The 288,358-nt window shown below is 43.2% G+C and overlaps 2 protein-coding genes and 1 long non-coding RNA gene across 10 annotated transcripts; 1 reads left to right on the forward strand and 2 right to left on the reverse strand.

The window, feature by feature from the left end:
• Window positions 1-8,769: 8,769 nt before the first annotated feature.
• On the reverse strand, window positions 8,770-234,352 carry LOC138747450 (sodium channel protein type 8 subunit alpha-like). Of its 8 annotated transcripts, none has more exons than XM_069906685.1 (27): window positions 234,077-234,352; window positions 183,960-184,078; window positions 163,754-163,843; window positions 157,809-157,937; window positions 150,280-150,371; window positions 135,170-135,397; window positions 130,937-131,000; window positions 114,765-114,906; window positions 109,676-109,882; window positions 100,964-101,245; window positions 93,501-93,711; window positions 93,361-93,458; window positions 71,847-71,979; window positions 67,776-68,014; window positions 63,820-63,993; window positions 59,468-59,824; window positions 57,162-57,632; window positions 49,452-49,572; window positions 47,715-47,869; window positions 46,322-46,495; window positions 38,895-39,017; window positions 26,273-26,548; window positions 24,218-24,271; window positions 19,244-19,381; window positions 18,338-18,442; window positions 15,699-15,969; window positions 8,770-10,829 (listed from the first exon to the last, which is right to left on the reverse strand). In XM_069906685.1, exons 1-27 carry the CDS (start codon window positions 234,350-234,352, stop codon window positions 9,682-9,684), a joined length of 5,877 nt encoding a protein of 1,958 aa, XP_069762786.1. In that variant the 3' UTR covers window positions 8,770-9,681. The 8 variants fall into 8 exon arrangements, with proteins under 8 accessions (XP_069762786.1, XP_069762785.1, XP_069762783.1 ...); XM_069906684.1 differs by having other exon boundaries at window positions 93,328-93,458; XM_069906682.1 differs by having other exon boundaries at window positions 93,361-93,711.
• LOC138747451 (uncharacterized) lies at window positions 130,755-149,560 on the forward strand. The gene is made up of 2 exons (XR_011347504.1): window positions 130,755-130,985; window positions 149,434-149,560. It is a non-coding gene; the product is annotated as an uncharacterized lncRNA (long non-coding RNA).
• A 50,441-nt stretch (window positions 234,353-284,793) lies between the features above and the next one.
• LOC138746653 (fidgetin-like) lies at window positions 284,794-286,853 on the reverse strand. Its single transcript, XM_069904940.1, is given in 2 exon segments — window positions 284,794-285,087; window positions 285,090-286,853. Coding segments are annotated over 2 exon segments (2,058 nt in total).
• Between the last annotated feature and the right edge of the window lie 1,505 nt (window positions 286,854-288,358).

Genomic DNA, 288,358 nt, shown 5'->3' on the forward strand with positions numbered 1-288,358 from the left:
ACTAGGACTCTTCGTGTAGTCCTTCCAACTTAACTCTTCAAATCCGAGATTCTGAATAAAGAGAGCCTTCCTCTGCTGGAAGACATTGCACATGACCCATAGAGACTTTAACATGACATAAACTTGACCATTCACAGCTGGTCAAATTTCTTGAGTAAATGTAGGATTGTGGATATTGTGGATGCTTGATTACCTGTTCAGAGACACCATGGGCTAGGGTAACTTGTCCACCTGAACAGCCAAATCAAGTTTACCTTGATTGGATCCTGATGGAGAGAGACAGAGATAAGTGAATGGCTGACTCTTTCATGGCAAGTTATGACATTCGTTACTGTAGCTGACTTCTGAATGACTCGGTAGAACAGAGGCAGTGATTAGCCACCTATTTTAATAGACATAGACAGAAATTACGTTTCATGTATGTGCAGAGTAGGGTCTAGTGTAAAAATTATGAATTTAAAACAACCAGAAAACAAGGTAAACCCTCTTAAATTATCTTCTGATGAGCATTTCAAATTCATCAGCTGTCTTAATTATGCTGGGGGGTGAAACTCAACCCAGAGCTGTAATTACGTGGTGAAAAACCAGAACATTATCCTTTTTCTTATTTCCCAGATATCTGACATCAATGTCATTTAGAGACCATCCAATTTTATCATTTGGCCCTGATGAAAATATAAAGATTGTGTGAGATATTTAGAAGAGCATATTCCCTTTGCAAAGTGAAGATGTTCCTGCTTTTATAGAAAATGTTTCTTTCTCCGGTCTATTTCTAAAGAGCTTTATCCGCATGACAATTATTTCCTCTCTTATCGCTCAACCATCATGTACGAGAAAAGGATGTATGTGGATATGTTTCCATATATAGATACAATAAAAGTCCAAAAATCCGGATGCCATGAAACTCCAGACCACCTGAGAATCCAGACTCTCAAATTTTTGAAATTTACCGAGCTTCTGTGTGCGTGACCGCCACAGATGCACAGCGGCAACAAACGACCACACTTAATATAGGTCATCGCATCACAAAGAAATTCATTCGTACACTGGTTTTTTCTTTTACAATATTCATTTTAAACATAATTTCAAGCATGCTTTTTTGTGAAATAAATCTGTAAAATTTTGCAAAAATCATTTTCTGGGTTTCCATTTTTGTCAAGTGTTGACTATACTTTTCTTTAAAACTGCTCGCTTTTGATAAATGAAACACACTGTATTTGCTAATGAATAAATGATCAAAATTTACCTGCTCATCTCTTCTTTATTCCTTCTTAAAATTTGAATTTTAAAAGCACCGTCCGAGAATCCGGAAAATCCAGGCCGACCCAATCCCCAAGCAGTGCAGAGTTTAGGACTTTTACTGTTTACTGTACAAAGAATAAAATTCTTTGAACTACCATGCCTTTGGCAGTTAATAAATTATAAATGGAAAAAATCACAAATACATCAAAATTCTCATGCAGCAAGATGGTTATGGACAAGGAGTGGCACCAGTTTTAAGGATTAAGAACGTGAAAGATCGGCTGCATTAAATTCAAGGATTCCCAGAACCTTCAGACCTGATCCTTCAGGAATCTGACGATCTAATCAATCTCTTGTGGGGGAACAATCTCTCTCTTGGCATTAGAGAAGATGGAACACAATTTCCCAATGCCTTTATAATTCCACACAATGACATAGACAGGCAAGGCAATTGTTATTTGTGCAAAATGTACATTCGTGTTCTCTTCAACATATTGAGAGTAGATTTGACTTTTGTGGACAGGAAATTGACAGCTGATTCTATATCTCTCCAGATTTCCATTCAATGGGGCTGATTATCTGGTGAGTGGTGAAATGTTGGTGATTTAATATTGTCCATTGTACAGTACTCATGCAAATACCTTCCTTCTATATTTTTCATGTAGGATTCAACCTTTGCTAAAACCTGGGCAATTTTAAAACATTATCCCTTTAACAATGAAATAGGTTTTCATTCTTTGGTAAAACTGCCCAGGTCTTTCTTGGTTCCCCCCTAAATTAGCTCTTTGCGAATCACATCTGAATCCAGCCGTTCACATCTGAACGGCTCTTGCTCAGAGTCAGTTGTCTATCGGACAGGAAACTGTTGAAGCTTTTTTATTTTGCAACAGTTACCTTTTGATAAAACCTTTCTCTGGTGCTTTGCATCAAGAGAAGAAATGTCACAGTGGAAGGTTACTTTTTGTCTGTGCATGATATTGCAGGATATTAACAGAACATTGGGTTAGAAATTCAACTCCAGATGGTAGCATTGGAAAAGCATAATTGAGTCCCCAACAGCTTAATTTTTAAAATTTAGACATACAGCAAGGTAACAGGTCCACAGGTCTGTGCCGCCCAATTACACCCGATTGACCTACAACCCCCGATACATTTTGAAGGGTGGGAGGAAACCGGAGCTCCCGGGGAAAACCCACGCAGACATAGGGAGAATGTACAAACTCCTTACAGACAGTGCGGGATTCGAACCCCGGTCCCGATCGCAGGCGCTGTAACAGCGTTGTGCTAACTGTGCCACCCTGGTGAATTCCCTTCCTGATATTGGGTTCCATTGGAGAACAAAAAACATTACAGGCAGAAAGTGCTTATTCATTGCAAGCATCCAAAGCAGAATTTCTACCCTGGAGGATATTAGTTTGCTTTAAACAAGGGAGAACCTTTACATTCTTCTGAATTAATTTTAGTTTTCATGTTTTAAATTTGAATTGGAGCAGAGACTGATTCTGACTGTATAAACGGTCCTGAAATTTTACAACATACCTGCTGATTATCCTTAACATCACCGTCCAAATCCTATGGAACAAGACCTATAGATTAAAGAGTCAATAAACAGAAAGTATATCGTTTACCTCCAAGCTGCTTCTCATCTTTCCCAAGCGTTCAGCTCACGCGGGCCTATAGATCAAAGAATGGTGGGCATTCTCCACTCCCTTGAACAAGTCGGTTGAAGAGTGTCAGCAAGCGATTTGACTTTTTGCAGCATTGCAAGGAAGTTTCCACAAGGGGGAAATCTTTCATAGGAGGTTCCAACCAAGAGCAGAAGCGTAGTCAATATCTCCCCTTCCCTTGTCGAAGAGTATTGAATTATGGAGCTGCTAATATTTTGGAGCTGCCGACATTTTGCAGCTGATGTCGGCACACTCCTGGTTGAACCTGAAGTTCGCCTGGTCTGTGTGCCTCAGTTCTGATGCAGACAGTGATTTCACTAGAAAGCTATTGAAGAAGTTTGCAAATAGAATTAATCAGGGGGAGAAAGAAAGGTAAATGCAAAAATGAAAGAAAATAGTTGAAATGCAACTCTGAGTGGAAGATAACAAGAAGCGTAAATTTCACTTGATTCTCGCCATGCTCGCTAATTTAGGAGAAAACGCATCAGCAGCATTGATCAACATTTTAGCAGATTGCTTTCAGGAATTCCATACTCCCTCTCAAGGCACTCATCTGCTAAGAAGTATTTCTATGGGTACGGAAAAGACCTCCACTTCTCCGAAAGCACCCCTCACATCCGCTAAACTCTTTGAGGAACAGTTACGCGGGCTTCTTGCACGCAGCATTTTTATGTAAACAGCGGAGTGAGGTTAATGGGACAAGGCAAAATGTCCCGTTGGAAAGATGGTGCAGCTCTCTCCTAATACTCCAGAGCAGCGTTTGCCATGACGTTATGCTCAATTCTTGCAGCAGGGTTTGAATCTACTGTGGACTCAGAAATGAGAGTGTCGGAGACTGCTATTTCAGCTTCATGACAGCATTTTGAGGAAACCAATTGAGGGAAACTGCCATATTTCTTCAGCAAGTGAAATAAGATTTAAATAAAACAGTATAAGGAGTAATAACAGAAACGCTGGAGGAGCTCAGCCAGTCTCGCAGTGTCCATAGGAGGTAAAGATGTATAACCAATGTTTCAGGCCTGAGGCCTTCTTCAAGGTGTGAATAAAAAGCCGGCGGGGGGTCCGAATAAAATGGGGGGGGAAAGAGGGAAGAAGGGGCAGGTAGAGGAGCTCAGGCCAATAGCCAAGAGGCCATAGGTGGACATTAACAGGTGGATAGAAGGCCAGGAGAGGAAAGGTGAGAATTGATCTGGGGGTGGGGGTGTGAATGAAGAGCTGGAGGAAAGGAAGGCAGAGGGATAAGGGAAGGGAAGAGATGGGGGAGGGTGGGTTGAGAGGGGCTAACGGAAACTGAAGAAGTCAACGTTAATGCCATCTGGTTGGAGGGTGCTCTACAATGGTAATTGGTCAGTAAGACTTGAATTCTTTTCGTTACCATTTTTAAAACATTTTTTTCCTTATTAAACATCTTGTTGGTGAATACATAGACTTTGAATTTCTGTAATAAATTACATCCTAGTTGAAAATGACAGGAATAATATACAGCATGCAATCCCCTTCATGCTTTTACAATTTTGCATTTCCCCACCAAACCCTAACGTAAATCCATTCACATCACTGATTCCTCTGTTACCCCCATAAACACAGTCATTCATGTACAGTACCCCCACTTTTGTTAAATCACAGTTTTAAAATAAGAATACACAACTGACAATACTAATATGCTTCCCAATGTTGGGTTTTATCTGTGTAAAAAAATATAAAGAATTTTCTGAGTAATTCTTGAGTATCATTATTTTATTAAAAGAAATTCAAGCTTGCTGATCAACAAAGGGTGGTGCCTAATTATATTTCTGAACTTTTGTGGGAAATGCGATGTGATTTGGAAGACGGCAACTTAAATTTACACGTGTGGAACGGTAACAGGCCCTTCCGGCCCACGAGCCTGTGCTGTCCAAATGCCCCAATTAGCCTACAACCCTGTACATTTTTGTGACATGGGACAAAACCCACACAGGTCACGGGGAGAATGTACAAACTCCTTACAAGATAGCGCCCGATTCGAACATGGGTCGCTGACACTGTAACAGCGACGCGCCCACCGCTACGCAAACCGTGGTGCCCAAGACAACAAAATAAATGCGACTCTATGTCACATTCTTTCAGACTGGCCGGAAACTTGGCTAAGTTTTTCAGAACAATGAAATACTTTGCGCAGCCATTTTGCACGTTGAAGTCCTTCAGCTTGTTGATTGAGGGGGATGTTGGATAGGATGATATGGGGATAATGCTTTGCTTCTATATCTTCAAAGGTTAACCATCAATAAGAAGAGCAACATTTACCAAGCACCTGATTGCATTTCTGAGAAGCATCACAAGCTACTTCATACACACGTGAATCACTTCAAGGGCAATGATTAATGTCGTCAAAAGCAGCAGCAATTTGCGCACAGTGACATCCCACAGAGAGCAAAATGAGTGTCCCTTGTTTTCGTCAATTAAGGAAAGAATAATGACATGATTGAAGAAAGGTTTGGTTCTTTTTTGGAAATGCATTTCAATTGACCACCACGATTATGTTCTTTGATATGCTGAAAGGATGATTAAATTCTTAAACTTCTGTCTCAGAATTTTCCCAACTGGGAAAAAAAAAGGGGGGACATTGATGAGATTTCTCAACTCATTGAATAGCAAGAAAATAATGATCAGATCAACAAGTTCAGAATACGAGTTGAAAGCGGAATATACACAGACAAAACTGAATGGGACAAAAGGCAGGCATTTACGTCATTCTTTCTTGTACGCCAAAGCACAACCATTTTGAATTGCAGCCACTGTTTTCATGCAGGAAAATCCAGCTGCCATTTCGTGCCCAGCAGCGTCCCAAAGCCGAGATTCGCTGGAGCACCAGAACTCCCACCCCCCTCCCCCCACCACTTCAACTCTTGCCACGAGATCGCCAACTACTGAGATTGGCATGCACGTCTTCAGCTCAAATCTCATCCAAGAGTTGGCACCTCCAGGAATGCTTTCTCTACTGGGAAGCCAAGCCTGGGCACCGTGCTCGTCTCCCAGAGCAGTCGGTGGCAACCTGGACTCGGAGACAAGCCAAGCTGACACACAAAAGGTGTCAGTTTTGCCATTTTATACATCAATCAACTTGACCGTGAATGCGTGGAATTAAATTGTTGAGTTTGATTTTGCTGGATGGGTAACTGGAATCTCGCAACACCCTTGGGAATCATTACTTGCAGAGGAACTTGATGGTACAATATTACAGTGTGTTCCAAGCCATAATCTTTAAATGTGACTCCTTGCCTGCAGTGAAAATTGTCGAATTGTCCTTTGTGTACAGTTAAGGTTAATTTTCTTTTGCTGCTCAGAAGTTGGAGCAGAAAAAAAACCAAGGGAGATGAAGAAATGGTCAGTATTGTTCTCAAATACAAGGAACGCCAATGTTTAGTGGAAGAGTTTTCCAGTTTTGTCAGTGGATTTCAATACTGACCATTATAATTATATTGAGTAAAGCTCCTTTTGCGCTGCCCCAATAATGGGCCCAGCCATCAGGTTCAAAACCTACTGGACATGTGTGATGGTTTTATTCCCTGAATGATGGCTGTTTTTTTTTTCTCTTATTGGATCATAATGACAAGGAGGCTACTTCCAAATTTATTTCACTCGTAACAAGGAAAGAGAGATTTTCATCTCCATCAATTCAGACTTCATGTGAATCCTTGCACATTCCTGTTTTTAAACAGGAAAGGCTGCAGGCGCTGGGGTTGCAGTGCAATGCACAAAAGCGCTGGAGAGACTCAGCAGGCCACGCAGCATCCATAGGGAGCAAAGCGCTTGAACCAATGTTTTGGGCCTGAGCCCTTCGTCGAGGGACGTGCCTGCCTGCTTTTTGCACACGCCTTGACGAAGGGCTCAGGCCTGAAAAACTTTGCTTCCAATAGAGCCTGCTGAGTTTCTCCAGCAGCTTTGTGTTCTGCACGCCCATTTGTTTGTTTTCATTTTAAAAATATTCTCAGCGAGATGCTCTCTTTGGGGCGAAATGCAGCCTCATTTAATCCCTGTGAAGTCGGAGCCAATCAAAGTATCCTTTGGTTTCTTGATCTGAGATTTTGGAAAATGCCCAATAACTTGGTTCAGATGCCTGTAATGTACAGTAGATGATTAATAAAAATACAACAGTTGCTGCCTTATTTTTAATGCAGCGGCATTAAAAGCAGCATATCTCAACAGTACCGATTGCATGACGAGGCCTGTGCGGTGCGAAGGGGCACTGTCTTCATTGCAGTAATGGCAGTCCATCATTCATGCCACCTATTTGCAACAAGCAACTCACATTTCCATAATCGCATTGGTTGGGGTTTGCGCGAGAGCAAAATTGTGGTTCGTTCACTGAAGACAGTACCCCTTTGAAGCAGAACTCAGATTAAAGAACTATACACAAAAATCCACACCAAGACAGCCTCAACCTGGTAGAGTAAAAAGTGTAATATTTATTCTTTAGACTTGTGTTAATAATGTAGCTTTAACCATCATTTGTTGGGTAATAGCATCATCCACCATGCAGTTCACTAAACACATTACTAGTCAAGTTTACTACTAAGATTTTAAAATTACAGTTGACATCTGTGTGGCAGAAAATGAAAACCAGAATGTGGCTTGATTCTTTGCTCTTATGACCCCATTCTATTGATTCCATTCAGAGCAGTTTAGGTATGAACAGGCAATTACACGGAGCCCATAAGCCCTGGAATTGACGCTGGATAACATCAAGGATCTTGCTGCAAAACAAAAATGAGAAACAAAATGCATCCACGATATGCTGCTGCTTTGTAATGGCTCGATTTCTTTTGCCGCCTACTCTTTTGTTTGCCAGTTTGGGATCTCTGCAAATTAGCGCGAAAAATCTAATCCGGAACAGGTTTTGGCCTTGAATGGATTTTATTGCACAGAGAACCAGAGAACAGTGGGTTTAAAAAAAAATTGTCATCTTTACAGGTCGCCATTCTGCTTCGAGAATTGGGATGTGAAGAAATGATAAAGTATCCATGATCCAAAATAACATTTGTGACTGTGGCATCAGCCTGAAGCCATTAGGTTTAATTTTGTGATTTTTTTTGTCGTTTTTACAAAAAATGCATGCCGATAAAATAAAATGGTATATTACAATATTTATAATATTCTCTTAAAAATTCCAACCACACCTTTCAGCATTTGCTTGTGCTGCTTTTACAACATAGCCTGTACATATAGGTATGACTCTCGGTTTTATACATCGTACTCTAATTGGGGAAGCTAATGAGGGGAGAAAAGATGAATGCTCATTTGGTTGTCATCTGGCAGAGGGGAACGACAAGAAATGAAATGAAATGAAGGTGCACGGCCGGCCACTTGCACTCAGCACTGTGACTTGTCGTGTTATTTCTATTTATTTCTTTTTTTTTTAATTATTTTTTTTTAACCAAATGTGATTATTAGAGAAAAAACATTATATGTGACTACAGAAGCAAGAAAAACATGCATCAAAGTGCCAACTGCAAACCATCACTGATGAAGGTGTGAATGTTCATTTTCTTTTTTTTAAAGGATATTGGAAATTCAAAAACGGTATCAACTTGGATTAATACACACCTCGGTGCTGTGTATACCCCAAATCCAGTACCCCAAAATTTGCACCACAGAGATAAATTTCCATGTACACAGCATCCCTTACTTCCGTATAAAATGTCTACTCTGCAATATGAAGGTGATTAATCAATACTGCAAGATACAAATGAACGATCTTTAAAGCCCTAGTTTTGGTTTACATTGAAATTTAAATACAACAAGCCATTCTTGTATTTTAATGTTCCCCTTTAAGGAGGAGAGAGAGCAGCAATTTATGTGCAACAGTGGCTGTATGTTCAGAACATTAGCTATTAAACATACACACAACCCCCCTTGTTTTTTTTTGTTTACTTCTACTGAGGTTGGATGAATGATTCATTAAAGAGTTTGTAAATACTTGGTGACGGGCATGATAGTAGGCTGTCCCCCGATATAGTGTATGTTTGACAGTGGAATGCCTCAGCCACCAGACAGAGCCACTGTGTGGACAAAGTACTTGTGTCTGTGGTCTATGACTCTACATGCATGGTTTCTGATCACAACATGCTAATCATGCAAATCATTTTTTTATGCATTGAACGAGCACAATTTTATTTATTTATTTTTTTGGAATCGGCCTGAGCAAGTCCCCCTCAGTCCGCAAAGAAAACCCACGTACCTCCCCTTATCCCCAGACAACATGAAGCCCATGTAGAAAAGTATGCAGGTACACGAAAGAAAACTAAAAATTAATAACATGGGCTAAATGTTACAGTTGCTGAACAGGTAATGGAAGGGGGCAACCAGAATTTTGCATGGTCAAATAAATCTTGGTAAAATTTTTTTTGTTTTTGTCTGTTTTTGTCTGAAAGAGTGAACTAAAATGAGAAAATAAAATCGGTCTGTCTGACCCCCCTTGACAATGTACTGATCCTAGCAGCCTAGTTTGTCCTTTGTTGCAGTGACTGCCAAAGTAGATACAGTAACCACCTGCTGGAGTTTATTGAATCCCCTTTGCTGTACAGGGTCCTAGTGTCATGACAGGGGGAGGTCACTGCCATCTAGGCAACAACTTTATATTGTAAGCAGATTATGTTTGGTATAGATCTCTAGCTGAGAGTTCTTTTTGTTCTAGAAATTGGGTCACTGTTCTGCATTGATATATATATATATTTATATATATCTATATACTTTAAGTCTGTAAACAACATTTGCTTGCAAATGGAATTTTTTTTCACAACTTAGATTCCCTGATGTCTTTTTGGTTGTTTTTGCCCTTTCGATCCTTCTCTTGTTTTTCAGGTTTAGTTACACTGTCATACGATGGCAGTGAGGCAGTGGAGGGAGTTCCCTCCTTCTTTTCTTGATTGGGGTTGCCATTCTCGTTTGCGTGCCCGCCCGACTTGGTGTACGGAGGCCTTCCCTTGATGATAATCTTCCGCCTCGCCAAGTGCGCCCTGAAAGCTCGCTGAATGATGATGGCGCACACTTCCTCGTGCTTGCGTCGAAGCGTGGTGGTGATCGGCTCGTAGGAGACTTTCGAGGGATTCGACGCCACAAATCTCTCCTCCATCTGCTGCCGAAGGACATCCATCTCTCCGCTCTCGCCGAGCACGCGCTTGGTAAACGCGAACAAGATATCCAGACAGTGAATCCTGTCTCCACTCACCATGGGTAGATCCATGGCAATGAGTTCAATGTGATTGGGCTTTGGAACTCTGAGAGGTGCTTCCAAAGTGTCAGCAAAGTCGGATAACTTGTTATACTCAATGAACTGTGTGGCATCAGGATCAAACTTCTCCCAGATTTCATAGAATGTCTCGAAGTCATCCTCACTCAGTGGTTCAGCACTCTCCTCTGTCGCCACACTGAAGTTCTCCAGAATGATGGCAATGTACATGTTCACAACAATCAAAAATGATATGATGATGTAACTGACGAAGAAAAATATCCCCACAGATGGATTACCACAGTCTCCTTTAACGGCTGTGCCTGGGTTTTCCTTATCAGGGTCACAATCTGGGGGTCTGTTCAAGATTGGCAAGAGTAGCCCATCCCAGCCGGCAGACGTTGTGACCTGGAACAAGCAGATCATACTGTTGCCAAATGTTTCAAAGTTAAACATATCGTCGATGCCAGCTTCTTTCTTGACGTATGCAAAATTAGACATTCCAAATATGGAAAAGATGAACATGACCAGGAACAACAAAAGGCCAATGTTGAACAGCGCTGGCAAAGACATCATTAAGGCAAACAATAGCGTCCGGATTCCTTTGGCTCCTTTGATTAGACGCAAAATACGGCCAATTCGAGCCAATCGAATTACTCTGAAAAGTGTTGGTGACACAAAATATTTTTCAATTATTTCAGCCAGGAACATTCCTGAGGAAACAGAAAAAGATGTTTTATTAACAGTTCTGCTTTCACAAATGAAGCACAATATTTGCAACTAACTCAGGATATTTGCAACTAACTCATGCAAAAAATAGCTTGTTTTAATCAATTTTCTGACTTTGATGATAAAACTACTTATTAACTGCAGAGGTGGAACTGCAAGGCCTCAATGCAAGGTCTCAATGCAAGGCCTCAATGCAAGGCCTCAATGCAAGGCCTCAATGCACATTACAGATTTGGAGGGGTCATTTAGCAGCGAGTTTTATACAATTACTGGTGATTCATGTATTCACGGGGTTAAGTATTTATAAAGTTCAGGTGACACTTTGCTCAGAAAATAATACATCTCTCTGTGAAACTGCAAAAATGTGGAGCAATTGCAGATCACACGGTAAATTTTATTGATTCACAGTAAATTTAAGTTCCACAGCCTAATCCTCAAGGCTTCACAAGTTTGAAAAGATTCTTTCCCCATACACAGTGTCTGTTCTGCACTGGTTTTCATCTCTACCTTAGGATCCAGGATTTTCTGGAAGGGTAATAATTCAGAATGAGTTACATCATGGAATACAAATTCAAATAGTTTGGATGATTGAAATGCCTTACAAGGCACTAAACCGTGCAGACTTGGAAGTTCTTGTATGGCAAGCTGTGTTAAATGGTTGCCAGGGTGAAGGAAGTCCACGTTCCTTGTGACTCCTGCAGGAAAATGCACAGATCGGCTTGGTCTTTCAATGCCCAGTCCTGCCTCTTTCCCCAGATTTCCACAACCAGCTACACTCAGTACACATTCAAATTGAAACAAAAGTCACTTTTAATTTAAATTTGAGCGATACAGTCAAAGCTGACTTTGGCCATTTGATATCTGTGCTGTCCAATTAACCATGAACCCCCCACCCCCCCGTCCATGTTTTTTGTAGGGTGGGAGGATACCGGAGCACCCGAGAAAAACCCACGCAGGTTCCGGGGAGAGAAAGTGCAAACTCCTCACAGGCAGCGGGGTGGCAGGCACTGTAATAGCGTCAGACTAACAGCAACACTAACCATGCCGTCCACTTGGGTAAATACCACAGTGGATATCCCACCAAATCCAAGTTCTAACATGAGAGGAGGGAAGAAAACAATGGTGAGAAATCCCTCACGTATCTCAGGAGGCCAAAGAAATTTTGTTTAACCTTCTTGCTTAACAAATAACACTTGGACAATGAAGATTTTGCTTCCTGATAACTTTTGGGTGTAGTTTATAGATTTGGGGCAGCTGATCACAAAAATCACTTTTACATTTCCCTATCACGTACCGTTTTTTAGATATAACCTATTTTTGTGATTTCTTGTCATATTTTAAGTCGACTTCAAACAGACAAAACCCTGAAGTCCAACATGTCGTTGAAAATTCAATTTCTGCATCTGCACTTGGACGTCTTCCCGGCTGATCTTGGTGCCGTCAGTGACGAACATGGTGAAAGGTTTAACCAGGACACTGTGACCATGGAAAAGTGGTATCAGGACAACTGGAATCCATCAATACTCACCGACTATTGTTGGACACTGACATGAGAGGCATCAGATGCTGAGTACAAACAAAAATCAGCGGCAAAACATTTTTCGGTCAGTTGAACTGACGCAATGTGTCAGCCTCATGATGTGATTAAACATGTTCAATTCAATCAAAGTTAATTTAATGTTTCTCCAACTTCCTACAGCAAATCTGAAATTATCTTTGTGTTCAGCTTGAAGCTGCAACTTTTAAATTTTTATTAAATTTTTTAAAAATTAACTTAAATTTAGATGTACAGGATGGTAACAGTCCCTTTACACCCATGAGTCCATGCCACCCAATTAACCTACAACCCCCAGTACATTTCAAATGGTGGAGGAAACAGGAGCCCTTGGGGACAACCCACAAACTCCTTACAGACAGAGCGGGATTTGAATCCCAGTCCCAATCGCTGGCGCTGTAACAGATATTGCACTAACCCCTACACCAACCATAATTGCCATTTTTTTTCAGGAAGCAAACCTTTTGAAAAAAATTGTTGTCCAATGTTATCTGTGTCAACAACAGTGACAAGCATTTGGGTTGGGACTGATTTCTTTGCCATGTCTCTTCTGCACATTGTTCTTGCATTTTACATTCCACCTGGAACATTTATATCGCAAACAAGCACCAACAGGCCATCTCAAAAAAACACGGAGATCAGTGAATTCTAAGTTGCCAGTCTGGTTATCCATGGAATCTCGGAGACAGGCAACACCAAAGCAGGCCCTTTCATCTCGTCATGACCATTGTTGTCCATCAGGCGGAACACCCGTTTTGCATGCAGCAAAACATATCTCACACATATGTCACTTCAATAAAGGACAAGGTGAGACAGAGCATGCAATCAGCACTACATCCAGACAGAATCTGGGCCAAGGAGTTAGATTTAAATTGCACCCAATTTTTCAAAAGTTTTGGAAAACAAATTTCAAACACTCTTGTTCATTCTTCTCTTCGATGTCAGTAAAAGAAAATTATATGTCTGGTATGGAGATGCCAATGCACAGGATGCGAAAAAAACTCCAGAGAATGGTTTACTCAGCCTACAACATCACTGGCACCAGCTTTCACTCCATCGAGGACATCGACATGAGGCGGTGTCTTAAGAAAGCAGTCTCTATCCTCAAGACCCCCACCACCCAGGCCGTGCCCTCTTCACTCTGCTACCATCGGGGAAAAGGTCCAGGAGCCTGAAGACGACCACTCAGTGGCACAAGAACGATCCCCTCCACCATCAGATTCCTGAATGAACCATAGAAACTGCCTCCATGATTTTACATTCACTATTTTCATTTATTTTCTAAGGTGGTCTATAGAAATGTTCGCCCTGTGATGCTGCCACAAAACAACGTATTTCGTGACCTGTTCATGACAATGAATTCTGATTCTAAAGAATTTTTGACTCCTATGTTACAACATGGGGCAAATTCACTCCCAAAGTATGTCTAATATAGCTTAACAATTGATCTTCCCTTCCTATTAATACATAGGCAATTCTTACGACCATTGAGGCTGTAATGTAATGTTGCATGACTTGAGCTGATAACATACATTTCAAAGTTGGGGGTCGGGGGGGGGGGGGGGGGGGGGGGGAAGACATTCATCTACAAATCTAACGGGAGATTAAATTTGGATTTCCAGAAAGCTTTTGATAAGGTGCCGCACAAGAGACTAATCAGTAAGTTACAGGAAAGTGGAGTCCGGGGAAGTAGATTGGCCTGGATTGAAAATTGGTTGTCTGACAGGAGGCAGAGACTTGGGATAAATGGGAGTTTTTCAGGTTGGTAAGTGGATGCCGCAGGGGTCAGTGTTAGGCCCACAAACTGTTCATCATTTACATTGATGACTTGAAGGAGGGGACAAAATGTGGTGTCGCCAAGTTTGCGGATGACACCAAATTGAGTGGAAGAGCAAATTGTAATGAGGATGTGGAGAGTCTGCAGAGGGATAGAGTTAAGCTGGATGAGTAGCCAAAGGTCTGGCAGATGGAGTACAATGTTAGTAAGTGTGAGGTGATCCACTTTGGCAAGAAAATAAAAGAGCTGAATATTATTTAAAGGGTGAAAAACTACAGCATGCTGTTGTTCAGAGGGACTTGGGAGTGCTTGTGCATGAATCGCAACAGGTTAGGTTGTAGGTGCAGCAGGTTATTAAGAAGGCAAATGGAATGTTGGCCTTCATCGCTAGAGGAATTGAATTCAGGAGTAGGGAGGTAATGTTGCAACTGTACAAGGTACTGGTGAGACTGCACCTGGAGTCCTGTGTCCAGTTCTGGTCTCCATATTTGAGGAAGGATATACTGGCTTTGGAGACGGTCCAGAGGAGGTTTACTAGGTTGATCCCTGGGATGAAGGGGTTGACTTATGATGAAAGATTAAATCATCTAGGATTGTATTCACTCGAGTTCAGAAGAATGAGAGGAGATCTTATAGAAACATAGGATTATGAAGGGTATGGATAGGATAGATGTAGGAAGGTTTTTTGAGCTGGCCGGGGAAACTAAAACGAGAGGACACAGTCTCAAGATTCGGGGGAGTAGATTTAGGACAGAGATGAGGAAAAATAGTTTTTCCCAGAGAGTAGTGAATGTTTGTAATTCTCTAACCAGGGAAGTGGTTGAGGCTGCCTCATTAAACATATTTAAAACTCGGTTAGATAAATTTTTACATGATAGAGGAATTAGGGGATATGGGGAGAAGGCAGGTATGTGGGGTTAGGTCATTAATTAGATCAGCCATGATCATATTGAATGGCGGAGCAGGCTCGATGGGCCATTTTGACCGACTCCTGTTCCTACTTCCTATGTTCCTATGTAAAGTCAGCACCATATCCTTGGAAAATCTAACATTTCACCACATCCTGATGACAGGCTGAATTTAAAAATAATTTGGAGGTGCAGCAGAGTGACTGGCCCATGTGACCAATGAACCTGCTAACCCCCCCCCCGACCCCCCCGTTACGTTTTTGGAGGGAACCAGAGCCCCCCGGGGGAAATCCCATGTGGGTCACAGGGAGAAGGTACAAACTCCTTACAGACGGCGCAGGATTCACACCTGGGTCGCTGGCGCTGTAAGAGCGTCGCGCTAACCGGGCCGCCTGGCTGCTCAGGAAAATAATGGTTTTTTTTTGCTACTCTTTCAATCTGTGGTGACCTCCCTTGCTAGCACAGTCGCCAATGCCATCAAGGGAATTACAGACACGAAGCAAAAGCTTTAAGGCTAGTTCTACTGTTGAGCGTACTGTGCGTGCAGTGTTGGACAAACACAAGCCATTCATTAAACTTAAACGCAATGATCTTCAGGTCTTATTTTACTCACCCACAATGGAAAGGATCACAACCACAAAGTCAAATATATTCCACCCAATTGTGAAATAGTAATGCCTCAGTGCAAAGAGTTTAAGTACACATTCACTAGTGAAGAAAATAATGAAGATGAAGTTGATCCAGTACAGAATATTTTCACTCTCTTTACTTTGATCATCCGTTTCCACCATCATTGTTACCATGTTGAGGCAGATGAGGATCATAATGACTATGTCAAAAACCTGCTGAGTCACAAAGTCATAGACTCCACCCTGGATTACGTTCTGCAGCAAAAACAAAATCAAGCACAGAATAAACAACAAGGTTATCTGGCAAAGAACAATACCACATCCTTTGTATTTATCATCTTGGGGGCGGGAGAGGAAAAAAAACCCAACTTGGATTTAAGATGAAAACGAGCCTCACATCCTTACTGAGGGAGGATGAAAAACAGAAAATTTCAGCACAGTACAGGCCCTTTGACCCTCGATTTTGTGCCGACCCATATATACCTCCCCCCAAAAAGTTCCAAACCCTCCCTACCCTGTAATCCTCTATTTTTCTTCCGTCCATCTAAGAGTCACCTAAATGCCCCTGTTATTCAAGTCTCCACCACCACCCCCGGCAAGGCATTCCAGGCATCCACAACTCTCTTGCGTAAAAAAAAAAACTTACCCCTGACGCCTCCCCTAAACTTCCCTCCCTTCACTTTGACTATACATCCTCTGGTGTTTGCTATTCCCGCCCTGGGAAACAGGTGCTGGCTGTCCACTCTATCGATACTTCTCAGAATCTTGTAGGCCTCTATCAAGTCTCCTCTCATCTTTCTGCACTCCAAAGGGAAAAGTCCCAGCTCTGCTAACCTTGTCTCATAAGACTGGTTTCCCATTCCAGGCAATGTCCTGGTGAATCTCCTCTGCACCCTCTCCATAGCTTCCACATCCTTCCTGTAATGAGGAGACCAGAACTGAATGCTGTAATAGTGCTATGCTAACTGTGCCGCTGACATGGCGTTTGAGTGGAACTGCAGGAAGGAGAGGCCTATTAGGGCCAGCGTTATTCTGTGGGCTGGAGGTGGCATGACAAAATTTGGAATCAGGACTGGTGTGATATTATGGAATGGATGCTCTTGGCATTGGGGTTAGCAGGTTGAGTCCAGGCAGAGGATGAAGCATGGTTAAAAATTTAAGTAGTAATAACTTGGCGATGGGGAAGCATGGAGGGAGAGGGGAGTGGAAAGGGTTATTGTCTGGAGTGAGATGAATACGTCACTTACCCACCAAAATCTCAATCTAGCCCTGTGGTGGTCATACCCAGTTATCCCAGGTATGGCTGAGCAAGGGTCCTACCAATACAATACAGGTCAGCTTGCCCCACAACCATCATCCAAAAGGGAAGTTACACGGGGAAATGATATTATCCCCAACATGAAAACTCTGCTGGTCTGGCGTGTCTGGTCAAATTTCAGGAAGCTACGTGGGCACGTTTCACTCGGGTGGGGGTTGGGGGGGGAAAGGTGTGAGGAATTCAATTTTCAATTGCCTAATAATGAAAAGACAAAGCATTGATTTGATTTTCAAGTACGGGTGTCCAGAAAATAGAGCTTGCCTAGTTGGAAAATCATCCCGAATCACCTGCAAAATCCTTGACTTCTAAACACTAACTGTAGGTTACATCTTTAAATGTACGACTGCTGTTCATAAATGAGGATATGACTGAACACCAAACAAAACACATCAAGGTAAATTGTGGCCCGGATTGGCCAACCAATTTTCTGATCGTTACAAACTCATCTAGAAATTATTGTTTGTGCAAGCTAACGTGAAAAATGGCTTTTATGCTCAAGTTGCACACAATAACATTCATAAATGGGTTTGATTTCTTGGTGTAGATTTCTAAAATGTCACCATTCTGACTGGTTGTTTGACCATCTGGCACAGAGGTGCCAATGCACAGGACAGAAAAAGACTACAGGTTTGTAACTCGGCCTGCGATATCACAGGCCCCAGACTTCACTCCATCAAGGACATCAACATGAGGCGGTGTCTTAAAAAAGCAGCCTCTATCCTTAAGGCCCCCCCCACACCACCCAGGCCATGCCCTCTTCACTCAGCTACCATCAGGGGAAAAGGTACAGGAGCCTGAAATCGAGCTCTCAGCGGCACGACGACAGCTTTTTCCCCTCTGCCATCAGATTCCTGAATGATCAATGAACCACAGACACGGCCTCACTTTTCTCTTTTCTCTCAGTGACATTGCCAGAAAAAAAAATCACAAATTTTCTGAGGCGTTCATGACAATAAATTCAGATTCTGATGCGTAGGCATAACCGTCAAATTTTCATTTCATACAGAACAAACTGTTCTGAGAACTGAAAGAGCAGTGATTGAAGCAAATTTTCCCTTCAGAAATCCAAGCAAGCAGAGCGTTCAAACAACAGCATCGCACTTCCACGCACAAGTCATTGTTAAAGTCTTTGCCAGGGACCGGAACACTTCTGAAGTTTACACATCAAGCGGCACAGCAATATTTGACAATTGTCAGCAGCCTTATATTCATTTTCACGGTCACAGAATCTGCTTGGTGGACAAATCAAAAAACGAGTTCCATCAGAACAGTCCAAACGATTGGTTGCACTTGTGCAAAACTTACCAGTGGCCTTGGTATAGGCTTCTGAGGTTTCTTTGACCCCAGTTTTTTCATTGCATTGTAATATTTCTTTTGTTCTTCTGTCATAAAGATATCCTGCCCTCCAAAGTATAGAGAACAAAGAAAAACTGGTTACAACCTTGAGAATACATCGATAAACATCTTGCTCACACCTCATTAAAGCCAATGAATCTTGGCTGCAAGGCAGTTGATCAGATAATTATCCAATTCATTTTATTGATTCATGATTCCACTCAATGTCACACACACACACACACACACACACACACACACACACGCACACACACACACACACACACACACACACACACACACAAAGGTTTGCGCATATATGGACACACACAGTGCCATTATTTTTAACGCCATTCAGAAATGTGGGGTAACAGCCCCAGGATTATGTGTGGACGTGGAATGAGGATGCGATCAGGCTCAGACACCAATAGCCAGCGGATTGGGTGAGATCTGGAAGTTGAACAGTTCCTGTGTTTATATTTTTTTAATATACATGTATAAACTGTATGTTCTTGACGTGGATTGTTTGTCTGGTGTGTGTGTGTGTGTTTCATACTAAGGACTGGAGAACACTGTTTCGTTGGGTTGTACTTGTAGGATCAGATGGCAATACACTTGAACTGTGCAGCCAAACCCCAAAAGGTGACCGAGGAGAGAGGGTGTCATAATTTGGCAATGGGGCGGCCAATGGAGCTTTTGTCATCTGATATGACGGGTCTATCATCCACTAATTAGAGGATTTCGAAACTGTATCGTCGATAATACTGAACTGTGATGCGTGCACACGAATGTGCCAATGTTTAACTTGGCTCAAAGGTTTAACAAAAAAAGAGAAACCACTGTAATTTTCTCCTGCAAAAGAGGTGGTCAACTTATCTTTTTCTTTTGTTGATTGAAGTTGTCAATAATGACACCAATGAAGAGATTCAATGTGAAGAAGGATCCAAAAATGATGAAGATCACAAAATATATGTACATGTAGATGTTGTCCTCGTAGAATGGTTGCTCTTCAACCTGAAGTAAGAAATTATCTTATATATCTTTACAGCACAACAGCATTCGACAAGACGACGCCAGAGGCTTGTGACTCGCCCTTGCTTTTCCACAGCTTTTCCATCAACCACAAAAGACGCATGAGGACCATGATGAAATACTCTCAAAATTAAGCATTTTTATCCCCCAAAAGTAAGCCAGTCTGCAAATGAGAACAAAGCAACTTCTTGGTTAAAATTTTTTTTAAAGTGCCTGTGTAATCTGGGCTCTGAGCAAACGCCATTCAGCCATCTGCACTTGTGTCTCCTAAGCAGAGGCCCTGGAAGGATCAGTGGAAGCTTGCCGATAAGTTGATGGGAAAATCCTCTCTATCCTGCGGAAGAGCAGAAGCACTGCCCCTGGTTCCACCGATGATCCGTGGATCAGTTCTACTGCTATCTCAGCCTCCTCCCACGTCCCCACCACCTCCCACATCCCTGTCACCTCGAGTTGCTCTGTAATAACTGATGGCAGCCAAGGATGACAAAAGAAACCTGTCAGAAGAAAACAGCTATTCGGAGTTAAGCAGGAAAGCCTGCAGATGCTAGGGGGTCAAATGCAATACACAAAAGTGCTGGAGAAATTCAGCAGGTCAGGCAGCGTCCAAAGGAAGTAAAGGGCAACTAATGGTTTGGAGAGAATTTTGAAATACATTGAACTGTTCCCTACAGAGGTGTGGTAGAAAGTGTGCTGTCGGCTGCATCATGGATACCCCAAGATTCCTGAGTGTAAAGCCCTCCAAAAGGTAGTGGCCACAGCCTAGGACTCCACAGGCAAAAACCCTCCCCACCATCGAGAACAGACTGGGAATGCTGCCGTTGGAGAGCAGCAGCAATCATCATGGACCCATACCACCCAGCACATGCTCTGTTCTTGCTGCTGCCATCAGGAAAGAGGTCTAGGGGCCACAAGACTCACACCACCAGGTTCAGGAACAGCTGTTCCCCCTCCACCATCAGACTCCTCAAAGACAAACTCAATCAAGGACTCATTTAAAGACTTTTACTTGTGCACTTCATTGATTTTTCTCCCCTTTTTTGTATTGCACAGTTAGTTTACATGTGTACGTTGCATACAGTTTTTTTTTTGCACTACCAATTAGTGGTAATTCTGCCACACCTGCAGGAAAAAGAATCTTAGGGTTGTATGTGATGTTATGTCTTCTGACAATAAATCTGACATCTCAAATCTAATCCGTCCACAGGTGGAAATAGAGGGAGAACCAAAGAAGGAAAAAGAATTGTTGCAGCGTGTTCTCAGCTAACATCAATCCTTACCTCCACCCCTTCATTCCTTCACTCCCTCCTCTTCTCTGCAACTTAACTTGTGCCTGCCTTCCAAATGTTCTCAACTTGGAGCAAAGCATCAGCAAACTGAAATGTTAACCTGGTTTCTGTCCCCTTGGAGGCCGCTTGACCTGCTGAGGAATTCCAGCATGTTGTTTCCATTTCAGATATGCAAGATCAACAGGGTTTTTTTTCTTTCTTTCTTACTTGTGAACTTTTTTGATTTTTCTCCCCTTTTTTATTGCACAGTTTATTTACATTCAGTATCTGTTTACATTTGTTTATTTCTTTACATGTTTATATGGTGTACAGTATTTTTTTTGCATGACCATTAAGTGGTAAATCTCAGGGCTGTATGTGTTGTCATGCATGTTCTCTGACAATAAATCCAAAATCAGATCTGAAGATTTATTCCAACTTTAAAATTATTCTCTCTGGCTAATGGTTTGTACAATTGAGACATATTCTTTCCTTGACAATCTGGCTTTCTCCATCTGTTCCAACACGGTAGAAGCCAATTCCAGCCATTGAAACCCATGCAACCCATTTACCCCACCAACTCCCATACGTGTTTGGAGTGCCCGGAAGAAACCCATGCAAGTCATGGGGAGAATGTACAAAGTCCTTACAGACAGCGCGGGATTCGAGCATGGGGGTTGCTAACCATGCCACTCTTTAAGTCCGCCAGCGGCTATACTTTGCGAGGTGTTTGAGGAGGTTCAGGATGTCACTGAAGAATCTCATAAACTTCTACAGGTGGACCGTGGAGAGCATCCTGGCTGATTGCCCCACTGCCTGGTACAGAGGTGTCAACTCTCAGGACAAGAATAAACTCGAGAGTTGTTAACCCGGCCTGCGACCTCACGGGCACCAGACTCCACTCCATCGAGGACATCGGCATGAGGCGGTGTCTTAAAAAAGCAGCCTCTATTCTCAAAGACCCCCACCACCCAGGTCATGCCCTCTTCACTCTGCTACCATCGAGGAAAAAGGGACAACCCCCGTGCTCGAATCCCGCGCTGTCTGTAAGGAATTTGTATATTCTCCCCATGACTTGCGTGGGTTTCTTCTGGGCACTCCAGTTTCCTTCCAGCCTCCGAACATGTATGGGAGTTGGTGGGGTAAATGGGTAGCATGGGTTGCAATGGCTGGAATTGGCTTCTACCATGTTGGAATAGATGGAGAAAGCCAGAAGATGAGCACTCAGAGGCACAAGGACAGCTTCATCCCCTCCGCCATCAGCTTCCTGAATGATCAAGAACCAAAGACACTGCCCGACTTTGACTTTTTTCGTGCACTATTTTATTTATTTTGTAAGGTGGTTTATAGAAATGTTTGCACCATAAAGCTGCCACAAAACAGTGAATTTCACAACTTGTTCATGACAATAAATTCTAAGACTGTCATAATCAGGGAACAAGCAACATCAGTCCAAATCGCCACAGCGTGCTGCTCAGAGGGAGCCTGTGGATGTTGGTGTTCCCATGCACCTGAAGCACTTGTGCTGGCTGGTGGTAGGTTTGTGGGATGGGAGAGGTGGTTGTTGTTGGAGCAGCCCATGCAAGTAATGGCAGTGCTATTTGCAGAAGAGGATTTCACAGCTTGTTGAAGATGAAGGGCCTCAGATGAACCCACGTCACGGGAGGGTTACGTGACCTCTCCAGCAGGCAAGAGTCGGAAGTGACCTCACCTGCCAATCAAGGGTTAGATCTGCCCATCTGTGAGGCTGATGCATGATTGGTCCTCGCAGGTCATGTGGACTAGCCCTGAATTAAAAACCCCACACATGCAGCCTACTAGTTCTCTTTTTGCTCCTGCCTCGAGGCTATCACCGAACTCCAGGGTGCTGGCCATGGGCGGGCACCAGAGGGCTGAGTGTGATCGGCCTGTCCTGGATCCTGAGCCGTGGGCAATGCTGGAGACCAGGTTCATTTGATATCTTTGTTAGTTGCAATTAACTTATGGTTTAATAGTGTGCTGTGACTGCTAGAGAGAGAGTGGGGGGTGGTGGGTATTATGTGTTTCACCTTTCAATTCCCAATTGGGAGTTGAGAATGTTCAGCAGTGATTTATTTGCACCCAATGTGCAGTTGTTTGGTATCATTGCTGTGTGTATTAGTCTGCGTGAGCCCTTTTGTGAATTCCTCAGAGCGTAAATAAAGACCAACTGTTTGTTAATAACACACGTCCAGCCCTGATTCTCTTTGAACCCATCAAACCTATTCTGAACATAACAACCCATCTTGTAGCACACAACAGCGTTTGTAGACCACTCAATTGCAAGCAAGAGCAAAACATTTTGGTTAACATTTTGCCTAATTATACTCTTAAAGTGGAACCAAAATAATATCTCCTCCCCCTCCCCCCACACTTTTAATAAGGGTTCTGCAATCAATGCAATCGACCACAGTATCGCCACTGGTTTTCTCACCGGAATATTGAACCTTCAGAATTGAGTGGAAAAGAGATGTGAGCTAAGAAATTGGCTCACAATGGGAAATGGGCATTAAAACAGCGATGCATTGCAGGTGGGCTCCTCGCTGCAAATTTCTCTTTCAACAAACCCTAAACTGTCGCGAATGCTGGGAGGGCAGCAGCAATCATCAAGGATCCACACCGCCCAGCATACACTCTGTTCTCGCTGCTGCCATCAGGAAAGAGGTCTATGGGCCACAAGACTCGCCCCACTAGGTTCAGGAACAGCTGCTCCCCCCTCCCCCATCAGATTCCTCAACAACAAACTCAATCAGGGCTCTTTTAAGGGCTCGTACTTTTGCACTGAATATATAAATACTGAATATTTTTTCAGTCTTTGCACACATACCTTTCTCTATTAACGTTTCTCTCTTTTATATACGCTTCTTTTCTTGAGTACAGTTTGCACTACCGATAAGTGGAAATTCTGCATGGCCCACAGGAAAAAGAATCTCAGGGACGTACATGAAGTGATGTATGTCCTCAATCTGAACTTTGATTGCCCATTTGCCTCTGCTTCCTTTATCATCATTGAGGAAGTAAACGAACTCGGCTGAATTTAAGTCACAAGTAAGAGTGTTAAGGTCAGACAGGATCAGAATTTCAATCGGCAAGTAATTGGGACATCGAGGATCAGTTCTGAGCATTGCAATAGCAAATGACCCAGTGTCTGCTGGTAGGGTCCCTGTAATAAGAGAATTCCTTCACGTGGTGTGGTGAAACCACTATCGTAAATATTTGCATGCCACATTTAAATGTCATGACCTTTCCTGGTTGACCCTGCTCTCACTGGCCGGCTCATAACTCCTCCCCTTTCTTCCTCATAATGGCTGTCATGCCACAAGCCTGCCCCCCCCCCCACCCCAGTTCGAGTCCGGCTCAGTGTGAACAACCAACACAGGGATGCTGTCCACCTCTTGCAAATAAAAGCCTACAATTTCAGCAACTTCAGTTGTTATGTGATTGATTGTGCTTCACGTGTTCCACAAAGTTTTCCTGATCAATGCTTTGAAACTCAATCACTGCAGAAATGAAAACTTCATGTTTTTGCCCTTACCTTTCGTGAATCAACGGCTGCATACATGATGTCCATCCAACCTTTGAAGGTAGCCTAGGGAAAGTAAAATTGAGACCCAATCAATAAGGTGATCATTCACTTCCTTTGCTCTCCAAGTACAAAAAGTTTGCCCAACTCTGCCTCAGCTCCAGGGCTTCTTTCCCCAATTTTTTTCTTGAAAATGATAATTAAACCTGTATTCCAACTGGAAAATGGCAAAGTGAATGGAGATTGAATTAGTTCTGAGCACCAAGGGCTCAGACACCACCCCCAACACCCACCCTTTCTTTTGAGCACATAAAATTGACCTTAAATTCACATTTTTTACATTTAATTTTGTTAATGCAGCTATACAGCAGGGCAACAGGCCCTTTCGGCTGATGAGTCCATGCCGCCCAATTAGACCCAATTGAACTACACCCCAGTTCGTTTCGAACGGTGGGAGGAAACCAGAGCTCCTCCCAGGGAGAACACACACAGGCTCTGAGAGAATGTACAAACTCCTTACAGAGAGCATGGAATTCGAACCCCAGTCCCGATTGTTGGTACTGTAAAGGCATGCACTAACCGCTATGCCAACCATGATGCCCTTTTATTCAAAAAACCATCAACTCAACAAAAGTTAGGGCTGGGCAGTAAATGTTGACTTTGCTAGCGATGATCACGTTTCATAACTAAAGAGCTGAACAACACAAACTTCTCATCCCACAGTTTATGTGCAACTTGCTCGGGTACAGACTAAACTCACGACATCTACAAAACCAAGCCACTCCCCCCCCAAACTCCTGTAAAACAGAAACCAAACATGTCTAAAGGCCGTCATAAAACAAATCAAAATTTTGTGAAGTCGACATCGATTCTCCCTAATCCCCCCCAATTCAATTTTCATTGAATTATAACATTAATTTACAGTGAGCACCACACTGTCTCCTAGGTTCATAGAACACTACAGCCTTTCAACCTTCGGTGCTGACCCATATATACCTTAAAAAAGATACTAAACCCTCCCTACCCTGTAACCCTCTATTTTCCTTCCATCCACGTGTCTGTGAGTCTCTTAAATGCTCATATTGTTGCACTTTCCACCACCATCCCCAGTGAGGCATTTCAGGCACCCACAACTCTCTGTGTAAAAACCTTACCCCTGCCGTCTCCCCTAAACCTCCCTCCCTTCACTTTCTACAGATGTTGTCTGGTGTTTGCTGATCCTGCCCTGGGGGGAAAGATGCTGACTGTCCACCCTATCTATGCTTCTCAGAATCTTGTCAACCTCTATCAAGTCTCCTCTCAGCCTTCTCTGCTCCAAAGAGAAAAGTCCCAGCTCTGCTAACCTTGCCTCATAAGACTGGTTTCCCAATCCAGGCAACATCCTGGTGAATCTCCTCTGCAACCTCTCCGTAGCTTTCCCTTCCTTCCTGTAATGAGGTGAACACAATACTCCAAGTCTCCCCAATGATTTGTAGAGTTGTAACATGACCTCTTGACTCTTGAACTCAATCCCCTATTAACAAATCCCAGCATCCCATTGGCCTTCTTAACTATCCTATCAACCTGGAGGGTTCCTTGAAGGACGTATGGATTTGTACCCCAAGGTTCATCCACACTCCATTAACCCTGTACTCAGCCTTCTGGTTTGTCCTTCCAAAATGCATCACCTCACACTTATCAAGGTTGAAATGCTTTTCTGCCCAACTCTGCATCCTGACTATATCCTCTTGTAACCCTTGACAACCTTCAGCTCCAACCACAACACATCCAACCACAACTCCTCCAACCTGCGTATCATCCGCAAACTTACTGACCCATCCTTCCGCCTCTTCATCAAATGGGTTCTTGGTGAAAAATTGGAAATAATGTCAAATTTGATATCAGCAGGTCGCCTTCTTTTTAGGCCAAGATGTCTTCATTACTACCCACCGGCTACAGGGAGAAGTAGGTCATTCCGGGGTTCCAGTTCAATATTGTGACCTTCTGCTCTGCCAATGGGTGCAGACATCAAGAACAAATACTCACGCAGTAGCTCACGAGCAGGAACAAAATGCAACCAAAACTTACCACTTGCAACAAAGCCAGATATCCAGCGCCCACATTATCAAAGTTGATCTTCACATTCTTCCAACGCACTTCCTCGCTGCCCAAAGCCTCGCATTCTGTCTTGTTGTTGATTTCCTTGGGGAGAAACCTATATTCTGATGTTTCATTAAAACAGTAATAATACTTCCCAGCAAAAAGGTTCACTCCCATTATGCTGAAAATGAGCCAGAAGATGAGACAGACGAGAAGTACATTCATAATGGAAGGGATGGCGCCTACCAGGGCATTGACGACAACCTACACCGGGATGCAGAAAGAACAAAATCAGTGTGAAGTGAAATGTCAGTGAGGATCACAAACCGGGGATATTAGGTCAGGGTTTAAGCTGTTGCTGTCTATAACTGCATCGCCAAGTACTCCACTGTGTAGGTCTGTTAACTTTGATTTTTAACGATAAAACTGCTTGCGTGATTGATCCAGGAATCCATAGAGATATTTGTGATCCTGACATTGAATTGTAACAAAAACCGCAGCGGCTGTTTTCTTAAATTGCTCAGCTTAAACCCTGTCGCTCCAACTTTATTTGTGATAAGCAGCCAGTGGTCAAGTTGTAATGGCTTGGCGTGCAATCTTGTAAGCTGCTTTGAAGCAAGCATTGTGCAGTGGCGATTGAGGGACACATGCAAGTTATAGAGCAGCTCTTTTATGCCATTTCCTGCACACCCAAGGAACATTTCAAGCTCTTTGCAATGCATATCACCAGATAGTGGGTAAAAGCACAGCTGAGTGAAATCAAACTTCAAAGCCAACTCCAGTAATATTGTTCACTTTGCTTTCATTGGGCAGATAAATGGCGCTTAACAATTCCCTCCTGAGAGTCCTACAGCTTCAGTGTGATGTACCATGATTCAAGATGTCAAATTAAGAACATTTGAATCAAAGTGCAGAACTTCCAAATTTCATTTTAACCACTTTCGTCTTTTTCCCTCTCTAACCTTCCTGCACCACAGATCTTCGACAGCAGGGATTGGCCAGGCTTCTGTGCCCATTTTGCTGCCCATTTGGGTGGCAAATATTTCAGATTATTCTTGCGTGGCATATCCTGTCTCTGCAGAGTGATCCTCGGCCGCCTGTCACACTGGCAGGGCCAAGACTGCACTCGCAGACAAAGGCTTCTTTCTTCCTCCCCCCGCCCCCCCCCCCCCCCCCAATCCTGCTACCTCAATGCCACTACAGTGGTGCTCCAACCCACTATGTCACCTGAAGTTCACAACTTCGGAAATGAATTTTATTAGATATGCAAGACAAAGTTGATGCGCATTGAAAGAAATTAATATTCAATAAAAGCAGAAATGAAAAGAATCAGTGCATTTTACTGATGGAGTTGATGTCATAGTTTTCTCAAATATGTTCCCCCTCTGAATTTATCAAATGACTGAATGTAATTGAACTATGTATAGAATTCTGAAGTATCATCCATAACTTTACTTCAAAACCTTGGTATTTCACATCAGCAAAGTGATTCTAACAAGAATAATGCTGGTTACTCCATGACCCGCAAATTGTAAATAGCATGTTCTCATTTCACTGCCGTGACTAGAGTTATCTTTCCTTTCCTGCCTTTGAACAAGCCATAATGATATACTGGACAAGCATCTCCTTGGAGCCAGCAAATAATGAAAAGTGAAAATAACCCACTCGCTGCAAATCTGACAGTGCGTTGAATGTGGCTCAGCAGAGAAGAACTTTATCCAACAAATGCACACGGTTGGAGGGGTCCATGTATACAAAATGACATGGGGTCCATGTCATCAATCAGTCAATGTAACACTGGCTTTTAGCTCAAGACATCCAGATGGGTGGAAATGAGCCTTTTGCAGTCTTGTCCTGAACAAAACGCCTCGGAAAAATTACGCCAATTTCGGAGGTGACGCAATGCACGTTCACCACGCTGATACAGAAGATAAAAGGATTAAATTATATGGGCTGGCTGCATAACCTTAGAATGCATTCTCTCCAGTTTTGGAGGGCAAGGGATGCTCCGAAGAGGTGACTCACTTGAGTAGAATCACAAAACAATGGGACACCATCTTAAATGTCAGTCAGTCAGCCAGGAGAGAAATTGGGAAGCATCATCTCACCCCGATCCCAAGAAAAAGCGCACATAAGGGGATGGGAATTCATCCCCTCAAATCGCTTTAGATGCTTCATTCATTGATGCCACGAGAACTTTGCCAGTTATCGTAGTTCTAGTTCCAAAGGTAGGTAAATTAAGTCAGGATGCAAATCGGCAAGCAACTTTATTATTACGAAAGCTTACTCCTGCTTCGGAAGAGAGTCCAAAATGGGATTCTGGAGAACAATTAAAAATCAAAACGATGAATATTTTATGGATCCCCATGAAGGAACTGAATCTGAAGGGTTTTACGTCCCACAAAGTGCTTGCTATCGCAGTATTAGTTGATGGAGAAAAAGGCAAAAGCTTTCAGAATCTAAAAGTGTGACCCACTGCTCTCACGTAGTGTCTGAACCGGCCCACCTTTAAATTCAAAGATTTTGCATTTTGTGAGCATATGTAGATGTGCAAATCTAGAAGAACAAAAATGCTAAAAATACTCAGCAGGACATCCAGCAAAAAAATAGCTCATGTTTCAAACTGATGATCTTTCATCATAGCTTATAACTTTATTTATGTATTGCAGAGAAAAGGAGGACTGGAGAACAAAGTCATTCATGATAGAGTGAAGACTGGGTGAAATTGGACAATATAGATTGGGGTTGACTTGCACAGGGTGTTGAAGCTTGCTGATGGCAAATTTCTACGGAGGTATGGTGGAAGGTGTGCTGACCGGTTGTGTCACAGTCTGGTGTGGAGACACCAATACCTTTGAGTGTAAAGCCCTGCACAAGGTAGTGGACGCAGCCCAGGAAAAACCTTCCCCACCATCGCGAACATCTACGGGAAACGCTGCCGTCGGAGAGCAGCCGCAATCATCAAGGATCCACACCGCCCAGCGCACGCTCTGTTCTCACTGCTGCCATCAGAAAAGAGGTCTCAGGGCCACAAGACTCGCCCCACCAGGTTCAGGAACAGCTGCTCTCCCTCCACCATCAGACGCCTCAACAACAAACTCAATCAGGGGCTCATTTAAGGACTTGTACATGGACTTTATTGATTTTGCTCTCCTTTTTTGTATTGCACAGTCAATTTACATGTGTACGTTGAGTACAGTTTTTTTTGCACTACCAATTAGTGGCAATTCTGCCATGCCTGCAAGAAAAAGAATCTTAGGGTTGTACGTGATGTTATGTCCTCTGACGATAAATCTGACATCTCAAATCTAATCTGTCCGCAGGTGGAAATAGAGGGAGAACCAAGGAAGTAAAAAGAATTGTTGGGGCGCGTTCTCAGCTAACATCAATCCATACCTCCACCCCTTCATTCCCTCACTCCCTCCTCTTCTCTGCAACTTAACTCATGCCTGCTTTCCAAATGTTCTCAACTCAGAGCAAAGCATCAGCAAACTGAAATGTTAACCCGGTTTCTGTCCCCTTGGAGCCCGCTTGACCTGCTGAGGATTTCCAGCATTTTACAAGATCAGCAGGTTTTGTTTTGCTTTTTGATCAAATATTTTCCTGTTTCTTTCTTTACATGGGGACACATAAGAGTTACACCTGGCCTTTGCAGGAAGAAAGGCACCTTTGGAGATCTGATCCATTTTCAGGAATGGCCAATGTTGATGAAGCCAATTTATCCCAGGGGCTTAAAACAGGAAGAAGAATTGGAACTGAATGAGCAATTTCTGCTGCGTGGATTTAGCACTGAGAGCTGGGGATTTTTCTTATTGCAAGTATTCTTCAAAGGGAAAATAAATTAATTTTCCAATCTACAGGAACCATTAATGAATTAAGAGAAATTATTACAGTGCCAGTGACTAGGGTTCGAATCCGGCGCTGTCTGTAAGGAGTTTGTACGTTCTCCCCATGGGGCTCCGGTTTCTCCCACCCTCCAAATTGTACAGGGTTGTAGATCAATTGGGTGTAATTGAGCAGGCACAGGCTCATGGGCCAGAATCAGCTTCTACTGTGTTGTAAATAAAATCTAAAAATTCAGAGATTATAGTTCGGACATCTTCAATTTTCTCACTGACTTCTTTCACAACCCTGGACTGGAAACAACATTATCCTGTTGCTCTCTTTACAGTGGCATCAGTTTGCCTATGTTAATTTTGATGCATCTCTGGCACAAATTCAATGCTAGTTTTCTTGAGATAGCTTCTTTATTCAAACTACTTACTGGCAAAATGACCCTTCAACGTGTCGACCTTTAAAAGAAACGATTCACGCTATCACCAATTTTTGGCGAAGGAAGGAGCCAACGTAACTCTTGACCAGATTCCTTTACTTCTCTTGCAATTATAACACCTAGGCCATGCCCACTGCTACCATCAGCAAGGAGGTGCAGGAGTCTGAAGACGAGCTCCCAGTGGTACAAGAACACCTTTTTCCCCTCCACCGTCAGATTTCTGAACGGACAATGAACCACAGATATCACCTCACTTTCTCTTTTTTGTGCTAGTTATTTATGTTTTAAATCTTGTATTTATGGAATTGTAATTTATAGCAATTTTGCATCCGTGATGTACAACACTGCTGCTGTGAAACAACACATTTTATGACGCACGTTCATGACAATAAACCGGATTCCATTCTAATCTGATTGTGGTTCTTCCTATACATACAACAGTGGAGCTTTGTGACTTGCTGAGATGATAGATAGTGGCACGGTAAGCGTAGTGGTGAGCCTCACTCTATAACAGCACCAGCGACCTGACTTATAAAATTCTGGCAGGACTGGACAGAATGGATGCAGATGGGATGTTTCCAAGGATGGGAAAATCCAGAACCCGGGGCCATGGTTTGAGGATAATAGGCAAACCATTTAGGACCGAGATGAGGAGGAATTTCTTGACCCAGAGGGTGGTGAATCTGTGGAATTCATTGCCACAGAGGCAGGTTCATTAAATCTATTTAAGAGGGAATTAGATCTATTTCTTCAGTATAAGGGTATTAAAGGTTACGGAGAGAAGGCGGGGGCGGGGTACTGAACGTTAAGATCAGCCATGATCTCGTTGAATGGCGGAGCAGGCTCGAAGGGTCGAATGACCTACTCCTGCTCCTATCTTCTATGTTTCTATGATTGTCCGCAAGGAGTTTGTACGTCTGCATGGGTTTCCTTTGGGTGCTCCAGTTTCCTCCCACCTTCCAAAAATGTACAATGGGGGGGGGGGGCGTTTGTAAATTAATTGGGTGGCGCGGGCTCCTGGGCCTGTTACCGTGCTGCACGTCCACGTTTAAAAATAAATTTATAGCATTGCAGCTGCTACTTTGGCCTTGGACATTGAACTGGGAATCCCATTGATTTCTCAATGGAATCTCTTGCCGTTCCTCATCAGAGGCAAATGTGGAATCTAAAGCCATTTTAAATAATTAAAGTAAAATGATTAAATTATTGTCGTGTTCTTCGTTTGTTTTTTAAAAAAATGAAATGTCTGTGACATTCAGGGACATTCAAAGATGGTCAACATCTTTGGCAGTCGTTAGACCTCTTTCTCCTGCTTCCTGTCAAATCCCATCGTGTGCTTGACCTTGAGGTCAAGTCATGGCTCGGCTTTGAAAGGGTTAAAATAAACAACAGGATTGGCTCTCTCCCTGGATTCAGATCAGGTGAGTGTCCATGGACAAGCAAGGTAGATCCAACACATCCTGCCTTGTGTTACCTCAGACATCCTTTTTGCACCTTCTGCTATCCATTTTGTACCCTGGCCCTTCCGATTCATCAGGATCTGTTCACTCTGCAATCATTTATCCCAGGGGTTCTCAACCTTTTTCTTTCCACTCACATACAACCTTAAGTAATCCCTCATTGACCACAGAGCACTGATGGCATCCTGTACTACTGGTGCTCTGTGGTCAAGAGGGGGTCACTTAAAGTGATATGTGAGTGGAAGGAAAAAGGTTGAAAACCACTTGTTTTTACCCTTTAACACTGCTACTCAACTGCCCACGACTGTGTCAATTTTAGCACGCAGGCCTTTTCCTCGTTGGGTTCAAATTGGTTCCCTGCAAGATTATATTCTTCTTTTGAACACCTCCCACTGATCATGTTTCACTTTAACCATGAACAGACCAACTTAGCATGGAACGTGCGCCTCATCTCCATGAGATCAGCTGAACTCGAATCAAGAATCACAAGCAGCTTTTTCCAATTTTGACTCCAGGATATGGCCAGTCAGATGAATGGTTGTACGGTCATCTGATAATTAAGTCTGGCACAACTATTCAATATAACGTGGCCTTCTCCCTTGTCACGTTTGCAGAAAACTACCCTGAATGTATTCAAGAAGTTAATATCATTTTGGCATGAACTAAATTGCTTCTTGGAGAACTATACAACAAGGCAGCACACAAAATAGGCCCTTTGGCCCTTCTAGTCCGTGCCAAAGTATTATTCTGTCTAGACCCACTGACCTGAAATCAGTCCATAGCCCTCCTCTCCAATCCATGGACCTGTCCAAATTCTTCTTAAATGTTAAAATTTAGCCTGCGTTCACCACTTCTGCCGGCAGCTCGTTCCACACCCCCACCACTCTCTGTTTGTGAAGTGTTGTTCCCCCCCCCCCGCCAAACTTTTCCCCTTCCACTCTTAACCCATGCCCTCAGTGGAAAAAAGCCGATCTACATTTACTCTTTCTATCCCCCTCATAATCTTAAATACCTCAATCAAATCTCCCCTCATTCTTCTGCACTCCAGGGGATAAAGTCCTGAACTTGATTAACCTTTCCTAGTAAATCTTCAGGGAATAAAGTCTGAACCTTTTTAACCTTTCCTGTAATTCAGTTCTGGAAATCCTGGTAACATCCAAGTAAATCTTCTCTGCACTCCTTCAATCTTGTTGATATCACAATCCTTTTGACAATTAAAATCTAATTAAAAACACAATGCCCTTCCTACAAGCATATTTGACCTCTGCATTGAGATATCCTCTCATCTTAAAACTGGAACCACAGAATTCCTAAATCTGAACTTCATCTACATAGTCTTCCCTTTCTGACCACTCCTCATTATATCTTCTCTTGCAAACAAAATGATTACATCCTTCATCCAAAAGCTGGAACTCCTGACTAAATCAGGACCGATGGAACGGGAGCATCCCTACCCTCAGGTCAGATCAATAAATGCAACACGCCAACGTGCTGGAGGAACTCAGCAGGTCACGCAGCGTCCGTAGGAAGCAACGTTTTGGCCCTGGGCCCCTCGTCAGGTATGAAGGGAGGAGGAGAACTTCTTTGCGGTAGGCATCCCTCAAGGAGATTTCGCAGTGGTGCAAAACCTTCATTTTTCGCAGACTCTCTCAATTATTTGCAGCAGTTCTTCCACTCAACAAGCTAACTTTTGCACTTCTCAACAAGCTGACGTTTCAGATCGAGCAAAAAGAGCGCCCAAATTTCCTTCTCCTTTGAAGACAGACAGTACTTATCCAGTACATCTTGTTCTGTCAGGTTGTCCTGTTGCTCTCATCAGTCATCAAGCTGCATTTGTTGAGTTACCCCAGTACCCAAAATAATCCCTCCTTGATCATAGTCAAGACTCTGATGCTGTACTGATGGTTCTTTCTGAAGATTCCAAGAATGATTTAGTCATTCTTTAAAAAAGCATTCAATTTCTGAAGTTCTTTTATGTGGGCATCAGTCTCCATAGATTCACCAATGATCATAGAAGGTCAGTCTAGCTGAAATCCAATTTTTTGCAAGAGGAAGATAATTTTCCAGAATATTGATCTTGTAATAGTCCGATAACTTCAGACAAAATCCCACAGAGAGCTGTTTACAGTACACAAGTGAAGATTGCCTTTATTTTGACTTCTCAGTTTCAGAAGCTTAGCTGAGACCTACCGGTATGTTTTTTTATTCAACTGCTGGTCACAAGCCATGTTTCCGAAATGGCATGATGACTTCCATATTATTCAATGTCCCATTTGCAATTACATCTGGACACTCTCCCAATGTTCATTATGTCCCTTCACTCTGTCCTGACCCCACCTGGAGAACGACACCTCATATGTCAGGCTGCGGTTCATTGACTTCAGCTCGGTGTTTAATATTATCATTCCCCAGAGGCTGGTGGAGCAGCTGTCCCTCGCTGGGACTCTAACACCCCTCTTGGAAAGATCACAGTCTGTCTGCAGAATGTCGAGCACCAGAGCACCTCGGGGCTGTGTGCTCAGCCTGCTCCTGTTCACGAAACTGACCCACGACTGCATCACCAGATCCAGCTCCCACAGAGTCATCAGGTCGACCGTCGTCGACCTCGTCAGCAACAGCGATGAGTCTCACTACAGAGAAGAGGTGAAAAATCTCGTGATATGGTGCAAGAGTAACAACCATAATCTCAACGTGGACACGAAGGAGATGATTGTGGACTTGAGGAGGACCAGGAATGACCACCCTCCACTACACAAAGTGGAGAGCTCCAAGTCCCTTGGTGTTCACTTAACTAGTGACCTATCGTGGACACTCAACATCTCCTCACTGGTCAGGAAGGTGCAACAGCGACTGCACTTCCTGAGAAGACTGAAGTGGGCAAGGCTACCGGCCACCGTCACGTCAACCTTCTACAGGAGGTCTATCGAGAGTGTCCTGGCCACTGCATCACTGTTGCTGCAGAGAAATGAATCAGAGGTCAATCCACAGGACCCATAGGAATGACGGAGATGATCACTGAAGTCTCCCTCTCCCCCATGACGAGATCTACCAGGATCGTTGTCTGAAGAGGGTGCCCAAAATCACCAAGATCCCCTCCACCCTGCACACAGCATCTTTCAGCTACTCCCATCAGGGCCAACACCACCAGGCTGAGGAACAGCTTCTTCCCACGGGCAGTGAGAAGACTGAACGACCAAAGGAACTGCTCACTCTAATCATCCGAGACGCTCATATTCCTGAAATAACATTTTTTTTATTTGTACAGATAAAATACTTGTCCTGCATATGTATTGTTTGTCTGTACGTGTGTTCTGACTGGTTGTGTGTCTGCGTGTTAGACCGGAGAACGCTGCTTCATCAGGTTGTACTTGTCCAATCAGATGACAATAAACTTGATGAAATATTGAGTCATATCTGACTTTCTTTTTCTATTGCTTTTTATCGAGACATTTTCAATGTTAGTTTTAGTGCTTTTAAGTTCTTCCTCTTGATTCCATTGTTGCAACAAGTCTCACCTTGGTGCATGCTGCACACATTCAATGTGAGATGGGGCAATTGCTTGTTGTTCACCACTAATCAAGGTCCTAACCGTCTTGTGCAACAGAATGGCCCTTGTCCCCTCTGGCACACAACAGCCTTCCTGCCACCTGGATGAGGTGCAGTTTGTGGAGAGGGGAAAGCTGCCGAGGAGGGTTGGAAAGCGTTTTGAGTGTGGCAGAGTTTTGAAGTGAATTCATGACCACAATTTGGAGCAGTCGATGGGGTGGGGGGCTGTTGGGCACAGTTTGGAGAGGTTTTGTTTGTACTTCAGGATCCTAGCGTCTGCTGTGTTAATACACTTGACATGGCACTTTAATTGCAACAGATAACATTTGATCCTCTTGGCTGAATCATGAGGTCAGTACGAATGTAGCCCAAAGTTGTTGGGCATGCGTTCTGGGTTGAAAGTGCTTTCATCCAGGACACAGTGGTTTGAATAGGTCTGGATTATAACATCGAAACGACAATCCCATGTCTTGCGTTGAGCACGATGGCAAAATGACATTTGCTCCCAAAATTACTTTAGCCTTAATATTTTACTTCGTTTTCTCCTCCTCCCTTTCAGCCCATGAGCCTGTGCTACCCAATTGCACCATTTGACCTTCAACCCACTATGTCTTTGAAGGGTGAGAGGAAACCCATGCAGACACGGGGAGAATGTTTCTTTCTTCTTCTCTGGAAGTGGAGACTGTGCCCACCCTGAGGTCTTTCTCTCTCTGCTCTGCGTTTTGCAACTCCGCCAGTCTCTTGTCTATGTTCTCACTCTCCAACTGTCTTCGTTCACTGAACTGACATATTTCTTCATATCCCCAAGGTCACCCCAGTTTTACCCTGTCAGATCCACCCCCCCCCCCCCCCCAACTCTATCTGCAGCTTAACGAGCTTTTATTCACAGGAGAAAAGGGGAAAACATATTGGAGTGAGATGAGGAGCGGCACAGTTGGCCTAGTGGTTAGTACAACACTGTTGAGGTGCCAACGATTGGGTCTGGGATTTGAATCCCACATTGTCTGAAAGGAGTTTGCATTTTTTCCCCATGTCTGCATGGGTTTTCCCAGAGGGCTCCAGTTTCCTCCCACTGTTCGAAACATACTGGGGTGGAGGTTAATAGTGTGCAATTGACAGGCTCATGGGCCAAAAGGGCCTGTTACTATGCCATACGCCAAAATTAAATGAATGTCCAGCAATGGGTTCTCACCACGAGGAGGTTTTTTTTGTGACCAACAAGTGGAAAACTCTTCTTGTTCATAGAGAGCTATGGGTATGAATCCAGCCAACGGTGACCTCCTCGCACAGGACCCTAGCAACGCCAGTAAATCCCACTGTCCGACTGGCCACTGGTTCCTTAGCTAAATCAATGGGGCAGAAATCTGCTGCTCATGCACTCAAAGGTCCTCTGCCAATCTAGCTGAGATTCAACAGGAGACTTTCCATGGAGAGACTTTTGTGGGCATGAGTATGGGACTGTAGGTCTTCCCGCAGAACGTCAAGCACTCTGTGATAACAGCCTTGTTGAACTCCAGCCTGCCGATACATTGTTCATCAGTGAAATCCGGGTCTGACATAATGGCTCTCAATACAGTCTGTGAGTAAGCCCTTTGCTGACAGGGAGGGCTGTGCCTCCGGTCCCGAGGTCCACGACCCACTCTGGGTAGCTATTCATTACCAATAACAATGCCTCCAGTGATGAAGTGTTGCCAGCAGCATGACTAAAGGCGCCTGAGGAAAGATTCCTGCCGCAGAAGGGAAAATAAATCTGTTGGCTAGGAAGATCAGAAGACCAACCCACCAACCCACCACAAGAGCCCGTTGAGTGGACACAGTGGTATCCAGGAGACCACATAATAGTGTATTGCTGAGAGAGAACCTCATGATCTCACAAAACACATCAAAATAACTGGCATGCCATTATTTGCACTAAAGATTCTCACAGAAAACCCTTCTTTATAAAAAAAATGCAGAGGTCCAACAAATTCCCCTCCATCAAGAAACATGCTTTCGAAACATTTCGGAGTTCAGAAGAAACTTGGCAAGGATGCAGCAAGTCTTGAAGGTGCATGGAGGAAAATTTCAATGTCCTCACAGAGGCCATTTTAAAAAGCACGAAACCCTTCTAGCGGTTTTACGCTTGTTCACTGAATTGCATCCTTAAAAATGCAATTTGTGCGAGGATTGAGCTCAGTGCTTGTGTGAACAATCAGATTGTTAGGTGTGTGCCTGATGCCAGACACACATCAGCCGCACTCATGTACAAAATGAAAATCAGTCCAATTTCGTCTGCTCAACAAGCGCGCACAAAAAAGAGCGCTAATTGATCCAACATCTGGAATATTGTTCAGTGAGGCGGTCGAGGCCAAACTCGGTTCCATTCAACCACTACATATCTGACCCAGTGATGGCTGCAAGTAATTGAAATTTGTTCCTGGGAGAAGTGGGGGTGGGGGGGTGGGGGGGGTGTGGTGGAGGAAACTGCAAAGTTTCATTACATCTCCGTCTGACCCACCACCATCTTCATGAGTATTTGGAACCTCTGTGCTGGGCACTTATACTTTTAAAGCAAAGGTACTGTAATTGGTACAAATTGTCAAAACACCTGGCCAATTATTCAATATGGATTCCATGCAATCAACAGCAGTGTGTCTTATCCCATATTAAATTATTTCCAATCATTAAATGTTACGATGGCATCAAACTCATTCAGTGCAATGCTTGATAGTGATCAGATTTTTGTTAAATGACACAACAGGGGTACCATAGAGCATGGCAATAAAGGAGAAAGTGGAAGGAGGAGCCATCAGACAAGGCCACCAGTCTCCATTAGACTGGATCGAGAACAACCAGGTATAAGATGAACACCCCAATGGCCATGTGGACCTGTCGAATACATTTCTTCTTCCCATGCAGGGAATCCAATTGCAATTAATATTTGCATGTCAAATCAGACACTCCTCCTTTGAAGAACAAAATCAAGTTTGACCCATTTCCAATCCGTTTTCAGGCACATGCTTTGTGCGCACATCTTTCCACCTGGTGATTCTCCGTTTAGGCTATAGCGGAAAACCCTTGAACACACTTCGAGGTAAAGCCAGGCCAAATGAGAACAGCTGATGTATGTTCTACGATGGCATGTCGTTTGGGCCAATCTAATGTGATGAGGCAGCCTAATGTATCTCCTTTTCAGGAGAGGGGTGCAGGTGGAGAATAACGGAGAGGGGAGAAATTCAGCAGCTGTGCCCATATTCATTTCCCTCCCCAGGCTTTTGATCAATTCTCGCATGCTTAAACTCTTTTTCCTCTCTCGTATGCATGCAGAAGGTCAGCTGCTAATCCATCTTACCCTCATCCCTTCAAATCGTGACAAGGCTCTTAGAGGTCTCAAAGCTCTTAGTGTCCTAAGAGACTTAATGGCACCTAGTTCGGAGTAGCCCAGGGCATTAGCTACGAGGCTGACTAAGGAAACCTACACAGAAACAGAAAAGCAAAGTTCCCAGTACTGTTAGCAAAGGGCTGACAAAACAAAGTGGTCTAATTGTAAGAATGGCCCCAAGCTCGTTGCGATGAGCTGAGCTCAGCTCCCTACTTCCCTTGCCTGAAGTGAATCCTAGTGACCTAGAAGGAAATACTTAATTGAGAAGAGGCAATAAGACGGAACAAAAGGAAGAAAAGTGAAAAAGAAGGGTAACAGACACACAAACAACTAAAGGGGACCTGTTGAAGGAAAATGCCTAATGGATGAGAAGAACCTTACCCTTGCCCCGTTACTTTGTGAAGGTCCGATCGAAGTGAGGGGAGAAAAAGCCCAGAAAATTAAGCCACACAAATAAAAGGTACCTATAAAAAAGAATACAGGTAAATCTGTGCTGCATATCAAACTAACCTCTGATATAGTAATATACAGAGGCACTGGAAAAAGGGGGAGGGTGGCAGAAAGGACAAAGTTTGGCCTGCAAAAGTATTATTCCCAATGCACGGTCAGACTGGCACACTGTGATCTGTTAAGTTTGGTCATATTTAATTCAGTACATTGCTCTTAAATACAATTAAACAATTGAGTAGCCTGTAAAATGTGCGCTTTGAAAGCAAGCAGGCTCCCTGCCGAGTGTCAATTTAAAACTGTGGTATCTCTTGATGAATGCTAGGAATTGTCTTGGACACCCGTTGTTAGTCACACATGAAACAGCTCAATTGGAAATGTGTTGCTTGATGTTAAACACAATATCTTGCCTTCAAGCACAGTGCAGAATAAACTTCGAGCCGTCTCCAAGGGAATAAAGTACTGAGATTATTTCCCCCTTCTCCTCCCCCCCCTCCTCCGTTTTCTCCTCAGCCATGCCTCAATTAGGACAGAAAGGCTACGGATTCGAGTCTCTTTTCAGAGGTATTCAGGAAAACACTCCACTGCAGCGACTGAGAGAAGGCTACGTTGTCAGATGGTGCCATCTTTTGCTGAGACAATAATCCAAGGCCCTCTCCCTCTCCTCCCAATACCATCCCCCCCGCCCCCAACTCCATCCAATCTCAGTGGATGCAAACGATCTCATGGCTCTTGACTAAAGAGCGGGCAAGTTATCATTGATGCCCTGACCAGTTTTCTGCAATCAAAACCATTAAAGTTGCTGATTATCTGGTCAAACATTGATTGTGCAGCTTGGCAGTTTTGACGGCTCGATATTTGATTGCAATTTTGATCCAAATTGGGTAATTAATTGTATTTCCATTTTAAATGCGCACATTAATCAATTCCAACGATGCAAGAGTCGAAACAAATCAGGTATTATGTATGATAAACACACAGGATAACTGTACCTCTCTCAACCCATACTTTCTGAACACTATTTGACTAAATATCGAGCCAGTTCTTCAAATGCTTTCATCATAATCAAAGAAAGAACATCTTTGGAAGCATTTTAACGAGTTTTTTTTTAAAAAAAGGACATTCTGAGCATTAAAGGCAGCATTGTAAAGGTGAGACTACCCAAGGAAGAATTGATTTAAAAAAAAAACATTTGCTTCATGCAGGACACCAGCATTTGGCTAAGATAATAATTTATTCAAATAATAGCCATTTAATAGTGATTATTGGGGCTGCAGTCACATACATCCCTGCAAATACCACCAGAAAAGTGCTGAGAGAGTGAGTTACCATGTGCACTCTATACAGGTGACAAAAAGAGGTTTACCAGAATGATTCCAGGAATGAGCAGGATAACGAATGAGGAACGCTTAGCGGCTCTGGGACTCTATTCATTAGAATATAAAAGAATGAGAGGGGATCTCATAGAAACCTTTTGAATCATGAATGGATTGGACAGAGTCGACGTGAATGAGATGTTTCCCCTGTTGGGTGATTCCAGGACAAGGGGGCAGAGTCTTAGAATTAAAAAGTACAACAGAGATGAGGAGAAATTTCTTTAGCCAGAGGGTCTTGGCCATATCCAGCTGTGGAGGCCGGATCCTTGGGGGAATTTAAAGGGGAAATTAGGTAACTAATGAATCAGGGTATCATAGGATATGGGGACAAGGCCGGACCTTGGAACTTGATGCGAGAACAGTTCAGCTCAGAGAGGTTTCACGGAGCAGACTCGATGGGCCAAATGGCCGGCTTCTGTTCCTTTTCCTTGTGATCAATACTCAGAAGGGTCAAAGGGAGGTTTTTTTTTGTATAAACACCATTTCTCACCACCAAGTTTTTAAAAAAACATTTTTACAAAGACAGACACAAGTCAAAGAACTTGAAGCCTTCGACGAAGGAAATAAATCACATCAGGAGTTTACAATACTATCAGCATTTGTTCTAAACAAACAAACCTGCTCTACAAGGAGAAAAAGAATGTTTGGAGTTATGAACATTTTGTTAGTTCACCTTCAGACAAGAAAAAAAAATACAAAGCATGCTCAGATCCACAGTTTACAAGAGCATTCCTGAAGCAAAAACCAATGACAGAATTAATGATTGTCCAAGGCTCTGAAAAGCAAGTCAATGAGATTGGATACAACATGTTAATTTGTCTGGATTTATCTGGTCAATTCAACCAAAAGGACATTTCAAATCCACAGGCACAATAATGAGATGATTCGTTGCCACCACAGAATTTCATGCCAGCAGATGACAGATTTCAACATAATTTTGGCAAAGTCTTACAAATGTCACCGTTTAAAAACAGAGGTGGTCCATTCAAGATAGAGGTCAAGTCGTTTCTCTTAGTTGGTAGTGAACTCCTACATAGTGGAAGCAGAGTCTAAATATATTTGAGCCAGAGGCAGCCAGCATCTCGATCACCAAAGGGGTGAAAGGTTACCAAGGACGGACCAGGACATGGCATTGAGGTTGCAATCAGCAATAGATGCTGGAGCATGCTCCAGAGCCCAAGTGGTCTACCCCGTGTCCAGCTTGCATACAGTTTTACCTGGAAAAGCACGACATATGCACAGCAGGAGACTCAAACAAAAGTCTGGAAGTTCCTGCTTAGGGCTCAGCATCAGGTCGGTAACTACCTCGAGGGAACCTTCAAGCTAGAATTTCCACAACAAAGCAGGTTCCAAGGTGGAAGGGGAGAACCTGTGCAGTCCGGGCGGGACCTTCTGAATGTAAATGCAATCACATGGTTCTCCTACTCATTAAAACGCTGAAAAAGAACTTTGACAGACAACGAGGCCAGGCTTAACCAGCTTTCGAAAGATTTGAATAGGTACAAGATCAACCACTGTAAAAACTTTCTGCAAATTACTAAATATTTTTAATGGTGAACACTGGAAAGAATTTAAAATCAGTTAAGTAATCTCAATTAATGAAAATGTATTTAAAATTGCACAAAATTTTACAGAAGGATGAGGGGGTACGCATAGAGGGATTTCAAATGCTGAAAGGCCTGGACAGAGTAGATGTGGAGAGGATGTTACCCACAGTCAGGGAGTCTAGGACAAGAGGGCACAAATTCAGGATAAAAGGGTGTCAATTTAAAACAGAGATGAGGAGATATTTCTTTAGTTAGAGGGTCATGAGTCTGTGGAACTTGTTGCCACAGGCAGGCATGGAAGTGAGGTCAATGGGTGTATTCAAGGCAGAGAATGCCAGGTATTTGATGAGTCAGGACATCAGGGGTTACGGGGAGAAGGCTGGAGAGTGGGGCTGAGTGGAAGGATGGATCAGCTCATGATTAGACTGGTGGTGCAGACTCGATGGGCAAATGGGCCTCCTTCTGCTCCTGTATCTTGTGCAAATTCTCATCTCCCTCATGTACATCCCCCTCCATTAAAACAGTCCTCATGGCAGGTACTACCTGCAAATCTTTTCTCCCCCAGCACAACTTCCAGGGGATTGCAGGAAGTTGGCAATTCACGACGAAATTCTTGAGGATCTCACAATTCAGCAGAGCGGAGAAGTCATCCCTTCAATGAGGTTCCACAAGAATCACCGGTGTTTCTGGGCAATACCCAGCTCATGGTCTTGATGCTCAAGATTTCTTCATCAGCCCTTGACCTCTACCCTCCCTGAAGAAGGGAGGAGGTAGCAGGAAAAGACCTGCAAATTCCCTTCCATCACACAACACTGTGAATCTGATCAAATTAACCTCCCTTCTTTATTCGGTCAAAACCTACATGACAGCAGTACCAGGATTCCTGCTCCAGTTACCAGATGGCAGTTCACCACCAAGGATAACTGAAAATGAGCGCAAATTCTACCAGTCACATCTAGATCATGAGAATTAATACCAAAAGTTACATTTTAATCAACTAATCCCAGATACAAAATTTTCTAATTTTGGTCGCACAAGTTGGTTTTTCTCTTTCACTGTGGTATCTGTAGTGAGAACCTATAAAATAAAGTATACAATTTACCTATAAAATAAAAGTCCATATAAAATGCTGAAAGATGTGGATAAGATAGAGGTAGGTAAGTTGTTCCCATTGGTGGGGGAGACCACAACATAGGGACATAGCCTCAAGATCCAGGGGAGTAGATTTAGGATGGAGATGAGGAGGAACTGCTTTTCCCAGGGGGTGGGGATTCTGTGGAATTCAAGCAGTGGAAACAACCTCAGTAAATATATTTAAGACAAGGTTGGATAGATTTTTACATTGTTGGGGGGATGAAGGGATATGGGGGAAAGGCAGGTCAGTGGAGATGAGCCGATCATCAGATCAGCCATGATCTCATTGAATGGAGGAGCAGGCTCGATGGGTCCTGTTCCTCATGTTCTTAACCTTTGCTGAAAGCAACCCATTTTCAACTGGATAAAAATTCATCCCCGTCAGTAAAGCTAACCACATTATTTCGAAATGTCTACAGGCTCAAATTTGCTTCTAAAGGTCAGTTATTTTGAATAGTGACTTTGATGTGGATTACAGCTTCAATTAAAGAAATTGATTCATATGCATTAAATATTGATGCAGTAATCACAGAAACATCCAGGCAAAGTAAAAACAAAAGATTAGTTGTTGGAAATAGATACATATTTTTTAACCGTGGAACCAATGTTAAAACAGTGTGAGGTTTAATAGAGGGAGACACCTTGAAGGAAGGAAGTGTTTTATTGGAATAATTGGCCTGGATTTTAATCTGAGAGCACATTGTGTTGAGGAGGGGATTGTGGAGTGGAAGGTCAGTGAAACCAAGAATTTTTCCAAACATTATGTAGAACATGGTGGCACCGTTAGTGCATTGCTATTACAGCGCCAGCGATCAGGGTTCGAATCCGGTGCTGTCTGTAAGGAGTTTGTACAATTTCCCCGTGTCTGCTGGATTTCCTCTGGGTGTGTCAGTTTCCTCCCAAGGTTTCAGGTTAATTCGGTGTAATCGGGCAGCTCGGGCTGGGAGGGCCTGTTATTGTGCTTTAAGTCTAAAATTTAAACTTAGACAGAGCCACCGTTTGCCTTCAAATTTCTAATATGATCAACAGGCTGAGAACCTTTCAGGATGGAAGGCCCATTTTGAAAAGGTCGAGCCAAGATCGGCTTGGTGGATTGACGGAGAGCACAAGGCGGTCGTGTGTCCGGTTTATAGGAGAGGGGACTGACGATAATGGAGGTCGGCAAATTAGGGTAGGCAAAGAGGTTGGAGGCGAGATTGGCTGGAAGGCTTGTTGAGCACAACAGAAACACCGAAGTCCGTCCTGGACCACAAACAGTGTTGGAAAAATCACTCCCCTCAGAAGTTCAAACTTTGTTTCAGTTCTGGAAAAAAAGTCTGCGAAACCAGCGCAAAAATTAAAAATGGATGCACTGTGAAGACAAAAGGTCAGCTGGCCTTGTTGCAATGACTAAATGGTCAATCTGTTTCCCAGATAGACCTCAGTACTCTTCACAGATCTGTTAAGCACCCAGTAGAGGGTAGGTTGGAGGGGGGGGGTTTGACTCCTGTCCCAGATTTGCTGCAATTTGACCCCCTTCCAAACTCCAATCCTACTTCAGAGTTGAGATTCTGCTCAATCAAATCAAACACCAAGCAATGAGTACTGTGGGCGACCTATTCAATGCAGCAAGTTTTATCAGGCATGTTAATATAGATTGCATGGAAATCTAAACTTTGAATTTCACCCTCAATTACACAGAGAAACAACATGGGAATTTCGTGCCCGACGGCCAAAAGTGTTGACCTTTTTTTGTTAACACCATGGAAAGCAGATTAGCTGGACTTGTATGTATTTGCAATTTCAAACCCTGAATTAGATAGTTTTTAAGAAAATATGCTCTTCAGTTATCCACTGGCAGAAATTTAACATTGGCTACAGTTACTGAAATTAATCTTCCAACGAATGAATGTAAGGGAAGTGGACAATTAGCATATGCATAATATATAGGAACAGGGGCGTTATATGCTGTACTGAACTTTGCCATTTAAATATTTAATTTTCCACCTCACTTTGTGAAGTCAACACCATCTTTCACCACATTTGAGATGACACCTTCATCACGTGGGATAAGCTTCGCATTTCAAGAACAATAAAACTTTCCACAATAGTCAACAGATAAAACCTTCAGACTGTGAAAACTAAGACCACGTCTGTGCAGATGGAAATGAAGATTCAACACGATTACATACTTCGTAAAAAAAAAAGTCAAAAGCTTTGGGGAGAGATTAAAAGGCAGTTAGTTATTGTTATTTTATGAACCAAGCCCTGATTTTTCTTTGCATGGTTAAAATCCAAAAATCACACTTTTAGGAATAATCAATAATTGGCCTCAATTTCAGTACATCATGAAATCACAACATCGCATCTTGAAGTTATATTCATCAATAATAACTTTCACCCATAAAATCTACCGAGATTTTCTTCTCAGGTTTTAAAAAAAAATCTTTTGAAAGACTTCAACTGAGAACACATTTGGTGTAGAAGAAAAATATGCAACATGCTGTTATAATCAAGACTTGGTGTTAGTGACAGTAAAATGTGGCCTCTATTCAGCCCAGAAGACCCCTCGAAGAGAACCTACATGGAACAAAGATTCAGACCTTGTTCAAATGATTAATGACAAAATCCCTTTGTTAAAACACAAACTTCTCCAGCCAAGTAAGATCTACAGTAAAATGTTTGGATGGCAACATTTAACATAGCCTGGTCTTATATCCACTTCAGGTTGATTATCCAACGTCAGCCTGCTTCATAGTACATTTTGGCTACTGGTGCTGTACATCACTGCAGCAATAATGCATGGTACGAGACGAAACGCATTCATTGAACATTTGACATGCAACGGCCCCAAATTTCCCCTCTTTCAACCCCACAGACCCACAACTCCAAGAAGTAGATGATTAATACATACATCCACAATAAGGAAGTCCAGCCAGCACCAGGCGTTTGTGAAGTACTTTTGAAATCCATAGGCCACCCACTTCAACAACATCTCAAGGATGAAGATATATGTGAAGATCTTGTCAGCATACTCAAGGATGGTACGGATCGTCTTCCTCTGTTCAATGTAAATATCTTCAAAAGCCTACAAACACAATTTGAAAAACTATATATGGGTTTCCTTTCAAAACATAATTCCTTCTCAAGCACCACTGTGCCCTAAAAGTGGGACCATTTCCTTCCTTCACACATTCACGATTGTTATTACAGCCAAATGTACGACCATGTACTAAAAAGGTCATCTGATCTCATCGTAGAATCATCTTCGCTTTGCACACATTTAGCAGTCGGTCAACCAGGCTGCTTCCACCCTCATCTCCAGCCAAGGGTGATGACAGCAGCAGCCCCAGTGACTGCTACACCATAGACCAGATAACATAGCACCAAAATGCTGAAGGAACCCAGCCGGTCTCGCAGCGCTCAATAACAAGGTAAAGATGTATAAATGACATTTCGGGCCTGAGCCCTTTTTCAAGGATTCCATTTCAGTTTCAGCTCTTTTTCTCAACTGAACCATAGAGGAAGTCTTTTTAACTCTGTAATTGTGGAGGTGGGGGGGGGGGGGGGGAAGAATCCATTTAATCGTGACCTTGTCAGCAGTAAATACAATCACATCACCACATCACGTAACAAATCACAAACAAAATCCATCCTGAACATTTACCTTGAAGCATTTCACTTTATTTTCAGTCACATTCTTTGAAAACGTTTAACTGTCGCTGCATCTGCAGGTTCATCCCCCTCCACGGAGCCACCCGAAAGAGGAGCAACAACATTATAGATAATTAACGCCTCCCCCCCCCACCCCCACTTCCCCAAGTTTATAGATAAAGTCCCTGACCCGGGCGACTCTTACTTAGCAGAGAAATGGAGACACTTTAAGAGAGTCACCCCATCAGCGAGCAGCATCAACCAGCTCTTCATCCTGGGCGACGCCATCGCCGTTTCACACCACTTGATTCAAACAGCTGCTACGGGTGAACCCCGACCAAGGCCCTCCCTCCGCTGGCTGGATATTTGCTCCCATCTTCACCAAAGATGTGTTACTTCAGAGAACATTTACTTTCACAATTTTGAATTCACTTTTTTTAAAACCTACTCTTTCATTCTTATTTATTTTAATTTTGAAAATTTATTTTCCTCGATTTTTTTGCCAGTTGCATGAGGCTGTCAATTGCTCGAATTCTGGCTAACAGGGGTTTTACTGCACATGCTACTCAGCTTGAGAATGTAAAGTGCTGCCTCCCTGATAGAAAAGAAGTATGCAGTGGGCACTTGTGTGGCATCATTATATAAGAACTCACCAATGCGCCACTACTGAGCAGAATCATAAAAACGATGAAGGTTTCAAACCAGTTATGCTCCACTATCAAAAAGCAGGTCTTCCGAAGAGTCCACCAGGGCTTGCCCCAGCCTTCTTCAATGCTAACCTGGCAGCATTTAAACCGTTCCACACAACCTATGGAGAATAAAGACAAGAGGTGGTTTGAAGTGCGTTGGGCTAAATCATGGCAGTTCATTGGCAGAGAACCAACATTCTTAAATAGTTTATATGTGGCAGCAATTTTGTTCAATGACAGATTTCAATTTCAGAATCTGCATTTTGAGACAGTCGACATTTTGACAAAAATGAGCTGTTTTACTCAAAATGTTTCCTTCCTTTTGATTGATCTGAATCACAGATACCAGCTTCCTCACCAGATTCTTCTTGGAACCAATTTTTTGCAATTAGGTTTTTTTTGACAGTTGTTGGCCTGTATTCCTTGGAATTTAGGAGAATGAGGGGCAGAACCTCATTGAAACATATTGAATGTTGAAAGGCGTGGACAGAGTCAATGTAGAAACGTTGATCCCCCACGGCGGGAGAGTCCAAGACAAGAGGGTACAACTTCAGCACTGAAGGGCGTCCGCTTAGAACAGAGACACGGAGGAATTTCTTCAGCTGGAGGGTGGTGAACCTATGCCACCGACGGTCACCGGGTGTATTTAAGGCAGAGATTGGTAGGTTCAATGGTTATGGGGAGAAGGCCAGGCAGTGGGACTCAATGAAAAAATGGATCAGGTCATAATTGAAAGGTGAGGCAGACCTGATGGACTGCATTGACTATTTCTGCTCCCAAGGTCAATAGGCCTCACCGACTTGTCAAGCTGTTGAGCCTTTAAACAAAAATGACACTCAGTCTTGTACTGCAACACACAAACGGGCTGGAGAAACTCAGCAGGTCATGCAGCATCCAACATTTAATGCAGTTATCATATTGACAGTGTTACTTTAAACAAGTCATTGCTCTTTTTGCTTATTAAATATTTCATTCACCAGCGTTGGTCATTATTGCCCCAAGACGTCTTTGAAGTGGGAGCAGAGGATTTATCAGTTCAACTAATTTAATTTCCAAGTTGAACCTTCTCATAATGACCTGGAAAACGTAATTTGTTCACTTGACTGGGACTCAAGCAACCCCTTCAGTCATGGCTTCCCTGCTTCAAATGAGGGCTCAAGAGTTTCCATGCTGTACAGCTCAATAAATCTGAATGGGGATTGCTCTTTCCCACAACCTGACTGGTGGGGTGGGGGTGGGGGGCTGGAGAGGGAGGAGTCATAGAAGGATCTACACCAAGTGTCAGGAACTTCCCTCCTTGAGGTCCCAATGCGATATTAAAACATGGCTGCCCCAGATGTGACCAACAACAGCTCTCCAGGGCAAACTTTGTCCTGATGCTCTTCCAAACCCAAACCTTGCATGAAGAAGGACATCACTTCCTGTACAAATGACACACAAATCACACCCGCTGTGCTTGTTTGAATCTCCTACGTGCCAGAGTATCCAGGGAAAATTGAAACACCCTGCAAATCATAGTCATTCACTGCAGGCAATGTCAACGCAAAGATCACGTTGACCCTTTAACTGTTGAATTTCTGTACTTAAGAACACGAGAGAGCATGGGAGGTCCGACAAGCTGCCTACAAGCTTTGCAAAACCTACTTTCTCCTCGCCCGCGCAGTTCCCAGAATGCTGTGGGGCTGTGAACTCAGACCGTACCATCAGTGAAGCAGGCTTCAGGATCCAAGTACTCCTCTGGCTGTTCCACAGGAGGACCCTCCTCTCCTTCTGGCTTGATATCTATCGTACTTCCTTCTGACGAGCTGGTGTCATCCAGTTTCTGCAAGTTCAGGAAACGCACAAACAAATGAATGGCAAATCTGGAGCGACACGCGTCACTGAAGAAATGGACGTTGGCATCAAGTAAGAGCACAGATACCATTGATCAGCAAGCACCATTTTGCACCGGTCATCAGTTACTGCAGACGTGGAGGAGTGACTTACAAGCCAGTACAAAGGTGGCATGATCTAGTCCTGGCATGGTTCATCCTGAAACCCCATTATACGGCACTTGGGACACCGGGAACATTTAAATGTAGACATACAGTACGGTAACAGGCCCTTCTGGCCCACAAGCCTGTGCCACCCATCTACACCCCATTAACCTACAGCCCCGTTAAGTTTTGAATGGAGGGTGGAAACAAGAGCAGTCACGGGGAGAGCGTACAGACAGCACCAGATTCAAACCCCCGTCCCTATCGCTGGCGCTGTGGACATTAACTGTGCCGCCCCAGATTTCAAGTTGAAAATGTTCAAAGCGTATGGATTCTTCATCCTCCAACTATTGTGTCTTTGTCTCTTTTTCTATCAGCGTAGTTTATTGTTATTATTGTTTACTAGTAAGAGTTGGATGTGATTTTTGGTTGTGCCAGGGACCGTACATGGCTTTGGGTGAGTAGTTGTGTGGGACAGAGTGGATCTCCTCCTGGCCATCATCCCAATACATTTGTATCGCCTCTAGCTTTGCGTTAAGCCAGCAATGTATTTGAATGCGCAGAATGAGAAACAATTTTAACTCCTTTGGCTGCATGGAAATAGAACATTACAGCACAGTACAGGCCCTTCGACTCACGATGTTGTGCCAACCCACATAAACCTCCACAACAGTTTAAATCTTCCCAACCTCACACCCATAACCCTATTTTTCTTGGATTCATGTTCCTGTCTAAGAGTCTTTCAAATGCCCCCTACTGTAACAGCCTACACCACGACACCTGGCAAGGCATTCCAGGTACCCCCCACTGCCTGCATAAAAGATTTACCCCTGACATCTCCCCTAAACTTTCCTCCCCTCACCTTCTACAGATGTCCTCTAGTATGTGTGACTTTCACCTTGGGGAAACAGGTGCTGACTATCTATCTTATCTATGCCTCCCATAATCTTGTAGACCTCCAAGTCTCCTCTCATCCTTCTACACTCCAAAGAGTCCAGAGTTGAATTGGATGCGGGCAATTAATATCTACCAGCCTGCATGTCTTTGGGGGGATTTTAAAAAACCTAGAAAACCCAGGGGAAACAACAAAAATCTCACATGCAATGCCACCAAAATTAAAGAGCTGGTTGTTGACTTCAGGAAGGGAAAACCGGTGGAGAGGGTGAGCAGATTTAAGTTTTTGGGAGTCACCATCTCAGAGGATCTTTCCTGGACCCAACACAGCAATGGCATCATGAAGAAAGCATGTCAGCACCTCTACTTGCTCAGGAGTTTGCGGAGGTTTGGTATGACATCAGAAACCCTACAGAGGTGTGGTAGAAAGTGTGCTGTCCGGCTGCCAAGACTCCTGAGTGTAAAGCCCTCCAAAAGATAGTGGCCACAGCCTAGGACATCACAGGCAAAAACCCTCCCCACCATCGAGAATATCTACAGGGAACGCTGTCGTTGGAGAGCAGCAGCAATCATCAAGGACCCTCACCATCCAGCACACGGTCTGTTCTCGGTGCCGCCATCAGGTAGGAGATCTAGGAGCCACAAGATCCACACCACCAGGTTCAGGAACAGCTGCTCCCCCTCCACCATCAGATTCCTCAACAACAAATTCAATCAGGGACTCATTCAAGGACTCTTATTTGTGCATTTTATTGAATTTCTTTTCTCTGCATTGCACAGTTGGTTTATATTTCTTCATTTGTTTACATGTCTATGTTGAATACAGTTTTTTTTTTTGCATGACCAATAAGTAGTAATTCTGCCTGGCCCACAGAAATAAGAAACTCAAGGTTGTAGATGTCATTTATGTACTCGGACAATAAATCTGAAATCCTCTCAGTCACAGGGAGAACATGCAAACTCCACGCAGACAGCACTTGAGGCCGAGATTGAACCTGGGTCACTGGAGCTGTGAGGCAGCTAGACCACATCACTGAAAAAACTGCATAAACATTTATGATCCAGTGACGTTCAGGGGTGGGAGGAACAGAGGCTGGGTGGCTGCTTTCCTGCCTGGACACCTCAGGGAAAGGGGGGTGAGATGAGAAGTTTCTTCACCAATAAAAATGAGAACTATGGGAGCTCTCCACCCTAAGGGACAGTGGTGTGATGTTTCTTTAATTATAATAAAGAAACTTGGGTTCTTTAAAACAACTATACTTTATTAGCTCTCGCATAACCACGTGTAGACATCCATCTTGAATCCAACCGAGCTGCAACAAACTAGTCTCTGACTCCCTCTAGTGGTCAGGAGTATCACTAGCACGCTATCACAACAAGCAGGTACCCAAATAAACCTATCGCTTACATCAGCCATTCTCAATAGGGGCAACAGCGCATTGAAGTGGACTACCATGGACGAGAATCATTAAATAGTTTTTATGTTCTCCATAAACTTTGAGCAGTGTCCAAAAAAAGTTGAGAATGGCTGGTTTACATATTCAAATTTATTGCCAGAATACAAACAGGACATCACATACAACCCTGAGATTCTATATTCTGTCGGCCAGACAGAATTACCACTTATTGGTAGTGCACGAAAACTGTACACAACATGTAAACAAATAAAGAAATTTAAACAAATCGACTGTGCAATACAGAGAGGAAAAAAAATCAATAAAGTGCACAAGTAAGAGTCCTTAAATGGGTCCCTGATTGAGTTTGTCATTGAGGAGTCTGTTGGTGGAAGGGAGCAGCTGTTCCTGAACTTGGTGGTGTGGGTCTTGTGGCACCAAGATCTCTTTCCTGATGGCAGCAGCGACGACAGAGTGTGTGCTGGGTGGGGTGGGTCTTCAATAATCGCTGCTGCTCTCCGACGGCAGCGGTCCCCGATAGTGGTGATCATACATTCAGGTTTATAATAAGGAACATTAATGAAAACATAGATCCATCCAGAACAAAAATCTATGGGTTATTCAGTTATTACTGCTTATATTGATGAAATTAAGTCTTTTTTTAATATATAGCTAATATCCCAGTTAGAGTAATATAATCCATGACAAGATTCAGTAGCTCATCTGTCATGTTCTTTTTGTCTGAATATTTGTTAAGCTATCTTTATGGTTAAAAGTCTTGATCTTAAAGATTTCATGCAATTTGATTGACACGCCACTCTGAGATCTAGTCACCTATTTTAACTGCAAGCAGATGGTCCAGTGCCAGATGAAACAACATTCACCTGCTCCTGAATTATCTCAAGCCTCATTTAAATCCTGCAGAAATTGGTGGCTGTCTTAAATTATTAAAATTTATTAAAAACTTCCAAGAGAGAATCTCAACAGGGAAGGAGTGCGTCCTTGGAAATTTAACACAAAATATTTCACAGGCTTCGGGGTAATATCAGAACAAGGATTGGTTAATAAGCAAAGAGAATAGATCATTTTCAGTTAAACGAGAAAGCTGGGGTCCAGCGCAACACACAAACATGACGGAAAGACTCAGCAGGTCATGCAGCATCCACAGGAAGTAAAGGGTGACCATCGTTTCATACCTGACACAGGGCCCAGGTCCGACACGTTGGTTAAACCCCTTTACTTCCAATGGACGCTGCATGACCTGCTGAGTTTGTGTACTGCCCAGGTTACTTTCAGGATGACTGGCTGACACAGAGGGTGGAGTGAGAAGAAGGACGCAAGGAACAGTCCAGGGGTTCTGCGATGTTACTCGTGGTTGAGGACTTTGATAAAAAAGACAGATGTGCGAGTTTGCTGCTGTCCATCTGAGAGGGAAAGCGTGTTGCTTGGGTGCACAACATGAGTGGGGAAACAAGGGTCGTTTACTTTGATGAGAAAAATCATAAAGCTGGTTTCCTTAAAATTCAGCTGCAGAAATAAAAAATTTCCAGAGCTACACATCTGATTTCTCCCCACTAACACCCGCCCCCAGAGTGGAACATGATTAGTCATCTCCAGGCCAAATCAAACCACTTGGAATTAGTCTAGTCAATTCAAGCCAGTTTTCTGCATTGGGCTCTCCCCAGAGACACGATTCGCTGTGCAACGAACGCAGGAAATCACATCACTTTGTTCAAGGGCATGCTCGCCATCAGAGTTTGAGTTGTGCAGATTTGCTACACCCTCTGTGATTCAGGACCATTCTCTTTAACTTAGGAACCTCACTGCGCCCCTGCCCACCCCCGTATCAAGCCTTGTAACCTTCCCCAAGCTAGTGACCCTTTACTAAATCTCACATTGCCCCCTCTCCCCCCCACCCAATGAATTGATTGAAAAGACTCTCATTTCAAGTCTTGATCCTCCAACTCCAGACCCTGATACACTGAAGCAAAACCAATGGCTTCCCACAAGTCCAGAGAACTTGACCCTGAAGTGTCTTCCTTTCCCATGAGCCGACACGCCCAAACTTGGTTGCAATGGCAAAGCCCTTGTCCATGGCAATTAGGGATGGTTAAGAAATGGTAGACACTCACACCCTATCAATGTTTCTTTTTTCTGACCTGCACCAGAGAGGCAGGTAAATATTACTGATTGAAACTGAAAGCAAAAGATGGTATTGCTTTCTAGCAACAATGATTTCACATTTTGAACAAAGTCCAGCCATCACTTAGAAGCCAAAACCTCCCCTTGTTACACTAAACAGGGACTGCTCGGATACCACAAAAGGACTTTTGCAAATCACTTTCTTTTTTAAGCACAAATTGTGAATGTTTATGATCAATCTCATGTAGGAACATAGGAAGTAGGAACAGGAGTAGGCCAAAAATGGCCCATCGAGCCTGCTCCGCCATTCAATACGATCATGGCTGATCTAATTTATGACCTAACTCCACCTACCTGCCTTCTCCCCATATCCCCTAATTCCTCTATCATGTAAAAATTTACCTAACCGAATTTTAAATATGTTTAATGAGGCAGCCTCAACCACTTCCCTGGTTAGAGAATTCCAAATATTCACTACTCTCTGGGAAAAACTATTTTTCCTCATCTCTGTCCTAAATCTACTCCTCCGAATCTTGAGACTGTGTCCTCTGGTTTTAGTTTCCCCGGCCAGCTCAAAAAACCTTCCTACATCTATCCTATCCATACCCTTCATAATCCTATATGTTTCTATAAGATCTCCTCTCATTCTTCTGAACTCGAGCGAATACAATCCTAGACGATTTAATCTTTCATCATAAGTCAACCCCTTCATCCCAGGGATCAACCTAGTGAACCTCTTCTGGACCGTCTCCAAAGCCAGTATATCCTTCCTCAAATATGGAGACCAGAACTGAACTTGTACAGTTATATCTTTTAATTTAACTCAATTAGTTTACGATCTTGTTTTTTTTTCACAAGTCCCAGTTTGGCTGCAACAAGAAGGAATTTTGGTGAATATGTAAACTGGACAATGTGAATGACAATAAACTCATCCTTGTCTTCAAGACAGGCAGTTGCATTTTCAAGCAGTTGGTTGCTCGAGACGAGGAATCCACGCAGGCTGCGGACTGCTAGAGAGTGGCTGAAGGAGCACCAGGAATTAGAACTGGGATGTGAGAGGGTACGGATCAGGGGGTCTGATCTGGAGCTCTGCGGGCATGCTGGAGGCGAATCAACGAACACTTGGTGACTCGGTGGGGGGGGGGGGGATATCTCTCTTTTACTTCTCTTTCTCTAACTGTAAGAGGCGCTTCAGGAAATTTCTGCCGATGATGAATCTGTCTGCCTCATGGCAGACTAAAGCAATTTTGTGTAATATTACATGACAAAAAAAATTGAACCTTGAAACAAGAACTGGGAAGTAATTGGTCCAAATCTGCTGCACATTCTTTAATGATCTACCCAAAAAAATCCAGGCTACCTAAAGAAGACAGGGGAAAACCAGAAGACTTTGTGGTCGATGGATTACTTTTTAAAATCACTGAACTTAACAACCAAAGCCACTGCGTCTTTCCCACCAAATTGAAGTTCTCTCCTGCTGAGTGCCAAGTGTCCACTTATTGCAGAAATCTTTCCACGGCTCTTGGAAAGCTCGCCCCATTGGGAAAGTTCCAGAAACTCCTCCCTCCCGCAAACATGCCAAACAGTCCTGAACTTTTCCTATCTGCCACACCTCCAGGCTCTTTCTCCTGCCAGTTCCGGGAAGAAGAAATGGGAGGACTTAGGTGAGAGTTAAGTTTGAAAACTTAGCATCTGCCTCACAAGGAGTTGAAAAAGAAAACCTTCATTTCAGACAATTTGTGAAAATACATTTGCCACGAAAATGTTTAAAATCCCAGCAAAGCATTTTAAGGATAAAGTGCAATGAAAAGGCAAAGTGGAGAGAATATATTACCATCAAATCAATGTGTTGAGAACAGAAGCAACTGTTCAAGCCAGGAAAACTGCAACAATGCTTGCATTTCAAGAGCCATTCATTCACTGCCATACTAATATCCTCCTAATTCCTTCAATTACCCTTCTCCACCACGCACAGCACAAAAAAAGATATTTATTCCATCAATAAACCATTTTTGTGCAACTAAAATCTTTTAAAATTCTACTTCCATTGTTAATAAATGCCCATCGATAAATGTCCTCAATCCATTTCAAAACCTCAGGCTGTTGTCCATAATTGCTATCACGACTCTTGTCACTTATTTGACTTTAAAAAAAAGCTCTCCACAGGAATAGAAAACTGTCGATTTTATAAATCGCTGCATTATCTTGATCGTTTGATCAGGAATGGGAAGAAACTACATCAACTCATCGTTAAGGTTTCAAACAGAATACCAGCTGGTCACGCAGCAGAGAGCTGATGTGATACCATCCATTTTATGCTTGTGCTAAAATTAATTTTAGTGTTTGAATTTTGCTATCTATATTATGCAGCTCGATAAAGAAACTTCTCCACACAGGACATGCAGAGACCTACAGTAATCATACATTATGTCCAGATTAGTTTGTCTGAAAGCATTTTATAAATCTGAAGTTCACTGAGGTATTTTGCTGAATTCATTGGAGTTGCACGGTTAGAATCATGGTTAGCTCAACGCTGTTGCAGCACCAGTGATCGGGACCCGCGTTCAAACCTGACGCTGTCTGTGAAGAGTTTGTACATTTTCCCCCGTGATCTCTCCCTGGGGGCTCCGGTTTCCTCCCAACGTACAAGGGGTTGGTGGTCAATTGGGTGTGATTGAGGGGCATGAGCTCGTGGGCCAAAATGGCCTGCATATCTAAATCTAAATTTAAATACATGGTTTAGGGCAGTCATTCTCAATAGGGGTCACAGCACATTTAAGTAAAAGCCTCATTTTCTCTTCACCTCAAGTAACAGAATTTTTTTTAAAAGTTTTTTTTAATGTTGTCAGTAGGGAAGAATCAAAAACTTGACTCCTTCACAAGGAAGGGGACCCATGCACTTTGAGCAGGATCCCATAACCAAGAGAAAAAACCTGGAGAAGGGCTGGTTTTGGGTGAACAGTAAGAAATTGCCACAGATAAGAATCACAATTCATTCTTCCTACCTCTTTGCTTCCACCGACTTCAGATTCACTGCTGAAGTCTTCAGTATTTAGGTTTTCAAAATCCGATTCGCCAACAGCTATTGGAACGCGGACGGTAAGATTTGGGTTGTGAATGAAGGAATTGTGGTCATCGTCAATTATATACTTCTCCACGCTGCTCCCAATGCCACTTGTAGTGCCATTGCCATTCTTCTGGTAGTCCATCTCGCGGTTGATGTCAACACCAGTATGGTTCCCAATGTAGTTCACCTTCTTGTCGATGAGCTCATCCAGTGGCTTTGCCTCGTCCGCGTCTTTGCTCTTGAAATGTTTCTGAACAAACTCGTGCCCATACACTTTCATGAAGGCAATTCCTTTTTTGATCCGAATCACGGACAACTGAAGGTTGTTGATCTCCCCATCGTCATCAGTTGCTGCCAGATTATCGGCGCTGAAGGAACTCAGTAGTAAAGCCAGGAACAAGTTCAGCACCTGGAGCGCAACAAATGTTTCACCGAATTAGAAACAATGACCAGGATCGCTCCAAAACATTGCAGCAAGCATTTTATTCCCCCCCCCCCCCCCCCCCACACACACAACTTGGACCATGACTTTTGGAGCTGAGCACACACAGAATATTTTTGCTGAAGCATTCTCATATTGCCTACAAGCAGTGAACAGGGACATTAAAATTTTAGGCGGTGACAACCAAACCTCCTGTGCGGTTTTAATTCTGTGTATATTTTTCAGGACATCACATTCATTCTTGACATGGACAGGGATTCATGCAGGAAATAATGGATGTGCAAAAGGACATTGGACAATAATCTTGCTGTTCCAGGACATATACTTTTCAATTGAACACTTTCCCCTCAAGCTCGGTTTAAAAACACCAAGCAATTGAACCCTGGGAAGGACCCGACGGATTCGAAGACAGTAAATATAGCTCCACTTTTTTAAAAAAAAAATGAACCAGGCAAAAGGCAGGTAATTAGAAGACTGGTTAGCTTAATGTTTGTCATTGTGAAGATGCTTGAAGCTATTGTTAAGAAGAAAAAAAATAACAAGACACTGGGATAGAAACTGATCCATCAGGCATTCACAGCATGGATTCAAGTTTAACTAGTTTACAGGAGTTCTTTGAGGATGTACCAAGGGCAGTGGATAGAGGGGAACAGGTGGACGTGGAATACTTTGATTTCCAGAAGCCGTTTGGTAAGGTACCACACATTTCTGCATTAGATAAGGATGCATGGAGTTGGGGGTAATGCATGGAGAGAGGATGGATTAACCAATAGAAGGCAGAGTTGGGATAAATGGGCATTGATCCGGTTAGCAATCAGTGGGTAGTGGGGTACTGCCAGGGGCGCAGTGCTGCTGGAACGCACCGGAGGCCTCCCCCCCACCCCCACCCATTGAGCACTATCCTGGATGTACAAGGTAGCTGTTTCTTCCATGAATGGTCATCCTTCTTCCTCATGCTATAGTCCGCTCTCAATTATACAATGCCAAACTACAACATGGCGGCCACCAAAGTCAGGTCTCGTGAGACCTCGTTGTCATTTTTGGTGAACTCTGGCTCCTAAAACAAAGCACTGCGCCCCTGGGTACCGCAGGGATCAGCACTGGGCCCACAACTGCGTTCACAATATGTAGAAATGATTTGGAGGAGGAGACCAGGTTGGAGTTGATGACACAAAAATTTAAATGGGAAAGCAAATTGTGTAAAGGACACAGAGTGTCCGCAGAGAGATATGGACAGGTCCAGCAAGAGGGCGAGGGTCTGGCAGATGGAATACAATGTTAGTAAATGTTAGAATGAAAAATGGTAGGTTGGGCTATTATTTAAATGGCAGAAGATCACAGCATGGGGTTGGGTAGAGAGTCCTGAGAGTGTTTGTCTGTGAATTGCAAAAGGTTGGTTTTCAGGTGATCAAAAAGGCAAGTGGAACGTTGGCCATCATTGCTGGAGGGATTGAATTTAAGAGCAGCGAGGTTCTGCTGCAACTGTACAAGGTCCTGGTGAGGCCGCATCAGAACTGCTTCCTTGGGCAGAGTTTTCCAGATTCACTGCTCTCTGAGAGAAGCAGTTCCTCCTCACTTCTGTCCTAAATCTATTCCCCTGAATCATGAGGCTCCATCTTCAGTTCTAGTCTCACCTGCCAGTGGAAATCACCCCCCTGCTTCTATCTGATCCATTCCCTTCTTAATTTTCCATGTCTTTATGATTCCCCCCTCCCCACCATCCTTCTAAACTTCAGTTTCTACCCGAAACATTGATGTTATTCATCCTCGAGCAAGTTTTCACCAAAACCCTTATTGCTTACCACAAGATTGCCGATAACCATCACCATCATGAACACAGTAAGACACATCGTCTGGCCCGCCACTTCCATGCAGTCCCACATCGTTTCAATCCATTCACCACACAGTACACGGAAGACAATCAAGAAAGAGTGGAAAAAGTCATTCATGTGCCAACGGGGGAGAATGCAATCTTTATTGATCTTGCAGACGCAGTCCTTGTAGCTTTTACCAAACAGCTGCATGCCCACAACGGCAAAGATGAAGACAATAATCGCCAAAACCAAGGTCAGGTTTCCCAAGGCGCCGACAGAGTTGCCAATAATCTTTATCAACATGTTGAGCGTTGGCCAGGATTTTGCCAGTTTGAAAACTCGCAACTGTAAGACAAGTGGAAAAGCCGATCAGCACACGCGCGAAGAATTTCAACCACGGATCAGAGGACGCTAACACCAGGCCGTAAGGAACGTGCATTCATTGACCGCCTTTCACATCCTCAGGATGACCACAGTGCTTTGCAGTCAATGCATTGTATTTGATGGCAAGCATAGCAAATGAGGTTACAAGAGGGTGAGGTTGGGGAAAACTGGATTGTTGTGGTGTAGGTTTACATTGGTCAGCACAACATTGTGGGCTGGAAGGCCTATACTGTGCTGTGAGGTTCTATGCTATTTTTCCATCCAAATGCCAATAAGAAATCAATTGAAATTTCATTTTAAACTTCAACCTGATCCCATTCCATAACCTGCTCCTGTAACTGTTTTTCTTCTCGACCCTTCCCCTTTTCTACCCATTTCCCCACCTCTATTTGACCCATATCCTATCACCTCTTTAAACTTAATTTAGACAAACAGCACAGTGATAGGCCATTCCAGCCCACTGGTCATGCCGCTCAAACATCCCATTTAACCTACAACCCCCCATACGTTTTGGAGGGTGGGAGGAAACCGGAGCGCCCCCCCCGGGGGAAACCCACCTAGACACGGGGAGAATGTACAAACTACTTACAGACAGCGCCGGATTCGAACCTGTGTCACTGGAGCTGCAACAGCGATGCACTAACGGTTATGCTAACCCTGCCACCCCTCTTGGCTCCTTCACTAACATTTTTCTGCTCCCTCCCACCCTTCACCTTTTATATTTCCAATATCCCCCACCCACCTTAGAGTCAACAAAGTGTGCTGACCCCAAACTGTCCATCTCACTCCATGGATGCTGCCCGACCTGATGAGACCCTCCAGCTTCCCACCAGACACTCAATAGCAAATTGCACCTCGGTGGTTTGCACTTGCATCATCAGATTCCCGATCTGCTTCATGGTTGGTTCTGAATATCCAATCACCAAATTGGTCACCTTAACAATGACCTTGACCCTCCCCCACCCACAAAGCAAATGGCCAAAAATTTCTAGTGCACCTGAAGAGTTCCAGATTGCACCAATATTGCACACTTCTCCATGGCTTGTCAGATGAAGTGACTCTGAACTCAACAGCTGGGAAGGTGGACGAAGGCTGCAACAAATCAATCAGCTCCAATTGTCGTGATTTCCATTTCAATGGAATTGGTTGGTTAATTTGTGGAGTATCGTGCGCTTCTTGGAGTCCAACATCAAGTACACGTTAAACAAATACACGTACAGGCATCTTCGCCTGGTGAATCAACAGGACAAAGGCCATGATCCTTAACTACAAGGGATAGCCACATACTGCACATGAGCACCTCTGTGAACTTCCGTCCTGCCTGAAGCCAAAGCAGAGGGCTTTGGATGGGGCCACAGGGTAGGTCAGGGTGGAGGTGTTGTGCCTCTGCCAAGGTCAGGGGATGGGAAGAGAGAAAATGGAGGGCATAGCAGGGGTGGGCAAAGGATGAATGTGTGCTAATCACAAGAGAACAAATCCAGCAACCTCATGCCATGATCTGGAAACTCAGCCATCCCAGAGTGGAAACAATAGTTACTCCTGGGACAATGTGTCCTCATTTTCCCCACCAATACTCCAAGAAAAATCACACATGCAAAGGATGCCATCTCGCGCTCAATTTGTGTGGAAGTCTCAGTTGATACTATGCCAGGAAGTGCGCTGTTAAATTTCCAGAGTGATGCTGTATAATCCAGAAATAGCAGATGTCACATTTTACCCCAAAAAAGAAATCTATTTTCAATTCTATAATGCATTAGGTGATCACATTCCATCAAGTCAAAAAGGATTCCAAGGATTGCCTGAGCCCAAGCCCGAAACGTCGGTTCTGTATCTTTATCTTTGCTGTATAAAGGACACTGTTTGAACTGCTGAGTTTCCCCAGTGTTGTGTTTTTACTTCAATCACCATGTCTGCAGACTTTCACGTTTTACCCTTTATCAGCTGAAGTGGTGAACGCGGGCTTGATTTTGACTTTAATGTCAAAATGACAGCGCAGTTAGTACAACATTTTTACAGTGTCAGCGACCAGGATTCAATCCGGCACTGTCGTTAGGAGTTTGTACATTTTCCCCATATTCTGCAGGAGTTTCCATCCTTTAACAATGTACGAGGGTTAATTGCGGTATTGTGGTGGCACAGGCTTGTGGGCCGGAAGGTTCCATCACCATGTTGTATGCCTTAAAAAAAAAGAAAAATTTGGAAAGGTACATAAATGGGAGGGGTATGGACGGTTGTGGTCTGCGTGTAGATCAGTGGACTAGGTAGAATAATAGTTCAACACATACTAGAAGGGCTGAAGGGCCTGTTTCTGTGCTCTAGACCTCTTTGGTCTGATGATTCAAACTCCACTTTAGGACTGTTTATTCAGGAAATGACACTCCAGCATCTTCACTCTTCCAACATCAGATTTTCTTGCATCTTGCGGAGGTTTGGTATGACACTTGAAACCCTGGCAAATTTGTACAGGTGTGTGGTGGAAAGTGTGCTGACCGACTGCATCACGGCCTGGTTATGGGGACACCAACACCCCTGAGGGTAAAGCCCTCCAAACAGTAGTGGACACAGTTCAGGACATTATAGGCCAACCCCTCCCCACCATCGAGAACATCTACGGGGAACGCTGCCATCAGAGAGCAGCAGGGATCATCAAGGATCCACACCATCCAGCACACGCTCCGTTCTTGCTGCTGCCATCAGGAAAGAGGTGTAGGTGCCACAAGACTCGCCCCCATCAGGTTCACGAACAGCTGCTCCCCTTCCTCAACAACAAATTCAATCAGGGACTCATTTAAGGACTCTCACTAGGGGCACTTTATTGATTTTCTTTGTTCTTTCTGTATTGCACAGTCAGTTTGTTTACATTTGTTATCTGGTTACAGTTCTTTGTTTACATGTTTTATGCTGTGTGCAGCATTCTGCACTACCAATAAGTTCTGTCTCGCCTGCAGGAAAAAGAATGTATGTGATGTGTATGTCCTCTTGACAATAAATCGGAAATCAAATCATATGAGACACATTTCTGCTTTGCGTTTTAAATAAACACAGGAGACCATTCAGCCAGTTCAATTTGGGTTTGCTTTCACAGCAATTGCATCAATCATTCTTCACTACTCGCTTCAGACACTGGTGGAGGGCTTTGTGGGACTTCCTAAGGAGAGATAATGATTCAGGCATTCGGAACCAGGGGTGCGAGGAGATGCAACATGGGTCCGGGGCCTCGAGTTCAGACTCACTGCCGAGCAACGTGGAGATTATGGAGGTGTCAGAGGAGGCAGTAAAAGGTTCACGGGCTGTCAACATCTCTGAAGGGTCTCCTCTTTGCTTTATTTTGGCGAATCGTCATTTGTCTTTGCAAGACAAGCAAAGGAAAGATTTTTGTGCATCTTGTGCACATGGCTCTAAATGGAATCTTAAATTATAAACTTAAATGGGGCTCAAAGAATTATTGAGGACCCTTTCCATCCAGCACACAGTATCTTTGACCCACTACCGTCAGAAAGGAGGTACAGGAGCATCAAGATCAGGACAGCCAAGCTGAGGAATGGCTTCTTCCCACAGGCTGTGAGTTTGAAGAAGTGTTCAGTAACTGAGTCAATCATCCCAAAATATTGATTTTGTATTGTGTTGCTATGCATACATGATCATTGTGTGTGCACGCGAACGCACCGTGGCAACATCATTTTGTTGAGCTGTGGATAGAACAGGCCCTTCGGCCTACAAGGTTGAAATATATAGGTCAGCACAACTAAAAAAGTACTAAACCCTTCCTACCTTATAACCCTCTATTTTTCTTCTATTCACATGCCTAAGAGTCTCTTAAATGTCCCTCATGTTCCAGCCTTCACCACCCTACCCCTTGGTGAGGCATCCCACAACTCTGTGTCTCCCCTAAACCTCTCTCCTTTCACTTTGCCCACAATCAGTCATGTGATGAGGAACTTGAAATTGATATTTACCAATCGGAAGGACCTGAGTACAGACAATCCTTCAACATTTGCCAGACCAAGTTCCATCAAACTGAGGGACACAATAAACCCATCAAAAATGTTCCATCCTTCTTGAAAATAGTAGTATGGGTCCATTGCGATCAGCTTCATCACCATTTCAGCTGTGAAGATTGCAGTGAACACCTGAAAAAGACAAGCATTAGAATGATTCTCCATGATCCAGAAGGCAGGCACAGGGAGATAATGGGGAATGCTCAATTTTACAGTTGTCTACCAATTCTCTGCTGATCACACACATTGGAAACCTCCTGGGTTTGCATTGTTCCGGGTGCTCGACAGAAAGGCCTTCATCCATCCGCTACTGCACTCGACTTGAAGGTCACCTGATCTGCACAAAACAAGAGCAGCAGGGAGCCAAGCATGGTCTGAGGGTGTGTGGGAGGGCAGAGGCAGGTAGCAGTGAGCCCTAGACATCACCTGAAACTCAGGCCACAATCCGGCGACTGGTCACAATCCTGTTGCACACAGAGGGCCAGTAAATTCAACAGGAAAAGTCTCGGCCACACCCAAAAACCATTGAACCATTTTAAAATGGCACTGCTAGTGACATTTAAAACCTTCATCAATTTAAATAACAACCCCCCCCCCCCAACTCCATCCAAAGTAAATGTATTGAAAAACAAAAAAATACTCGAAAATATTAAGGTAAAGTGCAGTGCATTAAATCACTCACCTGTACTTACTTTTTTCCACAGTATCAATACACAAAATGGCTTGCAGATAGAGTCACAGAGAAGTACAACATGGAAACAGGCCCTTTGGCCCAACTCATTCATGCTGAATGAGCTAGTCGCCGGCACCACTCCTGATGAAGTTAAATACCGTATCCCTTTGATCTATCCTACGCCCTCAGGGTAAAGCTGAGGGTTCTCTCCTTGCCTCCTCCCCCCCAACCTCTTCACCTCCTCAGTACTTGAACACTTCACCACATCCATCCCTCAGCTCGTCTGAGAGCTGCTTTTGAGCGAATTAGGTCAGAGAGTGGCTGACAGCCAGCAGTTTCCTGTCGAACAGCCAGTGTCGAACTCAGACCCGACGTGCAGCCGGTAAAATGTGTGCCTCATCAAGGGTCGATGTGCTAAATGAGCGGACTACCGAACGGCACCATTATCCCTGTCGTTGCTTGAATGCTGGCATTAGTGCACCAACAAATGCCAAGCCATGAGAGTATTATGCAAGAACATATTGTATTTATAACATCACTGCATGAGTTGCTGTTGACAAACAACGGGAGGGCCCGAGAACAGGAAAACTACATCTGTCTCCAAGCAGGATGCTTTGCACCTATCACAGAACTCATTTTCTGCAAGATTATGGTGGATTTCATTGTTATCACTGACCTCAATAACCTTTCCCTTCAGTAAGAGAAGCACAAAATGGTAACCCTGCACCAAATGATCCCCCTGCTTGTGCTCTTAAAATGCAACATCAAGCTTTTGCAATATTTAGAGAAATCAAACAGAAAACTTCCCCTATGTTCTATTTTCCTTTCCTCTAGCTCGGTCTCTCTCTTTCCTTACCCTTCTCCTTCCCTCACTCGCTCCCTCTCTCTCTCTCTCTTCCCTCTCCTCCAGCTCTGCATTCACAGAGCCACCCCCTTCCCCGATCAATTCTCACCTTCTCTCTCTCCTACCCTCTTGTCCAGGTCCAATTACCACCTTTTGCCTGTTGGTCTGTGCTCCTCCCCCTGCCCTCTTTCCCCAGCCTTTGAATTCAGACACCTGTCTGCTTTTTGCTCACACCTTGAAGAAGGGCTTAGGCTCGAAATGTCGGTTATATATCTTTACCTCCTGTGGACGCTGCGAGACCGGCTGAGTTCCTCCAGCGTTTCTGTGCTTTTACTAAAGGGAAAACTTAGGTTTTTTTTAAAAAAGTACATTTGTTGCTTTGAAGCACTGTTCAAATTGTGATCCACATTTCCACCAGAAACATGATCAAGTATATTCGTTAATTTTACTTGTGATGCTTGGCCTCTGAGACAAGTGGCTGCACCGGTCTTGAGGCAGATAAATTGGAGTGAGTGGCCCATCACTGCCACCTCTACGTGCTGAACATTAGGTCCAAAATGTGATACTGCCTGCCAAAAGCAACTGAGAACTCAGGTAATATGATGATTAAAATGAGCTTCCAGATTTTTTGTTTAAAACAGAGAAGCATAACATCCATCGGTTACAAACAAAAACCATCGGAGAACCTCTCTAGAAAAGAGGAGAGAAATCGGACAAAGCAAATTGGAACCATTTTCGCCCAGGAGACTAGTCTGAAGCTAAAGGTCATAAATAGAGAAAGTTTGTACCACAGGATCATTCGGTCTACTGTGTTGGTCCTGGGTCAAGAATGTGGCCAGGTCCTTGGGTGCATTTAAGGCAGAGATTGATAGGTTCTTGATTAGCCTGGGCATCAAAGGGGAGAAGGCCGGGCAGTGGGGCTGATGGATCAGTTCGTGATTACTTGGTGGGCACACTCGACGGGCTTGTCTACTCCTTTGTCTCATGTGCTTGCCAGCCTAATCCCACTGTCTTTAACAGACCATGGTTCTTCAAGTATACGAACAACAATGTGATGCAGATTTCTACCTCTGCCACTCTCTCAAACAGAAAGTTCAAGACACTTCTCACCCCCTGGGCCAAAAAAATTTCTCTAATCCCTCAATAACTCTTTAAATCCATGTCCACTGGTTTCCAACACCCTGTTGGGGGAAATAGGTTTTTCCTATTCACTCTTTCCCGACACCTCAGAATTTTATGTTCAATTAAGCTTCCTCTCCTCCTCTTCTGTTCCAAAGAAACCCAAGCCATCCAATCTTCCATCACAGTTACAAGTTTGAGTACAGTTTACACTGCCAATAAGTCAATCTTCAAGGATTTATGTTTTTTAGACTGCAATGTTGGGAAAATTGGGGAAAAAAAATGAATATAATTACTGCCTGGGTGGTCACTCACACTGGGTGCCTTTTCAAGCTGCAAGTCCTGAGTGCAAAAGTCCTGTGGCTGGACGTGCAGTCAAGTGGATGACCGTCAATGAATTTTTCCGGTACGATTTACACTGCAGGCTTCCTCCAAAAAGTTGTAGGGGTCCTGCAGGATAAATCATGGGGCAGGAATTGATTCCAAATTCCTGCACAGTCCTTTTTAGACTGGCCGTGTCGTGGCAAAATTTCTACAGTCTAAAAACCGTAATTGTTACAACTTTGAGTACAGTTTACCCTACTGATAAGTGGTAATTCTGCCTGGCCCACAGGAAAGAATCTCAGGGTTGTCATGTGCATACACTGACAATAAATGTGAACTTTCCAGTGCCAGCAACATCCTCACAGATGTCCACTGTTTCTTCTCCAGTGTAATCAGAGCTTCCCACCAATGTAGTGACTAGAAAGCAAGTACTTGAGTAGTGATTCAGCTAGTGTTGCATACAGTTCGAAGATTACCCATCTGCTCTTAGATTCCGTGCTTTGGCTAAGAGGAATGACCCCATATGTCTCCTTAACCACATTATTCATCTGTGGACAGACATGCCATTCCTCCCATTGATTGTTTGTTCTCTTGCCTGGCTGCATCTCCACTAATAAATGCAATAGGGAAGAAGTTGTTGAGCTGGCTGGGACCCAGCCACTGAAGTAAGGTCCAGCAAATAGCAGAGGTGCATTTCAGGGAGAATATTCCAGAAAAACACCCAAGCATTTCAGGGGGAATATGCCAGAAAAACACCCAAGTGGGGGTGGGGTGGGGGGGGGGGGGAAAGAAGAAGGAAATGCAGATCAGATTTAATAAAATATGGTGGAACGCAGCTGACAGAGAAGAAAGGCAAGTTAGATTTGACGAGCATTGTATATCCATGTATATCACATAGGTGGATTCATTTGGAGACTTTGTTGAGGAAAAGAAAACTTGGACCATACACCTTACCAGGTTTCCCACAGACAAAATGTGTTCAAAATGTTCCGTCATGGGATAGTGCTCCATTGCCATGAAGAGTGTGTTGAGTCCAATGCAAATAGTAATAGCCAGGTCCACAAACGGGTCAAACACAAAGAGGTGCATGTACTCTTTCAGCTTCACCCACAAAGGGCAACATTCCCAGATCAGGAACATGTTAGCAAATTTATACCAGCAGGGCGGGCATTTTCGCTGAGACTCTTCAAGTTCTGAAATCAGAAAATGACAAACATCAGCAACAGATTGATGACGTAGCAACTTGTTACACCAAATAATGATTCACTGTTAATTACTTCATGATCATTCTACCCCTTCATATCTGAGAAATTAGCTGTCCAGTACTCTGCTGAGACCACAGGATTGGGTGGGTGAAGACCTCAAGAAAGCGTTGATGCAAGTTCACCTCTTGCACCCAGCCGCCCATGTGCTATGCCACATCAATTCCTTGCAGGGGGATGGTGGAGAGGGCAGTGCCATCCCTGACCAGTGTGCGTACATGCATACTTGTACGTGTGTGTAGCTGCAAATGGTCACCTTTGCTTTGGAATTATTAATAGGCAGTGCAATGTGATTAACTGCTATTGGGTTAAAAGAAGTGCCTGCAGATGTTTGCCAAACCATTGGAACAGAGTCACGTTAAATTTAGACAGACAGCCCGGTAAAAGGCCCTTCCAGCCCATGACCCACAAATACACCTACAAACCCTATACATTTTGAAGGGTGGGAGGAAACTGGAGCAACCCCACACAGACACGGGGAGAATGCACAAATCCTTAAAGGCAGTGCAGGATTCGAACCCAGGTCACCGGTGCTGTATTAGCACTGCACTAACCACTATGCAAACAGTCATTGCTGAGTTGGTGGCTTGCAAGTTTATTCTCTTCCTTATCCACAAGGTTGCACCAAGTATCCAGAGCTGCACAACTCAACTTCACTGTGGAGAAAGTCACAGATGAGCATAATGTCCCATCCTTCCACAATGTTCCCGTGTCCGTTTTTGGAAAGGTTGCTGGGAGGACCATCAGAAACATGCTCTTGAACTTCAGGCCACTGTTGCACTGAAACTCCTCCACTTGCTTGATCAACTTGGTCTGCTGCGAGGAAATCAACATGGACTGCAAAGCTTTGTGTCCGATGTGTAAACATCTGAGCACCCTGAGAGGTAAACTTCTCAATTGTCAAAAAGATATCACCATCCTTGCAACCTCAACGAAAAGTCATTCAGTGCTAGCACGTTCCGATTTACATCAATGGAGTGGTGGTGGAACAGTTACAGAGCTTCAAATTCCTGGGGGTCCATATCTCTGCTGATCTCACTTGGTCTTTTAATTCATCAACGTTGATCAAAAAGGCACAACAGCATCTTTACTTTTTGAGATGTATGAGGAAGTTACACCTCCGCCCTAGAATACTACTGAATTTCTAGAGAGCCTGCTGACATACAGTATTTCGATGTGGTATGGGAATTGTTCTGTACAAAATCGTAAGCACCCCAACAGGGAGTGAAAACTGCCCGACAGATTGTTGGAATGCAATTGCATCCCATTGAATCTATCTATAGGGGATGATGTTTGGACAGGGCAAGGAATATCATTAAAGATGCAACACTCTCCTTCCATCGGGCAGATAGTTCGCTCGAGAACTACCAGACTTAAAAAGAGCTTTTTTTCATGACATCATGATAATGTGAAACACCAATTCATGGCGTTGAACGGGGCTGCACTTATATTTCAGAATCAGTAATCTTTTTTAATAATTTATTTTGGAATAATGTGGTTTTAAATGTACATGGTTTATTGTGCATTGTTTTATTGCACGTGTTATTGTTAACGTATGAACATTCCAGTCTATGCTGATTACGTTTCATTGACTGGTCGACCAGCATAATGACAATAAAGTGCATCACATCACAACCAGATGGCATTAACGTCAACTTCTCTGATTTCTGTTAGCTTCCACCCTACCCATGTTGAATCTCCACACATTCTACATTTGATGCATCTACTTTCACTTAAATCAAAAGGTCACAACTGAAGAATAATGCAGCCATTTCAATTCTTGAAATGAGAACAGGGTTTTACATCTGCTTCCCACAACTATTCAGTTGTTGAGTGCCAAACTCCGCTAATATCTCACTCAGATGTGGCTAAAATGTTATGCCTGGTCTGTTTCAACCCAAGCATTTTAGATGCAGGGAGATTGTTATGAGCCCAAAGGACCCCAAAATCCAGCAGCAACAGACATTCACCAAGACAAGTGGCTTTCAAACCAAAAGTTATTTTTAATCAACTTCAAACATGAAAATAGAATCAAACTTTAACTTAACTCTATACTTATACTATATCCTATACTCACATACTCACCCAAATTACCCCCTTCTAATTCTAACCGTGTGTGTGTGTGTGTGTGTGTGTGTGTGTGTGTGTGTGTGTGTGTGTGTGTGTGTGTGTGTGTGTGTGTGTGTGTGTGTGTGTGTGTGTGTGTGTGTGTGTGCATTTAAGGAAAGTTCTTTGGTTCACAGTTCAATCTCACTTCTCCTTCTTCCAAGTTCTCTGGTTGCAGGCAATCACCATACTGTGCACAGAATTTAATATGTATAAAGTTCACCAGGCTTGGTGCTTGAAAGGTAAATGTTTACTGCTAAGGAAGGTTCTTGTAGGGTTTGCAGAGAGAGATATTTGCTGCTCCAGGATTTCCACAACTGAGGTACCACCACTAGTCACCTCAGGGTCTCGCTGTTGAAATTTGCCCCATCAGGTTCTTCTAGATGGTAACCTCTTTCTTCAAGCTACCATAGAGTTCCATTCCTTCCTCTATTTCAAGAGAAACATCAGACAGATAATACTTCCAGCCATCTACTGCTCTGGAACTTGCTTTCATCAGTTTCAAACAGTTTTTCCTGGATTGCACTTTTCAGTTACTTGTCAGTGTCCCTCACACTGACTGACTGACTGAGCTGTTAACTCGACTCTCTCTCTTTTCCAACTGAAACTCCAAAGAGAGCATGTGACTCATGTGATTTGCAAAACCCCCACCTTCTCCAGCAAACAACAGGAGTTCTTTCTTCTTCTCAAGTTGTTATCTTAGGTAAACAATCCAGGAGTGCCCTTTCTGTGCACTCTGGGAAACCCTTGAAAAGAGCTTCCATCACCCATCTTGTCTCCAGTTCCAAACAATGGTCATTCATTTTATGACGTCAGTTCAATTAACACCTACTTGTGAAAGGTGCTTACATTCGCCAAGAGATCTTCGATATTTCTTTGGTCTTTCAAATAAGATCTGTTTTAAAATATGTATATGTATGTGACCTACTCTAAATCTTATTAATTCTCCCCAAATATTAATATTGTTACAAGATCCAGCATGGTAACAGGCTCTTCTGGCCCAAATATACCCGTGTGACCAACTAACCACTTACATCTTTTGAAAGGTGGGAGGAAACTGGGGCACCCAGAGGAATCCCACACAGACACGGGGAGAATGTACAAGCTCCTTGCAGACAGCGGCGCATTCGAACCTGGAATGCTGTAATAATGTTCTCCTCCTATTTTAATCTTGGCACAAAGATCTCACGTTGCTGTGAACCTCTCCAGCCAGAAAGGATGCCAAATGTGTTAGTTTACCAGATCCATGAGAAAGAACAAGGAGAGTGAAACAATTTCTATCTCTAAGAATGGTGGGAGAATGGCAAATCAGTTGACTGCCACTGTAAAAGAATTAGAATTACCTTCTAATATTGGCTTAGAAGTTCCTGAGCAGAAATCAGGAATGGGAACTGATAAATGTTTGTCCCCCCATGACGAATTGGAACATTCCTACTTACAGCCCTCTGAAATTTCCCATCCCAATGGAAATAAGGTGAATCAGATGGGAAGACACAACTGAGCATTTAGCCACGAGGTTGTGGCTGGTTCCAAATGATGTGGTGGAATCCTTGTAGGAACTGAACCGCACCCTTATAAAGTAAACAGCATACTCATTTTCAATCCCCTGGAGGCTCACCCACCGCAGATTGAAAATAAACACGTGCGGCTGACGTACCTTCCAGTGTGTTTGTCAGTACACTTAAAACACTGTTTGCTCGGTCTTTCCTCCCGAACGATGCATTCAACTGGTCCATGGAAACCAAGAGGGAGCCAGAAAGTTTCTTTTTACTTTCAATTTCAGTGGTAGGCTGCAAGTAGTTAAATTGAAATTAGTACAGATTCAAACATTTCTTTCATGTGATCAATGGAAGTGTGCAGGTTGCATGCTTCATCCATAGATTAGCAGGTGAGCAAAGGACAGAGTACAAGTGTCAGTTCAACTCAGTGATTGGCAACCACTGAGGTAGCACCCTTCACTTCCCTGGCTAAGTATTTCATCTTGCATTTATGTGCAGCTTTCCATTTTTATAAGCACGCTGAATAATCCATATATTTCGCTTAGATTTATGTAATAAGAGCTGTTCAATCCTGGTGGCATGACTTTTGGTCAGTAACAAACGGGAAAACGTACAAAAGAATTATTCCAATTTAATGACACTGGTGCTAGCAATGTGCACAACACAACTCGACAGCAATTGTCTAGCCTTTGAAACTCCCAAATTCAGCTTCATTCTCGTCCTCAACTATTGTTTGAGCTGAAGTCCATTCATTTATGACCTTGAGCACAGAGTTCAATGGTTTCCCTGCTTCTATCTTTCAAAATGCAGGACCTCTGTCCCCAACACTTTTCCCCACAAAAAAAAAGTCACACGTGCACCATCATCCCCAGAAGTCAACTTTAATATCCTTGCTTGATGGCTTGATGAAGCCTTGATGAAGGGCTCAGGCCCGAAACATTGGACTTTTATCTTTATCTCTGTGAGATAAAGGACACTGTTTGACTTGCATTGTGTTTTTACTTCAACCAAAGTGTCTGCAGAGTTTCATGTTTTGCCCCTTTAATATCCTTGCTCCAGTCTTTAACTCCCTCCTTGTTCCAATCGAAACCAATGTGACCATATGTTCCATTATCTCTTGTTCTGAATTACACCTTTTGCTCTGCTCCACCTATGGAGATCAGATTTTCAGTCAAGATGCCTTTTCCCACTAAGCAACTCCTCCAAGCTCTTCTCCAGTCCTCTGCAAAATCTGCTTTCACTAAGTAAGATTCCCCTTTTTAAATACACTTCTCGCCAAAGTCAATATTTCTCATTGGCTATATGAAGGTCATCTTACCTTATTGCAAGAGAAATCAGATAAAATATGTTCCTTCTCTACATATTCCACAACTCTGAGTGATATTCATAAAGAGTAAGACAAAAGCATCAGCGATACAACACAAAGGGTGTCGGCGTGGTTTCAAACACAAAAATAGACTACTAGATTTAAAAATACTCTGCTACCCATTCCTGTCCTCCCTCCCATTCTTGTGAAAGAGCAAGTTTAATGAATATACTTAACAAAGGGTTAATGAATTGGGTGAGAATATTGTTGCCTTGTAACATAGGTGAGAATGTGACTGCCTTCTAACATGACCTTCCCTGTGCTGTAGTGAGATCGTAACTAACACCAAGGACGTCCTGTTTTGCAGACACCACAAGGGAACATATTGTTGTAAGAACAGGAATCGCCAGCTGTGTGAAACTTGTAGGGTCTCACGCAGACCCCTGCTTGTATAAAAATGGGATGGATACTCCATATGCCTTGAGTGGGGCTCAGTGTAGAGAACAAGTTTCTTTCTACTCCTCATTCCCACCAGTGTTATCAAGGCTGAAGAAAGGAAACTGTTGTGCGCTTAATTGGTTCTGCTGTTTATTACCGTATGGGCTGACGTTCACACAATCTGCTTGCCTCCAATCAAATTTTGTTCTAAAAGGCATAGCACTATGATTAAAGCTTAACAAACAGAACAAATACATGACCCATACGTCGAGCTCCTTTCCAAGGTGGCCAGGCAAGCCTCTCAGTTCATGTGGCTCTTGGAGTTGACCAAGAAACGATGGCCATGCTAGCGTCCCGCATGACCGAATGATAAATTTGTGTTTCTAGGGAGCACTACCCTGCAATTTGCGCCTTTTGGCGTGTACGGAGTTCCCTCAACCCGCCAGTCGTTCCAGTGAGCAGATGAAAAGAGAGAACCCCATCTCATTCCAAGGAAGAATATCCATCCAAAACCTAAGCTACTTTTGTCTGTTCCGATTCTGATGGTCACATTGTAAATATAAAGCGTCATCCGTTCTCATTTTGTTTAACCCATGAATTTGAAATGTTCCGACAGGAACTCTGGTAAATTCCACATTTTGTCTTTTTCAGACGATAATAACAATACCTTGTCAGATAGTGGAATTTACCAGTGCGCAGAGTTCTTTTGGAACATTTCAAATTGACAGGTTAAACACAAATATCAGTGAAGTGGTAATAATTGAAAGTAGTTTAAAATCAGAACAGATGATGCTTTATATTTACAATGTGCCTGTCAGGATCTGAATAGACAAACACCTCACGCTTCAGATGGAACGACTGGGCGGCTGAGGGAAAACCCAGCACGCAAATGGGCACAAGTAGCAGGGTGGTACTCCTTTCTACGCAAATTTATAATTCAGTCACATGATTGGGCGATGCGAGCAGGTACAGGTCAAGAGCCGTCAAGTGCTTCTCATGTGAAAACCCTTTCATTCCCGGAATCATCCAAGTGAACCATGACTGAACCCTCCCCAATGTCAGCACATCCTTTCTTAAATGAGGAGCCCAAGACCACTCACAATACTCCACGTGACACCCATAGTGACTACTCATGACCCCAGATTGACTTCATGACTCAAGTTGTCCAACTGCTCTGGGAGGTGGGATTCGAACTCACAACCCTGGTTCATGGCTCTGGATAGCAAACCAGTTGGTTAACATTACAGTACACTTGAACGATTGGGGAGGGGAATCTCATCTACCACTTCCAATACTTCTTTCTGATCTCCAAAGCAATAGATGAAGAGAACGACCAAGGAATGAGCTACTGCAATCATTACACAAGTTTATTTTTTTGTCCCCAAAATTGCCATCCAAGAAATATCTTCCAGAGGAGTGTGACAATTTGATGCATTAGCTTCAGCAAACTCAGAGACAAGTAGGCTATTTTCAAGTTCACAAGCTGTAACGAGAATGACGCAGCAGAGATCAAGGCCAGAGGTTCAGCTGTTCCCTAGCAGAGACAAAAGGACCAGATGTGTTCGGAGCTTGCAGATAAAGAGGTGGGAAATTTAGTGATGTAAAGGAGAGTTTTCAAAGTGAAAGCGAGTGGGCCAAAAGGTAGCAAATAAAATAGAACAACTAGAATGGGAACCAATCAACGCTGTCTGGAAGAAGAGCAGAATATGTAATCAGCCTGAAGCTCTTAAAACACAACGCTGGAGAAACCAGCAGGTCAAACAGTGTCCTTTATGAAAAGATACATCAACAGGCCTGAGCCCTTCATCAAAGTGTAAGTAAAATGTAGACAGATGTCCAAACAAAATGGTTGCTATGTATTTTGACATTTGCTACATAAAGGTACAAGGACTGCCTAAAGAAATCTCTTGGTGCCTGCCACATTGACCACCGCCAGTGGGCTGATAACGCCTCAAACCGTGCATCTTGGCGCCTCACAGTTTGGCGGGCAGCAGCCTCCTTTGAAGAAGACCGCAGAGCCTACCTCACTGACAAAAGGCAAAGGAGGAAAAACCCAACACCCAACCCCAACCAACCAATTTTCCCTTGCAACCGCTGCAATCGTGTCTGCCTGTCCCGCATCGGACTGGTCAGCCACAAACGAGTCTGCAGCTGACGTGGACTTTTTACCCCCTCCATAAATCTTCGTCCGCGAAGCCAAGCCAAAGACATAAAGGACACAGTTTGACCTGCTGAGTTTCTCCAGCATCATGTTTTTATTTCAACCACGGTGTCTGCAGACTTTCGTGTTTTACACTGAAGCTCTTAAACATAGGCGTTCAGAGAGACCCGGTTGTATACTGACACATGGAACACAAAGTTAGCAAATAGGTATAGCAAGGAAGTAGGACAATGGAGCGTTGACCTGATTTGCAAGATGTGTCGAATTGGTCTTCCAGCACACGGAGATGTCGGGGAGGGAATGTTGCCAACTGGCACATTTCAGGCTGCAGGAGTATGTGCTGAGGGACGCACTGAGGCTTGGTGCAGCCAATGTGAGGGCGTTGTGAGGGAGGGTCACAGTCTAGAGTCCTACGATTACCGGGCACTGAGGGGCTGAGACCAAGGGGAAGTCCCTCAACCAACAAGGGGGTGAGGGTGGTAAACAACATAGTGGTAATGGTGAAAATAGAAGGGAATCTAACAATGTATAGTGATGGACATGCATTGACATGACATTAAGGGTGTGAAGCGAAAGAACAGTTTTCTTTTTGTAAATCGTTTGTTGTGAATAAACTTTATTTTTGATTGAAAATGGCTTGAGGACTGTGTTATCTTATTACCAGCAACAGGCTTGCTTTTGAGGTAAAACTTTACTAAATTAATCTTTGCCACGAAGAACTCAACTTAGAAGGAAAGACTGAACAAATTTAAAAAAACAGGAGTGGAGAAGAATTTGAAGATCCTATTCAAGTACAAGATTCTTGGGGAGAATCAATGAGGTCAATGGTGTTAGGATGCTTTCCTTTGTTAGAGATGATTGTGTTGACCACCCAAGACTGAGGAAGAATTTCTTCTCCGAGGTTTGTGAATCTTTGGAATTCCCCATCTCAAAGAGCAAGGGGGAAATCTTGGGTGACTGGGGAAAATTAAGGATGATGGGACTGAGATTGGTGGGTGTGGCCAAATTCATCCAATCAGCGTGAGGTTATGTCAGAGTAGGCTCATGAGGCCACACAACATTTATGCTCCTCTAACCTCAGGCATCTCTCAACTTCAGGCGAATATATCAATGGTCTTCACCTGGGAACATTCTTCTCTATTTCCCCCACCATTTTTGCCTTCTATACATGTCCTGGAGCACTCCCAGAGAGTAAGTAGTCACAGGCAGCACGGAAATTGGGTCATTTACTCATTGTCTTCCTGAAACATGATCCATTTTGCTGAACTCTTCTCCCCAATAACTTTGGGATTAAACAACTCATGTTCAACACTGGAGACAAAGGTCATTTTTGCCTTTTCCATTCATTCTTCATCTGTACTGGCAGCAACCTTCCATCCCCCCCCCACCCCACCCCACGTGGCGCTGCTTCTGACAGAGACAGCACAGAGGAAAGTGAACATTTTTGCATGGGCCTGCGCAAGGTGCTGCCATCACTGGACCAGGTTCCTCTGAGTTCCACAGGAGGCAAAGACAAACCTGATGGAAGTTCTGCAAGCTGCCATCTTTAATCTTGCACGCGTCACAAGCCACAACACACGCGCGGCCTGCGCACCAAATCCGCAGCAGGGCCTCGCAAACATTCATACAATTGCAATTTCACAACTTCCTGTCGCATTTAATGGTTGAATTATTGGAACTCTTCCAATTGTACCATTCCAACAAATGAGGTCCACTTTTCGGTTCTGCATGCAAACAGAATGGTTGTTGCTTTTAATTCAAGACAGGCTTATTACAGTCTTGCAGGTTCCTTCAGTAGAAATATTTCTTCAGTGGGCTTGCGTAGGTCAACGGTGTCCAACGATATCGGGAAACTGCTCCGTGCCCAAGATTTTGTTACTGAGCATTCGGAATTAAAATGCAAATGAACAAATGACCTTGTGACGTTGAAGAATCTCAACCTGCACCGGATGAGCAGAGCGAGGTGCAGGAAATGGTCGCCGACTGTCTGCTACAGTTTACTGAAACTCCCTCGTCAGGACTTCTGCACAGCTGTTCGTCATCACATGACTGGCCTGTTGTCAAAACAGAGAGCAGGTGAAACACACCTCCCCCACAAGAGTCACTACCTTCACTGGGATGGCCCAGCTGGAACAAATTGGAACCAAATGTGGACACCGTGAAGTCGTACGCAACCCAGTCAACCTTGCAAAGTCCTCCTCAGAAAATTCTGGGAACGGGTGATTAAATTGGGAGAGCTATCTCACGGACTCATCAAGCAAGAGCAGAATACAGTTGTACTGAAACATCAGATGCGATATGCCAGAAGCTTCCTTCCCAATCCCTGGACAAGTGTCCATCCTATCAGTAGATCAGAGCCACAGATGAGAGCGAGTAGGTCTTGGGGGTCCTCAATGTGCATCCCAACCAGAATCAGAATTTATTGTCATGAACGTGTCACAAAATTCGTTGTTTTGCAGCAGCGTCACAGTGGAAACATTTCCATAAATCACCTTACAAAATAACCAAAAATAGTGCATGAAAAGTCAAAGAAAGGCAGTGTCTTCGGTTCATTGATCATTCAGGAATCTGATGGCGGAGGGGAAGAAGCTGTCCTTGTGCCGCTGAGCGCTCGTCTTCAGGCTCCTGAACCTTTTTCCTGATGGTAGCAGAGTGAAGAGGGCCTGGCCTGGGTGGTGGGGGTCCTTGAGGATAGAGGCGGCTTTCTTAAGACACTGCCTCATGTCGATATCCTCGATGGAGTGAAGTCTGGTGCCTGTGATGTCGCAGGCCGAGTTAACAATGCTCTGGAGTTTATTCGTGTCCTGAGTGTTGGCATCTCCAAACCGTAGAAGTTTTCAAGGGCCTTCAGTGATGTACCAAATCTCCTCAAACACCTCGCAAAGTATAACTGCTGGCAAGCCCTCTTCATGATTGCTCCATCTTCTGCCTGACCTAATGAGTTCCTCCAGCAAATACACAAAGGTATCTGCTATATAAAGGACACTGTTTGACCTCTGAGTTTTTCCAGCATTGTGTTTTGAAGGCAAGATCAAGTGAGAAGATTATTACCTAAATGGTGTCCGATTAGGAAAAGGAGAGATGCAACGAGACCTGGGTGTTGCTGTGCACCAGTCATTGAAAGTGGGCACGCAGGTACAGCAGACAGGGAGGAAAGCGAATGGTATGTTGGCATTCATAGCAAGATGATTCAAGTACAGGAGCAGAGAGGTTCTACTGCAGCCGTACAGGGCCTTGGTGAGATCACACCTGGAGTATTGTGGACAGTTTTAATTTCCTTATCTGAGGAAAGACATCCTTGCCATAGAGGGAGTGCAAAAAAGGTTCACTAGATTGATACCAGGGATGGCAGGACTTACATATGAAGAAAGGCTGGATCGACTAGTCTTGTATTCGCTGGAGTATAGAAGATTGGAGGAGTGGGGGGTATCTTATAGAAACATATAAAATTCTTAAGGGATTGGACAAGTTAGACGCAGGAAAGTTGTTCCCGATGTTGGGGAAAACTAGAACCCGGGGTCACAATTTAAGGATAAGGGGAAAGTCTTTTAGGACTGAAATGAGGGGAAAAAAAATGTTTTCTCTCAGAGAGAGGTGAATCTGTGGAATTCTTTGCCACAGGAAGTAGTTGAGGCCGGTTCCTTATCTATATTTAAATGGGAGATTTGGCTCTTGTGGCTCAGGGAATCAGGGGTATGGGGAGAAGGCAGACACTAGGTAGATGATCAGCCATGATCAAAATGAATGGTGGTGTAGGCTTGAAGGGCCAAATGGCCTACTCCTGCACCTATTTTCTATGTTTCTCTGTCTGCAGATGCTCATGTTTTACTACTGCTTGCCACCTGGGATGGGACTGTTTTGCAATTGGTTAACATCAGATAGCGATATAAACCCATGCACTCGATCCTCTGCAGAACTGACGGGCCTCCTACAGGCCTGTGTATCGAATAAAAGGAAGTGGCTGAAGAGACAAATCTGGTCCTTCATTCCTCAGAAGAGCAGACTGCTGATTGAGGACTCACCCCAGAACCTCAAGTCCCCTTTATCGTTCGTACCGTGCTCACACTGTAAAGATGAGATAGCGCTTCTACAGGACTACGGAGCATATTTACATAAATACAAGTTAGACTAGAAGTTAGAAAACTAAAACTGTGCAACTTTATGACCTGACGAGGTACCAAGATCGATCTTCCACAAAAGACGTGGCCCCCAGGACTAGCTGCGCCTCTGACAAAATGACTCTATTACAATGTCTGCACTTGAATCTCCTAGAGCAAGGGTGGGCAAATCACGGCTCATGAGCCACATGCAGTTCTTTAACATACAATATGCAGCTCACGAAAATACCGTATATGCCGTTGAATAGGACGCTCCTGGAAATTTTAATATTTCACCTTAAAATTAGGTCGCCTTCTACAAAGAGTCTAAAATCCTTACCTTGATGACGTAGTCTCAACACCACCGCCATCTTCCTGCAGGCTCCGACGCAATCTCATGCGCAAAGTCTCAGCGCTCCACCGCGGCGCCCATCCGCTTATTGTGGTGTGGTTGGCGCATGCACAAGAGTTCAGGGTGCGAATTCAAGATCGTTAGGGCACTTAATTCTCGCACACGCGTCGACCAAACCCCAATACACGAACCCATTGATCACGCGCCAACCAAAGACTCGCGGATGCGCACAGGAATCAAAATGGCTGCACCCATTCTACGGACCCCAGGATACCGACTGACAAGGATGCATATTTTGTCTCTTACATGCCCTGTATCCTTCTTATAGTTTGTCAAATACAACATAATCCACCTAAATTTTACATTTTTTCTTATTTTTTTAAAATAATTTCAGTTGTATGTGCAGATGAACGCAAGTTACATTGGTTGCAAGTTGGGAAGTACCTGTACAGTATATTGGCTGTGATCGTACTAGATGCTGCTCAAAATTATAGTTTTAGTGAGTGTGCCTTGCGATCGTGTGATTGTTGCAGCTCTCAAACATCTGAAGTTTATCGTACGTGGCTCTTACATGAAGCAAGTTTGGCCACCCCTGTGCTAGAGGTTGGGGAAAACAGCCCAGCTATATCCTGTTCACAAGAAGCGAGATAAATCCAATCCAGCTGATGACCCGCCAAGTCTGCCCTTATTCATCAGCAAAAGCAAGAGGACAATCCCTTCCACGAGGACCACTCAGCTCCAAACCCCGTCGCAGCCTCTGAGCGTGCACCAAGGGGCTGTATTCCAAATGGTGAGAGGAAGTTCGAGGGACATCCCGCAATATTGAGGCAGCATTTTAAAGTGTTACATCAAGGGGATCACGGAGCCTCAAGAGGAAAGCGCTCCAATCGTTGGGAGTCACACCTTCAACCAAAGACTGCTCCAGTCAGGGATCAATCATCCCCTCCCTCAAGATGTCATTCCAGGAGGTTGAGGGGTATTTGGACTTTCAAACACCTTTCAATCAGATCCCACAAGGGACGAGATTGTAAAATGAAAGTACATGGGATTGGGAGTCCAGTGCAGATGTGGATAGAACACTTGTTGGTAGGCAGGAAACAAAAAGCAGGAGAAAAGTATTGCTTTCAGAGGGACAGGTTGTGTACCAGAGGGATCAGTATATACACCATGCTGGAGAAAATCAGTTGGTCAAACAGTGTACTTCTATGTAGCAAAGATTAAAATACATTTCAGGCTTGAGCCCTTCATCAAAGGAGGATATCATGAAGGGCTCAAGCCCGAAATGTTGGTTCTGTATTTTGACATTTGCTACGTAATGGGCAGGGTTTGACCTGCTGTGTTTCTCCAGCATCATGTTTTTACTTCAACCACCTTCGTGTTTTACCAGAGGGATCAAGCCACGTACAATAAAACTCCTGTTATCCGGAATTTAAGCATCCGGCAACCTCAAGCAACCACCAGAAAATAAAATTGAGGGAAGTAAGTAAATAAATAGAAATAAATAAGAATAAATATGTTTAAAATTGTGAAAGTAAATGTGTTCTGAAGTAACACGTCAACCTTTGGTGAAGATGGGAGCAAGTATTCAGCCAGCGGAGAGTCTTGGTCGGGCTTTGCTCATAGCAGCTGTTGGAATAGAGTTGTGTGAAACAGCGGTGGTGTCAACCAGGTTGATGCCGCTTGCCGATGGGGTGACTCTCAAAGTGTCTCCTTATCCCTGCTTAGGAAGAGTTGCACTGGTCAGAGGCTTTATCTGTAAACTTGGAGGAGAGGGGGTTAATTATCTATATGTTATAGTTTGTCTTTCAGGCAGCTCTGTGGAGGGGGAGGAACCTGCAGATGCAGCGACGGTTAAATGTTTTCAAAGAATGTGACTGAAAATAAAATACTTTAAGGTTTATATATTCATGCAAATGTTCAGTGTAAGAATGGTATTTTTGCTGTTTATTCTTAATGCAGATGTATTAGTTAGCCATTGTAAGAGTGAGTCTCAAGCGACCAGAAAATTTGCTTATTCGGCATCTACCAATCCTCATAGGTGCTGGATACCAGGGTTTTTTACTGTATTAAGGATTCCGTTGTGGAATTGAAATCCAACATCCTGAGGTTTCAGAAGACAAAGCTGGGTGGGAGAGCATTTGCAAAATGGCTGGGGAATCCAGGACCAGGGGACATAACCAAAGACAAGCCATTTAGGATTGAAGTGAGGAGAAATTTCTTCCAGATAATGGTGAACTGATGGAATTTTCCAACACAAATAGTAGATGAAGCCAAATCATTGAACATTAACACACAAAAATGCCAGTAGCAAGAGAAAGACGAACCAAATGAACTCTTAACATTCAACAGTTTAACCAAAACCATTTCTAGCCACCTCTCTCTCTTCATAAACATCCTGGGGTCACCAGTAATCAAGAACGCAACTGGATCAGCCAAATTAATAGCGTGCAGGTTGGACATCCAATGGCAAATGACTCATCACCTGACAACTTAAATCATTGGTTCTCAACCTTTTTTATTCTCCATTCACATACCACCTTAAGTAATCCTTTACTAACCACAGAGCACCTACGGCATTGGAGAACCATTGGCCTAAACTTTGCCATGATCTGCAAGGTGCAAGACAGGAGTGGGTTGGCCTGCTCTCTGCTGGCCGAGAAGAGTGGATCTCCAGCGCCACTTACAAAACTCGGCACCACCCAGGACAAGGTAGCCAATTTGATTAGTGTCTGATTTGCCACATCCATTTCCCTCCAACAACAGGACAATCTCAGCAGATGTTAAGGGCACAGCAGCTTCCTGCCGAGGCGATTCTGACAGTGTCTCACACCCTCAACCTTTATCGAGGAAACCAATAGTGATTGGTCCATGGAGAGCACTGCCATCTGCAGATTATCCGCCAAGTCTCCCATCAACCTGACGTTGGATATGTGTCACCTCTCCTTTCACCACTGGAACTCCCTCCTCAACAACAAATATAAAAACAAGCCTATCACTTCACAACACCAACAATAGAATTTTTGGCCTCCACGGAGAATTCACCAATTCCAGACAGAACCAACCAAGAAACATCAGTGTATTCACCTTCTGACTTGAAGACTCGAAGAAGCCCCAACAGATGACAGACATTTAAAATGATCACAGACCGGGAGATCCCTTCACTGAGCCACCCTCGCTCTGTCCGCATCAGACAGGGATCTCCCAGTGGCCGACCATTTCAATTCCGCACCCCACTCCCATGCTGACAGATCTGTCCATGGCGTCATGTACTGTCCCACCAAGACCACCCGTAAATTGGAGGAGCAACATCTGATTTTCAATCTGGGCCCTCTCCAACCAGGATGGCATTAACATCAACTTCTCTGGTTTCTGCTAGCTCACTCCCCGTTCTTCCTCCCTTTCCCATCCCTATGTCTCCTTCCCTCCAGCTCTCCACCCCCTTCCCTTTCCATTCACAGAGCCATCCCTCCTCTCCGTTTGCTGCTGTGCCATCCCTTCCTTCTCCACCTCCTGCCATTTTGTTCAGCCCCCTGACGACATTTTCTCATACCTTGATGAAGGGCTCAGGCCTGAAATGTTGGCTATCTTTGCAATATAAAGTACACTGTTTGACACGCAGAGTTTCTCCAGCATCATGTTTTCACCGACATTTGAAACATGGGTTTTGGGCAGAAAAACTTCGTGGCTTCTAACGACAACAACAAGTTCTTTGGCATCACCTTGCTTTGATTCCAGATTTACAGTGACCCAAGTAACATTGGCTTGGAAAATGAACATGCAAAACACTGAGGCTCTGAGAACATTTCAGGATGAACAGGCAAGTACATCCCAGCTTGAATTACCCACCCAGACCTCCAAAATGTCTTTGCCAAGGTATCCCACAGTGTATTACTCTATGGCACAGAGGATTAAGAATTGGCCATCTTTACGTCAGTTACAATTCTGCAGCAGAATCTGTTTGGAGACCAGGTGCATGAAGAAAGCCTGATGGGATGTCCAGGAATAGCAGTTGCTATTTTACTATTTTTATAAACAACCGAACTGTAGGAACAGCCTGCGTTTACCTACGACATTAAAGATTATACAAAGGATATCAATCTTCTGCTGAAGGCAAGATCGATTGGCCAAACTCAAAGTCTCTTTCTACTTGCATCAATGCACTGTGGCCGGGTGACAGGGAGAATTCCTTAATTTAACACCAACCACTCACAATCTTGTCATCATACAAGGGTCCCCACTAGAATTTGGAACACTGCGTGGAGTTTTGGTTCTGGTGGGGGTGGGGGGTGGAAGAAAAAAACAAACTTTGTAAGGATGGAGGGAGGCCAACCGTAACACCAGCTCAAATGACTCATTTCTAAATTTAGGAAATTTTAGAAAGGGACGTGTGCATTTATTTTAACAATCTGTGGTCCTGGAGTTATTGACGTGGTGACACAAATTGTAAAAGGGCTCGATTAGATACGTTGGGAAGAAGATCATGCAATTGCAAGTGATGGGGCACCAAGGTTTGATTAGATTTTATCAGCTCTTTACCCAGAAGATAGTACAGTAAAACCCCTGTTATCTGGAATTCAAGCTACCGGCAACCTTCAGCAACCAGCAAAAAAAAATCTACAAAATGTTATTCTTCATCTTTTGGGTGGCTCCATGGAGGAGAGGAACCTGCAGATGCAGTGACGGTTAAATGTTTTCAAAGAATGTGACTGAAAATAAAGTCAAACGTTTTAAGGTTTATATATTCATGCAAGTGAAGTTTGTTCAGTGTAAGTACAATATTTTTGTCTTTTAAACTGTTTATTTTTAATGCAGATGTATTAGTTAGGCATTGTAAGAGTGAGTCTCAAGCAACCAGAAAACCCGAGGACTTCAGCTTTCCCTTAAAATGTACATCTTCATTTGTTCTTCAGCAAAAACCAGCTGAATACAATAATAGCTCAGATCATACATACATGCTCATTTCAATTCATTGAACAGAGCTGCAATGCTATTTTCACTGCTGAGAGTATTATTGCCACTTCAACAGGAGCCAGAAACACATCATCAGCCTCCTGTGAAGCACTGATATTTGAGTCATACCTGCATTTTAATTGCCCGACAAGTCTTTTGACAAAAAGGAAACTTTACTGAGACAAGAGCCATTATAAGGAAAAGGTTTGTATGATACTAAGAGCCTCCATCTCTGAAACAGATTTGAATGGAACTATTAACTTAGCCACTGGTTGAAATTTTGAATGAAAAGTCGATCAAATTATAAAATCCAATTCCAACACATCCAGTAAGAAACCTAATCACAGTACCTTTCGCTGCTAATCTATAACCCTGATTAGTGTTTTCCAGCGACCAAGACAATTCAATTATTTCTACAAATGTTGACCTAACCCCCACCCCCCAAGTCCAAATTACTTTTGAGATTCAAACCTATTCTCTAACGATAAAGCATGCAGAAATATCCGCCGTCTTGGAGCTGCATGGCCACACTATTTCAGATTATTTTTGCATCCCAAGGTTAACGTTTAATGCAGCAACCCTGTCATCCAAATTCAACTTTGAGAGAAAAGAGAATAATCCCCATCCATACTGAAGCTGACACGTACGGCAAACAGACAAATGTCCCCTATTTTTCTGCCCTACGCTCGTGAAGTCACAGTTCAATGGGCACTCACATCTTCACCCAATCGTTTCATCCCTCGGCAGTCAAGCAGCTATTTTACCATGAGGCGTACCATGGTTGGCCAGACTCACTCATGAATCACTAAAGAGCCAAATACTTGAGTATTTTCTAATACTCAAGGTGCCTTTTGCCTCAAACTTAGCACAGAACAGAAATGTTCGTTTGTTCAAAGATTTATCAATTTTCTTTCTAAAAAATGTCTCCATTATTCATTCCATCTTGTTCCCCTGGACATATTTTGCCCAGGTAAGTAAAATTTTCAGGGGCACGCAACATAGTTACATCGATATTGTTTCGATCCACCATTAGAAAGGCAACATGCAATTTTTTTTAAAAACCATCATATCAAGTTTCCAAGAAATGGCACAGAGCCCCTCCAAAGAGCAGGATCAACAAACACGACAGCCAATTTGCACAAAGCAATACCCCAGAAACAGCAATGAGATGAAGAAATGTCAACCAAGATATAGGATAGACCCCCATGCTGGACTTTGAAAAGCACCATGGATTATTAACACCCTCCAGTTAGGTAAATCCCACCCAAAGGACAGAACCTTGGACAATGAGGCACCCCTCGTGCAATCATGATGGCCAACATCTCGCGAGATCTCATTTTCAAGTTCTTGGACTTGAACAGTTGACTCAGTATGCAAGGGGGCAGCCAACTGAGCTCAGCTGAAATGTCAGGAAGTGCACGAGGACAGAAGGGAGGAATCGTCAAGTCTCTCACTTCGGCTGGAAGGATGACAGAATAATATTCCAGCTTCACGAGACACACCAGTGTACCACTGGCAGAAGGATTTGATCCCTTTGGTACACCACAATCATTTTGCCGGAACCACATGAAGGGCAAAAATTTCCCATGTAGGCCACTTTGATTTGCTTTTTCACAACTAGTTAAGGAGTTATTTGCAGAGGGCTGGAGCGCTCCACCTCGAAGGAGAAATGGTGTTTAGGGTCAGAGAACAGAAAACTAAGTGAAATGTGAAGAATATATATATAAATTCATTACAGCAGCCAAGAACATGTGTGCATTCACAAGAACATATTCATGCATTATCCAGAGTTAGAAAATATTACGGGAGATTTCCTTTTTATCAAAGCTACAAAAATATCTTCACTGATACAAGTTGAACCCAAAAATGTTTGTATAACATTTGAGTACTTTTTTCTCCCCCAAGAAAAAGGGACAAATAAGCCAGTTATTTTCAACGAGCTGAAAGCATCAACAATTAGGCAGTTTTAACTGAAATTTTAAAAAAAACATTGCCTGAGATAAACTTCATCTCACTATGAAATACCATGCCACACCTGGTTACAAGGCTTTTGTTACTTCATAAACTTTTCACAATTTCTCAGACAACAGGATTTTAAAACGTTTGTTTGAGAAAGGTATTCTGGCTGGGGAATTCCTCAGACCAGCATCCACTCAGACTCTTTTGACACACTTCGGGGAACACGGGACCGTTTATCCAATGTTAACGTGTTTCTCCCACCCCTCCAGTGGAGAGGTAACATCCCTGCAGAATTTCTTCCCAGCCTGTGTCCCCAATGGAGAAAAAAAGGAGAGATCTCAATTCTGAAGAACGAAACACTTTTGGTATTCTGTATCAGTATGGAACATTGAGGTTAGACAACAGCAAGGTTACATGGAAAGTAAAGCTCCCTCTGACACTTTCCCACTTGCAGCCCATAGGAACAATACTGCCCCATCGTGTTTTAAACCTTGACAGCACGGAGATGGATAAAAGGAAGGGGAGTAATAAGTCTACTAAGGCTAATCAGTATAGGCTGGATTCAAATCCAAGTTTCCGGTTTTCTTTTGTAGAACTATCCTCTCCCCCAGAAGATTATTTTCACCCCTGCTTCAACTTAAATGATATTCAGCCCAAAAAACTACAATAATTTTCCTTTCCAGAATTTGGTTAAAACAAATGTGCAAATCAAGCTTGTTAAAGGGTCAATGCACAGATTGCAAACCTTGGTATTTTGCCAAAGGTGCACCCAATATTCTTCAACTGCATCGGTAGGCCTTTCTTTTATAAATGTATGCCGTATCTGCACTTCCAGTCACGAGAGAGAACAACACCTTTGCACCAAGCTCCTGAGTTTAGATGTCTAAATTCAGGTCACATTTGCCAGCTAAGATCCATTATTTTTTTGGTCAGATAAGTAAGAAGGAAGCAGACCTTAGCGATATAAACATGTGGAACTGCCATTTGGATTCTGGTCTCCTGTGATCCAAACCGCAAAAAGCACAAAGTGCCTTCTAGTGTTTGGAACTAAGTCTGTGGAGCCACTGACAACTCAATTATAGCCCACTTATTTGACATAACATGCTTTATGTCAATAGGAACCTTTCTTGCTTTGCAATTGGGGGGGCGGGGGGAGTGGGAGGAGTCACCTGAAATAAGAACAGGTAAAGAAGCAGGCACACATTTTGCCGACAGCAGTAAACCACAATCAGTGCAAGCAGATATTCTCAGAGGGATCATTACATCTTTCTTTTAAATTCACTTGGTGTTGGGTAACTGTCCTTTGACCTCCATTAACACCAAACTGGGATGAGCACTTCAATGCCAGTGGGCATACAAAGAGCTTCATTCCCTGCATTTAGAACTGGCAATGCATGCTCCTGTGTCACTCTGACAACCAGCACTTGAAGCACAAACAGGTACTTCATGTCTGGCTCGAATACAAAAAGAAATGATTTCACTGAACAATTGGTTCATTATCCAGCAAGGGTTCAAACTCTAGTCTTTAAATTATGCTGCAAGCTACTAAAATACAAATGCTTGATACAGTTTTTCCCTAAATTCCAATCGAAATCCAAATTTAAAAGAAATACGAACATCTCTGCTAAAGTAATAGTCAATCTCTGCGAAAAGAACCCAAACATTTGTGTAATGGCATCTAACAGCATAATTTCAATGAGGCTCAATCCTTCAATTAATCAGCACAGAAATTTCAGATGAAATTAATTGATTAGACATCTGCAACAGTCTTCCAGCGTTGGGGCTTTACAATCCTTGTGTCAAAGATCTCATCTACGTAATGTGCAAAGCCAACATTCATCAGAACAACCCAAGCTCATGCATTGTGCTGAAGATCATTAAAGAGACAGTATCCTTCATCACCTCTGTGGGTTAAAATCACATTTTCTTCATGCACTTTATTAAAATGAAGAGGAGCTCAAAATGAGTGATGCTCACCCATAAAAATGAAGAGTGATGAGCATTCTTATTTCTGCCTTTTTAAAAAATTGGTAAATACATATCGGTTTATACCACTGGTGTTGATTACATAAAGGACCTCTTGAACTTAATTTAAGGGAGCTGCTTTATTTAATCCACATGCCACTGTCTTAAAAGTTTGGGTAGAAGGCTGTAACTGAATCACTCTGTCAGTCATGGGGACGAGGGTGTTAATGCAACTGTTGCTCGCGACCAAGCTTTGGAAACCCTCCCTTGGCATCATTTTCCTCTGATAACGAACACAATACTCAATTTTTTTTTCAGGGAGGACAGTGCTTATTCCTACGACACTAGTAGGGTTTTCAAATCAAATATATTTAAATTAAATATACATTTACAAGAGAGGGCAACTTCTGAAAAACACAAAAGGTATATGCCAAATTTTTCTCTACATCTGAAATCAAGTAAAACAATTCCTCCACACCAATGAATAAAGCCTCACAAAATCTATTTATAAAGCCTAGTGAGCGCTTGAAATATTTCTCTATAATTTTTATATATTTTTTTTAAAAAGCAATGAACAGGGAGACTCTGTCGTGAACTGCAGAACACAACTCAGACCATCACACAAATTTCCGTCCCCCCATCTAAATCAGAAGTTCCCAACCTTTTTCTCTCCACTCGCATACCACCTTAAGAAATCCGTTACTAACCACAGAGCACCGATCAAATCCTATTACGAGAGGTGCTCTGTGGTTAGTAAGGGATTACTTGAGGTGGAATGTGAGTAGAAAGTAAAAGGTTGAGAACCACTGCTCTGCACTTTCTGTGGCCTTTGAAAAACAGCTAATTTACAAAAAGACCCTTCCCACCCACTGGTGTCATTAGGGGGGTGCGGACCGCACTAGGTGACATTATCAGAGGGGGTGACACCAAAATGACTGTTGAGAAAATTTTTGTGCAGTGTTTCAGCAGAAATTTATTATTTTTAATAAAAATATCCCTGTAGATAGTTCTAACAACAAAAACATTTTTTGTAAACCCAGCTCACATGTCTCATATCCCTACAAGGCAAAAACTCAATGGTCATTTACTTTTTGAACCTGCTAACACGCTCCAGTCAGAGCCATCATTGTCACCCAATGACAATGAACCTTCGAATCATGTGGTTTTGTCTGCATCAGCAAGTGCTGTTGTTTTTGTTGCTGCTGGTGTTTTTATAGTTGCTGCTTTTGACAGATGTTCTGGTGTTTTAGCTACAATATTGTGGGAATTAGTATTTGTGAACTGATTATCAATAACTTTCTTGAGAATGAAGTCATAATTAAAGGAAAAGAAGGAGAAAAATCAAAAAAAGGTTCTGTTCAGTTACTAATAATGCTGTAATTCAATGTAGAAAGATTTTACAAAAGAATTTTGTTGTTAGTATTCATATAATCTAAGAAATATTACATTTAAGCAATTTACAACTATATTCATCACGTATTCTATATTTTTACATATATATTTTTCCAAATATTGCTAATGTTTTTTTCCATTTAGGCCATGCATTTGGTATTGTAATTTAAAGGTGCAATTTTAATTTTGCTTTTTTTTATCTCACTACTATTGCCGTTACATTCAGTGATATAGGGGAATTACTATTTACCAGTAACATTAGTACAAAAAACATTACTCAGGATTCTGGATGGACTGGCTCGGGAGGAGGTCCATGGGGTGACACCATGAGTTACCGCACTGGGTGACACCAACCCTAGTGACGCCACTGCCTCCCACCCCAGCCCCGTCTCCCTCCTTTTACCAGGAGGGCAACTCATGAGTGCGAGATCATGCACCGACAGTTTCCTTCCCACCGTGGTCGGGCTCCTGAGCGAACCTCACATGAGAAAATACACGTGACCTTTGTTCTGCACTAACCGATCTCCCTCTCTATCACACAGCATTCTCAACCATGTTTTTTGCTATGGTACTGTTGAGTGGGCTGATGAGCTGGATTGCTTGCAAAACAAACTTTCTCACCGTATCTCAGAACATACGACAACAAGCTTGCTGATTTCAGATAAACTTCCTACCACTGCTTCTTAAAAAAAAATCTGCATTTCAAGGATTGAATTAAACATCCTAATAATATTCTAAATGTAGCCTAAAAGTTAGCAGAGCAATTTTTTCCCACCAAAAACAGAAATGATGTTGCAATTCCTTATGAATTAATATTTTGGGGACACACAAGTAATAAGTGATGGCAGTCGTTTTTTTTGGAAGGAAACCCAATACCGACTCCATAAATGCCTCAAATTCTTCCTGTGCTACACTACAAACTCTCAGTTTTAGGACAATTGCACATGCCTGATATTGCAGTGGAAACAGTTCTCCGACGTCAATGTGGTACATAACTATTTCCAGTGTGGAATGCAAGGCAATGACATCAAACATAATGCCAAAAGTTGGCCTTTCGAAACAGGGCAGGTGTCTTCCTGATGAAACATGGCCTACGAAACACAGATGAAGAGGATACTGTCTATTTAAATTGCTTCGCTATTGAAAAAATGCAACATTAATGATGCTGCAACAATTTCACAAACTCCATGCTCCAGACTTAAATTGTTAGTGTTGGTGAGGCGATGCCAGCATGCCAGTCTACAGATATCGACCTGAAGGTAAGTGTTCATTAGAAACGGGAGATTTAAAAAAATTAGTGTGAGGTTGAATGCCGTTTGCAGGATTCCAGAAAATGCCTTAGAATGAAATCAGCACAAATCCAAATTAGTATCCATTTTCCACCTATGTAATTTGGAATGCATTCTTAATTATTTTCTTGATTGCTCCAGGGTCAAAGTAAAAAGGAAAAAAAGAAATAAGACCATAAGACATTGGCCAATCACCCCATCGAGTCTGACATGACATTTAATCCTGAGCAGATCCATTTCCCCGCTCAGCCCCACTGCCCGGCCTTCTCCCCATAACCTTTGATCCCTTGGCTAATCAAGAACCTGTCAATCTCTGTCTTAAACAGACCCAATGACCCGGCCTCCACACCCACCGCTGGCAACAAATTCCATAAATTCGCTGCCCTCTGTCTGAAGAAATTTCTCTGTTCTAAGTGGACGCCCTTCAATCCTGAAGTTGTGCCCTCTTGCCCTGTCTCTCCCACCATGGGAAACAACCTTTCTACATCAACTCTGTCCACACCTTTAAACATTTGAAATGCTTCAATGAGATTCACAACCCACCCCCCCCCCCCCACCCCTCAATTCCCCTAAATTCCAATGATTACAGGCCATGAGCTGTCAAACACTCCTCATATGATGACTCTTACATTCCTGGAATCATCCTTGTGAAAGGACACTTCAATCGACCTTGAAATGTGCAAAATAAGTAATCTTGTGCTCCAAGTGAAAAGCCTTCTTCTGTGGGTTTGTGGGTTGTGAATTCATCATCATTGATTTTCTTTTGATAAGAGTGTTAATATTATTTGTTTCTCCATGTATGAGGACAGGCTCATCCCCTTGCTTTCTAACTTGATTGTGATGAGCTACATCGTCTGTGTCCAGCTTTGATGATGTCATATCAAGTCAGTCCACAGCGCTTCTAGTCTGTGCCAAACTCTGTCTAGTCCACTGACCTGCACCCAGTCCATATCCCTTCATCCCCCTCCCATCCATGGACCTGTCCAAATTCCTCTTAAATGTTAAAATTGAGCCCACATTCACCACTTCAGCTGGCAGCTCGTTCCACACCCCCACAGCTCTCTGTGTGAAGAAGTTCCCCTCATGTTCCCTCCAAACTTTTCCCCTTTCACCCTCAACCCATGTCCTCTGGTTGCATCTCACCTCCTCTTAGTGGAAAAAGCCGACCTACATTTACTCTGTCTATCCCCCTCATCATTTTAAATATCTCCATCAAATCTCCCATCATTCTTCTACACTCCAGGGGGATAAAATCCCAATCTGTTTAACCTTTCCCTGTAACTCTGTCCCTGAAATCTGGACAACATCCTAGTAAATCTTCTCTGCCCTCTTTCTATCTTATTGATATCCTTCCTGTGGCTAGGTGACCAAAGATGCACACAATAATCCAAATTTGCCTCACCCATTTACGAATACAAATTGGACAGTGGATTTGTGATCGGTAAAAGAACACAAAAGAGTTTCTTTGGGTGGAAAAAGGATTCTGAGATTATTCATCCTAGGCCATTTTCAAAAGAGGGTGTTTTTTTTTAAAAAAAAACAGGTTCCCAATTAAGCGCGTTCACTCATAGGTAACAATTTGGACTTAGGAGAAGCAGATGTGGGTTCTGTTGCACAAACCAACTTCCATTCCTAAATGGCATCCTGTGTCAGGAAGGGCGGCATACATAAATGCAGAGAGGTTAGATAGACCGCCATGCCTAAACTGATCTACTCATTAACTTCCTTACACTGTCATCAGTAGCTGCCTTATCTATTATCACCTCAGGCAGTAGTCGTCCACCAGGGAGGGTAGCTCCAGGGCCACCGATAAGTGAGACCACACCATTGCAGTCCACTGTGCTGTTCCTTTTCACATTGACTGGAAGTACTGGGAAGATTTTGGATGACTTGCTGGGTTGACTGTAGCCGCTGTAGCTGTTCCTCCTGTTGGGCTCCTTGTTCAGGACAAACAAAGAGTTCTTTCGATTGCCGTCCGTTTCTTCCACAGTGCTGTGTTCGTCATCAGCAAACTCAGTCTCCGAACTGGGTTCTTTCCGATCTCGGCTGCTGAAAATGCTGCTTTTGCTGTCAAATCTGGTTAGGTTTGGAGACCCCAGGATGCTTAGCTGAGACTGCAACAAGAAAACAGATGACAATGAACAGCATAAAAACGTCAACTCAAAAAAAACCACCAATTACACTTGTTTGGTTTACCAGCTGAGGGATCAGAGAAAATAGAAATCAATCATGTCTCTCTTGAGAAGAGGGCCTCTATACTGGGCTTTCCACTCTACTGTCAAAAATACCACAGGAATTTTTTGCCATTCCCACGTCAGTTCTTCAACCGACAGTCAGGGGTTGGATCGCCATGCACAGACCTGATTCGGGTCCCACTTGATGACCTTCAGCATTCTCGTTCCAGCAAGAGGTCACCAACCCGCAAGATGAAACAAGACTTCAGGCCGACGCACAACTGCAGAGATCAATTAAAAGCGCCCTGACTACCATCAGCACAAGACAGAAATAAAACGCTCCATCTCTGGTGCAGCCATGTCAGATCAGCAGTGCACAATGGAATGGCTAAATTGAGCCATCTCCTTTCTCCGCTTTCTCTCTTCTTATGCATTTGCAAAAAGCTGATGAGAAAGGAAGACAATGTAATCACTCTTGGCCTGCGAGGCACCAATTTTCCAATCTCTCTCAGTCTCACAATGCCACTTAATAGTTGAGAGCTACGTTCACAGGATGATGCTGAAAGGGACATCTTTTGCAAACTTCACAAAACAAAATGGAATTATTAAACAGGTTACACTAAAATACCAACATTCAAATACTCACTGCTCAACTAACTGCAGCAATTACATTAAGCAACACCATTATCTGGACTACAAGACTGGAGCTTAAACCTCTGTATTAATGTCGGGGCTTGATACATTTGGATGCAATTGCTTTCTCAATTATTACGAACAGGTACAAACATTTAAAAACGAGTCAGCTACTTTCTGAAAATAATTGGACTTCTAATAGTTACATTCAGATTGTGGATGATAATCTATGCATAGAATTTCAAGGCCAAATTGCCTGTGACATTCAAATTATTTATTCGAGTCCGAAGATTTTTTTTAAACTTTTTCATTGATATATCACAGTTTTCCAGATTTTTAATAAGGAACAAAAAATTAGATTAAAAAAATATAAATGTAGACAATTTGTACACTTAGAAGCACACATGTTCTGCTCTTTAATTTAGTTAAGGCATACAGCACCATAACAGGCCCATTAGCCCCTGCCGGCCAATTACACCACCTACTAACCCCATTCATCTTTGGGTTTTGCATTACAATTGACATTTCTCCAGACAAAGAGCCGATGGAACCTGTCCCCACATTTCAGATAATCTCAGAGGTCAAGTTCAATCATGGGCAAGGGTCTGAGAACTCCAATGAGTTTTGCTCATTGCAATTTCAACTGTACTACTGGTGGAACCAAAGTCAAATGGTGCGTGGCGCTGAACCGTGTGGAGCATTGCCAAGGAGTCCAAATCGATGACTTTGAAATGGAAACCTCAATTTGCAATCACTTCTCAAACGACATATGAGCATAATGCAAAATGTGAGAGGTCAAAACAAGTGCAGCAAAAGAATGAGGGTGAAATGGGAAAGTCTGAAGATTCTGGGGTCAAGTGCAAAGCACAAACGTGCTGGAGAAACTCAGCAGGTTATGCACCATCCGTCGGAAGTAAAGGGTAACCTCTTCCAGGCTCATTTTCAACAGCAATAATTATTGTGACACCGAAACAAAAGAGATCCTTTAAAAGCCTCATCGTATAGTCCTATACCATTATTAAATGCAGATTACAAAACACTTGCTAAAGTATTGGCAAATAGAGTTCCTAAATTATTACCCAAATTAATAAACGTGGATCGGAGACAGGATTTGTGAAAAAGAGACAGTTGGTGGACAATGCGGCTAGGTGAATCAGTATTATACATTTAGCACAAATGAGGAAAGGTTTGAATGCAGCAGTGGCCCTAGATGCAGATAAAGCATTTGATAGATTGGAGTGGTTCTTATTGTTTAAAGTGCTAGATAAATTCAGGTTTGGTCAAACTTTGATAAACTGGATCAAGGCCCTATACAATAACCCTAAAGTGAAAGTAGTAACTAATGGGCAAATGTCCGCTCCATTTCAGTTAACAATATCTCATAGATAAGGTTGTCCCTTATCCCCAGCTCTGTTCATTTTAGCTATAGAGCCACTAGCAGAGGTACTTAGGAGTGATTTAGAAATTAAGGAGTTCAAGGTCGGTCAGGAAGAGTATAAAATTAGTTTATTTGAAGACGATGTTTTAATGTATCTGACAAAATCATAGACCTTTACAGAAATTGCATCTAAATTTGGAAGAATATAGTAAGATTTCAAGTGGTAAAATAAATTGGGTTGAAAGTGAAGTTATGCCTCTTACGCGAGATTATAGTCTTTGTCAAAGAAATACTTAATTTAAATGGCCAAAAGAGGCGATCAAATATTTAGGGATCTAGATAGATAATAACTTAAGTCATCAATACAAACGGAATTACTCACCATTACTTAAAGTTGGAGGATTTAACAAAATGGGTGACCTTGCCAATAATGTTAGTAGGTAGGGTTAATTATATTAAGATGAATATATTTCCATGAATACAATATCTTTTTCAAACCTTACCAATATTATTACCACAAAAATGTTTTTAAAGAAAAGTAAAATGTCAAGAGTTTCTATAGAAAGATTAACATGGAAATATGAATCGGGAGCTTCCCAACTTTAAGAATTATTATCAAGTGGCTCAAATTAGATTCCTTACTTTTTTTTGAGGGATCAGGAAAACTGGCATGGGTCAAAATAGAGCTGGATAAAATAAAGAAATTAGCAGAGAAATTTATATACAAATGGGATTCAAAGTTAATAACCGGTGTGAAAGAAATTAGGAATATGATAAGTAACAAAATTGGAACACAAGCAAGTCCATCACCTAAGACACCTTTTGATTCAAAATAATCTTATACCTTTCACTAAAGATAATAAATTTCTAAATATTTGGTTTCATAAAGACATTAAATAGATAGAAGATTGTTATGAACAAGGTCAATTGATGTCATTTCAACAATTAAGGAATAAATATGGAATTACTCGGAATACTCTATTTTGCTATCTTCAATTGAGAGGATATTTGCGGGAAAAATTAGATTTAACTATGTTCTTACCGGCTTGCAGTGAGCTGGAAATTCTTATCAGAAGCGGTAATACTAAGAAATTTATCTCTGTAATGTACCTTTTATTACAAGCAGGCACTATTAAACAGGGAGTTCATAAATCTTGATAGAAATGGGAGGCGGACCTAAATATTACAATTGATGAGAAAAGATGGTCAAATATTATAAATGCAAGGTATAGATGAGTTCAATACAACCATCTGCATCAATTATATTTAATGGCACAAAAATTGAATAAAATGAAACCAGATTTACCAAATAAATGTTTTAGATGTGGTGAAGAGATAGAAACCTTTTCACACTCTACTTGGTTATGGTCTCAAGTAAAATCTTTTTGGGGTGGACCAAGGAAATTTCTTAGAACAAATTACAGGTACTGTATTTCCACAAAATCCAGACCTATTTTTAACTGGGGAATATAGAAGGTACAAGACCTCAGGTAAAATGATCATTTTATCAAGTGAAATTTATTAAAATTGCTTTAGCAATGGCAAGGAAGTGTATTGCAGTGAATTGGAAATCGGATGGACATTTGGGTATGGAGAGATGGAATGCAGAAATTCAAAGTTGTATTCCTTTGGAGAAAATTACATATAATTTAAGTAATAAACATCCTACCTTTTTACAAATTTGGAGCCTGTGGATGCAAAGTTTAGGGGTGAATATGTAAAAATACGCGTCTGGCCTCTTGACACCTGTAATAGTCTTCTTCCCCAAAAACGGCTGTAGAAACACTGTGGGATCCCAGTGTGTGAACCAACCCTTCGTGCAATCCAGGAAACTACTTTTCTCCCTTTTCTACATTTTATATAACTATAGACCAGACTATTATCTCTTTGTATTATTTCTGAGTGGGAGGAGGGAGGGAGGGGAGGGCAAGGGTGGAGTAAAACCAGCAGGTAATCATTGCAATTTTAACTTCAATCAATATTTGTTTATTCAAAAGTTTATGGAAAATTTTAAATAAAATATTCAAAACAAAAAAGAACTAAAGGGTCACCAACGTTTTCGGCCTGGGCCCTTCGTCAGGCATGAAATACTGGTTACCCTTTACTTTTGATGGATGCTGCGTGACCTGCTGAGTTTCTCTAGCATGCTTGTGTTAAATGAGTCACTCTGAAATATTATTTGTCAACCTCTTGGCTCGGAATATCCCTCGCCTAGGAAATTATAATCAACTCAAGGAATCAACCCTGGTTCAATTGAGTGTTGAAGGTGTGCACAAATGAAATTGAAGCTACAGAAAGGATTACACATGCTAAACAGCTGATGTAGATTGTTGGAGAGAGAGAGCAAAGTGATCCTATCTAACCAACCAAAGCTCAGCAGTAATGCGGCCATGACAACAGTGGACAATTAAACAATGTGACCATGTCTGTCCTCAACGATGATGGAATCCAGTAGCTTTATCTTTCATGCTGAAGGGATACCCCACACCTCGAGGCGAGATGCTCCCAGTTGAACTACAACACTGGTATTTAGCTGCCACATTGGAAAAATTATTGACTTGCAACTTGACCACAAATCTAAGCCAAGTATCATTTCAATCTGCCTATTTTAAATGGGAAGTCAAGCACGAGGACCAATGTACCTCAAAGAGCTGTTGTAGGACTTGCAATATGGCGTTGCGTTGGCCACTGCTGTTTTCCTGGTTGCTCCACCTTGCTTACTTGCCTTATTACTGGGCGGCATGCACTGCCTGTAAGGAGTTTGTACGTTCTCCCCATGTCTGCGTGGGTTTTCCCCGGGGGCTCCGGTTTCCTCCCATTGTTCAAAACATACTGGGGGTGTAGGTTAATTGGATGTAAATTGGGCAGTTTGTGGGCTGAAATGGCCTGTACCATGCTGTATGTCTAAATTAAAATTAAACTACCAAAGAACAAGTTCTGGATGTTGCCTGAATGAGAAACAGGGCCATTAAGCATGATGTTTAGCAAGAACAGGACTCCCTGGGTTTAGGAGTGATGGAGGTAGGTAGTGGACATGATCGTAAAGTTGGAGAGTTCAAGAAACGAGAGTCGTCTCATTTGCCCTACTGATGTGGAAATATTGGAGAGAGTAGCACGAAGGCCATAGGATAGAAAGATGCAGCCAGAAACAGAAGGAGAAAGGCAATTTGTTGCCGGGGATCAAATTGGAGGCACAGAATGCATCAATGTCTATTAATGCCAAGAGTTATGGATAAGGCCTTGAGAGGACATTTTAACCCAGCACTGTCAGAGATTCGAATTGCAGGTTTGGTGTGCACAGCTAGCCAGAGGAAACAGTTGGTGACAATGTGGTCAACTGTCAGACTCCAGCAAAAAATTAGAACGGTGCCATTTCCCCACACTTTTGGATTGGAAACTGAAAGATTTTGTTTGCTGACTGGCAAAGATGAGAACTTTTGCAAAACTCATTGATGCACTGAACTTAAACATTGGAGAAAGCAGGCACAAACGCCGACATTCTGGAGGTGGCGCCGTCAATGTACAAGCAGGGAACGTGGCCACAGAAATGGTGACCGCAGCATGATCACCTCGCAACCAAGGGCACGGCAAAGCCAGTTCAGTGGGAGGTTAGTTGCCCAAAGGTGGAAGGTGGCACTTGACCTGAAAAGCACCAGGTTTTGCCATTCGTGTTGTGGGAGCTGCCAAGTGTCTGCATGTCCATTTCAGTTGAGCTGGTGGTCCAAACCTGGTGGGATAGGGCTTATTGCAGAGGGGTGCATGACCCTGAAGAAAGTAAGTGCTGGCTGAGAGTAAATGTTTAGGGTTTGCAGGTAAATTGGGTGTAATTGGGAAGCTGGGGTTCTTGGGCCAGAATGGCCTGTTAATATGCTGTATCTTTTCCAAATTTTCAAATTAGACACACGGCACGGTAACAGGCCCTTTCGGCCCATGAGCCCATGCTGCCCAATTAACATTACGCTTGAATGGTGGGAGGAAACCAGAACTCTCAGAGGAAAACCTCGTAGACACAGGGAGAATGTACAAACTTCTTACAGACAGCACAGGATTCGAACACTGATCCCGATCACTTGTGTTGTAGCAGAGTTGTACTAACCACTACACTAACCAGGCCAAAATCTCTAAATTTAAATTTCTAAAAATTAAATATTTATGTGATGGGTAGGTTTAGGGGCTGGAAGAGCCTTTTACGGTGCTGTATCGTTAAAAATCAAAGACCTTTGCATCACAGTAAAACTAGATAATCTGACATCCAATTGTCAGATATGATTCTGTTCTCTTATTTGTCTGGAAAGTGATCTGGGAATATAGAGTCCGAACTATGTATGGGGGTATATCCCACAAGAATGAAGTAAAAACCAAATTCCCCTCATTAACACACAATTGACGTAACATGTCAACATCTGCCTGTCCCAATTCCCCGCTCTGAGGAAAGAGTGCTGGACACGTAGGCATGGCCACAATGACTTGGAGCTCTTGACGTGTTGGCAGCATGGAACACCTTTCTCCATCCCCCTCATGATCTGTATCCCACCCCACACATTCTCGGTGACCAACTTCTGTCCCCACCCATCACTGGCTTCCCTCCATATAAGCAAATCTTTGCAGAGCCTCACCAAAAGGCTTCATACAGAGGCCGGAGACAATTCTGCTGAATCGACTGAGTGGATAGGTGGACAGATTCACTGAATCTGCAGTGTACTTGAAGTGAAGCCTCTCACAGTTTCCAGCATATCTATTCACAACTCACACAAGCGCTGGAGAAACTCAGCAGGTCACACACCATCCACAGGAAGCCGGCTGCCCGTTCCTTCCTGTGGGTTTTCCCCGGGGGCTCCAGTTTCCTCCCATCGTTTAAAACATACTGGGGGTGTTGGTTAATTAGATGTAAATTGGGCAGCTCGTGGGCCGAAATGACCTGTCTATATTTGTAGAAATGTATGTCTACATTTAAAGTTAAAATTTAGAAGTGTTAATTTTAATTAGTTAATCATTGGTAACTTTATGATTCCATTTTTTTCTTTGACTTTTTGTGGCAGAAGTGGCCAATTTTCATTGCAACTGAGCAACGTAGGTCCAATTCTCTATCAACCTTTAATTAGGTGGTTGAAGTGCTGTTCATCTTCAAATTACTCTCAGGAGTGTTACATGGCATGATAAACCAAAAAGAATTGGCCATACCTGATTCATGTGGTATTTCATTCCATGGGTTAAATGCCTGGCCCTTTTACTGATTCCATTCTCCGATTCAGATTTTAAAATCTTCTCATGGTCTCCCTTTTCTTCCCCCTCTGAATGACCCCTCGTTTGCTTCCGCTTCCTCCGCCGGTTTCTCCTCTCTTTGGCACTTTTTGAGCTGAGTTTGGACAACTCGGATGAGCTTTGTGACATCCTTCCTTCTTCCTCTTCATCCAGCGCTTCTTCCGAAACGGTCCCTGCTGAAGTTGCCGTTGCAGCAGCTATCTGTTGAAGTGAATAAACAAAAGAGACTCGCTTCAATTGGAGATTCAACGAAAATCTTACAACGGCCGTGAATATAAAGGAACAAAAGTAATCACAGAGAGATTGGAAGTGACCTTTCCCTTCAGAGATTTTCCTGCGATAATTGAAAACTTCCGACATTCAGCTGAAAATTCACACTGCATTTTAAGAATGTGCAAGGTTGAGAATCAAACCGCATATCATGTATTACATCAGCCACACATTGAAATTGTAGCAGAGAGCATGATAGTTCTGCAGAATTGATTTAATGAATTAAATTCAAATACTTATCTAACATTGGAAACAAAAAGATGATTCAGTTACAAGCAATCTGCAAGACCATAAGACATAGCAGAAACAGGCTATTCAGCCCATTGGGTCTGCCCCACCATTAAATCATGACCTGATCCATTCTCCCACTCAGCCCCACTGCCAAGCCTTCTCCCCATAACCTTTGATGCCCTGGCTAATCAAGAGTCTATCAATCTCAATGATCCGGCCTTCACAACCGCGTGTGGTAACAAATTGCACAGATGCACCACCCTCTGGCTGAAGAAATTCCTCCACATCTCTAGTCTAAGTGGACGCCCTTCAATCCTGAAATTGTCCTGCGGGAACCAACCTTTCTACATCTACTCAGTCCACACCTTTCAACATTTAAAAATGTTTCAATGTGACTCCACCCCCCCCCCCCCCCCCACCCCAGACCATTATCCTAAATTCCAATGAGTACAGGCCAAGAGCTGTCAAACGCTCCTCATATGATAACCCTTTCATCCCTGGAATCATCCTTGTGAACTAACTCTGAACCCTCTCCAAAGTCAGCACATCCTTTCTTAAATGAGGAACCCAAAACTAGAAACCTGAGATGTTGGATCTTCAGTTTTGTTGATATTAAAAGGCATAATTTGGGCTTTTAATCCCTCTGCCTATGGGGAAAATAAAGAGAAACCCTTTTCAGAAACAATTGGAACTCCTCGTACGATAATTACTTCTGGCTTCCAGAGACTGGTAAATTGATAAATAAGCTTTATTATTTCTCAATGAATGGACCAACAACATTCTCATGAAGAATTTGGTGATAAAATTTCCTTTTTTAGTCTTGAGGGCAATCAATTCAAATAACTTCAAACTTTGAGGGTATCATAATGTCAAGGGGTCTGGCTGTGAAGCACATTGCAATGGTATGAGCCTGAAAAAATTCCAATTAAGAGGCATGCATTGAGAATGCAATATTGAGAGCATAATATTGAGTCCATTTGGGTAGAGATAAAGAATAACAAAGGGAAAAAATTATTGGTGGGTGTTATCTATCGCCCACCAAATAACAATAGTTTAGTGGCACAGAAAATAAATAGAGAGATAAGTGAGGCATGTAATAATGATACGGCAGTAGTCATGGGGGACTTTAACTTCCACATAGATTGGGAAAATCAAGTTGGTCGTGGGAGTCTGGAAGAGGACTTCATAGAATGCATCTGCGATAACTTTCTTGAGCAGCATGTTAAGGAACCCACAAGAGAAAATGCTCTCCTGGATCTAGTGTTGTGCAATGAGATAAATGATGTAATAGTCAGAGACCATCTGGGAAATAGCGATCATAGTATGATTGAATTTCTCATTCAGATGGAAGGGGAAATAGTTAGATCTAAAACTAATATATTATGCTTAAACAGGGGTGATTACCATAGGATGAGGGAGGAATTGGGCAGAGTGGACTGGGAGCACAGGCTAATTGATGAAACAGTTGAGGAACTGTGGAAGATTTTCAAAGAAATATTTTGTAATGCTCAACAAAAATATATTCCGGTCAGGAAAAAGGGCAGCAAGGGAGGGAAAAATCAACTGTGGTTAACAAAGGAAATAAAGGAGAGTATAAAATTGAAGATGCAGTTGTACAAAGCTGTAAAGAGCAGTGGGAAACTGGAAGATTGGGATAACTTTAAAAGACAAAAGGGGTTACAAAGTGGGTAATAAGAAATGGGAAAAATGATTATGAAAGTAAATTGGCACAAAATATAAAAACAGAAAGCAAAAAATTTTATCAATACATAAAACGGAAGAGGGTGGCCAGAGTTAACATAGGACCCTCGGAGGATGAGAAAGGAAAACTGGTAGCAAAAAATGAGGAAATGGCCGAGGCATTAAACAAATATTTTGTGTCAGTCTTCACGGTGGAAGACTCGTCCAGGATGCCCAAGTGCGGAGTTAAGGATGCGAATGTTGGGGAGGGCCTTGATAAAATAGTTGTTACAAAGGAAGTAGTGATGGAGAAACTAATGGGACTAAAGCCAGACAAATCACCTGGTCCTGATGATATGCATCCAAGGGTTCTGAAGGAAATGGCAGAAGTTATAGTTGATGCATTGGTGGTCATATACCAAAATTCCTTGGATTCTGGGCAGGTCCCGGCAGACTGGAAGACAGCAAATGTCACGCCACTTTTTAAGAAGGGATGTAGGCAGAAGACTGGAAATTATCGGCCAATTAGCTTGACGTCTGTAGTTGGAAAAATGCTTGAAGCTGTCATTAAAGATGAAATAGTGAAACTTTTGGAACGTAAGGGTTCAATCAGGCAGATGCAGCATGGTTTTAGAAAGGGAAGATCTTGTTTGACAAACTTGTTAGGATTCTTTGAGGATATAATAGGTGCGGTGGATAGAGGGGAACAGGTTGATGTTGTATATTTGGATTTCCAGAAAGCGTTTGATAAGGTGCCGCACAAGAGACTTCTCGGTAAGTTACAGGAAAGTGGAGTCCGGGGAAGTAGATTGGCCTGGATTGAAAATTGGTTGTCTGACAGGAGGCAGAGAGTCGGGATAAATGGGAGTTTTTCAGGTTGGTAAGTGGGGTGCCGCAGGGGTCAGTGTTAGGCCCACAACTGTTCATCATTTACATTGATGACTTGGAGGAGGGGACAAAATGTGGTGTAGCCAAGTTTGCGGATGACACCAAATTGAGTGGAAGAGCAAATTGTAATGAGGATGTGGAGAGTCTGCAGAGGGATAGAGTTAAGCTGGATGAATGGGCAACGGTCTGGCAGATGGAGTACAGTGCTAGTAAGTGTGAGGCTATCCACTTTGGCAAGAAAAATAAAAGAGTGAATATTATTTAAAGGGTGAAAAACTACAACATGCTGTTGTGCAGAGGGGACTTGGGAGTGCTTGTGCATGAATCGCAAAAAGTTAGGTTGCAGGTGCAGCAGGTTATTAAGAAGGCAAATGGAATGTTGGCCATCACTAGAGGAATTGAATTCAGGAGTAGGGAGGTAATGTTGCAACTGTACAAGGTACTGGTGAGACTGCACCTGGAGTACTGTGTCCAGTTCTGGTCTCCATATTTGAGGAAGGATAGACTGGCTTTGGAGATGGTCCAGAGGAGGTTTACTAGGTTGATCCCTGGGATGAAGGGGTTGACTTATGATGAAAGATTAAATCATCTAGGATTGTATTCGCTCGAGTTCAGAAGAATGACAGGAGATCTTATAGAAACATATAGGATTATGAAGGGTATGGATAGGATAGATGTAGGAAGGTTTTTTGAGCTGGCCGGGGAAACTAAAACGAGAGGACACAGTCTCAAGATTCGGGGGAGAAGATTTAGGACAGAGATGAGGAAAAATACTTTTACCCAGAGAGTAGTGAATGTTTGGAATTCTCTAACCAGGGAAGTGGTTGAGGCTGCCTCATTAAACATATTTAAAATTCGGTTAGATAAATTTTTACATGATAGAGGAATTAGGGGATATGGGGAGAAAGCAGGTAGGTGGAGTGAGGTCATAAATTAGATCAGCCATGATCGTATTGAATGGCGGAGCAGGCTCGATGGACCATTTTTGGCCTACTCCTGTTCCTACTTCCTATGTTCCTATTCTTTGCTATCAAATGAATGATACCACAGTGTGGACAATCAATTTGACTATACATTACCGATTATCCAAAACGCTCAGGACCAAACATGTTAACTGCATTTTCCAGATATCTGAGAAATGGATTTAAGCAGCCCAGTCTAAGCCGCGGAATATTTGTATCAGCCATCATCAAACCTGCCCAGGAGCCCATGGTCCCCGCTCCCGAGCCCAGTAGCCTCAGTGTATCAGTGGTTAAAACAACAACCAAGAACAAGGGAAGGTTTTTCAAGCATGAAATTAAGTTTAAATCTTACACAAGAGTTCTGGTGGATTCAAAATGGCACTAACAGCACATCAGAGTCCCACTTGAGCATGGCAGGTAAAAGAACATTTTTTTAAACTTTTTCCAACTTGTTATGTCATGTGACCAGCAAAAATATTTGTGGATAACTGAGAATTTTGGTAAAGTGGTTTTCAGATCATCGGAAACGTACTGTACAGAGCAGTGTCAAATCAGCAAAGCTCACTTACTTGAAAAGTGTCAGAAATTTTATACCTTCCTACAAAGTAATTGAGGAGTCTTCCTAGAAATGTATCAGAGGTCAGTCCACAGGACCATAAGAGTGGCAGAGATGATCACTGGAGTCTCCCTCTGCTCCCTCTGCCCCCCCCCCCCCCCAATCGACATGATCTACTGGGATCGTTGTCCGAAGAGGGCTCACAAAACCATTGAGGACCCCTTCCACCCCGCACACAGCATCTTTCCGCTGCTCCCAACGGGGAAGAGATCCAGGAGGATCAGAGCCAGCACCACCAGGCTGAGGAACAGCTTCTTCCCACGGGCAGTGAGAATGTGAACAACCAAAGGAACTACTCACACTAATCCTCCGAGACTCTCATATTTATTAAACAATTATTTATTTTGCTATATGTACATTTGTCCTGCAGGTGTATTGTTTGTCTGTACGTGTGTTGACGTCTGCGTGTTTTACACCGAGGACCAGAGAACGCTGTTTTGTCGGGTTGTACCTGTACAATCAGGTGATAATAAACTTAAATAATCCTTTGAAGATTCCATTATTATTGCTAAACCTGAAAAAAAATTGTTCTTCTTCCCAGTCCACCTGCCTCTACACCACACAGTTGACGGACATAGTCATCCACTGGACATCAGCGCGGTTGGGGTCTCGGTGCAGGTTCCGTCTGCACTTTCTCCAAAGAGCTTTGATGGCCGATGAGGGCCATCTGAGGCTCACCGGCGATCAAAGCTGTCACAGTTACTGAACGTTTGCAAATTCCTTTGGCATTAAAACATTCCATAACGCTGGCAACCTATTAAAATTATCGTGGAAACAACAAAACATTGAAGTTAAAATACGAAAAACTTAAAATCTGAAAGAAGAACACAGAAGGGTACAGTTCAGGAACAGGCTGTTTAGTCTGCACATCTAACATGATGATAAATCTCTTCTGCTGTTAGCGATCCACATCCCTCTGTTCCTTCACATTTGCATCTATCTGGAAGCCTCTTCACGTCTACTGCGACCACTGCCCTGGTAGCCTGCTCCAGACCCTGACCACAGAGGGGGAAAAACACATTTGCACTGAACATCTCCATGAAACACTCCCCCTCTCACATTATATGTACATTGTCCAGTTTTGGAAATTTCTACTTGGGATTCTGGCTCTCTATCCCAGGGGTGGGCCACCTTTTTTTTAAAAATTCACATTCCACCTTAATCAATCTCTATGATATAGGTGCTCTGTGATTAGTAAGGGGTTGCTTAAGGTGGGATGTGAGTGAAGAGAAAAAATTTGAAAACTGCTGTTTTAATCATCCCTCATTGACTCGTTATGTGCACGGTTTCAGAACTCCAAAGGAAATGGGCCAAAGACAATTTTTCTCAAGCAAAATATTTCAGTAACAATTGGGTCTAGAGCAGTGATTCTCAACCTTCCCTTCCCACCCACATCCCACCTTAAGGTGAAATGTGAGGTTTTTTTAAAAAAAGGTTGCCCACCCCTGCTCTATCCTATGCATTTTATAAACTTCTATCAGGTCTCCAACACTCCAGAGTAAACAACAAGTTTGCCCAACCTCCCCTTTAAGCTGAGATCTTCCAATCCAGGCAGCATCCTGGTGGATCACTTCTGTATCCTTTCCAATTTTAAGTCTCTTTCATGCATACAAAACCAACATGTCATTGAAAATTCATTTTTTCATTCACACTTGGACGTCTTCCCTGCTGATCTTGGCACAGTCAGTGATGAACATGGTGGAAGGATTCACCAGGACACTGCAACCTTGGAAAAGCAGTATCAGGGCAACTGGAATCCATCAATGCCGGCCAACTATTATTGGACACTGACAAGAAAGGCAGTACAAACGAAAATCAGCGGCAAAATATTTTTAGGTCAGTTGAACTGATGCAATGTGTCAGCATCAGGATGTGATTAAACAGGGTAAATTCAATCAAAGTTAATTTAACGCTCCCTCAACTTCCTACATGATACAGCAAATCTGAAATTATCTTTGTGTTCAACTCGAGGCTGTATATCATCATCCCCAATTTACTTTCAGGAAGCAAACCTTTTGGGGAAAAAAAATTGTTGTCCAGTGAAATGAGTGAATAGATTTCTGGCTGGGCTGGGTTAAGAGACACAATGTACAGTAACCAGTAAGGAAGGCAAATGGCAAATTGGCCTTTGCTGGAAGGAGGCAGGAAATCAAAAGCAAGGGCATGCACCAAAACACAGGAAATAGGACGTCAACTGGGTTGGCATGGTTGTCGGGCCAAAGGGCCTGTCTCCATGCTGTAAAACTCTAGGCCTTTTTGAGATTGCAGAGAACTTCAGTGAGATCTCAGTTCTAGTCGGAGTTAAGTGGGTGGGGTTGGGGAGGGGGGGCGGGGGAAATACACTGACCTTGGAGTTGGTGCGGCAAAGATTCATTGGATCGATTCCTGGAATAAAGGTGTTATCACACAATGAAAGATGTGAATGAGAAATCTTGGAATCACTGGAAGTTAGACAGGTACACACAATTCTGAGAAGGACTGAGAAAGTTGCAGTCTGAAGGTCATTTCCTCTTGTAAAGGCTCCTGAACACTCTAGCCATGATCTTTTCATGAACATTGGAGCAGACCGAGATAAACCATATAGTTTCCTCCAACTCCCATTCTTCTGGTTAATTGTGTGGTTGGTCATCTGCACAATGTCTCTCTTCAAGTATGGAGCCTAAAGCAGATACATTCCTGGATGGGCTCATCAACAGAAGTGTTATTTCCTCCCCTCGAGGGAATGCCTAACATTCCATTTGCCTTTGTGAGGACTACTTCTCCCTGTGCATCACACCAACTCCAGGGATGAGGGAGCTGGAGTTTTGGAGAACAAGGTGATGTGGTGCAAGGTTCTGAAGGGGTTTCACTGCTAGATGCTCTGAAGAGCTTTCCCTGATTGACAGAGTTCTATCTTCTGCATCGGAGAGACTGGTCACAGACTGAGAGATCGCTTTGATGAGCACCTTCGCTCTGTCCGCGTCAGTGACAGCGATCTCCCAGTGGCCAACGCCTTCAATTCTGCATCTCACCCCCATACTCGCATGTGTGTCTGTGGCCTCATGTACTATCCCACCAAGACCACCCGTAAATTGGAAGAACAACACATTGAATTTTCCACCTGGGCATTAACATCGACTTCTCCGGTTTCTGCCAGCCCACTCCCCATTCTCCCTCCCTTCCCCATTCCTCCCTTCCAGCTCTCCACCCTCTCCATTCACAGATCCACCCTCCCACTCCCCCTGCTTGCTGGTGTGCCCTCCCTCCCTTCTCCACCTATTATCCCCTGCCTTTGGGACTGTGCCCCAACCCCCGCACCATTTTGTTCAGGCATCTGTCAACATTTTCACATCCCTTGATGAAGGCCTCAAGCCCAAAACGTTGGTTCTGTATCTTTATCTTTGCTCAATAAAGGGCACTGTTTGACCTGCTGAGTTTCTCAAGTGTCTGCAGAGTTTCTTGTTTTACTCCTGAGAGAGTTTCAAATCGGGAGCCAAGGTCTCAGGGTGACAGAATAAGGGGGGGATGGGAATCATTTCAGCTCATTAATGGTAAACCCACATTCTTTTGATATCCACTGTGGCACTGGCCTTACATAAGAGCACATATTCCTTGATACTGGGATTTTCTATTGCTGATACATTGTGAAGTCTGGTTGTTCATTGGACTTTGATCGCAAGTAAACAAAGAACATCTCTCACTACAATAAACCACCATTTAATTCTTGGAGAGAAGTAGTACTGGTCAAAGAGATGTTCCAAATGCAGTCAGAAAGAATTGAATGGCAACAGTTGCTCCCGGTACTAACCAGAACAAGTCTCTGAAGGGCCCAGGCTCGTAAATGTTGGTTACCCTTTACTTCCCGTGGATGCAGCGTGGCCTGCTGCATTTCTCCAGTACCTCCGTATATTGCCCTCAACCCCAGCGTCTGCAGACTTTGCTTAACTCTCTCTCGTGACCCTCTTACACTGACATCAACTTCTCGTACAATTTCAAGTGACTAACCAAAGCATCCTCCTGTTGTTTCTTCAGCTGCTCCAGCATCTGTTTGAACTCTAGCTCTTTCTGTTCAGCTTCCTCCAGTGTCGCTTGGTTTTGTTCTTCATAGGCCATGGCGACAACAGCCAGAATTAGATTTACCAGGTAAAAGGATCCCACAAAGATGACAAGAACAAAAAAGATCATGTACGTTTTCCCTGCTGCTCTCAATGTCTGCAAAAGAAAAAAACATGTTTTGTCAATCTTCCTGGAACACCAAACACTGTTGTCCATCTACCAGTTACAACAATTGCATGCAACAAAGCGATGGTTTTAATCTTTCAGTCAAATAGTACGTATTTATATTGCATCTTCTCCATTTCTTGCAGAATTTCCATCCATTGCTGCTCTGCCGTCTTCCCTACTCATGCCCCCTTCCTATCTACTTTGGCCAGTTCCTCTCTCATGCCACTGGAATTCCCTTTACTTCCCTGAAATAACCCACACATCTGACTTTAGTTTCTCCCTGTTAAATCTTAAATTGAACTCGATCATATTGCGATCACTGCCTCCCAATGAATCCTTTGCTCGAAGCTCTCTAATCCCCACAGGTGCATTACACAACACGCAGTCCAGTGCAGCCGATCCCCTCGTGGGCTCATCAACAAGTTGCTCCAAAAAGTCATCTCATAGGCTTTGTACAGATTCTCCCTCTCTCTCGAGATCCAGTCGCAACCTGGTTTCCCCCAACTACTTGCATGCCAAAATCCCCCATCACCCACCATAACATTGGCCTTCTGGCACGCACTTTCCATCTGCAAATTTTTGTCCACATTGCAGCTACTGTTTGGATGTCTATAACAGCCAACAGTGCCTTTTCACCCTTGCCATTTCTTAACTCGACCTGAAATGATTCTGTATCGTCTGATTCTTTGCCCCCTCTTTCTAATGATGTAATGTTGTTCCTTACCAACAGAGCCACATCACCCCTCTGCTAACCTGCCTATCCTTTCGATACACTATGTATCCTTGGACATCTATCCTTTAGCCAAAACTCTGTGATGGCCAGTGCTGCCAATCTGAAGATCATCCACTTTATTTCTTATGCTGCGTGCATTTAAATACAAAACCATTGTCTTTTTCCCCCCGTCAGAGGAAGATCTGCTCTCTCACATTTTAAAACTGGAAATCCATTCTGCTTTGAACATTAATTTAAAAAAAATGTAGACATGCAGGATGGTAACAGGTCATTTCGTCTCACAAGCCCGTGCCACCCAATTAACCTACAACCCCCGGTAGGTTTCGAATGATGGGAGGAAACCGGAGCCCCCGGGGAAAACCCATGCAGACACGGGGAGAATGTACAAACTCCTTACAGACAGCGCCGGGTTCGAACCCAAATCCCGTTTGCTGGTGCTGTAACAGTGCTGCGCCAACCGTGCCGCCTTAAAGAGTGGTGGTTTCAATCTTTCACTCAAATAGTTTGTCAATCAGTCCAATTGTGGATATTTTCAGCATCACTTTGAAACTGATCAGTTTTTTTAAAAAATCTTGAAATGGCTCCCATTTGATCAATTTTTCCCTCATCTCACCAAGTCTGTTTGGACACAGGTTCTGTAGGCTGGCTCTGGGCCACTGGAGGGGAACAGCAGCAGAGAGATTGTGTACTGCAGGAGCAGGTTGAGACTCAGGATTACTGCCAGGAACGGAACTTCTATTTTCATCGCAATTGGCTAATGCATGCAATCCACAAGGAGCCAAGGACCAGAAGTGAACAGTTCTGATGACAATTTTGCCACATTTAATAATTAAAAATCTGGCATTCATAACTGCCGATTTTATTTTCCCCATTCTGTGCAATCTCCTGAGCAGCTCGAAATACTGGCTTTGTTCACTAAGCAAATGCTTTCCTCGTGAAAGGACCGAGACAGAGACTTGACTGATCGTTAAATCACAGAGGGGCTTTACATTTTTAAATTTTCTTGACAGCATGGTGGAAGCCGATTCCACCCACTGAAACCCATGCTGCCCAATGACACCCAATTGACCTACAAACACCCTGCCCTGGGGACATTTTGGAGGGTGGGAGAAAACTCATGCTGGGGAAAACTCATGCAGATCACGGAGAGGACATACAAACTTCTTACAGACAGCACCAGATTTGAACCCAGATCACTAATGCTGTAACAGTGTCTCACTAACTGTTGACTGAGCTTAGCCAGGTTTTCCTCAGTGCTCCCCCATATACCACCCCCCAAGCGGGGGTTACCACAGAGGGATTTCGAGTGATTGTGCAGTCATTTTGCCTCCTTGCTTTGGTCATTTTCAGCATTAGAATTGTAACCAGGATTTGACTTGGGCCTAAAGTTAAACCTTTTTGGTTAGAAATGGGTAAATGATCAGAACAAATATTGGGGATTAAGTTCCCACCAAAAATGTTATTTTTATTGAGTGATATTAAGGGTGTTGAATTCAAGTTGAAATTGAATATGTATCAAGAGAATTTTGTTCAAATTGCTTTAGCAATAGCAAGAAAATGTATTGGAAGTCTGACACGGATCTGGGTATCGAAAGATGGCATGCTGAAGTTTGGAGCTGTACACCACTTGAGACAATTATTTATAAATTTGAGTGAAATGTATATTTTGGAAGATATGGAGCCCTTATTTACACAATATTTAATTGAGGCTCTGGCATTCTCTTGTCCTTAAGGTCTCCGTATATGAGAAACTTTTAAGTAACAGGTCCCCTTGTTGAGGGTCTCTTGTCCCTTTCTTACTTCCTTTTTTCTTCTTTTCTTTCCTTGTAGGGGGGTGGTATATGGGGAGGCTTTCTCATCTTCTCTTTTTATAGGTCACATGCATTTGTATTGAATTTAATTATTTTTCCATTATGTGCTTTATTTGTGTGGTTTTAAATCTATAAATTTAAATTTAGTAACCACACTGAGAACAAATTATTCCAGCAAGATGGGGAGGTGGGGGGGGGGGGGTGGGGGGGAATCAGTTTTCTCAAAGAAGCCTCCAGTAATCTATTCTCATTCCACTTGGGAACTTGCAAAAAAAATTCAAATTTGCTCCCATCAGCAAATGCCAGCCTCGTCATGTTCACGATTATGTCCAAATCTTGCACATCGGTCGATAACTGCCAAGACAGGCTGCGAGGAACCAACCAACAATGGTCACCTACATCTCATCTCTCTACTGTTGCTATGTGACTATAGTTGTTTTAAGGGCACACACCTTAAAATATCACTTATTTGTGTTTTCAAATATATCCAGTACTTCATTCTCATTCATGTCAATTGATTCCCCAAAAATCCAATTAACCAAGCACAATCTGTTCTGCAAATTCACACTGACTGTACCTGCACAACTAAGTTTCATCAAATGTTATATTGTGATCCAAATGCTTTTCACAATTGATTCAGCAACAACAACTTCCTGAATTTCATGGTTTCTCCCCTCGGTTTTGAACAGTGATGTGCCATCTGTCACCTTCCAGTTCTTTGGCAGTTTCGCCATTTCCAAAAGATAAAAAGGAACATTGTCGGCTTTGTCGTGTCGGCTCCTCAGGAGTAGTCACACGGCTATATAAAAACCTGGATTGAGCCGCACATGGAGCACTTTCTGCAATTCTGCTCATCCCATTACAAGAAGCATACGGAGGCTCAGGGAATGATCTTTAAATTTTCATCAACATCCTGATGTTAATTTGGGATGTGGAGGCTTTGGAAAGGGTGCAGAAAAGATTCACCAGGGTGGCTCAGTTAGCACGGTTCTGATACAGTGCCAGTGACTCGGTTTTGAATCCCGTGCTGTCTGTAAGGAGCTTGGGCGTTCTCCCCATGTCTGCGTGGGGCTCCGGCTTCCTCCCACCCTTCCAAAACGTACCAAGGGTTGGAGGTTAATTGGGATATTTGGGCGGCACGGGTTCGTAGGCCGGAAAGGCCTGTTCCCATACCTCAAAAATAAATCTTTCACAAAAATGTAAAATTTAAATGTGTGCTGCCTGGATTAGAGGAGATGGGCGATTAAAAATATTGTTTGATAAACCTGGGTTGTTTTCTCTGGAGCATCAAATACTGATGGGAGACTTGACAAATTTTTAAAATTATGAAAGGTATTGAAAGGGGAGTCCGTCTGAATCATTTTCCCAGGGTTAAAAATGTCAGTCTAAAGCAGTGGTTCTCAACCTTTTTCTTTCCACTCACAGACCCCTTTAAGTAATCCCTATGCCATCGGTGCTCTGTGATTAGTAAGGGATTGCTTAAGGTGGTGTGTGAGTGGAAAGAGAAAGGTTGAAAACCACTGTTTTCTTCGTACCTAATTGACTTGTTATGTGCATGGTTTCAGATCTCCAAAGGAGATGGGCCAATGACAATTTTTCTCAAGCAAAATATTTCTGTAACAATTGGGTCTAGAGCAGTGGTTCTCAACTCACATCCCACCTTAAGTAATCCCTTACAAATCACAGAGCACTGATGGCTTAGGGATTACTTAAAGTGGGATGTGAGTGGAAAGAAAAAGGTTGAGAACCATTGGCCTAAAGGACGTCCATTTCAGGTGAGAGGGTGAAAGTTCAAAGGGGATGTGCAGGGCAGGTTTCTTTTAAATACAGTGTAGTAGATGCCTGGAACAGGTTGCTGGGGTCATAGCATTTTAGAATCTTTTAGATCAGGGGGTTGGGGGGGGCACAACCTTTTATCATGCATAGGCCAGATGGTGAGTCAATGGTTGAAAGGCAGGCCTCACTGATTTTTCGGTGACGGCCGACCTGGTGGTGTGGGGGGGGGGGGGTGTGGGGGGAGGGAAGAGGTAGCAGTGGCGCCAGATATCCGGTCCATGGGCCTTAGTGCCTGCAGGCCAGATAAATTTGGATCGCGGGCCAGAGGTTGCTCTCCCATTCTTGATCAACACATGAACACACAGGGAATGGAGGGATATGGATCATGTACAAGGAGGAGAGTTTGAGTTTAATTCAGAAATCACATTTGGCACAGGCACAACAGTCAAATGGCCTGTTCCTGATCTGCAATGTCCAATGTTCTAAAACAGTTCCAATAAAAAACGCGAGCTCGAAACAGATTTAAAGACTCTCATGTCCCCTCACTTACCAACTGGTACAAATTTTCCCAGTAATCTTGTGTCATGAGTCGAAACAAGGCTAGAAAGGCCCAGCCAAACGTATCAAAGCTGGTGTACCCGTAGTTTGGATTTCTTCCAGCTTTCATGCATTTGTACCCTTCAGGACATTGACTGAAATAAAGAGAATAAGATATTCAGTCTCCAGAAACAAAGATTCTAAACTTGCACATTTTGTATTGATACAAGTGACCATTTTTTTGACAATGTGGTGCCATCATCCACAAACAATCATTTCAAGGAAAAATAGATACAAGGAGGCATTTTTCATTTCCACCAATGTCTTTGTCCAAGTGGCAGGAAACCCCTTATTTCAGGACCACGCCCAATACGATTCTCAAGTCAGGCACCTGGGAGGTAGAAGTCAGGAAGCTCTCCAATGCACTTCCCCTTCTTCATAGAGACATGGAATGACATAGCACAGAAACAGCACCTTTGACCCAACTCATCCATGCTGACCAAGATGCCTGGCTTAGCTAATCCTCTTTGTATGTGTCCCTCTAAATCTTTTATATCCATAGACCTATCCAACGTTTCTTAAACATTAAAATTGACCTGCCTCTACCACCTCAAATCTTTTCCCTCTCATCTTAAACCCATAACCCTCTTGCTGTAGGCTCCCTGACTTCAACTATTTCCACCCTTCATCATCTTGTACGCCTCCATAAGATTGCCTCTCAGCCTCCTGCACTCCAGAGAAAATGGTCCCAGACTGTCCAATCACTCTTTCCAAGTAAAGGCCTCCTGTCCAGGCATCATTCTTGTGGATCTTTTCTGCACGATCTCTACCTTAGTCACATCCTGCAGAGTGCCTACCAAAAATGCACACAATACTCCAAGTACCATCTCACCAACCTTTTCTACAACTATAACAAGTTGCCCCAACTCTTGAATTCAATGATACAGCCAATGTAGGAAAGTGTGCAAGAAGTCCATTTCACCACCTTGACCGTGATGTCACTTTTAGGGAACTCAGTACCTGTAACCTGACGTTACACTGTTCCATTCCACTTCCCAGGGCCCTGCCTTTCACTGTGCATATCCTGCCCTGGTTTGACTTCCCAAAATGCATCACTTTGCACAAGTCTGAGTAAACTTCCATCTGCCATTCCCAGTTGATCAACCTTTGACGACCTTCTTCACTGTCCAACATACCACCAATAGTGGTGTCATCTACAATCCATCATGTCACTTTCATTCTCATCCATGTCATTAATATACATGGCAAGCAGCAGGGGATCCAGCATCAATCTCTGTGACACACTGTGGCTCACAGGCCTCCAATACAAAACGCAATTCTCCAATATCTCCCATCAAGCCAATTTTATATCCAATTGGCGAACTCACCAATTCTAACATTCCAGACCAAACTTATTGGAAAATATGGCTTAAGTAGACATTGGAACCCTGAAGATTGTAAATTCATCCTTCTTTAATTTGTGAGATAAAACTCGAAAACAAAACCTTGTCCCAGGACAGATAACACAGGACAACTAAGATTTTGTTTCCTGAAGACTTTTGGGTGTATTTAATTGATTTTGGGCAAAATCATGAAAATCACCTTAAAAATTTCCAATAATTTTTTAGATATAACCTATTTTTGTGAGGTCTTGTCATATTTTAAGTCTACATTACCTACAAAGGAAGCTGTTTGGGTCAGTCCAAGGCTGCCTAGGCAGGTACTCAGTGCACGTGCTATGCAAATGTTGTCTTAGGCCTGGGCATGCTGGGTCTGGATAGATGCAGACAGGCTTTAAAAGCAGCTCACATACATAGATGCTGTGCATCACATTGATATAGATTGAACGCATGTTCTTCAGGCAACAGCGGAGTAACAACAGCATTTATGTCTTCAAGAAGATTCAAGACAGCAGAAATGTCTCGTCAATGTCGCAACAGCTGAGACACATTCTGTTACATTTGTGGTGAATATATATTTAAGGCTCAAAGGCTACAAGACTTTGGTTGTAAAACTGATGGCCAAGACAAACTCTGGGGTTCTCACATTTGTTGTGCAATGTGAACAGTCAACCTGAGAGCTCCGCATCATTATGCAATTAAACAGGTTAAATTCAATGAAAGTTAATGTTTCTCCAACTTCCTACATGATACTGCAAATCTGAACTTACCTTTGTGTCCAGTTTGAAGATGTCTATCACAATCCCAACTCCCCCCCACCGGGAGCAAACTTTACAGCCAACTTGTGCAAGCATCTTCACCCTTGTCATGTGTCTGATTCTTTAACGAGTATATAATGCTTAGATGGGGAGTAGCAAGAAGACTGCTTACACAACTGTTCACTTTTAAAAAAAATCAAGTTCACCACATTTAACGTTCTGCATTCAAAGCACAAACATCCTGGGAGGGAAGATTATTTTCAAGACTGGGAGGACTCAAAACAAAAATCTGTAATTCACATCTCCATTTGCTTAGAAGAAAACAGCCAATCAGGAGGCTCTTCAATGCAATCGCAAGAATGGCGGGTTTACGCAATTGTGGTATTTAATCAGAAATTATTGTCATGAACATGTCACGAAATTCATCGTTTTGCAGCAACGTCACAGTGTAAATATTTCTATCAACCACATTTCAAAATAAATAAAAATAGTGCACGAAGAGTCAAAGTGAGGCCGTGGCTGTGGTTCATTGATCATTCAGGAATCTGATGGCGGAGGGGAAGAAGCCGTCCTTGTGCCGCTGAGTGCTCGTCTTTAGGCTCCTGGACCTTTTCCCCGATAGTAGCAGAGTTAAAAGAACATGGCCTTGGGTGGTGGGGCTCTTTGAGGATAGAGGCTGCTTTCTTAAGACACTGCCTCACGTCGATGTCCTCGATGGAGTGAAGTCTGGTGCCTGCGATGTCGCAGGCCGAGTCAACAACCCTCTGGGGTTTATTCCTGTCCTGAGAGATGGTGCCTCTCTACCAGACAGTGATGCAACCAGCCAGAATGCTCTTCATGGCCCACTTGTAGAGGTTTTCTTCGGTGACGTCCCGAATCTCCTCACAAAGTATAGCCGCTGGCGAGTCTTCTTCGTGATTGAATCGACACGGAAGCTCCAGAACAGATCCTTGGAGATGATTAATGTGAATTGTTCAATGATAGCTTATAAGACTTCAAAGCATTCATGGACCTCATTATATACCTATGAAAATAAATGGACTTCACTAGTCATGAGCTTTTTGATCCAATTTGGTCTGGATGCACTTCCATGGTGAAACATGGATACTTGACAGCTGCTTAGCACTAGAATTATTTGGAAAATAAAAGCTGAACAACAATAAAAGTGTCCGTGTCTGAAAAATGGCAGCGCTGCCGGAATTGCTGAAACAGCAGTACTATAGCTGGTGCGGACCTGGGAGAGCAGAGAGCCGAGACACAGCTCTGCTCTGAAGGGTTCAACCACCCAGCCCTAATGCTGGCAGCACCGTACAGGAGTTAGGTAGCCTGTTAAAGGAGCTGATAGCATTTTTAAACGAAAATCCTGAAAATACGGGTCCGTGCCCAAGGTGGCGGCATCTGTGCTCGGCAGCGGCCGCTTTGGGTGTGCAGCGGACCATCGCAGGGCACCAGAAGCATTGGAGATGACCCTACAGGGAAGATGACTGCGCCAGTGTCCCAGCAAAGGGCTCAGCAGCTGAAGGATCTGCACAGGCTGCGGGCAGTTGACGACTTGTGAATGGAGGACCTGCACAGGCTGCGGGCGACTGACTCACGGGAACCAGGTATTGGAGCCGGGATTCAAGAGGGTGCTGAGGGCAAGAAGAGCTCTCGAGAGGCTATGGGAGGGCTGAGGATGAATCTATGGACACTCAGCATCTCTTAAAGGACTCTCTTTTGCTTCTCTTTCTATCGTATTGTAAGGGGTGCCGGGCGACATTAATGGTGACTCTTTGTCTGGCTTATGGCAGGGAGAAGGCAATTTTGTGTAATATTACATGTTCTGGACTATTGCTTGATGATAAAGGAATGTAACCTTCAAAGCACTGACAGCGTTCAGCGTGTACAAGATGGTTCCTATTGGTGCAAAACCTCTCACTGCAGAATATTACCATGGAAGATTTCATACTCCACTACCCTTGCACAGAAATAGCATTCCTTAAAATTACTGGCTGTGTGTCCAAGCAGAACTAATTTGTGAATGAATTTGCTGTTTATAAACCATCTACAGCATCTTTCCTGATCATTGCCAACCCTTGTCTGAGTTGTTGCCAGACAGGTAATGGGTCAAGAGGCAGGGAAACACCCTCAGGTCAAAGAAGGTTCTTTGTGTTGTGGAAAAGACATCAGCCAGCATTTCCAACACTTCACATAGGAAGAACCAGGTTTATTGTCATGAAGGCACGTTACGAAATGTGTTGTTTTGCGGCAGCAGTAATTGTGCATTACAGGTGCAAAAATTGCTCTAAATTACAGAAAAATTACCAGTATCCAGAATTCAAGCAACTGCCAACCCAACCAACCAGCAAAACAAAAAACAGGATGTAAATAAGGATTAATAAAAATTTAAAATTGCAAAAGTAAACGTTCTCCAAAGCAATTCGCAACCCATTGGGAGCAAATGTTCAGCTAAAGGAGTGCCCCATGCGCAGCAGCCATTTCAATAAAGTTGTGTTTGAATAACATGACGGTACCCAGGATGAAGAGCCAGCCGGTGCCGCTCGCCGCTGAGGCGACTCTCCCAAAGTGTCCCCTGTCCCCATCAAGTAAAAGTCTTTATTAGCATAAGGTTTATTAGTGAGGCTTTATCTGTAAACGTGGGGGAGTTGGGGGGGGGGGGGGAGGTGGTAATTATGATGAAGGCACAGTTAGCACAACTTTAAATTTAAATTTTGTTAGTTATGGGAATTACCTGATTAAAGTGAACTTTAATTAAGGACTACAATACTGATTTTTTTCCCCAAATTATTTTACACCAGCTTTTGCCTTTTAAACTGTTTATTCATAATGCAGGTGTTAGAATTTGTCTCAGGCAACTGGCAAATATGCATATCCAACATCCGCAAACCCCATAGGTGCCGGATACTGGGGATTTTTACAGTATTTAAAAATATTTAGTGCAGAAAGAGAAAATAAGTGAGGTAGTGTCTGAAGGTATATTGAACTTGCAATATGAGTGAGTGCTTTTTATTTACCTCATGTTTATATTTTTTTGGACTTTGTCAGATGATACCTGCACCAATCTTTCTATATCTGATTAGGCTGGCAAGGTGATTAACAAACAATATAACTTGATATCCACTGACAACCAAAGTTCAACCCAAATTGCTTCAGGACCCTCTTAAGAGCCGAAACCCAGTCTAATCCATTGGACCATATGCTTGCTGAACACTCAGCAGTTTAAAAAGTTCTATATAAAATTGGAATAAGATTCTTCTTACACCGGAGAGAGAAATAAAAAAAATACACTTTTGGATATTCAAAGACTATTTCAACTTCCCTGTTTGGTTCGTCAATGCAATGATTAAATGTTTAACGCCATTGGTTTTAAAATGCCCACCGTGTTTCACGGAGCAATTTGCAGTGAGGTACTCAGAAAGACAAAGGCGCTTTCTGAACATTTTCACCTGTACTGACATCAATGGAGGCTCAAGGTTCAACACAACCCTCACTGTGGGACAATCTTGGAGCATTTCGCACTCTGTTTTTTTCTTGCTCTTTTATGGAACACTTGGTGGTCACTGGGAGACTTGAAAGGACAATCGCAAAGGGTGCTGCAACTCATAGGGACTGTACATAGCTACCAAGACAATCATTCAATGAGCACATTGGCAGCATCACTCCCAGTTCCTCTCGTGTAGTTCTGGTCTCCTTAGAACATAGGACACTACAGCCCTTCAGCCCTCGATGTTATGCCAACTTGTATATTCCTACCAAAAAACACTAAACCCTCTATTTTTCTTCCATGTCCCCATCTAAGAGTCTCTTAAATGCTCCTAATGTTCCAGCCTCCATCACCATCCCCTGGTGAAGCATTCCAGGCACCCACAACTCTGTGTAAAAAAATTTAAAAAAACTAAACCCTGAAGTCTCCCCTAAACTTCCTCCCTTCACTTTGAACATACGTCCTCTGGTGTTTGCTGATCCTGCCCTGGGAAACAGGTGCTGTCTGTCCACCCTATCTATGTCTCTCAGAATCTTGTAGACCTCTATCAACTTTCCTCTCATCCTTCTTTGCTCCAAAGAGAAAAGTCCCAGCTCTGCTCACCTTGCCCTAAATGACATTTTTCAATCCAGACAACATCCTAGTAAATCTCCTCTGCACCTTCGCCATAGCTTCCACATCCTTCCTGTAATGAGGTGATCAGAACTGAACCCAGTACTTCAAGTGTGGTCTCACCAGAGATTTTTAGAGTTGCATCATGACCTCAACCCCCCTATTAAAGAAGCCTTACATGAGAAAGATGTACTGGTTTGGATGGGGTGCAGAGGTTGATTCCAGAGTTGAATGGGTTGAACTATGAGGAGAAATCGAGCTGTCTGGAATGCCTCGCCAGGGGATGGTGTACTCGTTGGAATTTAGAAGAATGAGAGGGGATCTTCTGTTAGTGAGGTGAAAAGAAAACAAGGATTTTTACAGGGATGGGGGCGTCGGGCTCCCATTGAGATTGGCTGAAATAGACTAATTCAGGACATGAACAATTTGGAAGCTTCATTTAACTCCAATTCGTTTAAATAGTCTTGGGAAGTTTTTTTTTGCATCTTCCCAATTTCACATCAAATGTCCCACACCCAAGGGTGGTTTTGGGCTCTCAAAACATTTGGAAGTCATTAATATATACATGCACTCTCACAGAGGGCAAAGATCCTTGATGCAAGAGAAGCAGAAATAACAACAGCATCTTCAGATTCACGCATGTTTGCAGTCTCATGTCCTCTAGGGCTGTCCCCAGAGATGTGAGCAACATCCTCCAAGCCCTCTTGGGCTCCACTCTCGCACTTGGAAATGCTCTCCTTGTGGAGGTCAAGGTGATGATGACGTACCACTGGACTAGTGCAGGTAACATCAGCAGCATCAAGTTGCCACCCACTGCAGCAGAAATCTAATCCAGCCTTGCGATGTGTAATGACTGAATTCCTTTTTTTAAAAATTCATACAGCACAGTAACAGGCCCTTCTGGCCCATGAGCTTGTGCTGCCCAATTACACCCAATTGACACCCCCCCACCCCTCACCCCATGGTGTGAGGGGTGGGAGAAGACCGGAGTCCCCGGGGAAGACCCACGTAGAGACAAGGAGAATGTACAAACTCCTTCCAGTCAGTGCCAGATTTGAACCCCGGTCGCTGGCGCTGTAACAGTGTAGTGCTCTTCTGTGGAGAGCAAATTGATTTTGTCAAATGAAAATGAATGAGTTAAATGCCAGTGATATCCTTTGGATTATTTTATTTTCTTAAAATTTCACCAGCATCTTGGCACTGAGATCAATTCAGAATCAAACCATGGTGACAAGATTCACAGTGAAGCTGACCATCTCCATGCACTAGCTCCTAATATCCTTCCACTCCTCTGTCATGGTTGCATTCTAGCTGTTCCTCATCCCTTTGAGTCAGCACAGACACCCTCGATGTCCCCATTGGAAGCTCTTGCTCACGATGGGCAGACGTCCGACTGTCAGCCAGGACCACCTGAGATGGCTGGTTTTGGGACAGGTTGAGTGTGCTGCCTCGGAGGTGGATTGCTGCTCTCGCGACAGGACTGGGGAACATCAGTGCCCAGAGGCCATCCCCCAGGGGATGGGGTGGACAGTGGTGGAGTTTGCGGCTGGCGTGCGGACTGATCAACTATCACTGCACCCTCCAGCCTTTGAGCCGAGACCAAATCATGAGCGTCAAACCCTGCTTGTTTCGTCCCTTGACTTTCATCCAGCGCCCTGTGCAATCTGAGTAGGACCCTGCTCGCGGTGAGAGAGAGAGAGAGAGAGAGAGAGAGAGGAGTTCCCATCTCCTATTTCTCTGTTCACGCGGCAGAGAAACCTGCCAATACCTCCATCTGAGCTGTGAGCTGCTCGTGGGATGTACAGATGCACTCAAAAGCTGCATCTCACTGCTCACTGAAGAAAGGACAGATTCCTGTTCCTTTAGAGCTTCAAGCTACACCTATGTGACAGAGGCCAGAACTCTAAATGGTTCAGGAGACAAAGAGCAAGATGTTGTGCAACTTTGGTCTGCACTTTCCCAGTGGCCAGAGGTGCTGTGTGACTGAATTGTCATTGGGTCCTTGCACACGGTCTCCATCATTGAGGTCATGCCCTGCTGGATCCAACCTGCAAGAACTTGGAGACAAACTAGAATGTCTTGTGTTCAGTCAGGCAGAACAGACATGCAGGCCAGCACAACGCACCCTCTCATCAAACGTGTCAGAGAGGTGTCTCAGTCGCAGCCTTTATCGCAGTCCCACAAAGAGATGCATTAATCTGCCACCTCTGACGTTAGAATCAGAACAAGTCACAAAATTCGATATTTTGCAGCAGCATCGGAGTGTAAACATTTGTATAAAAACCACCTGACAAAAATAAATTAAAATAATGCACAAAAAGTCAAAGTGCGGCCGTAGCTGTGGTATATTGATCATTCAGGAATCTGATGGCAGAGGGGAGAAGCTGTCCTTGTGCAACTGAGTGCTTGTCTTCAGGCTCCTGTACCTTTTTCCCAAATGGTAGCAGAGTGAAGAGGGCACAGCCTGGGTGGTGGGTGGGGTCGGGGGGGGGGGGGGTCCTTGAGGATAGAGGCTGCTCTTTTAAGACACCGCCTCTTATAAATGTCCTCGATGGAGTGAAGGCTGGTGCCTGTGACGTCACAGGCCAAGTTAACAACTCTCCGGGGCTTATACTTGTCCTGAGAGTTGGCTCCTCCGTACCAAACAGTGATGCAACCAGCCAGAATGCTCCCCATGGTCCACCTGTAAAAGTTTATGAGAGTCTTCGGTGATGTTCCGAATCTCCTCAAACTCCTCACGAAGTCTAGCTGCTGGCGAGGCCTTCTTCGTGATTGCATCGACATGGAGGCTCCAGGACAGATCCTCGGAGATGTTGACAGCCAGGAATTTGAATTTCTTGACCTTCTCCACTACTGACCCCTCGATGAGGACTGGGTCGTGTTCCCCGGACTTCCTCCTGAAGTCCACAATCATCTCCTTGGTTTTGCTTACATTGAGTGTAAGGTTTTGGTGTGACACCACTCAATGAGCTGATCGACCATTTCTACACCATGCGCAACGCCCCAGGAGAACTTGTTTTGCTTATTCTTCATGGTGCCAGTCTCTGACATGCCGTCAGGCTGAGTGACAGATGTCAGTCATCGCCATTATCCTCCTACTAATGCTCTAATCTTCTCGTGGTGGGGGGTGAGGGAGGAGTGAGTGCAGTGAGAGGAAGAGGGGAGAAAGCGGGGTCTCTTCTTGTCTCCTGCAAAGACAAACAGAAGATGAGCTATAAACAGGCAACTCTCTCACACACACACAACCTTTAGGTTAACACATGAGCACACGATGGAATGTTGTTGACACAGCATTCAGATAGAAGTGCGATGAATGAGCACACCTGATGGATTTCCCCTTATTCTCTGGTTTGAGGGGTGATTTGCATCGCTGTGACCACTATTCCCCTCCCCAGGAGTAGGATCAGCCCCATCAACCCAAGGATGGAACATGCAAGGGGAGCTCTTCCCATGGATTAGCCTCCGTTCTGCAATAGCCAAAATAGAGGTAGCGAAGGCCATCGCGCAATCTTCCCAGTTTGATATGTCGGCAATGTGTGTGGAACACGGGGTAGAATTTCAGTGCTTAGGGGTGGGGGGGGGGAAATGGATGAATGGTTTGGTAAATGGAAAAAGGAATCTCAGGGTTGTATGTGATGTCATGTATGTATCTGACAATAAATCTGAAATCCAAACTTGTGCAGCTCACCTTCACACATACTGAGATAATAATTCTTCCTTCACTGCTTTGTCCATGCAATTCTCACTCTGTTATTCAAGTGCCCTCCTCTTGTGTTGGCCCCAGCAAGTCTTCAGACCCTCGGCAACAAAAGACCTCCTCGCCTGCCTGCCTTTCGAGGGCCTTTACCAGTGCTTTGCTGAAAATGCAGAATCTTCTCCACACCCTGTTCAATTTGAGGGCTGCTTGACGAAGAAAGCCTGGACTCACCAGGAGCTACGCAGATCCCATTATGAAAGGAGGTAAAGAAGAAAGACAGCAGATGCTGGAAAACGGGAACAACGCACAAAATGCTGGAGGTCAGGCAGCGTCCACAGTCAACGATTTGTGCCGAAAGACACCACGTTACATTTTGTCTGCCGTGGGAGAGCCGACAGAACATTAGATGTATGGAACACTGGGACAAACGTGGACTGATCAGAGTAACCCGATGTGGATGTATAAACCCAGGTGTGTTTTTTTTAAATGAGGAAAGATTTACTTAAAATTAAAAAAACACAATGCTGGAGAATGCAGCAAAGATAAAGATACATAACCATTGTTTCAAGGCGTGAACAAAATATAGGCCGGAGTCCGAACAAAGTGGTGGGGGTAGGGGGGAAAGGGGCAGGGGAGGAACACGGTCCCACTGGGAAGGAGGTAATAGGTGGAGAAGGGAGGGAAGGCACAGCAGCAAAAAGGGGGAGGGGGTGGCTCTGGGAATGGAAAGCTGGAGGAAAGAAGACAAAGAGAGGGAGAATGGGCTAGCAGAAACCAGAGAAGTCGATGTTAATGCCATCCGATGGGAGAGTGGCCAGATGGAATATTAGGTGCTGTTCCTCCAATTTATGGGTGGTCTTGGTGGGACAGTACATGAGACCATGGACAAACATATCAGCACAGGAGTGGGAAGCAGAATTGAAATAGTTGGCCACTGGGAGATTCCTGTCGCTGATGTGGACAGAACGAAGGTGCTCAGCGAAGTGATCTCCCAGTCTGTGTCAAACAGGGATGGCAATTTCCAGCAGTCAATTAACCTGCCAGTTCGATGTGGGAAGAAACCCACGCGGTCACAGGGAGAGCCTGCAAACTCCACTCGGACAGCATCGGAGATCTCTCTGGAGCCTCAAGGCAGCACAAACGGCAAGGAAGGATTTACTGAGGAAGTTACTGATTGGGGCTTCCAGAGATATTGTGCAATGGAAATAATAGTGTTCCCCAGGCATCTGAGACTGTGTGAATCTAAACGGCTTTTGCAGTCAAGGGCTCGGAAAAAAATACAACTGCCATACACTGAAGTTCACTTGTGTTCAAGGAACAAATAATGGTGGGAAATCGAGATGGAATCACCATGAGGCTCCAAAAGATCAAGTCAGAATCAGAATTTATTATCATGACTATATCACGAAATTGATTTTGTTGCCAAACAAAGATGTTATCATCTAAAAAGTACAAAGTATTGTCTAGCCATGAGTATAAGCTTGAAAGAGAAATTTCCACAATTAGTGGAAGTTACTGAGGTTTTGCCTCACAGGCAAACCCCTCTCCACCATCAAGCACATCTACAGGGAACGCTGCCATCAGAGAGCAGCAGCAATCATCAAGGACCCACACCACCCAGCACATGCTCTGTTCTCACTGCTGTCATTAGGAAAGAGGTGTAGGTGCCACAAGACTTGCCCCACCAGGTTCAGGAACAGCTGCTCCCCCTCCACCATCAGACTCCTCAACAACAAACTCAATCAAACTTAAACTCATTTAAGGACTCATACTTGTGGACTTTATTGATTTTTTTCCTCTGTATTGCAGTTTGTTTACATGTGTACGCTATGTACAGTTTTTTTGCACTACCAATAAGTGGTAATTCTGCCGCACCCACAGGAAAAAGGAATCTCAGGGTTGTATGTGTGTACTCTGACAATGATAAAGGCCAATCAGCTTTAGCCACTGGTAAGTTGTTCATACCGTAAACAGTGATGACGTTCACAGATATTTCAAAATAATTAAATTTAACAAGAACATTTTAAAAAGAGTGAATACAATGATACAAAAACAATTAAAACAGCCTAAATACACCAATGGTCAACTTCATTTTATGTCCTGAAATCATTTTTACTTACAACAGTGAAAAAGGCTATTTGCCCCATCATTTCGATGTTGGCTCCTGGAGGAGTTCAACTGCAACCTAACCACTCTCACGTGCTCATAAATATCCTGATTCACTTACACGTGAGAGGCAATTTCCAGCAGTCAATTAACCTGCCAATCTGACGTGGGAGGAAACCCACGCGGTCACAGGGAGAGCCTGCAAACTCCACACAGACAGCATCAGAGATCAGGATCAAACCTGGATCGCTGGAGCCATGAGGCAGCACACACTGTGATGTCACTGTGCCAAATGTACAGAAGCGATGTCAGCTGTCTGAGTGAGATCCCTCTGCACATTGCAGTTGGCACAATGCTTTTACAGCGCCCAGGTTCAAAGCCGGCGCTGACCATAAGGAGTCTGTACATCTTCCCCGTGTCATGTGTGGGGGTTTTCCCCAGGTGCTCCGGTTTCCTCCCATTTTCCAAAAATGTATAGGGTTCATAGGTTAATTGATGTGAATGTATTTGTTAATTTCTGAACCAGAAGTCAATTCAGCTGATCTTGTAACAAATAACATGGGAAATAATATTCGCCATGCATCTCAAAATACTCGACACAGAAACATACTGGAGATAATCAAATATTCCAAGTGCTATTTGCAATGAATTCAAATTTTATTATCTGAACCAAATCGGCCCAGGTGCATTCAATATCTGGTGTTAAGCATTAGAAATGCATCTTTGATAAATATTAACAGATGTGTTACTTGGGAGGCTTCTCAAATAACTTAGAGATGCAAGATTCACATAACAGAATGGAATTTATTTACTGATGCCTTCCACCATCTCAGGAAACTGTTCACACACACTCGTATACATACACCGCACAGTGTTGCACTACAGCTACTACAGTGAGAAAGGAATATTCTTTCGTGGTTACAAAATAGTTCACATTATCCTGACTATATTACACTGGTCTATTTCCAAGGATGGGCCAAAGGTCACAAAGAAAGAACAGTGTAACATGACAGCTATTTAAACGACAGTAGGTTGAAAACATTATGTAAAAACAGAAACGCTGGAGGAACTCTGCTGGCCTTGCAGTGTCCATAGGAGTTAAAAATATATATCTGACGTTTTGGGCCTGAGCCCTACTTCAAGGTGCATGTAAAAAGCAGGCAGGTGCCTATATGAAGAGACTAGTGAAAAGGGAAGAATGGGAGGGGTGGGGGGAATACAGACCAACAGATGACAGGTGTTAATTGGACATGATAAGCGGACAGGTGAAAATTGATTGGGGGAGGGGATGTTGTCTTTGGATCTGTGAAAGGAGAGGGAAGAAGGGTGACAAGGATAGAAGGGGGAGTGGATGGCCAATGGAAACTGGAGAGGTTGATGTAAATGCCATCAGGTTGGAGGGGGTCCAGACGGAAGGTGAGATGTTGCTTCTCCAAGTTGCGGGTGGTCTCAGTCTGGCCGTGCACAAGACCATAGACAAGGGAATTGAAAGGTGCGGCCATTGGGAGATCCACGCTGTTGCGGGTGACAGAGCCGAGGTGCTCAATGAAGCGATCTCCCAGTCTGCACCAGCCTCTCCGATGTAGAGGAGACAACAACGGGAGAAGTGGATGATCCCCTGGGAGGCCGGCTGAGTTCCTCCAGCATTTGTGTTTTTAGTATAATCACAGCATCTGCAGATTTTTGTGTTTCACTCTCTGAAACCATTATGTGCAGTGCAGGTTATTTTTTGCCAAATGCTCAAAGGCATTGCATGCAACAACGTGACCAGGGTTGCCACAAATAGCAGAGGAGTTCTGTCCACACAAGAGGTGTCATCAAGAGCACTCAATTCTGAAGGTCAGAGTCATACAAGAGAGAAACCGATCCCTTGCCCCATTAATTCCATGCTAACCAGTATGGACCCTTCTGCACTATCCCATCTGGATAAGCACTTGCCCAGACACTTCCAAAATGTTGAGAGTCTCATCCCCACCACCCCTTCAGCCAGTGCGTTCCAAGTTTAACCACCCTCTTGTTGAAAAGGTTCATTCTTGGATCCCCTCTCATCTTCATATACTCAACCTAGCCCCATATCAGATGTAGCTCAAAAGGGCACAGGTTTCATACAAGCCCGTGCTCCTCTACTTTATATATTTGCCTCAGTTAACTCCTCTTCAGACGCCTTTGCCTCAAAGAAATTTAAAAAAAAACAGCCTATCCATCTCTCCTTAGAAAAGCAACAGTCCCCTTCAGAGATCGCTTCACTCAGCACTTTCGCTCCGTCTGCACCAGTGACAGACACAACCCAGTCACCAACCATTTCAGTTCTGCGTCCCACTCCCACACGGCTGTCCATGGCCTCATGTACTGTCCCACCAAAACCACCCGCAAATTGGAGGAACACCACCTGACTTTCCATCTGGGCCCTCTCCAGCCAGATGGCATTAACAGCGACTTCTCCAGATTCTGGTAACCTGCTCTCCCCTCCCCCTCCCCCCCCAAACACTTCACCCAACCATCCTTCCTCCCATTGATCGCTGCAGTCCCCTCCCTCCCTTCTCCACCTATTACCTCCTGCCTTTGCAGCCACCCCCCCAACTCAGATACCCACACACACCTTGATGAAGGACTCAAGCTCTAAACGTCAGTTCTGTATCTTTACCTTTGCTACATAAAGGACACTGTTTGACCTGCTGAGTTTTTCCAGTGTCGTGTTTTTACTAGTCCCCTCCAGAGAACAGCCTGGTAACTCTCCTCTGCATATTTTCCAGTACAATAACACCCCTCTGAGAGTGGGGCTACCAGAGCGGCACACAGTCAGTCCAAATGTCAGCTCAATTATGCTTTAGAAAGATACACCATAAGCATACCCTGGGAAATATCCACGACACCTTCATCAATATCTTGCACTTCTCCCACCTTAAGGGATACCAAGGTCCCTCTCTTCCTCAATAATGCCCAGGGCTCCAATATTTGCTGTGCATTTCCTGTTCTTATTAGTCTTTCCTCATTGCATCATCTCACATTCATCAGGATTACGCTCCATCTGCCTTTGCCCCACCCCTCTTGCCAACCATCAAAAGATTATCCTCACCATCACCACAAATCTACTCACCAGATATTAGATATCCACCAGGCCAACAAGCAGTAGGAGACCGTGCATGGAGGCTGTGGGCATCAACTCATCAGCGTTGAAGATGTACAACAATAACAAAGCAATAGGCAGTGTGGGCTTGGAAAATTAACATTGCAGCTTTTTTTGTGTGGTTCTCCCAGATGAACAATGATACAAGTGTTTGATCCACTTTTTGGCAGCGTTGGTTCATTAGGGCAAAGTTCAGCCTCTCCTTCATTGCCAACCATAACCAGAAGAACAGACAAAACCTTAGTTTAACATTTCATTCACTTTCCATCGAGCTGGAAACCCTAAAATGAGACCCAAACTCAACGTTCTGATCTAATATTGTGTGCACAGTTAAACGCTGAACCAAGCTTTCGTGGTCACCCAGATTAAACATTCTGAAATCTTAGTGTGTGCTGCATTAAATAGGTAACCCCAAATAGAAAATCCGCGATCAATGGCAATTTTTGTTACGAACTTGAAAGACCGTGTGGTTTTATTTCCAAAGCAATAATAAATGAAACAAAGCAATCAACTTTTATCAAATTATACGAAGTGGATTATTTTAATTAACTTTATTTTTAAATAACCCAATGTCAAGTCATTCTCATCATATTTCAGAGAGGAGGAGATGACAATTTAATTTTTCCTCAATCCTCGAGGAGCCAGGTTTTCTATTTCTTTTCCCATCGAAGATATGCTACCGTGCAACTCTCCAGACACAGACCAATTGATGGCACGTGATCCAAGTGGCTTAGTCATCAAGGGGAAAACAATGAAACCATGGAAACAGGTGCTTTTACTAGCACTCTATCTCCACATACTTTCCGACAATAGACAATTTACAAGAGGCACCTGAGCCATTTCCTTCCGCTCCAGTGAGAGGTAAAACGATCACACAATAGTCACCCAACTGAAATCAGTTAACCACCAGAGTCAAGAGATCATACATTGTTCCATTTGGCCTCAATTCAGAAACAGGGCAGAGCAGAACAATGAAAGGACATGCAGAACAGAAAACTTACCCAGCATCTGAGCCGTTTCCACAAAGTAGAGGATCCGGAAACCCTGCCGGTATGTAAAAATTTGCTGTAACCAAGCAGAGTTTTAATTAGACTGATTTATAACAAATTTAGAGCAAAATATCTTGCATTTTTCTTTAAACAGTACTATTTTACATGTTAGAAATGCTGGATAGGGTCATGATCAGATTTCTAAACTTTGAGAATTTAAGTTACACAAGAGAAATTAAAGCAAAGGAGAGCTGCATTTTCATGTATGAGTTTATCTTCTGGCTTGATATCTTATCCTTTAAGGGATGTGATTTTCTGATGGTATGCGTGGCCAAAAAGACAACTTTGGAGATGCTCTTTATCTTCCTGAACTTCACAGATTTTAGAATGGTTCTCACAGAATGAAAGGTAGCAAACGTCAGGCCACAATTTAAAGATGTAGAGAGAAAATAAGGAACTATAGATGAGCTAGTCGAACACCAGAAGGAAGGAAATTAGAATTAAAGGTGTTGTAACAGGCACTTGGGAAAATAATGATAAAACCCACACGGAGAAATGAAAGGGCAATAAAATCTTTTGAGGTTGCAACAAGCCTAAACAGAATTAGCATTTCCCTTTTTTTTAATGTAGACATACATCACAGTAACAGGACCTTTCTGCCCACGAGCCCGTGCCGCCCAATTAACCTACAACCCCCGGTAGATTTTGGAGGAAACCAGAGTCCTTGGGGAAAGCCCACACAGACGTGGGGACAAACTCCTTACAGACAACGCGGGATTTGAACCCCAGTCCTGATAGTTGGTGCCAACCACTACGACAACCGTGCCTCCTTTGGCAGGGGCTTGAAGATCCCGGGACCACAATGTCAAAATATGAGGCTAACCATCCAGGGCAGGGATGAGAAAAGGGTATTCACAACCCAAAAGCCACCAGGTTCAAGAAATTGATTTTTAAATAATCAGCGATTGAAAGGGAGTTAAGCAGGAAAGACTGCAGATGCTGGGGTGGGGAGCAGTGCACGAATGTGCCGGAGAAACTTAGTAGGTCGCCCAGCAGCCATGGGAAGTAAAGGGTGACCAACATTTTGTGCCTGGGCTCCAAGCAGAAACAGGCAGGAAATTCAATAAAAGGTGGGAAGAGCCTGGGAAAAGCAACGACTGCTCAATAAAATATCAGTCATGGAGCAGGTACAAAGGGCTGAATGACCCTCTGTTTCTATTTCAGTGCACAAGTTGTTGCCCGACTTCAAGGGAAGTTATTTCTTTGCTAACAAGTAGACTAAAATTCTACTTAGTACGCCAAGTGGATTCTCACTGCATGTCGACTTGTAAACTCGTGCGCTTCAACCCTCTTCAAACAAAGTTGTTTGGCTTTTGAAATTCTTTCTGTACCTGCTCACCAAATTTATGATGTGCAAAGTCACTGGCATATCTCTGAACAAGCTGCTATAATTTCCTTGGGCTTTAGGATTTTCCCCAATAACATTGAAACAATGAAGATTTCCACAATGTGGATTAGTTACACTGGACAACGTAGATTTTGCCTCCCGAACACCTTTGGGTGTATTTTATGGATTTTGGGGGCCTGCTATCATGAAAATCACCTTCACATTTTCCTATCATGGACCGTTTTTTTAGATACAACCATTTTTTGTGATTTCATGTCATATTTTGTCGACTTCAAGCAGACAAAATCATTAAAGTGCAACATGTTGTTGAAAATTCATTTTCTGGATTCACACTTGGGCGTCTTTCCCGGCTGATCTTGGTGCCATCAGTGACAAACAGTGTGGAAGGTTTCACCAGGACATTGTGACTGTGGAAATGCGGTATCAGGGCAACTGGAATCCATCCGTGCTGGCCGACTATTGTTGGACACTGGCACGAGAGTGCAAATGAAAATCAGCGGCAAAACATTTTTCGGTCAGTTGAACTGAAGCAAGGTGTCAGCCTCATGATGTGATTAAACACCTTAAATTCAATCAAAGTTAATTTAATGTTTCTCCAACTTCCTACATGTTCCAGCAAATCTGAAATTATCTTTGTGTTCAGCTTGAAGTTGTCTCTCATAATCTCCATTTTTTTCAGGAAGGAAAACTTTGCAAAAAAAATTATTGACCAATGTAACCAATGTTGGACCTTCATACTTAATCTGCTACCGTTCTAACTCACCACCCAGCATTTTGCCCCTTCTCTGCACAGTCATTTGGATTTTTCTAACCCACTGGGCTGATTTTTGAATCTCAGCAAAATTAGGAAGTAACACAGTATCCATCATCTCTGCAGCAACCTCTTTCAGAATCCCTGGGATCTGGGTAATCTAATCCCATAGATGTTAAACTTTGTTCCCATTAGTTTCTCTTGTACTTTCTCTCTACCATTATTAACACCTTCAAGTTCTTCACCTCCAATGTACACTTCTTTATACTTGGAATCTTCGATGTTATCTACTGTGAAAATGGGAGGAAACCCACCCAGACACAGAGAGAACTCCTTTCAGACAGCAGTCGATTTGAACATTGTGCAAACTGCTACGCTCACCGTGCCGCTGTAATGGAAGTGACATTTTCTGGTTTCTGACTAATGTGTCACACATATGTCGCAAGTTCGTGGTTTTCCTCTGCATGTTAAATGCAATGAAACTCACATTTCAAACACAGTATCTGTTCCAAGTTTTTGTTCTGAGGGGGTAAGAAGGAACCAGTTACAACATCAAACAGTTAATATGGTGTATTTGGATTTTCAGCAGGCCTTCAATAATGTGCCATACAAGAGATTGTTAAATGAATTTGAGTGCACAGTATAGAGTGAAATATTGTGGCCGGGATGAAGGATTGGTCCAAACAGGAGAATCTTTTCAAATAATCCATTTTACGTTGGCAAGTGGTGATAAATGCAATGCTGCAGTGGCCCCAATTGTTCACAATCTCCATCGAGTGGTTGGGAGGAGAGGATCAAGTACAATCTATCCAAATTTGCTGTTGATGAACCTCCATGGGTGTGTGGTCAGTAAGAACACGTGAGAAAGCGACAAGCGAAGGGCAAATGAAATCCAACATGGAAGACCACTGGCATGTCGCAACCGGTGTAGCAATGGAACGATTGTCTGGGATTTGCACAACTGCTCTCTGGCCCATTCCAGACGGGGCGACTTGTGAACTATGTCAGGCAATTTTTCTCCAGCTAGTGACTAAAGCAAAACACTCATTCATGTACTAAAACAAGTCAGTACATTCAAACAACATAACCCCACAATCAAAGGGCCATTTTAATGACTGAACTGGGAACCAATCCAACCTTCTTGAACTCAATAGTTGGTCTTGCCAAGGGATCTACAGTCATGCAAAGATTGAACATCAGTATTTAGTTTTAAAAAAATCTATTTATTCTGAACTCAAACCTTCCTGAATTGTCCATTCTGGAGACTCAAGCCAAAACAATCACTCACTAAAATTCTTCAGCTAGCAAAGCATCAACTGATAAAATGAGGGACGTTCACAACGAACTGTGACACAATTAAACTTGAAGCAATAAGATGGAAATTTGGGCAAAATCTTTTCAACCAAGGGGCAATACGGCTACAGAATAATTTCACAGGAAGGTCAGAAGGGAAATGGGCTCAAGAGAAACTGGGCCTCTTGTCCTTTGCCTGTTTCAACATGATTTTAAAATGAACCCTCTGAAATTGAGCGCTCAACCTGAGGAACCCAAATCTCAACTGATTCTGTTGTACTGCATGATGAGACACGAACAAGCTGGAGTTTATTGTGAAGAAAATGATCATTCATCACTTGTGACATTAAACCAGTGGGTCTCAATCTTTTTCTTGCCACTCACATACCCCTTTAAGTAATCCCAATGCCATCGGTGCTCTGTGATGAGTAAAAGATTGGTTAAGATGGGATGTGAGTGGGAAGGGAAGGTTGAGAACCACTGCTCTAGACCCAATTGTTACTGAAATATTTTGCTAGTGAAAAATTGTCATTGGCCCATTTCCTTTGGAGTTCTGAAACCGTGCACATAACGAGTCAATGAGGGATGATTAAACCTTTTTCTTTCCACCCACATACAAACTTAAGCAATCCCTTACTCATCACAGAGCACCTATGGCATAGGGATTACTTAAAGTGGGATGTGAGTGGAAAGAAAAAGGTTGAAAACCACTGCTTTCGACCATTTGAGAATACGATAACATTACTCTCACCAAGTAATTCAAAGATTTACATTAAAACCATGAAATGCTTACTTTCATTCATAATGTACTCGTCAAAGTCGAAAATCCTCGTTCCATTTTCATCTGTGGCATTAAAATATACTGGATCGATTGGCCAAATGACACATTTGTGCCTTAAGTTGCCCATGAACAACTGAAGTCCAATGAGAGCAAAAACACTCAGGCAAAATACAGTCAAAATCATTACGTCGGAAAGTTTCTTTACAGACTGAATTAGAGCACCCACAATGGTCTTCAAACCTGCAGAAAGTAGAAACATTATAGGAATACCCTTCAGGAACATTAATCATTCTCCCTCAAATGAAACAAAAGTCGCATTCCACAAATAATCCATGCACAAAGCAAGCAATGTTGTGCAAATCATGTCAATGAATTCAAAACCAAAAAGAGTCATTGAAAACGTTTATGGCAGAAACATTTTAATAGTCACTAACCACCAATTATTTTTAGTTGAAACTTACAGTTTCAGCTTGCAATAATACTATCATTTCACTGCAAGGAAAATGCAACATTTACCATCAAGATTGAACAACTTATCAAGGACTTTGTATCCAACTCTTTCAGGCAGTGGTTCTCAACCAATATTTCCCCCGCACTCACATACCACCTTAAATAATCCCTGACTAACCACAGAGCAACTATGGCAGAGGGTGCAATAGGTGGTCTGTAGTTAGTCTGGGATTATCTAAGGTGGTATGTAAGTGGACAAAAAAAAAGGCTGAGAACTGTTGCTTTAGGGGAATGTACAACAGCACAATTTTGCCCTAATTTTCTCATAACCAACATAACGAATGATGGGGCACTTGAACTGCGTCACTGATTTCTCTCGATATGAAGGGACAAAACTGTGGGCACTACATGGACTGAATTGTGAACCAGACCGTGTCCCTTGGACGAATATCCACATTACACTGGGCCTGTAGTTCAGGACTCGCTTGTACAAAACTGGCAATAGTGCTTTCCTTAGTTGGGATTTGATGGACAGTAGTTCTGAGTCTCATTTTGACTGATCTAGCCTGGGAACAGAAAGGTAATTCAGATGAAGAGCTGTGTTCCCTTGCACCAAGGTTTTTCACGCTGAATATCAAGGAATTAATCTGCAAAATGTTACGCAGAGGTCATCCATTCGAGAAAACTGGATTGAGAGCATCGTACTTCTCAATTCTAGAGCTAGATTATACCTTCACAGCAGCTCAGATATCCCAAAAGAAGGTGCACACACCAAATATGGATTCAAAACTCAAATTATAATTCATCAAAAGTTAATCAGTTGATCAAAAATATTTTAGAAATGATCGACAATTTAACAATAAAATTAAATAATTGGTCAAGTATGCTCATACTCATCCAATGTGGGCCAAATGTTAGACTCTTGACTGATCTTACTATTTCATAATGAGTGTACAATGACAAGAGACTAAGAATTAACTTGGGTTTTGTTTTACTTACAGCACGGTAGAAGCCTCTTCCAGCCAGTGAAACCCATGCCCCTCAATTACATCACAACCCCCCGTATGTTTTTGGAGGGTGGGAGGAAACCGGAGTGCCGTGCCCCGCCCCCCCTCCCCCCCTCCCCCCCCCCCAAGGAAACCTATGCAAGTCAAAGGGAGAACGACAAACTCCTGACAGGCAGTGCGGGATTTGAACCCTGGTCACTGGCACCGTAACCGTGTTGCCCAATTACAGCTAAATTAGCTTGCCAGATTATAGACAGTGAACGTAATGTGGCAAGATATACAGAGAAATAATCTGACTCTCTGATTATTAGATTTATAACTGAAGTATTGGATCGCAATGTTTAAGCTTTTTCATGCATTGAGAAGTTCTTGTTCTTGTTCTTTGGTTTATCAATACAGCTAAAATCATTATTCTTCCACACATATCAATATATTCAAATCAAAATTGTGAAAACTCTTCCACTTCTTTGCAGAGTCTTTTTATGTGTAGACATTAGACAAGATCAGCCTACGATGGCACACAGAGTGAAACAAAATTCATTTATGACAAAAATAAATTCTACTTTTTAGAGCAGACATTCTCATTGTGGGGTTGGGGGTGGGTCTCAGCAGATTTAAGGGAGGGGGGGCCATGGACTGAAATGAAAACATTTTTCATGTAGTCAGGAGGAGAGAAGAACAGAAGAAACCAGCAGAACTTGACTGCTTCACAAGAAAGGGGGCTCAAAACTTTGAGCAGAGTCCTCATGGGTTGATTTAGAAGACTGCCCTTTTACACCCCAGTCGCAGTCATTCTCCACAGAGACTAGACTGCAGGTGACAGTGGGCTTGTGGGCCAGAGAAAGTCACAGCAACCCCACTCGCCATCTCTGTGTAGAGCCGTCGCACAAGTAATTTTCCATCAAGTGGCAGCAAGAAAGCTGGCTGGTTTACTTTCCCAGACAGTGACGCTGAAATCCACCAAAATCAACGGTCTTGGAAGGAAAATGGGAACAGCGCCAAAACCTCTCGAATCTACTCACTGGCCAATGTGGGTTAATGATATTTGATTGCGCTGCTATAAATGAAACTTCCAGCAAAGTTGTTTAAGGGTTCAAGGGCTATAAATATGGTTCATGAAGGCCCATCTTGCATTACTGATAGTTCTATGGTTTGCCCAAATCTGTTCAAATGCATGCATTGAAGCGAGAAAACACCAAAGATGGGAATCCAACCCTCAGAACCACAGGTGAGTTTATTTCTCTGTACGTTTATCAGATTTTGGCGAGAGTCTGCATTGCCCATTTCCATATTAAATATGTTTGCAGTCAAATATTTAATGCAGCTGTCCTTCTCATCAAGGATTTAAAATAAAGCAGATCACTGTAAACAATAAAACCACCAACTTTTGAAAACAAAATTTACACCTCAAGTAATTGCTGAAGTAGTCCTTGAAAAATCATTTGAAACCCATTGGAGCAAAACAGAAAAGGAATGAAGATTTTCCACCATGTTTAAATCTGTTTTTATTGGCACTAAACTATTTAGGGGGAAGAGATTTGCAGATCAAAATTTTATTTGCTCTCATTACAGGGACGATTAATGAGCTCAGTCCAAACAAACAGAACCAGATGTAACATCTGTTAGAATGGTGAAGAGGGGAATCTGGAACAAACACGGTGGCATCCACTATCATCTCTAGCCTGTGAAAAGTATTTCCTGTGAATGGAAACAAAATGCTCATTTTGAGCTCAACAGCAACAACACAAATGAATATTCTTGGTACCACATTCGGGAAATTAAACAATCAAGCCTCTCCAGCGTTCACACTGACAGGTTGAGTCACATTATTCAATGGCAAGAACATGCTGTGTGTACCAATTTGAAGTCATCTTTCAAGAATTTGATCTGTGACAATTACACCAAATAATTTATGCATTTCATCAGTCAACTAAAATCACAAGTGAAGGGACGTAATGGGAAGCAGAGACAACAACAGAACTGTTCTGTGTTGCAACGTAATGATATTCATCTCCCTCTGCCACAGACAACTTCTGTATTGTTGAAGCTGAAATCACCAACCCTGAGGTTTCTATCAAAGAGATGTAGATGCCATAGAAATGAAAGCACAATAGAAGTTCTGGCCTCTGAGCTTTCTCAAAGACATTGAAAATTAAAGCAGTTATGAGTCAACTATGATTTGACAATTTGATTTGGAAGAATTAATCACCAATTTGTTCCAGGTATGAATGAAAATGAGAGCTTCATTTTCTCACTGAACCAATTAGCCATCTCATTGACATTTCAGCAATATTAAGGAAACAATTGAACCAGCAACAGATGCCAAAGCCAATCTGTCCAAATAATTGAGTGAAACAAGGCAGACGAGCATTACATTTATAATATTTGTACAGATGGTTAGAACGTTGCTCCAAGAACATCAGGAACAGGAGTTGGCTATCCGTCTTGTCGAGCCTGCTCCGCCATTCAATGAGACCATGGCTGATCTGATGATTGGCTCATCTCCACCGACCTGCCTTTTCCCCACATCCCTTAATTCCCCGACGATGTAGAAATCTATCCAACCTTGTTTTAAATATATTTACTGAGGTTGCCTCCACTGCTTCAATGGGCAGCAAATTTCACAGATTCACCTCCGTCCTAAATCTACTCCCATGTCCCCTCGTTCTGGTCTCCCCCACCAATGGGAACAACTTATCTACCTCGATCTATGCCTTTCATAATTTTATATATTTCTTATAAGATCCCTCTCATTCTTCTAAATTCTAGCGAGTACAGTCCCAGGTGACTCAATCTCTCCTCATAGGCCAACCTCCTCATCTCTGAAATTAACCTGGTTAGCCTCCTCTGCACTGCCTCCAAAGCCAGTACATCTTTCCTCAAGTAAGGAGATCAGAACTGCAGGCAGTTCCCCAGATGCGGCCTCACCAGGACCTTGTGCAGTTACAGCAGAACCTCCCTGCTCCTAAATTCAACCCCTCTAGCAATGAAGGCCAATGTTCCATTTGTCTCCTTGACAACCTGCTGCACCTGCAAACCAGCCTTTTGTGATTCATACACGAACACTCCCAAGTCCTTCTGCACGACAGCAATCACTTGCCATTTAAATAATAACCTGATCTTCCATTTTTCCTTCCAACATGAAAAACCTCACATTGACCAACATTGAACTCCATCTGCTAGACTCTTACCCACTCACTTAACCTGTCTGTATCTCTCTGCAGACTCTCCGTCTCCTCTCCACAATTTGCTTCTCCACTCAATGTGGTGTCTTCAGCAAAATTAGATACATGACACTCAGTCCCCTCTTCCATATGGTTTATATATATGGAGAAGAGTTGTGGGCCCAGCACCGACCCCTGCGGCACCCCGCTCACCACCAATTGCCAACCAGAAAAACACTCTTGTGCTCCAACTCTGCTTTCTCAGACATATCAAAGGGGCTGAAATGATCCATCATTAAAGAGAGAACATAATGGCACCTATATCTGTCAGCATTCCCAGGAAGATGGCAAGGCTGGCAAGCCCCAGTGCCCAAAATGCCAGTTGCTTAAAAGTGAATGAAATTATTCCTTTTATTCCTTTCCCAGTGCAATGCCTCAGTGACATCTCCGCTTGCAGTGGAGAGCGGCACATGACCGACATGGCAGCTGCTGCCACTTGGAAAGATCTCGAGGGAGGCGGGTTTGGAGAGAGGAGATTCAACGTGATCTCGACCTCCACAGAGGCAACAGTCCAGCTGCAAGAGTGCAGACAAGTTTGCCCGCAAACTCAACCTCAGTGGCGATAGCCTTGAAAAGTCTGAGCCTGTTCAGTTCATTCCAGACAGCCACAAAAAACAGAACTGAGAAGGTGCAAACCGTGTACTGAAAAACAAAACGAGGTGACCTCTAAATGGCGACACAATTGAATGCAGGTCTAATGCAGAGAAAACATTATAGATGGTGGGGGAGGGGCAGGGACAGGTTACCTCCTGCCTGTGGGAGTATGCACCTTTCCCTGCCCCACCACCATTTTGTTTGGGTGCCTTCCTACATTTTGTCATTATATGTTGGTTATGTACAGATACTCCCCGACAACATCCGAATTCTGTTCTGACCAAAATGGACTTGAGTCATATCCCCAAATGGACTTAAGTCAGAAATTCACTGTCTCTGTTTTATCGTTCATCCACTGGGAGCGGGATGGTGACAGGCTGTCGGGAGGGAGGGGGTGGTAGAGAAAGTCTGAGAAAGTCTCCCGACAGCCTGCCATCAGCCTCCATGCTGATTCCACTGCTCTGCTCCCTCCCCACAGACCGTCATCAGCCCCCAACGATAATGGCGGTGATGCTAATTTATGATGTTAATTTATCCAGTTTTTTTTTTTGCGGTTGTATGTGTGGATGGTCGTAAGTCTATACAAGGTATACTGTTTGACCTGCTGAGTTTCTCCAGCATTCTGTTTCTACTACATCCTCTTGTCCAATACTTGGTTAGTTCCGCTCAGCAGTGCCTTTTGCAATAAAGTTGCTGGGACTGATTGTGAAGTTACCCAATGTCTGATGGTAAAACACAACAATAACATAATTTCTTCTATTATACCTGCTGTCAGGACCTTACCAAACTCCCATTATATTTTATTCACTGCAGTAAAATCCCAGTTATCCAGAATTCAAGCAACCGGCAAAAATAAATTGCAGAAATTTGTAAAAAAAACACAGAAGTTTAAAATTGGCACCCCCTAGCAGTCAGTTTGCCAATCCACGCAAAATCTCAAGCAACCGGCAAATTTACTTCCCCGGCATCTACCAATTCACACAGGTGCCGGATACCAGGGGTTTTACCGCATTTCAAGCTCAAATGGTTTAATTTGTGCTTTGTGTTCTGCCCCTGCTCTTCCACAAACGTTTTAGCTGTGGGGTTCACATACGCAGAAGTTCTTGAATGCTTTCAGTCCATTAGTTGTCTTCTCCCAAATCTAACCAGCTCGATTCCATTGCCTAACTGGAACTTTATCTCATCAACCCTTGTACTTCTTTCCTCCATTTTAAAATTAACACTGATCTCAACATAATCTGTTTTTCTTCAGTATTATTACAAGCAGCAAGCCTTTGCACAACCAGAACTCAAGCTTCACAACAGTAGACCCCATAAACCAAAATACTTGGAGAATATCACATTTAGACCCAGGTTTGGTTCAACTGGGAGCTTTCTCACCTTCATGTCAGAAGGACACAGATTGGGCGGCCAATCTAGGGAAGCTAGCATAATGTGCAGTGAATCTTCACAGAAGAAATTCTGCATTGTCAAAGGTATCAACGGATAAAATGTTAAATCAAAGTCTCATCACTTTTCTTGCAGCACTAATTGACAGGCAAATAATTTTCCTGGGCCTCTGGGCAATGTTTCTTGACAAAGTCCAAACTCAGGATGGCACAGTTAAGGTAGCCGTTAGCTCAACGCTGTTACAGCGCCAGCAATGTGGGTTGAATCCGGCACTGTAAGGGAGTTGGTACGTTCTCCTGTGGTTTCCGCTGAGTGCTCTGGTTTCCTCCAACCCTTCAAAACATGGGGTGGGTGGGTTGTCGGTCAATTGGGTGGTGGCACGGGCTTGTGGGCTGGAAGGGCCTGCTACTATGCTATATGCCTAAATTTACATTTAAAAAATTTTAATTCAACTTTTAATAATTTATAAATCTACTTTCTTTGAAGCCAGAGTAAATTCATCAAGTCCCCAAGGTATAAATACATTAATGTGTGGAATGGGGACTGCTCTGAAAGAGTTGTGAACACTGTTTAAGCCATCGTGCAACTGGCCTCCCTTCCAGCGATACCTCCCGTTGTTTTGGAAAAGCGACAAAAGGACCCCTCCCAACCTGGTCACTCTCTTCCCTTTTCTATCAGGTAGAAGATCCATGTGCATGAAAACACAAAGCTCCAGATAAGAGGACCTTTTCTTTCCTGCTGTCATCAGACTCTTGAATGGACCACTCACGGGCAAAAGATGATACCCATCGGAGAGACTGAGCGCAGACTGGGAGATCACTTCGCTGAGCACCTTTGCTCTGTCTGCATCAGTGACAGGGATCTCCCGGTGCCAACCACTCCAATTCTGCACCCCAACTCCCGCAGTTACATGTCTGTCCATGGCCTCATGCACTTTTAAACCAAAACCACCCGTAAATTGGAGGAGCATCACTTGATTTACAGTCTGGGCCCTCTCCAACCAGATGGCATTAACATCGACTTCTCTGGTTTCTGTTAGCCCCTCCCCCACCACACCCCCGTCTCCCTCCTCCTTCTATGCCAATTTCTCTTTTCCTTCAGTTCTGTCTCTCTGGCTTTCCCTACCCCTCTGTCTCCTTTCTGCCAGTTCTGCATTCACAGAGCCAACCCCCTCATCCAATCAATTCTCACCTTTCTTCTCCTGCTCTCCCATCCACGTCCACCAATGACCTATTGCCCACTGGCGTGCGCCCCTCCCCGCATTTTTATTCAGATGCCTGCCAGGTTTTTGCTCATACCTTGATGAAGGGTCCAGGCCTAAAATATTGGTTAGACATCTTTGCCTCCTGTGGACGCTGCGAGACCGGCTGAGTTTCTCCAGCATTTCAGTTCTTACTGCAATTACAGCGTCTGCAAGTGTTTGTGTGTTCACCTTTCTATCTGTACTGTTTACCCATATAATGACGGCAGCAAAACTTCAAGTGATTTATACAATGAGAAATTTATGGCACAGTGGGTGGTGATTTAATCCATCCTGCCGTGACACCCAAGCAAAATGAAACCGATTAATTCCACTTCCCAGCTTCCAGAACAAGCTTTGGCTCAACTAGTGTTCACCCAGGGAAGAGTTTTTCCCTTCACCATCCTTTAAGGCAGCAACATGGAGTAAAATTACTTTTTCCTCAGCTCGCTTCAAATTACTTCCACCTGTCGACTTAAACAAGTTACTAACTTCTCCACTCCCCAAAGCAAGATCTTTGTTCCCCTTTCCAGCCACCTGAATTAAATCGGTCTGCAGTCTCCTTTGGACAAAGCGAACAATCCCAGTCCAGACTATTGCTCCTCAAGGCAATCAATTTTAGGACCCAATAACATCTTTGTAAACTGGAGACACACAAGAGATTGCAGATGCTGGAATCTTGACATTCTCATAAATCTCTCTCATGTTATTACATCCTTCCTGTGGTATTAAAACTTGAACTGGAATTACACACAGGTAAATATGCCACAAGTCTTCATAACCACCTCCCTCAGGTGTTTGTGGGCTTGCATTTAAAAGATCCTTCTACTCCTCCAACCATATTTTTACATTTAATTTATTTTTTTAAATTTACATTTTCATTTAAGTTAAAGCATACAACACGGTAACAGGCCCTTTCGGCCCACGAGGCCTTGCTGCCCAATTACACCTGCAAACCCCCAGTACATTTTGAATGGTGGGAGGAAACTGGAGTTTCCGGGGAAAACCCACACAGAGACAGGGAGAACGTGCAAACTCCTTACAGACAGCATGGGATTTGAACCCCAGTCCAGATCGCTGGCGCTGTAATGGCATTGTGCTAACCGCTATGCCAACCATGTCGTGTTTGCTCTTCCCTGATGCATCACCTCACACTTGCTCAAATTGAATTCCCGTTGCCAGTTTTGTGTCCATCAAACCAATCCATTTTTTTGCCGAGAATTTTATTTCTTATCAGCCACACTGCCATTCTTGACATTGTCTGCAAGCTCTGAACAGCGGTGAATGCAGGTTTAGCTCAGATTGTTTATGGATAAACCATAAACCAAAAGGGCTTAGAACCATCGAAACCCCCCAGCCACTAAAATTGCGACTTGCTTTCTGTCACTTAGTGAGAGTTTTTAAACTTGCCACTTCCTTTTGGTTCCATGGGCTTTCACAAATGCAAACTACAACAAATGCCTTATCCTCATCAACACTGTTACTGTCCCAGAATAAAAATCAATCGAGTCAGGTAGAACATTCTGTTAAGGAAACCACATCAACTATCGTTGATTAATCTGAATCATGCCATCCATCCATTACCTCTGCCTCCAACTCCCACACCCATCCAAGTCATCCCAAAACCAACATCAGACCGTGTTGTGTTGAGGTACTCCATCTATTTCTTTCTCCTTTTTCAAAAGGCAGTTCTGCACTCAAAAGCAGGATTCCCAGACTATATCCATTACCATTGGAAATTGATACTCCATTTCCTTCTCTGCTTGTTTTAAGAACCAGAGAACCATAGAACAATTACAGCACAGAAACAGGCCACCTCCACCCTTCTAGTCTGTGCTGAACCTTTTTTTTGGCCTAGTCCCACTGACCTTCCCCCAGTCCATAGCCCTCCATCCCCCTCCCATCCACGTACCTGTCCAAAATCTGCTTAAATATTAAAATTGAGCCCGCATTCACCATTTCAGCTGGCAGCTCATTCTACACCCCCACCTCTCTCTGTGTGAAGAAGTTCCCACTAAACATTTCCCCTTTCCCTCTTAATCCATGTCCTCTGGTTTATATCTCACCTCCCCTCAGTGGAAAAGGCCGACCTACATTTTACAAGATCACAAGGCAAAGGAACAGAACCAGGCCACTAGGCCCATCGAGTCTGTTCCATAAATCTACACTAAGCTACTCTACACTAGTTCCAATTTCCAGCCTTTTCCCCATATCCCTTGATGTCCTCACTAATGAGATACTTGTCTATTTCATGTTTAAATACTCCCAGTGATCTGGCCTCCACTGCTGCATGCAGCAGTGAGTTCCACAGATCCACGACCCTCTGGCAAAAGAAGTTCTTTCTAATCTCTGTTTTATATGGATAACCTCTAATTTTCAGACTATGACCCCTTGTCCTCGATTCACCCACCAAGGGAAACATCTTACTCGCATCCACCCTATCTAAACATTCAAAATAAGAAATGCATCTAGGAGATCTCCTCTCATTCTCCTATACTCCAATGAATACAACACAAGACCTGCCAAACATCAGCTCTTGCATTCTGAGAATCATCCCAGTAAATCTCCACTGCACCCTCTCCAACAACATCTCATCCTTTCTTTGATAGGGGGCCCAAAACTGCACACAGTTCTCCAAATGAGGCCTCACCAGTGCCCCATAGAGCCTCATCAACACCTCTTTACTTTTGTACACTATTCCTCCTGAAATGAATGCCAATATAGCATTCGCTTTCTTCACTACCAATCCCACCTGGTCATTAACTTCTAGGTTTCCTTGCACGAAGGCACCCAGATCCCTTTGCACATCCGAGGTCTGAATTTTCACCCCATCCAAATAGTATTCTGCCTGTTTATTTCCACTGCCAAAATGTACAACTGTACATTTCTCTGTGTTAAATCTCATCTGCCCTAATTTTGCCAGGTCTCCTAATCTGTCTACATCCTTCTGCAACTTTACGGTTTCTACTACACTTCCTACTCCGCCACCTATCTTGATGTCATCCACAAATTTATCCACAAAACCATTCATACCACAATCCAAATCATTAATATAAATCATTAATATATTATTTGTAAACAGCAGTGGCCCCAATACCGACCCCTGCAGAACACCACTAGTTACAGGCAACCATCCAGAAGAGGAACTCTTAATTTCAACCCTTTGCTTCCTGCCTATCAGCCACTTTTCTATCCAGTTTAATAACTTCCCTGTAATTCCATGGGCCCTCATCTTGTTTAGCAGCCTAATATGCGGCACCTTATCGAAAGCCTTTTGAATATCTAAATAGATAACATCCACAGCCTCTCCTTTGTCTATCCTACTTGAGATTTCTTCATAAAAACTCTAATAAATTGGTCAGGCAGGATCTACCCTTTAAAAACCCATGCTGACTTGGACCTATCCTGTCATGGATCTCTAGGTACTTCATCACTTCATCCTTGAGGATCGACTCTAATATCTTCCCAACCACCAACATCAGACTAATCGGCCTATAGTTTCCTCTTTTCTGTCTCCCACCTTTCTTAAACAGTGGAACCACATTTACTCTGTCCATCCCCATCATAATTTTGAATACCTCAATCAAATCTCCCCTCATTCTTCTACACTCCAGGGAATAAAGTCCTAACATGTTTTACTTTTCCCTGTAACTCAGTTCCTGAAGACCAGGCAACATCCTAGTAAATCTTCTCTGCACTCTTTCTATCTTATTGATATCTTTCCTGGACCAAAACTGTATATGATACTTCAAATTTGGCCTCACCAATGTCTTATACAACATTACCATAACATCCCATCTCCTGTACTCAATACTTTGATTTATGAAGGCCAAGATGCCAAAAGCTCTCTTTACAACCCCGTCCACCTGTGACACCTAGAATCATTTTTTTTCTGGGCCTGCCAATTTATCCACTTCTGAAGATGTCAGATCTCTTAATAGGTCTTCACTTTCTATTTATTATTTCTAATACTTCACACTCTTCATCAACTTCTATGATCACATCCTTCTTCTGTGAAGACGACTGTAAAGATTCTATTTGAACATTGCCCATCTCTGCATTCCGTCTTGTGTTTGGATCTCCACATTTTCTTTCCCAATCCTCTTTTTTTTCATGTACTTAAGGAATATCTTAAGGACTTCCTTAACTTGACATACCAATATCTATTGTCCACCTAGTCTTCCTAATTTCCTTTTAATTTCATCCTGACATACAGCTTGGCAACAGGTCATTTCAGCCCACAAGCCCATGCTGCCCAATTAACATATACCCCCAGTACGGACTCGTGAACCGAAATGGCCTGTTACCGTGCTGTATGTTTAAATTAAAATGTTGCCCACCCTTGTATCTGGACTCTTGTGCATCTCCTCCTTGAAATATCCCACCTGTCCAGATGTGAGAATAAGATACGAAATTTCAGTCACTAAGCCTGAAAACAAAATGCTGATACCCCTCACACCCAGTTTTTTTTTTAAAAACATGCAGACATACAGCAGGGTAACAGGCCCTTTCGGCCCACAAGCCTGTGCCGCCCAATTACACCCAATTGACCTACAACCCCGGACCATTCGAACGGTGGGAGAAAACCGGAGGAAGCCCATGCAGACATGGAGAGAAAGTACAAACTCCTTGCAGGAATCAAACTCGAGTCACTGGAGCTGTAATAGCATTGCCAAACTGTGCCACCCAAGTTTGTTTGCATCGTTCTTTGTGCAGCTCAACTGTTTTATTTTAATTTGGGCATTGTATTCAGCGTGGGTTCAAGGACCTGTTCCTGTGCTGTCCTGCATTGCCAGGGGTCTTAAACAGAGGGGATAGGTCATTTCAGACCAGAATTCAGAGAAACTTCACTCAAAAGGATGGCAAGTCTAAAATACATCATCCTGAAGCATTGTTGGGGAACTCAGCCATTGGGTTTGTTCAAAACGTCAAGGGAAGTCAGAAGCGGAAAATGTAGGAAGAAGATCTTGAGGTAGAAACATCAACCATGGCTGAATTGCCAGGCAGACTTTGAGCTGAATGGTCTATTTCTTTTGGAGCTCACAGGCAGCAGATAATTGAAGAGTCCACCGCAATAGCATAGCTCTCCCAGTGGCCACCCATTTCAATTCCCTGCCAACTTGTCTGTCCATGGTCTTGTGAACTGCCAGACCGAGACCAGCTGCAAACTGGAGGAACAACACCTCACCTTCCCACTGGGCACCCTCCAACTGGATGGCAGTAACATCGACTTCTCCAGTTTCCATTAAACACCCCCCCCCCACCCCCTCCAAGGTTTCTGTTCCTCCTCTTCCCTCCTGTCTCCTTCACCCCAGCTCTGCATTCACAGAGCCAACCCCCACCCCAACCCCATCAATTTCTCTGGCCTCAACTCCAAATCCAATGATCACCTTTTAAAACGCACAGAAATGCTAAAGGAACTCAGCAGTGTTTTTTCAACATTTGCAGCATCTGCAGACTTTTGTGCTTTATTCAGTTGAAAAGATGAAAACACAAGGATTTACTTTTAATAAGGACACGAATAGGTGCCCTATCAAAAAAATAAACAATAGTGGCAGGAATGCTTAGACTCTTGTTAACATTCCAAGTCTTGTATTGAAAAATGCATCCGTAATTCACCCACTGTCCCATTACAAGACAAAATTAATTTAAATAGATAGTGGTATCTCCAGAGGTTAAGATAATATCATATTTGGAAGAAGAATATAGCACTTTGCTGGTTCAATTGTCAAAAATTTCAAATAAATATTTTAACAGCATTTCATTCAGTGGAGGTTTAAAATAATACACAAAATATATTGATCGATTTACTTTCTTCAGAAAGTGTGGCAGACATAAAATAGAATAGTTCAAAGTGAAAGCAACTCTTGAAATACCACATTCAGAAGCAAATGAAAAGCTTCATAGAGAACACAGGCAAGGTACATTCACAGTTCATGCATCGCTTAAACGCCAAGGCTGAATCAAGTATTTTAGCAAATATCAACGGTCCTGGAAGAGTTTTGTCAATATTGTTCAAAACTGACAGCCAAAACAATTTCAAGCCATCTTACCACATTTATCATGTGCGTGGAAGCTTTAAAAAACTTTGATATCACCGCCATGTAGGTGAATGTAATTTTACAAGGGAAGTGGGCAAAGATCATGAGAGATCTTTTTTTTCCAGACCCATTGCAAATTCCATTGAAATTCTAATTCTGACTCTGCCTTACATTTTAAATTTTTCCCACATGGGATGTGAAAACAATCACAATGTTATGGTAATTATAGGACTTGGTTCTATAGTATAGGCAGCAGGGAAATCAGGACATCCTTAAACCCCATGTTCAACTGATGTTTCCAGTTACTCAGGAACCTCTCTCTCTCTGCTAGATGCTGAATCGCTCCCCAAGGAAGAAAACAACAATCCGAGGAAGGAAATTGAAGATACAGTAAAGACCCCGTTAGCCGGAATTCAAGCAACCGACAAATAAAATGCAGAAAATAGGTAAAAATAAAACCTCAGAAGTTTAAATTCCACCCCCCCGCCCCACCCTGCCAGCGGTCAGTTTGCTAATCCACACAACTCGCAATCTCAAGCAACCGGAAAATTCTCTTAACCACCATCTACCGATCTCCATAGCTGCCGGATACCGGGGTTTTTTTTTAAACTGTGCTTGTATTTGAATATCAGAATTTTTTCTTTTTAAAAAATTAATGAGCGATTCAAACAAGTTGCATTTACCCCCAATGTTCTCCCTCCTTTCCAATCTAAGGTGCAATTCAGAGAGGAACAAAGCCTCTGATGCTATCCGCAATGGTCCATTTTCTTTTACAGAACAAACGCGGATTTGTAAGATTTAAGATGTTATGCAGCAGAGAGGCTGTACTGAAAACAAATTCCATCACCAGCTATCTGGAAAGCTTGGGAGGTCAGGGCAGTGTACCCTCTGAATTTTGCCAGACTTGGGTCAAGGTGCTGAAACAAAATATAGTCCCAGAGCCACATTTTTGGATGAAGGTTAAAATCTTTGATTCTTCCTAATAGAACAGTCACGTGCATCTTCTGTGAAATCAAGCAGCGAGAGACTTAATTTAAGACAGCAACTGCCAAAATTATAATGTTCTCAATATGCCATAAAGCTGGTGAGCTGATGAGTTTATCATGCAACAAGTATGCTGAAAGATATTTGTCCCGTAAAGGGAAACGTCAGCCTTCGTGTTTAAATTGGCTCTCACCTGGAATGACTGAGATAGTTTTCAAAGCTCGGAGAACTCTGAATGTTCTCAACGCTGAGACATTGCCAAGGTCCACAAACTCTGTCACATATCTGCAATAAGGGAGGTCACACACAAACACAATGACAAGACACAAAACAACTAGAGGTACACGGGGCCTACTTAACACCTAACACCAATCATGGACATCTTACCTGGAATTACAGAAATAGTTTTCAAAGCTCTCAATACTCTGAAAGTGCGAAGAGCTGAAACATTGCCTAGGTTTACAAATTCTGTTACATACCTGCAGAATTAAATCACAGTTATTTGTGGTTATATTTTAACCCTTTGAGTACGTTGGCAGCATGTCGCACCAATCAGAGGAATATTTAATAAATACCTAAACAAATTAAAAATTATCTTTCATCTTCTGGCCAATAATAAATCACTGACCCTTCCAATATTTAAAGCATTGTTCATCTTCAATGGATTGTTAAAATAGGTCATCAATTCTTTTTCCACAAGGAAGCAGCTTGCCAAGATTTTGAACCCTTGGTTTCACCACATTGGTACCTTGAAAGATTTGCCCTCACATCCCAGTTTAAAGCAACCCATTTCCATCTTGGGCATCCTCGTTGCAATGTGTCATTCAACGAGTGGTGTAGAGCCAGATAGATCCAGTAACGGTCGCAGCATCAAGCTCTTACAGCCGTAACTCTAAACTCAAGCTGGGTCCAGCCAACACCATTCACGCCCATCAATCAAATCGTTCACACTGATCTTTCCATATCAAGAGAGAAAAAAAATAACTTTGACTTGGGAAGAATTCCACTCTCATGCTTTCTTTGACAATTTCACCTTTCTGCATGTATATCTTCTGCATGAAACCACCAGCTGCAGTTTAGACGATGTCTTTCACCAATCTTAGATACCCCTTTGAATGGAGTTTAGAGTTACCAAGGTCCGAAACCAAAATGGTGAAATTAAACGCTGTTTGAAACATTCAACGTGTTTGAGGATTCTTGAATATTTTCATTTGAATACATTTTAACCATATTACATTTTCATTGGTATCTTGAACCTCTGTCCAATAGTGTCCAAAACTAAAGAATTAAACAACCATAAAAAGGTAAAAATGTCCATATTGCTATTCTCTTACCCAAAATAAATTTTTGTTCACAGGGCTTGGTAATTGACCTGGAAATATTCAAGAATCATTCAAAGGGGAATCTGTTATTCTTAAATTCTCTAAGCTCAGACTTGGTTGATTAACATTATATAACAATAACCAAAACATTGTTGTAGATAATAGAAACTGGAGTCAATTGGGCTGTATTTAAAGTTTCACCCATGTGATCTTGTCATCACCTTTGACTCTGTAACCACTAATCGAGACATCACAGGCAAAATCCTCCCCACCATTGAGAACATCTACGGGGAACGCTGCCGTCGGAGAGCAGCAGCAATCATCAAGGACCCACACTGCCCAGTACATAGTCTGTTCTCGCCGCTGCCATCAGGAAAGAGGTCTAGGGGCCACAAGCTACACACCATCAGATTCAGGAACAGCTGCTCCTCCTCCACCATCAGACTCCTTAATGACAAACTCCATCAGGGACTCATTTCAGGACTCTTGCTTGTGCACTTTATGGACTTTTCCCTCTCTGAATTGCAGTTTGTTTACATTTCTTTATTTGTTTACATGTGTACATTGAGTACAGTTTCTTTTTTCACTACCAATTAGTGGTACTTCTGCCATGCCGGCAGGAAAAAGAATCTCAGGGTTGTATGTGATGTCATGTATGTCCTCTGACATGAAAGTAGACGGAGACATAAAGTCAAACAAAAGCAAGTTCAGTGAAGGTAATTATTCACAAAAAGTCATTTGGCAAAGTTCATCATCTGAACTTTAAAAAATGCTGAGGTGTAAATGGGATGCATAAATTTTTTGGGTCTTATTGGGCCCAGATATTGCTCCACAATCAAACAGATCTGTGCTACACGCTTTCCCCATTGCAATACACGTCCTTGTAGTTCACAGTGTGCTACATTGTGTCACGCTCTGGTATGGGGATACCAATATCTCTGAGTGTAAAAACCTGCAAAAGGTAGTGGGCACAGCCCACTGAAGCTCGCAATTAGCACAGCAGTTAGTGCAATGTGATTTCAGTGCCAGCGACTCAGGTTCTAATCCGCCGCTGTTTGTAAGAAGTCTGTACGTTCTCTATGTCTGCATTGGTGTTCCCCGGGGACTCTGGCTTCCGCTCACCCTCCAAAAAATACTGGAGTTTGTAGGTTAATTGGTGTGTTGGGTGGCATGGGCCGGAAGGGCCTGTTACCATGCTGTATGTCTAAATTTTAAAAAAGCGACTCGCTGTTCAGTCCAGATGGATGTTATTATGACTGAGTATCAGAGGTGAGGGGCAGAATGCACACATCAGAGTTTTATTTTTGGTGGGGGGCAGGTGGGGGGGGGGAAGAATTAGTAGAAAAGGAGTCCAGAGGGACAGGCTGACAACAACAATGCCCAGAGGAAGCACATTATTTGTGAATGAGGCCTTGGAAACTCTGCAGGACCACAGACAAGCACACCTGTGGAGCTTGGTCAGGCAGGTCTCTACAAGGAGGTGGGAGTCTTCTCTGAGCATTTCCATTTTTGGACCTCCCTCCACTACACTGCCTGCACCTGTGGGTTGAAGGAAAAGTGGATGGTATCTCAATGCCCTTGATTTGGGTGACCTCCCGAATGGAGCAATGAGCAGCAAACTCCGAGATGCAGCAAAGAGAAACTCCAGCAGTCTGAAATGGTCCACAGGCTCAGAAGCCAAGTGTAAGCACAACCCTGGCCTCCATGGGCAAAGATCATAGAGCTTCAGGAAGATGAAGAGAAAGAGAGAAGAGCACATAGTTCGTTGGTGTTCGTTGGACGACCAATCCTAGACCCACAACACCTCCTCTCACCATCTACACTTCCTAAGGAGGGCAAGGTTTACCAGCCCCCATCTTGACAACCTTTTATAGGAACACAATTGAGAGCATCCTGTCTGGCTGCATCAGTGTGTGGGACAGTAGCTGCAAAGCATCAGACTTGAAGTCAATACAGAGGATCATCAAAGCAGCCAAGATCACTGAGGCCTCCCTTTCCTCTGTAGACAACATTTACTGGGAGTGTTGTCTAAATGGGACTCAAAGAATTATTGAGGACCCTTTCCATCCATTGCACAGTATCTTTGACCCACTACCATCAAGTCGGAGGTACAGGAGCATCAAGATCAGGGCTGCTAGGCTGGGCAAATTGTTTCTTCCCTCAGGCTGTGAGGTTGAAGAAGTGTTCTATTACCAAGTATCATCCCAAAATATTTATATATATTTATTTAAAATTGTATCTTTATGTATATATGTGATTGTGTTGTGTGCATATGCACAGTGGTCCAAAGAAACACAGTTTCTTCTGAATATTGATTATATATGTACAGTCAGATGATAATAAACTTGAACAAGGACAAAGAATGCAGTTTGAGCATTACCAAGTGGCTTGTTTTCTCAAACCAGCAAGGCTGAATTACTCTAATGGACCATCTTTTGGAGGATTTTTACCTGAGAAAACGTGCGAGAATGAAAAGTCCTCCCAAATAAGCTGTGTTTGTTGTTATAGTGCCCCCACACATCAGAAACTTCTTTCAAGACTGCTGTTATGATCCTGTTAATTTTCCCCCCACACTCATCCAGGTCCAACCATTCCCTCAATGCTGTATTAGTCCACTTGTAAAGACATTTAGAAATTCTACATTTACTGTCACCAACAATTTATTCTGCATAATTCATTAAATAATCAAATGTAAATTTGGGTAAGATTCCCTGGTTAAATACAACAACAAAAAAACAGACACAAAATCATATTCTTACAAGAAATAGCATTTAGAGGAACGCTCTTCTTCCGTTTTCATTCTGACAGAGGTGACCAACTGCTGTAACACATCTTTGTAAAGACAGTGCAAGTTAGTAAATTGTCTGTTATATTCCAGATGTTATAATCACAGAATTTCAACAGTAATACATCATGCTAAATAATCATTTGTTATAAATTTATAACAAATAAAGCTCAACAAATCTCTGGCGAGACCACACTTAGAAATATTGTAGTCACTTCTAATCACCTCATTATAGGAAGGATGTGGAAGCTATGGAGAGGGTGCAGAGGAGATTCACCAGGATGTTTTCCTAGTTTAGAAAACAAGTCTTATGAGGCAAGGTGAGCAGAGCTGGGACTTTTCTCTTCAGAGCACAGAAAGGATGAGAGGAGACTTGATAGAGGTCTACAAGATTCTGAGAGGCATAGATAGGGTAGACAGACAGCACCTGTTTCCCAGGGCAGGATCAGCAAACACCAGAGAACATCTGTACAAAGTTAAGAGAGGGAAGTTTAGGCAAGACGTCAGGGTCAAGATTTTTTTTTTTACACTAAGAGTTATAGGTGGCTGGAATTAGTTGCCAGTGGTGGTGGTGGAGGCGGGAACATTAGGGGTATTTAAGAAACTTGCAGGCAGGCACATGGATGAAAAAAAGTAGAGTTATGATGTTAGAATGTGTTTTTTTTAAATGGTATAAATAAGTCAGCACAACACTGTGGGGTGAAAGGCCTGTACTGTGCTGTAATGTTCTATTTGTCGTTGGACAAAGGCAATGCAAACATCACAGACAAGTTGCCATTTTAACCAATTACTCTCACAATGTTGGGGCCCCCAATGGCAGACAAGAAATCATGTGCAGATAATACGAAGGTAGGTGGAGGGGCAGGTAGTGTAAAGGAAATACAGAGCCTGCAGAAGGACTGGACAGAAGGAGAATGGACAGGCAACTGGCAAATGAAATACAATGTTAGAATGTGTACGATCACACACTTTGATAGAAGAAAAATAAACAGGCAGATTATTTTCTAAATGGGGAGAAAATTAAAAATTCCAAGATGCTAAAGGACCGGAAGACTTCGTGCAGGAGGTTGAAGGTAAACTTGCAGGTTGAGTCGGTGGTGAAGAAGGCAAATGCGATGCTGGCATTTGTTTCAAGAGGAATCGAATACAGGAGCAGAGATGTGATGCTGAGGCTTTATAAGGTCCTGATGAGACCTCACTTGGGAGCATTGGGAATAGTTTTGGGCTCCTCATTTAAGAATGGATATGCTGACGTTGGAGAAAGTTCAGAGGAGGTTCACAAGGATGATTCCAGGAATGAAACATGAGTGTTTGACGGCTCTTGGCCTGTACTTGTTGGAATTTAGGAGAATGAGGGGGGATTCATTGAAACATGTCAAACATTGAAAGGCATGGGCAGAGTTGATGTCGAAAGGTTGTTTCCCCACAGTGGGAGAGTCTAGGACAAGAGGGCATAACTTCAGGATTGAAGGACGTCTGCTTAGAACAGAGATGCGGAGGAATTTCTTCAGCCAGAGGGTGGTGAATCTGTGGAATTTGTTGCCAGAGGCGGTTGTGGAGGCCTGGTCATTGGGTGTATTTAAGGTAGAGATTGACAGGCTCTTGATTAGCCAGGACATCAAAGGTTATGGAGAGAAGGCCGGGCAGTGGGGAAATGGATCAGCTCATAATTAAATGGCAGGGGGGATGTGATGGGCTGAATGGCCTATTTCTGCTCCTGCCTTATAGTAATCAGATTTTATTTTGTGATTTGCTTTCCTTATGAGCTGTGTGGAGCAGTAGCACCCAAGCTCTACAAGGAAACCTCACTTCCTCTCATTCCATTCTTGCTTTCACCTGCTACACTTCCCAGTCCCACCTCTCCCAACCAAACAATTGGAGATCTCAGCGATAGCTTGTGTTTTTCCTGCAACTCAAATTCCTGAACCACTCCTCATGGTTCTCTCAGTCTAACCAGGCGCAAGAGTTTAAAAATCAGGGCTGCATTGTCAAGTTTGTTCTCCATTGGGGAAATTACATCATAATTCAGAAATAGGCCATTCAGCCAATTGAGTCTGCCCTGCCATTCAATCCTGAGCTGATCCATTTTCCCATTCAGCCACTGCCTCATTAACTTCTTGTCTGCAGTCCCAGAGCACGACTCAGGCAATTTGTGATGTCAAAATACTGCATCTGTGACTAATATGTAGTTCAGTAATATTGGAAAAAGAGTTGTAATATGGCAGCAAAAAAAGACAAGTCCAAAGTCGAGGATGAATGCAGTATTTTTTCTTTTAAAAAAAATTATTTTTATTGGTTTGGTAGAGAGAAATATTTTGTTATGTATTGTCTACATAACTTTCTTTTCCAATAGGAAGTGTCAAAAACAGACCTTAAATTGTTGACAATAAATACCACTTGAGTTTACATTCCACTTGGCACTACTAAAGTCTGTCAAAGCTCAGTCTCTAATCTTCGTTCAACTTTAGCTCAACCCGATTTCTGTGTTCAAGGTCATTTTCATCCACCTTGCTTGCACCTCTGCAAGTCTGTTAGTGACCGCCTGCACTACTTTTAAGTTCGTTTGCTGAAGTCAGCACGCAGCAATGAAATGGAAATAAATGGAGGGGAAGAAACCTACCATCTTTCAAGAGGGTGACAGACAAGTCAAGGATCAATCACTGGCTATCACCTGGTCCAATCCAAAGACATCTAACCAGAACAAGTTTGATGCTGCAACTTTTAACTGGCGTGAAATGGGCGCTGTTACCCACGCACAAGGTACCAATTCCACTAGCGTCATTTTCACAATTTATTTTAATTTTGATTTGCAAAGCAGAGAATCATGAGAATCATTCTTGTGGACAAAGAGCATGTTAAAATCATGCATGGTGCAATATTTTCAGTTCAGCACTCAAAGGGTTAACAATTGTGTTCATTCCTTTTGCTAAAAACACTGCTCCATCAAAATCAGACATTTGAATAACAGTTCATTTCTGTTTCCAAGGTGTTTAGCAATTTGAATTATTGGGAATACATCATGTCAGCTGTATTCAAAAAGGAACAGAATTATCAATAGATACAGTTTGAGAAATAAATGCTGTTTTGTCATCTGTCAGCAATGAACTATGTACAAAATCTGCAATAATGTCATACTGTGATGAGCCTCGATATCGGCCCATCTGTGCAGTGTGTGGATGGGTCAGATTGCTGAACACCTTTCATTATTGGCATTAAATATTATAACCTTTACATCTTCATGACCACCTCTGGGCTTCCAAGTCCAGTTTACTTCAACAGAATTCCTGTCGGGCAAAATTAGATCCAAGTAACAGAACTAGCGTCAATACTGGTATTCGCCTGCTTTGAAATCTTCGTGAGCCAGAACTGCTTTCTCCCCAAACATTATGTGGGGAATATCATTATCAGCAGGCTTTCAACTTTGAAGTGTAGGAAATGTACATTGTAAATGAAGGACATGGTTTTGTAGTGATTAAAAATCAAATGGAAGTGTTAAAATAGTAGATGACTACTTAAAATGGAAGTTCCATGCAAATCAAATCAGTTACACATTTGAGCCACTAAAGTTCGATATTTCCTAAATCACTAATAACCGATAAATTTTAAATTACTTACGCCATCATTATGACACTGAAATCCAGCCAATTCCATGGATCTCGTAGAAACGTAAAGCTATCTATGCAGAAACCCCTTGCAATCATTTTTACAAGAGATTCAAAGGTATAAATGCCGGTAAATGTGTATCTGTGGAGGAGAAAACAAGACTACATTTATTCAGACAGGATGGTGATGTATGAAACTAACTATCCCTCAGGTCAGAATGGACTACTTTGTTCCTCAGATGGTGTCAACAAATTGAAGAATGGGCAAGCAAAATCTAAAACTTAAGTCATTTATTTCACAGGCACATGGACTGGCCAAATGCTCTGTTCTGATGTCCTATCCCATTGCCCCCAAATGATCAACACCACAAAATTCAGCAACAGCTGTCAACGAAGGCACATTCTCCCCGTGTCCTGCGTGGGTTTCCTCCGGGTGTTCTGGTTTCCTCCCACCAGGTTTGTAGGTTAATTGATCACATGGGGTGTATCAATTTGGCACAGGCTCGTGGACCAGAAGGGTCCGTCACTGTACCATGTCTCCAAATTCAATTTTATTTAAACTGTGCATTCTTTAATTCTGGAAACAGGCATACAAGATTACAGTTCTTTGTGAAGGGATTGAAGATGTGTATTGGAATTGATAAAATTTACTTCTAAATCAATGAAGGATTGAATTTTAAAAATTCCCAAATCATCGACTTGCTTTACATTTATCACATTTAGAAGAGAGATTAGAATAGAATTTAGCCAATTGGACTTTGAAACAATGGGCCTAGTGTATGACCTTAAACTGTATTAATGAGTGTCGAGCACAAAGAGAGGATAAATGCACTTGTTTCAGAATGGAGTCCCATGTCATTTCAGAAATTAACTGTTCAAAATCTTGTTCCCATCGATTTTTTTAAATTCTGTACAGAGAACAGAATCAGATCTTAAAAGTAGTTCATAAAGGACTGATAACAACCATTTGTGATCAGATTTGAAATTATCAATCTTCCCTATCATATTAGGTTCCAAATCTTGAGGGAGTTTCAAAATTAAAGAAGCTCCTAACCTGTAAATAACGAAAAAAGTAATGGTTAGGTATTGCAAATTTGATGAAGCATTGTTCAAAAGAAGCAAGATTTTGGTCGAGAAAAAAAAAATCTAGAAAAGATTGGAGAGCTAGTTTTGGTTAGGAGGTAGGTAATTTTTTGGGATGAATTATAGGGTCAAATTCCCATAAGATCCAATGTTATTTTTACTGAGTAATATTAAGGTTATAAGGCTAAAATTCAATTTAAATATTTATCAAAGTGAGTTGGTGCTAATTGTTTGAGCAGATGCTAGGAAATGTATTGCAATATCATGGACATCAGACATAGATTTAGGCACGCAGAACTTTGCATTCTCTGGTTCTCTTTAGGGGTGGAGGATATATACCACATGGATAATTTCTTTTGGAATAATTTAGAATTGAATATAACTATCGTGAAACATTTATAAATAAAGTATTAAATGAAATTGGATACCTAAATTTGACCCTTGATGGGAACCAGTATCTTGAACCGAAGGTAAAAAGAAGGAAGGACAATTTAATAAAAATTGATGATACCCAAACTGTTCCCTGAATTGAAACCAAATTCTCAGTGTACATTTAACAACAAAATTATCAGTTCATTTGGAAGCCGAACAACGTGACGGTGCTCCAAGAATCGAAAGAGAATACTTTTTAGTAGATTTAATTTCTAAAGTAATTCATCCTTAAGCACCGACATGTTCCTGATGATGAATCCAAAAAATGATATGAGCTTTCCTAGTAAAAAAAACAAAATTTCAAAATGGGGGGGGGGGGGCTTGGAATTACCTAATTTTAGAAGAAAGACCTTTTTTTATAAAAAGATCGGGGTGCTCATTTTTCCATATAAAAGAGATGAGAGAGTCCAGTGAACCAAAAAAAAAGGATTTGGAACAAAAACCATATCACATGATCTCGTCATGCCCCTCTCGTTCCAATTTTTGGGAAGGGGCATTTCATACCTTGTCTTTAATTCTTAAGATTACTTTGACTCCAAATCCCTTTCTAAGTCTTTTTGGAATCAATGGGCCAATGAGTCTGATATTGACCTGCTTCCCAATCCCACATTGTTGCCCTCACCTCCCTTATTGCTAGAAGGGCTATTTTGATGAGATGGAACAATGCCGTCCCTCCCCCTCAATAGTCGTCCGATATGATGGTGTGTCTGACTTAGGAAAAAAAAATTAGATGTTCCACGACTGAAATGAATCTAAACTTTGTTTCCTTATGAAGTTCTTTTCTTAATTATTTTCAAAATTACTAAGGTTTTGTTTACTTTCGGCTTTTTTTTGAACCCCCATTGATTACTTTCCTTTTTTATTAGGCAGTGGACGGTTTACATTTAGCCAATAGCCGCTGAAGGGAGGGGGTTTACAATTAGTGTCACGCTTTTCTTTTCAATGTAACGTAGGTCTTATCACCATTTTTATTATTAGACGTGATTTATTAACACTTTATCATGTACCCATGTAACATTTACTTGACAAAAATCAATAAAAATATTGAAATAGAAGAAATCATCTACTTGTCAAAGACCATGATCTTTTCTGACAGGAACCCCTCTGACCCATACAAGGCAGCATCGCAAGTAGATCCGGTCATATGGAAAATTGAAAGTATTTTGCACCCATTCCTTTTACTCAACTGAGATTGTGGCGACAACTGCCAGCATTTATTGGCTGTCCCCAACAGCCCTCAATTTGACTCAAAATTGAAAATCAAAATGGCAGCAGAATTCTAGGTCAGGATGGTGGACTTGGAAGCAAGTCTGAGCAGACATCATATTTCAAATCTTTTACTATTTTGAGCTGCTGTTCTAAATTCTCCAAATTCTATTCATGGAATCTGCAGTCCCACTGGTGAGGGAGTGAATGTGCAAAGTGATTGTTGGGATACCAATCCAACAGACAACTTTGTCCTGGATGGTTCAGACCAGCCATTCTTGACTTTTTTTTTCCCCAGTTGTGCCCCCCACCCCCCCGACAGGATCTGCTCAAAGTTTATGGGGCCCTTTCCTATCAAGTCAAGTTTTGATTTCTTCCGTACTTCCCTTTTACTGACTACAATTTTTAAAAAAATTCATATTACACGAGGTGAAAAGAAAACAAGCCTTTCATTTAAACATGCTAAGGTCTGCTAGGGGTGTGGTTTGTTGAGAATGGCTGGTTTAGAGGTTCAAGTGGTCACAGAGCCAAGCTCATTCAAGCAAGCTGCTGTCAACCCACCACTTCTCCCAATGTAGGTCTTGTAGAAAAGCTTTGGGGAGTTCACTGATGAGTTACTTGCTGTAGGTCTCTGGGCTCTAACCCTGCTTGACAGCCAGTGTGGGGGAGGGGGCACAGATCCAATTAATTTCCTCGTGAATCAAGAACGCCCTGCACGCTGGCAGTTGGGGTTTTGGTGATGGCAATAGTCATAGACTACACCCTGTCGATTTCTTCTTTGACACCATCATTAGCTGGGACTTGTGATGCTTGATGCCAATTGTCAGCTCAGGTTGGTATTTTTTCCATGTAAAGCAGAAAACAGCCTTAGGCTGCCTCAGTATCTAAATGATTGCAAATTGTTCAACATGGGCATAAATGGATATTTTCACCTCTGACTTTGTGGGAAAGAGAAGCTGAAGACCCAGGACACTACCCTGAGGCTCAATGAATTCACTGCCAAATTATGCCTTGCCATCAGGGACACTCGAATTCTTCTGTCCCTGTGCCCTTGGCCCAGAAAGTGACTCATGTTAAGGAGTCAAGTTTCTTGGCAGAATGCAACAGAAGTAATTGGTGAGCAAGCTTTTGGCACACACCACGTGATGGCACCTACTGAAAACCCACTGGCCGACTGAAATCAACCAACTCTCACAAAATGGATTAAGGCTGATATTTAAATGTGGGTTTTTTTTAAAAATGCCGAGTTGCTGGAGGAATTCAACGGGTAATGCAGCGCCCGTAGAAGGTAAAGAAAGATTACCGACCTTTTGGGCCTGAGCCCTTCCTCGAGGTATGAGTAAAATTTAGGCAGGGGCAGGTATTAAAAGGCTGGGAAAAGGGAAGAATGGGAGGGGGAGGAGTACAGACAAAAGGTGTTCATAAGATAAAAGAACAGAAGTAGGCCATTCGGCCTGTTGTGTCTGCTCCGCCACTCCACCCTGAGCTAACTGCTCTCACATCTAGTTTCAATTTCCAGCCTTTTCCTCATATCCTTTGATATCCTGACTAATGAGATACCCATCAATCTCCCCCTTAAACCACCCACCCCCCCCCCCCCCCCCCCCAGCTGTAGGTGGCAACCAATTTCACAAATCCCCGACCTTCCAGCTAAAGAAATTTCTCCTCATCTCTGTTTTAAATGGCTCCCCTCCAATTCGAAGACTGTGCCCTCTGGTCCTGGACTCAAACCCCACCCCCCCAAGGGAAACATCCTATTCACATCAACTCTGTCCAATCCTTTCAGCATTCCAAATGTCTCTCTGAGATCCCCTCTCGTTCTTCTGTACTCCAACGATAAGGGGCCAGGAGAGAGGAAAAGTGAAAATCGATTAGGGAGAGGTGGTGCTTTTGGCTCTGGGAGAGGAGGAGAGAAGCTGAGTTCCTGCAGTATTTTTGTGTTTTTAAACTACAATCAGAGTGTCTGCAGATTTTTGTGTTTCACTTCACTCAAGCCCAGTCCTTCCCTTGTCTGCACATTTTGGTTGAATGTCCGAGTTACCAGAGAAGTGGTGTCTATATTCAGAACTAACACAACAGTGTTCCGTTCCAGCAACTTTGAATAAATTTGAGTACGGAGGGATAAAGACACAAAGGGTTTCAATGCACAGAGAACATTGATGGATAACATAATGTCTGCTATCAGCGAGTCGGGTTCCAGGAAATCCATCTGTATCCCCATAACGGGGAACAAGATTACTCTAATTTCTAAGAGATCATAAATCATGATTCATTGCACAAGCTCTTCTCACCAGTGGTTTGCAGCCAAAAGCTGGCCGCACATGCAGGACCCCAATTCACTTATGCTTCATTCTAGCTCCTGAAATTCTAATCAAACTAATCACCTACTCTCATAATTCAAATCAAACACCCAATTTCAAAATGCATCATGTACTTGCAGGGTGGTTGGGGGCAGGATACCCTGGCCTATTTTATGCAGTTCATTCAATTCACTCCTTCCAAGATCATTGTAACGGTTTGTAGCATCTCATTTTAATTCTACCTTCGCATGCAATTATTACACCTGAAATACTCTAACAGGATCAAATTGGGCATTTTGTTATGCATAAGGGAAAAAACAAAGACATTAGCGGAACCAAATTGTGGTGCAATAATTTCCTCATGCAGCCAGCTGGAACCAATTCACTCTTAACCCAAAATTAATTTGCCGTGGAAGAGCTGCATTCGTGGACCATCAGATCGATCTGGAAGTTGACGAGCTGGAATCATTTTTAGAACACAATTTGCATTTACTGCATTCACCTGGAGTCGAACGTGCACCCCGACTCAGCAAACTTTGGTGAACGTGGCAGGGTCAGGAGCAGAGGCAAATTTGAGAGTCAAAAATCTTAAAGAGATTCAGGGTGTGGGACACAAAGGGCGGTAAATGAAATCGTGGTCAAAATAAAAAGTCAAAGCTAACTTTTTGTATTTCTATTAAATTCTCAGAAAAGACACTTATTTAAAAAAAAAATCTTTGAACAAACACAGAAGAGGAACAACGGAGTGTCCATTTTATTCCACTTCTGAGGAATGGGCCAAAATGCTCGCTTCACTTTGATGTCATAAGCTCTTGCTCGCTCGTGGAATAAGCAAGTCAGACCTCCTCACATCCTTTTTGTAATGCAGTATAAAATGTCACATTTTGATATATTAAAGATAATTATTCATAAAGAGTAAATAAAAAGAGATACTTACTCCACCTGCTTAGACCAGTCTGGGGGTTTACTAAAAGTCATGAATACACAGTTGGTCAAAATAGTGGCCATAATAATCATACTGAACAATGTAGATTGGAGTTAAGGAAATCATAATTATTCCCACTGTTTAATAATTAGCACATTATTTATTACATAACAACATATTTTCATTTCCATGCTGTTATACTTTTGCTGGATACAGCCTCAATGGGGATAAGCATTTCATAAAAGCACTGCTACGTGGATGATATGAAACTCGGGCCCACACTACTGAGATCCTATAAGATGGCCAGAAAGCCGAGCCCCTCTGTTCAAGTTACAAGTGTTAGCTCCAATATACAAATAACCCAACTTTAAGAATTCTCAGTACAATTCCACCAATGTCAGGGCTCTCAGAATTTGTACATTAAAACACAAACTTCAGGAGAGAAGGACTGAACAAAACCAGGTTGATTTCAGAGATGAGGGGGTTGGCCTATGAGGAGAGATTGAGCGGTCTGGGACTACACACTGGAATTTAGAAGAATGAGAGGGGATCTTATAGAAACGTCTACAATTAGGAAAGGCATGGATAAGATAGAGGTAGGTAAATTGCTCCCATTGGTGGGGGAGACCAGAACTAGGGGACATGGCCTCAAGACCCAGGGGAGTAGATTTAGGATGGAGATGAGGAGGAACTGCTTCTCCCAGAGGGTGGGGAATCTGTGGAATTCACTGCCCATTGAAGCAGTGGAGGGGACCTCAGTAAATAGATTAAAGATAAGGCTGGATAGATTTTTACATAGTCGGGGAATGAAGGGATATGGGGAAAAGGCAGGTCAGTGGAGATGAGCAGGCATGACGGGCCGGATGGCCGACTCCTGCTCCTCTTTGTTTTGTTTTTTTAATGAACAAAATCAAAGGGTAACCTTGCCGTCACGACCGATGGCAGACAATATCCATCATTCTGATGACGAACCATTGCACAACAACGTACTCAAGATGGCTGGGTGATTTTGGACTATGGATTATTGCCAGGGTGAGCAGTTTAGAATGATCCAAAATGCCAACAGTTTATTGAAAAGATGACCAAAAAATTCAGTCACATCTGAAATCATGAAGGAGTTATTGTGTTTCCATGAAGATCCATCTGAAAGAAAATTCTTGGATTCAAGCCCGATATCGTCCCAATCACTGTTCTATTCTTCCCCTTGACAATGAGAACACAAGGCCTCCAAGCTTCTTATAGGATCTCTGCAACTTACATTATGCCTTACTTTTCTGGAATCCTAAGGAATGTGCACGTCAATAAAGGTGGATAGTGCACAAAAAATATCAACGGCAAAATGGATGAAGCTACAAAAATGCATAACAGTGATAATCGTTTAAGTGTTGCAATCATGGCTTCGACAAAAGGAATGTGGGTTGGTGAAGGACATAATGGGAACTAAAAATATAGAAAGCATGTGACTGTAGTGCAAGCAGCAAAGAATGCTCATCATTTGGATGATTAATGCAGAGATGACCATCTGCTTTTACATGGCTCTCACTGAAACAATTCCCATTAGCTGTTCAAATCAACTTCTGCTGGTGTCACCATTCTTAAAAAAAAAGGGACATGCAGTCAAAAGTTTAAATTGGAAAATGCTGGAAATTCACAGCAGGCCGACCAACTTCTGACCGATAAGTCTAACACAACCCTTTTCATTGGAAACAGATCCAATCTGCATAACTCTTCTGTTCCCTCAGATAAATGAAGGACACACTGGGCTGTAATCCCAATGATGGCTTTTTTTAAATTAAAAAAAAATATATATATATATATACATACACACTGTTGTCGATTATTCAGTCCCTGTTTTGCAGCTGACGCACAGGCATCGATACCTGGATGGCCTATGGATGACATGGCTTTGATCCAAGTGTCCATAATGTATATAGTTGACATCTTAAGCAAATCAGCTTGTACGAGATCCAAACTATCTGCTGGCTGCAAGGATCCTGGGGTCTCTCAATCCCAGCCCTGAAATGCTTGTGGGGAAGGGGGTGGGGGGAGGGGAACTGCTCATTTTGTATTAAGTTACCAATCTCTCTTAAAGGACAGGGGGCCACAAGTGAAATTTGTGTTTGGCCAATACACATCATGAAGAGGAGTACTGTGCCCACTCAAAAGGGGACAGAGACATGGTATCCAAGGCAGAAATTTCCCACTTTCCACACAACGAAAACTCACATTTTCCTCAGTGTAACTCGACTCAAACTCATGGAATAAAAATTGCCCTCCCTCTTCTTGCTGCCAATTTAGCAAGATTAACTCCAGGTTCAGATGGCACAGCCCGTTTCCTGTTGCATTCAACCCCACAGCACAGAACTGCACCATTTGATATCAGTCTTGTTCAGAAGCCACTTGATAGCTGGTGTAAGAGAAAAATGCCACACCACTGAAATAGGGGGTACTTCAGCGAAGCAATGGCTGAAATATTCCTTGATTGTCCAGATATTGTTTAGAGAAAGTGCAGAAAGCTTTGCTTCACATTTAAAAATAGGAAACAGTCCATTGGAGAACAAAACATCCCTTCCTCAATGAGACCAAAATTCACAGAAATTCTCTGAAGAGTTGTACCCAAGAGACGAAGGACCCAATGTGCATTTCCAGCATTTGTCACTTGTTCTCTTTTGTCTTTCATATTTGGGGCAATATCAAGTGCTTTTTTTTCCCCACTCCTGCACTGTTGCAAAACTCTGACCACAACTGCCACAGCTCAAAAAAAATGCAAATCAGAATTTAAAAAAATTTTTTTTAAACTTCATCTATTAAATCTTTAAACTGGCAACATTTGCATAAATGACTGTGAAACAGCAAGATAACCAAGACTTTGATGCACGTCACCAGCGACTCCGCCGTTGCTGCTTTTTGCATTTGCCAGTAACCAGAGGACATCAGTGGCCGACCAGCAGCGAGCATCGCTGTTTGTGGTTTGGCTGCCCTCCTGCTTGCTTGCATACCTCTCGGCTGTCAGCCAGCTGAGCCGATTTGTTGTGAGCAATCTGCGATCTGCGCCCGTTTGGCTGACTTGCTGCAAATAAAGTGCGTTCTGCGCATCAGTTTGACTGGGTTGGTTAACTGCATGCAAGTTGGCGAATTGCTTCAGCTCTTTTTTTTAAATGTTCTCCACCAAATCCCAAATCATTCTGAACTCACACTTCACCTTAATTTCATTATAACATCTACTTTAAAAAAATCTCATACAGATCTCAGAAACCAATTTGAACTGTAGAATTTTAGAGCCTTTGGATGCCATTCACAACAGATCACTCACATCAGCGTCAAGCCCTCATTCAGAAGGTTTGTGTTTGAGAATGGAGCAAGTTCTCTTGCTCCCTCTGTTGGGAAGTTTTACAAGAAAAATCCAAGTCCAAACATAACTTGGCAGTAAAACTCCAAGGCGAATATGAAGGCAAATCAAACAAGACAACGTTGGAGAACTGATGAGAACCCAAGTCGATCCAACCACTGGCCCCTCAACATTATATTGTATACACGTCGACAACCAAGTAAATGCAAAATTAACTTGGTAACAAGTGTGATGGACACAGGAGAAAGGGTCCAGACCCAAAACGTTGACTGACCATTGCCACCCATGGATTCTGTCTGACCTGCTGAGTTCCTTCTTTGTTTGCTCAGGAGAACTGCTTGGGTTTTCTTTTTGCACAAATGAATTTAATGGCCAGGTCACCAGAACAAGTTCTCTTCCATGTTGACTTTTCTGATATGTTCCAAGAATTTCAAATCTCTTTTCCCTGCACCCCTAAAGATAACACAGTGCAAAACATTAACATCATCCCCAATATTGGGTAAAAGAGCCGAGGCTGAAACAAATTTGCAGAAAATAGACAGTACAGCACAGGACCAGGCCCTTCACCTCATGGGTCCGACATGATGTCCGAATCAAACTAAAAATCTGTTGCTTGCTCTTGATAGATATCCCTCTATCCCCTTCACATCGATGTGTCTATCTAGAAGCCTTTTCACAAGATATAGGAGCAGAAGTTGGCCCCGTCACTCTAATCACGAGCTGATCCATCCTCCCACTCAGCCCCACTCCCCGGCCTTCTCCCCGTAACCCTGGATGCCCTGACTAATCAAGTACCTGCCAATCTCTGTAAATGCTCCTGTTGTACCTGCTTCCACCACTACACCTGGCAGCCCGTTCCAGGCACCCACCACTTCCTGTGTAAAAGAAACTGGCCCCAGACATCTCCCTTAAAGTGTGTGGGAGTGAGTGGGGGTGGCAGTGAATGGCAAATTAATTAAACCCCAGCTGACTGTTATAGCAAGGCAAATATTTCTAGCCAGAACAAAATTTACTCGCTGTTAATGGTGCTCCACTAGAGCAGCACAACATGTTAACTGCATTTTCACTGAAAACATTTGGTTAACAGCATTAAGAAAATGACATGTCACTGAAGCTTTCAAACACACAATTCATGAGAATAGATTTTCATTAGCGGTGAACAGCTATGTTTCTCTCACAGCCATCAAGCTACTTATCTAGTACAACAGTTAAACATTTTACGGGCAAGGCAAACACTCTTCCTACATTAAGTGACTGAACACAAGAAAAAAAACTCTAACAACCTCTCAACATGAACACAGAAATAAAGAAACAATAAAGCATCTTCGGTGGCAAGGTTGTGGGTGGGACACCAGCCCATCTTGTGCGTAAAAAATTCACTGGATCCTCAATGGTGCCTTCACGAATCGCAGGATTTTACAGCAATTAAAGAAAGATGAAATGACATGGTTTTAAGGAAATAGAATGAATGCTCATTCGGTTATTGGAGAATTGTGTAGGAGTAAATTGAGCACAAGGAAAGCGATCTTCAAGGATATGGAAAAATTATGAACTGAAACAAATTTAATTTAAATTTAAACTTAGACATACAGCAGTGCAACAACCGAATTGGCCCAACAAGTCCGTGCCACCAAATTTACACACCTGCACGTTTTTGAAGGGTGGGAAGAAACCAGAGCCCCCCAGGGAAAACCCATGCAGACATGGGGAGAATGTTCAAACTCCTTACAGACAACATGTGATTCGAATCCCGGTCCCTATCTCTGACGCTGTAAGGGCATGGCACTAGCTGCTACGCCAACAGTGCCGCCCATGAAGAAAGTTAAGCAGATCAACTCTGACGATTAGTCTGGGCTCAATTTGGGGTTCAGATGTGGGTGAAACTCAGAGGCTCATGGATCAGTAGAGACTGGCACCGTAACCACGTTTGCAGTGAGCGGCTGAAATCTTTCACTCTGTCAAGTCAGTGTTGGGTCCCCTACCCTGCTAGAAGTCTGAACTGGGGTGGGTGCAAGGGTTTAGAAAGGGAAAGACCTAACTGGCAAACTGCTTGTGGCTAATTCATTGCTCAATAATGCAAGTACACAAATACATAAGAAATAGGAGCAGGAGTCGGCCATCCGGCCCGTCAAGCCTGCTCCGCCATTCCACCGACCTGCCTTTTCCCCCATATCCCTTCATTCCCCGACTACGTAAAAGTCTATCCAATCTGGTCCTAAGTATATTTACTGAGGTCACCTCCACTGCTTTAATGGGCAACAAATTCCACAGGCTCCCCACCCTCTGGGAAAAGCAGTTCCTCCTCATCTAAGTCCGAAATCGACTACCCTGAATCTTGAGGCAATGTCCCTTCATTCTGGTCTCCCCCATCAATGGGAACAACTTATCTACCTCTATCTGATCTATGCCTTTCATAATTATACATTTCCATAAGGTCCCCTCTCATTCTTCTAAATTCAAACAAGATGGCTCAATCTCACCTCATAGGCCAACCCCCTCATCTCTGGAATCAACCTGGTGAACCCCCTCTGCACCACCTCCAAAGCCAGTCCATCCTTCCTCATGTAAGGAGACCAGAACTGCACACTGTTCTCCAGATGCAGCCTCACCAGGACCTCGTACAGTTGCAGCAGATCCTCCCTGCTCCTAAATTCAATCCCTCTGGCAACGAAGGCCACAATCGTTTTCCATTTAAATAATAATCTGATCTTCCATTTTTCCTTCCAAAGTGGATCGCCTCACATTTACTACCAATAACAACTATTGCGTTTCATATTCAAGGGGTAAAGTGTTTGGTCTCAGCACGCTGTAAAAGTCCCTCAAATTTAGCAATCAAACTTGAAAATTTGAGCACTGAGTTCTGAGTAAAATGGGTGTTATACAGGGCAAGCATTAAGATAATTTTATCAGTCATTTTAAACATTTCATGAGAAAAAAAAGTGTGACCAAATGTATAACTGACCTGATGTATCATGCCTCCAATTCCAGCTTTTAAATATCAAACTGATGACACTGGGCCCAGGATGGAACCAGTGGAGGGACATTATCATAAATTCATGCAATGGTAATTCACGTGGGAAAATGGAGGGCTTGGAAGACCCAGTCTTGCTCAGAAGCTCTTAATAGCTGGTATGAAAGGCACACTAGAGTTTCTATTTCCTCGGGAGTTTACGAAGACCCTGGCAAATTTCTTCAGAGGCGTGGTGGAAAGTGTGCTGACCGGCTGCATCACGGTCTGGTACGGGGACACCAATACACCTGAGCGTAAAGCCCTGCAAAAGGGTAGTGGGCACAGCCCAGGACATCACAGGCAAAGCCCTCCCCACCATCGAGAACATTGACAGAGAACACTGCCATCAGAGAGCAGCAGCGAATATCAGAGACCCTCACCACCCAGCACACGCTCTGTTCTTGCCGCTGCCATCAGGAAAGAGGTATCGGTGCCACAAGACTCGCACCACCAGGTACAGGATCAGCAGCTCCCCTCCACCATCAGACTCCTCAACAACAAACTCAATCGGGGACTTATTTAAGGACTCTTACTTGTGCATTATTGATTTTTCTTTCTCTGTATTGTACAGTTTTGTTTCCATTTCTTAATTTGTTTACATGTGTACATTGCGTAGTTTTTTTTTGCACTACTAATAAGTGGTAATTCTGCCTGGCCCACAGGGAAAAGAATCTCAGGGTTGTATGTGATGTCATGTGCATCCTCTGACAATAAATCTGAACTCTGAATTGTACCGTGTCAGCAGAAGTCTCAATGTCATTATGTATGCCACCAGGCATGTGCCATTTTCTACTCAAATGAATAGGTGCTCCTCTCTAGGCATTGTGCTTCTTAAGCAAAGGGCGAGTTAATGAACTATCGTCTCCATCCCAGTGTCATGAAATAGTGTTTGCTTCCCACCAAAAACAAAGATCATGGAAAAGTAGATGCCTGCAGCCATGAAAAGGTACAGAGAGGTCAAGAGACAGTGTGCACAGTTCTGGTCACCACACCAGGTCATTGTGATGGCACTGCAGAGTGCAAAGGAGATTGGAGGGTGTTCCCAGATTTGGCTAGGCCAAAATAGAGTCAAGGGGCATGCTCATTTATTTGGGCCTCGTGGGCAGCACAGTTAGTGCAACACTATTACAGCACCAACGACCCAGGTTAGAATCTGGCGCTGTCTTCAGAGTTTGTACGTTCGCCCTGTGACCCGCGTGGATTATCCCATGGGTGCGCCGGTTTCCTCCCACCCTCCAAACACATGAGTGGTTTGTCGGTTAATGGGGTGTAATTGGGCGGTACGGGCTTGTGGGACAGGAAGGCCTGTTACTGTGCTGTATGTCCAAATGGGAAAGTTAGAGACTGTACACCATGACTAATGGCAGGCAGCACAATGCCAGGATTTGAGATTATTAAAAGAAAAGTCCTAAACAGGAGTAAAGTCATCAACTCGGAGAGGTGGGCAATGGAGGGTTGTTTTTAAAAAAAAAAAGCTGAAGGGTTTGAAGGATTCTGGAACTCACCACCCAAAAGTTAACTTTTTGTGCCACAGTTCTCTCTGATGGTGGCTGGAGGCAATCTGATACAAGGTTCATGTTCAATGCCTCTTGCATTCGAGGAAACAAACCCTTAGAGGTCTGACTTGCTGCAGTATCAACCACATTAGCCCCTTTCGCACCGCCGATTACATCAGAGTTAACCCACCAATATCGCGGGTCAAATCGCGCAGTGTGAAATGACGTAACCAGGCAGGGCAAGTAGATTTCAATTCCAACACGTGGAGGGAGCAAGTGTCAGAGCCCGGCCGAGGTGTGAAAGCACAACCTGCATTGGAGATCAGGACCACCCCCCCCCCCACTTAAAATCAGGAGTTGCAGAATTACGTGCAAATAATGGTGTGGTGTGAAAGGCTCTCAGTGTCAGTTCGCCCTACAAATTTTCCTGTTTCCTTGGAGGGTTGGCAGTGAGAAATGGCTACTGTGTGCATGGAGGCAAGTGGCTCTTCATGAAACAGAGCATCAAATTGGTGCTGCGTATATAACTAGGGGAGTATTTAATAGCTAGGCACCTTGGGAAATTGTGAAAGTGAGAAATATATATTGAAAATTTAAGGAATTTCCCTTTTACAGTGCATCTTGCAATCACCAGATAGACAATGAATGTCAAAATCTAATCAAGAAAATTTCTTGAACTACACAGTGGGAGAGGGTGAACACACAGTGCCGTTGCAAATATGGGTAAAACAGAAACAAAAAACAATGTCCCTTCACGTCATTCCTGTTGGAAACCATTCTTTATAATCAAGAGAATTGCAAGTGTGGGAAAAATTAAAACTATGCTTTCATGCAGAACCAGCAGGAAAGGATCGCACGTGCCTTGTTGATGGAATATTTTGTCAAAGCCATAGATGCCGATTTGATCCAAGAATCTGGTGACACAAAACTTATCTCTGACATGTCCCCTCAACTTTCTAGCACTCATCTTAAACAGATGTCTTCCAGTATTTGCTATTGTCATCCCAGGAAAAGGTGCTAGCTGGGAAGATCAGCCATGATCTAAATGAATGGAGGTGATGGTTTGATGGGCTGAATGGCCTACTCCAGCACCTATTGTCACCCTAAGCCCATCAATCTTGTATAGCTCTATTAAGTCACTTCTCACCCCTCTTTGTTCCAAAGAGAAAAGCATCTAGCTCTATCAAACTTGCCTCACAAGACGTTTCCTCCAATCCAGGCAACATCCCAATATGTCTCCTTTGCATTCTCTCCAAAGGTACTTCATCCTTCCTGTAATGAGGCAAACAGAACTGAACACAATCTCCAAGTGTTGTCTCCCCACAGCTTTTAGAGGGCTGCAACATTACCTCATGGCTCTTGAACTGAAGCCCCCGACAACACAATCTGACCCAATTTTAAATACGTGACTCAGCCTAGAAAGGTAGGAATGTTTAGAGAAAAACAAACTACAAAAAAAACAAATTGCCAAATCAGATTTTGGGGGAAATTGTACCTGGAATTACTTGCATAAGAATCCAAAAATTGGAGATAATGGAGCTTGTGTGTGTGCAAAACAAAAGCCCATCTCATTTCCATCCATTGATTAAATGAATTGGGGGGTGGGGGTGGGGATAGAAAGTAAATTTCCTTCACAAATATGGCTGATCTAAATTTCACATGCTCAGTAAAACACTTGTGGTTGTAGTTATGTAATCAGATGACTCAACTTGGGAGGAATCAGGTGGTAACATGAAATACTTTCTTCCCACTGTGCTCAGGTAGTTTGACCCATAAGCGTTGATTGCGCCTTGCTTGTTTTTTTTGTTGTAAAATTAAAACCCCAAATCTCTGTGATCCACTATTTATTGCTGAAACTGGACAATTTCAATGTTTTCCATCTCATGAGAGGGCGTAGCGAGCCTAACAGATAGTCAGAAATCACACAATTAATAACAAGGCGCAATTGAGGCTGTGCAATTATTTTGGTTTCAAATGGACTGGCTTATTATTGATGCAGATCTGGTTTTGACTCTGCCCTCTGAATCTGAAATGAGCATCCATTTAACGAACATGGCTGTGATGAAAAGCTGACGGTTCCAAATGTTCAGACTATACACGTGGCCCAAGATCCCAGAACTTAGTATCTTAACTGCTGGAGCATGGTGCATTGAAGTACTTATTAAGTACCAAGATCAATATGAATACACAACATGCCCATCCGATCATGCTGTTGGCCACAACCTCTGGGCTACATTGCAAGGGACTTACAGGCTTAGGTCAAAAATACCTGTGAATGATTCTACTTGCCTATCGGTAAGGCAAAGAAAAAAAATGAACAACTTTTTAAACTCAGGTTTCCACAAGACTAATGGAAAGGAAAAGCTATTTGGACAAATCTAACAAGCCGTTGAGGTTGGAGGCATTATCCCAAATTCAGGAAAGGGAAGGAATGAGAGAATCTTTGTTTATATTTCTCTTTTGTGCATGCATTTTTTTTTAAAAAAATACAATTTACACAACTAAGTAGAACTTTTGCCTGACCCACAGGAAAAAGAATCTCCGTGTTTTATGTGATGTAACGTGTGCACTCTGACAATACATCGGAACTTGAATCATGAAGAAATGTACAAATTGGTGAGAGCCCAGATGAATTTTGGTACGTTTAGGCCAGTGGTTCTCAACCTTTTTCTTTCCACTCACAGACCACCTTAAGCAATCCCTATGCCATTGGTGCTCTGTGATTAGTAAGGGATTGCTTAAGGTGGGATGTGAGTAGGAAGGGAAGGTTGAAAATCACTCACTGCTCTAGACCCAATTGTACTGAAATATTTTGCTTGAGAAAAATTGTCGTTGGCCCATTTCCTTTGGAGTTCTGCAACCGTGCACATCACACGTCAATGAGGGACAATTAAAACAGTGGTTTTCAAACTTTTTCATTCCACCCACATCCCACCTTAAGCAATCCCCTACTAATCACAGAGCACCGATGGCATAGAGATTACTTAAAGTGGAATGTGAGTGGGAAGAAAAAAGCTGAGAACAATTCATTTAGGCCCTAGACCTTGCTGTGCTTTCTACACATCTGCATGCTAACTACACTGAACATGCTCCTCAAAACAATGGAAAGAATGAAACAATTCTAGGTGGCTCGCCAGTGGTTATACTTTGTAAGGTGTTTGAGGAGAGTCAGGACTTCACCAAAACTCTCGTAAACTTCTACAGGTGGACCGCGAGGAGCATGCTGGTCGGTTGCATCACTGTCTAGTACAGAGGCACCAATGCTCAGGACAAGAATAAACTCCAGAGGGTTGTTAACTCGGCCTGCAACATCACAGGCACCAGACTTCACACCAGCGAGGACATAGACATGAACCGGTGTCCTACAAAAGCAGTCTCTTGGGTGGGACAAAATGGCAGCAGTGGAAGAGTAGTGGGGTTAGAGAGCTCCCCGTAGTAAAAATTGGAAAAGAGAGGAAAGTACACAGATCTCTTCCACCCCACCCCCTCCACCCCCAGCAGAGATTGATTGGAGAGGGTTAGGATAGTTCAGAAAGCTGAGGAAAGACAGGGAACTGGGAAAGAAGTCGAAATCGGTTAGCAGTGAGAGCAAGAAGAACTCACCTCATGGCAAAGAGAAGGAGATCGAGGAGGGGCCTACCCGGAGGCAGAGAACAGTGGCAGCTGTGCCATCACCACCCAAGCAAGGGCCCCCCCCAACCAGGAACACACTGGAGGAGGTGAGCGAGACCCCAGGAGAGGACCACGATCGAGGCGGCGGGAGCACTGTCAGGCACAGGAAGTTCGGGGGCTCGAGATCAAATGAGTTAGGTCAGGATGGAGAGGGCGGCGATGTCAGTGACAACAGGAAGCTTGGAGCCTCAAGATGAGGGAAGCCAGGCCGAGAAGAAGAGGACAGAGATATCAGCGACAGCGGGAGGTGCGGAGGCTCGAGGAAGTCGGGCCGAGATGGAATTGGCGGAGGGAAGGATCCCACTGGCCAGGAGGAGAATGAAGAGAGCAGGGACTTACCCATTAAGTCTGTGCCAATTCATATAAAGATCTCATATAAACCAAAAGAAATAAATGATACATTTGGAAGGGTTTACAAGGAATTGTACAAACCAGATATGGGTGATCCAATTAAAATAGACAATTTCTTGCTTTCATTGAACTTACAAAATTAGGATCAGGAAGAGCAAGAGGGGCTAAATGCCCCTTTCTGTAAAGAAGATTGCAGGGACCCTCAGCTCTTTGCAAGCTGGAAAATCACCAGGAGAGGATGGTTTCCCTGCCATTTTTTTTTAATATATAGAGTTCAAATATCTTCTAATGCCTCTTCTTATGAAGATGGTGGATCAGGCAGCAGAGACATATACCCTCCCAGAATCTTTCTCAACAGCAATCATCACAGTGATACCTAAAAAAAGGCAGGGATCCATTGAGCCCCACCTCATATAGACCCATCTTATTATTAAATACAGATTATAAAATCTTTGCAAGAGCATTGGCTAATAGAGTGGCAGAATATTTGCCAAAATTAGCAAATCCAGATCAAGCTGGTTTTGTAGAAAGGAGGAAATCAGGAAACAATATAGCTAGAGTGCTTAATATAGTGCATCTGGCAGAGTTGGGGTTGGATCCAGGAGTGGCCATATCTCTGGATGTGGAGAAGGCCTTCGACAGACTGGAATGGTACTGGAGAAATTTGGATTGGGTCAAACATTAACTGGGTGAAGACACTTTACCATAAACCCCAAGCAAAAATTAATATAAATGGGCAGATATCCCTAGTATTTCCATTGAGCAGGTCCAGTTGGCAGGACTGTCCATTGTCCCTAGTGGTTCATACTGGCAATTGAGCCACTGGCAGAAGCCATTCGGTGGGATCCAGACATAAAGAGGTTCACGGTGGACCAGGTGGAACTCAAAATCAACCTTTTCACTGATAATGCTAATGTATTTAACAGACCCTGAGGGGTCATTGGCCAGGCTGAAGTTTACACTGGAGGATTATGGAAAGGTTTCTGTGTCCAAGGTAAATCTGGACAAAAGTGAAATTATGCCTTTGACGAATGGGGATTATAGACAATATCAACAGGGAAGTCAATTTAAATGACTGCAAGAAGGCATTAAATATTTAGGAATAAAATAGATAAAGATTTATGCAACTTATACAAACTAATGATCTCCCTTTGCTCCAGAAGATTGAAGAGGACCTTGCCAGATGGAGGACTCTGCCCATAACACTGGTGGGCAGAGTTAACGGTGTCAGAATGAAGGTGATGCCAAGGCCCCAGTATCTTTTTCAGTTGTTATCCATTTCATTGCCCCAAAGTGTCTTTAAGATGCTCAGTGAATGTGTCTGAAGGTTCCTGTGGAATGGTAAGGTACCTGGAATCTCCATGGAAAAGTTGACAATTTGGAGGGGTTAAAATTACTGGATTTTAAAATATTATTGGGCAGCCCAGGCAAGGTTTATCGTCTCAGTCTTTGAAGCACTCCCCCACCCCCGCCCCCCCCCCCCCACCCCAGACACAAATTGGACTACACGCAGTTGGCGAAAAGACAGCTGGAGATTTTATATACAAATGGGACACTGAACTAATTTCAAAGAAAAGAAATAACCCCACACTAAAGCATGTACCTTACATATGGCAAAGAATAAATCAATGTATTGGATGGAAGGTGGGGATATCTCCTAAAATGCCTTTGACCCAGAATAAGTTAATACCCATGACTCTGGGTAATGAGAACCTGGAGCCAGAAGGGGATCAGGTGCATCAAGGACTGTTACAAACAAAGGCAGCTTATGTCATTTGAGCAGATGAGGAACAAATATAGTTTGTCTAAAAGAATATTCTTCTGCTATCTGCAAACTGGATCTTTTTTTAAAAAAGGGAAAAATTAGGACCGTCTATGACCCTCCTTAGGTCTAGTAAGCTGGAGATTCTAATGTGGCAGGGGAACGTGTGTAAATTTATTTCTCGAATGTGAGGGCCTGAAGCCAGGCTTACACAGGTCAAGGGAAAGATGGAAGTCAGACTTGAACACAGCAATTAATAATGAGTGGTGGAAAGACCTGTGCTTGGACAATGTGACTGGAGTCACCAATGCCAAACAGAGGTTGGTAACAAATACAACTTTTGTATTTGTACAGCGCCAGCTGTACCTCATTCTTCAAAAATTACATAAATAGAAGCCAGAAATTTCAGAAATGTACTTTAGGTGTGGTGTGCACCTTGGAACCTTTGTCCACTCCACCTGGCTATGTACAAAGGTGAGATCTGTCTGGGAAGACCTGGGGGACATTCTGAAAAAAAATTATAAAAGTGGATTTTCCGCAAGATCTGGAGTTGAACCTTTTGGGAAATATTGGAAATGTGAGATTTAGACTCTCCCAATTCAGTTCTTGAAGGTCGCCTTGGCAGTAGCCAGGAAGTGTATAGTGGTTACGAGGAAGTCCGACTCCCAACTAATTATTACACGGTGGAAATGCAGAATTGCCATCCCTTGGAGAAAATCACTTCCAATCTAAGGGGGAAATGTAACGCATTTGTTAAAGTGTGGTAGCCCTATCTGAAATACATGGGCATGCAGATTGACTAGTTCCTCCTCCCTTCAAAATATGGACACTATAAAAATGTGTCCCAGCAGGGAAAGGAGTAGACGTGGCACAGGTGACGTGCATTTTTTTTTTAAAGTTTGTTTTTTTTTTTACTTCTTTCTTTTTATTCCTTACCTGTGTTATTTAGTGAGCAAGGTTTTTTTCCCCCTTAGGTTTCAGTGTGGGCTGTGAACCCCACTAGTATTTGTATAACCGGTATATGTTTGGGGGCAAGGGGGGGATAAATACAGACTTCAAACATTGTAGGAATGTTAGAAAAGATAGTATTGCTCATTAGAACTGCTTTAGGAGTCTATAAAAATCAAAATAGTTTTTTAAAAATTATCAAGATGGCTCAACTTGGCTGGAATTTTCAAGTAATTTAGATCAACAAAACTTTGGGCCAGCTTCCTGACTCCTTAATTACACATTAGCTGTTTATGAACATGGATGGCAAGAGACAGGATTAAGCTCGAGGGGAGAACCTGGAGGAGTCACGTGATGGAGTAGTGGCCGGACGGTGAACTCCAGCCCTTCTCCAGAAAAGTCGGAAAAAACAAAGGAAAACACAAAGGCACAGAAATAAAAATTAAAGAAAAGTGAGTATAAAGGTGGAAAGAAGATGGCGACGAAAAAAGAAAAATCGAAATCAACGGTAAGAAGAGAGGAAGAGAAGACAACGGAAGAAGAAGGAGAAGGCCTTACCTGTTCGAAGAGGCCCGCGGTGGAGAGAGAAACCCGCTCCCTCAGGTCGGTAGAAAGTGGACTACAAAAATGGCTCGCTGAGCCGAGTAAAAGTGCGCAACCGCGCATGCGCGAGGAGTCGCGCATGCGCGGTGCGCATGAAAAAAAACACACCGACGGGAGGGGTGACCAGCTGGGGAGTCGATCTCCACAGCCGGCAATGACAGCTGCAGAACACCTGCAGCAAGAGGAGAACACAGAAGACAACGAAAACAAGAAAGAGAAGAAAAGGGCAACAAAGAAACAACAGATGGCCAACCCAGAGGAAGAAGAAGAGGAAGAGGAAGAGTGCAGTGAAATAGAAGAAGAAGGGAAAGGCAAGATAAAGGATATACTTTCTCTTATTAAAGAATACATGGAGTCATTTAAAGAATGGCAAGCGCAAGAAATTAATGATTTAAGAAGAAGAATAAACAACACAGAAGAGAAAATGAATAAAATAGATATGACCTTAACAGAAATGGGAAAGAAAATGGACAAGATGGAAGAGCGGGAAGCAGCAGTAGAAATGGAGGTAGAGGACTTAAAAAAGAAATTAGAGGAATCTAATGAAAAAGTTATAGAGACACAAGAACTGTTAGCTCAGAAAATAGATATAATGGAAAATTATAACAGAAGAAATAACATAAAGATAGTGGGCCTTAAAGAAGATGAAGAAGGCAAGAATATGAGAGAGTTTATAAAAGATTGGATCCCCAGGATCCTAGGATGTCCAGAACTACAGCAAGAAATGGAAATAGAAAGGGCACATAGAGCATTGGCCTTTAAACCACAACCATAACAAAAACCAAGATCTATTTTAGTAAAATTCCTAAGATATACTACAAGAGGAAAGGTACTGGAGAAGACAATGGAAAAAGTAAGAGAGGGCAACAAGCCACTGGAGTACAAAGGGCAAAAAATCTTCATTTATCCAGATATAAGTTTTGAACTCCTGAAGAAGAGAAAGGAGTTCAATACAGCAAAGGTGATTTTATGGAAGAAAGGGTATAAATTTATACTAAAGCATCCAGCGGTATTGAAAATATTTATTCCAGGACAACAAAACAGACTATTCTCGGATCCAGAGGAAGCACGAAAATTTGCAGAACAATTACAAAATAGACTGAGGGATGAAGACGTGTAATGAGAGTACAAAAGACTGAGAACTAAAAAGACACATAAGTTTTGAACTCCTGAAGAAGAGAAAGGAGTTCAATACATCGAAAACGATCTTATGGGGAAAAAAAAACTATTCTCGGATCCAGAGGAAGTAAGGAAATTTGCAGAACAACTACAAAACAACCAGAGAGATGAAGACATGTAATAAGAGTAAAAATGACCACGATTTATATGTATGTGGGTAAAGAGGTATATGTGTGTATATGTATAATGTGCATACATGAATGTATCCGTATTTAGAGGAAAATATAGATAGTATAGACAAGAATTAATAAGGGAAGGAAATGGAATAGAGGGAATAATTCTCTTCTTCAGGAGTTCAAAACTTATGTGTCTTTTTAGTTCTCAGTCTTTTGTACTCTCATTACACGTCTTCATCCCTCAGTCTATTTTGTAATTGTTCTGCAAATTTTCGTGCTTCCTCTGGATCCGAGAATAGTCTGTTTTGTTGTCCTGGAATAAAAGAGTGACCTTTGTTACATATGAAAAGTGAAATCTTTTCTGGGGGGGGCTGGGTGGGGAGGAGTTGCGGTCACTGCAAAATCAGCTGACGCTTGCGAGTGAATTCGCAAATCCAAATGGAGAGGGGAGATGTGGTTGTCCGACAAGGGATAAAGGACAACTCAGGAGGGGAAGGGGAGATTGGGGCTAAAGAAGTTTTAAATAGGAGAATAAGGAAAATGTTTGATGTTTTAGGAATGTTGTCTTATAAAGGGTTTAAAACAAGAAAACAGAAATGGATAAGGAGGAAAGGTAATGATGGAGAAACGGAAAGGGAAGATAAACAAAGTATAAAATGGCTATGTTGAACTATATGACTTTAAATATTAATGGAATACATAACCAAATTAAAAGGAAGAAACTGCTAAATTTACTGAAAAAAGAAAAAATTGATATAGCATTTGTGGAAGAAACACACTTAACTGAATTGGAGCACAAGAAATTAAAGAGAGATTGGGTAGGACACGTAACAGCAGCATCGTATAATTCAAAAGCAAGAGGAGTAGCTATATTAATTAGTAAAAATGTGCCATTTAAAATAGAAGAGGAAATAATAGATCCAGCAGGGAGATATGTAATGATAAAATGTCAGATATATTCAGAGTTTTGGAATCTACTCAATGTATATTCACCTAACGAAGAAGATCAAAAGTTTATGCAAGATATCTTTTTGAAGGTAGCAGATACACAAGGGAACATATTAATAGGAGGGGATTTCAACCTGAATTTGGATTCAAATATGGATAAAACTGGGAAAAAAATTAACAGAAAGAACAAAGTAACCAAATTTATAATTAAATCAATGGAAGAAATGCAACTTTTGGATATATGGAGGAAACAACACCCAAAAGAAAAGGAATATTCATATTACTCGGCTAGACATAAAACATACTCAAGAATAGACCTATTTTTGTTATCAGCTAGTATGCAAGATAGAGTAAGAAAAACAGAATATAAAGCTAGAATACTATCGGACCATTCACCCTTAATATTGACAGTAAAGCTAGAGGACATCCCTCCAAGAATGTATAGATGGAGATTAAACCCCATGCTACTTAAAAGGCAGGATTTTAGAGAATTTATTGAAAAACAAATAAAAATGTATTTTGAAATAAATACGGAATCAGTGGAAGATAAGTTTATACTATGGGATGCAATGAAAGCATTCATTAGAGGGCAAATAATAAGTTATGTAACCAAGATGAAGAAGGACTATAATCAGGAAACAGAGCAGTTGGAAAGGGAAATAGTAAATATAGAAAAAGAATTAGCAATGAAGGAAGATACAACTAAAAGAAGAGAATTGGCGGATAAAAAAATAAAATATGAAACACTACAAACATATAAGGTGGAGAAGAATATAATGAAGACAAAACAGAAATATTATGAACTAGGTGAAAAAACGCACAAAATCCTAGCATGGCAGCTTAAGACAGAACAAGCTAAGAAAATGGTATTGGCATCAAGGAAAAAAGACAAACAAATTACATATAATCCAAAAGAGATCAAGGAAAACTTCAGAGAATTCTATGAACAATTATACCGAACTGAAAACGAAGGGAAAGAAGGGAAAATAGATGAATTTCTAACTAAAATTGAATTACCAAAACTACAAATAGAGGAACAAAATAAATTAACAGAGCCATTTGGAATAGTAGAAATACAAGAGATAATAAAAAAAATTACCAAATAATAAGACACCAGGAAAGGATGGATTCCCAATAGAATTCTACAAAACATTTAAAGACTTATTAATTCCGCCCCTCCTGGAAGTAATCAACCAGATTGATGAAACACAAAGCTTACCGAGGGGAGAACCTCCACCGTCACCAAGGCTGCCCACATGCACTCAGTTTTGGATTACATGGGGAAGGGGCACATGGACAACTGATCAAGGAGAAGCTGGGATGGCAGAGGAAAGTGGGGGGGGGGGGGGGGGGAGAAAGAGAGAACTATAAAAAAAAAAAGTTTTTCCCCAGAAGAAAAATGACCCGGTGACAAGAACATTATTTGAAGAATTATATTCCAATCCTTGTAATTATGATGGGAAGAATGTGGTGGAAGATGGAAAATCTCTCCATGTGGGTGGGAGGGGGAAGGTTGAGAACCAATTGTTACTGAAATATTTTGTTTGAGAAAAATTGTCATTGGCCCATCTCCTTTGGTGTTCTGAAACCATACACATAACGAGTCAATGAGGGACGATTAAAATAGTGGTTTTCAAACTTTTTCTTTCCACTCACATCCCACCTTAAGCAATCCCTTACTAATCACAGAGCACCGATGGCACAGAGATTACTTAAAGTGGGATGTGGGTGGAAAGAAAAAGGATGAGGACCACTGGCCTAAGCATTTGTTCAGAAATATTTCAACCATTCCAACTTGAAAGGACAAGAACAAAAAAAAGATCAACAAATGGAGAAAATCTGATAGACTTCAATGAAAATAATGTTGCACCAAGTATGACAAAATTATTTTGTTCAATTGATCCTTGAGAATTCATTTCAGAATTCTAGCCGAGTCATTATTTTCGATATTATAAAGAGAAGGTCATTGCAATGAAGTTCCATCACAATTACTTGTTGTGCCAAGTATCATTTCTCTTATTTAACAGAGCTGAGCTCATGGGAAATCATTGCTCTGTGCAGTATAATGATGAAGATGTTCTTTTCGAACATACAACACAGCTTTGCCCCATAATCTTCCAAGCCAATTACGATATTCCTTCTGAAGATTTGTTTTCAATAGACTGTTCAACTTATGAGCTGTCCAAACCCCAGTCAATGTACAATGCTGATTAACATTCCACTTGTCTTCAGCTCCTTGGATTTAACCCACAAAGGAAGACCACGTGCCATTAAATAAGTTTCTTCACCTCTGCTAAATTAAACAGAATCTACGGAAAACCTGCTTTTGTCCTAATTGTGGTCTCGTCACTCACGTCATCATTTCATCCTCTAGTGAAATACAAAACCTCCATCAGAGACTTTGGTGATTTGTCCTCTTTATCTCCTGTCATTTTATTACACTGAAACGTGGTCAGATAAATTCCGATTGGTCAAAATTTGCCACATCTTTGCAGTATTATTTTAAATGCATATCCAAAACACTTATAACAGTACAATATAGTGACCACACAATAACAAATTCCATTCATAACCTTATTTGAATATGACACATTGGATATATATTATTACATGATGAGCACGTGCTTGTATGAAGCAGTAAATTGCATGCAACCCAATTTTGCATTTAGTTTCCTGATCAAACAACAAGACTATGCAAAGTATAACACAGTACGTTCAAAATTGCCTGATTTTTCATCCACTGACACAAAAGAAAAGCACCGTGTAAAACACTAAAAAGGATATGAATGTATCAAAATTTTAATAGCGAATCTCCTCAGTGGATTCAAAGGGCCTAAAATGTACATGGCAGGTGTGGCACTAAATCGGAAGATTGCTTTTCCTCTGTTTAGTACTATAAAGGTCTGTGAGGAGAAAAGAGGAAACACTGTTACACAGATTGCAACCATAAGACAATCAATACATTGTCATGCAATAGATAAATGCAATTTCAATGGTCAGTTTGCAGAAGGCAGGAGAAAATATTTCTAATTGGTAGCGATATTTTCAATATTCTACAAACATTTTTCAAAAGGTAAGCAGTACTTAAATCAAGGAAAATGTCAAACTTGTATTGACACAGTACTACTTGGAAATGGCTTGCTATCAAATTCACTTGACTCAATGCTCAACAGCCAGGATCTCCAATGTGGACAGAAGGATATTGGTCCTCGACGGAAATGGTTACATGATTCTTGGTTCTTCAAAGATCGAAGGGGCTGAAGGGAGAAGCAGGAGGGGACACAACCCTGACAACATTTCAAACAAGTGCAGCTCACACGTAGAACAACTTAAAAGCAGAAAAAAAATATTCTCTTCATACCACAATTGTTTGTTCAACTGCAGATGTGAAACGTGCTTTGCCATTTCTGTTCAGAAATTTCACGACAGGTACCAAATAATTTATAATTGATGGAAAAAAAGAATCTCAGAGTTGGATGTGATGTCATGTCTGCACTCTGACAATAAATTTGAACAAACAGTATTTTTCCCTAATCTACCAAGTTCAAAAGTTTTGGATAAAGGTCTTTTAATTGTATTGATATTCTTCAGGAATACTAATGCCTTCATCTCCCTCCAACTGCCTTAGTCAAATCCCTTCGTTTCAACCACCCATCCATCTTCAATACACCCATTATTGGTCATCTGTTTGAATATTTTACACAATTGTGGTATCAAATGTGAACCTTGTTGATAAAGGCCTGCTGAATTCATGGGAATTAATGGTGATGGTATCGGTAAAGGTCACATTTCTATGTCAATGGGCCATCCATTGGAGATTTAACAGCTAACGAGTGATATTTCTGCGATGGAGCAGGATTACTTTCCACAGGCAAAATAACCAATGTTCAACTTCTAATGTTATGAGAGATCTGGGTGCATGAACTTGCACAGACGCATTGCAATTTTGCTCAAGTCAGGTTTTAGGTCAATTAGGCATAGCATGTTAGTGCTAGGGTGCATCAAATCTCAGTTGGAGACGTACATTCAGCACCAAAGCGGCACACCCAAACAGATCAAAATTATCTCAACCTGATGCAACCTTAACAGGCATTGCAGAGCAGAACAACGGCAGATCCAAGGACCGATGACTTGAATCACGGGGTATCTTTGCGCTGTGGAATGTACTGTACCCTCAATCAACTGCACTGAAACAGTGTAATTTGCTGCATCATTAACTTTTTTTTTTATTCATCAAAGATCCAGTACTTTGGCTCATATCCCAACATAGCAAGACATTTACAATGCTTACGTGTTAGAAACCATGCATCCATCGATGTTTTACTGTTTGAGTAAAATGGAATGGTTCGACACAAATCATATGAATTTTCAGGTATCGATTAAAAAAGGCCATTTGATAGTTATTGAAAGTGAAGCCTTAATCTGAAAACAGCCACGTTATCTGTTCAGCAGCCTTTATCATTTTTTTTTTAAAAAATCATCAAAATACTACAAACAATTGAAATAGTCCAACGCAATTACTTACATCTGTTGTGTGCATTGCTTTAGTTACCTTGAAATTCGTGGCTGTGGACCAAGGTAACCGCTCGTCAAACTTTGAGCTGGCCCATCCATTTTAGGGACTAGTCCCCTGTCCATTTTGAACCACAAATTAAAGAGCAAGAGTCTATTTCTTTCCACTGTTGAAAATTAGCGAACCATTTTTTTTTTGCATTTGCGCAGATGCAAGGAGACAATTCCACATTTGCACATCATATGAACTGGTATGCGCTTTGCTTTATTTGCTTTTGGAATGGACAGAAATGCTGATCGACTGGGATCGAGAAGCAGCATTGCTGACCCCTTTCATAGCCCCAATTGGCAATCGAGCACTGGTGAATATTACAGCAACTAGAACTGGGGAGGGGATTACCACCTAACTAATTACAATTTTTGAACGGTGTCTGGAAATTCTAAAGAATTATCACAATATCCAAATCTCTGAAGCCCAGTTTTGAGGACGTGGAAGGATGCACAGATGAAAGAACAAGAGTGGAGTGAGCTTTTGATGAACATTCCATCACATTGAAAGGGGGGAAAAAAAGTCCCATTTTTAGAAATCAAACTGGGTCATTTCAAACACAACCAATACAAAACACACTATGAATAGGTTAATGATTTTTATCAAATGAATTCCAATATGTAAAATTAGCCTCTGTAGTACAATTTCCACATTTTTACATTTTGCTGAGAAAATTTCTCAACTGAATAAAAAAAGTGGAAACTATACCCAGTATTCTGTTAACCAATTAAAAGACCAATATTAAGCATATCATGCAATATTGATACACAATCCTTCCAAGACAAAATACTTGTTGATTAAATCAGCAAACATCGTTTGGCCTAAATATCACTGAATCAAGATTCCAATTTTTTTTTCTCTCCAAGACCTTGACTCCACGAAAAACCACAGAAATGGACCATCGAGTCTTTTCTCTCTCTCCCCAGCTTCCAGCCTTCAAAATCCAAACCAAACAGGAGCCACAAATTTAGAACTACTCTCAACTTCCTCATCTCAACACTAGCACTTGATTTCACAAAAATAATTTGTACTTGAATTACGCCAACATGAAATCCGAATTTTGGTGGGCACGTGGGAAGAGGGTTTTGCATGAACAGTCAATGCACAACTTGGCACCATGCACACATCAATCGGATTTTCACAAATTATATCTTGCCAAAATTTAACAAATTATCTAACAGCAGCATAAAGAGATTTGCATTTATATACCACCTTTGCGCATGTGTCAGTGACACTGAATTGCATCAACTGGCATTCTGCAAGTAAATCCAGCAGCAATTTGCGCACAGCAAATCGGGCATTGCTTGGCGGCGTTCAGGAATAGCAGCCGACAAATCCCTCGCTCTTCAACATTCACCCAAACCACAAGTTGACAGGGGCTCCATTTAGCATTTCACCCAACCCATGGAATACTTGAATGCATCACTTGCTTGACACTGCATTACAAGGTTAATCTAGATAATGTGATCAAGTCCTGGAGAAACTGATTTAGTTTGGACACTACCAACCTTTGTTTGAATCAAAGTGGGAAAAAGGCCATTATATACAGGGAAACCACAATTAGATCTTTGACCTTTTGGGAGGTACCCTGTTCATTGCTTTATGAAGCCATACAATCCTGGATGACCCCAAGCTCGCTTCCCCAGTGTCTGTAAGAAATAATTCAGCAGAAAAGTTCTCACATTGCCCTCAGCACCATTTTGCTTCCCACTTCACAGCCACAACAAAAAGTCTGGACTATAGGAGTAGGATTAGGCTTGGCTGTGGCAATCTTTCATCAGGCTGCATTGCCTGCCACCTCTCCAGAACAATATTACAGACCAGGCAATGGGGGTGGGCCAGTTCCCAATGATCCCCTCCAGCAAACATCGGTGCCTTTGAAAGGGGGGACAAGAAGATTAGGTGCACAGAAAACCAAAAAAAAGCAAATAAATGGTAATCATTTAATGAGCATGCTCTCTCCATTTAATATGTAGGATTCAGTTTATACAGCATCAGTTCTAGAATCTGCCATTTTTTATTACAATTTCCTTTGAACCTTGCACTTACATAGTACAGAGCTACAGTGACTTACTCAACGCTTACCAATCTCCTTCTGGATCACTGCTGTGCACAAGGTTTATCTTCACAATTTCCCCTCCACATGTACATTTTTTTTTAAACAAAAACAAAGTTTTAAACTACAAGAAAATCAAATTCCCCGTAACTGACAAAGCCAATACCCAAAGCAACATTACCCTGAAATTTTTTAAATGGCCAGTTCACTCACTCATGGTAGAGATACCGCAGACTTCAAATAGACTTTCTCGTAGGTCCACTGAGCCCACCACTGTATGGCAAGCACCTCTAGATTATATAAAACAGTAGCAGAACACAAAACATTTGTGAGGGAGGAAAGAATAGGTAAAATAGGCAACATTCTAACTTTTACATGAACAGGAGTTACTCCCTATTGAATGAGCGCACCAGTGAAGTCGGCCGACACTTACCATCGAGGCCAAAACACAGACAGAGCAAAAATAGTTAAGGGAAGAACACGCAAGCAATCTTATCCAATGAACAAAAAATGCCAAGGATAGCATTGAGCCCTCAGCTAAAATTTTTCCCCATCAAAATCATCTAGTGAGCTGAAGATTCTATTCTGCAGGGACAGCAATGAAGAATGGAGGAGGAGCTTCATCGAGCACCTCGGCTCTGACCGCTGCAATAGCAGGCATGTCCCAGTGGTCGCCCACTTTAAGTCCATATCCCATTCCCTTGCTGACACGTCTGTCCATGGTCTGGAGGGAGAACAACTCATCTTCCATCTGGGCTCCCTCCATCCGTAAAGCATTAACATTGACTCTGATTTCCTTTAGCCACCAGTTTCTCCCCCCCCCCCCCCCATATGTCTCCTTTCCTGTAGCTCTGTCTCTCCCTCTTCCCTTTCCCTCTGTCTCCTTTACCCCAGCTCCATTTTCACAGAGCTGAACTCCCAGGCCTCTCCATTTCTCACTTTTCCTCTCTCCTGCTTTCTTCTCCATATCCAATTAACACCTTTTGTCTCTTGGTCTGTACTCCTCCCCCTGTCCTTTTTTTTATTGAAGTCCCTGCCGACTTTTTTTTACTCGACCCTGAAGAAAGGCTCAGCAGGCCAGAAACGTAAGTAATATATCTTTACCTCCTATGGACACTGCAAGGCCTGCTGAGTTCCTCCAGCTCTTCTGTGTTTTAAAGAATGAATGGGTTTCACACAAGGGTTTTTTTTTTGGCCCAACAAAAAGGCAAAGTCATGACTTAGTGTGTCAGAACACTACACAGTTTGTCAGAACACTACACAGTTTGTTCCACCCACACATCACTTGAACAGGTAGCACAGTTAGTTGTGGTTAGCCCAACACTGTTACAGCACCAGCAACTAGGGTTCGAATCCCATGCTGTCTGTAAAGAGTTTGTATGTTCCCCCTGTGTCTGTGAGAGTTCTCCCAGAGGCTCTGGTTTTCTCCCACTATTCAAAATGTACCAGGGGTGTGGGTTAATTGGGTGTAATTTTGCGGCACGGATTTAACTGGCCAGAATTGGTTTCTACCATGTTGTAAATAAAATTTAATTTAAAAAAAAAGGACAATTTTTAGGCATTTTGCATTAGAACTGTAGGAACATTTGTGGTCCAGAATTAAAAGAAAAAATCCAGTCAGAAAATTTATGTGGTTAAATCCTTGCCTCACTGAAGGACATTTGAATGTAGCTCTCAATTCCTACTCAAGAGTTTTTTTTGTCCTTCAATACACTGGCAAATTTTATAGAGAACATTTTCAAGATCCCTCACAGAGGTCTACAAAATGAAACACTTAAATGCTGACAACGACCAAACAAAACTTGGTCAAATAGTCCAAGCTTAGGGATCACTTTCAGCTTCAGAGTTGAGCCAAGGAATTCCATCCAGGGAGCCTTTACACCATTAGACATAAACAGCAATGATGGTAGAGGGAGGAACAAGATGGGGGCCAAGGAAGGAAGTAATCACTGGGGACCCTCAACTAGATTTCTGGATGGTGGGATCAGGTCATTCCCCAAACAATGCTCTTTCTGTGCTTTTTGCAGCTTTGGGGCAAGGAGGAGGAGTTAAATTGCACACTCCAGAGCACCAAATCGCAGGGCAATCATCGGAAAATGGGACCTCACTCCAGGAGTGGTGACCTGAAGCCTGCACACACACACGTCAAACATTTTCTGACATGTCCCATTTCAGCCACTGCTCTGCATTAAATCTATGATGTCACGCTGCCAAACTGAGCCCTAAATTCCACCTCAAGAAGGACGCCCCCACATGTATCCGTGTTCCACAGCGCCCAGCCATTTACCTCCTCCATTAATTTTCTGGCCTCATGATTCCTTGCACCTCTCCTGCCTTCATGACTTTCCCAATGTTATTTCATTTCATTTTTTTTATATATAAACAATCTTGGGAGCAAAAACCCTCTTCCCCCTCCTCACCAGTGATTTCTTTCTTTCTCTCCCTCCTTCCCTCTCTCATCATTCCCTAAACTTTGTACCTCCTTGCTCTCCTCTGTAAACTTGCACCAGAGCACCACCAATTCATTCTCCCACACAAAACATCTGGTCCCTCAGCACCCACACACAAGTTCTGGACCACATACCCATCCATAAATCTCACTGGGTCGGACCTCCTGAGTTCAGTCTTAGAAGAGGAAGATGAGCAGCACATTTTAAAAAGTGAAAACAACAATTGCAGCATCTGGTTTTTTGTGACAGAATTCAAAACCACAACTTTCAATGACTTGGGGTGACACCAAAATGGTCTCAGGATATCTGTACTATTCTAGCATGCCCTTTAAGGACATTAGATCTTCACAGCAGTGGGCTGCACAAAACATTGGGATATTTAACTCAAATTCCATTTAATAACAAACCCACTCCTGCGTTCTAACAAATTCTGATTGATACGTATTCAAACTTGCCATTCCCTTCTATGCCTTGATACCTGAGATTATTGCAAATGAATCATTCAGGTGGGAAATTGACAGCACCATCTAAGATTTGCAGAGGGAGCTCCAAATTGTTACCACCTTGCCTGGAGAATGATTTCCAGTCTTCATTAGTGACAGGCTCTTTCAGCTGTGCCTTGGCCTTTGACTCCCTAGCCACATGGAAATAGCTTCCCTCCATTCAACCCATCAGGCCCCTGTTATAGCTCAAATTTTACAATAAAAAAAAATCACTCTGCAACCAAATTTGGAAAAAAGACCTTTCAGGGAACACAATCTTACTTTGTGTAATGCCCATTTGCAATTAAAACTTTGGAGTCCAGGAATCATTCTAATAAATCAACACCTTTCTTCCTTTAAGGTCAATATATCCTCCCAAAGGCGCAGTGCACAGAACGTCTTAGAGCTGTAGTATGGACTAACCAGCAGTGCTTTTTAAAAATATTTTATTTAATTAAAACCACTAGCAAACAGATCACAATATCCCAAACTTAATCCAAATACATATGGTAGTTTATAAAAAAATACAAAGAAAAACTTCCTATAAATCCCCCCACCCTCTTCTCCCCCAACCCCCTACAAACTAAAAAGAGTGGAACAATAAAACCCCAACAGGATACATCACTTCCCGATACGTCTAAACATATAAATATATTCATAGAGACCTGTGAGAGAAAGGAAATGTTTGAGATTCATTTTAATACCAACAGTTTGTAAATATGGGCTCCATAGTTCACAAAATGAATGATATTTATCTCTTAAATTGCAAGTAATTTTCTCAAGTGGAATCCAACTCTGAACTTCTGCTCCCATCTCTCCATTTCCAGATCAGTAGTCGACTTCCAAGTTATAGCAATACATTGTGTAGCTATTGCCAAGGCAACGCGAACAAATTTTACTTGATACATATTCAGTTTTAATTTAGGGTTAATTCCTCTAACATCTCCCAGTAAAAATAACTTTGGATCCTGTGGGAATCTTACTAACCAGCAGTGTTGTTACTGGTGCAATATATCCTAAAGGGACAGCAGTCATCAGTCCTTCACTCCAAGCACTTGTGATCAATTTGCCCTTTTCAATATTTTCTGCACCTGTTCAGGATTGAAGGGCGCAAAAGTGAAACAGTGAAAAAGTAAGAGGAAAGAAAAACACGTCTACCGACATCTTGCTCACACCTTGATGAAGGACTTTAGCCCAAAACGTCGGATATGTATTTTTATTGTTGCTGCATAAAGGACACTGCTTGACCTGCTGAGTTTTCTCCAGCATTGTGTTTTTACAGAATTGAAGGGTGTCCGCTTAGAACAGAGATGTGGAGGAATTATTTCAGCCCGAGGGTGGTGAATCTGTGGAATTTTTTGCCACAGGTGGTTGTGGAGGTCAGGTCATTGGGGGTATTTAAGGCAGAGATTAACCAGGGCATCAAAGGTTATGGGGAGAAGGTCAGGCAGTGGGGAAATGGATCAGCTCATGATTAAATGGTGGGGCAGACCTGACGGGCTGAATGGCCTATTTCTGCTCCTATGACTTTACGATGTGCCCGACAACTGAGTTTGCTCTGGATCATCAGTATTTTAACTTTCCACCATTTGAAAATTATTATTAATCCCAAAGCGGGTGACATCACATTTGCTTGCACTGATAGCCATTTGCCATTAGGTTGATAAATTTAGACATTTGTGATGTGATGCATCCATGAATGCTGTTTACAAATGTTGTCAAACTTTGCATTATTGTATTCTATTATTTGAGTTTGCCAAAAGTCACCAATCCAAGTCAGAGAGTCAGATAGCACAGAACAGGCCTTTCTGCCTAACCTGTTCATGTCGGTCCAGTGGGTATTCTGACCTCATCCCACTTGCCTGTATTTGGTCCATTTCCTTGTTGTTATTCATCTGCATCAATGATCTGGATGATAATGTGGTAAATTCCAAATGGCGCTAGAATGGAGGCGTCATGGACAGCGACGAAGGTTTTCAAAGCTTGCAGGGGGATCTGGACCAGCTGGAAAAATGGGCTGAAAAATGGCAGATGGAATTTAATGCGGACAAGTGGGAGATGTTGCATTTTAGAAGGACCAACCGAGAAAGGGCATGCACAGTAAACTATAGGGCACTGAGGAGTGTGGTAGAACAGAGGGATCTGGGAATACAGATATATAATTCCCTGAAAGTGGCATCACAGGTGGATAGGGTTGTACAGAGAGCTTTTGGCATACTGGCCTTCATAAATCAAAGTATTGAGTACAGGACTTGGGATGTAATGGCAAAGCTGTACAAGACATTGGGGAGGCCAAATTTGGAGTATTGTATGCAGTTTTGGTCACCGAACTACAGTAAAAATATCAATAAGATAGAAAGAGAGCAAAGAAGATTTACTAGGATGTTGCCTGGACTTCAGGAACTGAGCTACAAGGAAAGGTTAAACAGGTTAGGACTTTATTCTCTGGAGCATAGAAGAATGAGGGGAGATTTGAAGGAGGTATTTAAAATTATGAGGGGGATGGACAGAATAAATGTAGGTCAGCTTTTTCCACTGAGGGGAGGTGAGATACAAACCAGAGGACATGGGCTGAGGGTGAAAGGGAAAAAGTTTAGTGGGAACATGAGGGGGAACCTCTTCACGCAGAGAGTGATGGGGGTGTGGAATGAGCTGCCAGCTGAAGTAGTGAATGTGGGTTCAATTTTAACATTTAAGAAAAATATGGACAGGTACATGGATGGGAGGGGGATGAAGGGATAGGGACTGGGTGCAAGTCCATGGGACTCGGCAGAAAAATGGTTCAACACAGATTAGAAAGGCCAAAGGGGCCTGGATCTGTGCTGTAATGTTCGATGGTTCTATACACCTCTGTGAAGGTCACCCCCTCAGCCACAGGGAATATAGATCAGACAATCTAACCTCTCCCTACATCTCAGGCCTTCAAGTGCCACCAACATCCTGGTGAATTTTCTTGCACCCCTGGCCAACTTATTGGCATCCTTCCTATAACTGGGTGACCAGAGCTGCATACAGCATTCAGTGTGGTCTCACCAACATCTTGTACAGTTGAATCACGAGGTCCCAAACATTGTAGTCAATACCTCGTTCAGTTACGGTAAGTATGCCAAACATTTTACTACCTTGTCCACCCGAGCTGCCACTTTCAAGGAACTCTGCGCTGGTACTCCTTGATCTCTCTGCTCTATAACATTTTCCAGGGCCTTTCCATTCATTGTGCAGTACCACCCTGATTTGACTTACCAGGGGAACCACTTGAGATGATGTAGCTTACAAGGCTACAGACGGAAAACTGGAAGTTGCCGTCATCCCAAGTGGTGCTTATTTTGTCCAGCCTGGGCACAATTGGCTAAATTATCTCGCATGTGTCCTTACTGCACCCTCTATGATTTTATCCAGCTTTGCCAACCCTTGCAGACTTCCTTTCAGATCCTGCCATCTTGCCACCTTTGCAGTTCTCCCAGTCACTGAGATCAATGCTGGATTTTGCCCTTCCCATCGTCTTTTCGTTTTGTTCTGTTCTCCCGCATTTTTCCTTCATCCACAAGAGTTTCGCTTTTACGACAAGACCATGTGTTTCTCAGGTGAACAGACCAGTTCTGTATCACAAGTACTTTCTATCACTCCTCTACCAGATATCCATTCATATTTTTATCCTGTTTACTCACCATTTCTTCACACAGAAATCATCCTTACCCACGTCTACAACATCAGCCATTTTGCAATTCACTCTTTCTAACCAATACTTATCACGATTAATATTAATCCAGTTCATTACTCATCAAGACCACTGATCTGGTCTGCTCTCTTAAAATTTGTTCTAAAAAGTAATCCCAAACAAGTTAGTCCTCTTCTTCCAATGAATGCAAAGGTTAAAACAGCCCATTAAAAACAGCCTGCTCTGCAACACTATCACATGGAAAGGATACTTTAGGAACAGGAGGTTGAAGGCCCATGCGTCTGTCTTCATTGACGGGTCGGCCATGGAGAGGATCAAGACCTTTAATTTCCTGGGAGTCCAGATGTTGAAAAATCTCTCCTGTAGCCACCACATCGAGGCAACCATGAAGAAAGGCACACCAACACCTCTACCTTCTAAGGAGTCTGAGGAGATTTGGAATGTCAAAGACTTGATCACACTTCCACAGGCGAACTATGGAAAGTATACCAACTGGTTGCATCACACCCTGGCTTCTTCATTCTTGTGCCCAGGAACACAAGAGGGCTGGAGAAAGTGACAAACCTAGCAGCATCCATTGTGCGCACCGACCTCCCATTCATTAGAGACATCCACGTGAGGAGCTACCTCAAGAAGTCAGCCAACATCATAAAGGACCCCATCACCTTAGTCACAGCCTCTTCTCACTGCACCTCGGGCCAATTAAAAAAAAAAATTTAAACATACAGCACAGTAACAGGCCATTTCGGCCCACGAGCCCATGCTGGCCAATGACACCCTATTAATCTGCACACCCAGTATGTTTTGAAGGGTGGGAGGAAATCGGGCGGAGCCCCTGGGAGAAAACCCACACAGACACAGGGAGAACGTACAAACCCCTTACAGACAGAACACCTGTCTGGTCACGATCGTTAGCGCTGTAACAGCATGACACTCATCGCTATGACAACCATGCTGCCCTTAGTTTTTTTTTCTCCACAGCTATCAGGCTCTTGAACCTCCCCTTACCACCCAATCCCCAAACAATGCCAGGACCACCAAAATATCTGTCTGCACTATTGAAACATCACATTTTCCAAAACACCAGTGAAAATTTCTCCATCCATCTCTATTGCATGGCCCAATATGATAATTTAATTTATACTTTTATTGATATTTCTTACTGAGTGGCTGCAGCAGGAACGTCAGTGCATCTGTACATTTACTTATGTCCATGACAATAAATGCTCACATATACATCACAACTGGGGCAGCACGGTTAGCGCAATGCCGTTACAGTGGCAGTGATCGGGACCGGGGTTAGAATCCTTCGTTGTCTGTAAGGAGTTTATATGTTCTTCCCACATCTGGTAGGTTTTCCCCGGGGGGGGGTCCAGATACCTCCCACTGTTCGAAATATTATCAGGAGTTTAGGTTAATTGGGTGTAAATTGGGCAGCATGGGCACGTGGGCCAACATGGCCTACTACTGCACTGCATGTCTAAAAATCTCACATATATTTCTCTACGTCTCCACTGCCTGCCAACCTTTTGGGGCAACGACACCATTTCATTCTTAGTCCTTCAAGCTACTCCAATTGTCTTTCACTCTGATTGATACCATGGACCTTGGTTCCAAATGTTGAGGGGCTCACTGGCATGTTTTGATAACTGCCACCACGTCGTGTACTACAAGTTGAATTTAGGCCTCCGGTTATTTCAATTCTTTTCCCCCCCTCCTTGAACTTTCTATAAACAAAAATGTACTGACTGGTCGACATGCAATCTATCCTTCTGACCAAACATTTTACTCATTCATTTCTCATTTGAGTTTACATTTCATTTCCCAGAAATTTACCAGCGTCAGTAGTGTCATCTCGACACCTGCAGCCACAGCACATTGTAATAAATCTCAGACTGGATTCTCTCAAGAACAACAAAGGATGGATTTCTAAATAAGCATATTTATAAAGAGAAGTACAGTGTGCAAATGTTACAAGGATAAACCGGGGCCTGGATTTTGGACGGTATGAGGTTCAGACCAAGTTGGTGCATTAGTTACAGAATTAAATTGCTTACATTAATTCAAGACATTGGGTAAGGACAGAGAGGACATTGCACAGAGTTAAGAAACACCAAGATCCATTCGAAGCCACGTCTTTACTGCCTGCAGTTCAAACAACTTGTGCAAATCACTACGTAACCTTGCTGCCCCAACGCTGTTACAGCACCAGTGACCAGGATTCGAATCTGGCGCTGACTGCAAGGAGTTTGTACTTTCTCCCAGTGTCTGAGTGAGGGCCCTCTAGGTGGTCCAGTTCCCTCCCACCCTTCAAAACATACTGAAGGTTGTAGGCCAATTGAGTACAATTGGGCAGCACGGGCTTGTGGGCCGTAAGGGCCTGTTACTGTGCTAAATGACTAAATTTATCGAGCTCAGAGGTAATGAGCTGGCTTTCAAAATTCATATTCTACAGTCTGTTGAGGAGCGAGGTTATGTGCAAGGAGGTGGTCACACATATTAGGTGCTGACAGCTTCCTGATCATGTCGGAGGTTTGGACAACAGGTTGTCAGCTCAGGCTGCCGATGGTTTGGACTCTACTCTGTTAGGCTGCGGGGGCTGGAGGTGAATTCACAGCCACTCGGTGACTCTGAAGGGACTCTCTTTATCTCGCACTGTAAGGGGAACAGGGCAACACTAATGGCATCTCTGACTGCCTTACGGCAGGCAGAAGGCAATTTTGTACAATATTACATATTCTGTTCTACTACATGACAATAAAGGAATCTTGAATATTAGGATGAGGCCTGCTGGCCCATGGAGTCTGCTCCGTCATTCAACAAGATCACAGCTGATCTGCCCATTGGCTCATCTCCACTGACCTGCCTTTTCCACATAACCCTTAATTCTCCTACTATGCAAAACTCTATCAGTGTCTGAAATACATTTAATGAGGCAGCTTCAACTGCTTCCTGGGACAGAGAATTTCACAGATTCACCATTCTCTGGGAGAAACATTTTCTCATCATCTCCATGCAAACTTTACTCCCCCAAATCTTGAAGCTCCGTCCCCAGTTCTAGTCTCACCAACCAGTGGAAATAACTTTCCTACCTCTATCTGATCTATGCCTTTCATAATTTTATATTTCTGTGAGATTCTCATTCTTCTGAATTCCAGTGAGTACCATCCCAGACAACTCAATCTCTCCATATAGGCTAACCCCCTCATCTCTGGAATCAACCTGGTGAACCCCCTCTGCACCACCTCCAAAGTCAGTCTACCCTTTCTCCAGAGAGGGGCACAAAACTGCACGCAGTACTCCACGTGCAACCTCAGCAGGACCTTGTATAGTTGCAGCATAACATCCCCGCTCCTAAATTTAATCCCTCCAGCAATGAAGGCCAACATTCCATTTGCCTCCTTGACAGCCTGCTGCACCTGCAAAGCAACCTTCTGCGATTCATGCACAAGCACTCCCAAGTCCTCCTGTATGGCAGCATGCTGCAATCACTTGCCATTTAAATAATAATCCAATTGACTCTCTCATTCTGAGGTGGATCACCTCACATTTACCAATACTGTGTTCCATCTGCCAGACCCTTTGCCCACTCACTTAACCTGTCTATATCTCTCTGCAGACTCTCCGTATCCTCTGCACAATCTGCTTTTCCACTCAATTTAGTGTCATCAGCAAACAGATAGGTTACACTCAGTCCCCTCTTCCAAATGGTTAATGTGCATCATGAACAGTTGCGGGCCCAGCACTGACCCATGCGCCACCCCGCTCACTATTGCTTACCAGAGAAATGCACCATTAAGTACAGTGGAACAAGTCCGCCAAAAAGGACGGGAGTGTTCCCGTGTGTGCGGTCTCCAGTGAGGGGGAGTTCAGAAAGTTTGAGATGGAACAAAGGAATAACGTAGGGTTGCAAATTGGGCAATGGTAGCCTGGGCCTGCCACCAGAGTATGCAAACATGAATGTGTCCTTCCAACTTCAGTCAGAGCATGGAACAAAATGTGACAAAAGGCAGAACTGGAGCCTCTTGATTTGCTTTCTTTGATTACCCATTGAAGTTGCAAAGCAACCTCTTGTGATTCATGCACACGCACACTCAAGTCCCCTTGTGCAACAGTATGCTGCAATCTTTCACCATTTAAAATCAGTCATTCCCTAGGGGGCCACAGCACATTTAAGTAAAAGCCTTATTTTCTTTTCACCTCATAAATATATTTAATGTTTTTTTTAAATGTAGTAGGTTGGAGAGAAGAACAGAAGAAACCAAAACGACTGCTTCACAGTGAAACGGCCCTATAAACTTTAAACAGAGTCCTGGGAGGAGATTGAAAAAGGTTGAAAATGGCAGATTTAAATAATGATCTGATCTCCCGTTGTTCCTTCCAAAGTGAATTGCCTCACATTTGCCAACATTTTCCACCATCTGCCAGATCCTTACCCTATCTATAGCCCCTTTCACACTTGCAGGTGGTCCCAGGAATTAATGGCCAATCAGCCAAAAAGGGTCCAGTGTGAAAGGAAAATCTTCTCAACACCGGCTTCAGATGTCATCATCTCCCGCTAGGGATTGACGGCCTTGACCCCTAGTACAATCCCCAGTGTCTACAGATGCCAGCATTGCAATCAGACAAGTGTTGAATGGGCAACTGCATACTGGGATAAAAATGACCCAAGTTTTTGCGTGAGTGCAGGAACAAACAAAAAAAAAATCAAAATGAAGGTATAAACTTTGCCATGGGAAAGTTGCAGCAGGACAGAGAGGAAATAAATAGCAATAGCAGACCATTTTGAAACAGCAAGGGGAAGTCGGCAGTGCTATAACGCACAATTTATTAAGACCGTGGGGAAAAAGCCATGGCTGACCGGACTTCCCAGAATGCTGTGTGGCAGAGAAACCCCTCCATGACTGCTCTGTGCATGCAGCCCTTCCTCTGCCACATGGAATTCTGGGAAGTCCGGTCAGCCATCACTTTTTCCCACGGCCTGCGCTATAGCACTACCAACTTTCCATGCTGTTTAATACTTGTCCACTATTGCTATTTATTGTTAGCACTTTCCCACAGTCCCTTATAAAGGTTTATATAGGTCTGCACATCAACAACAGGGGCTGAAGGGCTCATTCTGTGCTGCACATAAAGCTTAATGATGTTATAATTAGGCATGATTAGTTTTGTTCAAATATAAGATCATAAAACATTGATCAGGATTTAGGGCAGGCCCACCATCGCTTGATGCATCTTGACGTCACCGGTAAAGGTAGAACAGTCCTAACCCCAGGGATGGTTCCTTGCAAGTGCGAGTCTCAGTTAGGAGTAGTCAAGTGTGAAAAGCCAAACCCCCATTCCTATCCCAGGACATGGGACAGCCAATTTTGTGGGTTGCAAGTGTAAAAGGGGTTTCTGTGACTTAACCTAGCTGCATCTCCTTGCAGGCTCTCTGCATTCTCTATCAAAATTTTTCTCTTCCACTCAACTTTGTGTTTTCAGCAACCTTTATGGCAAGGTCATGGATTAATAGCTCAAATAGATATGAAAGGGTGCTGTCTAATAGCCATTGTAGACACATGGTTGGAGCATGTCCAAGGTTGGGAATTAAATGTGCCCAAAGACCTGACTTGCAGGAGAGATAGGCAAATTGGAAAAGGGAAGCAGGGTTTCCTAGTTTTAGAGAACAAGATAAAAGGGCCTTGGATAGAACCAGAGAACATTACAGCACAGAAAACAGGCCCTTCAGCTCTTCCAGTCTGTGCCACACTATTATTCTGCCTCATCCCACTGACAGGTTAGGTCTTTATTCCCTGGAGTGTAGAAGAATGAGGGGGGACTTGACAGAGGTATTTAAAATTATGAGGGGAAGAGACAGAGTAAATGTAGGTCGGCTTTTTCCACTGAGGGGAGGTGAGATACAAACCTGAGGACATGGGTTAAAGGTGAAAGAGGAAAGTTTAGGGGGAACTTCTTCACACAGAGAGTGGTGGGAGTGCCAGCTGAAGTGGTGAATACAGACTCAATTTTATCAGTCAAGGAGAATGCGGGGCATGGTATAAATCAGTAAATTGGAGCTTTAAGTGACAAGAACAACACAATAATTACAGGAGGATCTTTTCTACAGCTGAGCCAAACTAAATTAGCAATGATAGCACAGAGAATCAATAGTGCATTAAAAAAAAATGGATTTCCAGATCAATACATTGAAGAAAGAAGAAGGGAACAGGCGACTTTTGATCGAGTGTTATGTAATGCAAAAGAGTGAATTGATGATCTGGTAGTTAAAAGTTGGTCCTCTTCAAAATATGATAGAATTTTAGATTTTAAGAAAAATGAAATGATTGTCCAATTGGAAATCAGGGTTTAAAAATTGGATGAATGCAAATTTTGAAGGCACGAGGCATGTTTGGTCATGGAAGTATGGGAAGCTGCATTCAAAGCTATGACAGGAAACAATGGCTAACCTTGGACAAAGGCGTCACTGACAACATTTTTTTTTAAAGGCAAAATTTAAAAAATAAAGGCCAATATGTGGCTAACCAGAAGTGATCAGTGCTGTTAGATCAAAGCAAAAGGAAAAGGTAATATGACAACAAATACAAAGCCTCAAGGCCAAACGTAGGCAGGCGGGCTGAGTGTGGGTGGGACATTTTGGTCATTGTGGGCAAGTTATGCTGAAGGGCCTGCTTCCACACTGTACAGCCCTGATGGGGAAAATTTCAGACTTCAGCAATGGAGGACTTAGACATTGAGATGGGAAAGTAAACATGTTAAATAGAAGCATGCTGTACGTGCTTCAATAAGTATGCAAAAAGGGAACAAACCAGAAACAAAAAATAGCTAGAATTCAGATGGGTTCCTGACTAACTGGAGCAGGAGAAATTACACAAAGGAACATCTGGATAAGTGTGAGGTGATGTACTTTGGAAGGACAAACCAGAAGGCTGAGCGCAGGGTTAATGGTCAGTTACTTAGGAGAGTGGATGAACAGAGGGACCTTGGGGTCCAAATCCATGTGCCCCTCAAGATCGATAGCATAGTTAAGAAGGCTTTATTAATAGTGAGATGGAGTTCAAGAGTTGAGAGGTCATTTTCCAACTCTGGTGAGACAATGCTGAGAGTATTGTGCTCAGTTCTGGTCACCTCATTATAGAAAGGGTGTAGAGGCTATGGAAAGGGGGCAGAGGAGATTCACCGGGATGTTGCCTAGTTTGGAAAATACGTCTCACAAGGCAAGGTGAGCCGAGCTGGGTCTTTTCTCGTTGGAGTGAAAAAGGACGAGGAAACTTGGGAGGTCTACAAGACAGTGTGGACACACAGCACCCTTTTCCCTGGGCAGGAGCAGCAAACACCAGAGGGCATCTGAACAAAGTGAAGGGAGGGATGGCATGTTTAGGGGAGACATCAGGGATAAGTTCTTTTTTTAAATGCTGAGTTCTGGGGGTTTGGAAAACCTTGCCGGGGATGGTGCTGGAGGTTGGAACATTGAAAAGACTCTTGGACAGGCACATGGATGGAAGAAAAATAGAGGGTTACAGGGTAGGGAGGGTCATCGGTAGGAATATATTGGTCGGCACAACATAGAGCTTATAGTGTGCTGCAATGTTCTATGGAACAAAGATATAGCCAAGAAATTAACCAAATATTTTGTGTCCACCTTCACAAAATCCAGTGGAAATAGTGGACAACAGGTCTTACTTGAAATGGTGGAAAGAAATAAGCATGAGTTTTTTTTTCAATAAACGAGAAATTAATGAGAGTGAAAGATAAATTCCCTTGGACCTGATCATCTGCATCCTGAAGGTTTGAATATTATTACTGTAGAGACTGGATGATTCAGCTGTCAACCTCAATACCAATCCTTTGAGATTTGGAAAGAAGTAATGTCAACATGGTTGTTAAGGAGAAAGTATATTAGGAACTACTGATTGGTCAGCCTGACATCAGTAATTGGAATAGAAACACAGAAATGTTGGAGGAACTCAGCAGGTCACACAGTGTCCACAGGAGGGAAAGATATTTAACCAGTGTTTCAGGCCTGAGCCCTTCCTTGAGATGCAAGTAAAAAGCAGTCAGGCACCTATATTAAAAAAGCTGGAGAAAAGGGAAGAATAGGAAGGGGAGAAGTACAGACCAATAGACAAAGGGTGTGAATTAGATTTGATAAGGACAGGAGAGAGGAAAGATGAGAATTGATTGGGGGAGGGGGCATGCTTGTTCTGGCTCTGTGAAAGGAGACAGAGGGGATGGAGACAAAGACCTATCTTGGGGAAAGGAGACATAGGGAAAGATGGCGGGGGTGCGGTGGGGCTAACTGAAACCGGAGAGTCAACATTAATGCTATCTGGTTGGAAGGTGCCCAGACAGAATAAGAGGTCTGTTCCTCCAATCTGCGGGTGGTCCACGTCTGGCAGCGCAAGTGATTGGTAATTAGATAAATCGCTGGAATCTAGGACCTTTGAAAAGAAAATTAACCGGATTGGTCAAAAAGGAGAACCGAAATTGACAAGTTTCATTATTTCTTGAGAATTATGCAAATACAAGAACAGACAGGGGCAAAAGGTCAACTTGGAAAGGTGCCACACAACAGATTATTAAACAACATTTTAATGAGTGAGGAGTTTGAGGAGATTCGGTATGTCACTGAAGACTCTCGTAAACCTCTACAGGTGGACCGTGGGGAGCATTTTGGCTGGTTGCATCACTGCCTGGTATGGAGGTGCCAATGCTCAGGTCAAGAATAAACCCCAGAGGGCTGTTAACTCAGCCTGCGACATCACAGGCACTAGACTTCACTCGATCGAGGACGTCCGCGAGACGATCTAAAAAAAGCAACCTCGATCCTCAAAGACCCCCCCCCCCCCCCACCACCCAGGTCATGCCCTCTTCACTCTGCTACCATTGGGGAAAAAGTACAGGAAACTAAAGACAAACATCCAACAGCAGAAAGGCAGCCTCTTCCCCTCCACCATTAGATTTCTGAACAGACAATGAACCACAGATATTCACTACCTCACTGTCTTCTTTTGCACTAATTTTTAAAAAGAAAATGTAATTTATAGCAATTTTGCACCCAAATTGCCGCTACAAAGCAATGAATTTCACGGCATTCAAGACAATAAATTTTGATTCTGATTCTGAAAATTAGAACACACTAGGCTGATTCTCAGACCCCAGCTGATCACAACTTCAATGACTTGGATGACGGAATCAAGTGTAAAATATCCAAACTTGCTGATGATGTAAACCTGCACAACATTCTGGCTCGCGAGGGGAACGCAGAGATACTTCAGGGAACATGAACAGGTTAAGTGCACAGGCAAACTCATGGCAGATGGAATATAGAAGAATGAGGTCATCCGCCGGTATAAAAATAGAAATGGGGATCTTCTCTCATCGAAAAGTTGCTGCTCAGAGGGACACAGCACCCCTTGTCCACAAATCACAGAGATTTATAAATACAGGGAGTGCAAACAATTACAAAGCCAAATTATATACTGAGAAGAGGTGGAAAATCTCGTGAAATAGTGCGAGGGTTAACAACCCGAGTCTCAATGCGGACAAGATGAAGGAGTGGACTTCAGGAGGACCAGGAATGACCTCCCTCCACATCAACAACTCTGTAGTGGAGAGCACCACTTTACTAGTGATCTATGGTGGACCCTCAACAACGCCTCACTTGTCAAGAAGGTACAACAGGCACTGCATTTCCTAAGAAGGCTGAAGCGGGTAAGGCTACAGGTCAACTTTCTATAGAAGCTCTGTTGAGAGCGTCCTGGCCGTCTGCAGCACAGCGTGGTATGGCTGCTGCAGAGAAATGGATCGGAGGTCAATCCACAGGACCATTAGAGTGGCAGAGAGGATCACTGAATCTTCTCCTTCCCCCCCCCCCCACCCATCCCCACCCCCCCAAATCGACCTGATCTACCAGGCTCATTGTCTGAAGAGAGCACGCAAAACCACTGAGGAACCCATCCATCCCACACACCGCATCTTTCAGCTGCTCCGATCAGGGAAGAGATCCAGGAGGATCAGAGCCAGCACCACCAGGCTGAGGAACATCTTCTTCCCATGGGCAGTGAGAATGCTGAATGACCAAAGGAACTGCTCACACTGACCCTCCCAGACTCTCAAATTCATGAAACATTTTTTTTTGCATCAATGAAATACTTGTCCTGCATATGTAACGTTTATCTCTGTGTGTGTTATGTCTGGGTGTGTGTCTGCGTGTTTTGCGCCAAGGACTGGAGAACGCTGTTTCATTGGGTTATACTTGTACAATCAGATGACAATAAACTTGATGCTTTTTGACAGGAGGACTGGAGTACAAGAAAGGAGACATTTTGTTCCATTTATGAAGACTGCACCTGGTACATGGTGGAAAACCCAGTCTCCCTTCCCAAGGAAGATGACACTTATGTCAGGACAATTGTGATGCAAGTTCAATCCAATTCCCGGGATAGTGAGCCTGGACATCACAAGAAGAATTCAAGATGACGGGACTCTAGTGTTTAGAAGTACGAGAGGCAATATCGTCGTAATGTAAAGAACTCTGATGGGGCTTGCCTGTGTAGATGTGGGGACAATGATGAACAGGAAGGGGCATCTGAAACCAAGGGTAAGACTTTCAGAATAAAATGGGTCAGCCATCCAAGGCAGAGATATGAAATTTCTTCAAACAGCGAGTGAATCCTCATAAATCCAGTCCCCAAAAGGTTTGTGGAGGACCCAGCTGAATATAATCAAGACATATCAACAGATATTTTGAAAGAGAGGATCAAATGATATGGGGTTCGTGGAGGGACACAGTACTGAAGCAGACATGAGGGGCCAAATGGACTTTGCCAGTGGTCCTCAACCTTTTTCCTTTCCACTCACATACCACCTAAAGTAATCCTTTACTAACCAGAGAGCACCGATGCCATAGGATGCCCTGTGGTTAGAAAGGGATTACTTCAGGTGGTGGTAGGAGAGTGGAAAAGGTTGAGAACAGTAAACTAGGCTCTTCATTTCATTTTGGAGCAGCAAAGTCAAAAGAATGACATTTAAAACTATACTTTGGGCCGATTACGAGAACAGTTTCCAATCACGAAAGGACACAGACTTGAAGTCAAAGAAACCAAAAGAAAATGGGTGAATAGGGGTATAAAATCTACGGCTGATGGGTTGATGGAAGTACATGGGAGTAGGAAACATCACAAGCAGAGGAACAGCAAAGCCATGTGGCCCTTTCATAGTCACCATTATGTATTCGATGTGCCAAATAAGCACATCTTGGGGTTAAAAAGATCTGCCCCTCCCCCCCCCCCCACCACACGCCAAAAGAATGGGGTGTCAGATGGGCAGTGGATGTACCAGAGAAGAGAATCCAAGGTTCAAGTGAAAAGACCACAATATGATAAATTAAGCATTGCTTGATGACATTTGTCCATACATCAAATACTTTGTGACGTTTCATCACAAGAGCAGGTCAACAATCTTTTCTCCAGTCCAACCTGGAAGGTTTTCACTGTGTACAGACCAGGTCTAGCACTGTGGGGGTATCATCTTCCTCAAAACCCATCCTGGTACAAAAGTACAATTGTACATCTGATCAACACCGGCGTAACATTTCACCCCAAATGAATATCGCTCAAAATCAAAATGACATATTTTGAGACTCTTTAAAAACAACAAAAACAGAAAATGCTGGAAATCTGTTGCCAGTCAAGTTGCATCTGTGGAAAGAGAAAGAGTTAACATTTCTGATTCAGATCAGGGATCCTTCATCAGGCCCAAGGAAGATGACAGAAGAAGTTCATGAAGTGCAGAGGGGACAATGTCCCGGACTGGGGATGGTGGGGGTGGAAGAACTGCAAGAATAAGCTGTCATCAAGGCTCTTTCGGCAACAAGTGAATGGCAGCAGTTGCAAGTCAAGTCCCCTTTATTTATCATTTATACTGCGCTCACACAGTAAAGACGAGATAACGTTTCTCCAGGACCATGGAGCACATCCTCCAACAGATGGCAGTTTACGTGAAGGGTGTGTGGAGTCCTTCAATGTTTATTGCCTTTCGCCTGCATCAAGTGTCGTAGATATCCTTCACGGTAGCAAGGGAGCCCCCAATGGTCTTTCCTGCCTGAGGACAAAAACCCAGGCAAGAGAATATTGAAGTTGTGAAATGCAGAGAAAAACGCATTGTCCGACAGAGGTCAGGTTACGTGTGTCCTCCGCTGCCAGGATTGGGGATGGGTGGGGGGTGAGGGAAAGAGGGAGAAAGCAGAGTCAAAACCACAGAATGGAAATGTAGACACAGAAAAATCAAGTTAACTGTGCTGTCCCTCAGGCCTACATTGGGGCTCACTGTAGCAGTGCAGGAGGTGACAAACCAATGGGACTGGTGGAGGGGGGGTATGAATGCACGTGCTCCACAAAGTGATCTGCCATTCTCCGCATTTGGTTTCTCAAAAGTTGGGACCACCACTGAGCATCACGTAGGGGGTTGCCAGGTTAGATTCCCAAGAACTGTCTGTAGCCGGAATTAATAACCTCTCCCGCAAAATGGGAATGTGAAATCCTTAGGCCTCGACAGCCCTTGGGGACTAATTTACAAAGGGGAGATGGTAGGGGGAAGGGGTGGAGGTCAGTGTGGGCAGGAGTTGTTGGCAGCAAGTGAACTGTGGTAGGATGCTTGTCTAAATACAGCCCAGATGACGAGATGGAGGAGGGTGACCTATCAGTCAGCTAGACAACTATCAGTTGTTTAATAAAAGGAAGTGGGCACTAACAAGAAGTGACTCAGGACCTGCGCTGTTTAATCTTAGCCAAAGAAGAGTTTTGGAGAAGTCATTGGCTTTGCCTCTGGATGATCCCTGCTTTAGAATGTGCAGGACAACACAGTAACAGGCCCCTCAGACCACCATGTCTGGGTTGACCACAATGCCAAAATAAAAGCATCCCATGTGCCACCACTCTCCATTCCTGCCTTGCACTCAATGTCAGTAAAACTAAGGAATTGATTGTGGATTGCAGAAAGGGGAAACCAGGAGAGCACAAACCCATTCTCCCACACTGCCTGCAAGGAGTCTGTACGTTCCTCGGGCAGACCTGGGGAGAACGTACAAACTCCTTTTAGACAGCTCAGGATTTAAACCCCAGTCCCGAACGTTGGCACTGTAACAGCGCTGTGTTGACTGTTACAACAACCGCTTCATTATTGGCTAGAAATCAGAAGGCAGTGGATTCCAGAGTCCTGGTCACCTGTAGTGGATGCCCACTCCCAGAGCAGCACCATCATTAGTGCTGCACTCTTTCTGTGTGTGGTTCAGGAAAAACATTTCCAGTGAGCGAGTGTCTGTCCTCTCTGGTGGATGCAAAAGATCCCATGGCACCATTTCTTTTTGAAGTGGGAAGCTAATGTGTCAATAAATATTGTTTAAAAATAATTGCTCCACAAATCTGCTAGTCGAGGTGAAATTCAAAGTTGTAGGGTACACTGTTATAAAACTAAATTGCTTTTTTTTGTAAAGCTATTTATAACATTTATACCTGGCTGCAGAGAAGATTTACTAGAACGTTGCTGGGGTTACAGAGTAAGTTCTAGGGAAATTTTAAATAAGTTAGGTCTCTATTCTTTGGAGTGTAAGTAGAGTTGGTGTGGAGAGGTTTTTTCCTTTAAGGGGGAGATGCAAACGAGATGACAGGAGTTGAGAGTTAGGGGGCCAAAGTTTAGAGGAAACACTCTCTTTACTCAGAGAGGGGTGGGTGTGTGGAACGAGCTTCCAGACGAAGGGGCAGAGGCGGGCTCGATATTAACATTTAAGGAGAAGTTGGATATGTATATGGACGGGAAAGGAATGAAGGGCTATGGGTTGAGTGTAGGTCAATGGGGTTAGGTGGAGAAAGTGTTCAGCATCGACTAGAAGGGCCAAGTTGGCCTTTTTCTGTACTGTAATTGTTATATAGTTGCATGGTTACATGGTCATCGAGGGGTCAGCAGTGGAGAGGGTAAAGAGCTTCAAATCCCTGGGTGTCAACATCTCTGAAGATCTGTCCTGGAGCCATCATGTCAATGCAATCACGAAGGCAGCTCACCAGCGGCTATATTTCAATCGGAGTTTGAGGAGATTCGGTATGTCACCAAAGACTTGCAAATTTCTACAGTTGCACCGTGGAGTGCATTCTGACTGGCTGCACCACTGTCTGGCGTGGAGGTGCCAATGCACAGGACAGGAACAGGGTACAGAGGTTTGTAAACTCGGACAGCACCATCTTGGGCATCAGTATTAACTCAGAGACATCTTCAAGGATGTGGTACCTCAAGAAAGCATCTATTATCTATTATCAAAGACTCTCACCACCGAGACCATGCCCTCGTCTCACTGCAATTAGGAGTAGACGATAAATGATGACGTCTGAAGGAGGTACAGGACCCCAAAGATGCACACCCAAAATTTCACCTAGTGGTACAATCTCAGCTTCTTCCCCTCTGCCATCAGATTTCTGAACAGACAATGAACCACAGATCTAACCCCACTCTTTCTCTTTTTTTGCTCTAGGTTTTTTTTTTAAACTCATATTTACGAAATAGTAATTCATCAATTTTTTTTTAAAACTTTGTTCCACACATTACTGCTGCCGCAAAACAACAAATTTCGTGACACATGTTCACGACAATAAACCCGATCCCAATTCTGACTGAATGGCTCATAAACATCACCCATGCATCTGTTTCCCCGACCCTTTCCTCCCTGCCTCTCCCCCAGCAGCCCACTCCAGGCATCCACCCCCCTCTGTGGCTGCTGCTTGGAGCACAGTGTAATGGTTGATCGCACATTTTTAAAAATTGATTCACAAGATGTGTATAGAGCAGTCGCCATCATTGATCGATGGACTATTCCTAATTGCAGTAAAGAGCCCGATGTCTTGATGGATCTCTCAAGATATAACTGGACAACAATGGCAAATTTCTTATCCCGAAAGCCTTGGTAGTGTTTTTTTTTTCAAAAAAATAACCCAAATGTTTAATGGATATCTTTTATGAGACTGAGTCTTGAACTACAATTTTTTTTTTCAATTCCTCATAATTAAAGTTCAACGGCAAGTTTCAAACTTGTCCCTCTGGATCAACAGAGATCTCTGCCGGTACTGAGATCTCACACTTCCATTTCCCCCCCCGGGTTACACAAGCCAACTTTCTTCAACACAGACAGGGGCACTTCCTGTGACGTGATACCAATTATATGGAAGGAAGCCACAAAGTGCTGGAGGAACCCAGTGGGTCAGGCAGCATCTGTGGAAAGCAATAGACAGTCAACATTTCTGGCCGAAAAACCTTTCATCAGGATTCCAGTGTTTCAGCCCAAAACGTCAACGGTCTTTTGCTTTCCACGGATGCTGCCTGAATCACTGAGTTCCTCCAGCGCTGTGTGTTGCTCCAGTTACCCAGTATCTGAAGGCTTCTTGTTGACAATTCTATGGAAAACCTGTAGTTTTTTTTTAAATGACCAACACAATGGAATCCATGGGTGATGCACAGAATTTTAATCAGCACTGACTGCTCAATATTTTTCCTCAACAAAAGCCTCTCAAGAGCTGTGTCATGGTATTAGACCTGCACTCTAGACTTGAATTGGAAAACTTCCCAGTGGCAGGCATCTCAAGGGGCCGCCAATTCCAGAATGTAAATGTAGGTAGCCATTAGGTGCCTAATGATTAGAAAGCCATACAAACTCAGTCAATACCAGCTGTGCTCTACTGCAGGAAACCATTAAAGAAGGGCCAATACCTGGAAGCTGCTTAGATGACTTGAATCTCTGAACTGAAAGGTGTATTGTTGATACAATAACATTGGACAACAAAAATCTTTCTTCCTGAACACTTTTGAGTGTATTTTACGAATTTTGAGCTGCCGATCACGAAAATCACCTTCACATTTTCCTAACGGGTACCTTTTGTTTTTAATAGCTATAACAACCCGTGTTTAAAGACAGGTCAGATCGGAGCGTTCACACTGAACCAAGAAAAGCCTGTTCAGTGCAACCTTTCATACGGGAACCAGGCATCCCAGTGCAAAAGGAGGCGGGACCTGCATTACAGCGTCGGCATCCCGGGAAGGCGGGTAAGCCTTTTACACAAGAGCTGGTGCAAAACCCATCGGCTTTGATACCACCTACCTTGGCGAGTAATTACTGGGAAGAAGATGACAAACACCAACCCCCCTCCCCCCCCCCCCCCCCCCCACAAATCACAAATCCCGTGTTGCTCATGTTCACACAGGTACAGAAAAAATGCGACTAAATACCGGCTTTCAGGGCAGTGTGAAAGCACTCTCTCTAAACTCCTCACTCGCCTGCCTCCAACGTCTCATGTACACAACCACAGGAAATATGGCACAACAGTGATGAATATACCATCTGCACATTCTCTCCAGAATCACTATGAGCCTCTCAACATGACAGAGGATGGCAAAAAGAGAAAAAGTCAAGCAAAAACCAACCTGCTGGATGTCATTCAATAGCAGTGCTAAGAGGACACCTTGTTGCTGTAGTTGTGGAAAATAGAAAGGACATCAGCGAGTCTGGCGAGATTCAAACAACAGTTGCACCCACACCTCCTCCTTCTTCTGGGCTCCAATCGGTCTTTCCAAGTCAAGAAACACTTCACTTGTAAATTTGCAGGGGTCATCTGCTGCATCCAATGCTCCCAACACAGCCTCCTTTCCATCAGGGAGGCTGGACGCAGACTGGGAGAAATAGTTTTGCTGAGCACCTTTGCTCTGTCTGCTGCAACAGCAAGGACCTCCCAGTGGCCAGCCACTTCAATTCCCACCCTATCCTCACAATGACATGTTTGTCCATGGCCTTGAGTACTGCCAGGCTGAGGCCACCCATAAATTGGGAGAACCGCTTGCATTCCATCTCGGCAGTCTCCAACCAGATGACGTATTGGCTCTCCAAATTCCATTCACCCCCTCCACTGGTCTCTTTTTCCCCCCCGCCCCCCGATCCTTCCAACTCCCCATCCCCTTCCTTCAGAGTGCACCTTTCTCAACCTTCTGTCCTCTCCACCCATTACTTCTCCACTCCTTTCCCTTTTTCACCCTCCCACCTGCATCCACCCACTAGCCTGTGTTCTTCCACCCTCTTCCTATTCGAGAGTCTGCCTGGTTCTTGGCATTCCTCATGAAGAGCTCAGGCCCGACACATTGACTCCCCTTTGCTTTCTATGGACGTTGCGTGCCTTGCTGAGTTTCTCCAGCACTTCTGGGTACTGAAACTGTCCTTGGTTGGTCAACAGCTAATTTCAGATTTATTCAATTGAATGAAATTAAATTCTCAAATTACCATGGTGTTAATTCACATCCCAGTCCAATATGTCAGACCTGTAGATTCCACGCCCAGTAATTTAACCACACTGCTACAGTACAAAAATCTCAGAACAAGGTTAGTACAATCAATCAAGTCTTGAGGCAGTCTAAAACAGAGACAACAGTTGGGCAGTACCACTCACATCCACCACACAGTAGCATCATGCTTTCAAGCCATAAAATCCATGAAGCATGTCAAACAGAAAATGCAGGGGAATGGCATCGAGACAAAGATGCTAAACCTTAAAGCACGATCCTAATTGGTTGGATATATGATTTTGTAACTTTCTAAAGACATTCACATTTTGCTTTGCTGGAACTTCCCAGGTGCAACCCACTCACTGTTCAGCATCTTTCCCAGGTGCCCCTTCTTCATTTTAGATTTCAGCATGACTTAATCACAGTGAGGTGAGGAAGAAAGGCAGAACCCCACAAATTTAGTGAAATGGGAAAGTCTGCAGATGCTGTGATGGTGCCCTAAGGCACTGAAGCACACAGGACTGACCTGCTGAGTTTCTCCAGCACGTTGGTGCATTGCAACACAAATTTAGCTTGTTGGCATGAAGAAGGCATCCCCATTCCTCTTAGCCAATAATTCCATTGCCCATCACCTCGTGCGTGACAGGTTCAATGGCAAACCCATCTGACAGTAGCTGAAAACAAATCTTATTAAAACAGTAGTGCACAATTTGCATCAAAGCCTGCGACAACTGATCCACTTCCAGGAAACACATTAGTGTCCAGTCCACATCCTTCCAGCACAAACCTTCCCCTGCCTTTATTAAAGGAGCAAGTGAACAGGTTTAAGACAGCCATGGTTAAAGATCTGAACTTCCCTCTTCATCCAAACTTCTGTTTACAGGGGTTTACAACGATCTCAGAATCAGAATTTATTGTCATGGACAAGTCTTGAAATTTGTTGTTTTGCGGCAGCATCACAGGGCAAACGTTCATATAAACCTGTGATCACCTTCCTCCATATCAGGTAATAAACCTTTAGTGCTATTAGCCTACCAAAACGCAACTCCCTTTTCACAACTCATTAAGTGGTGTCACAACAACCACCTTGCACTCAACGTTACCAAAACCAAGGAGACGATCGTGGACTTCAGGAGGAAATCAGGAAAACACAACCCAGTCCTCATCAAGGGGTATCGGTAGTGGAGCAGGTCAAGAACTTCAAATTCCTGGGTGTCAACATCTCTGAGAATTTGTCCTGGAGCCTCCATGCTGAGGCAATCATGAAGGAAGCTTCGCCAGTGACTAAACTTGGTGAGGAGCTTGAGGAGATTCAGGACGTCACCAAAGACCCACAAAAACTTCTACAGGTGGACCATGGAGAGCGTTCTGTCTAGTTGCATCACTGCCTGGTACGGAGGTATCAATGCTCAGGGCAGGAAAAAAAAACTTCTGAGAGTTGTTAACTTGGCTTGTGACATCACAGACACTCAAGAAGCAGCCTCTATTATCAAGGACTCCTCCCCCCCCCCCCCCCCCCACCCAGGCCGTGCCCTCTTCACTCTGCTACCATCGGAGGAAAAGATACAGGAGCCTGAAGATGAACACTCAGTAGTGCAAGGACAGCTTCTTCCCCTTCGCCATCAGATTCCTGAACGGACAATGAACCACAGACATGGCCTCACTTTGACTTTTTCTTGCACTATTTTTACTTTGTAAGGTGGTTTATAGAAATGTTTGCCCTGTGATGCTGCCACAAACCAACGAATTTTGTGACGTTCATGACAATAAATTCTGATTCTATTGTTGACCTGCATCGATTCAGAATCAAGCATCTTTTGTAAGGTATTTCACATGTGCTGGGTATTCGTTGCTGTCGGCGGTGGAGGGAGGGACAGTGAAAGAATAATGTCATGATAAACATCTTTGTACTTTAACCCCTCTCGTTCAATTGGTTTCTTACAAGTTTACATAATGGTTGTCCATAGAACAACTCGAGTTCTCTTGTCCTGTTCTGGCACTTCCAATTGTTGTACGGAAGGTCAGAAACAAGTCACAAGTTAACTCACCAGCCACTCACAGTTCGATCCACCCACAGGTGAGGCTGCTACCCAAATGGGTCTCCTAGATCATGTGGGTGCACCTAGGTCAGACCTCTCCCCCTCCCTTCCCCTTCCCTCCCTCTCCCTCTTCCTCCTCCCCCCTCTCTCCCCCCTCTCTCCCCCCTCCCCCCTCCCCTTCCCTCCCTCCCCCTCCCTCCCCCTCCCTCCCTCCCCCTCCCTCCCCCTCCCTCCCCCTCCCTCCCTCCCTCGGCCTCGAGACAGCTCCTCAGCTGCACCCCAGGTTGCAAACCATGGGTGACATTGTGTGGTTTGCTGATAAAGGGTGGGGATATTGTGGCACACACCCAGGAGAGACCACCACGCTTCACCCATTGTAACTGTAAGTTGATTATCATTCCTGTGTAATCAGTGTACCGTACTTACTTTTTTTTAGAAGGGATGGTGGGTATCATTTGTGTAACCACATCACAATTGAAATTGCGATACTCATTAACTAATGTCCGATGTGCATGATCTGTGTACGTTTCGTTTGCATGTGCAAAATCCAACAGACGATAGTTCACTACCAACATGTCCAGAACGTGTTACTTCTCAAATCCTTCTAACCTATCCTTACTTTCCCACCATTCCAACGTTAAATGAAAACTCAATGGATAAATAGTTCAGCAGTTTGCGCAAGGCATTAACAAGATCCAAACAATTCCAGTATTGCTCACCAAAATCTGCTCCAATTCATTCCAGAATTAAAAACTCAAATGTTCTTGCTTCCTGCAGCTGGAGTGCGCCCTTTCCCGCTGGAGAAAATAGACTGGAGCACAGGAGAGGGCACCTTTAACATCAGTGCATGCCTGTCCACATGGAGCAACAGACAATCTGCTGGAGTAACTCAGTGAGTGAAGAAGCATCAGTGGGAGAAGATTTACGGTCGGAACACTTCAATGCTGAGAGTGCAGATGGCCAGTACAAGGTCAGGATGCGAGGGGGAAATCGAAGGGTCCTGCAGGGGATTGGTAAACCCGGGAGGGGTGAAGGATGATAGAGGCATCTGATTGGCAGGTGCCAGACAAAGGCAAGACAGAAAAAGAGATCATAGGAACCTAAGAAACAGGAGCAGGAGTCGGCCATCCAGCCCATCGAGCCCTGCTCCTCCATTCAATGAGATCATGGCTGATCTGATGAGAGGCTCATCTCCCTCGACCTCCCTTTTCCCCATATCCCTTAATTCCCCTACAATGTAGAAATCAATCCAACCTTGTCTGAAATATATTTACTGAGGTCGCCTCCACTGCTTCAATAGGCAGCAAATTCCACAGATTCCCCACCCTCTGGGAAAAGCAGTTCCTCCTCTCCATCCTAAATCTACTCCCCTGGATCTTGAGGCCATATCCCCTCATTCTGGTCTCTCCCACCAATGGGAACAGCTTAACTACCTCTATCTTATCTATGCCTTTCATAATTTTATATGTTTCTATAAGATCCTCTCTCATTCTTCTAAATTCCAGCAAGTCCAGTCCCAGATGACTTAATATCTCCTCACAGACTAACCCCCACCCCCCCACCAAATCAACCTGGTGAACCTCCTCTGCACTGTCTCCAAAGCCAGTCCATCCTTCAGGTAAGGAGACCAGAACTCCATACAGTTCTCCAGATGCAGCCTCACCAGGACCTTGTACAGTTGCAGCACAACCTCCCTGCTCCTAAATTCAATCCCTCTGGCAATGACTGCCAACATTCCATTTGCCTTTTTGACAGCCTGCTGCACCTGCAAACCAACCTGCTGTGATTCATGCACAAACCCTCCCAAGTCCTTCTGCACGACAGCATGCTGCTATCACTTGCCATTTAAATAATCATCTGATCTTCCACTATTCCTTCCAATGTGGATAACCTCACATTTACCAACATTGTGCTCCACCTGCCAGACCCTTGCCCACTCACTTAACCCATCTCTCTCCACAGATTCTCTGTATCCTCTGCACAATTTGCTTTTCCACTCAAGCAAGCTGGAAGAGGAGTGTCACAGGATGGAGAGGAGTGATTGGTGGGAAACAGGAGACACTTGTTTAATTGGTTTCTCTTTAAATGTTTCCCATCAGTCTTTTTGACCCCTGCCAGTTTCCTCATTTTTCCCCCTTTTAAGCAGCCCTCTGTCTTATTCTGCTAAATTCTACATTTCTCCCAATCTTCAAGTCTGCTGTTTTCTGAGCCAATTTTCTTGCCCCTACTCCAGTTTCAATGTTATTTCCAATTTCCTTCATTAGCCTCTGTTGAGCCACCTCCCCAATTTTACATTTACAGCAAAAAAAAGAGGTGCACAACTTTTTGAAGCTCCACCCCAAAATCTTTAAATATTTATCACTCTCTAACTAGTATCAAGCCATTAAGCACACTTTGATGGTCTATCCTAGCCAATTCACACCTCACATGATCTGGACCCAAGTTTCTGAATTAACAGCGTCACTTTCCATCCTGATGGAAAATTCCAACACATTGTGATCACTCTTCCCCATGGGCTACTTGCATGACAAGATCACTCATCAATCCTGCCTCCTTGCACAACACCATCGAGGATTGCTTGCTCTCCAATTGGCTCAGACATTTTGACCATTAAAGTCACCCATAATAACTGCTGTACTTTTATTGCCTTATTTCTTGCTTGATGCCTCTCCCTCTCCCCTCCCTCCCCCCGCTCCCTCCCGCTCCCTCCCGCTCCCTCCCGCTCCCTCCCGCTCCCTCCCGCTCCCTCATGACCACTGCTGGGTCTCCTGAAAACCATTCCCACAAATGTTTTCTGCTTTCTGGTGTTCTGCAATTGATCCACATTCTCCAAGCTGATGTCCTTCCATGGAATCACACTAACCTCCCCTTTAATGACCAATGCTTTTCACCTTCTTAGCTTTTCAGTCTAACCTTCCTCAATGTTGAGTCATGTTCCCAACCCTGGTATCATGTCTCTGTAACCCCAATCAGGCCAGAAGTGGTAGCAGTTCTCTCTGCTGCAAATTCATCCTCCTTATTGCAAAGGCATCGAGACAAAGAACCTTCAGGTTTGCTGAGTTTTTTTTCCAAAAATGTGCCCACTTTTTTGGAGAAGTGACCTTTTTTGTCCCTTTTCAGACCTCTTACATGTTTTAACTCCTATGATTGCTCCCATTTAGCATTCATCTGCCCGCCATCTCCCCCTTCACACTCCCCCCCCCCACCCTCGGTGCTGCAGTGATTCCCTTTCCCCTGATGAGCTGCAAAGCACTAGCAAACACCCACCTCACCATGCCACCACCCGCCCCACCCCCCTCCCCAGGACATTGATTAGGCCAGGTATAGCATGCCCTGGTCCCACCTCACACAGAACTGGCTTCAGTGATGCAGGAACCCAAATCCCTCCCTTTTGCTTCAAAAACTACTTGCAAAACAGCATCAGATGTGACAGATATAAATTTAAATTTACACACAGAGCACGGTAACAGGTCCTTCCACCCCATGCCACCAAATTTACACCCAATTGACCACCCCCAGTATGTTTTGGTGGGTGGGTGGAAACTGGAGCCCCGGGGTGGGGGGGGGGGGGGGGGGGGAAAAAATCACAGAGACCCGGGGAGAATGTACAAACTCCTCACAGACTGTAGACTGTGCGGGATTTGAACCCGAGTCGCTGGCACTGAAGCAGCGTCCATGCTAAGTGTGCCGCCCATCGAAAGAGAGGTGGGGAAATAGAAAAATCACAAAACAAATATCTTTCTTCTGTGCTGTGATTTGCAATTCTGAAGCAATATGATTTTTGCAAAAACACTATATAAAAAGTGTTGGAAATTGGGCTGTGACATGCTAAGGTTTGGCAACACTTCATGGCTTTCGGATTACCTCCTTTCTTTCCTACACCTTTACCGAAATAATTGGTTCCCATACTTGCATGCATTTGATTCCATGCATTCTGAAACCCCATATCCAAGTCATTTGACTGGTTTGGGCCTAATTAAAGTTCATCCCAAGCTTCATCAACATCCTCTTGACATTTTCTTAAACTCTTGGGAATTCCTCTCAAAATTATAGTCGGATTTGGGATCCTTCACCTTTTGGTAAATGCCTTTCTTTTCACAACTGCAGTCTCGGTTTGGTGTTCCTGACTGGAAATCATCAATAATGCAACTGCTTTATTCATAGAGACTTGGATCATCCTAAATGCCACATGCTACATGGGGAAGCCTTCTTCAGCAATAGTGCACTCCTGGCTAAGCTACCCTGGTCCACAACGTCATTGACTCCTTTCAGAAAAGTTTCTCCAGTTGTGAGTCACTAACTTCAAACTGGGCACAAATGCTCCTCTGGACCCTAATTTCACTTAATTTACTTCTGATCCCCTCCCTTAAATCATAAATACTTGTGAAATAACCTCTCCATTTTCTGATTTTCAAAATGACAGGTACTCCTTTACTTATAATGGGGTTACGTTCTGACAAACCCATTGTAAGCGGAAAAATTTAAAAAAAACGCAAGTCAATAAAGAATACCTAGTTTTGGTGGCGCTGCTGTCAATTGATAACGTGTTAAGTTGTGCAGGTACTCACCATGAACATACACAGCTGAAAGCTCACTGGGCATGAAGAATGTTTGAAGCATTGAACTAAAATTAATTGCTGGATGGTGGGGATGCTAAAGTGACAAGGTCCTCAATTTCTCTAGTTCACGTGATCGCTGCAGGGATTGAGAGCGTGGTTGAGTGGATGCTGCGGCTCGCTGCCATCGCCCAGTAACACGAAAGAATACTGTACTGCACATCGCAAGCGCGGGAACAGATCAAAATTCAAAGTACGGATCTGACTGAATGTGTAGCGCTATCGTAAGTCGAACCATCAGAAGTGGAGGAGCACCTGTGCTCTAAGATCCCATTTCACTTCCAACAGCAGACAATTCCATTTCAACCCTTTGGTAGCACGGTACTACTTAAAAACTATTGACATGGAATATTTGCTCTTTTAAAATAATTATGGCTTTGTAGCGGCAGCTACACTAGTGGCATGCCGCCACACAGCACCCCCCCCCCCAAAAAAAACAGTGCCAATGTCCTTTTTGGCTGGGCAGCCTCGCTTCTTGGGCTGGGCCACAATCATTGGTTCAGTGGGGTCGAGGCGAGCTGCCTTCAGCCTGTCCACAGTAAACAGCTCCCGCCTGCCGCCGATGTCCAGCATGAACGTAGACCCTGAACGCTGGACAACCCTGTATGGCCCCTCGTAAGGTCTCTGCAGAGGTACCGCGGGCAGGCCCCGCCGAATAAAAACGTACTCTGCAGAGTGCAGCACGCTGGGGACGCAAGATGGCCGTGTGCCGTGTCTGGGTGGAGGTGCAAAGGAGCCCAAGTGGGCCTAGAGATGGGAAAGTAGCTCGTGCAGCGACCGCTGGGGATTGTGAGGCACGTTGATGAACTCACCGGGAAGTGCCAGCGGGGCACCGTTGACTAGCTCAGCTGATGATGCATACAGATCCTCCTTGGGCGTGGAGCTGATGCCCAGAAGCCCCCAAGGCAGTTCGTCCACCCAGTCGGGACTGGTGAGTCAGGCCATAAGTGACGACTTAAGGTGGCGGTGCAGACGCTCGACAAGCCCATTGGCCTGTGGGTGATAGGCTGTGGTGCAGTGTAGCTCTTTCCCCAACCTGTTGGTGAGCTGTGCCCAGAGCGCAGAGGTGAACTGGGCACCCCAATCACTGGTGAGGTGATTCGGAACACCGAACCGGGCGACCCAACCATGCAACAGCACCCAGGAGCAGGAGTCCGTGGAGGAATCCGGCATCGAGATCACCTCAGGCCAACAAGTGATGTGGTCAACCACCATGAACAGGTAACGGTTGCCCTGGGAAACTGGTAAGGGCCCGACTATGTCCACGTGAATGTGGCTGAACCATTCCCAGATGTGCTCGAACTCTTACACGTGCCCTGGTGTGCCTGTGCACCTTGGACATCTGGCAATGGGTGCACGTTCTGGCCCAGCCCGTGATCTGCTTCCACAGCCTATCCCAGATGAACCGCTCTGCCACCATACGGATCTGATGGATGGGTGCGAAAGGTCATGGATGTGATGGAAGACTTGCCTGTGCCACTGCTTGGGAACCACTGGCCATAGGGTGCCCATGGAGACATCACATAGGATGGTACCTTCACCGCTAGGAGTCGGGAGGTCTCAGAACCACAGGCCCATGATGGCAGTCCTGAAGGCTCGCGTCTCCTCATCGGACTTCTGGTCCCGGGCAAGCTGGTTGAAGTTGAGGCCGGGTGTCAGCGCACAGATGGCTGGTCATGAGCGTGCATTGGCGACCATGTTATCCTTCCCTGCCTTGTGCCGAATGTCGGTGGTAAACTCTGACACGAAGGAGAGGTGACACTGCAGGCGGGCCGACCAGGGATCCTTTGCCACTACGAGCACCTGAGTGAGAGGTTTATGGTCAGTGAAGATGGTAAAAGTCCTCCCCTCCAAGAAATAGCGGAAATGCTGCACTGCCTTGTACATGGCCAGTAATTCACGGTCGAATTGTGCTCTGGTGGGCGGTGAAGCTGGCTGAAGAATGCCAGCAGCTTCCATTGTCCAGTCACCTGCTGCTCCAGGATGGCACCGACAGCTGTGGCAGAGGCATCGATGGAGAGCGCCATATGCAGGTCAGTGTGCGGGTGGGCGAGCATGATAGCCTTCACGAGGGCATCCTTGGTGGCTTTGAATGCACTCCAGGCCTCTGGGGTCCAGGTGAGCGTTTTGTGCTTGGCTGTGATGAGGGCGAATAGCAGCTGCATGATGCGCGCAGCTCCTGGGATGAATCAGTTATAGAAGTTGACCATACCCGCAAACTCCTGCAGCCCCTTGAGGTTTTCCGGGCGTGGGAACTCCTGGATTGCGGCGACCTTCGTAGCGGCGGGCGTGGCTCCTTCAGCCATGGTGGTATGGCCCAGGAACTGCATGGACTCTTTCCCGAACTGACTCTTGGCTGGCTTGATGGTGAGGCCGAAGTTGGCCAGCTGGGAGAAGAGGGCGCGCAGGTGGGACTTGTGTTGCGCCTGATCCCTGCTGGCAATGAGGATGTCATCCAAGTAAATGAAGACAAAATCCAAGTCCCTGCCCACTGAGTCCATGAGGCACTGGAAGGTCTGAATGACTTTCTTTAGCCCGAATGGCATGCGAAGGAATTCGAACAAGCTGAAGGGTATGTCTTGGGTATGTCCTCAGGGTGCACTGGGATTTGGTGATACCCACACACTAGGTCAACCTTGGAAAAAGCCCTCGCACCATGCAGGTTGGCCGTAAAGTCCTGGATGAGGGATGGGCTAACGGTCAGGAACTGTCGCCTCATTGAGCTGTTGATAGTCTCCACAGGGGCACCAGCCACCAGAGGCTTTCGTGACCAGGTGGAGCGGTGAGGCCCACGGGCTGTCAGAGCGCCGAATGATCCCCAGCTCCAGCAGATACGACAACTCTTCCTTCGCCACCTGGAGCTTGTCAGGCGGGAGCCGGCGTGCCTTGGCATGAACCAGTGGGCTCGGAGTGGGGATGTGGTGGAACACCTCATGGCACGGTGAGGCAGCGGAGAACTGTGGCCTGAGGAGGGCCGGGGACTCATCCAGGATTCGCTGGAACTAGTCTCTAGGCGTGCCGATTGTGGTCATCTGCATCTGCTCTGTACGGGAGGCATCGAGGAGAATGGCCTGGAAAGTCCAGGCGTCTACCTCGAATGTCCACCAGGAGGCTGTCGGCGAGGAGGAAGTCGGCACCCAGGATGGCGGTTGGAAGGGATGAGATGGTGAACCTCCACGAGAATTGTTGCCAGCCGATCTGGAAGTGGACAGTCTTGTTCCCATATGTCCGGATCTCTGTTGCGTTGGCCGCACGGAGGGGAGGTCCTCGAGGTTGGTTCCTGGACTCGATGGCCGAGGCCGGGATGACACTGATCTAGGCCCCAGTGTTGATGAGGAAACGCCGGCCACTAACTGAGTCCCACAGGTAGAGGAGGCTGTGTCCTTGGCCAGCTACCACAGCCATTAACAGTGGCTGGCCTGTTCATTTCCCTGGAAAGAGCAGTGCTGACGACACTTCCAAGTCTTGGCTCCCCAGCGCTGGTGGTAGAATCAGAGGCCCGGAGTGGAAGCCGTGCCTCTGGTTATGCTCTTGGTGGCCCCTGCAGGGGCCGGGTGTTCTACCGCAGTGCTAGGGGCGGGCTTGGTGTGGTCATGCCCATGCCTAGTGACCTGCTGGACCGCCGAGTCCTCTGGGAATTGCTCAAGCCATTGCACTTGGGGCTTCTGAGCAAGCTTTCTTGGGCCAGTAATGGCTAGATGTCATTGGGCAGATGATCGAGGAAAATTCACTCAAAGAGTGATCACCCATGAGCGCGAGCATCTCGTCCATCAGCTCCACCGGGGACCTGTCCCCCAAGGCGTCGAGGTGCAGCATCCGAGCGGCACGCTGATGCCTGGATAGTCCGAGGGATCCAGTGAGCACATGTTTGGTGGTGGCCTGGTCCAAGGCGGTGAATACATGGTAGAATTTGGTCATGTCGGGTGATATCTGGCAGAGGCGAAACTGAGCCTCCACGTGGCCGAACCAGGTCTCAGACTCGTGAACCCAAAGGTCAGGCAGCTTGATGACTATAGCACTGATCCCAGGTTCGCTCATGTTCACTCACAGGCAGTGAGACATTTGAACCAGTCGGGGTCACCAATTGTAGCCGCAGCGCTGCCGGGCTGGACTTATACTCCCAGCCCGGAACTGACTGAGAACCACACTGGGGGGCACTGAAGTCACTCAGGCATCACGTGGTCCCCCAGTGTGGGCTTCTGAGCCTGGTGCTAAGAAGAGGAAATCCCTGACAGCGCCATTTTGGCCGGCTGCCCAACCCCGTGGATTACAAGCGGGGCCGGTTCGCCTGCCTAGTGGCATGCCGCCACAGTTTGTCCATTTTCTCTCCACTTAACCTGACTAGTGTCTCTTATAAAACCTGTGCTCAGAATGATTTGAAGTCTATGGGAATTAAAATGTAACTACTCAAATTTTCTTCACTCAGGACCTGCAAGGAAAGAGATACTCAGAGGAATTCATTTCTGCACACACTTGATGGAACATTAGGATGACCTTTGTGTTACTCAAGGCAAGTCAGGTGGCATGGTTAGTGTAGTGGTCATTGCAATGCTGTTACAGCGCCAGCAACCCAGATTCGATTCCGCTACTGTCTGTATGGAGTTTGCCCGTTCTTCCCATCTCTGTGTAGGTTTCCTCTGGGTGCTCTGGTTTCCTCCCACCTTCCAAAGATGCACAGAGGACATAGGTCAATTGGGTGTATTTGGGCAGCACGGACTCATGGGCTGTAGGACCTGTTACCATGCTGTATGTCTAGATAGGCTTAAAACCTGTTGCATCAAAACAGAGCCTTGACTGAGTGCACAAGCCTGAAATGTTGGTTCCCTTTACTTCCTACAGATGCCGCATGATCTGTTGAGTTACTCCAGCACATTAGTGTATTGCACTACAATCCCAGCACCTGCAGACTTTCCTATTTGACTCCAGAGATGGGCTTTGGGTCATGATCAGCATTCAAGATTGTTGAACTTGGGCACAAGTCTCCATATCCCTCTGGTTCTTTTCTGGCCCAAATCCTATTGATCCAAGTTTTGAAAACATGGAGTAATCCATAAAACCTCTGAGAACAAAGAATGTCTTGCCTCATCTCCATGAGATATGACTGACCCTTCATCTTGAAACCAAGTTCTCATTCTGGACCTTTCAGCCTGAGAAAACAGCATCACACCACGTGCTTATCCAGGGTTTTTTTTTCTCCCCCTCACATCTTGATGGACTCAGACCCGAAACATAGGTTAGTGTCCTTATCACATAAGGAACGCCGTGTGACTTGCTGAGTTTCACCAGTAATGCTGTGTAAATATTCAGTGTGGTCACCTCTCGTTCTATCAAATGTCAGACAATGCAACCTCACTCCACTCATTCCTTATGGGACATCCCTGAAATCCCAGAATCAAGAGTACATCCATTCTCAAGATACATTCTCAAGGAAGAACAAAACTCTGCTCTCACCAATGCCCTGTGCAACTGCAGCAAGTCTTCCCTGCTTTTACATAAGATGCAACAAAAATTTAATGATTGACGTGAAGGGTTGATTCAATGCCTCCCAATACCAACAGTGACAATTTCTAGCTTTTTATTTTTAAATCTATTTCTTGTCATCACAAATAATCTCACATCTCCAAGCTTGTAACCCATCCAATCTTAGCTTCTTCGCTTAACTGATGCATTCCCCTTTAAAAAAAATTTTTAAAGTTCTACTCAGCTGACTTTCCCGTTGCTTTGTCAACTAACCCAGATGAGATGCAAGCAGCTCTCCAAAGGTTGCAATGTCCCATCCAGAAACCGATTCATAGAGCATTGCAGCACAGAAACAAGCCCCTTTGGCCCTTCCAGTGTACCTATTTTTCTGCCTAGTCCAATTGACCTGCACCCAGTCCATATCCCTCCAGACCCCTCCCATACATGGACCTGTCCAAATTCTTCTTAAATTTTAAAATTGAGCCCACATTCATCACTTCAGCTGGCAGCTCATTCCCCGCCCCACCGCGCTCTGCGCCCCACCGCACTCTGCGCCCCACCTAAACTTTTCCTCTTTCACCCTTAACCTATGTCCTCTAGTTTGTATATCTCCTACCCTCAGTGGGGGAAAAAGCCCATCTATATTTACTCAGTCTATACCCTACATAATTTTAAATACCTCTATCAAATCTCCCCTCTTTTTACGCCCCAGCGAATAAAGTCCAACCCCTTTAACCTTTGCATGCAACTTAGTTCCTGAAGTCTGAGCAACATCCTAGTCATGTATTCCTTCTGTGCTCTGCCCATTATCCAATTTTTGATCCATACTTGGATATTAGCGGATATCGCTCAAGACCTTCCACCTGCTAAAAATTCCAATGTACCTTTCCACTGGTCTCCCATTACACTGGACAACGAAGATTTTTCTTCCTGAACACATTTGGGTGTATTTCATAGATTTTGGGCTGCTGTTAACGAAATTCACTTTCACATTTTCCTATCATGTACCATTGTGATTTCCTGTCATATTTTAAGTCGACTTCAAGTATACAAAACCTTTGAAGTGCAACATGTCGTTGAAAGTCCATTTTCTGCGTTCGCCCTTGGACGTCTTCCCTGCTGATCTCTGTGCCGTCAGTAACAAACACGGTGAAAGGTTTCACCAGGACATTGTGACCATGGAAAAGCAATATCAGGGCAACTGGAATCCATCAATGCCGGCCAACTATTGTTGGACACTGACATGAGAGGCATCAGATGCTGAGTACAAACAAAAATCGCGGCAAAACATTTTTAGGTCAGTTGAACTGACGCAATGTGTCGGCATTATTATGCGATTAAACAGGATAAATTCAATCAAACGTTTCTCCAATTTCCTACGTGATACAGCAAATCTGAAATTATCTTTGTGTTCAGCTTGAAGTTGTCTCTCACAAACCCTAATTGTTTTTCAGGAGGCAAACCTTTTGGAAAAAAATTGTTGTCCAGTGTTTTCTAGTCAGTGAAACACATCAAATAATTCCAACACACTTGACAAAACATTTTACTCGGATAAAAATCAGCTGACTCTACTTAAATCATAGTGTTTAACACTCTTTGACATCAACTTCACAAAACCATCAGAGTGAGAATATGGGCACAAGAAGCAAACAAAATTAGAGGAGAGAAATCAAGCAGGGACAAGATGAAGGAGATTATCATGGTTTTCAGGAATGGCCACCCTCCACATCAACAACTCCGTAGTAGAGAGTGGAGAGAACCAAGTTCCTTTGAGTTCACTTAACTAATGACCTATTATGGACACGCATCTCCTCACTTGTCAGGAAGGTGCAACAGCGACTGCACTTCCTGAGAAGACTGAAATGGGCAAGGCTACCGGCCACCATTATGTCAACTTTCTACAGGAGGTCATCATAGTGTTGGGTACAGTTGCAACAGAGAAATAGATTGGAGGTCAACCCACAGAACCATAAGTGAGCAGAGAGGATCACTGGAGTCTCTCTTCCTCATCGATGTGATCTACTGGGATCGTTGTCTGAAGTGGGTGTACAAAATCATTGAGGACCCCTTCCACCCCACGCACAGCATCTTTCAGCTGCTCCTGTTGGGGAAGAGATCCAGGAGGATCAGAGCCAGCCCCACCAGGGTGAGGAACAGCTTCTTCCCACAGGCAGTGAGAATGGTGAACGACCAAAGGAATGGCTCACACTGACCCTCTGAGACTTTCATATGTACAAAACAATATGTATTTATATAGAGAAATATACCTGTCCTGCATATGTACTGTGTATGTTATGTCTGGTTGTGTGTCTGCGTGTTTTGTACCAAGGACCAGAGAATGCATTTAGTCAGGTTGTACTTGTACAATCAGATGACAATAAACTTGATTGTTTTTTTTTAAAAAAAGCAATAACAGGCAAAAAGAAATTGCAAGCACCAGCTGTATGGCCAAAAAAAGCCTGAATGACCACCTTGTTCAAAGGGTCAGTTTCGAACTCATACTGCATAAATGACTCTGCGCGTCACACACGCATCAGCATAGTTAAGCAATTGTTCGAAGGGTCCAGACCCAAACGTCGACTGCCTCTTTCTCTCCATGCAATGCTGTCTGACCTGCTGAGTCCCGCTAACATTTTTTGTTTGCTCAAAACAGATTATTGCTGTTAATGTTGCATGCAGTACGGAGGGGGTGAAAATAATGTTCAGTATCTCACTTGGAATAATTTAACACCTGCTAAAATACTCTGAGCACTCAAGATTTCAGGATTATTTTGTCGTTAAATTTACTGGCTAGATTTGGTCAAGCTCACACCGAGGAGTTTTCTCAATATATCAACAAATAGTGAATACTCATCCCTATTATATTTTGCTGCAACATCTAATTAAATGCAGTTACACAATAATTACAAAATAGTCAAAGCAGCAAACTTAACTGAAGGATACACGTCTCTGTATTTAACATTTCCAAAAAACTAGGGAGTTCTGATTATAATCAACTTGTCCGAAAACTGAAGGGATACTTTGCTTCAGCAATTTTGTCTTCCACGAGAAGGTATTAAGCAAACAAGATGCACCGCCAAGCAATAAATTTAAATGGCCAAGTTACACTGAGAATGCAAACACAATATCTGCATCAAGATTTCTGCAGAAGATTAATCAAACCCAAGTGGTGAAGCAGCAAACGATTTCACACCCTCAACCATTTTCCCCGTGTCAAGGCAAAGGCTGATTTGGAATCGACAGGGAAACCATTTCTAACAGATCATCAGAAAGCACATAATCCAGAACCAATGACCTTGCTCAGTCTGAGCCAAAAACCACAGGAGAGCTCAATTAAAATACATTTCCAGTCCAACTGCACTGAAGGTCCAAACAAGAACACAAGGTTCAGTGGTCATTTCTTCCACTGGCAAGGATCAACACGACATCACATCTCATTGCAAAGTTTCTCTGAAATTCCACGTTTGACGTGGTAATCCTCTGCCAACATGATTGCAGAGCGGTTGAGAGGGGAACGTTGGCAGAGGCTAATGAAACCCATAGCCGCGATACCCAAATGTACTGGAGAAACTCAGCAGGCCACGCAGCGTTCAGAGGAAGTAAAAGGTGACCACCTTTTTGGGCCTGGACACTTTGTCGAGGTAAAAGCAAAAAACAGACAGGCGCCTGAATAAAAAGGTAGGGGGAGGAGCACAGGCTAACAGGTAAGAGGTGGACACAGGTGGGAGAGTAGAAGAGAGAAAAAAGAAAGAGATGATGGAGAAGATGGTAATGATCTGAGAGCTGAGGGAAGAGAAAGGTATAGAGAACTGGAGGAAAAGAGACAAGTGCCTGCCTGTTTTTCCTTTTACTTGACAAAGAGCCCATGTGTGACCTGCTGAGTTTCTCCAGTGCATTTATGTACTGCACTCAACCCATCATCTGCAGACTTTACCATTGAAAACCCACAATTGCCTGCTTTTATCATTGCACAACAGTCAAAATGTAAGCTTTATAATCTGTTGAGAGCAGAGTATTACAGTAGACACATTTCAAGAGGCCTAAAGCTGAATGACAACATACAAGTAGGTGCAGGCCCTCATTCATATTAACTCACCACCCTACTATTTTCCCCATCATGTTCTAGTCATACAAAAGGGTGAAACAAAAACAAGCAACCTCATACTTTCCAACCAGACGGCTTTAACATCGACTTCTCCACTTTCTGTTACTCTCCTCCCCAGCCCCCCCACCCCCTTCCCTCTCCATTTTGAGAGCTACCCTCTCCCCATCACTTCTCAATTATTTTTCTCTTCTTCCCTCACACCCATGACCTGTTGGCCCGTGCTCCTCCCCCTGCCCCTTCTTCCCTCCTCCCCCAGCCTTTTTATGCCTGCTTTTTGTCTGCACCTTGACCAAGGGCTCAGGCCCGAAACGTTGGTTACCCTTTGCTCCTGCCGAGCTTCACGAGCACTTTTGAGTATTGCATTACAATCCCAGCAGACTTTCCTGTTCAACCTCGAAGGTAATCAATCCTATCTCAAAAACAGAGCTATAGGGCAGATACAACTATTGGTCAACGCTCAAATTTACAGGCATATTAATTTGATATATTGGAGTCCAATAACATTGGCCAGCTTTGAATTATAATTACTCAGCTTGCTGGCAAATCACCCTGCATCACAATACAGATGCGACTCCTTGTACATCTCCCCCACTTCACATAGGAAAATAGTCGAGTCATCCAGCCCAGTAAATGTCTCTCATTCATTCTCCGGGATTTGACAAGTTTGTAAAATTGAAATCGGGTAGAATCTATGCTGCAATAGCTGACTTTACTGCCTCAGAGTTGGAAGAGAGGGGAAAAAAAAAATCACCAACCAACAACCCTGCTGGAACTGCATCTTAATGAATGCTGTTACCCAACTCCTTCCCCCATTAGTCAAGAAGGAACAAGACAGTGAGACATCAAGAAATATTACCAATGGGAGACCAGAATTATCATGCAATTAGTATTCTTGCTCAAAATACAAGCATGCAATAAATTAAGAATGTTCCCAGTGTTTTTGCAGAGAGCCAAGGCAGGTCCCTCAAACCAGGCCTACACCAGTAGTTTTGGTTCAATACTGAAGGGAGCATTGCAAACAAGCTGTGACCTCAAGAGGTCATGGACTGAGATGGAACCAAGAACTAAGATTAATTTTATTGAATACCCACCAAAACTATGTCAATTGTTTTGATTTTTGCCCACCTCTTCGCAGAATGCAGATTCGCTAAGAATGTGTAGAGAAGGATACAAGGGTAGTGTGACGGGGGACTCTGATCTACGGGCTGTTCCCGTGGATGCTCTCAGAGTCTGACATCCAGAACTGGTGGAAGACCATAGACTCCTTTTTGTCTGCCCGAAACCCGTTGGTCATCCAGCACATGGAGACGTTGGTGAGGGAGTGCTGCCAACTGGCACATTCCAGGCTACAGGAGTACGTGCTGAGGGAAGCACTGAGGCTTGGTGCAGCCAATGTAAGGGCACTGTGGGGAAGGACCACAGTCTAGAGTCCTCCCATTACCAGGCACTGAGGGGCTGAGACCAAGGGAAGCCCCTCAACCAACAGTGGGGGGGGGGGGGGGGGGAGCTAGGGGGAAGAAAACAAACAACAGGGTGCTACAGTGGTGGTAACAGGATATTGAGAGAACAATGTACATTGATGAGAATGTATCGATATGGACTGACACTATGAATGTAAAAAGTCTTGAACAATTTTCTTGTTTTGGAAATAATTTATTGTGAATGAAGAATAGTTTTGAAAAAAAAAAAATTGTTTTGATTTCCTGTCTCTTAGAGAACGAGTGTGGAAATTAAGGGATGAAAAAATTAAATTCGACAGGTGCCGCGAATCCATAAGCAGAAAAATGCTGGAAATGCTCAGCATCAGTGAAGAGAGCAAACTATTTCCAGTCAAGATCAGGAATTCCCATTTGAAGTGTTCTGATGAAATATTTTTGATCCATCTTGCAAGATCTCATTGTTTTTTTTCTCTCCACATATGAGCAGCTGAGCATCTCCAACACTTTTAGAAATTAAAATAGCTTTTGAGGTGAACCTGGACAATTGTGTGGATGGTGGACCATGGAGCTCATTCTGGCTGGTTGCATCACTGCCTGGTATGGAGGCGCCAACTCTCAGGACAAGAATAAACTCCAGAGGGTTGTTAACTCGGCCTGCGACATCTCGGGGACCAGACTTCACTCCAACGAGGACATCTACATGAGGCTGTGTCTTTAAAAAAAAAGCAGCCTCTATCCTCAAGGACCCCCGCCCCAGGACATGACCTCTTCACTCTGCTACCATCGAGCACAAGGACAGCTTCTTCCCCGCTGCCATCAGATTCCTGAATGATCAATGAACCACAGACACGGCCTCACTTTTCATGCATTATTATTTTTTTACAATAAGATGGCTATTATAACATTGAATTTCGTGACTTGTTTATGACAATAAATCCTGATTCTGGTGTAGGCAGGATGTATGTAGAGTTTTTTTTTTAAAAAGGTAACATCAGAAGTGAATGCTGTCATTGTGGAGCAAAATGGCTAGCCTCAAAAAAAAAGACTGTAACCACAGTGCCTCAGAGAGGAAATAAAAAGCTTTAATGAGGCAAGCCAACACAACGACACTTTGCGAAAGGGTGCAGCAGCTACTGGAACAATAATCAAGATAGATGGCCAAGAGAGTGGAATTAATAGTCCAAATAACATTGAGTCATGGTAGCACAAGAAGAGGGGAAAAGAAGACAAGGGGCATAACGATTAGCAAAGGCTCAACCAATTTTATTCCTGGCCTGATTGCTTTACCATAATTGAAACTTCATCTTCACTCTGCCTCCACAAAAATCAAACCCTTGCAATGAATTTGTAATTTAAGTCTCCATATTCTATATGAAGTTCAAGCCAAGGAAATCTAGAAAAAGTAACTGTCCAACACATGACACTTACCTGGCTACAATATATTTATAACATGAACCATCTTTTCACACACAAAAAAGTCATATGCATAATTCTCAATTCTCCATTCCATCAACTGATTATCCAAACCAATCCTAATCACAAGTCTCAGTGGACACATTTCTATTTGACATTATTGGGGGGGGGGGGGGGGCACGAACCACATTTTTCTGGTGGAAAGATTATAGACTGTGCTGTCTACCAGTGAGTTTTCAACTACCAGTGTCTATTTGGTATGTCAACTTGAAGGGACTTCTGACACCTGGAGACGCCTGCCGACAAAACCAGCTCCACCAGCCCTCTGCACCAAAACATCTGGTCAATGATGGACTCTGTGTACACCAAGGTTGCATGGCAAACAGAACGCTTTCTCGTTTAAGGGACTCGGCGTCATTATCAAGTGACGGGTCATACATTTCATCTTCAGTGATTCAGTCAACCACCTTTTGCATCGTTGGAACTAGACCCATCAATCCCATTATTACCAGTGTGACAGTTTCCAATTTTAACAGCAGTTAACTTGTGCTGTGGGCCTTGTGCTCCTTTCAAAAAAAGTGGACTGAAATAGTTTCAAGTGCAATTCTACTGACGTTCATTTAAAAAAAAAGCCTGCTCAAGACAGCCAACACCACTCAGGGACAACATTCTCGAATGCAAGTAATTCTGGAGAAACCAAGGGTGAGGGTGGGAGGGGAATAAGAGCTGTTCATCATCACCACTCATTTTTAAGCTCTCATCTCCATGAGCAGAAGCATTCAGGAACAAAGACCACAGCTCAGGTGCAGACAATAGATTATTTACTGTTTTGTATGCTTGATAAATAGTTTAGTTTCCCATTGGTATTTCTATCAGTCATTCATTCTTTGGATCTCCAGATAGGAGACTGAGGTGTTTGGACCACTTCTATCTCCCTCTCTTCCTAGAAATTAAAAACTTCCAAAAGCTAAGTTTAGCACCAACCAAGCACTGCCTACTGACTTCCACTGACCTTTTTCAGGCATGACAGTGCCTAATCTTGTCCTGCCATGAAATGGGAAGAGAAAACTGACCCAAGTGCAGATGGCATTGCCAATATACACGTTGCAGGAGTGTATATCAACAACATCACTACAGGAATATCACCACAAAAGATTAGCTGCTTCAGACAATCAGATTTGAGGAAGAAAGGGCTGTATAACACCACGAGCACAAATATCTCTACAAGCACCTGTTGCTTCAGATGAATGGGATTCACAGAAATGAATAAACAAAACATCTGGTTGGTGTATTTTTGATGGTGCCCAATTTAGGTATCAAGTGACATGGGATCACTGGCTTGCTACAACACCTTTCCCCACAATATTCCACAGTAAACAAGTTATAAGCATGAATGTTCTTGAAAAAATATCCAATCTCCAAAAGCAAAACGAGATGCCACATCTCAAAAAAAAAAGAAGGCCAGTGTTCCCAATTTCTTTCTCAGCGCAAAATAGAAATAATTCTCTCTGCACATCCATCTTGTGTCGCACAACCAAGGTTAACTTACTGCATCCCCAAACCAGTGGTTATTGGGAATGAATTGGAAGAATTCCTAAGTTACGGACTATTTTGTGCCGCGTTCCCTTCCCCACTCAGAACTAGGTAGTGACTGCCCAAATCCATTCCAATTCTGAACCTTTCCCATTCACAGACTTGCCCTTCAACAGTCCAGATTAGATTTGAACCTAGGTCCAGGATTAACACTGTTGCCGAACCTCATAGTGGCTAATGATGCTTTGTAGGGTTGGTGGTTGGGTTCCAAGGGCTTGGCTGTTTCACACAATCTACTGAAAATAGGATTCAAACCTTCATTTACCAATGATTCATGTTACTGCTTTTAAATTACCCATTTGTTTGCCCCTGTAGTGCCACTGTGTTCTTCAAGAATCAATTCTACTCTTCTCAAATACAAAAGCAAAAGAAATCACAAATTCTAACTCCTACTTTGCAAAGGAGAACTCGAATCCCTCACAACCCTGCTCTCATTCCCTCAGTCTCAGCCAGAAATGATGAATAGAATATACAATAGTACACCACAACACAGGTCCTTCAGCCTGTGACCATCACAATCAAGAGGTGCTATCTGTCACTCCCCATTGCTAAACCAAGCCTAATCTATGAACAGCAAGTCTAATTACTGATACATCAAGATAAAATTCTACAAAAACAGAAGTTCAAGGTCACAAACACCTCATGAACTTGAAATGATATAAAGAGACAGCCTTTCAGAAAGAAATTCAGTCTGTCAACTTATTTTTTTTCTTCAATCCCATCAATTCCACAACTTGAATGTAATTGTTGTCTAGTCATGAAAATTGAAATTGCAGAACAGAGAGTCGCTGATTTTATTGGTGTCAGGCCAGTGCTCTGGTAATTTCCACATATATTATCCAAGGAGGAAACATTGAGGTACAACTTGTGCTTTCCCACAAGTTTATTCAAATTAATTTTAAGGATATTCTTCTCAGAGGTCCAGGGAAGCCAATTCATTTTCATCATGCAAATTAGACACTATTCCTGGAATAAGATAGAATTTTAGGGATGAAAAAAAAATCCACTCCTACCACCATTAGACAAAAAAACAAACAACTTAGCATGCAATGGAAAAGAGCAAGAAAGAAACATTTAAAAAAAAGTTCAACTCTTCACCAAAAAGAACCACCGTTCTCGTTGTTGCATCTATGCCTTGGGATATCGATGGACTGGAACATTTGTGACTTGACGGAGTGGTTGTCCTGTGTGCTCAAGTCTCACCCATATTTCAGTCCCTAAACTATTTACAATGACCACCCAATCTTAATCCATGCTGGGAGAATTGCACAACTTCCTGTACAAAAATCACACAAGATTTGAAAACAGCAAGATCAAAAGTTGTGGGAATTTGTACCCATTGCCCTATTAATAACTCAAAAGAAAACAAACACATGACCATTCCAAGGCAGATATGATGGCAGTACACAAAGCTTGTTCAAATACAAGTTCGCTTGCGGATCCCAAAATGAAAAAAAGAAATGGGTTTGAATTTTCTAAAGTAATCAAAAGGCTGACATGGAATTTGAAAAAAATTGGTGACCCACCCTCTGCTCCCAGCTCATCCCAAACAATGACTTATTAGAAGCTTTTGCAAATGGTAAATATCAAACTAATCTTGCAACCACACATCCACTACTTCAACCTCATCTCATGGCTTTTCCCCTTCAAACAAGAAAAAAAAACAGCTAATAACTGGTTGTCCAAGGCACTCACTTTCTGATTTATATAAAAAGGGTCCAAGTCCTCCAATGGTTCAGCAATGCATTTAGAAGGGGGATCACCATAAATAAATGGCAAACTTCTGCCTGCCTCGAGGTCGCTGTTTGGTTTAAGCTTATTTTGACCGTCATCATCTCGGTGGCTGCTATCTTGCTTGGCAGGTTTTTTGTTCTTCTCTTCAGCAATCCGCTGCTCAATGATAGCCAAAGACTCACGGGTGAAAAGACGAAAGCTGTCAGGGCCTGGCGGTGCAAGCATGTGCGCTGCCATATTTTCATCCTGCAACAATGTCTTCAATTAGGTAGCCTCCGGATCGGACAGTTCTGTCTAGATAAAATACAAACAAACTTGAAAAATAAATTGCAAAGAAAAAAAAAAGCAATGAACATTTGGCTCAACTCATCAATAAAAATCCCCACCCAAAATGGAGGAAAAAGCATGCAAGTACTTTGAGAGATACCTGAAGCACTCGTACAAATAAGCAATGTGGTTTAGGCAAACAGCTTATAATCTTAAAAGTTTCAGCTTGTATAGTGGAGATCATTGCCCATTGCCAGAGTAAATGTTCCACTAGGACTGCAAGATAATTGGGCAGATGTGCAAAATGTTCCAATGAAACGCATTTGTAATATTTCATGCAGTAATAAGTTGCAAAATCATTTTATTCATTGCTTGGTGGAACGCAAGGTGGTAAAGAGGGCCATTTCATAGTTCTTCATTTCACACAAACGTACAGCCCAAAATATTGCCATCTTTGCAGTACAGTATTACTTAAATATTCAAGATCTTCATTAGTATTTGAAGGTATCAGAGTTTAAAATACAACCATGATTTACATTCTGAAGTCCCACGTCAAAAAAAAAAGCAAATAACCTTGAACGGGTTACAAAATTTGAGTTTTGGTTTGGATCTGCACCCCGAAGATTGAAAGCTAGAGATGAAATGCTATTTTAGAAAGCTGAGGTTTAAGTTTTTTTTAAATATAGTCTGTGTTTAACTTTTAGATAATATGCACGTTTTCCCAATTCTTACATATGAAAGATAACTGTCCTTTTCTACTACAATGCAATAGCTCAAACTCTGATATCAAAGTTCTCATACCTCAATTATATTGAAATAGTCCAGACTCCTGTTACATTTAATTTCTTTTAGAGATATTTCAATTTTATTGCAGTTTCAAAATTTTTGTTTTTAATTATAAAAGAACAACCCCCTATTTTGGTCCACAGCCCATTTCAATTCAGCAAAATACATTTGAGTGTAAAGTTAATTTCTGAAACAAAACGTCCTTCATTTGGCCCAATTCACAGTTTCGCTGCCTAATTTTACAGTCGAAACCAATCTTTTTTTTTTAAAAAAAAAGTTGTGCAGCAGATGATCTCGTTCCCTCCTTCCCAAGCAGAAAGCAGACCAAATGATGGTGAATTCAGACAGGCAAGTCGACTCAGGTAGGGTTACAACATTTTCGCCTGATCACTTCCAGAATGACATTAAAGCCAATGAATGGCATCTAGCTCATGCTGTGCCAAGCCAATCCATGAAGACCTACACAGTACAAACAAACTCCAGAGCTACAATTATAACAAACCAAAATGTCCCGAATCTTAATGCACCTTCTCATCAGCCTTTTATATTTCACACCCAATAAGTGGACACGTTCAGGCAATTAATCAGTCAGTGTACTTTGTAAACATGGACCTACCTTCAGAATTGATGCTTTATTTCATGTTAAAACACTGGACATCCCTTTGCAAATCCTTTTCCGATCAATAAACCATCGATAATAGGAGAAGGGGGTGGAGGGGAGGTTATTTCTTTATTCCAATGACAATTTTGGCCACGTCAGCAGGCTGACAATCAATAATGAAGGGTATCACGTGTGCAGAAGAGGCCGCAAGCTGAAATTGAAAATGCACTCTTTAAAATCGCTCAGATGAGGGCAACATTAACATTAAGGGGGTGGGGGGAGCCTACTAAACCTATGGCAAGGATCAAAATGAAAACACTGCTGGTTTGCTGTTCCAACAACATGTTACATGTCGAAAAGATGCAAGACCTCCCCCCCCCCCCCCAATCCAAATAACCACACGGAATGCCTGGTACACTGCACAGATCGCATTTGCGGTACTGCAATTAGAAAAAAAAAACCCCGCCGGTCCTTGTGCCATTTTATTCAACTGCGCAGATGAAAAGGTTTCACTTCAATCGCAGACTGTGGTCGCCGCAACGCAGTTGTGCACTTATACAATGAGCTGGATTCCAACAGTATGGAAAATGCACCCTCCATCCAGAGCAAGGGCACGCCCAAGTTGAATCCCGCAAGCAAACCCTTACACAGGTGTGAGGGCGTTTGCCATTTGTTGGAGAGGGAATAGCTCGGATGGGGGTGGGGGGGGGGGGGGGGGGAGTAGATTTACAGAACTGAGCGTGCATTCCACATTTTCTTCCCCAGATGTTACCCTCTATGAAACGTTGCCTTTCCTTACAATTTACACACACAAAAATTAGGCGCATTTGAAGTAATGTTTGTGAACATGTCAAGCTCTTGCTTTGTCGCTCCCAAACACGTGAATTGGGCACCAGCAATGAATTTTGATTGTTGGGGGGGGGGTATATTTAAATATATGTCCCGGGGAGATTTGGATTCTTCTTGAAATTAACTGTTCTAACGCCTTATTTCTCCTCCCATCATGATACTCCGCTCTTCGAGCTCAACCCCGATGGAAACGGCAAGAACAGCGCTTGGTGCTGTTCTTTCAGCACCGCGTCCGTGCGCCCAAGAGAGAGATTACAATGGCCAAAGATGATTTCTATATTTCGATGCTATATATATAGTGTAACTTTCCCAGAAATTGTATATATATCTATATTTCTGGGAAAGTCACACAATCAATCAATGCAACATCTACCAGATCCGCTTCATCTGCCAATATATTAAACCCGTCGGTTGGTGGGCACGGGAGATGGATTTCAACCGCAGCTCTCGGGGTTCAGGGAAGGAGGGGTGTCGGGTGGGAATCGATAGCCGGGCCTTCCTCTCCCAAGCCATCGGGAAGAATGCGAGACTTTGTCCTGCTGCTTCGGAATAACCGAGGAAACATTTTCTCCAGAGAGACCATGTTCACATTCAACCCCCTTGGGGCACCCAGAATGTCATATTCCCACATCACTGGCTCGGTGGAAGGCCAACCATACAATTTGTGTGACGTTTTACCGATTATGTGCAACTACCACCGGAAAGCTGTGATTTAAGTAAAATCAGATTCAAATTACTAAGGCGTTTTTTTCTTAAAAAAAAGCAAACCCCAAAGATCAAAAGTCCAGCCATTATATACACACACCGCCCAGTGCACAATCTAGTCTCACACACCGGCCCCCAAATATGAACACTTCATCCTTGCAACTGGTTCCCTCAGTCCATCAATCCGATTTTTAAAAAAAACAAGGAAAACAAACCACATCTTGCAGTTCTCATTTGTTCAGATCAACAGAAACATCGTCTCAAACAGTATACGGGAGTGCAATGCGTGTTAATAATTAATATTAAAATATATAGGGTTAGGTTCACAGGATTCCAAGAGAGAGAGAAACCACTGCAGTACTCGGGTACCATTTTTGGAAGTCTCAGCCTGACTCACCTATGTTAAATAAGGGAAAAATGCGTGCCATAATAATTGAAACAAGAGACGGCTCTTACAGGCGATACAAACATGAGATCCAACGGGCGAAGCCACAGCACCACACCCGCAATAACAATTTTCATTTCATCAACACCAAATAGGCAAGAAGCGAGCCTGGTTCGGGAAAAGGGGGTGGGGGGGAGAGATCTTCACATTGTAAAGCCAGGTTTGCAGCCCAACGTCGACCGTGACACGCAATTTGACTTTCTAACTGCTAGACCACTTTGTCAACCAACCCCCCCCCCCCCCCCCCCTAACAAACCGCACATTCTCAATACGTTCTGAAATAACTTTTTAAAAAAATCAAACGAGCCATGTACCATTCCGACCCCTTCTGACTCGGGAAATAGACGGGTTTCTCGATGGGGAAAAAAATGGTGCAATCCGATGCATTTAAGATTCAGTTTCACCAGACAGGAGAGGCAAGGAAAGGTCCTTGAATGCAAATCCCACTTCTTGGCCATCCCCCCGACATGGTTTTGGACTAATATCACAGAAGGGGGCTCATTTGACCATTTAAATGCAGAATAACATCCAGGCGATTGCGATCTCCAAGGCGAAATAGAAGGGAGAGCGGGAGGAGGGGAGGGGAGAGGCAGGCTGAGATTTGCGAGCGGATCTGCAATTTCGGGGAGCTCCAGCAGACACCCTACTCAGAGATGCAGACGATGTTCACGGCTGGAAAATTGCTCTGCGGCAAGTGGTTTGCAAGCCGCCGACACACGCCGCTTCTTCCCGACAATTGCCCTGCCGCTACAGAAAAAGAAGGGGTTCACTTACATTGTGTGCACTAACGCAAATCCCGAAAGGCGTTGCTGTACTGCAGATGTGGAGAGGATGCAGGAGAGACTGCGGTTATCGCCATATTGGAGCGCTTGCTTCCTTCCTTCCTCCTTCCTTCACCAATGCGCGCCGCTAGCTTGCATAATTGATGACTCTCAGCAGAATGTTAGGGATCATGTCCAAAGAGCCCTCTCTCTCTCTCCCTCCCTCCCCTGAAGGGCCTGGGTCAGAATTCAGCTCTGAAACTGAAGCTTTGGTGAGAAGCAGTGATTTCATTTCCCCACTCTAGCCTTTATTAAAATCTTGATTTAAAAAAACATATAAACCAACAGCCTAGTTGGGGGGGGGGGGGGGGTAGCATTTTGAGTTGGAACCCTTCCTATTAGGGGAGTCCAAAGCAAACTTTTCTTGCATTGATCAGATTCTCTTTTACATGTGAAGTGCCTCTAGATTGGAATCGCAACCTCAATTTGACCCGATGGGTTTCGTTTGGACTCATCCAATTTTTTTCTTCTTTCAATCCATTTCTCTTCGTCTTCACTCCTTCAATTGTTTCAAGAGGGCTGGAAAGGCACCAGGCGGCGACCGGAAACAAAACCAGCTTTTCCCTGGCATTGTCCGCGGGTTACTTTGCACTGGACAACATCGTTGAACAAAAACGTGCTAAAAAAAAAAGAACGCTTCCCTTCAACGAGACTGTCCCTTTCAGGCAGATAACGCTGGAAAGAGCCGCATCCTGAGGTTAATCACTGCTGTTGATGGTTCCACATCAGCAGATGTTCCAGGTCCAACTCCAAATCAGTCTCAAAGGTGATGTCCTCATTTTCACGAGTACAATAAGGTGGAAAGTGAGGTAACATTTCAAGAGTTCATGGACCTCTTGAATCTATCTCATCCTGACAAATGTTCAAAACTGTACTTTTCTGTTCTTTTTCTCTCTACTCTGGATTATTTGATGTATGTTACTGGACTCCCTGTATTGTTATTTGCCTGCTTTTTTTAAAAAAGTTGTTCTTATTGCATTGCCTGGTATGACAGTTGGATTAACTGTAAAACAAAGTTTCTGATGGTATTTCAGTACACGCAATGATAAAAACCATTCATTCATTTTGAGGAGATTTGATAAGTCATCAAAAAAATTCTACAGGTGGAGAGCATTCCGGCCAGTTGTATCACTGCCTGGTACGGAGGTGCCAACTCTCAGGACAGGAATAAATTCCAGAGGGTTGTGAACTCGGCCTGCGACATCACAGGCATCAAGACTTCGCTCCATCGCAGACATCGACATGAGGCGGAGTCTTTAATTTTTTTAAAAAAGCAGCCTCTGTCCTCAAAGAGCCCACCCCCAGGCCAGGCCCTCTTCACTCTGCTACCATCGGGGAAAAGGTACAGGAGCCTGAAGACGAGCACTCAGCGGCACAAGGACAGCTTCTTCTTCCCCTCCGCCATCAGACTTTTTCTTGCACTATTTTTAAAATTTATTTGGTAAGGTGGTTTATATAAATCTTTGCACTGTGACACTGCTCCAATACAACAAGATGTGTCTGGAGGTGGGGTCCTGTTGCAAGTGGGGGAATAATGTGCTGGATGCAGAGGCAAGCTGATAGGTGACAAGGGGAATTGTGTTTTGGTTGTGTCTGGGGGCAGAGGGGGCCAGGGCAGATGAGCAGGAAGTGGGGGAGATGCAGGTAAGGACTGAGTTGATAGTAGTGGAGAAGAAGCTGCATTTTGTTCGGGTGCCTGCCAACATTTTATCCATTCCTTGATGAGAGGCTCAAGCCTGAAATGTTGGTTCTTTATCCTTTATCTTTGCTGTATAAAGGGGCACTGTTTGACCTGCCGAGTTTCTCCAGCGTCGTGCTTTTACTTCAACCACAGTGTCTACGGACTTTTGTGTTTTACTTCCAATATTAAGTGATATCCAGTTGAAAATATTTGTAAATTAATGCCAATTTTAATTGGCTGTTTGTTGGTGTGTGGTATTCTCTCGTCATCTGAAGGTTCTGGAACATTTTCTGTGTTACTAGAATGGTCTTTTTTATGGTCCTGAAGCCCCACAAAGACATAAATAACATATTTCCCTTCCCCTCATATTCATACGTGCCCTTTCCTTCAGATATGGTTTGATGGTGAAGAAATATGGGAATTCTGGCAGATTTCATTTCCTTTCCTGACCCAAGGACACTAACCCATCGCAGCATTCTAAGATTAGTGCTGGATGAAATAAAGCAACTTAGCACAAACCAGGAATCAACCTTGCATCACTGGTCTGAGTGTAAAATCAAGTTTCGAAACATGTAACTTCTCGGCCAAGAAAGTCCACACATTTTCTGTCAAAATTACAAGCAGTTTCTTATCATTAGAATGAACTATTACAGAGGTTCTCAACCTTTTTTCTTTCCACTCATATCCCACTCTAAGTAATCCTTATGCCATTGGTGCTCTGTGATTAGTAAGGGATTGGTTAAGATGGGATGTGGGTGCAAAGAAAAAGTTCAGGAACCACTGTTTAATCATCCCTAATTAATTTGTTATGTGCGCGGTTTCAGAACTCCAAAGGAAATGGGCCAATGACTATTTTTCTCAAGCAAAATATTTTCAGTAACAATTGGGTCTAGAGCAGTGGTTCTCAACCTTCCCTTCCCACTCACATCCCACCTTAAGCAATCCCTTACTAATCACAGAGCACCGATGGCATAGGGATTACTTGAAGTGGTCTGTGAGTGGAAAGAAAAAGGATGAGAACCACTGAACAAGCTGTGATGTTCGTGCTCTGCAGGGTTAGTGGCACTGCCATTAAGTAAAAATTCTGCCCACAGAAAAATGAATCTCAAGGTTCTATGTGCTCTGATAATAAATCTGAACTTTGAAATTTGAAAGATCAGGGAATTGAGGGAAATGTAGAGAACTGGTACAGAAGAGGGGTTGAGGCCTGGAGTAGATCAGCCCAGTCTACTGCTCTTAAAATCACATTTAAAATTAAAGTCAATTAATTGAAAATTCACTAATTACTTCATCGTGTTTTCTTCCACAATGAATGGAGACTTTGATTCTTTCTCAGGTGGATCTCTCAGAATTTATTGTCGTGAACATGTCATGAAATTTGTTGCTTTGCAGCAGCGTCACAGGGCAAATACTTCTATAAATAACATTTCAAAATAAATACATTAGTACAAAAATAAGACAAAGTGAGGCAGTGTCTTTGGTTCATTGATTATTCAGGAATCCAATGGCAGTGGGGAAGAAGCTGTCCTTGTGCCGCTGAGTGCTCGTCTTCAAGCTCCTGTACCTTTTTCCTGATGGTAGCAGAGTGAAGAGGGTATGGTCTGGGTGGTGGGGATGGGGGGTTTCTTGAAGATAGAGGCTGCTTTCTTAAGACACTGCCTCATCTTGATGTTCTTGATGGAGTGAAGTCCGGTGCCTGTGATGTTGCAGGCTGAGTTCACAACCCTCTGTAGTCTTTTCCTGTCTTGTACATTGGCATTTCTGTACCAGACAGTGATGGAACCAGCCAGAATGCTCTCCACAGAACACCTGTAGAAATTTTCAAGAGTCTTCGATGACATCCCGAATCTCCTCAAACTCCTCACAAAATATAGCCACCGGTGAGACTTCTTCATGAGGCCCCAAAACAGATCTGCAGAGATGTTGACACTCAGGAACTTGAAGTTCTTAACCCTTTCCACTGCTAACCCCTTGATGAGGACTACAGAAATTCCCTTCTAAATGATACAATAATTAAGTGCTCACTTAAAAATTATGGAAACAAAAATTCAATAATAATATATAATTCCAATGAGCAGGAATTGAGAAGGCACAATCAAAAGACAATGCCTCTTTGACACAGAAATCTCGGCATACTCAACTCTATATCCAACAATATGGGCGCTCTTCAACGTGAATGCTATCAGCTCAATGATACACTTCACATTACCTCTGAGTACTTGGCTCTTTTGAGGTTTTTCCAAGTTTCCCTTGAATATATCCATCATGCTGGCTGAAATCGGTGTTGGAAGAAGTGCATTCATGTTGTTTTCTCAGCCGTCACATGGTCAATGAAGAAAAATGCACCCCCACAGCAATGAAAGTGAACGATCAGATTGGAAACAGCATCAATGCAACAGATCTACCAGATCCCACAAAACGAGACTTCAATCATTGATTTTAATTATTAAATTAATTAAGTGAATTACTTCATTAACCCTAACCCATGACAGTGCGAACAAAATTGGATAATGCACCGTTCTGAAAGGTCAAGGCAGCAATAAAATATTCAAGTGCTCCACAGAGTTTAGGCTCCAAAGGGGGAGAGAAATTATTTTAACTAAACAAGAAGGTATGCAGATGCTGGGGTTGAAGGTCCAAGAGACAATGTCTTTTTTAAATTAAATTTTATTTACAGCACAGTAGAAGCCAATACTGGCCATTGAGACCAATTGCACCCAATTAATCTACAATCCCCCGGTATGTTTTTGGAGGGTGGGAGGAAACCGGAACCCCCGGGGAAAACCCATGCAGATATGGGGAGAAAGCACGAACTCCTTACAGACAGCACCGCATTCGAACCTGGGTCGCTGGCGTGGCCATAACATCACACTAACTGTGCAATAAATTTGTTATTACACAAGTGAATACGTTACACCATTTATTTGTTTCAATAAGCAACTTGGAGATGGTAATCTGTCTGCTTCAAGGTGCAATTGAAGAAGGGCTCAGACCTGAAACATTCATTATATATCTTTACCACCTCTAGACGCTGTGAGGCCTGCTGTGTTCTTCAAGCGGTTCTGTTTTGTCGCTGCAATCTCAGCAACTACAGACTTTCGTGTTTCACCACAATTAATAAAGCGCCCAATAATTTAGACTACGACAATGGGGTGTTCTTCCTACAGGGTCTGATGTGTGATTTTGTGACTACATCAAGTTGCTCATTGAAGTTCAGAATAAACAATGTGAAAGTTTACCACAGAACATGCAATATGTTATTCCTGCTGATCAACTGAAGTATCACATCTTTCCAGCAGCAAGCTGAAAATGGTTTCTATTCTTGAAATCAATATGCTGGTCAATTAAATGTGGATCAATTTTATGCATTGGTAGGGAATAGGTGGAAAATTCCAATGTTCTGTTCTCTGCACGTATGCTGAGGAAAGGACAACTCATTTAATAGGAGTGCCATTCCCCTCCAATCCCATACACAAGTGTATTTTGTATCTGAAACATCTATTTCATTTACACCATTTTTAATTGGCATATTTTGTGACAATTAACAAAAGTGGTGACAGATTATGATGGAAGACATCGCCACGCAGGTTGATAGAATCGCTAAGAAGGTCTATGGGACACTGGGCTTCATTCGTCAGGGGAATGAATTCAAGAGTAGAGATGTCATGTTGCAACTCTACAAATCTCTGGTGAGACCACACTTAAGAGTGTTGTGTTCAGTTCTGGTCACCTCATTATAGGAAGGATGTGGAAGCTATGGAGAGAGTGCAGAGGAGACTTACCAGGATGTTGCCTGGATTGGAAAATAAGTCTTATGAGGCAAGGTTAGTAGAGCTGGGACTTTTCTCTTTGGAGCATAGAAAGATGAGAGGAGACTTGATAGAGGTCTAAAAGATTATGAGAGGCATAGATAGGGTGGACAGTTAGCACCTGTTTCCTAGGGCAGGATCAGCAAATACCAGATGACGTCTGTACAAAATGAAGGGAGGGAAGTTGAGGGGAGATATCAGGGTTAAGTTTTTTTTAACACAGAGAGTTTTGGGGGCTTGGAATGCCTCGCTGGGGATGGTGGTGGGGGCTGGAATGTTGGGGGCATTTAAGAGACTCTCAGACAGGCACAGGGATGAAAGAAAAATAGAAGGTTACGGGTAGGGACAGTTTAGTACTTTTTTAGGAAGGAATATATAGGTCAGCACAACATCAAGGGCCGAAGGGCCTGTACTGTGCTGCAGTGATCTATGAACTATCTATGTTCAAAGTTAATTGCATGTAATTTTAAAATGAAAACACCTGTTTTATGTTGCATTATTTAAAACAGTCGGCACCACGGTCAGCGTAGCGATTAGCGCAAGGCACTACGCTGTCACAGTGCCAGAGACCAGGGTTCGAATCTGGCGCTGTCTGTGAGGAGTTTGTACATTCTCCCCGTGTCTGTGGGGGATTTCTCCAGGTGCTCTGGTTTCCTCCCACCCACCAAAACATATCAGGGTCATAGGTCAATTTGGTGTAAATTAATAAAAATATACCATCTTGCTAAATAATATGGTAAGCATTAGAGCTGGCTAAAGTCACTCCCAAATGCACAGTAAGCCCTGAAAAACCACTGTCTTAAGATAGGGTGGATGTAAGGAAATTTCCAATCACTGAGTTTCTTTTGGGAATCTCATGCACAAATCTGTCCTCATCGGACATTTTTGGAAGTCTTGTAAGTGCCCAATTTTCATTCTAAAATGACACTTTTAAAAAATGGATTTCTTTGATTGGTGTGTGGCTTGCTGGGCCCAATGACAATTATACATGAGTTGGTTCCAGCAAGTGAATGTTTAGAAGATGCTGTGTGTATGGAGCTCGTATGTTCTCCCCGTGTCTGCGTGGGTTTTCCCCGGGGACTCCGGTTTCCTCCCACCCTTCGAAACGTACCCTGGTTGGAGGTTAAATGGGTGTAAATTGGGCAGCATGGGCTCATGGGCTGAAAGGGCTTGTTACCGTGCTGTATGTCTTAATTTTTTTTTAAATTCATCAGTCATTCATGGGGTTTGAAAGTTGTCTCAAAATGATGGTGTGCCAATGCTACATCACAAATATAGGTAGCCTAATTCAGAACAATGGTAAGAAAACCAAAACAATCTATGTTGAATGGCTGCCAAGGGAAAAACAAGAAGACTTTTGTGTTAACTAATTAATTCCTGTATGAATGCTAATGCAAATTAATTTCAATTAATAGATGCATGTAGAAAATTCTTTTATCACAACTGAGACAATGATCCTTTGATGCAAGTCTCACAACGGAGACCATGATCCCTCGATGCAAACCTCACAACGGAGACCATGATCCCTCGATGCAAACCTCACCACAGAGACCATGATCCCTCGATGCAAACCTCACAACGGAGACCATGATCCCTCGATGCAAACCTCACAACGGAGACCATGATCCCTCGATGCAAACCTCACCACAGAGACCATGATCCCTCGATGCAAACCTCACAACAGAGACCATGATCCCTCGATGCAAACCTCACAAAACGGAGACCATGATCCCTCAATGCAAACCTCACCACGGAGACTATGATCCCTCGATGGAAATCTCACAATGGAGACCATGATCCCTCGATGCAAACCTCACAACAGGGACCATGATCCCTTGATGCAAACCTCACAACGGAGACCATGATCCCTCGATGCAAACCTCACCACGGAGACCATGATCCCTTGATGCCAACCTCACCATAGAGACCATGATCCCTCGATGCAAACCTCACCACGGAGACCATGATCCCTTGATGCAAACCTCACCATAGAGACCATGATCCCTCGATGCAAACCTCACCACGGAGACCATGATCCCTCGATGCAAATGGCCTTCCATTAATATCAGCATCAGAATCAGGTTTTATTGTTATGGACGTGCCATGAAATTCATTGTTTTGTGGTAGCTGTAATTGTGCGTTACAGGTGCAAAAATTGCTCTAAATTACATTTCTGTGAATACAATACTTAAAAATAAATAATTAGTGCCAAAGGAGAAAAAAGGTGAGGTAGTATCTAATTTTCTAGTCAGGAATCTGATGACAGCGGGGAAGAAGCTGTCCTTGTGCCACTGGGTGCTTGTCTTTGGGCTCCTGTACCTTTTCCCTGATGGTAGCAGAGTGAAGGGGCATGGCCTGGGTGATAGGGTCATTGAGGATTGAGACTGCTTTTTTAAGACACCACCTCTTGTAGACATCCTCAGTGGAGTGGTCTGATGCCCGTGTTGTCGCAGGCTGAGTTAACAACTCTCTGTAGCTGTGCCTTGGCACCTCTGTACCAGACAGTGATGTAGCCAGTTAGAACGCTCTCCACAGTACACATGTAGAAATTTTCAAGTCTTTGGTGATGTAACGAATCTCCTCAAACTCCTGACAAAATACAGATACTGGCGAACCTTCTTCGTGATTGCATCTTTAATATTTCCTTGGCATTTCTGAATTTCTTTGCAAAAATAATGATGTTTTCATGCAAAGATGAAATTGCTATTGAGGTTTTTCGGCTGTGAATCAACATTGCTCAACACAATTCACTGAATGAATGTATTTAGTGTGACCTCATTGAATAACGGAGCCTCGGTTAAGATCTAAATTGGTGAATGGTCAATAAATTCCTGCTGATTTTGTTTAAGTTTAATGCAAGTTCACCATATTTTCTGTCCTAATTTGTGTTACCATTGCAGCATTAAGTCTATACCAACTGGACATTTTTAAAATATCTGTCATTCTCTCACTAATTGGTATTAACCTTGATAAATTACACTGGGCAATTAAGATTTTGCTTCCTGAATACTTTTGGGTGTATTTTACGGATTTTCGGCCGCTGATCACGAAAATCACCTTAAAATTTTCCTATCACGTACTGTTTTTAGATATAACCTATCTTTGTGGTTTCCTGTCATATTTTAAGTCGACTTCAAGCGTACAAAACCCTGAAGTGCAACATGTTATTGAAAATTCATTTTTTGCATTCGCACTTGGACGTCTTCCCAGCTGATCTCGGTGCCGTCAGTGATGAACACGGTGAAGGTTTCACCAGGAGATTGTGACCATGTAAAAGTGGTATTAGGGGAACTTGAATCCATCATTGCCGGCCGACTATTGTTGGACACTGATATGAGAGGCATCAGATGCTGAGTACAAATGAAAATCAGTGGCAAAACATTGTTTAGGATGGTTGAACTAACGCAATGTGTCAGCATCATGGTGCAATTAAACATGCTAGGTTCAATAAAAGTTAATTTAATGTTTCTCCAACTTCCTACATGATACAGCAAATCTGAAATTATCTTTGTGTTCAGCTTGAAGTTGTCGATCATAATTCCAAATTTTTTCATAAGCAAACTTTCTGAAAAAAATTGTCTTCCAGTATTATTGGAATATAAAATCAAAGCAATGTATAATATACTTTCATGTCCTTCAGTTACATTGCAAGCTACTTCAGACACATTGAATTACTTTGATTGTCTTTCAGTATCTTTTTACAGGAAAAAACTGTAGGCAATCACAACAAAATTTCAAATGATAATGAGTGAAATTGACAAGACATCCCGAACTGCTGGAAGAACATCAACTCAGTGAAAGGCGCCCTTTGGTCTAGCCAAAACCTGTTGGTCTTCCAGCCCGTGGAGATGTTAGTGAGGGAGTGCTGCTAATTGGCACCTTCCAGGCTGCAGGAGTAGATGCTGAGGGATGCACTGAGGCTTGGTACAGTCAACGTGAAGGTGCTGTGGGGAAGGACCACAGTCTAGAGTTCGTCTGTCACCGGGCATTGATGGGCTGAGACTGAGGGGAAGTCCCTCAGATGGTGGAGGCGGGGGAGTAACGACTAGGGGGCCACAGGGGTGGTAATGGGGAAAATAGAAATGAATGTAACAGTGAACAGTGAGAAAATGCAGCATCTACAGGAAGTAAAGGGTAATCAATATTTAGGGCCTGAGCTCTTCGTCAAGGTGTAGGCAAAAAGCAGGCAGGTGCCTGAATAAAAAAAGGTGTGTGGGGAGAGGAGGAGGGGGGAGGAGCAGATAGGGGAGGAAGACAGGTGAGGTGTAGATTTGGGTGGGGGGTCGAAAAAAAAGCTGAGGTGATGGGGGAGGGGGTAGCTCACTGAATGGAAAGGGAAGGGAATAGGGTGGAGAGGTGGAGGAAAGAAGATGGAAGAGCCAGATTGCCAGTGTCTGATCTATGCACTGTGTAGCTGCAGTGCAATATACAGGAATACTGTACATTGTGTGCCCCTCTTCTCTTCAACACATGCTCATTAACGCCAATTAATGACCTGGAGCAGGCCAATAGCTCGCATCCTGCTAGATGGTCAATGGGACCTTGTCGTGCGAGGCATGAATTGGGCCTTTATTTTCCTGAGAAACCAAGTCAACCCTAGTCATTACTCTCGAAATGAGATCGGGCAACTCCTGCATCGACCTCTTTTTGTACGTTGGGTGTCTGCAGACAAAGGTGCAGAATTAGCTGAAATTTTAACCAACTCCAGCAAATTCCAACTTACATATGTTGAGCTAATTTAAGGCACCAGTCAAACTTTCAGATGTCAGATTTACTGTCAGAGTACACACATGGCATCACATACAACCCTGTGATTCTTTTTTCCTGCAGGCCAGGCAGAATTATCACTTATTGGTGGTGTAAATAAAACTGTACACAACATACACATGTAAACAAATAAAGAAATGTAAACAAACTGACTGTGATCTCTTGATAAAGGGCTCAAACCCAAAATATTGGTTGTGTATTTTATCTCTGTTACTGATTGATCTGCTGAGTTTCTCCAGCACTGCATTTCTACTCACTTTAAGGAGGTGCTGGACTTCAGGCTTCTGTACCTTCTCACTGAAGGGAGCAGTGAGAAGAGGTCGTGGCCGAGGTGATGGGGGTCCTTTAAGATGCTGGCGGCTTTTCTGAGTCAGCGCTTCACATTGAAGTTGTCAAGGTACACCAGATTATGTGAATACTACCAATGCATTCGAACTGATAACACTGTCAATGTACAGATTGAACACCACAATAAGATGAGCTGAAACACGAAGGTTTGCAGACACAATGGTGGCATGTGACACCTGCCAACATTTGGTCCATGCCTTGATGAAGGGCTCAAGCCTGAAACGTCGGTTCTGTATCTTTATCTTTGTTACATAAAGTACATGGTTTGACCTGATGAGTTTCTCCAGCTTTGTGTTTTTACAGAGAGACGAGCACTGACTCATCAGCTGAGGGCGGACGGGCGGATGTAAACAGGAGGAGATGCCTTTGCCCGTCATGTTGTGGGACTTCATGGGAGCAGCAGTTAATTTCAAGGGCTCATTCCTCTTATCTGTACATCACTGTGCTGATCCTCCAGTGGGTTCATATGGCCAGGGCAATAGAACATCCGCAAGGTATATGCCTGAGGATTCCACAATGATGTCTTGGAGAGGTATGACTAACTTTGGCTGTTGCTTGACAAGAGCGTGGAACAGGTCTCCCAATTTAGACCCTTGTCTTTGGAGGAATGCTTTCCAAATAAACTGGGCTAGTGCAGCTGGTTCTGAGTTGGGTGCCTTGGTCAATACAATGTGGTCAGTCTAATTGTTCTTCTCTTTGGTTATGATACAGCTGAGTGGCTTGCCAGACTATTTTGGAATATTGGTGGGTTTGAAGACCACACCAGCTGTGGCAGAACTGTGTTTTTATTAATCTTTAGGAAAATTATATATATATTTCTTAGAAAAGGCTGTGTGGGTGGACAGGGACACAGACACACGCAATTGCACTGAGACTAGCCATTTTCAGAGACACGGCATCTGAAAAACAGAGCAGTAAAAATTAGAATTGCTGGAGAAGCACATGTGTTCACAAAGAGGACTTTTCATTCAATGGGAAGGAAAAGTTATCTCCTTGAAAAGAGGACAGATTCTCATGTCCATTTCTACATGGCCACTTCATGTAACCCTTGCTGGGGTTTGTGAAATCATTGTGGAAGAAAACACAAGTTCTGAAAGCTCCATGCAAGAGAGGAAAATCATTCATATGAAGAAACATTGCTCTGAAAACAGAATTTTGTGAGTTTGAGAACTTTTGAACAGTAGTAAAAACTTGGAGTTTCAACACAAAAATCAAAATGTTAAAATCATTTCTTCAGAATTATTCCTAAATTGTAATGGTTTAGGTTTTGCTACACACACACACACACACACACACACACACACACACACACACACACACACACACACACACACACACACACACACACACACACACACAGAGTTAAGTTTAAAGTAAGCAAGAAGTGTTGTTATTAATAGTTATCAATAGAAATGATTGTTTGTGCGAGTTATGTCTAGGTGCATGTCTGTGTGCTTTGCACCAAGGGCCAGAGAATGCTGTTCCGTTGGGTTGTACTTGTGCAATCAGATGACAAAAAAAACTTAACTTGACTTGAAAGTTTTTTAATGTAGTTGGTCAGAGAGAAGTATGGAATAAATCAAAATGTGACTGCTTCACAGTGAAGGGGGCCGATAAACTTCTAGCAGAGTCCTGGCAGTGGGGGGGGGGGGGGCGTAACTAAAAAAATGGTTGAGAGTGGCTGGACAAGGCAATAGGATTGGAACTTTTCCGCCCTTGAAGGTCTGTGAATCTGATGGGTTTTTAATGACCATACTGTATTTTTATGGTCATGATTGTTAAAGCCAGTATTTCTCTTTAAATCGAGATTATTATCTGAATTTAAATTTTATAGGGGCTCTTAGATTTGAACTCATTAATCTATGCCTCTGGGTTACAAAGCACTACATTTCCATGATATTCTGATCTGAGCATGTTGTTGTGACCTCAAAATCATGGCATTAGCACGATTTGTATTGTGTTTGAGTCCGCAGTAGAGTCGAAACAATGATAATTGTCCAATGTCGCATGTCTGCTAATTGTAACACTTCCAAGAGTCATTAGAACATACAATGCTACAGCACAGTGCAGGCCCATCAGCCCTCGATGTTGTGCCGACTTATATATACGTAACCCCCAAAAACTAAACCCTCCCTATCCCATAACCCTCTATTTTTCTTCTATCCATATGTCTGTCTTAGAGTCTCTTAAATGCCCCCAATGTTCCAGCCTCCACCAACAGGCAGTCCAGGCACCACAACTCAGTAAAAAAAATGTCCCCCTGGATGTCTCCCCTAAATTTTCCTCCCTTCATGTTGTACATATTTCCTCTGATGTTTGCTTTTCCCACCTTGGGAAACAGACACTGACTGTCCATCCTATCTATGCCACTCATAATCTTGTCGACCTCTATAAGTCTCCTCTCATCCTTCTTCGCTCCAAAGAGAAAAGTTCCAGCTCTGCTAACCTTGCCTTATAAGACTCGTTTCCCAATCCAGGCAACATCCTGGTAAATCTCCTCTGCACCCACATCCTTCTTGTAAGAAGGTTTTCAGAACCGAACACGAAACTCTCAGTGTGATCTCACCAGAGATTTGTAGAGTTGCAACATAACCTCTTGACTCCTAAACTCAATCCCCTGACTAATGAAGCCCAGCATCCCATAGGCCATCTCAACTCTCCTATCAACCTGCGCGGCAACCTTGAGGGAGGTATGGATTTGGATCGCAAGGTCCCTCTATCATTCACACTCTGATGTAACCGACCTTTAACCCTGTACTCACCCTTCTGGTTTGTCCTTCCAAAAGACATCACCTCACACTTAGCTAGATTGAGCTCCATCTGCCACTTTTCTGCCCAATTCTACATCCTGTCTATATCTCGTTGTAACCGACAACAACCTTCAACACTATCCACTGTATGATGTATGACATTGTTGAGGGGAAGTCTACCATCGTCACGGGCATGGTGTGGTCCATTACCCTGCACTTCACTCTTCCCTGCAGGGGATGGGACTTTTCCAACACTAGCTTCTGTACATCACCTGGCCAGGATCACCAATGCTGACTAATCAGCATTTTTGTGACATCATCACATGACCCTCCTCCTCCAATCACATTCTCACCATTCTAGTGTTTCATGAACGAGGCCAGAGGTTAACTCTGCAGTTCAGAGGTGGTTATCCATATTTTTTAGTTCAGCCATTCTCAATCATTTCTGTGGCCTCCTGAGAAAATTCTGCTCAAAGTTTATGGGCCCCCTTCCGTGTGAAGCAGGGAATTTTCAATTTAGACAAACAGCATGGTAACAGGTCCTTTCGGCCCATGAGTCCATGCCACCCAGTTACACCCAATTAACCTACAATCCCCAGTACATTTTGGATGGTGGAGAAAACCGGAGAAAACTCACGTGGACACAGGGAGAACTCCATACAGTCAGCATCAGAATCAAACCTGGGTCACTGACCGCTATGCTAGCCGTGCCACCTCAAGTTTAAAAGGTAGTCTTGAAGTCGTCTGCGATTTCACCAAATGCAGAAATTAGGAGTTGGAACCAAAATGAGAAACACAAAAGTTCGAGATTAGGAATGTATGAAAAATTCCATTTGATCTCATCCTTTTTTTAAAAAAATTAATTAGATACACAGCACGGTAACAGGCTCTTCTGCCCCACGAGCCCATGCAGCCCAATTACATCCAATTGATCTACAACTGCCGGTACATTTTTGAACAGTGGGAGGAAACCAAAGCCCACAGGGAAAACCCGCGCAGGCACGAAGAGAACATACAAACTCCTCACAGACAGTGCCAGGATTTGAACAATAGCATTGCTCTAACCGTGCCTTCTGGAATACTACTCCACCATTTTGAGCAGTTTTCTAAATGAATTCTATGCCTTTGATTTGGCAATTTTCTGGTGTGAATAATCCTGCGTCATGAGTCCCTGGCATCTCATATTTACAGTTCACATCACTGGATCTGTGTCCTTCCGTTCTGTAACTCTCACTGATCTGAAAGTATTGTTCTGGGTTGATTTTCCCTGATTAGTATCTGGTCTCCCCAAGATTAATGCATTCATTTTATTTTTGAACCTCATCCTTCTGGCACTCGAGGTCGCTCTTGTCTTCTCTGTACTGACTCCTGAACATGTTTTGGTGACCAGAGCAATACCTTATTTTGATAATCAGCACTCCAATTGTTAAATTGAGTTATTTCTACTGCATGTCAGTGCAGGTAAAAAGGCGTCGTTTTTGCCTGTCATTCAGGCAACTCAATTCATACAGCAAGGAGTGCAACAGTATCAAATAAACAAGACAGCAGTTCACAGAGTAGTGTTACAATATCAAATGGTGCAGGATATAGAGAAAAGCACCAAATCATAGAGCAGGATAGTGAGAAACATAGTGCAAGGGCATCATCTTTCACCAGTGAGGTCCATTTAAGAGTCTGATAACAGCAGGAAAGAAATGGTCCTCAAATCTGGAGTTTTGTGTTTCCAAGCTCGTGTGTTTTCTGGGGAGGGGAGTCGGGAATGTTAGAGGGGTGAGACGAGACTTTTAAGTTTGCAGTTGTTACTGAGGCAGCAGGATGAAGAGATGGAGTCTATGGAGGGGAGATCATGTTGTGCGACGGCCTGAGGTGTGTTTTCCAACTCTGCAGCTTCTTGCAGTCTTGGGCAGAGCAAGCAGTAATGCATTCAGACCAGATACTCTGATAGGCCCTCTGTTGGGAAGAGACCCAGGGACATGCCAAATTTCCACAGGCTTCTGAAAATGTAAAGTCTCTAGCACACTCTCTCGGTTGTAACATCAATGTGTACAATTAAAACGCTTAATTTCTGGAGAATTAATTTTTTACAGAGGTGGAAATCTTATAAACAACAAATATTTTTCATGTCACTTGTTAAATATGACAGAATATAGAAATCTGCAGCACAGAACAGGCCCTTCAGCCCACAATCTTGTGCTGACCCAATAACCCACTCTAACAACTGTCTAGAATTTCCCTCCATTTTTCTCAGCTCCATGTACCTGTCTAATAGTGTCTGAAAAGACCCCATTGTCCCACCCTCCACCACATTCAATACACCGCTCCGTGTGAATATAAAGAAAGAAAACAATATCAAAAGATAATTTTAAAATTATGAGGTGCTTAGACGGGGTGGACAGCCAGCACATTTTCCAGGGCCGGCAATAACAAATACCAGAGGACATCGGTTTAAGGTGAGTGAAGGAAAGTTTAGGTGAGATGCCAGTTTTTTTTTACACACAGAGAGATGTGGGTGCCTGAAATGCATTGCCAGGAGTGGTGGTGGAGGCTGGTACAATAGGGTATTCAAACACCTCTTAGATAAGCTTATGGATGCGATGTAGGGAAGGGTGAGATTGTTGAGGAGGAGGTTTATGTAGGTTGGCACAATATTGTGGGCTGAAGGGCCTAGACTGTGCTGTAATGTTCTATGTTCTAATAGAATCAGGATTTATTATCATGAACAGGTTATGAAATTCATTGTTTTGCAGCAGCGTCACAGGGCAAATATTTACATAAATTGAATTTTAAAATAAATAAATTAGGCAAAAGAAGACCAAAGTGAGGCCGTGTCTGTGGTTCATTGTCCATTCAGGAATCTGATGGTGGAGGGGAAGAAACTATCCTTGTGCCGCTGAGTGCTCGTCTTCAGGCTCTTGTACCTTTTCCCCGTTGGTAGCAGAGCGAAGAGGGCACGGCCTGGGTGGTGGGGGTGGTGGTGGTGGGTCCTTGAGGATAGACGCTGCTTTTTTAAGACACTGCCTCATGTCGATGTCCTTGATGGAGTGAAGTCTCGTGCCCGTGATGTCCCAGACCGAGTTGCCAACCCTCTGGGGTTAATTCTTGTCCTGAGAGTTGGCAGTGATGTAACCAGCCAGAATGCTCTCCACAGTACTCCTGTAGAAATTTGCAAGAGTCTTCGGTGACATACCAAATCTCCTCCAACACCTCAAGAATTATAGTCACTACAAGCCCTCTTCATGGTTGCATCGACATGGAGGTTCCAGGATAGATATAATATACTTGATCGCTGGACAAACAAAACTAACAAAGAGATATTTTTCCTTTTGATGGATTGCTTGAAGATGTAATGCTCCAAAATTGGTAGTATTTGTGAGTTAATTTTACTGCACACTCCACTAACCCATAGATGTTTCGGCTACAAAGAAGGCAGTCAGCTCATTGTCATATTGGAGCTTTCCCCTTTGATCCTATTTTACTGCAAATTCTCATTCCTTAAATACCTTTATTTTTCAAGTGTTTATCTAATTGCCTCTTTAATGCTGTGATTGACTCAGTGTCATAAGTCATTTGTAGTACAGTTACATTTTACATATTTTTTAAGGCTGAAGAAACATACAGGCAATGGGGCTGTTGACGACACAAGGCAAGGAACCCATGCAGGCTGCGGGCAAGTCTGGTCAAGGGATTCACACCGGGCTGCGGACTGCTGGAGGCTGGCAGAAGGGGTACTGGGTATCAGAACCGGGATGCGAGAGGGTGCCAAGGCTGCTGAAGGGTTCCTGATCATGTCGGAGGTTCAGATCTGGATCTTAGGTTGTCAGTGGTTTGGACTGAACTCTGTGTGGCTGCGGGGGCTGCGGGAGTGCTGGAGGAGATCGACGGACATTCATTGACTCTGGGGGGGGGGGGATTCTTTTTTGCTTCTCTTTCTCTGACTGTAAGGGACGCCGGGCAATTTCTGCTGCTCTTTAAAGCAACAGGGACTTATCCGGTTTATGCTACCTTCTGTTCTTAATTCAGCTGAAATTATCACCCCTTCAAAGTTTCCACAATTTTGATTTTGTTTTTGAGGTTCTGTCACTTTTTGAGACTTTAGAAATTTTAAACTGTCCATTTGAACCTCAGCTCAATATTTGCAGTGATTATATGATCCATGAAACCCTTGCAATTTAAGAGCATTTAAGAGCAATGTTGTGTTAATATTAGTATTTAATTGAAAGAAAAAGTGGAATAAGAATATTGTTGTTGAAATAAGTCAGTATTTCTATCCATGATTATGAAATTAATTTGTATACAGCATCAAATATGAAAACCTGCGGAGTATGATTTACATTCTGTGTGTGGGTTGGTATCATCTGTGGCAAACAGGAAGTTCAAAATGAATGAAAGTCAGTGTAAGTAAGTAGGTTATTCATTACATGCATTGAGTCATTGCACTCCATTGGTTTAAACATGATTATACCTTGCATGTCTCCCAAAGAAGATTTGGAATTTTGGCTCCCAAAATTTATGACACATCTTCCCCCTTGACATTAAAAACAACACCTCAAATTCTGTCCGTGAACTCTTCAACCAGATGGCAGTAACTTTGTCTTCTCCATTTCCTGTTAGCACCCCCCTCCCCACCCTGTCTCTTCCCTTCCCCCATCCCTATGTCTCCTTTCCTCTACCTCTGTCTCTCTCTCTCTCCCTACTTTTCTCCTTTTCCCCAGCTCTGCATTCACAGAGCCACCACTCCCCTGATCAATTCTCACCATTCCTCCTCTCCATGTCCAATTATCACCTTTTGCCTGTTGGTCTGCACTCCTCCCCTTGCCCCTCTCTTCCCTCCTCCCCCAGCCTTTACATTCAGGGACCTTCCTGCTTTTTTTGTTCACGCCTTGAAGAAATATCGGTTATATATCTTTGCCTTCCATGAACACTGCGAGATCTGCTGAGTTTTCCCAACACTTTTGTGCATTAACTACAATCACATCATCTGCAAACTTTTGTCTTTCATTACATCCTTTTCTCTTGTACTGTTTCATTATCCAGAGAGGGTGCTGAGAAGATTTACCAGGAATACAGGAGCTAACACATGAGGAATATTCAGCGGCTCTTGGACTCTATATATTTTTTTATTTTTAACTTTCCAACCCTCCCCTCAAAATAATAACCCCCAAAAAGTAAAACAAAAAAAGAAAGTATAAAAAAGAAAGAAATGGATTCAAAATAGAAAAGTAAGCAAAAAGTAGTAAAATTTCAATCAATTTCATCAAAATTTGCCTCTACAATATTAAAGCCAAGGAGTTGATAAGATTTTGAGGTTAAGGGGATAATTTCATATTGTGATGCCTACAGTGTGTAGATATGGACACCAATTTTTTAAGAAATTATCATTTATTCCTTAAATGCTATGTAATTTTTTCGAGGTACACAATTACGTATTACCGCATGCCATTTATCCATTCCCAAATTTGACTGTGATTTCCATGACACTGCTATGCATTTACTTGCAACTGCTAGTGAAATTTTCACAAATTCCTTTTGAAATATATTAAATTTTAATATTGGCCTAATCCCAGATGTATTACCTCATAGGAAAAGCATTGGATCTTGAGGAAATTTAACTTTAGTAACCCGTTCTAAAAATACTGCTAAATCCGTCCTAAAAAGGTCTCAATTTTGAACATGACCAAGTAGAGTGTAAAAAAGTACCTATTTCTTGGCTACACCTAAAACATTGATCTGATCAATCTGATTTCCAGCTATTTATTTTCTGTGGATAAGATGTAATTGATGCATTGTGTTTGGTCATTCTGTCATAACACAATTCCAGCCAATTTTTCTCCCCAATACTAGTATTCAGATCAATTTCCCATCTTTGTTGAGATCTTGTTTTTGTGTTCCCTTTTGCAATAATGAAATAAATTTCTTAATTGATTTATTACAAATTAAACTTTATATTTCGGGCAGTAATATTGTCCCTCAAAAATGCCTTTAATTGATAATAGCAAAATAGTGTATTATTTTATATCCCGTATTTATCTTTCAATTGATCAAATTTCTTCAAATTCCTCCCTTAAAAACAATCCACTATTCTCCTAATTCTTTCACTAGACCAATTATTCAAAAGTCTGTTATTCATTGTAAAAGGAATAAGTCTATTTTGAATCAATGGCATTTTAAGTATCCCGTAATTCCTCGTTCCCAATTGAACATGTATTCTTTTCCGTATAGTAATCATATGTTTCAACAATGGTGTTTCTCTATATCCAATTATTAATCTATTTTGCCATTTATATCTAAAATTCTCAGGAGTTCTCTCCCCCATTTTATCCATCTCTATCTTAATTCATGCTGGTTTCTCTCCATCCTCAAAAAGGGAAGAGTGAAATCTCAGTTGTGCTGCATCGTAATAATCTTTAAAGTTTGGAAGCTGCAATCCTCCCTGTTCAAATTTCCAAGTTAATTTCTCTAAAGAAACTCTGGACATTTTGCCCTTCCAAAGAAATTTTCTTATATACAGTGTATATTTCTGTGGAATTAAAATAGGCATTGTATCCTGTGAAATGGTTGCGCAAAAAATAAACTGTACACAGCGTGAAGATGTAAACAAACTGACTGTGCATACAGAGAGGGTAAAAATCAATGGTGCACAAGTAAGAGTCCTTAAACGAGTCCCTGATTGAGTTTGTCGTTGATGAGTCTGATGGTGGAGGGGGAGCAGCTGTTCCTGAACCTGGTGGGGCGGGTCTTGTGGCACCAAGACCACCTTTCCTGATGGCAGCAGCGAGGACAGAGCTTGGGGTGTGGTGTGGTGTGGATCCTTGATGATCGCTGCTGCATAGATTTAAGGTGAAAGGGGAAAAATTTTAAAGGAAACTGAGCAGCAACAGAAAAGGTCATGGGAATGTGCAACAAGCTGCCAGAGGAAGTGGTAGAACATTACAGCACAGTACAGGGCCTTCAGCCCACAATCTTGTGCCAACCTATAGAAATCTACTCAACAACAATCTGGACCTTCCCTATCTGACACCCAGAACCCTCCATTTTTCTTACAACCTATCCAAGAGTCTGATAGAGGTGATTACAATTGTAACATTCAAAAGATTTGTACATACGCATGGATATTAAAGGTTTATCAAGCTATGGGCCAGAACCAGGTCATTTTGGACGAGTTGAAACATAGTCAACCTGGGCCAAAGGGCCTGCTTCCATGCTGTAGAACTTGATGACTGTGACCTCCTCTGGCAGTATGTTCCATATAATCACCACCTTCTGTGTGAGAAAAGGTTACACAGAGGGGTGGCACAGTTCGTGTAGTGGTTAGCGCAATGCTGCTACAGCACCAGTAATTGGGACCTGAGTTCAAATCCTGCGCTGTCTGTAAAGAGTTTGTACATTCTCCCAATGTCTGCATGGGTTTTCCCTGGGGGCTCCGGTTTGCTCCCACTGTTCGATACGTACCAGGGGTGTAAGTTGATGGGATCTATTTGGGCAACACGGGCTCATAGGCCAAAATGCCCTGTTACCATGCTGTAAGTCTAAATATAAAAATTTAAACGCGCCCTTCAAAGCTGAAAATTTCTCCCCTCACACCCTGTATCTCTGCTTTCCAGTTTCACATTTCCCTCACCATACCAAAAAGAACACACATCTCCTCACTTGTCAGGTAGGAGCAGCAGTGACTGTACTTCCTGAGAAGACTAAAGCAGGCATGTCTACCGGCTACCATCACATCATACCCTCTGCAGGAGTTCTAATGATAGTGTTCTGGTCAGCTGCATTTCCATGTGGTACGGTCGCTGCAGACAATTGCACTGGAGGTCAATTCACAGGACCATAAGAGTGGCAGAGAGGATCACTGGAGTCTTTCACCCCCCACATCAATGTGATCTACCGGGATCGTTGCCTGAAGAGGGAGTACAAAATCATCGAGGACCCCTTCCACCCCACACACAGCATCTTTCAGCTGGTCCCGTCGGGGAAGAGATACAGGGGGATCAGGGCCAGCACCACCAGGCTGAGGAACAGCTTCTTCCCACAGGCAGTGAGAATGCTGAAGGACCAAAGGAACTGCTCACTCTAACCATCGAGACTCTCATATTCACGAAATAATATTAATTTATTTATTTGTATGGATGAATACTTGTCCTGCATGTGTATTGTGTGTGTGTGTGTGTGTGTGTGTGTGTGTGTGTGTGTGTGTGTGTGTGTGTGTGTGTGTGTGTGTGTGTGTGTGTTATGTCTGGGTGTGTGTCTCCGTGTTTTGCACCGAGGACCAGAGAACGTTGTTTCGTCAGGTTGTACTTGTACAATCAGATAATAATCAACTTGAACTTGACTTGAAAAGATTGACTGTCCATCTATGTACCTCAATTTTATAAACCTCTGTAAGGTCATGCAGCAGCTTCCGGCAGTCTCGTGAGAATATACCCAGCCTGTCCATTTGTCCCTTGAAGCCAAAGCCATTTATACCAGCCAGTATTCTGGTGAATCTCTTTTGCACTCTCTCATTCTACCACATCCTCCTTTTTGTAGTTTGGTCACCAGAACTATCCACAACACTTTATGTGTTATGAAAATCATCCATCCTGGATCATTTTCAGAAAAGAATTCTCAGATTAGAATTTATCTGATTCATTAACCCATTTTTATCCCCAGGGTAGAGTATCGCTTTAAAATCATCCAAGATCTCCGCTAGTTTCCATATCACGTAATAACAGGTTAAAGACAATGCAAAGCCTTAATCTTAGGGTGCAGATGAAGCTTATGAATCATATATTTTCCTTGGAAATTTAAAAGCAGTTTTTAAAATTATTTAGTGGGTTTTTTTGACATATATTGACACACAAATCACGTTGAATTGTTCTATTTTTTGGAATCTATTGTCTGACCTCAAAAATTAACTTGGGGGATGCCTGCAGTTTAGAATTCCTTCAGTCATAAGAATGTCAGAAACAGGAGCAGGAGGTGGCCATTCAGCCCGTCAAGCGTGTTCCGTCATTCAATGAGATCATGACTGATCTGATGATCAGCTTATTGCCACCTACAGGCAGTCCCCGGGTTACAAATGAGATCTGTTCCTAAGTCTGTCTTTCAGACAAATTTGTAGGTAAGTCGGAACAGGTGAATCTGTGCATATGTATGTGTGTAGGTATACAGCACCTATTAAAAAAAATAAACAAAGAGTTCTTAAGACAGTTCAGATAGAAAAAAAGAAAAAAAGATCATAATTCAATGTTAACACTTACCATCGATGTCTTGCGTACCGGATTAAAGGTTAACACTTACCATCGATGTCTTGCGTACCGGATTAAAGGTTAACACTTACCATCGATGTCTTGCGTACCGGATTAAAGGTTAACACTTACCATCGATGTCTTGCGTACCGGATTAAAGGTTAACACTTACCATCGATGTCTTGCGTACCGGATTAAAGGTTAACACTTACCATCGATGTCTTGCGTACCGGATTAAAGGTTAACACTTACCATCGATGTCTTGCGTACCGGATTAAAGGTTAACACTTACCATCGATGTCTTGCGTACCGGATTAAAGGTTAACACTTACCATCGATGTCTTGCGTACCGGATTAAAGGTTAACACTTACCATCGATGTCTTGCGTACCGGATTAAAGGTTAACACTTACCATCGATGTCTTGCGTACCGGATTAAAGGTTAACACTTACCATCGATGTCTTGCGTACCGGATTAAAGGTTAACACTTACCATCGATGTCTTGCGTACCGGATTAAAGGTTAACACTTACCATCGATGTCTTGCGTACCGGATTAAAGGGTAACACTTACCATCGATGTCTTGCGTACCGGATTAAAGGGTAACACTTACCATCGATGTCTTGCGTACCGGATTAAAGGTTAACACTTACCATCGATGTCTTGCGTACCGGATTAAAGGTTAACACTTACCATCGATGTCTTGCGTACCGGATTAAAGGTTAACACTTACCATCGATGTCTTGCGTACCGGATTATAGGTTAACACTTACCATCGATGTCTTGCGTACCGGATTAAAGGTTAACACTTACCATCGATGTCTTGCGTACCGGATTAAAGGTTAACACTTACCATCGATGTCTTGCGTACCGGATTAAAGGTTAACACTTACCATCGATGTCTTGCGTACCGGATTAAAGGTTAACACTTATCATCGATGTTTTGCATACCGGAACGGCACTCATGAGGTAACATTATGGCCGTAAGTCGATACCTGCTTTTTCCCCCTAATTCCCCGACTGTGTAAAAATCTGCCCAACCTTATCTTAAATATATTTACTGAGGTCACCTCCACTGCTTCAATGGGCAGCAAATTCCACAGATTCCACCCCCCCACCCCCACATTCTGGGTAAAGCAGTTCCTCCTCATCTCCATCCTAAATCGACTCCCCTGAATCTTGAGGCCATGTCCCCTCGTTCTGGTCTCCGTCACCAATGGAAACAACTTACCAACCTTTATCTTACCTATGCCTTTCATAATTCTATAGATGTCTATAAGATCCCCTCTCATTCCTCTAAATTCAAGCAAGATGACCCATAGGCCAACCCCCTCATCTCTGGATCGACCTGGTGAACCTCCTCTGCCCCGTCTCCAAAGCCAGTCCATCCATCCTCAAGTTCGGGCACACAGTTCTCCAGATGCGGCCTCACCAGGATCTTGTACAGTTGCAACAAAAACCCCCTGCTCCTAAATTCAATTCCTCTCGCAATGAAGGCCAACATTCCATTTGCCTTCTTGATAACCTGCTGCACCTGCAAACCAACCTTCTGTGATTCATGCACAAACCCTCCCAAGTCCTTCTGCACGACAGCAATCACTTGCCATTTAAATAATAATCTGATCTTCCATTTTTCTTTCCAAGGTGGATCATCTCACATTTACCAACATTGGACTCCATCTGCCAGACCCTTTGCCCACTCACTTAACCTGTCTATATCCCTCTGCAGACTCTCCATATCCTCTACACAATTTGCTTTTCCACCCAATTTAGTGTCATCAGCAAACGTAGATACACAACACTCTGTCCCCTCTTCCAGATCATTAATGTATATCGTGAACAGTCACAGGCCCAGCACCGACCCTTGCGGCACCCCACTCACCATCGATTACCAACCTGTGCCCCAACTCTGCTTTCTGTTGGTTAACCAACCCTCTATCCACACTAATACATCAGCCTCAACTCTAGGCTTCATTATCTTCTGTACAAGTCTTACATGTGGCACTTTATAAAACGCCTTCTGGAAAGCCAAGTAAACAATATCCACCTGCTCCCCTCCATCTACCGTGCTCGTTATATCCTCAAAGAATACCAGTAAATTTGTCAAACAGGACCTGCCTTTGCTGGATTTATGCTGCGTCTGCAAAAAAAAGTTCTCAAGAAAAGATACGTGTACAAAAGATACAAATGTAAACAAGCGTAAGTGTGAACTGAAGTGTAAACATATTTACTTCCTCCTTAAAAACCCACAAAAATCTCCACAACCCTCTGTGGTGGAGAATTCATGTGATGTGCACAGCCCAGAACATCACAGGCCAACCCCCCGCCCCCCCCCCCCACCATCGAGAACATCTACGGGGAACGCTGCCGTCGGAGAGCAGCAGCAGCGATCATCAGGGACCCACTTTGCCCAGCACACGCTCTGTTCTTGCTGCTGACAGAGGTCAGGAAAGAGGTCTTGGGGCCACAAGACTTGCCCCACCAGGCTCAGGGACAGCTGCTCCCCCTCCATCATCAGACTCCTCAACGGCAAACTCAATCAGGGACTCGTTTAAGGACTCTTGTGGATTTTATTGATATCTCCCTCTCTCTATTGCAGTTTGTTTACGTTTCTTTATCTGTTTACATGTGTAAACTGTGTACAGTTTTTTTTTGCACGACCATTAAATCGTAATTCTGCCTGGTCCGCAGGAAAAAGAATTTCAGGGTTATATGTGATGTCATGCGTGTACTCTGACGATAAATCTGAACTCAGAATCTCAATCTTTTTGATAATTTCAATTTAGTTTTAAAAAAATACTTTTGTAGCATTTCAATGGTTTGGAATAATAACATTTTATTGGCCTGTGTACCAAGTTACAGTTTATGTGCTACCCAGGGAATTTAACCAGTACTTCATAACAGGTCGTGCAACAATAAAACAAATTCCAGGGGATAGTGCAACAATAAAACAAAAATGCAAGGCAAAATTGTTTTTTTTTGTCCAAGACAAAACATGTCGGGCACAGTGTGAAGGAAAAGCTTACAGATAAATAGAGCAAAGCATCATCTATTACTAAGGAGAAGTCTGTTCAGGAGTCTGATGACAGGGAAGGAACTTCTTTAATCTGGAGCTGAGTGTTTTAAAATGTAGAAACTTTGACACCTTGACAGGATTTAAAAGCTAGCTAAGCTGTGGTGGGGAGTCCAGCTATTTGCTTATTCCAACACACCCCATGTGAGGCCTCAATGAACATTGGATTTCTCATCACTTTGAGCCTTGTTGCCGTGAACACAGATGCTTTGATCCAGCAAGTTCAAGGTGCTGGGTGCATTTTATGGGACTTGTACTCCTGGTATGTATGTCACCCACCAAGATGGGGGGGTGGGGGTGGGGGAAGGGTCACCACTGACTAGAAAATCTTGCCTACAATCTTTGGCCACCACCAGAAATTCTATATTTTCCTCGCAATTTGCCAACCTCTCCCTCTCCATTATCACAAGAGGACCCAAGAGTATTTTCAACCTTTGCATCCGACTTGACCTACAACGGATCTTTCAGCCACTTATCTCACTGGAAATTGGATTTTGGGGTATTGCAACATTGCTTTGTTTAATCCCAATGCTGAACTGTGTTCTTAACGTTAAAAATAGTGCAAAATTGATCAAAAAGATATTTTAATCAGTGTTAGGGCGGTTTACATCCAGGAAGAAGCATTAAAATGTGACCTGCGTCATTCCCACTGGGGCTACACTGAGTTGAATGCACAGATCAGAGAAGGACATCAGCCCTACAAGGCACAATCTCCATGGCAGCTGCAGATTATGGCAACCACATTGGTAGGTGAGAAGAGAGCTAGAGGTTTCCAAAGCACCCTGAATTGCCAGACATAACCATGCCTTTAGTAATTTAGTGCTGCTGGGATATCACCATTGAGTCATTCAAGCCTGAAAGTAAAACACAAAAGTCTGCAAACACTGCAGATGTAGAAAAACATGACACTGGAGAAACTCAGCAGGTCAAACAGTGTATTTTAGAAAGCAAGGGTAAAGATACCGAACCAACGTTTTGGGTTTGGGCTCTTCATCAAGGTATTTTCAAAATGTAGGCAGGCATCTCCCCTCCCCCTGTTTGCTGGTGTGCTGTCCCTCCCTCCCTTATCCACCTATTACCTCCTGCCTGTGGGGCTGTGCTCCTCCCCCACCCCTCACCGCACCTGCCTACATTTTGCCCATACCTCAAGCCCAAAACATTGGTTATGTACATTGCTGTTTGACCTCCTAAGTTTAGCTCGTGTCATGTCTTTAATCCAACACTGGAAGGAGTACTGGAGAACCACCGTTCACCTTGTGTGCGGACAGCCCGCGTGAATTCTGAAACGGTCCCTCTGAAACAACAAGATAAGCAACAGGTGCTCCTGTGTCCACGGAGCCAGTTTCACAGCTGTGGCGGGTTTTTGTGTCTGATCTGTGCTGGCGGGAATGTGGATTCGGTGGCGAGTGACCACATTGGGTCGAGTAAAAGTCAGGTTGTGCATGCAAATGCCCCATGACTTGTCAAATTTCCCCTGGAATCAAAGGGGCGACACACAGAAGGTCTGAAGATGCAGCAATTTCACCTGGAGATGATTGTGAGATTGATCAGATAAAATCAAAATTAGATCATGGAATTATAAGATCCAATATTTAGGCCATCCTAACAAAGGTTAACAATTTCTATTTCCATGATATCAGAATCAGAATTTATTGTCATGAACAAGTCACAAAATTGTGTTTCGCTGCAGCATCATATAAACCACTTTTACAACCATAAATTCAACAAAGGTGAGGCCATGTCTATGGTTCATTGATCATTCAGGAATCTGTTGGCAGCAGGGAAGAAGCTGTCCTCGTGCCGCTGAGTGCTCGTCTTCAGGCTCCTGTACCTTTCTCCCGATGGTAGCAGAGTGAAGAGGGAATGATCTGGGTGGTGGGGGTCTTCAAGGATAGAGGCTGCTTTTTTAAGACACCTCCTCATGTCGATGTCCTCAATGGAGTGAAGGCTGGTGCCTGCGATGTCGCAGGCCGGGTTAACAAGCTCTGGAATTTATTCTTGTCCTGAGAGTTGGTACCTCCGTACCAGACAGTGATGTAACCAGCCAGAATGCTCCCCACGGTCCACCTGAAGAAGTTTTAGAGGGTCTTTGGTGACGTGCCGAATCCCCTCAGACACCTCACAAAGTTTAGCTGCTGGTGAGCCTTCTTCATAATTGCATCAACATGGAGGCTACTCACCCATGCCCAAGTAACCATCTTCAAAGCAACTTGGATCTTTTTTATTTCCCTGTGCTAAAGGCACATTATAATTGCCATACACGAAGGTGCCAAAGAAACTCAGCAGGTCACGCAGCATCCATAGGAAGTAAAGGGCCACCAAAGTTTCAGGCCTGGGGCTTTCATAAGGGATTTTGTGTCTTGTACTTGACTCCAGCAGATTTTCTTGTTCAACAACATTATTATTGCAAGTTGTTGACCAGTTTCAATCATGCGAACCTACTGTACAAAAGGATTCAATGTGCCCTATCTGGAGGAAGATGGTTAGATCTTACCTGGTTATCTTACAACAGAATCTCTGCATTCTTATTTCCATCCCCATCTCTTAATCTTCGCTGCTTTGCATCATTGTGTCTACCTCCTCTCAGCCTGTCACCTCTTCAGCATGGAGCATTGTAATCAGAACGGGGAGTACCTTTGAACTGAGCATTCTGAAGGACTTACAGAACAAAGGCTCAAGTGTGCTATTTCTTCTGCTGTGAAGCAGTCAGTTAATAGATGCGATTGGGAAAGAGGTTGAAGTTAATGCACTATTGGTGCCGGGAGTACGTATTCGTTATTGATCCGTGAAAATGATAACCCGAGTAACACAATGAGCCACGCGTTATCCAGATTCCGCGGCACTCCAAGTGGAAATGGCTGCGTAAGTCACCAGTACTGCTGACTTTCTGTCTGAACATCACCTCTCCAAATATTCAACGAATGGTCAATGCTGGATTGAAAGAAAAACACATTTGCGTAATCGTTAGATCACGTTGATTCCTGGAATGAGCTGATAATTCAATTATTCATGAAAAAAATAAGGAAGCCATTCAATATTAATCAGCCGTAATCCTGCCAACAAAAAGTAATTACATAATCGACCAAATGAAATCCCACCTTCTTCCAAAAGGTTCCCACTATATTTCAGAAAAAATCCGTAAACAATGAGATATTGCCCATGAGCACACACACACTCACATTGACAAAGGAACTCGATGTGAAAGACAATCTTTGAAAGTCCATTCAGTTAGAACAGAAGTAAAACACAATTGCTCAGCATGTCACTCACTTCTTTTCTGAACTTTTCAGTCTTGTTAGTCGTCCTTTCCCCTTTTATAAATAAAACTGTTGGAAAGAGGCAGCAAAATTGGCCTGATTTGGGATGTCAAGACTGGACACAGAGCAGCTGGAGGGTCTCAGCAGATCACGCAGCGTCCGTGGATAGAAGTGGAAAGTCAATGTTTCAGGTCGAGACCCGAATTCTGACCTGAAATGTTGACTGACCATTTCTCCCCACGAATGCTGCTTGACCTGTTGAGTCCCTCCAGCTGCTCATCGATCTCTTCAGATTCCAGCGTCTGCAATTCTTGTGTTCCAAGATTCCTTTACTGTCATGTAATAAAGACAGTGCATGGAATTTGTTTTTGTCTGCTGTAAGGCAGACACATTCACCATCCACAGAAATTGCCTGAAACGCCTCTTACAGACAGAGAAAGAGAAGGAAAAGAGAGAGAGATCCCCAGAATCACCGTGTGTCCGTGGATTCACCTCCAGCCCTCCCGCAGCCTCCACAGAGTCCGGTTCAAACCATTGGCCACCCGAGGTCCAGATCCGAACCTCCGACACAATCAGGGACCCTTCAGCCCTATAAGACTTTTCAATCTCTTCATTCCTTTAATTCTAGATTTGGGAGCTCTCCTTATTTTTAATCACATCACATTTCAGTTGTCAAAGCTAAATTGCCCTGCCTAAAGCAGAGCACCTCGATCCACTCTTTCAAGACTGTGCTTTAAATCTGTTGAAGAGCCAAATCATCAATTTTTGTTTTTGAATATTATCCTCAAAGATGCCTCTATCTCAAAACAGTTTAATACCCATGACTTTGGGTAATAGAATCTTGGCCACCTGGCACCAACATGGTATCTGGTGCATTGAAGACGGCTATGATCAACAGAGACAATTTGCGTCTTTTGAGGGATTTAAAAATAAATATAATTTGCCTAACAACACATTCTTCTGCTATCTCCAATTGAGATCCTACCTGAGGGAAAAGTGGGGACGATGAATGAATAGCCCAACCAATGTGCTCAGACATGAAATTCTAATTCGAAAGGGGAATGCAACCAAATTTCTCTCTAGTATATATTGATCTGATCCAAGATCAAAGCCCAAAATCTGGACTACGTAGATCAAGGGAGAGATGGGAATCAGATTTGGGCATTGTAATCGATCCACAATGCTGGTCAGATTAATGTGGAGATAATACGACTCCCTTAATTAACTCTACATATAGGTTGATTTATTATAATTTTCTGCACCGATTAGATCCCACACCTCAAAAGATACATAAGAATAAACCTGGATTTTCTGATAGGTGTTTTAAGTGTGATATCGATGTTGGAACCTTTTTACATTCCACCTGGTTATGCACAGATAGAATTGGGGGAAGTGTGAACTTTCCTCTGGACCCGAAATGGTTTCTTCTGCAGAATTAGGCAGTTATAAAAGTGAACGTCTCCAGAAGTAAATCTAAATTTATTACAATTGCGCTGTCAATAGCCAGGAAATGTAACATGGAAATCCGATTCCCTACTTCACATTGATCGTTGGAACATGGATCTGCAAAGTTGTATTCCCCTTGAGAAGATGACTTATAGTCTTAGGGATAGATAGAGTATGTTGGTTGAAATTTGGCAACCTTATTTAGATGACTTAAATGCCCAGATTGTATAATTTATTTTGATATCTGTCAATTAGTATAGTCCTTATTTGAAATGTAATAGTTTAAAATGATGTGTCTCTGAGATGTCAAACCTTGCTCATGTTGCTTTTTCCTTTCTATTTTCTTTCTTTTTCTCTCCCTCTATTCCCTGCCATCTGTCCCCTTTTCTTTCGAATCTGAGGAGAAGGTGTTGGGAGAAGAGGGACTCTCCTTTCCTTTTTTTTCAGACCTTATGAATATTTTTCTATGATTTTTATCGTTTAATTGAGTCCTATATTCTGTATTTTCCTAAAATTTAAATATTAAAAAAAATCTTTGTTCTTGAATACTTCTGTTCAAGATCCAGATTTTCCTATTTTTGTTTAAGGGAAATGCCAGATGTATTGTTCATCTCTAATTGTTCCTGAACTAAGGAGGCAATTACGCTCAAGACACTTATATTATCAATTATAGATCCACAAGATAAGAGTTATTAGTCAAACCAAGGGAAATGAGGAGGTGGAATGGACCCTCTGCATGTTGTGGAGCTCTGAATCACTCAAGACTCCGGTATATAACAACTGACAGCATTAGATACTGTCCATGTCAGCGTATAAGACAGATTTTGAACCTTAAAAATGTCACCCCAAAATCTGAGGTCATCTTATGCATCAAGTATAAAATCTGAACCTTAATATCTTGTGGTTTAGTGTCCCCCATGGCGATGGAGAACGGCCGAAAGCACTCGCATAATTCCTACGCTCCTACCACTAATTAGTTTTCCACTGAAACTTCCGTTTGGGAAGCGGGACTAATAGTAATGTCATATTTAAACAATAAAAATGTCTTATAAACCTGTCTAACATACCTTAAAATAACAGCACAGAATAACAGAGCTAACAGTTAGTATTGCACATTGATCGATTCTAGAGAAGCGTGTAAACGAACTGACGCCTCAGTGATGTTGCTCGTGTTTATATTACACCAGCCAGGAATGTTTGATGCATATTATGGTAGATCATTGACGGTATTTTGCCATTACTTGAAATGAAGTGGCTGAATTTTAAATAATCAAGACTATTGCTTAGTAGTGTGTTTAACAGCATCAGTCCACTGGTCAGTGGGATGGGTGGTAAATAACTATTGGGACAGGAAGCTCTCAGCAGTAAGTGCCAGACTTGGGATAGTCTTATACAGTGAGTATAGATCAAAACTTACATTTTAAGTGGAAATTCTGGGGTCATCTTATACACCCAGTCACCTTGTACACTGACATGTATGGTAAATTGTTCTGAGATATTAATGGCACGAGTTTAGTTTTTAACCGCAGTGGGAGTGGGGAATAAGTGGCCGCTAAATCCATTAAAAGCCCCAAAACTATTTCAATGGTGGTGGTAACGGCGATGCCTTCATCAGTCAGGGCATTACATGCAAGAGTTGGGAGGTCATGCTCCAGCCGTACAAGATATTAGGAAGGCCACGTTTTGAGCACTTTGTGCAGTTCTGGTTGCCTAGCCATGGGATGAATGTTAATAAAATGGAAAGGGTTAAAAAAATGGACGTAATCAGGACAGGAAGGTTTGAGTTACAATGAGAGGTTGGATAGGCTGGGTCTTCTTTCCTGTGGAGATTAGAAGGCTGAGAGGTGACCTTAGAGAGGTTGACAAATTCAAGTTCAAGTTTATTACTATCATAATGTACAACTGGATGAAACGGCACGGTTACAAGACCATAAGACCCACGAGACCATGCCACCCAATTGACTTACAGCCCCTGTACATTTTTGAAGAGTGGGAGAAAACCGGAGCCCCCCTGGGGAAAACCCATGCAGACACGGGGAGAACATACGAGCTCCTTACAGAAAGCACAGAATTTAAACCCCGGTCCTGATTGCCGGCACTGTAACAGCGTTGCGCCAACCGTGCTTATTTCTAGTATATATTTACAAATAAATAAATATAGTTAAATAATTGTAAATTCTCGGTGGGATTGTACCAGTCCTTCAGCATTCTCATTGCCCGTGGGAAGAAGTTGTTTCTCAGCGTGGTGGGGCTGGCTCTGATCCTCCTGGATCTCTTCCCCGACGGGAGCAGCTGAAAGATGCTGTATGCGGGGTGGAAGGGGTCCTCAGTGATATTGCAAGCCCTCTTCAGGCAACGGATCCATTAGATCACATCGATGGGGGTTGATGGAGACCCCAATGATTTTCCAGGATCACCAGAAGCAGAGCCAGCATCTATATTTTGTGAAGAGCTTGAGGAGATTCAGGACATCACCGAAGACTCTCGAAAACTTCCGCAGGAGAACACTCTAGCTGGTTGCATCACTGTCTGGTACGAAGGTGCCAATGCTCAGGACCTGGAAAAAACTCAGCCTGCGACATCACAGGCACCAGACTTCACTCCATCGCGGACGTCTGCAAGAGGTGGTGTCATAAGAAAGCAGCTTCTATCCTCAAAGACCCCCCCCCCACCCAGGCCAGGCCCTCTTCACTCTGCTACCAATGGGAAAAAGGTACAGGAGCCTGAAGACGAGCACCCAGTGGCACCAGGACAGCTTCTTCCCCTCCGCCATCAGATTCCTGAATGATCAATGAACCACGGACATTTCCTCACTTTGACTTTTCGTGCCCTGTGACGCTGCTGCAAAACAACAAATTTCATGTCTTGTTCATGACCATAAATTCTGATTCTGACAGATAAAGTGGACGATCATCATATTTTCGGAGAGTTTAAAACTAAAGTGCACAGATTTCGGACAAGTGGGGGAAATATATAACAAGGGCATGGGGTATATTTTTGACACACAGGGTGGTGCCTGAGGAAGTGGTGGAGTTGGATACAACACTTAAAATTCATTTGAATAGGTTCATGGATAGGAAGAGGTGAGAGGGTTATGGTCAAAATGCAAGCAGATTTCAGATTTACTGTCAGAGGACATACATGGCGTCACATACAACTTTGACATCCATTTTTATGCGGGCCAGGCAGAATTACCACTTATTGGTAGTGCAAAATAAAACTGTACAGAGTCTAAAAATGTAAATAAAGAACTGTAAACCGATAACAAATGTAAACAAACTGACTGTGCAATACAGAGAGAACAAAAAGAAAATCAAATAACGTGTACAAATAAGAGTCCTTAAATGAGTCCCTGATTGAGTTTGTTGTTGAGGAGTCTGATGGGGGTGGGGGAGCAGCTGGTAGTCTGCGTCTTGTGGCCCCAACACCGCTTTTCTGATGGCAGCAGTGAGAACAGAGCGTGTGCTGGGCGATGTGGTTCCTTGACGATTGCTGCTGCTCTCCGACAGCAGCGTTCCCTGTAGATGTTCTCGATGGTGGGGTTTTGCCTGTGATGTCCTGGGCTGTGTCCACTACCTTTTGCAGGGCTTTATGCTCAGGGGAATTTGTGTCCCCCATGATGCAGCCGGTCAGCACCACAGTTCTGTAGAAATTTGCCAGGGTTTCAGGTGTCATACCGAACCTCCACAAACTCCTGAGGAAGTAGAGGTGCTGACATGCTTTCTTCATAATGCCATTAGTGTGTTAGGTCCAGGAAAGATCCTGGGAGATAGTGACTCCCAAAAACTTAAATTTGCTTACCCTCTGATCCCCCAATGATCCGTGGATCGTACATCTCTGGTTTTCCCTTCCAGAAGTCAACAATCAGCTCCTTACTTTTGGTGACATTGAATGGGACTAACACAGGAAAGCAACTTGGTCAGCAGGGACAAGTTGGGGAGAAGGGCCCATTTCTGTGCTGTATTCTTCTTCGACCATAAATACCAATGTGTATGCATTTAAAAGTAGACTGTTACAAACTAATACATATTCCAAGAAGAATCCTTCTTGCACACACTTCCAAAATTAGAACCTATTAGTCTGCTATATTTGCAAAAAGAAAGAAAGAGCTTTATTGAAATGGTTAGAGACCTTGGTGAGTTAATATTACCATAAATTGTGGATGCAGTTGTTTGCCACCACAGACATTATTGAAAAGAACTATGCCCATGCTCAATGTATGTAATTCCATTTGGTTATCAGATGATTTGCTTGTTTTTCTGGGGTCAGATCTCAGGTTTAGTTGAAATAAAATATGTTGTTGTTCAAAGCAGGCATTCTCAATGTGGACCTTACACTCCCCCTGGGGTCACAGCACATTGAAGTAAAAACCTTGTTTTCCCCTCACCTCACGTACCCTAAATATGTTTCATGTTTTTTTAATGTTTTTGGAGGGAGAGAAGTACAGAAGAAAAGAACTAAACTTGACTGCTGCATAAGGAAAGGGATAGATAAACTTTGAGCAGAGTCCTAATGGGGCCATGGCCAGGAAAGGTTGAGAACGGCTGGTTTAAACCCTAATTTTTGAGGAAATTTGAAACAGTTTGTGGTGTTAAACCAATGATTCTAAAGCAAGAGGTATGCTTTAGCATCATATTTAAAAACATTGCACAAAAGTTTGGTGAGTGTGACCTACTGTGCATTTTCACCCATTTATAAAGCTTAACTACCATACATAATTGTGTATCAGTCAAGTTTTGGGGACCAATTTTTCAGGTCAAATCTAGGGGGGGTCGACTTTTACATAGATACTACATTTGATCACGTTAAGTACGAGTTGTTCAAGGCGTGGAGAGCTCGGATGGCCAAACTGGGGGGTAAGTCCACAATCGGGGCATCAGGAGCGGGCGGCCGGGGTGAGGGTTCGTGGACAGGGTGTTGAGACCTCAGTTGTGCGGGTGGCCGGCCAAGGGGAGGGTTTGCAGTTGGGGCGTCGGGAGCTCCAATGGGTGGGTAGTCAGTGTGTAAAGTGGTGGAGGGGTCGACTGTGATTATATACGATAGTTTCAGTCTTATCTGTTGTCACTTAACATCGAGCTATCCTGTCTCACCTAAAGTTTTGTTAACCAATCAATGCAGCTATGCACCAAGTATTCAGATGAAATAGCCAGTAAGTGGTCCATTCAAGCGGACGGGATGGCTGCTTTCAAGGGGCAGCGATGGGAATGTCATGGTGTGTCTATCAGAAAACAAGGACATTGCAATGGAGTGATTCATAGAAAAGTCTGCACTCGGAATAAGAACGAGAGCTGAGCTTAGCTGTGGTGTAGCAATGGATGACTGTGAAAAGTGGAGTGGTGGGGGAAGTAAGATGAGTAGGATAGTGACATGCTCGACGTGGAAGATGAGAAGAACATGACAACTGGCCTGCATTGAAGAAGGATTAACCAAGGCCCAATAATAGTCAAGAAAAGGGAAACCTATGGAATGGGAACCACAGTAATTCTTGACAGTGATATAACAGTAATTCTTAAGTTAGATTGAAATTACAGAACGGGACAAAACAGCCTTAATCTGAAGGTAACAGAATCCTCAGTAAAATTATAATCTCTTTTAAATTTACTCCTCAAAATAAAACGTTCGACTTCAAATAAAATAAATGTGGCTAATCTGCCCATGGTGAGGGACGAGGTGTAAGTGCAAATGTAGCATTTCTTGCGGTCACAGGATAGTTACTGAGGGGGTGATTGGTGGGAAGGAAGAAGTGGACAAGGGAGTCATAGAGGGAGCAGTCCCTGCAGAAGGGGGAGAGGGGAGGGGAATATGTGTTTGGCTGTGGGATCAGATAGTAGGCGGCAGAAATTGCAGAGAATAATATGTTGGATGTGGAGGCTAGTGGGTCGCAGGTGAGGACAAGGGGATGCGTGCAGGGGCGGAGGGGGCCAGGGCAGATGTGAGGGGAAAGACAGGTGTGGGTAGGGGCTGCGTTGATGGTCACGGAGGGGAGAGCACTTTTGTGAAGAAGGAGGACACCTCGGATGTTCTCGAAAGGAAGAGCTCGTCCTGGGAGCGGATGCGACAGACACGGAGGAACTGAAAGAAAGGAATGGAATCCTTACAGGAGGTAGGGTGGGAACAGATGAGGTCAAAGTAACTGGAGGGGTTACTGGGTTTATAACTGAAGTCTGTAGATAGTTTGTTTCCCAAAATGGAGACAGAGAAACCGAGAAAAGGGAGAGAGTTGCCAGAGATGGACCAAGTGAATTTGAGGTTGGGGTGGAAGTTGGCAGCAAAGAGGATGATGGTGATGAGCTCATCATGGGTACATGAGGCAGCGCTGATGTAGTCATCGATGTAGCAGAGGAAGAAGCCAATGAAGATAAATTTAAGCTCAGTATTATCATGCTGGAACCCTGCACTATATGTTGCGTGGTCTGCTGAGTATTTCCAATGTACTAGAACCCTGCATTGACAGTTTTGTAACTTTAACGGCTTATTTACTTCCCTTTCTTTGCCAAATTCCAGTTACTTTTTATGTCTTTGATCACTTCATTTGGCTGCCTGCGAATCTGCAGTTTGTCAAAGGGACAAATTCTATCCCTTAAAACTTAGCAATGGCACCATCTAATGTTTGTTTTCAGGCAAAAGCTGACAAAAATTATGCACATTACATCTTTTTTGTGACACGTAAAAAGAGAGAGCAAAAAAATGTAAAAATATATAAAATGGAAGAGGGTGACTGGAGTCCCTTGGAAGATGAGAGAGGGAGATTGATATTGAGTAATGAGGAAATGGCCAAGGCATTGAACAGATATTTTGTGTCAGTCTTCATGGTCCAGCATGCCAAAGAGTGGTGATAGGGATGCGAAGGGAGGTGAGGGCCTCGATAAAATAATTGTTTCAAAAGAGATAGTGATGAGCAAACTAATGGGACTGAAATCAGACAAATCGCCTGGTCCTGATGGGATGCATCCCAGGGTACTGAAGGAAATGGCGGTAGTTATATTCGATGCGCTGGTTGTCATTTACCAAAATTTTCTGGACTCTGGGCAGGTCCCGGCAGATTGGAAGACAGCAAATGTCACGCCACCTTTTAAAAAGGGATGTAGGCAGGAGATGGGAAACTATCAGCCAGTTAGCTTAACTTCTGTAGTCAGGAAAATACTTGAAGCTGTCATTAAGGATGAAATAGCAAGACATTTAGAACAAAGGGGTTCCATCAGCAGCATGGATTCAGAAAGGGTAGTCTTGCTTGACAAACTTGCTGGAGTTCTTTGAGGACATAATGGGTGGGCAAGATAGAGGGGAACAGGTTGATGTTCGATATTTGGATTTCCAGAAAGCATTTGATAAGGTGCCACACAAGAGACTTATCAATAAGATACAGATGAATGGAGTCGGGGGAAGTATGTTGGCATGGATTGAGGAGTGGTTAACTGACAGAAGGCAGAGAGTTGGGATAAATGGGTGTGTTTATGATTGGCAGACAGTGGGAAGTGGGGAGCCACAGGGGTTGGTGCTGGGCCCACAGCTGTTCACCATTTACATGATGATTTGGAAAGGGGACAGAATGTAGACAAGTTTGTGGATGATACTAAATTGAGTGGAAAAGCAAATTGTACAGAAGATGTGGAGAGCCTGCAGAAGGATATAGTTAAGTTAGATGAGAGGGTAAAGGTCTGGCAGATGGAGTACAATGTTAGTAAATGTGAGGTCATCCACTTTGATCAGAAAAATAGAAAGCAGATTATTATTTAAAAGGTGCAAACTACAGCATCTTGTAGTGCAAAAGGACTTGGGAGTGTTTGTGCATGAATCGCAAAAAGTTGGGATGCAGGTACATCAGGTTATTAAGAAGGCAAATGGAATGTTGGCCTTCATCGCTAGAGGAATTGAATTCAAGAGCAGGGAGATCATGCTGCAACTGTACAAGGTACTGGTGAGGCCACACTTGGAGTACTGTGTGCAGTTCTGGTCTCCATACTTGAGGAAGGATAGACTGGCCTTGGAGGCAGTCCAGAGGAGGTTCAACAGGTTGATCCCGGAGATGAGGGAGTTGACCTACGAGGAGAGACTAAATCATCTGGGATTATACTCACTCAAGTTCAGAAGAATGAGAGGAACATACAAAATTATGAAAGGGATAGATAAGATAGAGACAGGAAAATTGCTTTCACTGGTAGGTGAGACCAGAAGTAGGGAACACGGCCTCAAGATTTAGGGAAGTAGGTTTAAGATGGACATGAGGAAAAACTGTTTTTCCCAGAGAGTCGTGAATCTGTGGAATTCTCTGCCCAGGGAAGCAGTTGAGGCAACTTCATTAAACATATTTAAAGTTCAGTTGGATTGATTTTTACATAGTAGGGGAATTAAGGGATGTGGGGAAAAGGCAGATCAGTGGAGATGAATCAATGATCAGATCAGCCATGATCTCATTGAATGGCGGAGCAGGCTCGATGGGCCGGATGGCTGACTCCTGCTCCTGTTCCTCATGTTCTTATGTAAAGGTCTTTGCCCCAAAATGTTAACTCTTTTTTTCCCTCCATAACTGATGTGTAACTGGTGGAGTACCTCCAGAATGTTCTCTTTTTATTTCTGCTTTCCAATTTTTAATAACTTTGTTTTTTAAATGCATTATTGCATTTCTATGAAGCTATGAATTGCCAGGGGTAGTGGTGGAGGCCAGAACAATAGGGGGCATATAAGAGACTCTTCGTCAGGCACATGGATGCAAGAAAAATATAGGGTTATGGGTGTGAGGGAGAGAAGGGTTAGATTGTTTTGGAGTAGGTTTACATAGGTCAGCACAACATTGAGGACCAAAAGGCCTGTACTGTGCTGTAATTTTCTATCCTATAACAAAGAAATTCTGCTGAAATAAGCTTTGATTATATAAAGGAAGGGCATGGCTGCTTATACGAGCTGTAATGGCAGCACTTCCCATTGGTACAGACCCGCAGAGGGTAAAGTCTCAGCACTCCCCCATGGGGTCCAACTGCCCAGTTCGACTCCCATCAGCTCCATATAGGCTTTAAACAGCCTGTCAAAAGAGCCAACAACCACAGGGTCTGGGCCCAAGATGGCGGCACCTATGATCGACAGCAGCCACGAGGGGTTGCAGACCCTGGGGAAGCAGAAGACTGGCGCAGGGCACCAGAAAACAGGGCAACCACCCGCTGCCCCCCCCCCCACCTCCGTTTGAGATGGAGAAGCAAAGGAGATGACCCCACAGAACCATGGTAGCGGACCAGTGAGGGGGTCTGAGGCAAGAAACCCACGGAGGCTGTGGGAGTGGAGGCAGCGAATCCACAGACACTCAGTGACCCTGGGGAATTCTCTTTTGCTTCTCTTAAGGCCCTTTCATACAGTCAGAAAGCCCAAGTGTAAAGGCAGAGATTCTCTGCCACCCTGCATGAATGTACTGCCACTGCAAGTGGCTGGCTCGGAGCAGGCTGATGACGTGGCCATGATGTTAACATCATGATCCATCTTCCCTCTCCCTCCATGGCCCCCTCAGGGCGGGGGCTGTCGAGGGGGTGGCAGCGAGAGCTGTCAGGGCAGGGCCGGCTAGCGGGGGCCGTCAGAGCAAGGGCAGCCAGCGGGTCTGTCGGGGGGGGGGGGGCAGCGAGAGCTGTAAGGGCAGGGCTGGCTTGCGGGAGCCATCAGGGCAGAGGCAGCCAGCGGAATTTCCTCTAACTATAAGGGGTGCTAGGCAATTTTTCTGATAGCAAATCTTTGTCTGTCTTATGGTAGACTGAAGGAAATTTCATGTAATATCACATTTTCTAGTTTTATCACATTACAATAAAATCATCTTTAATCTTATGCCATATTTCATAAAATGTTAATCCAAGTATTTGAGACTTATTCGAAAGAAAGGCTTGCAGGTTGAACTCAAGAATGGTGCCATGGTAGCAGTATTCCACTTGGTGGTGACAAAGAATCCGAAATGAAGCATAAACTCTCATTCACGGGGAATGTGGGCATAATTGTACCACATACATGAGTATTCAATGCATAAACCTTTAAAGAAATTGTCGAGCAACATGTCACCTCCTCACTCTTTGAAATAAGTGTTTACGCTGCAATTCTATACTTTAGGGCTAAACAGTATCCATGTTAAAAACAACAAAAATAAATCAAATGAATGACAGCACTCACCATCACATGAAGTCCCAAATCTTCAGAGGAGGTTTCTGCTACTGCACGGCCCTGAGGTATGACATAAATCAATTTAAAGTATCTGTTCTCACATATTTTGCATAATACAAAAGAAAATCCATTGTTTCTACTTAATTTCAATGAAACAAAGCAGCCTTTTATGGGTGTAAAACAGGAAGGTCTCCAGATGCTGGGGTTGTAGTGAAATACACAACTATGTGGAGATACTCAGCAGGTCACACAGCGTCCGTGGGGAGTAAATCTGCAGACACTGGGGTTGTATTGAATTACAAAACCATGCTGGAGAAACTCAGCAGGTCACACAGCGTCTGTGGGGAGTAAATCGGCAGAGACTGGTGTTGTAGTGAAATACACGACCGTGCTGGAGAAACTCAGCAGGTCACACAGCGTCCATGGGGAGTAAATCTGCAGACACTGGGGTTATAGTGAAATACACAACCGTGCTGGAGAATTTCAGCAGGTCTTGGAGCGTCTCCAATGGCCAACCATTTTAGTGTCACACCCCATTCCCACACCGACACATCAATCCACTGCCAAACCAAGGTCACCTGCAAATTGGAAGAACAATGCCTCATACTCCAACTGGGCACTTTCCAACCAGGCAGCATTAATGTCAAATCCAGTTTTTGTTAAACCCCTCCCCATCTGTCTCCTTTCACCCACCTCCCCACCCGCTTCCCTCTCCCATCACTCCTCCCCCTGCCCCTTCCTCCCTCCTCTCCTTCAACCACCTTTTTTTATTCAGGCACCTGCCTGCTTTTTAGCTCATATGTTGATGAAGGGCTCAGGCCCAAAATGTTGGTAATAAATCTTTACCCCCTATTGACGGTGTGAGACCGGCTGAGTTCCTCCAGAATTTTTGTGTATTACAATCTTGTAGAGGCAATCACATTCTTTCAGACATTGCTTAATGTGGGCTTGGGTACAACTAAAGCTAAAATCACTTCCTTCCAAATGTCAAAAGGGCAGTGTAATCCATTTGCTGTGTTCTGGATATTCTGATGGCATTTCACCAGGTTGGACAGAACTTTTGCAGGTCAAAGTCAAAGGCCGAGGAGATCCAGGTCTTTTGCTAGTTGCAGGTGCAAAAATATCAAATCAAATGAAGAGTTGACTGTACTTGCAAGATTGAGCATTGAAGCCGTGTAATAGCTTCTGTTGCGAGGACAGGGATTGTCCAATCACAGGGCATGTTGCTTACTAGAAATGTATTCGACTGAGTACTAGAATATCTGTCCTAATCATCCATTAACCTGTTCATTCACTTTTTTTTCCACATTTCTGTCTGATTTGATATATATTTTAGGATTATGATTTTTTTGGAGTGTACTTCTGGTGAATTTTATTACTGGAAAAGTGAGGAATGAAAGTCCAAGCCCTCGATTCTGAGACATCACTGGTTTAAAAACCCTGCCCACCATTGAGAACATCTACAGGGAACAGTGGCGTCGGATGGCAGCAGCGATCATCTGGGACCCACACCACCCAGCACTCGCTCTGCTCTCGCTGCTGCCATCAGGAAAGAGGTCTCGGCGGCACAGGGCTCGCCCCACCAGGTTCAGGAAGAGCTGCTCCCCCTCCACCATCAGACTCCACAACAAGTTCAGTCAGGGTCTCATTTAAGGACTCCGACTTCTGCACTTTATTGATTTTTTTCCCTCGCTGTATTGCACAGTTTGTTTACATTTCTTTATTTGTTTACATGTGTACATTGAGTACAGTTTTTTTTGCGCTACTAATAAGTGGTAATTCTGCCTGGCCCACAGGAAAAAGAATCTCAGGGATGTACGTGATGTCATGGATGTACCCTGACATTAAATCTGAAATTGGATTTTGAGGTCCAGCCTTCATTTGAATCTAAGGAGTGATAACATGGTGTAACAGTCAGTGATAAACCCTCTACTCTCATCTGTTGACTCCCTCCCACTAACTGAAGAAAGACTCGCATTCAATTTCACTTCATCTAATTCTTTTTATTACAATCCACAATGCTTTGAAGTACAGTCATTTTCTTTGTGGTTGATGATTACAGATTGAGAACTTTTTTTGCATCATAATGAGGAAAATGTAAAGCTCAAAATGAGAAAAAAAAAACTTTTGAAAATAGTACCATTTGATGACTAACAGAAAAATCGCTTTTATCTCCATATGTACATTCAGTTCTCTAACCAAGAGCAAGCAGATTGCTTGCTATTCAATAGATGTAGTCTAAAGGTTAACAAAACTTCAGCAAGATATATATATATATATATATATATAAAATTAAATGGTGCACTGAACACTTATTCAATTCTAAGTAAATTTGTAAATCACACCTTGGAAGATGACAGAGTAATATGGATAGCCAATAAATACCGTGCATTGTATGCCACATCAAGTTGTTTCTGAGTGCAAAACTCAAAGTGATGCATTTTGTTTCAAAAGGTTTGCTTTCTGAAAATAAATTGGGGACTATGATAGACAGCTTCACGTTGAACATAAAGATCATTTCAGATTGGCTGTATCACGTAGGAAGTTGGAGAAACATTAAATCAGCTTTTATTGGATTTAGCCTTAAGCGTAAACTTGCCACAAATATAACAAAACGTATCGCAGCTGTTGCGACGTTGACGAGACTTTTCTGCTGTATTGAATCTTCCTGAAGACAATAAATGCTATTGTTAAGTACACTCTCTCTGCTATTGCTTGAAGAATGTGTGCATCAAAGTGTGTTCAATCTATATCAATGTGATGCACAGCATCTGTATACGCGAGTTGCTTTTATAGCCTGTCTGCATCTATCCTGACTAACTATGCCCAGGCCAAAGACAACATTTGCATAGCACCTACACTGAGCACATTCCCAGGTAGGCTTGGACTGACCAAAGCAGCTTGGTTTGTGGGCAATATACTTGAAATATGATAGAAAATCACAAAATGAGTTCTATCTAAAAGGTGGCACATGATAGGAAACTTTTAAGGTGATTTTCATGATCAGCAGCTCCAAATCCAAAAACAAAATCTTCATTGTCCGGTGCTATTTCTAACTACCTGATTATAACAGTGTTTGTCTGTTGCTGTTTAGTGAAGAGATACCTCTCTGTTCATGGAGGAATTGATCTGGAATTGCCAAGATCAAGAAGTCAAGTGAATTGCAGAATGATTTCCTGAGAGGAAATAGAAATTATTATTCTTTTGAGCACTTTGTTACTTCATTGCCTTCTTAAGCATTTCTGGAAGTTCCTTTGATCCAGGAGTTACCTGGAAAATATTGAACGTTGAAGGACGGAAAAGCTGCCGAATTCACCTTTGCCAAAATGTGACAGTGTGGATCAGAACCATAGGATCCCAAAGGGCAAGGCCACAGCTGCACCAAAAGGGCACAGAGAAGTCAAATTAATCTACAAACCAATCTACAAAATATTTTTGCGTAGAAAATAGTCCCTTCAGCCCTTCTAGTGTGTGCCTAACTCTTATTCTGCCTAGACCCACTGACCTGCGTCCGGTCCATACATCTCCCATCCATGTACCTGTCCACTGGTGTGGACCCGGGAGAGCGGGGAGCAGAGACACCACCTGGTCCTAATGCCAGCAGCTCCATATAGGCTTTAAATGTCCCATTAAAGAAATCAACAGTGTCTGTCAGTAAAATCCTGCAACCACTGTGCCTGTGTCCAAGATGGTGGTGCCCGTGCTCGGGGTTGCAGACCCTGGAGGAACAACAGACCAGTGCAGGGCACTGGAACCGAGGAGAAACACCTGCCATTGAGAAACAGAAGCAGAGGAGAGGACCCTACAGGACAGTGACCATGGCGGCGGACCAGCGACTAAGGGACCCACACAGGCTGCAGGTGACTCACGTTCGGGGGAAAGCACACGGGGGGCAGGCTGCTGGAGACTGGCTCATGTATCAGAACTGGGATTCGAGAGGGTGCTGAGGGCAAGAAGGGTTCCCGAAGGGCCTTGAGCACTGGAGCCTTCCTACCACGTCGGAGGTTTGGATCTGGAACTTGGGCGGCCGATGGAATGAACTGGAATCTGTGCGGCTGCAAAGGCTGCGGGAGCACTGGAGGGAAATCCACGGACACTTGGTGACTCTGGGGGGTTTCTCTTTTGGTTCTCTCTCTCTCTTTCAGTGAGGAGCACTGGACAATACTAATAGTAACTCTTTGTCTACCTTTGATACATTTTTAAATGTATTATTATGTTGTGATAATAAAAGGAACCTTGAAAGGCTCCCTGTGTGAAGGTTCCCCCACACTTTCTCCTAAACTTTTCCCCTTCTACTCATTCCCCAGCCCCACCACTCTCTGTGTGAAGAAGTTCCCCTTAAATTTTTTCCCCTTTCACCCTTAACCCATGCACCCTGGTTTGATTCTCACCTACTCACAGAGGAAAAACCCTACCTACATTTTCTCTGTCTACCCCCCTCATAATTTTATCAAATCTCCCCTCATTCTTCTATGCTCCAGGCAATAAAGTCCAGAACCTGTTGAACCTTTCCCTGTAACTCAGTTCCTGAAGTCTGGCCAACATCCTAGTAAATCTATATGTCGCAAATATAATACAATTCTTTGTCATAGCACTAAAGAAAAATGATTGCGTTCAAAATCAAATATCAATACAAATTGAATTCTGAAGTAAATGCACCTTAATATATTTGGATATATAAATTGGAGGAACAACACCTCATCTTCCGTCTGGGCACCCTTTAATATTACGGTCAACTTCTCTGGTTTCCATTAAACCACCTCCCCCATCTTCATCCCCCTTTAACCTTTCCTCTAGTTCTCTCCCCTTTTCCCTCTATCTCCTTTCACAGAGCCAAAATCAATTCTCACCTTTCCTCTTATCATATCCAATTGACACCTTTTGTTGGTCTGGGCTCCTCCCCCTCAGCCTTTATTGAGAAGTCTGCCTGCTTTTTGTTTATACCTTGATCAAAGCACATGTCCAATACTCTGTATTAAAGCCTTGAAAGAAGATGATGATTTGTTTCTACAATTCCCTCTCTTGATCGTCGCGACTCTTGCTTTCACTTCACGTGATCTCCACAAATTCCATCCAAGATGGAGCCTAGATAATGAACCCTGGCACAGTCAAACCACCCCCCCCCCTCTACTCCCTCCCCTGGGTACCTGGCACCCATGGGGATTGGCAGATGTCAGATAAATGTAGTTTCCAGTTGCTTGAGATTATGTGCTATGTGATTGGTAAAGTAGGTGCACCAATTTTAAACTTCTGTATTTTTTTTACCTTTTTTATTTTTTTTGTTCGAATTCTAGATTTTGCTGCATATCGTTCACTCATGATGGCTAATCATAATTAAGCCCCATCCTATTCTCTCAACTATCCAGAGACTTGTACTTCCCAGCAGGGATCAGTGAAGTATATGATGGGAAAGTACTTTAAAACAACATAACATTAAAATCAAGAAAAAGAAACAGTCTGCTTTCACATCAGTTGGAGCAGAAACACTTCAAGAAAATAACACCAAAAGAACCTGGAGGGGAACAACCTATCCTTGGTAGGTTTGCTGATTTGGGATTATTTAAAGAAGGCTGAGACAGCAAGCAACAATCTCGGGAAGGTTGCAGCTCGCTGCAGGAATTACCACTGGTTGATTGCTCCACGTTGGCCTTCAGGGATGCGAAATGGAAATGCTTTGCTCATTTTGCCATTCCCTGCCAAAACCTTCGAGGCGTTTCCATCAGGCACAAAAGCCGAACAACCTGCTCCATTCTGTGTACACCTTCAGCTCCTTTCGGGAGATGCTGGGGCAGAATTTGCGAAAAGTGTGTTTCAAAGTCTTTGCTGGTGGTGGCCTCTGCCTGCGCAACAGAGCCACCATCCCCTCACCCGAAAGCTGCTTCCCAACATGACGTCGCTCTCTGACTACCCCCGCCCCCCCCCCACCGCCCCCCGTATCCTGAACCATCAGGCCAATGTCCTCATTGCTGAGGCAATGCTGGGACATGGCGCAGATTAAAATCTGGCGTTGTGCGATGCTGACGGTGGGGGAGAGATGTAAAGTCGTTTTATGAAGTACCTGTGGATGGTCTCTTCAATATCGTCTGGGTGCCTCGTACCCCCAATGACTAGAATATGGTCACTGCTCGAGTTCACCACACCTTCCACATGAGAGAGTAATTTGGCCTTGATAGAATTCAGGTGAATGCTTTCTTTGCCCACAGGGTGGGAGAGCATGACATCAAGTTCACTGATGAAGATAACAGCCGGCTGACGAGACCGAGCTATGAGGAACATCGCCTGGAGGATCATCTCCCCATCTCCCTTCCACTTCGAGACGAAGGAAGTCCCACTGACCTTCAAGAACGTCGCGCCCAGGTGCGTGGCGATGCATCTTGTGAGCATGGTTTTGCCCCCGCCGCGGGGGCCAAAGAGCAAGATGCTTTTTGGTGCTCCCCTGCAAGCTCCGGGCCTCAGCCAGGGCCACAGAACCTCTTCTTCGATCACCGCTTTGGCAGTGTTCAGCCCAGCGATGTCCCCCCATTGGACCGGGGGACCGCAATCAACAATCTCGTTGGTCACGAGGCTGACGAGTTGAGAGTCCAAGCTCTTTAGTTGCTCCTCCAAGTGGTTGCCGGTGGCAACTGCCTCGACTCGCTGATGACACCGATTGTGGTCCTGCTCTTCGACCACCTCGCCATCCAATAATGCAGATGGGAACTTTGCAAAAGCTTCAGTTGGGTTTGATCGAAGGGGATGCTGTTTGCCGTGATACGATGGAGACATCATTCCTTTCTCCTCCCTGCCGCTGACAAGGTCATTCGCAATACGTGTTTTGAATTCTACAGGTCCATTACCACTGAAGCTATGACCTTGACAGCCCTGAGGCACCACATCATCTGGCATCTGGTAAGAACCTAAGGCAATCCTTTCCTGTCCATAACTGTATCCACTCACATCTTTTGGTTTGATGTCAACGGCTTTTCTTTTCAAAGCACTGTTGGGGCCATTGGCAACAGGAGATGGGGAACTGGTGGGTAAGCTGCAGCTTTCATATCTCGAAACTAAAGGAGGTCGGGGCGAGGAAGGAAGATGAACAGGAGCTGGAACACCCAAAGGCGGAAGATGTACTCCTGTGAAACCGGGTCCAGTGCTTGACTGAGAAGGGTAATGGTTTGAGGGGTAATTGTAGAGTGAATTTATGCTAGCAAAAGTTGAATTATAGGATGGCACTATAGTGGGCACGGGATATGCCTTCTGTAGAAGATTTGAACTATTTAAAGATGAAGTAAGAGAGGGAGGAACTGCTGACGTTGCTTGGCCGCAGTATTCTGAGGGGCTGCAAGTTGCACTGTAACCTGACGAACACTCCCGAGCTGTTCCAGTGGGTCCATCCGTATGGCTTGGATAGCAAGGCTCACAAGGACTTCCAGTGACCACAGGTGAAACTCCCATCCCAGCACCGCCATTTTCTGATGGGAGGGTGGAAGTAGATCTTCCTTTACTGCGAGCAAGGCCATCATCAATTGAATTTACAGAAAATACACCAGACTCCCGAAGGGACATTTGCCAGGCATCATGTTCATTCTTTTGTTCATTGATTGGCCCAAGAGGAACATCTAAGTTAGCATTTACCTCTGGTCTCTCGCAAGAAGTGTTCACAATTCCAGAGTACTTTTCTGCATATTTCTTGAGCAAATTAGAAGCCGTCAGTGCAGAAAAGTCATCATTTGCCCAATCGTATCGGGGATGGCGCTGAAGGAGATGGTTATCCTCTGTTTTGTGAGCGAGAGAAGACATTGTAAATGAGATATCAAGATACTACTCCTGCCCCTGGGCGTGCTCTGGAGTCCATTGCATCTTCAACAGGCCTGAAAGGCAACAACATGCATTGTGAACTCAATCTTCAAAGACACCGGTCAATCAAACTAATCTTCTGGGTGATCAAAAAAAGAATCCAGTTCTCCACTTTGTCAGTACTGAATGGTATGAGCTACACAAAAAAGGTGTTGGAGAAACTCAGCAAGTCACACATCTCCCTTCCACTTCACCCTCAACATACCCCCACCACACCTCCCCCCCCGATCAATGTGATCTACGGGATCGTTGTCTGAAGAAGGAGTGCAAAATCATTAAGGACCCCTTCCACCCTGCACACAGCATCTTTCAGCTGCTCCCGTTGGGGAAGAGATCCAGGAGGATCAGAGCCAGCACCACCAGGCTGAGGAACAGCTTCTTCCCACGGGCAATGAGAATGCTGAACGACCAAAGGAACTGCTCACGCTAACCTTCCAAGACACTCAAATGTACAAAATAAAATTTATTTATTTGTATGGTATTGTTTGTCTGTATGTGTGTTATGTCTGGGTGCGTCTCTGCGTGTTTTGTACCGACGATTGGCGAACACTGTTTCGTCTGGTTGTACCTGTACAATCAGATGACAATAAACTTGACTTGACCATAGGAAGTAAAAGGCAGTCAGAGATTAACAGGTATTTTATTAGTCAGGGCATCACGGGATACGGGGAGAAAGCTGGGGAGTGGGAGGATGGATCAGCTCATGATTAGAATGGTGGAGCAGATTCGATGGACAATAGGCTTACTTCTGCTCCTGTATCAACATCAGCTTCCCTGGAACCATCCTTGCTGGAATTTAGAAGAATGAGAGGGGATCTTACAGAAATGTATAAAATTATGAAAGGCTTTGATAAGATAGAGGTAGATAAGTTGTTCCCATCGGTGGGGGAGACCAGAACTAGGGGACATAGCCTCAAGATTCAAGGTAGTAGATTTAGGACGGAGATGAGGAGGAACTGCTTTTCTCAGGGAGGGGGGGGGGGGCTCTATGGAATTTGCTGCCCATTGAAGCAATGGAGGTGACCTCAGTAAATATATTTAAGACAAGGTTGGGTAGATTTTTACATAGTAGGGGAATTAAGGGATATGGGGAAAAGGCAGGTCAGTGGAGATGACCCCTTCATCAGATCAGCTCATTGAATGGTGGAGCAGGCTCAACGGGGCCGGATGGCCGACTCCTGCTCCTGTTTCTGACGTTCTTATGAACCCTTTACCTCCTATGGATGGTACGTGACCTGCTGAATTTCTCCACCACTTTTTGTGCACTGCACTTGGACCCCAGTGTCCGCAGATTTTCCTGTTTACCTCCAAGTACCAGCTGCATTGATTTACCCACACAACCATACGATTGCAGTTATAAATCCAACATATACTACTTTCCCCAATTTTCCGTGGTCAGTCATGTAGAATTGAGTTAGAGTTCCAAGCTGATTGAAGTTAGTGGAAGG

The sequence above is a fragment of the Narcine bancroftii genome, chromosome 12 (genome assembly GCF_036971445.1).
Source record: "Narcine bancroftii isolate sNarBan1 chromosome 12, sNarBan1.hap1, whole genome shotgun sequence".
Lineage (NCBI taxonomy): Eukaryota > Metazoa > Chordata > Chondrichthyes > Torpediniformes > Narcinidae > Narcine > Narcine bancroftii.

Excerpts from the sequence above, each read along its gene's own strand:
- LOC138747450 (XM_069906679.1), bottom strand. The coding sequence starts at position 234,352 with ATGGCAGCGCACATGCTTGCACCGCCAGGCCCTGACAGCTTTCGTCTT. Across the intron at positions 109,883-114,764 it reads GGGAAAATTTGTACCAGTTG|ACATTGAGAGCAGCAGGGAA; the intron begins GTAAGTGAGGGG and ends TTTCTTTTGCAG. Across the intron at positions 39,018-46,321 it reads TGGACTTCCTTATTGTGGAT|GTTTCCTTAGTCAGCCTCGT; the intron begins GTATGTATTAAT and ends GTTTCTGTGTAG.